This window comes from Pleurodeles waltl, chromosome 8 (assembly GCF_031143425.1).
Source record: "Pleurodeles waltl isolate 20211129_DDA chromosome 8, aPleWal1.hap1.20221129, whole genome shotgun sequence".
Classification (NCBI taxonomy): domain Eukaryota; kingdom Metazoa; phylum Chordata; class Amphibia; order Caudata; family Salamandridae; genus Pleurodeles; species Pleurodeles waltl.
In genome coordinates this window covers 872634386-872922743 of record NC_090447.1, presented here as the reverse complement: position 1 = coordinate 872922743, position 288358 = coordinate 872634386, and the positions used below count along the sequence as shown (strand labels likewise).

At 44.6% G+C, this 288358-nt stretch overlaps 1 protein-coding gene across 2 annotated transcripts; it reads right to left on the bottom strand.

Annotated features, from left to right (window-relative positions):
• Positions 1–56735: 56735 nt before the first annotated feature.
• On the bottom strand, positions 56736–279762 carry CLCN4 (chloride voltage-gated channel 4). 2 transcript variants are annotated; one of them, XM_069205155.1, is made up of 13 exons: positions 279678–279762; positions 252946–253029; positions 232752–232903; positions 212329–212428; positions 176902–177089; positions 143816–143938; positions 131222–131428; positions 131057–131137; positions 122649–123194; positions 111478–111664; positions 83931–84329; positions 72901–73117; positions 56736–57524 (listed from the first exon to the last, which is right to left on the bottom strand). In XM_069205155.1, exons 2-13 carry the CDS (start codon positions 253022–253024, stop codon positions 57434–57436), a joined length of 2370 nt encoding a protein of 789 aa, XP_069061256.1. In that variant the 5' UTR covers positions 253025–253029; positions 279678–279762; the 3' UTR covers positions 56736–57433. The 2 variants fall into 2 exon arrangements, with proteins under 2 accessions (XP_069061256.1, XP_069061257.1); XM_069205156.1 differs by lacking the exons at positions 252946–253029; positions 279678–279762 and adding an exon at positions 240944–241021.
• Positions 279763–288358: the final 8596 nt, after the last annotated feature.

The window sequence follows — 288358 nt, the reverse complement described above, 5'->3', positions numbered from 1 at the left end:
CTTGCAGTGTAGGTCCTCTCCTGTCGAAGATCAGGTATCGAGTGATTGAACAGATAGAAAATGGCATTCACGTCAGTGGCGGTGCGTACCGTCACCGCCGGAGTACATCGTCATTGGCTCCTGGGACCCATAGGGCCCAATGTTAACCAATGCAGCATTGCGCCACGGTCTTCGACCGCCTACCGCGACGGTGTACAATGCCAGGGCAGTTACCTCACATCTCATTGTCCCACTTTACAGGTCAGGCAGCCGCCATTTCAGGTGCCCACATGGCTTAATTTTTAACTGCGTCACACATACCTAGGCCTAGCCTCAACACACATACAGGCCAATATACGGATTATTATTCGTGTTCTGTGTAAGCTGTGGATATGTACCTCTGAGTTGTTTGACTCTGTGCTCGCTGTTGTCCTTCATAGGCACCGTCCACTGGGACATGTGAGGAGATGGCGGCATCCTCCGGTGTACAGACCGCTGGTGGACCTGTCAACAATGGAGGAAAGATATGTGATCATCGCCTACAGGCTTGACCGTGCCACAATCCAGGGACTGTGTGCCCAGCTGGAGCCAGACCTGATGTCAGCTATCCGCCATCCCACAGGAATCCCCCCTCAAGTGCAGGTGCTGTCAGTACTCCATTTCCTTGCAAGTGGGTCATTTCAAACAACAGTGGCCATAGCATCAGGGATGTCCCAGCCTATGTTTTCCAACGTGTTGTCCAGAGTGTTGTCTGCCCTGCTGAAACACAGGCAGAGCTACATTGTTTTCCCTCAGGTGGAGGATTTGCCTACAGTGAAAGGAGACTTCTATGCCCTGGGACATTTCCCCAACATCATAGGTGCCATTGATGGGACCCATGTGGCTTTGGTACCCCCGCAGGAGTGAACAGGTGTACAGAAACCGGAAGAGTTATCATTCCATGAATGAGCAGATGGTGTGTTTGGCAGACCAGTACATCTCCCATGTTAATGCCAAGTTCCCTGGCTCAGTGCATGACGCCTACATCCTGCGGAATAGCAGCATCCCTTATGTGATGGGTCAACTCCAGAGGCACTGTGTGTGGCTAATAGGTGAGCACCTGGAAGCAAGTCAGTGGGAATGGTTGTCTGGGTCTGGGGATATCCCTACAGGTTAGTGTGTGTCTGACAGTTGTCCCTCGCCATTTGCAGGTTACTCTGGTTACCCCAACCTGTCATGGCTACTGACCCCAGTGAGGAATCCCAGGACAAGGGCAGAGGAACGCTACAATGAGGCCCATGGGCGAACACGGCAGATAATAGAGCGGACCTTCGGCCTCCTGAAGGCCAGGTTCAGGTGCCTCCATATGACAGGTGGATCCCTATTCTACTCACCAAAGAAGGTGTGCCAGATCATCGTGGCCTGCTGTATGCTTCACAACTTAGCTTTGCGACAACAGGTGCCTTTTCTGCAGGAGGATGATCCAGATGGCGGTAATGTTGTAGCTGTGGAGCCTGTGGACAGTGAAGACGAGGAAGCAGAAGAAGAGGACATGGACAACAGGAACTCGGTGATCCTGCAATATTTCCAGTGAGACACAGGTAAGAATACAAACCTGCCTACTACATGTACTTTAACACTACTACCTCTCTACTGTCTGTCGTTTTCACCCAGTGTATGGTCACTGAGTTGTCACTTTCCCTTACGATTTCACAGATGTGTGTCCCACAGTGTGACATCTGCTTTGTTTCCTCATGGACTAGAGCTGTGTGACATAGGTATGTTGACATTACAATTGAAAGAGCATTTTGCCACTTTAATTGCTAATACAATATTTCGAAATCACAGACTGACTCCAGATTGTTTTGTGCTTTAAGGGTGTTTATTTAAGTGCTCAATATTGGAGGGGGTTGTAAAATGGTGAGGGGTGATGGTGGAGGAATGTCCATGGCAGAGTCCAGTCTATTAGTCTCACAGGTGCATTGCCCAAATGGGCATAGGAAGTGGAGCTGGGGCAGTTTGAGGATGGACAGGGTGACAAAGTGGGACAGAAGGATGACATTCAGGGTGGTCTCATTTCTTGGCGGGGTCTTGGCATTGTTCTCTGTCTTTGTCCTGGATATCAGGGACCGTTTGCGGGGTGGTTCTTCCTCTGCAGGGGGTGGGGTGCTGGTGTGGTGGTCCTGTGGCGGTGCCTCCTGTCCACTAGCGCCGGCGGAGGTGGTGGGCAGTTCATCGTCCATGCTAGTGTCAGGGGCCCCTTGTGGTGCCACAGTGTCCCTCCTGGTGTTGAGTACTTCCTTCAGCATCCCTACGATGGTGCCCAGGGTGGAAATGATGGCTCTGAATTCCTCCCAGAAGCCCAAATACTGTTCCTCCTGCAGGCGCTGGGTCTCCTGAAACTTGGCCAGTAACGTTGCCATCGTCTCCTGGGAGTGGTGGTAGGCTCCCATGATGGAGGAGAGGGCCTCGTGGAGAGTGGGTTCCCTTGGCCTGTCCTCACCCTGTCGCACAGCAGCCCTCCCAGTTCCCCTGTGTTCCTGGGCCTCCATCCCCTGAACCGTGTGCCCACTACCACTGCCCCCAGGTCCCTGTTGTTGTTGGGATGGTGGGTTATCCTGGGTTCCCTGTAGTGGTGGACACACTGCTGATAGACGTGTCCTGGGGACAGATGTATGGGCCCGCTGGGTGGGTGCTGTACTGGTGTTTCCAGAGGGGGGAAGCTCTGTAGTGGCCTGTGACTGTGTGAGGGGAACCCATCACCTCCAACGCACCTGCCAGAAACTTAAGAAGAAATGGCTTCTCGAACGCACACCCGACAGCCTGACAACCCACAAGGAAGCCACCCGCAAGCACCACCAACTAATCCGACTCGCCAAACGTTCCCACTTCACAGAACGCCTAAACAACAACGCACACGACAGCAAGGAGCTCTTCTGCATTGTGAAGGAGCTTTCCAACCCCAGCGCCAACATCAACGACGTCCCACCATCCCTGAATCTCTGCGACGCACTCTCCACCTTCTTCTATCAGAAGATCGCCGTCATCCACAACAGCCTTAACACCACACCTCCGCCTGACCCGACCCTCGACAACTCCTCCCACGCCAACCGCCTCACCACCTGGACCCACGTAAACTACGCCGAAACTCGCAAGGTCATGAACTCCATCCATTCAGGATCCCCTTCAGACCCTTGCCCACACCACGTCTACAACAAAGCCGACTCCACCATCGCCCCCCAACTTCGAAAGATCATCAACCTATCCTTCGAAACCGCGTCTTTCCCGGACAGCTGGAAGCACACCGATATCCAAGCCCTCCTCAAGAAACCCAAGGCCGACCCCAACGACCTCAAAAACTTCCGCCTGATCTCCCTCCTCCCCTTCCCAGCGAAGGTCATCGAGGAGATCGTCAACACCCAGCTCACCCACTACCTCGAGGACAATTCCATCCTAGACCCCTCCCAGTCCGGCTTCAGACGCAACCACAGCACCAAGACTGCACTCCTCGCCGCCACAGACGACATCAGAGGGCCGAGTGGACAACGGAGAAACTTCAGCCCTCATCCTTCTGGACCTTTCCGCTGCCTTTGACACGGTCTGCCACTGCACTCAACTAACACGCCTCCACAAAGCCGGAATATAAGACAAAGCCCTCAGCTGGATCTCCTAATTTCTCTCCGGCAGAACCCAGAGAGTCCGACTCTCACCCTTCTGCTCCGAAGCCACTAACCTCATCTGTGGCGTCCCCCAAGGCTCCTCGCTAAGGCCGACGCTGTTCAACGTCTACATGGCACCCCTCGCACAACTGGCCCGTCAGCACAATCTCAGCATTCTCTCCTACGCCGACGACACCCAGCTCATCCTCTCCCTCACCAAAGATCCACACACCGCCAAAGCCAACCTCCATGAGGGATTGAAATCCATCGCTGCATGGATGAGGAACAGCCGCCTGAAATTGAACTCCGACAAGACGGAGGTCCTCATCCTCGGACGCACCCCCTCGGCCTGGGACGACTCCTGGTGGCCCACCGCGCTGAGACCCCCCCCAACACCAGCCAACCACACGCGCAACCTCGGCTTCATCCTCGACTCCGCCCTCACCATGTCCAAACAGGTCAACGCAGTTTCCTCCTCCTGCTACAACACCCTCCGCATGCTCCGTAGAATCTACAAATGGATCCCGACGGAAACCAGAAAAACGTTGACCCAGGCCCTCGTCAGTAGCAGACTTGACTACGGCAACGCACTCTACACAGGCATCCCAGCAAAAGACATCCAACGACTCCAACGCATCCAAAACGCCTCCGCCCGCCTGGTCCTCGACGTACCCTGCCGATGCCACATCTCCCACCACCTGAAGGACCTCCACTGGCTCCCCGTGGACTAGAGGATCACCTTTAAGCTCCTCAACCACGCACACAAAGCACTCCACAACGCCGGACCTGCCTACCTGAACAACAGACTTAACTTCTACGTCCCCACCCGCCAACTCTGCTCTGCCAACCTCTCCCTCGCCATCGTTCCCCGCTTCCAACGAAAGACTTCCGGCGGCAGATCCTTCTCCTACCTCGCCGCCAAGACCTGGAACTCCATCCCGACCCCCCTGCGCCAGACCCAGGACCTTCTCACCTTCAGGAGACTCCTCAAGACCTGGCTCTTCGACCAATAGCAGCCCCCCCCTCCCCTCAGCACCTTGAAACCCTAACGGGTACGTAGCGCGCTTTATAAATATTGTGATTGATTGATTGATTGATTGATTGACTGTCCCGAGGTCCCCGATGGGCCGGGCTGGTCATCTAGATCCAGTTGGACAGAGCTGCTGTCATCACTGTGGGCCTCTTCTGTTGGTGGTGTGGACATGTTTGGACCCTCCTGTCCGGTGACGTTGGGTAGGGGTCCTGCAGGGGTATAAAAGGATGTTTATTACATCTGTGTGTGCCATGGTGTGCAATAGGTGGGTGTCCGTGTACCCCAGTGCTTGCATTCCTGTGTGGGACCTTGTGTGATGGTGGTTTAGGGGGTGTATGGGTATGTGCAGTGGGCATGCTTTGGTGATGGGTGTCCATGCTTTGTTGCTGCATGCAGGGCTTGGTGTTGGGATGGGGTGGTTGTGATAGTGGGACATTTGTGAGGAGTAGGAGTGATGGGGGTGAGGGTGGGGGTATGTGATGGCATGCAGGTAGGGTGGGGGATGTAATAGTAAAGCTTTGACTTACCAGAGTCCATTCCTCCATTTACTCCTGCGAGGCCCTCAGGATGCAGAATCGCGAAGACCTGCTCCTCCCATGTTGTTAGTTGTGGGGGAGGAGGTGGGGGTCCGCCGCCAGTCCGCTGAACCGCAAGGTGGTGTCTTGAGACCACGGAACGCACCTTCCCCCGTAGGTCGTTCCACCGCTTCCTGATGTCATCCCTATTTCTTGGGTGCTGTCCCACTGCGTTAACCCTGTCCACTATTCTTCGCCATAGCTCCATCTTCCTAGCTATGGAGGTGTGCTGCACCTGTGATCCGAATAGCTGTGGCTCTACACGGACGATTTCCTCCACCATGACCCTAAGCTCCTCCTCAGAGAACCTGGGGTGTCTTTGCTGTGCCATGGGGTGGTGTGGGTGATGTGTGGGGTGGTGTGGATAGTGATAAGTGGGGTGATATTTGTTGGTGTGTTGTGTGAGGTGCGTGGAAGTTCTGTGGGTGATGGTATTGTGTGCCTGTGGATGCTTGGTAGTTGTTTGTGGTGTCTCTCTCTGGCCTTCTCTCGGTAATTGTGGTCGTAGGGGTTTGTGGGTGATGTGGGTGTGTGTTTTATATTGTAATGGGTGTGTGTATCAGGTGTGTGTATTTTGAATTGTCCAATGTGGTTGTGTTTTGTATATGTGTGTGTATTTTGAGCGCAGCGGTGTGTACCGCCAATGGAATACCACAGTTGAAAGACCGCCGCGTGGATTCGTGTGTCGTGATAGTGTGGGCGTATTTCTGTTGGCGTGACGGTGGAGGTTTTGTTTTTGCCAGTTTATCACTGACCTTTGGTGTGGCGGACTTGTGTGGGTGTCTGAATTTTGGCGGATTCCGTGCTGTGGGTCATAATAGCTGTGGTGGAATTCCACGGCCGCGGCGGTGTGTTGGCGGTCTTCTGCATGGCGGTAAGCGGCTTTTACAGCCAATGTTGTAATGAGGGCCTATGCTGTTTGAGACTCTCTGCCACTCTACTGCACAATACTACACTTGACAACAGTGAACTGTAAAATACTCTACTCCACTAAACTCCACTCTATGCCACCACACTCTACAACACTCTGTGCCACTCTACGACACTCTACTCAATGACACTCTACTCCACCACATTCCATTTCATGACACTCCAGTTGAAAACACTCCACTGTGAAACACTCAGCTCTACTATTTGACACGCCACTACACTGTACAACACGCAACTCCTCTCTAGGATACTCCCCTCCATGATACAACACACCATGCCACTCCACTGTATAACACTTTACTCCACTGTATGCCATGTCACGCCACTCTACATGACTCTACTCTATTCCACTCTACAATACTCCACTCTACGACACTAGACTCTACGACACTCTTCTTCACTGTACTGTACTACACTCCACTCCACTCCACTTTATGACACTCCAATCAATGACACTCCACATTGCGATTTGAAAACTAGAATTCATTAAGATACAATGAAAAAAACAAAGATTAATTCAGTCCTGTCACCTCATTTGCACACTACATTAATTATAACGCATACCTTTTCCATGCACTGTTTATACCCTTGAATACTACATCACTTACAGCATGTGAAATCATAGCATTCATAACAACACATCACTTATCAAAGGACATTATTTGTCACAACACAGTGCATGGTAGATTGGCAAGTTATAGTTAGTGTTGCCTGGTTACCAAGCTGAAAAGAGTGGTAATGTGGTCCACTAATAATATTTTGAAGGTGGTTGATAAACTGTAAATGAACGTTATACCTATAACTATAAAATCTTAAAAGTTTGTGTTGTTTAAACTTGGTTGGATAAAGGAAAATACATTTCCCTATAAATATACATATATATACACACACACATATATATTCACTTAAAAAACTAAAGGTCACAGGGACGTTATAGTTAAGCTCACATTTTGAATGTACAAAACCATAGAAATTCAATTGTTATAGTTAGAGTTATCTCACGTAACTATAACTCGTGCCCTAAGGTAACTACAATTCGTGCCCCCACCATGCACAGTTTTTTCATTAAATATTTTACTGGAAATATTACATTGATATTATCATTGAGGTTATCAAAGGTGTCAAGAGTGTCATAATTTGTGGGGTAATTAGCAGTGCATGGCACTGCCAATTACCTTAGGGCACCTTATAGTTATCTTAGGGCACAAATTATAAATACTTGAGATAACTCTAACTATAACAGTTGAATTTCTATGGTTTCATGCGTTTAAAATGTGAGCCGAACTATAACGTCCCTGTAACCTTTGTTATTTTAAGTGAATTTCTATGGTTGTTTTAAACTCTATTTCCTAACTATAACGTCCCTGTAACATTTGATTTTTTCAGTGAATTTCTATGTTTTTTTTAACGTATAGTAATTTTTATTACTATACGTTAAACCAACCAATGCCGTGCACAGCCTTTGGCCCAGCATGGCTGTGGTTGTGGCCAGGCCCTGATGCCAATCCCCTATAAGCACCCAATCTTGCGCTATACATGACCTTCGTCCATGAGCAGCAACGGTTGCCCGCAAGACCTTGCATGCAGCCAGACCCTGCGGCAAACCACCCAACCCCATGCTGTGCACAGCCCTTTGGCTGTGTGAGGAAGGAGTTGGCCACATCCTGTCTCTCTGGGTAGGAGAAACGTTGTGAGAGGGTGTATCTGGGGGTGAGAGTGGCTGTGAGAGTATCTGGGTGGGAGAATGCGTGCATCAGTGTCTGCGCAGGTCTGTGAGTGGATGCATGAGGGTTTCAGTGGGTCTGTGAGTGGATGTGTGAGAGTCTGATTGGGTCTGTGAGTGGGTGCGTAAGAGTCTGAGTGGGGCTGTGAGTGGGTGCCCAAGCATCTGAGTGGGACTGTGAGTAGGTGGGTGAGTGGCTGAGTGGGGGAAAGGGAGAGAAAGAGAGTGAGGGGAAAAGGGAGACAGAACGTTTTTTAGGCTTTGATGGATGATATACTTACAATGAGATATTTCTGGACAATTTGATAAGAAAAATGTATTTGTCAATTAAAAAGAGTGAGATCACCTTTCAGTATGAGTCTTAAACATTTGAAGTTCAAAAGAAATGAATGAATGAAAACAACCACTTAGAACCCTCAACTTTCAGTGCGAGAGTCTGTGACTGTAACCTTTAGGCCATAGGTGCCTCATTAGTTGTAATGCTTCCAGACATACCTATGACAGTCAAACCCATGAATGTGATTCCAGCACAACGAATGTTTAACAGTCAAAACACCAGTAAATAAACAAACACACTCCCAAGTGACAGCACAAGATCCTGACCATTAGGCCAGAAGGGACTCTGTTCCACTCTGAATCCAAATGTAACTATAACACTCGTACCAAAGATCTTGCTAGTCTTAGGGGGTCATTCCGACCCCGGCGGTCCTTGACCGCCGGGGCCGGGGTCGGCGGGAGCACCGCCAACAGGCTGGCGGTGCTCCTGAGGGCATTCTGACCGCGGCGGTATGGCCGCGGTCAGAACCGGAAAACCGGCGGTGTCCCGCCGGTTTTCCGCTGCCCTGAGGAATCCCCCATGGGGGATTCCGACCCCCTCACTGCCATCCTGTTCCTGGCGGTTTCGACCGCCAGGAACAGGATGGCGGTGAGGGGTTTCGTGGGGCCCCTGGGGGCCCCTGCAGTGCCCATGCCAATGGCATGGGCACTGCAGGGGCCCCCGTAAGAGGGCCCCACTTTGAATTTCAGTGTCTGCTTAGCAGACACTGAAATTTGCGACGGGTGCTACTGCACCCGTCGCACACCTTCCACTCCGCCGGCTCCATTCGGAGCCGGCTTCCTCGTGGAAGGGTGTTTCCCACTGGGCAGGCGGGCGGCCTTTTGGCGGTCGCCCGCCAGCCCAGTGGGAAACCCAGAATGACCGCCGCGGTCTTTTGAGCGCGGGACGGTCTTCTGGCGGTCCCAGCCAGGCCGGCGGCTACTGCCGCCGGCCGGGGTCAGAATGACCCCCTTAGTCTTTAAAATCATTGTACGGAGAGACCATTGCAATGACAATCTCTCTCTCTATCTCTCCCATTCCACTATGAGGTGGAAGAGAGAGAGAGAGAGAGAGAGAGTGAAAGGACAGCTGGGATAACGTCAAGGCCCCAGGAGGGTGGTGGTCCCCAGGGCCATCATTGGCTCCAAGCGGGGGGCCGTGCGGCAATCTTCCAACAAGCATTGTCCCGGGGAGGTGGTTGTCCCTGGGGCTGCTGGGGGGAGCTACATGGCCCCACTGCAATCTATTTTCAAAGGTGCCCTGGGGAGGTGGCAGTCCCCAAGGCTGTGGGGGTAGGGCACTCGGCTCCCAGCATTCTATTTGCAAAAGTGTCCTGAGGAGGTAGTGGTCCCTGGGGCTGCGAGGGGCCGTGTGGCCACCGCATGATTTTACTGTTTAGCCCCAGAGAGGTGGCGGTTCCCGGGGCTGCAGGAGGTTGTGAGACCCCCACATGATGTTATCTTTTTAGCCCGGAGAGGTGGTAGTCGTCAGAGCATGGGGGGCGTGGCCCCCGCATGTAACATGAACAAAGCCTGGGGAGGTGGTGGACCCCGGGGCAAATGTTAGCCATGGAGGGGGGCCCTGGGCACCCCCTCCTTATATTTTCAATGCCCCTGGGACCTGGCCCATCCAGGGCTTATTAAAAGAACAAGCGCGGATGACAGCACTTGTTTTTTAAGTAATACTGTGAATTTGTGAGGATGTTGCAAATTTGCGGTGAAAATTCTTATAAAAAGTGTTTTTTTGCTCTGGCGGACTCCAGCACCAGAGCTAAGGGGTCAAAGTGTCTATACTCTGCCCCTTTTCCTTTTTTTGTGTTTTTTTGTTGAGACTCGGCTGAAGCCGAGGCCCAAGATGGCTACCAACACTTCCTGGTTGAAGTGCTGACAGCCAGTCAGAGCTCTGCATTTCCTTGCACAAGCTTTTCATTATTCGGGAAGACGTCCTGATGGATCCGCGGCCATACATATACAAATTTATTTTGCTTTTAATATCTCCAAAACTACTGAACGGATTTACGCGTACCGACAGCTAGCTTTCTGCCAAATTTGGTGTAATTCCATCCAGTGGTTCCGGCTGTAGTTGTGTCTAAAGATCTAATTGGAATTAACATGGGAAACTGAACTTTTTTGACCCCCCTTTTTCTCTGCCCCCACTTGACGGATCCCCCCAAAACTTTCTGTGCACAACAAGAATCACAAGAGCACTTGTTTTGGATATAGGCAGGTCACAAACTGCTTTTCCTATGGAAACATGGTCATAACTCATAACTATAACTACCTAGTGGCGACCACCACTAGGTAATATATATATATATATATATATATATATATATATATGTATATATACATATATATATATATATATAAAATTTACTGGCGGCCACCAGTAGGTAGCTATATCTTTGGTAACGTTTGACAAATCTTCATGAAACTTTACAAAATAAGTGTCCTATAGGGTCTTGTTATACATTTTAAGTTTCAGGGTGATCTGTCAAGCTGGGGCCGAAAAAAATGGGGGTAAAAAAAGTCTGTTTCCCATAGTAAATCCCATAGCGATTTTAGACATGACTGCAGCCCGAGCCGCTGTATGGAATTACATCAAATTTAACAGAAAGGTAGCTCTTGGTCCAGAAAGCGCCTTTTTTGTTATTTGGTATAAATCTGTTCAGTAGTTTTTGAGATATTTAAAGAAAACCAAATTAGTATATCTGGGCGGAGCCTAAGCACATATCTCTTGGTGAGATCTGATTGGCTGTCAGCACTTCAATCAGAAATTGACCGCCATCTTGATGGAATCTAAGTGAAAAAATGAAAGCATTCTCTCAGAGGATACTGCAGAAAATGAGGTTATTAGGGAGCTTCATGACAAATACATCTCCCAAGATGGCCCCCAGAGAGAAAACAGTCCAAATGCAGCACAAATATCACTCAAATGTAGCCCAAGTATAGCCCAATGACAGAAGTATGCAAAACACTTATGTGTTGTGTTTTTTTTGCAGTTTTATGTAGCGCAGACTTGACTCAAAGGTATTGGAGTGCTTTGCATGAGCATCAGTCACAATTTACAAGGACAAATTCATTTTGGTTTTAGGCATGGGGATAAAAAGTGATTTGCCCAGAATCACAGGATGCCGAGCTGACTCTGAAACTCAAACCTGGTTCCTCTGTTGCACAATCTGCAGCTCTGGCCGTAACGCTACATCCTCTGCCCTTAGTGTAATAAATAATCAAGTGATAAACTGGATAAAAAAACATGAAGATAGCTAATAATTTAAAAATGCTTTGCCACTACTTGCGAACTTAGAAAATATGTCCTCACTTTAGCTTTTTAGAGCACTACCCATAATTTCTATAGGAATAAGACCCTCTCATTTATAAACTTTCTAAAGGAAATGCTTTAGGTATTACAGATTTCATTATATCAAGATGATGTCAGGAGTGCCACACTGTAATGAATATAGAATGTTCACAATTTAGTTGTTCATTAGATTACTGTGGGGAGGTCAAGGTCAGGGGCATGGACTTGAATAATTGAGACTCCCGATGTTTTTAAGCCAAACGGGCCTCATTTTATCTGTCTCTTGCCTAAACTCTCCTCTTTTTCATTGTAGGTCAATGGGGAAAATTAATTCCCCAGGGTTTTTTCAATAGCTCCCTTTTACTAAGTTCACAGTGTTGGCAAGTATGGTCCATTGGATCACAGAGGGCAGGAGGAATGTGGTAAGGACATGGACTCTGATAATAGACAGTAGGAGAGAGATGGGCAGGGGCACCAAACTGACCTTTACAGGGCAGGTGTCAGAGGTTGCAGCACACACTATACAGGGCAAGCGGGACGGCAGTGCAGCACAACGGACCATAGAAAGCAATACGAAGAGAAATGGGCCATGCACATGGACAACAGAGAGCAGAGGGAAAGAGGCAAGGGCAGCAAGCTGACCATACCGGATGGACAGGAGGGACAGTTGCAGCATAACAGACCATGAAGGGCAGGAGGGAGGGTCCAGGGGCATGACGACTGACCAAACATGGCAGAAGGAAGGAGATAGTGGCCTGCACATGGAAAATGAAGTGCAAGGTGCAAGGGAGCAGGGCAGGAGCAGCAAGTTGACCATGGAGGGTAGGCGGGATGGGCACTGGAAGCACAACACACCAAGGAGGGAAACAGTGAGACTATAATGGCATACACACAGACAACAGAGGGAAGGTGGGAGAGTGTGAGAGGCAGCAAGCTGACCAACAGGGCATGTGGGAGGGGCTGTGGCAGCAAAAAAGACCATCCATGGCAGGCAAGAGGATTAGTGGCAGCACAGAAGCCATGGTAGGCAAGAGGGAAGGGGACCATAGAGGTCAGAAGGGAGGGGTAGGGTCTGTACACAAACAGGAAAGGGGAAGGGGCTTCACAACAGACCATGCAGGGCAGGCAGGAGGAGTAGTTGCAGCACAATAGAGCATGAAGGGCAGAAGGGAGTGGTAGCAAAATGGACCATGGAAGACAGGAGGGAGGGGATAGGGGCTTGGCGCTCACACAGGCATGGTGGAGATGGTAGTGTGAGGCTGCAGCCACCTGACCATGCTAGGCAGATAGGAGGGACAGTGGCAGCTCAGCAGAACACTCAGAGTTGATAGGAGGGGCAGTGGCAGGGCCATGGAACATGGTGGGCAAAAAGGAGGGAGCAAGGGCATGCAAACAGACATCAGAGGGCAGGGTGAAGAAAGGTAGGGGCAGCAAGCTAAGCACAGAGGCTAAGCAGGGCAATGAATGGACATACAATCAGGCAACGGAGGGCAGGAGGAGTGGGCAGGAACCTCAAAGTAGATGGAGGGCAGTGGCAGCAGGGCAGGTTGGAGAGGGCTGGTGCATGGACCTGGACAACAGAGGGTAGGGAGGAGGTGGAGGGGGCAGCAAGCTAACTGTTCAGGGCAGGCAGGACAGGCAGTGGCAGAACAATGGCCACACAGGGCTGCAATGAGGACGCCGGGGCATAGACTTGGAAAATGGATGGCAATGAGGTGGGTGGGGCAGGTGCAACCGGCTTAGGTAGGGGGCAATACAATGTCAGGCCAGGCCCTGCTTCCAATGACCCCCCCCCAATGTGCATTGCGATGGGCACCTTACTTAATCTTAACAAAATCCTAGAAATTCACCCAAAAACAAAGGTTAGAAGAACGTTATAGTTAGGAAATAGATTTAATACAACTTTAGAAATTCACCAAAAACTCAAAGGTTAAAGGGACCTTATAGTTTGGTTCTGAATTTACTCGCACAAAACCATAAGAATTCAACTGTTATAGTTAGAATTAATCTAAATAACTATTAACTCATGCCGTACAGTAACTATAACTCATGCCATCACCATGCAGTTTGGTTTTCTCATCAATAATTTTATTGCAAATGTTGAAGTGATAATATCAATGATACCATAGAAGATGTCATGAATGATGTAATATGTGGGGCAATTAGCTGTGCATGCTGACGTTACCTTAAGGCATGAATTATAGTTACTTGAAATAACTCTAACAGCTACATTTCTATGGTTTTGCACATGTAAATTCAGAACCGAACTATAACATCCCTGTAACCTTTGTTTTTTTCAGTGAATTTCTAAGTTTTTTTAACGTCACTTAATATTAAATTACTTTACGTTAATCCAACCCTCGCTGTGCACAGCCTCTGGCTGTGCACAGCAGGTGTTGGCTGTCTACCCCCCTAGGCATCCAGCTCTGTGCTGCATACGGCTGCATGCAGGGCCTTCGGCCAAACAGACAGGGCCTCTATGTCATGTTTCATATTCAAAGTATTTAAAAGGAAGACTGGCATGCTCTGTTCGCAACAGGAGAAGAAAAGAAAAAAAACACTTGTCTCAGTCACTACAGAACATATTGCACTCCTAAAGAGCAACAATGCATTCACCTTCATCAAGGATAACCGATAATTTTTCAGTGTGGAACTGCACGCAAAACACACTTGCTTTGCCTAGGCCAAGAGCAAAAAGTTAGGATGATTTTCACTCCACAGAAGTGGAGTTTCAACTGGGGCACCCGATTTGTTTGTATTTGCAAGTGCTTCCCATTCAGGTTTAATTTCTGTGAAATGGCCATCGGTGCCAGAATGCATCCTGCCCTCCTTATTTTTCCAAGAGAATGTCACAGTGCTTCAGAAAATGTCTACCTAACTGGAGTGCTTTCTGCTGGCTCATTAGGGAGTGCTACCTCATTGGTTGGATGTATAGTGCATCTACTCCACTACAGATGTGTAAAGGACCAAAAGGTAATGTCTCCAGTGACCTTGTGTGTTTATAATTTGGGCAATGTGATTGTTCCTAAAGCGTCTTCATGCAGAAATCTACAATAACATGAATTCTCATGCAGAGAAGTTGACAAGACTACAAAGAGCTGAATCTCCACCAAACAAGGGCACTTCCACTTAATTATATAATAAATAAATGAAGTAAGTGCTTCTTTGTTTGGTGGAGACGTGCTCATAGTCCTTTGCATCAAGAACGTAACTCCAAAATTCCCAGGAAAAGCTCTATGGGGACCTTTTGGTAGCTGCCCATCATCCTGGAAAAAGGCGGGTAGAAGTTTCATACCACTAACATATATCTGGCTGGGCTAAACGGGCAGAGCTTCTAGGTCATTTTGCATACTCCTAGTGGTTAAAAGGGAGAATGCCAAGCTCTCTTCTCAGCAGGAGATGACAAGAAAGAACCCACTCCTGAAGTCACTACATAACATATTGCGCTCAAAAGAGCAATGATGCAAACACATCCAACAAGGATTTCAGACACATTTTCAAGGTGGCACTGCAGACCAAACACACTAGCTTGGCCTTGTCCGAGCGCCAAAAGCCTCCTAGGAACTTCGGGGGGAGCCTGCAGGATCAAAAAATGCTGCTCCCTGTGTACAGGAGCAATCATTTCATCAGTCTTCCTGCCCACTGTCACAGATGAAAAGTCAGTTCCCAGTGAGCTGGAGCAGTTCTCCTGCTCCCATCTGCTGGGAGCAGACTTACAGTTTGCTCTCGCTTGGCAGGAACTGTCATAGCTGCCTCAAAGCAACAGCAAACTGCTATCTATTGAGGGTGGGCATCTCAGGCCTCAGCAGATAAGGATCCAGCCCAAGGTGGTGGCATTCCCCAGGGCTATTAGTGGCTCCAGAAGGGAGTCCTTGTTGTTTAGAGCCAGCCCTGGTAGGGTTCTGGCCCCTGGGGCCAAAAAAGGCCAAGGTGTGGGGTGCAAAGCCCCCCTCCCCCTTTCCTTTCTATTTCTGCCCCCAGGGAGGTGGTGTTTCCCAGGGCCCTCCAGGGCCATGGAGTGGTTCAGCTCGGCACGCCTCCAATTTGCTATTAAAGCCCCAGGGAGGTGGTGGCCCCCGGGGCTCTTTAGAGTCTGAGGCGGGAGGTCAGCACGGCCCCCCTCCTATTTAGTGTTGAAACCCCAGTGAGGTGGTGGTCCCCAGGTCTACTAACAGCCTGAGGAGGGGGGTCCCCACAGCACGCCTCCAACATATTAATGAAACCCCACCCCACAGAAGTAGTGGTCCCTCTTAGGAGCCAAGAGGAGTGGGGCCCCCTTCATTTCCTTACAGACCGCATGACCCTGGGACCTGGCCCACCTGGGGAATTTTGTCACAAAAATAAACGTTTTTTGGCCCAGGCGGGGTCCCTGGGAAACCCCATTACAAGTCTAGGGGGGCCATATTCTTCCTGCCCCTTTTTCTTTTTTTTGTAACTTTTTTTGGGACTTAGCTGAGTCATAGTTCCAAAATGGCTGCCAACACTTCCTGTTTGAAATGTTGCCAGGTAATCAGACTTCATCATCAGATCTCTCAGATCCACGGAGGCTCTGCATCCCTAGATATACAATTTTATTTTTTTTTAATTACTCTAGAACTACTGAATGGACCAAGAGCTACTGTTCTGCCAAATTCAGGTAAATTCATTCCAGTGGTTGTCCTGTAGTTGTGTCTGAATGGGGGAAAAGTGTTTAGGGACTAACACCTTTTTCTGGGCCTTCCCTTGACAAATCCCCCCAAAACTTTCGAGCCAGCAGTTGAAGTGAGTGGCAAACTAGTTTCAAAAATGTTATGAGGATTCGTCAAATGGAGTCAAAGTTATTGGCAAAGCAAAAAACACTTTTTCTATTGAAACTAGGTCCTAACCATACCTACCTACTGGCAACTGACATTGATACAGGCCCAGTAGAAGGCATGTAACTTTTATTGTTTCATTGTTTCCCCTGCACTATTTTTGATTTTGAAGCCCGTATGGGATGTGTGTGTGTATATATATATATATATATATATATCCTCACGCAAGTATGGTCTGAAAATTGTTGAGCGGCGCACTCCACTGTCGGTGCCAGTGACGGAGAGGACCAGTCTCGTAAAAATGTAAATTTCAAAAAGTATTCACTGCACTCCACGAGGTATCAATAGTGCAAATTTAATCCAAATAGCAACCAGGCTATTTGGATTAAATTTGCACTATTGATACCTCGTGGAGTGCAGTGAATACTTTTTGAAATGTATATATATATATATATATATATATATATATATATATATATATACATATATATATGTGTATGTATATATATATATATATATATATATATATATATATATATGTCTATAAATAATATATATATATATATATATATATATATATGTATATATATATATATATATATATATATATATATATATATTGCCAGTTAAGACCATGTTTACATACAGAAAGCATTTTTTGACTTGCCTACATGTTTGGCACCGTTTGATGAATCTTCACTGAATTTTTTTAAAAAAGAGTGCTGGTGATTCTTGTTGCACATGGGAAGTTTCAGGGTCATCCGTCTGGGGGGGGGGTGAGAAATGGGGGGGTCACAAAACGTGTTTGATTTCCCTTGTTAATTCCCCTTTAGTTTTGAACACGACTACAACCCAAACTGCTAGATGGAATTACACCTAATTTGGCAAAAAGCAAGATTTTGTTCACAGGTTATGCTTTTTTTTATTTGGTGTAAATCCTTTTCATAGTTTGCCAGATATTAAAGGAAAGCCAATTTTGTATATCTGTGGCCACGACAACTTTGTGAATAATGATGAGCTCGTGCATAGCTCTGATTGCCTGCCAACACTTCAGCAAGGAAGTGTTGGCAGCCATCTTGGGACCTGACTTCAACCGAGTCCCAGAAAAAAAAAGTAAAAAATAAGACGAGGGGCTAGGGTAGGATCACCCTGACCCCTTAGCTCTGGTGCTAGGGTCCCAGAGGGACCTGGCCAGTGCTAAAAAAACACTTTAAAAAAAATGTTGATGCAAATTTGCAGTGTTGCAAATTTACAGCAAAAAGTTTTTTAAAAAAACAAGAACAAGCGCGGCCTCCCACGCATGATTTTAAGAAGTTCCGGGGTGGGCCAGGTCTCAGGGGCATATCAAATTTAAGGTGGGGGAGCACGGGCCCCCCTCATAGGGCAGTTTTCTGCCCCTGGGACCACCAACACCCCGGGGCTTATTCAAGTGTTATTGTGGAGCTGGCCTGCTGGGCACGCCTGCAGTCCAAGAGACAACCACCTCCCCGGGGCAAAGATGCTAGTGAATGTGTGGGGGGCCTAGGTACCGCTACCTTCCCGGGACAAATGTTAAATGATATGTAGGGGGCTGCGTGTCCACCCGCAGCCCCGGGGACTGCCACTTCTCCAGGGCAAATGTTAAATGATATGCGGGGGAAGCCCGGCCACCCGCAGCCCCAGGGACCACCATCTCAAACTAATTATGTTTAAGAGGTGGGCCCACAGCCCACCTCAGCCCTAGGAACCACCATCTTCCCGGCGCTAAACTAATTATGTATGAGGGGGGGCATGTGCCCGTCTCCCCTCAGCTCTGGTGCCTGTCACCTCCACAGTGCAAACATTAAATTGCATGTGGGGGCTACATGGCCCTTCCGCAGCCCCGTGGACAGCCACCTCCCCAGGGTTAAAATAAAACAATAAGGGGGGTCCATTACAGACCACAGGCCCCAGTGACCACCGTCTTCCTGGGGCAAAATCACATTGTAGGGGGGGGCCACGCCATCCCCCTCAAGTAGCCAATGATAGCCCTTGGGATCCCCATCCCCCAGGGCCGGCGACTACTATATCCTGCGGTGCCCACCACTGGGACATATCTGTTTGCTTTTGGTTGGTGTGAGCTGACAGCTCCCATCAAGCAAAATCAAAGTCCTCTTTCTGCTAGCAAGAGCTGTCAAACAGCTCCTGCTCGGAGAAAGCAGAGTTTTCATCTGTTTCCCTGCACGCAAATGTGCGTGCAGGGAAACAGATGAAAACACTGCTTCAGCAAGCAGGGAGCTTCTATTTCAAGCAGCTCCATGCTTGCTGGAGCAATGCCGGCTCCCACAGGAGTTGGAGTTGACTAGGACAGCGGGGCCTTCAGGCTCCCCGTGGTCCTCTACTGTTAAAAAAATAAATTAATAAAAAATAAAATGACCTACTGGGACAACTATTAGACTGTCACCCAGTAGTTGAAGGTTCAAGTCTTGGTATCTCATTGTTAAAAAAAAAATAAAAAAAAAAAAAAATGACCTACTGGGACAACTATTAGACTGTCACCCAGTAGTTGAAGGTTCAAGTCTTGGTATCTCATGCTGTGTTGTTCATTGAATAAGTTACCTGTAGCATAGTGGTTAAGGTCTCACACTGAAGGTTGTGGGTTCTAGTCTAGGTGTGACTGTGGTAATTTCCATACAATTTCTTTTCCACTTCAAATATTTAAGGTACATACCAAAAGGTGATCTCACTCTACTTACTTGCGAAATGCATTTTACTTTTCAATTTGCCTGGAAATATCTCATTCTAAGTACATCATGCATCAAAGCCTGAAAAAGGTCTCTCTCCCTACCGCTCTCAATTTCTCTCTGGGTGGTTATAGGGTCTTGGCTGCAGGGCCTGGCTGCCGGTGCACATGGCCAAAGGCCGTGCGCAGTGCTCAGTTGGGGCATAGAGGGTCGGCCACAGGGCCTGGCCACAGGCCAATCCCTGTTTATAACACCTGCTCTGCATGGCCAAAGGCCATGCATGATGCAGGGTTGGGTGGCTAAAGGGGCCCTGCAGCTAATCCCCGCTGCGCGTGGCCAAAGGCCATGTGTGGTGCAGGGTTGGGTGGCTATAGGGGCCCTGCAGCTAATCCCCGCTGCGCGTGGCCAAAGTCCATGCACGGCGTGGGGTTGGGTGGTTATAGTGGTTGGCCGCAGGCCAGGCCCTACAGCCAACCCCAGCTTGCACGGTCAAAGGCCGTGCACAGGGTTAATTGGTTATCGGGGTTGGCTGCAAGGCCTGTCCGAAGGCCATGCAGGGCGATGGATGGATTAACGTATGTTAATAAAAATTACTTTATGTTAAAAACAGAGAAATTCACTGAAAAAAATGAAGATTACAGAAATGTTTTAGTTAGGAAATAGAATTTTAAAAACCATAGAAATCCACCTAAAAAAACCAAAGGTACATGGGCATTATAGTTACACTCACTTGTTAAAAGTGCAAAACAATAGAAATTCACCTGTTAGAGTTATCGCAAGTAACTATAACTCATGCCCTAACGTAACTATAACTCACGCCCTCAACATGCACTGCTAATTACCCCGACAATTACAGCACTCATGACATCTTTGATAACATAATTCATAATATTGATGTAATATTTGAGGTAAGATTTTTTACTAAAAAACTGTGAATGGCGGGGGTGCTAGTTATGGTTACCTTAGGGCAAGAGTTATATTTATTTGAGATAACTCTAACAGGTGAATTTTTATGGTCTTGTACATTTAAACTGTGACCCTAACTATAATGTCTCTGTAACCTTTATTTTTTAAGTGTGTATATATATAGAGAGAGAGAGAGAGAGAGAGTGAGAGAGAGAGAAGGAGATGTAATATGTATATCTGTATACATATATGTGTATGTATACACATACATATGTGAAAGTGGGATCAATGTGCCAAGTACAGAAAAACTTGGTGTGTGAGCAGCTGAGAATTAGAACATGCAAACCTAGAAAACTTTAAATGATAAGTAACTAAAAGACTTAACTCTGTGAAGGAAGTACAACCATCAAACTTAATCAGTTTATCTGGCTACAAATAATCACAACTAATACTGATTAGTTTTTTGAACCCATCTTTTAAGACATAAGGCCTGATTTAGAGTTTGGCAGAGGTGGGCCATAGTAACCACTCCGCCAAACTCTAAATCAGGCCCCTGGACTTGCCATGGGCTGCAATGTGCCAATGGCTAACTATAAACGTAACAGTCAGTTTTAGGTCTGACGTTAGCCAAGACCTTTTAATTTAACAAAAATCTAGCATAATGTACTTACTTAAAGGTACTTTCAGCCAGTTCTCTTCAACCATTTTCTGTTGTTATGTCGCTCACATTTTCCTTCCACCCGCAAGGGCACAGCAAAGGGTAGTGTGTCAGTCTACTTAAGTCACTGGCTCACTTCACTTTGAGCGACTGCATTTTGATCTTTCATAAGGAGCACACCTGCACACAAGGTAGTTACCTTCATTGCCAGTCATTCCTTTATTATTATCGTAATGTTGCATTTGTGTTTAAAGCCTGCTGTGACAGCAGGCACTTTCTACTAGCTCTTTATGCTGCTTTTGATGTGAACACAGGGCACAATCCATCTTCATTGTTTTCCTACCACCTGCTACTACTGTTGTAAATTCCTTCAGGAGTGTCCTTGTTTATCTAACTGCAGCTATTTCACAGCATACCAGATAGTTTCTCTTTGAAACTGTTCTTTATAATGTTCTCCTCTTTTTAGTATGTGCACAATGAACTGCATTTATAACTGCAATTCGGTTTTGTCATGCTAGTATGTATTTAATAGAGGGCTACAGTTGTACTGGTAAACCAATTAGGGCCTGATTCACAAAAGTAAACTTAGAATTCTGTGTTGTTACGATTTTTTGATATTCACAAACTACAAGTTTAATTTTACTAACAGTAATTTTATGACTGCGCAGAGTCTGCAGTCGGGGCATAGATCTCCGCACATAAAAAGATAGGACAGGCCTACCTTTTTATGTACAGAGAATCCGCCACGAGTGTGGAGTCACAACAGTTGTAAAATTACTTTTAATAAAGTTAGCCTTGTACCTTGTGAATATAAAAAATATTAGAACTTACGCCACAGTTTACATTTGTGAAGCAGGTCCTCAGTCTGTATGTTCTGATGTATGGCTTTCAAGTTTGCTTTCAGTGCGTATATGGATATTTAACTATTATATTATTATTTGAAGTTGTGCCGTCTATCTATCTATCTATCTATCTATCTATCTATCTATCTATCTATCTATCTATCTATCTATCCATCTATCTATCTACCTACATTTTTAACCCCCTCTCTGTTTGTGATAAATATTTACAGAAACATTACAAAAAAAACATTAGCAAAAGCAAGAGACCAGCAGCTAACACCAGACCAATTTGATTTTTTTTTTAGGTCTGGTGTTAGACAGACTTGACTAACACTACACGCATAACATTATTAGTTTTAGGGGTTTTCAGCCAGACTATAGGCATTTTCCTCTTGTAGAAAACTAAAACAGGATGAGAAATAAAGGAATTCTGCCTCACTTATGCCTCCCCTGTTGAGGCATAGGCTTTTGATGCATTCCCAGCTTTACAAAATTGCAAATCTAGTAATGTGTCAAATGCCATGGGTGTTACGTGGGAACACCCACCAGAACACCCATAGCACGCCTCCCTGTCACAAGGTAAGGCAACGCAGCAACGTGTGCTGCTATGCCTCAGTCCATACTTACTAGGCCATGAAAAGCCATGTAGGGTGGCTCTACGTGGCCTTGTAAATATAGCTCTGCAGTGTGCGCGATCGGACCATTACTAACAGTGACGTTCTGGAGGTGCAGAGGTTCTTGTAAATAAGCCCCTTTCTCTGTGAAGAGCACATTAGTTTGTCACATCTCTTGGGTAAGTCATGTTTGAAAATTGGTAATAACAAACCCATTTTAATAGATTCTCTGACTTACACTTTGAAATATGTACATCCTCTCAAGTAGATATTTTTCTTGCTTGTTTTTTTTCCAGTTACAGTGATATTTGGGGCTGCAACATTTATATTGTTACATTCTAAATAAAGTGCTTCTTACCTCCAGGTGACTACTTCTGAGCAGTGAACAAATGAAGGGAGTATATGAACCTGGCCTAGTGGGGGCCTTAGATAAAACATGTTAGGAAGGCATTTTAAGCTTTTGGGATTTTCAAATAGGGCAGTGGAAACTACTTAATATATATTTATTTGGCGCTGAAGGCACACCAAAGGCAAGAGGTGAGCGCCCATCCATGGCTGTCCGGAGCCAGGGGCCAGCCAGTATGCCTAAAAACTTACCTATTCCTCAAAAGACCTCAGACACCTTAATTCGGTAAGTTTTCATGTAAACCAACCCCCTCCTTATCTAAATTAGATAAACTAGGACTGTTAAAAACCAATACTGCTACCATAGTCCCGCCCAATCTAACAGAACTTTCCATCATTCCTAGACCTAAGAACCCTAGTGCCATTATTTATAAATCCAACCCCAGCCAACTAATGCCCAATCCTTGGCTAAACATCTAACAGAAATAATCCATTAATTAGATTCTGAATAATTTGATATAGTGCTTCTATCTGAAACGTGTCTTACGGATGAATCTTGCCCAGATATCTTAGCTGCCCTCCCAGAAGGTTACTATCTATTTTAAGCCAACAGATCTGCATGTAGAATAGGTGGCGGACTAGCAGCAGCAATTAAGAAACAGCTTAATTTCACTAAACTTACTTCATCTAACATTTTGACTATTGACAAACTTGTGATCAAACTTGACTCTCGTGTATCCCCCTGACATGCATTTTCATGTACAGACCCCTAGGCCACATGCAGCACTTCCTGCAACTCCTTGCTGAGTCAATTTCCCTTCTAGTCATCAACCATGCAATTATAATGCTAATTGGTGACTTCAATTACTTGGCAAATGAGAAGAATGGAGGACAACCATCAACAGATTTAACTGACTTCTTCAATAGCCTAAACTTAGAACAGCACCCATTCTTACCCATTCATATCAAAGGTCACATACTTAAACAAGTATGGACTGCCACCGTTTCTTTGAGTAATCTCACGGTCTCCCCATGTGTACGGTCAGACCATTACCTGATTACATTCTCACTAATAAATGTGTCCCCAGTAAACCTCCTCCATGTCCGGGAATTTTCTTGAGGATTTGGTTTCGGGTAGACCTGAATTCTTTCTGTGATTCACTTGAAACCTGATTTGAATGACAACATAGACCGTTATGGTAAATCAATTATTGACTGGCTAATAGAAGCCAGCAATATGCATGCCTTCCTCTGAAGAATCAAACAAAACAAACAACACGACGCCTCTAAATGGTTTTCAGCAGAGCTAAAATTAGCCAAAACTGGAATTACGTTTTTGTGAATGTAAATAGCGGAATAACTGCTTACTTGATATCAAGGTAATCTACGTAAAAACCCCTAAAGGATATAAATCGCTAATTGGCAAGCTATATCAGCCTTCTTCACAAACAAAATTCTGAACTCTGCCAATAAATCAAAGAAGATCTTCAGAATCGCCTCCAAACTCTCTAATCCTGGCACTAACTTTACCCAAACTACCGACCCAAAACGACTGTGACTCACTCAATTTATTCTTCATTGACAGGATTAATATTATTAGCAACAACATTCCCCTAGCTCTTACCTCAATAAAATCCAGCAAGGATTGCCTTGTGGACCTGATGACTAAAGTTAAATCACGTTCCCCTAAATTATACTTGCCCTCCGAGTGTCTTAAAAAACATATTTTCTCTCTTCCTCAATCCAGCTTTTTCCCTCCTCAACCTGTCTCCTTAGACAGTGTTCCTAGCTCTTTTACGTAGGCAATAGTAATACCGCTCCAAAAGAAAGATGGTGAGGACCCACTTAAATTGAAAAATGATTTCCCATTTGTTACTCCCCTATTTAGTAAAAATACTAGAGGCACATGTTGCTTGTAACCTCTGGCCGCAAGGCTTCAGAGCTCAGCACTCAAGTGGATCACCTCCTTTTTAAAGGATAGATCACCATCGGTCATGTGGACCCCTTTTAGCTCATCCAAACTACATTTGAACTGTTGCGTACCCCAGGGGTCCTCTCTTTCTCCACATCTTTTTAATCTGTACAATCGACCTTTACTCATTCTCTTTAAAAAAATGAATGTTAAAAGTTATAATTATGCAGACAATATGCAACTTCATTTTACCATTATTAACTCCCTTCTTCTAACTTCTTAAATCAAAGAAGCTTTTCCAAAATACAATGGTGTTCATTCGCAATTGGATGAAGAGGAATCACTTAAACTAAACTCAGATAAAACAGAGATTGTTATCACCAGAAATAAGCTCGACCCATGGAGCTCATTATTTTGGCCCTCAATTATGGGTGTAACCCCTCAACACCCAAGAAATCAGTAAAGAGCCTTTGGATTCTCATCGATGATGACCTCGCCTTGAAACCCCCAACTCGGAGCAGTAATTTCCTCCTGTTTTCTACGACTTCGTAGAATTAAGAAATCAGTGACAATTCTTACCGCGCAGCACTAGTTCAAGTCATAAATGTCCTAGTCATCTCAGGAATAGTTTATGCCAACTTCCTCCACCTTGGCCTCCCAAAATGCCTCAATCACAGACTCCAAATGGTCCAGAAACAGGAAGCATGGCTAATTTTCCAAACTCCTTTAATGAGAAAGCTCCACTGGTTCCCGGTGGAGCAAAGATCTATTTCTAAAACCAGAAGCATCATCTTTAAATCCCTCAATGGGAAAAGCCCTGCTTTTATAACAACTTGAATTAAAAAATACACCTGTAATCAAAATCTAAGAACCATCTACATGGACTATCTGTTGATCCCTCAAATTAAAAAGAAGAGGACAGGTGGCTCACTATGCCACTGGATTCAAGCTGGCCTGGCTGATGAAGGGTGATACCCTGAAACCGGTCCCAGGATGCTTGTTTCCAGTCCAGGGAGGACCTGGCTTGGCAGTTTGGGTTCGACTGTTCCCATGGGGTACAGGGTCAAGACTGATTTGAATATGGCTTGGTCCAAACTGGGGTGGCATGGTAGGCAAAATAATTGATGGATTAAACCCAGATCTGTTACTGGGGGTAAATGTTGAATTGGTTCTGCATTCCAGCCATCAGTTGTGTTTGTTTTCAATTAATCTTGAGCACTGTGAAAACAGAGCACATTGCAGTGGTGGCTGGTGAACCTTGAAAGTGGTGTGGTGCAAATTCTTTCCTTAACCTGGAACAAGTAAGCTAGTGGAGTGAGCAAGCCTGACGCCCTTGTAGAATGTTTGGAAGTGGGCATAGTTCTGCCCTGATAATAATTGAAAGGAAGCAGGGCAAATTGGGATACTCACAACACTATTTACACATACATTTCTTTTTTTTTAAACAACTCACTCGTTGTCTTCGGGCTCCTAGGTGTTTTGCCAAGTAAGCTTTGCCTCCACTTAGGGGTCTTGAAACCCCCCAACAAAAGTATCACAAAATGGAGGCAAAACTGGGAACTTTTTATGTAATTTCCTATAAAAGTAGGTTATAGTAATGTTCATTCCAGGCAGTAAATAAAAACACTGTATGGAAAGTCAGACTGGCCTACCGATTTTCAAAAGGATCTTTCTTCACTACATTTTTCCATCCAGTCACTCAGAAGTAGGTTATATTATGGCTAGGAGTCTACATGGAAGAATGTATGGTGACCAGGGCAAAAGTCATTCAAATCTTATAATGAAAGTCCATAGTTAAAACAGCTACACATTCTTACAGGTTCACAAAACAGTGCTACCACTCTGTTACAAAGAAATTCCATGATGAGGCAGCAAAACAATTACATCACTCTTACAGGCTCATGACTCGGACAGTGCTGATGATAACATAATAAAACCTTTATCAATAAAGATAGCAAAATGCCTCTACCCAAAATGTCACGTATAGGCCACAATGGTGAGTTCACTTGCCAGTGATCAAATACATATATACAAGTGCAAATACAGTAACACATCGGCATTTACAAACCAAGATTCACACTGACCTGAGTTTGAGCAGAATTCTGAAAATCATATGGCTAATCAACAAAATGACAGGTCCTAGACGAAACAGAGGTTTCTATTACTCTACTCAGTGACAGGTCGTCCTCTCAGAAATATTAAAAGGTTGAGTAATCTGCTGGCATTCTAAGCTATGGACTGCACATACTTCCATACAGCAAACACACTATCCCATAGAGCTACCTTATTGTTACCAGGTCCAGAGACTAATTTCACTTCTTTTGTTTAATAGGCTGCACCTACAGTGGAGTTGTTATAGGTTAAAATATCACTCTCAAATTGTTTATCAAGCAGCTAGCCCTAAAATAAACTCTAATTCAGGAAGAATCTGCAATCCACCAAAGCTCTCTCAGGCAGAGATGCAAACCTAAGGTCTGGAGTGAGTCTGTTAAGAACGTCATTGTAACTTCAAAAGAAAATATTGCACCAAGAGCTATATGCTTCCACACTTTGCACACTCACATTTACATTTTTCACATGAAGCACACACATTATGAAGAGTTAGGAATATATACATATTGGAATATTGACATGATTTCAAAAACACCAAATGTAATTCTAAAACCTTCTTTTTGCAAGACAGTGTGCTTTTTCTTCTCAAACAAAGTGGCAGACAATGTAGGCAATCGGGCACTTAAATGCAGACCACAATACAGTCAGCTCAACAACAGCTGTCTAAGGCCACTGTCAGCAAGAGCAACATTTCATCTGTGCCTTCAGTCACAAAAGACATTACGTTTATTGCTTGAAGAGGAGTATGTGTGTGTAAAAAGTTTGACCATGCAAGCCACAGAAAATCCCTTTAAAACATTCTCATTCAAGGCTTTCAGATCCGAGGAGAGATGGTGGTGTCTGAAAAAACGAGTGATATGGGGCTTTGCTACCCCTTCATTTACGTTTAATGAATTAGAAATCTAGTTCGGTTGCAGGCGGCGTCACGTGATTCGGCAGCGTCATCAGTCCGGAGTTGTCTAAAGTCGGTTTCCTTGGATCTTCTTGATTTTCCACCAGCTTCTCCTTTCAAGGTCCCAGGGACTGGATTAGGCACAACTTGGCAGGGCAGGAGTCTCAGCAGAGAGTTCAGGTGCTGGCAGATGAAGTGTTTGATGGCCCTGAGATTTCAGAACAGGGGGCAGGCTCATTCCATGCCCTTGGAGATTCTTCTCCAGCAGTAATATACCACAAAGTCCAGTCTTTGCCCCCTTCCTCAGGAAGAAGCAGCAACTGCAGGATAGCCCAACAAAGAAGAGTCACAGGCAGAGGTAGCACTTCTCCTCAGCTCTTCTCCTTGGCAGAGGTTCCTCTTGATTCCAGAAGAAAACCTTGAAGAAATCTAAATTCAGGGGTTTTGGGTCCAATACTTATACCCCTTTCTGCCATTGAAGTTGTCCAACTTCATAAAAAAGTCTCTGTTGTTTACAGGATCCTGCCTTGCCCAGGCCTGGCCCCAAACACACACCAGGGGTTTGGAGACTGCATTGTGTGAGGGCAGGCACAGCCCATTCAGATGTAAGTGCCCACTCCTCCCTCCACTCTAGCCCAGATGACTCATCAGGATTGGCAGGCTACACCCCAACTCCCTTTGTGTCACTGTCTAAAGGAGATGCACAAACAGCCCAGCTGTCAGTCTGACACAGACGTTGATCCACATACAGGCAGAGTAACAGAATGGTTAAAGCAAGAAAATGCCTACTTTCTAAAAGTGGCATTTTCAAACTAAGGGCCATATTTATACTTTTTGACGCAAAGCTGCGCCGGCGCAGTTTTGCGTCAAAAAAATTACCGCCGGCTAACGGCATTTTGATGCGCCGTGCGGGCGTCAAATTTATACTTTGACGCACGGCGGCGCAACCAACAGGTGGGAGTCATTATTTCGTGACGCACACAGCGGCGTCAAGTCGTAAAGGAAACCAACGTTAACGCGACGCAAATGACTGTGGGTCGATTTACGACAGCGCAACCCGGAAAGCGCCGTTTGTTTTGACGCAATAGTGTCAAATTTACCCGCGAACACTGCCCTTTCAGCAGAGGAGAGCCAAAATGGATCCCAGATGCCACAACAGACCCCAGGAAGATGACAGCAGACCAGGAACCAGCCAGGATGATCCATACAGGAACCAAGACATATATAGAAAAAAAAGAAAGTGTCGCTTCAGTGCAGAGGAGCAGGAAATCCTGGTTAAAGAGCACCAACTGTCCATCACCTCTAAGTTGCCAATCAGCAGGAGAGAGGCCATATGGCAACAAATTGTGGACAAGATCAACAGTGTGGCTGAAGAAGGCAGAACAGTCACCGAGTGTAAGAAACGCTGGCATGACTGCAAACGTAAGACAAAGGAAAAAATGGCCAGGAACAGGAAGGCAGCACTGCAGACTGGAGGTGGGAGTCCAGCACACCAGGAGGCCCTGGACCACATGGAGGAGATGGTCGCAGCCGTCATCCCTGAGGAGATCGTCACAGGGATTCAAGGACAGGACAGCGCAGACTACCACGAGACAACGCACATGCAGGGTAAGTCGCATGGGGAATTATAATGCAATAATGATAACTGCAACCGGGGTGGGGAATACCTACTACACAATGCATGTAAGTCAGCATATATATGAAGTGGCATGGGTAAAGGGGCACGGCAGGGGGGCATGCCCAGCATAGACAGAAGCTGGGGCACGACAAAACACAGCACCAACAACAGTCCCATGGGGCCATCCTGTCATGACAACAATGGAGCTAAGGGAAAGCCACGACAGGTGGGAAGGCCACTACGTCAAACTTACATCCAGGCACTCGTCAGTCAAAATAGATCTGATAGATCCTACATCAACTAGGTCCCTATCAGTAATCCAGTAGCCAAAACAACAACTGCAATGTAACTGCGACAACAGTTGACACTAACACCTCTGATCTCTGTGCAGCTATAGTAGCTAATGGCAGGAACCTCCCCATGGAACATACATACCTAAATTAGTGGGTGAGGATGACATCTGCAACTAATTCCAGAAATAAGACAAAGGCACCAGTACACTCAAATGCCAATGCCCATAGTTGACACATACATCAGCCAAAGTAAACAGCAATAGGAGCCACACAGCACTAAAGACACACACATGCTGCATACGTCAGGGTCCCTCACGTGCCTGGCTAACAAGGCAACATCACTAATGTCATACTGCTCAGACAACAACATTGAGGAGGGGACACATGCAACTGGTCACTGAAACACACCTGCACAGTCTGAGAACCAAATAGGACATTGATACGATAAACAGGGCAATCCAATTAAACACACATTACCCAACATCAGCTGGAAACATCAACAATGTCTACATCCATATCACATCGTAACATTGCCATGCATAGGATATGCCACAGAACAATTACAATTAGGTCAATGTGAATAAAAAGATTTTGGGGCAGGTCCTGAGAGGCAAGTGTGCTGCCAGGGCAATCACAACACCCACAGCCAGTGAAAGTGTAGTGTGGTTAGTTTTACGTATCCTTTGCGCATTAGCTTCAGGCTTTAGGCCTTTGTGCACTTTGCCCTGAATGTATTTAATTCATTTGCTGACAGCTTAGAGCCTCTGTGCATTTTGCTCTAAATGCTTTTATATTAGGCTTCGTACTGTTATTTTTCAAATAGCCAGTTCTACGGTGTTGTTTTTTATTCATATCACACTGTTTTGCCTACTTCAGCACTGGAGTTCTCCATAACATATTCACTCTGTGCTTCAGTCAAGGATACAGTCTGGTACATTGCCGATAGACGTGGTAGGAGTTTAGATTTGGCATTCCTGCGTAGGGACATTTTGTGATCACGATGACATGTTAGTTAAAAAATCACTTCCTTGTCCCAATACACGCAAGAGGGAGATTCCGACCAGAGAACCACAACTAGACGCTGACTGCCTCGTTGCAGATGCTGAACCAGATCACAGGCCTTTGCTCAGGTATGAGGGCTGATGTCTCCCCAGTGATTCGGAAAGGCAAGCTAGAAGCTTAACATGCTGTGCTCTAAATAGAACAAGCAGAGGGAGAGTAGAAACCGTTAGGCACTATGATAGCTTTGTTCTTATGTTTCACTCTCCTGGTGACTATTTCAATCCTACTATGTTGTATTGTTCTGGTTATTGCGGCTCACGCCTTATTATCTAAAATACAGTCGTTTTATGAAAACATTATATAAAACTTATACTGTCTTTGTCATTTGTATATGAGATCATAATGTAAATGAGAGAGTTGGTTTGGATCTGAGTGACCACGACTTCCCTGAGAAGTTCCAAAGATGTCATGTGCTCGGCTGCCTAATCATTTATTCCCCGTGGGAGAAATGAGGCACTGCTAGTTAGCCAGAGCAAAAAACGGATTTAGGGTGACAGAGTTCTTTACAAGTGGGTCAGACTCAGTCCACCACACCGTTATGGATCCTGCTGCCTAGAAATCCAGTAGTCTCATTTAGGATAATGAGAGCCCACGCGACAAAAGGTCTCAGCATAAGAATAGATATACACGGAGGGACGAGTAGGACAAAAAGATGGCTATTCCCTAATTGGTACAAAGCAAAACCTAGAGGCGATTAGGCAGACAAGTCTGATAACTCTATATCATACATGTGACACACAGGTGGGCCATAGGCCTATAACAATGCCCATATGAAGGACAGCAGATACCAATACCAAACCAGAGCACAAAGTAAAGTCATCAAAAGGCTTGCATGTTACGGCAAAATTGTCCCAACACAGACACACTAATTGTACCCTGTTTCATTGCAGAGGAACATGGATCTCCTGCCGATATGCCTGTCCCTGATTTCCCTGAAGACATGGATGACGAGCCCATAAACATGTCCCAGGAGACCATCCAAAAGGTCCTTGAAAGCCTCCAGACCCCACCTTCAGTCACAAGGAGGAGCAAAGAACAAGCAGCCATCACAGAAGACCCATCCACAACCCCAATTGTAAGACCTGCCAGCTCCAACACAGCTGAGGACTCTGACGACACTGGCACCAGCTTTGAAAGAACTGTAGTTGGTGTACAGCGGGAGCTGGCCAAGAAGGTGCGGGTGGGGATGCAAAATATGGCAGCCAGCCTTGAGGGGGTGCGTTCGTGCATGACGTCATTTGCAGATCAGGCAGCTGCTATGCAAGCCCTAACATCTCTCTTGCAGGAACTTGCGAAAACACAGAAGGAAATCAGCACAGCTGTAATACAGTTGACACAACACCTACAACTGCAATCCAGTCAACGCGTGCACGAATGCAACATTGAACCCCTCAGGGCCGACCTGGCTGCCTACCATCCTGATGTGGCTGCTATTCTCAAAAACCAGCAGGCCCTCCTTGCAGCAGTACTGCCCTTAAGAACTTCACAGGGAGCAGTCCCCGGGATGTCTGACTCCACGTCTTCTAACACTGAGGTGTGTGTTGCCCCTTCACAACCAACAACAACAAGGACAAACCAGGCAACACACACATCAGAAGAAGAAGACATGGAACAGATCACATTCTCACTGAAGAGTACCCGGAAGCACTAGTCCCTGCACCATGGCCTACTTTGACCAAGGTCCTACGTTTTGTCAAATGCCAGTCTCACTACAACTACACTCAATGACTGTTCTGCTAACCACTGTATGACTTGTCACCATTGCCAGTGAATGTCTCTCTCCTACTATTTGGCAAATCCTGTCCCTCTGCACTGTCTGTGACATCACCCCAGCATGTCAGGAGCATCATCCACACCCCTTCTGTAGGATCACCATGTAAGAATGCACCAGAACGGACTCAGCAAACATGGACAATGGACATTTTGCACTACAGCACCTATCAATAAATAGCACTTGCACACCTAATATGTCTCTGTGTTATGTGACACATCAACTGTGCAGTAGATAACTCTAAAGTGCCTGTGTGACAACCATGTAGCTTGTCAATACAACTGTCCTGACATCATGTAGTATGATACATCTGTGCAGTGGCCAGGAATGCATCATAGCCTTACCATCCTGAGGAGAATACCTGGTGAAGGGACAAACCACACACAATCATGCTGTGTTGGACAGAATAATGCTCCATCTATAGCAACTCAAGTCAACTAATGGTGGCTGATAAATGTAGGCACCATGCAATACTAAAACATGAAATTATGCAGCATAATCTAAGCAAACACAAATAAACACTGCATCAATCACCCTTTCTGAGTATACTTCCATGAAGGGAAGTCATGCTGAATTATTACACACATGATCTATGTCAGCAATGAAGGCAACAAGACAAGAGTGTTAACAACACCTCATCTACAAAGATCTCCCTGAACATCACACTGCAGTCCGACCTAATAAATTACCCACAATAACAAGTCTGGAAGCACACTTTGTGATGTAGAATACCTACTCATCAACACAAATCCTTGGTGATCGATGTAAACTACCAATGGTGGGTCTCCCAAATGGTGGATACTTACCAAGTTAGCACAGGGGTAGCTGCCATGTTAAACCTCCATTTTCTGTGGTGGGTAGCATAGGACACAAATGTCATAGAAAAACATTCACCTACACTGATGTCAAGGCCATGATAAAGTAGCAGTTAACGCATAATGCAAAGGGTTAACTATATGTTTATTCCTATGTATTCACACCAGAGGCAACTAAGGGAAAAGTCATACCTACACTAATCTAACCTGACTACTCCTAACCCACAACTGTCCCTAACTAACCTAAGCTAAACTTACTCTACACATATAACGAATCGATCTAAACATCAACCCCCCACCCACCATTATGAGACAGGACACATGCAGGACAACACATACTAACCTACACACATACTATACTATCCTAAACAATCATATATTTTTTTGGTGTTTTTTTTTTGGTTTTTTTTTTTAATAACAAACAGGAATCCCAACATTGACCCCCACCGACCCACCCAAAAAAGAAAAATAGAAAGAATAAGGACCCCCCACCCTCCTCCCTAACACTAACTAAGCTAACAACCTACACTAACCTAAAACTAATCCCCAAAACCCAACTATCAGTACAAAAAGGAAAGAGGAGAGAGGGGAGGGGTAAATGTAAAACATGCAAAAAGTCCTAGAGGTTGGCCCTCCGTAGGGTCCGCCTGATGGACCGAACCCTTTTCTTAATATATGCCACATCCTGGCTTAGCTTGTCCACCTTTGAAATAACTTTGTCCATTTTACCACTTAATGCCAGAAATGCCGCTGGGTCTACAGGAGGGGCTGCTGCAGTCTGTGTGCTGGCCGAGGTGGACGGTGTGGCAGTAGTTGTATGCCCACTGGACTGTCCTGTGTGTTGGAAATGGCTGGGTCCAGGTCGTGCTGACGAGGCAAGGTCAACTGTCCCCACCATTGCTGGGGCCACTTGGGGAGACCTGGTGGATGTGGTGGTGGTGGCTGTTGTGGGCAATGTAGGGCCACCCTCTGGTGAGGCCCACCATGCCCCGGAGGCCTGATCGGCTTGGTATTTGCGGGCCATCCTCCTGAACCCCGACTGCACCTGCAGGATGTGCCGGTATCGCATTGCACGCCGTTCAAACTGGTGTCTCTCTGCGGCACTCATGTTTGCAGCTGTGAAGAGATATGGCAACTATTTACCATAGGAAATGCATTGGGTGGAATAGCACAATGGGTCAATTGCACATTACTTGTACTATATTTGTTACAGCGATTGTCACAACATAGTTCATTGAAAGTCTCAGAGGAAGTACATGTGAAGCCTGCATACAAAAGGCCATCTCACACCTAGCATATCCATGTCTCTACATGATGGGTGACATCTGCCTAAACGTCTCATCCAAATAATGGCTAATGTAGCTGACATTATGGCTGAACCTCTTCCGCATACTGACTTCACTACATATGTCACTCTATGTGATAACTATCACAACCCTCACTCAATGCCATTTGTAAATTGTTGTTTGCAAATATTGAACTCATGTGCCATAACCGAATGTGTACACTAGGTTCTAAACAAAGTTGCAAAAGGTCACAAGTATGTGTAACATACTGGTTGCTACAGTCCTAGGTACCCTATTCCCAATCACATGGCAGTCTTTGAGGGTGGGGTGGGAAGAACAACCAACAATCCCAGATTCAATGCACACCCAGGAGTGTATAGAAAGGTCAACAAGTATTTGCCTCCACACACAACACCAATGAAGGGCTAGCAACAATTTGGAGTCAGCCAAACATTGTCCTATCCAAGGTCCACACATGTCAAAATGCACTGACTTAGACCAACATCACATACTACCAGTGAGGCATATTTAAACACACACACAGAGGAGCAAGAACACCCATGATCATGAGTAGAATGAACACCTAGGCCATTGCACTCTAGTCCCACACACTTCTAGTTCAACTTGTGGAAGTACATGCCCCCGGAAGATCCAACCTACAGTGTACTCAGTCCATCCTCAACTAGGAAGCTGCATATTTAAGACAAGCCTTTTGCAGAAGCTATCTGGGAGAATGTCAGTCTGAAATGCAGACTCAGTCCAAGCCAAGTCCCAGAGCAACTCTTACATTAACCAGTGTATTCCACATGACTCATCCCACTCCCCATAGCGGGGCCGACTGGAATGACCTACAGCCCCTAAATCTGAGAGATGGATAAGCATTGGTCTACAGAAACTGAAGTGATATTTGAAATCCCACTAATGCAACAATACCAATGAACGGGCAGCGCATCAAACCTTGAATTCTGTTGAACACACAGTAGTCCATCATGCATCACTAGCAAACAATAAAAATAGCACTCATGCCACACTCACTGTAGGTGTCGGGGTCCTCAAAATGAGCCACCTCTCCCACGGTGTACGGTGCAGGTCCACCTGTACAGCATGGAAGGAAGAATATACTCAGACTCCGTGCACTGACAAACAATTGCAGTTACAATGACAATGTGAGAATATGACATGCGTAATGAAACACTTTGACACATGCTCATACTACAAGGAAGATTTCTTAATCAACATTTACATTGGAGGAGTCTCCTGCTACAGTTACACACCATACTAAACACATGCAGTGGCCAGGACAGTCATGTGGTGTCAAAGATACACCTCCATTAGTATGCTCCAACAATATCGGGGTGCATTTATCTCATCATGTGCATCCCAGAGAGACATCCAAAAGCTGGTTACTTGAGGACTGCATGACCCCTCAAACTCAAACAGGCTATGTGGTCATTTTCAACACACACCAACCAGACACACATGTGACATATGTGTGGACAACATAGCTAACTTCAATTGACGTGAAGGCACCACTCATTTACAGCATCATAATGGTTTTACAAATTTCTGTCTAGCTATGGCATCTACATATGTAGGTATGATGTTTCAACATCCCTTTTTCACTGGCAATTATGACATGTAGAGTTCAAATAGAGGCATTAACGTGTCGCTTGTCTGACACAAAGGCAACACTACATTACATACAACTACAGGCATCCGGTATGTGTTGAAAACATGAGCTATCTGACTGCTAGCATTTGTCTTCCTACACATTGTGCAACAATTACCCAGTAGGTTTCCCTAGCATTACACACAGTCAGCTACTTATCTAGCAGATTGGGTAACAATCATCACATGTCCCCACACAGCTTTTAATTATTCACATGTAATTGATTTGTACTCACCAACATGGCCACCAATCCTGATTCCCAGGTGGTCCAGCAGATCCTGCTCCCTGGATATCAGATCAGCCCAGCAGTGCTTGAGTTGATGGTCATTCCTCATGTTACCGTAGACCCGGACCAAGTGATGGCGCACCTTCCCCCACCGGACTTTACGTGCCTCCGTGTGATACCCCTGTATCACACGGCCCCCAGCCTACAGCATGAGTGGGAGGAAATGGCAAACAAGCCAAATAAATCCCCCCAATTCCTCCTCACCCATCCTGGAAATCCGTGGTCTACCTGACATCTTTACAATTACAAAGGTGAAAAATGTTGAACAAAAAGAAAAAGGGGGAAATGGGGAAAGGTAGAGTAGTGAAGGAAAAAGAAAACTTAAGAAAAATAGCCCAACTAACCCCAAATTTAAACTACCCAGAACAGACTCCCACAGACAAAAAGAAGAAACACTGGATTTGACAAAAGTATACAAAACAGACTCAGACAATATTAGACAAGACAATGATCACAAAAGCACAATAGAGAAGGTACACTGGACACAAAAGCACTAAAACACAGGACAACACTTTTCACACAGCCACACAGTCTAGAATAATCTGAGACTGCAAAGTGAAAGTGAAGGTACACTCACAGTACAGATTCTGTAAACAGGATATCCTATTACATCACATCCTGCATAAAATGGCCGCCGTTTTTATTTTTCCGTTATGCGTCATATTTTCACGCATACAGATTGTGCGTCATATTTTTTGACGCATAACAGTGCACATAATGCAGAGTCAAAAATAATTTCTACATTGTTCCCTTACATTTGTGTGAGGCTGAGTTTACAGTTCTAGAGTTGAAATGTAATTCGCTGGCAAATATGAGAACCAAATATGAAAATTATTTTTGACTCTGCATTCTGTGCACTCCTGTACGTCAAAAAATTATGACGCCCATGCTGTATGCGTGGAAATATGACGCATCATAGAAAATATGGTGGCCATGTAATGCAGCTTATTAATCTATTATTTTTAATATGATATTTTTTGACTCTGCATTCTGTGCACTCCTGTACGTCAAAAAATTATGACGCCCATGTTGTATGCGTGGAAATATGACGCATAATAGAAAATATGGTGGCCATGTAATGCATCTTATTAATCTATTATTTTTAATATGATATTTTTTGACTCTGCATTCTGTGCACTCCTGTACGTCAAACAATTATGACGCCCATGCTGTATGCGTGGAAATATGACGCATCATAGAAAATATGGTGGCCATGTAATGCAGCTTATTAATCTATTATTTTTAATATGATATTTTTTGACTCTGCATTCTGTGCACTCCTGTACGTCAAAAAATTATGACACCCATGCTGTATGCGTGGAAATATGACGCATCATAGAAAATATGGTGGCCATGTAATGCAGCTTATTAATCTATTATTTTTAATATTATATTTTTTGACTCTGCATTCTGTGCACTCCTGTACGTCAAAAAATGATGACGCCCATGCTGTATGCGTGGAAATATGACGCATCATAGAAAATATGGTGGCCATGTAATGCAGCTTATTAATCTATTATTTTTAATATGATATTTTTTGACTCTGCATTCTGTGCACTCCTGTACGTCAAAAAATTATGACGCCCATGCTGTATGCGTGGAAATATGACGCATTTTGACAAAAATGTCTTAATTTTGTCGAATTGTGAAAGGAATTTTGTCATGACCAAACGGTGCTAAGTCATACACATTTGTGGTTAGCTATGACACATGTCCCTTATTGGATGTATAGAAGGCATTCACAGTGTAATATTAATGATTGCTCAAAATGGTTATTACCCATATTTGTACACATATTTTGGGTAATTGCTGATGGCTAATTTCAAATGATGAATGGGATACCAGGATGGATTCCTTAGCAACGATGTGTCCACATTTATCATGGTAATCCATTTATCTATAGTCCAAACAGGTAGTGCAATTGTCACTTACACTTTTTATGGGGCTAACCATGTCCTAATAATGATTTTGTGTATCTTATATGTGTTTTACATTTCACATGTAGGCCACACATTCGCCTTACGCATGTGTTTACTTCACATGTACATAATTCTTGTATATTTGGGGGGCGGTAGAGGTGGACTTAGGCCCCCAGCACCCTAGGGTTTGCCCTTCCAGATTTGCTAATTTATCCACGGCTTTCATTTATTCTGTTATGCTAAACCTGCAGCAGCAGGCTCATGGAAGGCCATAGGGTATGATTCAATGGTAGCCATTCAATAATCCCATTTGCCCATTTGACGTTTGCCCTATTGATTATTTGGAGCAATCTGACATACCATTTTGCACTGAAATTTTTTGCTAAATCTCGGCGTTCCTCATGTGCTGATGACAAATAGGTTGTTGATGTATGTGGCCCTTTATGCATTACCTGGTTTAGTGGCATGTTTCATTCTTCCTGCTAGGTTCGAACTGGGACACTACTGTGATCGGCTGCTTGCAAATATTTGGTTGATTGGATGGCATATGTTTATATGTGTGGTCCAATGTAGATCCACTATCAACTGTCTGGGTGTATGTTGTCACTGTAACTTCAAGGTCTCCTCATGAGTTAGTGGCAGCTAATCTTGTTCCAATTGGGCATTGTTTGTAGCAAAAATTGAGAGAAGCCATTGAGGACATGGTCACGTACACATGGATGGTCCCACCCTGTCACTGAACACGTGTAATGAGACTTTCAAATGAGCTACATTTTTGTGCTGAGTGAGAGAATGTCTCAGGTGTCTGGATCAGGCATGTGTCATTGCCACATTTGTACTCCTGTTGGCCTCTGTGGATGGTAATGTATCATGAAACATCATAGCCTCTGTGCAGACATTTGTGGTGTATATTTTTTGTGTGATGAGTGTTATGTCATTATTGCTCAATGAGACGACATTCTTCTTCAGCAATTTCAAACTAAAGGTGGGCAGAAATGAATAGGCCAAACCATGATGTGGTGTTTGTTATCTGTGTTTATTTACAATTGTGCAATAAGTGGTGATATAAGAAATTATGAAAATAAATTATTTACAATCTGTTGGCGCCTACGCACTCCAGCAGACGTGTTTGGTTGTTCCCCCTCCTGTTGCAGGCCATCATCCTCCTCTTCGTCGTCTTCAGGCATGTCTGGGTCTGGTTCGAGGAGGGGAATGTTCCTTTTTACACAAATATTGTGCAATATGGCACAAGTGAGTATGATCCTACAGACCATCTCTGGGGAATATAGTAGGCTACCGCCAGTGTTGTCAAGGCAGCGGAACCTTGACTTGAGGATCCCAAAGGTCCGCTCAACAATGCTGCGTGCCCTCTTCTGGGCGTCGTTGTATGCCCGCTCTGCAGCAGTAGTCAGGTTCCCAAATGGTGTCATTAGCCAAGGCTGGATGCCATACCCCTGATCAGCTGAAAGAAAAACACAGAATGGGATCATGTAGATGTAGGAGGCACTCTTGTACAGACCTTTGATGGCAGTAGTTGTCTTGTGTTGTCTGTGACTCTTTTGTGTACTAATGTGACAACCTATACTTGTAGGCTAAAACTTTTGCATTGAGTATTTTCCTTGGCTGAGCAAGTGTTTGTTAGCTAACCGTTTGTCAGCAGTATGTTTTGGGATTTTCAGTACAGTGTGCCCTCCCTAGCATTGTGACTGGTGATACAGGTGTCCGTGTGTCTTCACTGGGGGTGAGATGATAGTTCCATGCAGAGTTAAAAATGAAAGTGTAGTTAACACGTTCATATGAAAGTACCCTGGACATCCTATACCTTAAGACTTATGCAATGTATTAATGTACAGGTTATTGTGACACTTACAATTTGCAAGGTGACATTTAGGCAACCACACTCATTAATGTCTTCACATTAAGCTGTACAGTAAATTCCAATGTGTGACAGGTTCAATGGTGACTTCAGAAACATGGCTAGTGATGTGAGGACCTCAGTGTGTTCCTGGCTAGGTGTTGCTATTGTGGTGTATGTGTTGTGTGTCCTAGAGGGTTGCTGTGCAGTGTGTATATAAGTTGGATTTTTGTACTTACCAACAAGTAGTCCATTGCCATACCGTCCATCCTGGAAGTGTTGGTTGATGGTAGAGTGACGGAAGATGAATGCGTCATGTACACTCCCAGGATATTTAGCCACAATGTTGATGATCAGTCCTTGGTGATCGACTATGGCCTGCACGTTGATAGAATGTGTGTGCTTCCTGTTGCGGTAGAGGTGTTCTGTTGCAGCAGGTGGCACAAGGCGTACATGTGTGCAGTCGATTGCACCAAGGACGTGTGGGAAGCCACTGTTTTGTTTCCTGCTGCTTCTGCAGTGTGTTAGGGAAGCAGATGTGGAGGGGTGTCAGGCGAATTATGGCATCCAGTACTTTTGGCAGAAATGCGGAGAATGATGGTTGTGATATTCCACCAACCAGGGCACCAGTTGTTTGAAACGAGCCACTTGCCAGCAGGTGAAGTACGGCAAGCAGCTTTGTTTCTGTTGGGATGGCGTGGGGTGTCACCAAAGTGGGGGCCAACTGCTGTTCAATATTTCTCAGGAGCTGCTGAATGGCCTGCCAGTTCAACCGGTACCTCTGTATGATGTTGTGTTCCCTGAGGCCATGCAGGGTTGTTCTTGGGCGGAATATCTCTCCTGCCTTCTGCGCTGCCTTTGGGGTCTCTGCTGTTGTTGTTGTAGCTGCTGTTGTTGCTGCAGGGCTCTGCGTCTACGTGCACGCTGGATAAAAATCACCTCCATGTCTCCCTGTTGCTGCTCTGCTGCTCTGTTGTTTGTTCTGTGTGTTCTGATTAAATACAGGTGTGTTTGCCCCATTTTAACGCCTGCCCTGACCCAGGCGTTAAATTTTGACGCACATCAGGCTTTGCGTCATTTTTTTGCTCCGCCTCCCGGCCGAGAGTCATTTTTGCCCGGAAGCATAAATACGACGCACGGCTGTGTGCGTCGTTTTTTGGACGGGTACGCCTACCCTGCATATCATTAACGCAGGGCGGGTTGCCGCATCCAGAAAATGGCGCACATTGCGGATTTTTATCGTCCGCGGGCTCGGGCGTCAGGGTTTAAATATGGGGCAAAAATTTTGACGCACATTCGGCGCAAACGGACTATAAATATGCCCCTAACAATCTAAAAACCAACTTCACTAAAAGATGCATTTTTGAATTGTTAGTTCGGAGACCCTAAACACCGTATCTCTATCTGCTCTCAAAGGGAAACTGCACTTTAAGGATATTTAAAGGCAGCTCCCATGTTAACCTATGAGAGAGACAGGCCTTGCAACAGTGAAAATGGAATTTGGCAATATTTCACTGTTAGGACATGTAAAACACATCAGTAAATGTCCCACCCTTAACATACACTGCACCCTGCCCATGGGGCTACCTAGGGCCTACCTTAAGGGGTGCCTTACATGTATAAAAAGGGTAGGTTTAGGCTTGGCAGTGGGTACACTGGGCAAGTCAAATTGGCAGTTTAAAACTGCACACACAGACACTGCAGTGGCAGGTCTGAGCCATGTTTACTGATCTACTCGTGTGGGTGCACAATCAGTGCTGCAAGCCCACTAGTAGCATTTGATTTACAGGCCTCAGGCACCTCTAGTGCACTCTACTAGGGACTTAATAATAAATTAAATAAATATGCAAATCGTGTAAGAGAAAATTACACATACACTTTCGCATCGGGAGCACTTGCCCTTTATTCCAGCACATAGCAACAACCTGGGAAGTGGAGGCAAAAAGTCAGGGGAGACCATGCCAAGGATGCCAGGTCTAACAGACATGCAATTTTGGAACTAAGTAGCGCCATAAAAGCAAGCACCAAGAGCCAGAAAACGCACTATTCAATTACAGTATCTTTGGCTCCTTGGAAACCAGATCGACTTCACTCCTGGGCTGTCTCTTGCAGTACGCTACTTTCTGCTGCCAAAAGTCTTACCTGGGACAGCTCTGTTCGTGTACCCTCTGCCATCAAAGTAGCTTTGTCCGAAGTGGCACAATTAAGTACATATTCACATCCACCAGGCTCTGCTGATATGAGCTAGGCCTTCCTTTAAACAGTATCTATCCAGTGCAGAGCGGCAAAAAACAATCTCGGTGTCAGACAGTCTGTTTTATAAAATAAATAAAAATGAAGACAGATTGCCGTAAAGGACGACTGCGGTAAAGGTTGGGGTGCCAATGTGACATTCTACTCTAACCATTGGAGTGACTGCCCATGCATGACATGGATTATAGCGCGCAGGGCTTCAGATTGCAGTGCCCGACCAGGCTTAAATTTCATCTGCGCTGAAGAATAAGAAGGATCCAGGTCTCCTCATAGGAGACACGGGCTGTGAAGAGGTCAGCCTCCGTCATGACGCCACTCAGGAAATGAGATTTGAAGCATGTGCAAATGTACGACTGACCTGCCAATACCTGGCGGTCTCACCATGAACCTCGGGCCAGAAAGCCAGATAGTGTCGTACGTACTTCAAAAGAAAATGTTTAAGAAAGATGAATATTACATTTTGAGAAACAAACATGCCTGCACTTTAGAGGAACTGCGCTCCGGTGCCCTAAGGCACAAGCCGCTGCTGGCAAATTGGCTAAACTTTAAGCACAGAGTGATTCCATAACTGGTCTGCTGCATGGGGGAGCGAGTGATAGAGGCTGTATGCAGTGCAGACAATGAGATGCTGATTAGAGCGAGGCCCCCTTGATACATGGGGAATGAAAGACAGATATAACCTAAATGTTATCATTTACAACATACGTTCCAAGGTGTTGGGACACACATTAGAAATCCATGTACAAGAAGTGTTGAAAAGAGCAATGCGGTCCAAAGAGTCTATTTCAAAGTTTGCACAATAGTATGGCTTCAGACAGTATGTGCACTTCTAAACATTAATTTATATTTCAAAAAACACAAATTCTTATTTCAAACACTATATGCGTAGCTAAATATGATTGTATTTTAGATACAAGGGACCAGTTTGGGGGGGGTTCTCTCAAGCCTATTCCCCTGGCACAGCCTTTGTATAGAGTGATTCTTCTCGCAGCCGGTAGTCTTCAGCTGCCTGGAGCCCCCAGAACAGAGGCATCAAAAGGTGTGAGTAATGTGCACCTGCTGTCAACAGCCGATCTGACAGTGATCAGGAAAGAGACAAAAGGCTAACCCCCTTGCAAAGCACCCTTCACACCCTCACAATAGGAACTGCAGTCACACCCTTGGCCACCCCATCCATCCTAGTAAATGGCACTGATACAGAACGGCTCAACCAATAGCTCCTCTTAGCAAAAAGTCTGTTTGAAATTCTAACAGAGCTTTGTCTTCTCTGCTCTCACTTCAGTGTCTAGATCACTTCCCTGCAGCTCAGGAATGTCAGCAATTTACCTCCACTGTATGGTAAAGCAGCTTCACCTACATCTTGTCCATAGGAATAGGTTAGGGGCTCCCAAAACGGAACCCAGAGGCATCCATTACTCTGGTCACTCATACACACTATACATGCCATGTATACAAATATGTAAAACATACACTTGGGATGTTAGTGTTATGTACTTTTTTAATCTTCAATTCCTCTGTTGTACAAAATATCTGGATTGGGATTAGGTCACACATGGTATAAATCAGACTACGAATTAGTGAGTGAAATTAGCTTTTAGTGAAGTGATGTGAAAACAGTGAAAATAAGATCATTCAATTAGACTTTGCCCTGAAGAAGGAGCTTAAATAACACCCCTTCTGCGGTATACAGACTGTGTTTAAAAGGGCTGTCCTAGGATTCGCACACAACAGAGACAGGCTCTTAATGTTTAAATGATCTGCATACGAAGACCTGCAAATTTAAGTAATCCTACATTTACATACAGCACAACTTAATGCTATTTCTTTCATATCTTTACATTGCAAGCTATCTCAGAAAGTATCTTTCTCCTATAGTCCAAAAATTCTGCTTGAAAATTAGGCCTTGACTAACAACTCTCAATTTATTCCCCTTCTTACTTTCCTTTCATACTCTGCATGCTACCCCTTTCTGAGTGTAGCCTTCCCTCCATAGCATAACTGCCCATCCTAATATCTGTTACTGTATTTCTGCAAATGGCTGATGCCTTATTTCATAGATCACATGTCCCCCTTTAAAAGCCTATCCCACCAACCAGGCCAGGACTGGGAACCCAAAAGCAGCACTTATAAACATGCTCAAACCGCCCTGCTCCCTTAATCTCCTGACACAATCTCTAATTTTCCGTCAATCCACTGTCTCTCTCTTCTCCCTCTCTGATCGCTTTCTCTCTACTCCCACCCCACCCTTTCTCTCTCTCTTGTGTCCTTCCCCTGCCTACTGCAATTAACCTCCAGGAGCTATGGAAGGTGACAGAGGCACCAGGACTGGCTCAAGGCTTTCAAAACTAGCCTCCAAGGAATCATACCCACTGGGGAAACTCGTGGTGAAATAAATGGCCTGTCTGGCCCTGTTCAACCATTTCCATGAAGCCACATAGTCCTCACTAACGATGACACTTTAATCCCATTAATTTAGTCTACCACTAAGAAACATGAGTAGATGCATGAAATGGTGTCTTGAGACACATGCCTAATCCCAATAACTAATAACCAATAACCACTGGATTAACCACTAAACATGGGCTCAGAAGTAGCTGCTACTTGCTGTAAAGCACGTCAATGCCTCTTAAGGGGTTGTAGGCATTATATAAATGCAATTACAATACAATGTTGTAAATGTAAATTTCACCGAGGATTTCTGTTCAGGTTCTTCAGAAAAAATAAACAATTAACTTTAAAACAATGTAATGAAGGAAATATGATTGGGCCTTTACAAAGCACAACATCTTAATTTACTGTTTTATAGTTTATTGGATGTTACAGGATTTCTGTGAGATGGATTGCCCTTTAATACTGCACTCTTCCTATATCTGGGAGCAATAAAGTCACAACAATCAAAAGTTCACAAAGTAATGCAAAACCCTCAAGCTACAATTTAGTATTCCCACAAGTATTCTTCAAGATTCCCACACACTTATATTGAACAGAGCATTCAGTGGTCTTGACCTAAGTCTGCTGCAGCATGCTCTGTTGTCCTCACTGCATTCACCATCTTCAAGAATGATCCAACCCTAATAAAGCTCATTAATCCAGTTAACACAATTTAAAACTTTACGAAAAGCGTCTACTAATGTGATCTTTTTACCAGCTTAGCAGAATTTGATGTACATCTCGTTTAATGAACTGAGAAATATGTAATATGTCTAGTCCAGCAGTAGAAAGCTTCCCATTATTTTCCTAATTATTTGTTCAGCACAGCTGTCTATGAGTAAAGATGTAACATCATCTCCCGGGACACAAAGTTATTAAGTAACAAAGGGCGATCCTGTAGCAAGGATCAATCAATCTGGAGCCTTGATCTCCAGTGTATTGCCATTTAGTAGGACAGGCCTAAGGACTGTAAGCGCCCCGTAAAGGTTTATGTTTTTAAGATACATTATTGGGCATTTGGCATTGCACTCAAATGTGTCTGGGAAAAGCATACCAATCAATAGACGATTTAAATCAAAGACAGGCTCTAAAGTGGTTCAACATAAAGGGAAACATTGGTATATATAGAAGTGAAAAGCAAATACTGTTTGATAGCCCCAAAATCAATTTCCCAGAATAAAAACAAAAGAGACATTTAGATGAATCACACATGCCATGTTCCAGCTAGTAGTCATTTCACAATGGCCACTGCAACAAGGAGACTGCCCAGGAACCTGCATGGGAGATGGAAATCAAGAAATACATTTTTAAGGTTGAGTGCAAAGTGCTCTGTTCCTGGTGTAATCTCTCTGTGGGCTTTTAACCACGCCCATCAGTTTGGTTGATTTGTGGGCTTGCCTTTTAAAATTTGCTTGATTTAATTAGTGAAAGGCATGCATATGTCATGCTTTTTCTGGTGTTTAGCCTGCAGCGAGCGCACCGGCCAACTACTGAAAACATTTGAGGCTCCATGTTTTCAGTATGGTTTCTGGACTAGTTTTTCTCTTTATTTCATAGGCAGCACAATCTCATTGGGCAGTAGTCAAGCGCTTTGCATGACACTGACCTAGTTACATGGATAATTGCACTTTTGCCGAGTACATGGATAAGTGCATTTTTGCCAATACTTTTCACTGTGAGAGAACTTCTGTTTCCTTTTGTGTGTCTGCGCTCATGTCGGCCGTTGGCTCGCTTATGTGAAACATTTTTACTTTTCATTTTCACTTTATCTGGCAAGAAAAGTCTGGTTATGTGAAACTGTTTTACTTTTCATTTTCTGTTTATGTGGCAAGAAATGTCTGGGTAGGAGTTTACAATGCTAACAGCTTTAACATGAGCAAACGCGAGACCCATTACATTGCAAATGCTTGTTAGTTTATTAGAAATGATTTTATGCGTCTTGAATATTCAGAGAATGTGGTCCAAAATGATAACAAACAAGACCAAATGGCCGCCATGTGTAAGATTACTATCCGCATCAATACACAGTTGACATGAAGTCACAAGAGGAAGATCTATTTTGTTAATATGAGTTTTAGCATAACACATCCAAAATATGGTTTTATAGTGTTGGACCTCCAGTTCAGGGAACCTTTTTGAACCTTAAAGAAGAAACACAGATTTGCTCCATGCTTGGTTCACTTCATTTCACCCCCACAACTCTCGTTCTCTCTCCCATTGGGAAGGCAACATATTCATATCATTAGGAGACTTGGAGGAAAAAAGTGAGTAAAGACTGGAATAGGGAAATAAGGCTAAAAATTGGAGAACGTTCTGGGAGTAATCCCCAAGAATATTTAAATTTCACTAATTAAGTAACATTTTAAAGTATGATGGATTCGGAAAAAAATTAAAGCTTGTCTTGCTGAAGGTACCGTAGACATCGTACATTTCCTAGTTTGAACACAGAGTGCTAGACATAAAATAATGCTCTGTGAGAAACATAACTACTTTTTGAACTATTCCCAAATCCTTGCAAACAAGATTGTGAGAAAAGATGGATTATCCCAATGTGAGGTATATTGCTGACCAGATGTCTTTATTCTTCACCCTACTTTTCTTGAAGAAATTGGGGAAATGTAATTGAGGAAGGTCGAGGAACCAGTGACTCAATAATAACAGGTCCAAACTCTCATGCTCAGTCAACATTTGAATTATCAACTTCCACAGCAAAAAACAATAGCATTTCTATAATAGTAATGAAAATTGGGAAGACTCCAGGTTCCCAGTTTAACAGGCAGTTAAAGTACTTTAGAGGCATGCCATGTACCTGTATAATTCCTTAGGAATCATGAAATCAGAGTATAAAATCATTTGAAATACGGGTTTGAAACATGGGTGAAAATGCTCGAACAGGCACAGTAATTTAATGAGAGGCCTCCTTTTAACTAAGTTAATCTGGCCAACAAGGACCTGGAGCATTTAGGGGCATATTTATGAAAAGTGGCGCTGCATATAGTACAGCGTCACTTTTCTAGCACCCCTTAGCATCCCCCTAACGCCACCATGTGAGCGCTGTATTTAATATACGGCGCACCACGGATGTAGTTAGGGAACTAGCATCAGAATTGTTTACCCTAGTTCAACGCTTTACAGGATTAGCATCAAAATTTGACGCTAATCCTGCAAAGTACCCAGAGGCCCATTGAAACCAATGGTAGCCTCCTTTTAACGCCTGCTTTAAGCAGGCATTAAAAATCTCTGGAAAAATGACACCAAGAAATCTGTTAGATTACTTTGCACCATTTTTTTAGCCCCCCTAACGGGGGAACGCCCCTCTTGCATACATTATGACTGGTGCAGGCATATTGTAGTGCAAAGGGTTACAAAATGGTACAATGCATGCATTCCGACACTGTAAATATGGTGCATCGATTTTAGCCTCGTCGGGCAACATTAGCGTACAAAAAATGACGTTAATTTGGTGCAGGGATGCGCTTATATGCCCCTTAGTGTGGACACTGAATGCATAATGAAGCAGTGGTTGGAGATTTAAGCTACTGATTTGGTTATATTTGGTGGCAACATGAACATAAGTAACAAACGTTACATACAGCTATCTGAGTTTCAGAGATGTTTATCTTAGAGCCACAATGACTGCCATTAGGTTAGGGCTCAAGGGCAAAAGTAGGATCACCAGTAAATCCTGCCACCTGGTTGTCAAACACAATGTTTAATCATGTAATTGCTACAACGAAATGCCTGACTGGCTTAATTTAACTTTGAAAAGCGGCAATAAGAGTTTATTTCTGTAATCAGAGCACAGGCTATAAAATAGAAGTTCATAAACACCAGTGTATGATGATAGTAAAGGGGGGTGCAGAAGGGAAACAAAAGAAACAATAAACCATAGAAAGAGGGTGGAATGAGGGAAAGATGGATGGGTAGAAGAATGGATGGATTGTGAAATGGATGGATGTGACATAGAAGGCAAGGTGGCTGGATGGATGCACAGATGGATGGATTGGGAGGGCTGGGTGGACGGAGAGTATGATTGGATAGAAAGCGGATGGACTGATAGAAGAGTGAACAGATGCAGAGATACATGACGGTGAAGAGAAGGATAGATGTTGGAAATAAAATGAAGGAAAGATGAATGGATGCTGTTCTGATGGCTGAATGATGGATGGATGAGAGAAAGGAGGAACTAATGTATGTATGTATGGAAAAGGAAAAAGACAGGAAGAAGGCAAGAGAAAAGGAAAGATGGATAAAAGAAAGGTGGCGAGAATGAAGGATGAATGGAAGGTTGGAAAAGGACAGAAAGGTGAGTGGAAGATGAAAGGTAAGAAAAAAGAGGAAAAGACAAATGAAGGTTTAGGGAATAAAGATTTCATAATTGGGGGAAATCATCTGAAAGAATGGTGGACTTGCTCACTGTGCTTGCTTGCCTATTGCCATTTTTCGTATGGTTTAAAGTGAGGGATATTTTATTTCACTGGCTACTCCCTTGTCCATCAGACGTACATGCTCAGATTCCAATGACAGACACAATTCAATTCACATGAGCTTTATAAGAACTAAAAAGTGGCAAAGTAGTCAAACGTGAAACAGAAGTGAGATGTAAAGCCAATCACAATTCAGGTATGGACCCTGTGGTAGTAAAAAGTTGGTGAGACATGGGAAACTCACACAATCAGGTGTTGACCATATCAATTGCTGACAGGAGGTCCCCAACAATATCCTGAGAAGCAGTTTTAATGTACTGTGAATTTGTACCACTATGGCAGACAAGTCTGGTTTGAGCCCACCAACCTCTTTCATCACAAATAGCCTAAATGATTTGGATGAGGGGATTACAAATAAACAGGAAAATCTCCCTCCCTCCACCCCAGTTGTTAGTGTTTGTTTTCTAGAAGGCATAGTGATGGATGCCAAGAATTCCACCGAACATTTCTTATCCTGTCACACAAAACAGTTATGTGATGCACTAGCCACTTGATTTGTGTGAAGAGAAATAAAATCTGTGATAGCACCGGAACGTTGTCAATTAGCTCAGCTAATACACAGCCTTTATTGAATTGCGGGGTGCTTTATCGTAATTTAAGCAGTTTGGATTATACAGAGATTACCAATGCCATTTGACGAGGCTCTCCACCTAGGCTCTCATTTAGGCCCAAATCCTCCAGCTATCTAGAAGTCAAGTGCATCTTGTTTGGCACAGCCCCTTCTATGAATGTGTGATAAACCAATTTTAAAGCTCAAGTAACTGATTTATGGAAGAAAGTGATGGTTGTTCCTTTATTAAAGAAGCCTATCATGCACCCTACTAATATGACTAACTTAACTCTATATACGTGTTACCATATAGGGTCAGGATTTCGAGAAAAAACATTAATAGACAAATCTCGCTGTTCAGAGCTGCACAATGTTTTTGATAATGCACAGTCGGGATGTCGTAATGGTTAAGGGACTGAAATACATTTAGTGTCCATTTTGGATGACCTTCGAAGTCTGTCAGACCAAGGTCACTCAGTGGCTTTGGTACGGTTTTGTCTGTCTGACACGTTTGATGAAAATTCCCATGATAAAATGCTTATCAGGTTGGCGAAAACTGGTGTCCGGGTGATGGCTTTAGAATGGATTGAGTCTTAGTTTTGTTCCAAATGTCAGGCTTTTCATCTGCCTCATTTATGCTCTGAGTTTAAAGTCTTGTTTTGGGGAGTTCCTAAAGGCTCCTCACTCAATTGCATGCTTGTCAGCACACACTTGCGTTCACTGGCACAGGTGATTAATTCTTTTGGTGTCTATTTTGCAAATTAAGTTGACAACACTCAGACCTACATTCCAGTTGATAAATTGGTCTCAGAATCCTGCTTTGGTGTTTGAATAATCTAAGTTAGCAGTCATCTCTTTGTTGGTGGACAATGCCTTAAAACTCAGTGCGCATAAGACAGAGATTCTGTTTTTTTTTCAGGCCACAGTGCACCTCAAGAGCTGTCCTATTATTTTTGGCCTGTCCCATTGGGTGCTGTACCTTCACTATCACTGGCAGTGTGAAATTATGGCTTTCAGATTGAAAATAAGTTGTTTTTCTTTGTCAGCTACTTGGTTCTTTCTGCTAATTCTTACCTTTTTCCTTTACAGGTTTATCTGTAAGTGGTTCAAGCATCAATTCTTAGCCACTTGAACTACTGTAACTCTACATTTGGTTTCTCCTTTAGGACTGCTGGAGTGTCTCCAGCGTATTCCACATTTTGCAGGGATATTTACTTTACCACGACCCAGCTGTCTTCCAACTCTGCTGCATTAAATGCTCTTCATTAGCTCCTGATTTCAAAACGTGGTATTTTTAAATCTCTTTGCCTTGTCCTTCGAGCTACATTACCATGGCCTGTTGCTTGTACAGAAAGTTTTACTTACATATACCTACTTGTAGTGGTGATCTTTTGATGCTTTTTGGTTCTGTTTGATTTCCTGTACCTATGTGCCACCACACAACACGGAGTCGTAAGGCTATCTCAGTTAAAGCTGCCCGACTTTGGAATTCTCTGCCTCTCTTGCTGAGGGAACTGTAACACCCATTAACCCATTATATCTTCATAAGGCCTTAAAGAGCTGTCTTCATAAACAAATATTGATGTTTTTTCCAGTATGGTAGCTTTATACCTCAGTGCCAGGTTATCTTTTTAGGTTATCTTTTAAGCTTTGTACCTCAGTGCCAGGTTATCTTTTTAAGTTGCAATGCACATTACAAGATGTCTAAACATAACACAACAATACCCAAGTCTTAAACCACACAAGTATCTGGCCAGACATGAGAGATAAAACTTGCATTTGATATTGTCAAGCAAATCATTATCATTCCTGCTCAGTTTATGAATCATGTTAGAGGACTGACTGGCAAAGTAGTACCAATGATTGCTGCCCTTAAACACTGTTTAACTCAAGTACCTAGATTATGCTGTGCTATACTAGCTTTTATGAGGACACTTTCATATCACCATATGTTTTTCTGACCCAGCCATGAAGAGTTGCAGACAGCAATGCCAGAGCCCTTGGAACCATCTATCTATGACCCTAAATTAAACCATTACTTGAAATGTTGGTGGCAACCACTTGTCAAACAGTTGCCCCATGTGCTGTAGGTGCTCCACCAGAGTAAAAACTATGATCATATCAGCCTTTTGTAAGAAAGGTTTACTAATGTTCGGTACCTCTGAAGAGTCTACTTAGGGTGGCAAGTCCATTCCTAGCACCTGCATCTCCACTGTTGGGCATTGGAGACCTGCTGGAGCTGCAACTGGTCTCCCCTTGAAGTGTGTCTGCTGATACCAACTTCTCGTCAAGGACCAGAAGATCCACAGTGGCCAACAATAATGAAGAATGTGAACTTCATCTCCGGACCACTTCATTTTGACAATTGTAGGTTTCTTTTTGTAGGTTGTGAATCAGAGTTCAGTTTTTAGTGGTGGGTGTTTGTGTTTTAATCATTGTAGTAAGTTCTCAACAGGCTGGACTCAAAACCATTAAGCTGCACTGCTTTGTTTCCATGAACTTAAGGCAAAGTGCAGACTCATCATAGCACACTTGACAAAAGTGTAGTATCCTGTCTGGCACCTTAAGATACAATGCCTATAGTAATACACTGAGACCAAAAGACGTGTATAGTTTACAGATGACTTAAATCTCTTGCCCATAGGATAACAGTGCCCACAGGACACAAATGTTATATGATGACAGTGCCTTACTGAGTATGTGATATAACAACAATAGTGTTGTATTTGGATACCCAGAATGGACATTCTGTTTTGTGTTGAACATCATTTTAACTGCCCTGCATTTCCTTTACATACATAAAGATTAATACAGTTTGAAATAAATATCTCTATCTGTGCTCTATGTCACACTGTGCTGAAGTTCCAAATGCACTATCACATCCTTGTCTGCTCAACACAGCTACTCTTCGAGATAAAGGATGTAAAGCTTGTAACCTGTTTATAATGCATGGCTCTCACATAGTGCCACTATCTTCATACAAATTCTAAATCTGGTAATCCACAGCATTGACATAGCAACAGTCGGAACCAAAATTTGTTTCCCACTCATTCTACATTATAAAGGAATTCCAGGCAGCTCTGACAGGGCTCTCAGAGAGCCTGTGAATACAGCACTGGCTTTAGCAGAGCTAAGGGAGTGGAAAGGGTGGAAGTGCACTGAGGGTGGTGGGATGGAGGAGCACAGAGGGTGGTGGGGTGGGTGGCAGGTGGTTATGTATTTTTTCACACTTGATACAGAGAGGAGAGGCCACATCATGCATAGCTTACCCATTAATCCTCAGCCTCTGCCTAGAAGTTGAAAGCAGGGGCAAATGATTTTGGGGGCCATACACAACTTAAAAGTATAGATGGGTAAAAAGTGACTTATGGGCATGCTTTTTACTGTTATCCATCTACACTACATAAACCCGAAAATAGTTCACCCAGTGGTAATGTACAGAACCAATAATAGATACTGCCTGGTCAAAGACTGTCACAGGACCCAGAGAAAATGCATTGCTTCTACTTCCAAGCTGCTCCAGGATAACGTAATCTCTCACGTTCGAGAAAACTAAGCCTGTAAACAAATTAACAATTTTGTATTACTATTACAGAGATTTGTGTGTTAATTGCGGGTCACATGTTTGAATCTTTGCACGTTAACAAGATTCTATACCTTCTTTGTGAGTTGGCCAGACTTTGTTTTGGAGATACTTGGCGGCCAGAATGTACACTACTGGCCGGTATCTCTGACACACATTTGGCCATTGTAAGTTTTCCTTCTAAAAGGGGAACTACTAAGTCCCTAAATTAGCAGTTTTCTTGTATTTCGGTGAAAAGATACTGACAATAACTGTTGAAACTACAAGAGAAGAATTTAGGCCAATGTGTGTTTCAATAAGGGATAATATAACAAAGACCTGCCTTCATCAATGAACCCTATGAGCGCTAAAAACATCTGAATGTTCTTAATTTCCTGGCGGAACAAGAGTTCACAGAATCTGGAAATGTATAATATTTGGTAGTGGCCTATCAGTTCAAGCAGCAAAGGCCTAAAATGCCTTACAGTAAAGCTAATGAGACAGAGAGTACTGCGGTTTAGCAGAAATACACACGTTAGTTTCCTGCAAGAGGTGATCACATATTCATTTTTCTAAAATATTTTAAAATACTGCTGTTTCCAGGTTAGTGCCCCCATCGAGTAACACTGTAAAGTTGTGACCCGGGTCAGTCACTGCCTACAGGTCTTACATGGAGCAGACACATCCTTGAGCAGATTAAAAAAAAAAACATTCATATATATGGCTTTTCTGAAAGCTAAAACATACTTCATAATATTTAGACATTAGTCCCTGCTGTTTTCTAAGCCTGAAAAAGCTCCTGAACGTATTCATGCACTGGGCACTATACAGACCGAACTATGGGCCACATGTACGTAGTCTTTTGCACGTCGCAAACTGCGAATCGGGCCGTTTGCGAAGTGCAAAATGCACTTTCTCATGTACCAAACCATTTTTGCGATTTGGTAAACTATTTACCGAATCGCAAAAAGGGATTGCGACTCGCAATTAGGAAGGGGTGTTCCCTTCCTAATTGCCACTCGCAGTCCCATGTATGATTGTTTTGTGATAGCGAATGCGGTCGCAAAACAATCGCAGTTAGCACCAGTGTCACACTGGTGCTAACCCATGCGCAAACGGGAAGGGGTCCCCATGGGACCCATTCCCTTTTGTGAATGTCAGTAAAAACATTTTTTCAGAGCAGGCAGTGGTCTTGTGGACCACTGCCTGCTCTGAAAAAATGAAACGAAAAAGTTTCCTTCTTTGCTTTTGAAATGCATCTCGTTTTCCTTTAAGGAAAACAGCCTGTTTTTTAATAAAAAATGCTTTATTTAAAAGCAGTCACAGACATGGTGGTCTGCTGTCTCCAGCAGGCCACCATCCCTGTGAGGGCCGCCATTCCCAAGGGGGTCGCAAATTGCAACCTACCTCATGAATAGTCATGAGGTAGGCATTTGCGACCCCCTTGCCAGTCGCAAATAGTGTCATTGACACTATACAACATTCGGTTTTGAGACTCGCAAATTGCGAGTCATCTGACTCGCAGTTTGCGAGTCGCAAAACCATAGTTTGATACATGTAGCCCTTAATCTCGCATGCTTAATTTTCCTGAATAGTAAGAGTTAAGTAATGCACTCTTCCCCTACCTAGAACCAGCTTCAACCTGGCTCACCTCACTCAACTGGCAAGTTTGAAAGTGAGCAGCCAAGGAGCTGAGGAAGTTACTGTTCCTGATATAGCATACTACGTGTGCACGATGTATTATTACTTCTCTCTAAAACGCAAACCATCAAGAAAAATAGAAACTGCTATGCTCACAGAAAATGACTCAAGCTATGCTTCACAATTCTTTGTATTAAACCACCTACTTTCTTTCGGTAAATTTCGTATGTGGCAGGGAACTTAATGGATACAGCCAAGCAAAAACTGGCAATCTATAATGTACAATAAATAAATGTGAAAATGAGTCCAGTCACTAGGACCCCAAATCAGCTTCAGGTGCAATTACGATAATTTCCCCTTAGGAGCAGCACTTCTTTGAACTGTAGACGAGAAAGCGACAAAGCCTGGTAAAGGAAGTGACGAACAGGCGATTTAAACGCTAACACACAAACTTCCATTTACTTTGTTCACTTCTGCTTCATCATTCCTGTAACCAAGAATGTTAGGTGTCCCCATTGTAAACACTATAAAGAAAGACTCCTCATAAAACTCAAAGTATTAGTAGGAAGTAGGGTAAGGAATTTACTTCTGTGAATCAATTTCCATTCTCTTTTTTGGACTATTTTGTCAACTGTCACTGAAGATGTACATGACTTTGGGCGCAATCGGGGCAAGTCTGAAAATACTCATTGTTTGTTAGTCTGTCTTATCCCACAATGTGATTGGGGTTTGAAAATGATTCCTAGAGAGCGTGGATAGTCAACATATTGATTTATGCTACGCCCTTTAGTAGCAACATGTGTTGAGGAATACAGTCAGTATCGCTACTGCCTGTACTCAGAGAGTCTGAAATATGCTCCTGCCTGATGGGTAGAGTTGCTGTATTTCAGGCACTTCCGTGCAATCATTGGCACTGTCATGCACAGCATTTTGGTTCACTGTGCACCCAAAAAGGCTAAACACAAATGAATAACCTGGTAAACTTGTTGAGTGGGGACATTTACAAGGTGCCAGGTTTTCACATCCAGCTGAGACTGTGCTTTTGTAATTGTGCTGTTGAGATATTAAAATTCAGAAGCCTGTGCCAATGTCTGGGTAGTTTGTTGCCAAAAATACTACTATTTTTTTAAATTCTACACTCTTCGCAGTGTATTTCAAACAATGTTTTTTGGGGTGGGGTGTCACCAATTGTTCTTATTTCTTAATGTATGCAAATGTGCTGATTCAACCAATACAAATTCTGATCATGTGCTGAAATAAATTCACTAATATGTAGGTCTGTGAAAGTTCGCCCATTCTGCCCGTGCACAATCACCTGCCTTTTCCTGCAATTTTAAGGAAGTCTCTGCCTTTGCTTAGGACATTCTGTACAGCTAAAATCAATGCAGCAGACCAGACTGATTACAGTTATGCATTAACAGTTCATGATTACATAAATTGAACTTGCACTGGTGCAAGTTTAGCAGCAACATATCCACAACCTGATAAGATCCAAATTACATTTGTACTAGATGACCAGCGCAAAAGCATTTTGGACTGACAGGTCAGCCCATGTTTGCATTGGCACACGTATAATCTATACAAACAGGAAAGGGTGATGCAAAAATGCCCTGGCACTGGTCCAATGGGAATAATCCTGGCCAAGAAAGGCCACTCTCCATTAAACAATCATTATTTTTTCCCATGCTACTGATAGGCTATGCTATGCGTTTGATGGCAATCACTGGTATTTTTAGTGATGATTGATGTAGAAACCAATAATTCAGTAAGGACAATAGTGGATAAACTGTTAAAACTGAGGCCCACAACCAAAAATTCCATCTGACCTGTGATTACACGCATGATGTATGTCTGATATGACAAAACATATGTAACACATCCGTTGACCCCTCAATACGTCAGCAGAATCTATAACCCTAAATAATGAGTTTGTTTGAGAAAAAATCTCTCCCATTTAAAGTGCAACCCTTATTTTCAGTAACTTGTGTCCTTTAATGTATGTTCCATTAGTTTTCTAAGCACAGGCACAGCTGCCTTCAAAGACGAACTAATGGTCTCTGGCAGAGCAGTTTATATAATAACAGCAGAATAGATGCTGTTCAAGAGGAATCACGGTCGCTACAGAGCTTATGGTGGTTCTCTGATAAGTTGACTCATATTGACTTCCATGGAAATACTGCATATTGGCAGATTTCACCAAATTCCTGATACAGCTATGTACTTTCAGACAATATGTCCGCTGACAATAAGTAAATAAATAAATCTTTACAAACAGACGCATACACATTTCTCTCTTTCGACTGCAAGGCCTTACACTGATCTTGAAAAATCTGATATCTACCGATGCTTGATCATTGTCTTGTGATTTGTGTCTCTGTATCTATGTGTGACCCAGAAGCCTGACAAATTATATACAAGTCTTGGCCCAAACGACAGAAAAAAACAGCCATCTCTTTAAGACAATAGCATGATCTGGTCAGGGAATGAGAGCTTCAAGATGATAGCTCCTATAATGTATCCCTTCTTCCACTCATTTTTTGGCGTTGTGTGAGTCAGGAGCCTGCCCATCGCCACACATTGCGTTATTCTTTGAGGCCACCATACATCTTTTTTTCTAAAAGAAGGAAGCTCCGAAAGTCTTTCTTCCAGAAGGCATGGCTGCCAACTCAGTTGAACATGATGGACCCTGGATCCTGATTTGCCATTTGCGCCATGTGTCTTAGCACATCTTTCTTGGTTATGATGCCCAGGAGCCGTCTAGAGAGAAAAAAGAAAAAGAAAACAGTCACAGTGATTAGTCTGCTTTACATACTGTTGCCAGTCCTTCTGAGTAGTGCCCACATTTTGTAATGAACAACCTAAGGGCTCCTTGAAGGCTCATAAACAAAACATAAATGTACCCATCAAATGTGCATTTGCAAAGTAGGCAAGTCCAATTGCTGGAAATGTTAAAGACACACATCAGTGTGCACAAGAAAAATGTGGGGTCTTGGGGTGTAGACAGCACTTCCAGTAAAAACTCAATCCTCCCACAACAGCTTGATTATGGTCAATTTGAGGAACACAGTTTTTTCAATGAACGTTATTGATTTTCATTCTACAACAGAACCATACACAACACTTCTGTTGATGCAGACAGATAAAATCATACTTAGCATACATCTCAATCTCTCGGTCCGCTGCTATGGAGACTATCCTGAGCCTCTATAGCTTCATTATGGGGAGCTCCTCAACTAACATCCATCTGTGCGTAACAACCCATTGCGTTGTAAATGTCACTCACTGGCGTTGTGTAGCACTCCCTCTAGGGATGATTTCTGCACACCCTTTATAAAAAACCCTCGAAGAGCACAGGCTGCATTGTGTGCAGTAGCATGTCATCCTTCTTCACTGAGGACACTGCTGCCACTCGGTGTATGTATTTCCTAGCCACTGCCATCTTTGATAACGTCCATCTAAATAAATCTTTAGGAGTATAAGAATCCAGCAGGACCCTGGCTGTCGTGACAATCCGTCTTTTAGCTACAACGAAAACCTGACCTCTGACTCTAGTGATGGTTGTATAATTTTCGTTCTCTGGAGTAAGGTCTAACTTTAAACAACGCAGTAAATAAACCTCCATATAGAACAGAATGTGGAACAGGCAATCACTAATCAGATACAACACTTCCACAGATGTAGTGATACCATACATGCCCACCTGGACGAAAATAAACACACCCAACATTTGCTTCTGCTTCAACACAAATCACCACACACAGTAACGACCCCTACATGAGCAAGCACCAGAAATCAAGCAAAACGAAACTAGACAGGGAGATTAATACATTAAATAAAAGGTCAAAAATTAGTCCCAAGGATTAAAATATACTCTACCTGCTTAAATGACTTAATTTCGCTAAAGCGTGTAAACACTACGCTAGAGAAATATAAGCCACAATTGATTTGCCTCATGGTTACACCATCATATTCAAAATATATACTTCTTTCAGAGCACAGGCAATGAAAGAGTAATATACCACTGATCACTTTTTTACAGTGATATTTCTTTCATGTATTTGTTGGTTTCATTTATTTGTTGGTGCACACTTGTCTTCATGTGAATCCCACACCTTCAGGATATCCCAGACCTCTGAATCGCAACATGTGATGCTCACCTCTCTAGTACAACTCGCTGTTCACTATTCCTCTAAAGAATTACAACTACCTATTTTTGTTAGGTGCATACAGAGATAGATTTGATAGCTTTATACAGTTGGGTGATTTATTCAAGAAAAATAGCAGTTTGAAAGTCCAGTAAACAGGTTTTAAAGGAAAACAATTCAGGAAAAACTATTTTTATGGGAAAATGCTCATGCAAAAAAGGAGTTTCTATGAAGGCTAAGTTTTGCGAGGGTAACCGACTTTGCTTTTTTAAGAAGCTGCCAAATGTGTCGCCTTCACTGTCAGAATTATAATTTCACATACTTTTTTTGCCCTACCCACAATGCCTCAACGTCAAGCTTGTGATGGCAAGCTCAGAAACATGGGACCTCACCTACGAGGCCCGTAGCATGGCCTGGCACACACAGAAAGAGAAAAAATGGGGAGAAAAAAAAGATACATCTCCCTGTTGCGTCACTCCTATGCCACCCTTGAGCTGGCATAGGAATCTGACACATTGCCAGACTATTCTGGAAATGCATCAGATTCCTTCGGGTTCCATGGGTGTTGCGTGGGAACATCCCAAGCAACACCCATGGAACGCCCCTTTCATGAAGTGTTATGTGTGAAAGGGGTCCATATTTACAAGGACATGAAAATTCATGCAAGATGGCTTTGCGTGGCCTTGTAAATATGGAATGTCACACTGCGCCACCGGAGCGTCAAGAAAAATGACACTCCGTGTGCCCAGTGTGCTACTACGGCCTCGTAAATGAGGCCCAGGGTGCGAGATTCTGAGCTGTGTTATCGGCAGTGCATGTACTAACCTGCTCAGTTACTGAGTTAAAAACTGCACTTTAGACACAAACAGGTGCAAGCTGCATTCAGGTGTTCTGCACAGGCACCACACTGGATCATGATACAGTCCTCAGTCTCCTTAACTTGAGATCCATTGTGCCACTTATGCTCTCAGTACAACCTACCAGCTTTATCCCTTGACTATACCAGGAGTTACAAGTGGGACCCTGATGATCCCTTTACAAGTAAATAATCACTGTGAGAATCAGTAATTCCTCATTTTTTCCAGAACTTCGCAGATTCACGGAGTTATCATGGATCTTGTAATGCAAATTGCGTCGGTAAAGCCTCTTACTTGCCCAATAGGTATTACCAGGGACCCAATGAGGTGTTTAAAGTATAGCATATTTAAATCAGACCAAAGTTTTGTGGCTTAAGTACGTGTTTACTGGTAGGAGTACGTGGTGCTGCCTGTGTTTTTTCGACAATCACCACGAAGACATTGTAAGGCCGGGAAAATGAACTTTCTCTCTATTTGACCACTGACTATTCCATTTATCTATATACATGTCTCTCCCTCTCAGTCCTCCTCTAAGCCTGACTCCGTCTGTCTAGCCAGTGTCAACTTTAGGATTTTAGGGGCCTTCGGCACAATATATTGCAACTGTTTTTGTGTGACCCCGTTAAAGTTTAACATGTCATTTAGGATTGTGTGACATCATGTGGGCTTGAATTAGCATTCAATGGATAAAAATCAAATCAAATTAGTTCCATACTGGGCCCCCCAAAGTCCTTAAGATGACAATGGATACATATCACTGTTGCGTTACTTGCGCTGTGATTATTTTTTAGATATGGTCTAAAAACACACCTTCAGAACCCTCTACTGCAGGTCTGCTAGGGCAGTGTTTTTGGGCAGACAAACCAGTATTTTTTAGAATGACCCAGTCTCAGTCAGACGCCTTTGAGAGGAATGTTGTGATTTACTGCCAGCACAACATTGCATTCTCTTGACTAGGTTGCCTGCAGGATGAGACACAAATATTCAGGCTATGTTTGCAGTTTGGTGACTGATTATGAAAATGCATACTTAGATCTTTTACTAGTACATGTGGCTGCTGGGACCCATCGGACAGACCCGATTATTTAAGATAGAAAAGAACAGATTATGTGTTAGCTTCTGCTTTATTTTTTTTAAAAAGTTTGCTCCATTCTGGCTCCCATTGGAACAGTGCTGATGGCGAGCATCTGGTTGGTGTTTTTGCGAACTAAGGGCCAGATGTAGGTAGAGTTTTGCATAGCGATGTTCACTCACATTTTGCGAGTCGGTACCGACTCGCAAAATGTGAGTGCGACTCGCAAATAGGAAGGGATGTCCCCTCCTATTTGTGACTCGCACCGCAATGCTAACGTGGTCGCAAAGCAATTTGCAGTTACCACCAGTGTCACACTGGTGGTAACCCATTCTCAAAAGGGAAGGGGTCCCCGTAGGACCCCTTCCCCTTTGTGAATGTTGCCAAAACATTTTTTTCAGAGAAGACAGTGGTCCAATGGACCACTGCCTACTCTGAAAAAACGAAACCAAATGGTTTCGTTATTTTTTTGTATTGCAACTAGTTTTCCTTTAACGAAAACGGGCTGCAATACAAAAAAAAAAACTGCTTTATTTAAAAAGCAGTCACAGACATGGAGGTCTGCTGTCTCCAGCAGGCCACCATCCCTGTGAGTGCAGGGAATCGCTATGGGGTCGCAAAATGCAACCCACCTTATTAATATTAATGAGGTGGGTCTTTGCGAACCCCTAGCGATTCGCAGACGGTGTCAGAGACACCATTCTGCATCCGAATCGCAAATTCAGAAATTGCTACACCTGGCCCCAGGTCCCTCAGTGAAGTAAAAGGGAAGTTCATTTCTAAACAAGGACGTTGCAGGTTTGGCAGCTGAACACGGAGGAGAAGGGGCTGATGGTTGGAGAGCATCAACATAGGACTGCCATGTGGGTGTTCATGTCAAGGTAAAGGCACTCCAACACGAGGCCAGGCCCAGATAGCCCGTGTTTTTTTCACTGACCATTTCCCCGGTGGGCTAGAGACTTTGGAGGCCGGTTGGCAGGGCTGTTTTGAACATTTTGCCTGAGCTGCTTTTGGTTCCCAGTCCGGCCCTGCGTGAGACATGGGAAGCAGAGTAAGAACAATGGCGGGGCTCTATTGGAGAGTGTCACTGTGGAGGCCATCAGAGCGCTGCACGCCACTTGGAGGATCGCGGGGCATTAAGAGGGCACCATTTGTGTTCTGGACAGGATAGGCATGCCAAGGAGGGCAATATTAGTAGGCCTGCCACGCCCGTGCCTTCCTAGAAAGGGGAGGTGATTATGGGGTCGGGCGAGGGGCCCTAAAGACATTCCCTAGAAAAAGGATTAAAAGGAGATGTGAATGAACTGTGCAGCAACAGCAGAAAAAGTTCGGCTGGTGAATGAAGAGAATACATAAAGGTATAAGGGCGCAGAGAATGAACATTTCTTTAATTTCAGGGAGTGGCATTGAGTGACAGAGTGGAGTGCTGTAAAGTGAAGGGGCATAAAGTGGAGTAGAGGGGCACAGAGTGTTGGGGCACAGAATAGAGTACAGTGTCAATGAGAAGCACATAGAGTGGAGTGACGTTAGGTGACAGAGTGGAGGGGGATAGAGTGAAGCAGAGGGGCACAGAGTGCTGAGGCACAGAGTGGAGTAGAGTGTCATAGAGTGGAGTAGAGTGTTGTAGAGTGTAGTGGTGTGGAGTGGAGTGGCGTAGAGTGGAGTGCATGGCATAGAGAGGTGTGGTGTTGACTGCTGTGGCACAGAGTAGAGGGTCACAGAGTGGTGGGGCATGGAGTGGAGGGTCATAGAGTGTTGTGGCATAGAGTAGAGCAGAGTGGAGGGGTATGGAGTGTATTAGAGGAGAGTGGAGCAGAGTGGCGTAGATTGGCAAGGAGTGGTGTGGAGTAGTTTGCACAGAGTGGAGTGATGTAGAGTGGAGGGGCATAGAGCGGTGTAGCAAAAAGTGGAGTAAAGTGACAGAGTGGAGTAGAGTGGAGTGTCTTAGAGTGATGTAGAGTGGGGTGACACAGCACAGAGTGGAGTAAAGTGTCAGAGTGGAGTAGAGTGGCGTAGAGTGGAGTGAAGTGGTATACAATGTCATAGAGTGGAGTGGCGTAGAGGGTTGTAGAGTGGTGTGGAGGGTCACAGAGTGGAGCATTATAGAATAGTGTGGCATATAGTGGAGGTGGAGTAGAATGTCATAGAATGGAGTAGACTGGAATGGTGTAGTGTCATGGAGTGGAGTGTTGCAGAGTGAAGTGTCGTAGAGTGGAGTGTCATGGAGTGTTGTAGAGTGGAGCAGAGTGACCTAGAGTGGCGTACAGTTTTGTAGAGTGGAGTGAGGTAGTGTGGAGTGGAGTTGAGTGAAGTAGCATGTCATAGAGATGAGGGGTGTAGAGAGGAGGGGAATAGAGTAGTGGGTTGAAGAGTGGTGTGTGGAGTATTGTGGACTGTCATATAGTGGAGTAGCGTGGCTTAGAGTGAAGTGGCAGAGAGTGGTGTAGAGTGTCAGAGTGGCCTACAGTGGACTGGCACAGAGTGGAGTAGAATGTCATAAAGTGGAGTGGAATGGAGTACTGTAAAGTGGAGTGGCGTAGAGTGGAGTAGCATGTCGTAGCGTAGAGGGGTAGAGAAGTGGAGCATAGTGTGGCACATCATAGAGTGGCATGTTGTAGAGTACAAACAGAACAGAGTGGAGGGGCACAGGATGGAGAATCATAGAGTGGAGTGATAGAGTGGAGGTGTTCAGAGTGGCGACGAACATAGTGAAGTGGGGTGGAATGTTGTAGAGTAAAGTGTCAGAGTGGAGTGCTGTATAGTAGAGTGCAATAAAGTGTTGTAGAGTGGAGTGTCGTAGAGTGGCACAGAGTAATTTATAGTGGTGTAGAGTGTTGCTGAGTGTTGTAGAGTGGAGTGGCGCAGAGTGGAGTGGCATAGAGAGGAGTGGCGTAGAGTGTCAGTATCATAAAGAAGAGTGGCTTAACGTAGGGTAGAGTGGAAAGGAGTAGAGTTTCACAGAGTGGAGTGTCATAGAGTAAAGGGTCGTAGAGTAGTGTGTCATGGAATGGAGAAGAGTAGAGTGTCCAGAGTGAAGTGGAATAGACTGGAGTAGTTTGGCCTGGAGTTAAGTATCATATTGTGGCACAGGGTGTTAAAGAGTGGTTTGGAGTGCAGTGGTGTGGAGTTGAGTGGTGTAGAGGGGTTTGGCCTAGAGTGGAGTGGCATACAGTGGAGTGAAGTGGAGTGGCGTGGCGTACAGTGGAGCAGAATACAACTGAGTAGAGTGGAGCAGAGTGTTGTAAAGTGGAGTGTAGTGTTGTACAGTGGAGAAGAGTGTCGTAGAGGAAGTAACATACAGTGGCATGGCATAGAGTGTTGTGGTGTAGAGTGGCAAAGAGTGGAGTAGAGTGGAGTCAAGTGTCACAGAGAGGAGTGTCGTAGAGTGTAGTAGTGTCAGACAGGAGTGTCAAAGATTGGAGCGTTGTAGAGTGGAGAAGCAGGGGTAGAATGAATTGTAGTGGCATACGGTAGCATGGCACAGAGTGTCGTGGAGGTTCATGAAGTGAAGTGCCGCAGAGTGGAGTGTTGCAGAGTGGGGTGGCCTTGAGTGGCGTAGAGTGGAGTGGTGTAAAGTGGAATGGTGCAGAGTGGAATAGAGTAGAGTGGTGTGGAGGAGAACAGAGCAGCGTAGTGTGGAGTGAAGTAGCGCAGAGGGGAGTACAGTGTTGTGGTGTGTCATGGAGTACAGTGTTGTAAAGTGCACTGGTGTATAGTGTAGTAGAGTGTTGTAGAGTGGAGTTGCGTAGAATGGAGTATGCATGGTGTGGTAGCGCACCGCCATTACAGACAACACATTTTCAATTGAAATGACCATTACATTTGCACAGACATACAGTTTTACTGATAAAACTCTACTGCACACAAACAATAACGTGTGGAAATGGCAGCAATAAGTGCATTGATTATTTTGATAGTATTGAACTCTTTGTTCCCACCACACATCAAAATTGTGCTTCGTTTGTGCTTTCCTAATGCTGATATATTCTGAAATATTTGCAGTTAATTTACAGAAATTTAAATTTTGTCGCGTGGTAGAAAAAATAACATCCTACAGCCTTTTCTATCACATGGATATCAGGAAGAATTGTCACATAAATCCTCTTACTTTGAAGTCAGAGAAAGAAAAGTAAACACCAAGCTGCCTCAGACCACAGAGCCTGACATTTGAACTGTCTTTAAATGCACGGCAAATGTGACAAGATAAGAATAACATTTAAAGGCCTGTTTACAGAAAGCAAGCTGTAGGAAAATATAGTAAAAAGGCAATGCTCCAATGAAGGGATGAACTCAAGCTCAACAGGCGAAAACAAACAGAGCCAGCAAAAAGAAAGCAAGTAAATGTGAGTTACAAAACACAAAGCCAATGGTAAGCAATGGACAAATGCATTCCCAGGGAGGCTTTCAGTATGTCTCCAAGAGGTTGTAGCAAACTAGACAGCTGTTCTGACTAGAAGGCTTTGACCTAATGAAAATGCCAGAGAGGAAAAGCTGCTGGCAGAAAAGATGAGAGGGTCATAAGAAAAGAAAGTAGTACTAGTCTTGAGGAAGAAGAGGTGAAAATCAGATGAGGGATGACAGAAGGAAGGCCAATGGAGAGGGATTGGACGTATACATGGAAGGGAAGAAAGAGAAGGACAGTAGGAAGAAGGGGGCTAGGAATGAAGCAACCCTTGCAGCATGGGGAGAGGACGAGAGATCTAGAACACCCACCCAAAGGAAAGATGTACTGGATATGGCAATGACACGAGGGGAGGAGAGAGACAACACAAGTACAATCAAATATTCAGGAGGAAGGCAAGCAACACACAGAAGCAGTTTGGAGGAAGGATGACGGGACAAAGGTAGCTGTAGCAAAACCATTTCAGTTCCGTGGAAGAATGGAATGCTTGAGAAATCCGAGCATGCACAATGAGAGGGGGCAAATGGCGTGGACACCTTTGCCAGGCTATCAGCAAAGGTCACTAAGTGTAGGCTGAAAAAGGAAAGGGGCTGCAAAGAGGTTGATTTATGTACAATGACAACACCATAATAAAAGTGAGAGAGACTGAGAGGAGGGTTGAGAGTCTTAAAGTAGGGAAACTGTATATGTCACAAGAAATGGGGAAAAAAGACAGGGTGAACAGCAATAAGAGAGAGGCTAATGGCAAGCAATGACAAAAAGAGATGAGGGAAGTCATGGCTGAAAATAGCAGAGGGAACGTAGATAACATAAGCCAAGGAGAGTGGAATGAGTAAATGTCACTTCAAAAGCAGGGCCACTACGAGAGATGAGCTCACTAGCTGGTCAAGAAGATCCCCACAGAGAAGAAACACAGCAGTGCGTAAGTACTGAGGGTCATTGTGGGACACATGGGGGATAACTGAGAGGTGCTGAATCCATTCAAAGTTGCAAGACAGTTTAGTGGGACACATGGGATAAGTAGATTGGGAAGACTGTCATAGGGATGACAGAGGTAACAGACAGAGAGAAAAAAACGACAAGGTTAAAAAAAATAAGACAGCTATGTAGTAGTGAAGAAGCATATGGAGGTGCGAGTAATCAATAAAGTAAAGGATGAAGAGTGAGAGGAGTTAAAAACGGAAGAGAATAATGTAGAAAATGATGACACAAAGTTACCATATATGGACATCACAAAGCAGCATGGAATTTGTTTGAAGCAGAAAAACAAACAGAAAATATGAGTGAGTGAGTTTGAGAACATTCTTAACTTGTTGCTCACGGACACGGTTCAAAGCAGGGTCCAAGTATGAAGAGAGAGAGAGAGCTGGCAAGGAGAATTACGTTTCTCATAAACCTTAAGACTTGGACTACAATGTTCATAATTTGCAGTGTATGCTAGTCAACGAGCGGAGCATATCTTCATTTGCTTATTGCATTGGTTTCAGATTTTTTTTTTCCAAGGGTTTCTTTTATTTCATTTTGGGTTGCTTTGGAAAATTGTTCTGTGGATGCATGAGAGGAAAGGCATGCCTCGTGCTTTCTGAATCAGGGCCACAGTTATTCCTTCAAGCCCAGGGACACTGTGGACAGACAGCTGAGCCTATGTACAGTGCTGCACTCTGAGTGCCTGCAACAAGTAAAAATAATTAAAAGATAAAGAATTCCCACTTGTGAGGTGGGATAGGCAGGATGAAGAATGTCAGGTATCCATAAGCGAGTCCCATTTCAGATGTCATTAGTGTGATGTGAGCTGCCAGAGGGCTACCTTACCAGAAGCTAAGGGAAGGGAGATGGGCAGAAAATTAGTTTGATAAAAGATCAAGGGTAAGTGGTAAAACTGAAAATGGACTTGAGAGAGTAGGAAGAGATAATGGCTGGTCCATGTCTGGAGGCACTGTTTGCTGACTTGATTATCTCACTTTGGGGACTGTATCAAATAAGGCAACAGGTGAGGTTAAGCTTATATAAAGATTGCCATAGCCAGATACATCATCAGTGAAGGATCATATAGATGAAAAGGTGAGTTCTGTGACAGTCCAATTTGGCCAAAACAGTGACAATGGTGGGATATGAGGGGAAAGACCCAAAATGATGAAAAGGGACAAAGTCAGCACTTCAGCATCTGATACATCCAGATGATTTTTAGCTGATAGTATAAAATTTAAAAGGCAAGCCTGCATGGTAAAGGTAATGTCCATCGGTTGTGAAATGGCATAATCAATCAATCAATCAGTATTTGTAATGCGCTACTTATCACCTGTGAGGGTATCCAGGTGCTGTGCTGTGGAGTCAGTCGAAGAGCCAGGTCTCGAGTCTCTTCCAGAAGTGGGTCAGCAAGGGTGAGGTGCAAAGGTGGAGGGTGTTCCAGTAGTTTGTGGCAAGGAGGGAGAAGGAGTGACCTCCAGTGCAGTAGTGGCGGATGTGTGGTACCAGTGCGAGAGTGAGGTGAGTGAATTAGAGGTTCCTGGGAGGTAGGTGGAAATTCAGGCACTGGTTAATGTAGGTGGGTCCTTGGTCATGGAGGGCTTTGTAGGTGTGGGTCAGGAGCTTGAATTGGCATCTTTTCTGGATGAGGAGCCATTAGAGGTCTCTCAGATGCTGGGTGATGTGGGTCCTCTTTGGCAGGTTGAGGATCAGTCCGGTTGTTGCATTCTGGATTTTATCCTCATGAGTTTGGTGGTGGTGCCTGCATACAGTGCTGTAGTCCAGGCACCTGGTGATAAAGGCCTGCATCACAGTTTTCCTGGTACTGATGGGGGGCCACTTGAAAACTTTGTGGAGCAGACAGAGAGAGTGGAAGCAGGATGAGGAGACGGCGCTGACATGACTTTTCATTGAGAGTTTGCTGTCCAGGATGATGCCAAGGTTGCGGGCATTGTGTTTCTGAGTGGAGGTGGGTCCGAGTTCCGATGGCCACCAGGAGTCATTCCAGAGAGAAATGTGTCTGCCGAAGATCAATACTTCAGTTTTGTCTGTGCTGAGCTTCAGGGAGTTGTTATTCATCCATGCTGAGACCTTCTTCATACAGTTGTGGAAGTTGGTCTTCTTCATGGTGTGTTCAGCTGAGAGCGAGAAGACAAGCTGTGTATCATTGGCATAGGAGACGATGTTGATGTTGTGGACTGACGATGTCTGTGAGAGGTGTCATGTAGATGATGAAGAGGGTTGGATTGAGGGATGAGCCTTCAGGGATGCCGCAAACGCTACTCTTGGGTTGAGAGGTGAAGGGAGGGAAACGGGTTCTCTAGGTGCTCCTTGTAAGGAAGGAAGCCACCCATAGGAGTGCGTGGTTTGTGATTCTCATCTGGTGTAGTTGCTCTATGAGTGTGTGGTGGGAGATGATGGTGAAGGCTGCAGGGAGATCAAGTAGAAGGAGGGCGGCTCATTCTCCTCTATCGAGTAGAGTGCAGATATCGCCTGCTGCGGAGATCAGGGCTGTTTCAGTCCTGTGATTAGCTCTGAATCCTGATTGGGAAAGGTCCAGCAGGTTGTTTCTCTCCAGGTGTTCTGTGAGTTGGAGGTTGATGGCCTTCTCCAGGACTTTGGAGGGAAACGGGAGCAGAGAGGTGGGACAGTACCTCTGGAGCTCGCTGGGGGTCTGCAGTTGGTTTCTTGAGGAGCAATCTGACTTCTGCATGTTTAAAGGCATCAGGAAAGGTGGCTGTGGCAATGGAGGTTTTAGGATGTTGGTGAGCTGGTAGCTGATCTCAACCCTTCTGAGGTTGAAAAGTCATTGAGAGGATGGGCCGTGGGTGCTCCCGAGTGGATAGAGTTTATTAGAACGTTTGTGTTCGTGTACTGAGTTGTTCTCTTGTGGTGAGTGGGTGGTCGATGGGATGTTGAGGGGGGTCAGTGGCTTGGGGATTGAAATTTCTGTAGATGATTGGTATCTTGTTGTGGAAGTGTTCGACAAGGGCAGAAGGGTTCAAGTTTTCGATGGCTGACGGGCAGGTGAACTCTTTGACGATGGAAAACAGTTCCTTGGTTTCGATGGAGCTGGTCTTCATCCGGTGTGTCAGGACTCCATTTTTCACTGCTTTGAGCTGGCAGTGGTAATTGTTGAGTTCTGACTTGAAGGTGGCTTGATCAGTGGTGTTCCTGCCAGTTTGCCACTTTCTTTCCAATTGTCTGCATCTGTGTTTTGCCATTCTAACTTCAGAGTGTACTTGCTTATGATCCAGGTGTTGAAGTTCTGTACTGCCTGGTTCAGGTATGTGGTGAGGATGGGCTGGGTGATGCTGAGGGCGTCGGTCAATTGGTGCTGAGTGTCCTTGGTCCAGTTGCGGGTGGTGACGCTGTGGTGGTAATGCTGGGGGGTCCAGCAATGGTGAAGTGTATGATGGAGGGGTCCGACCAGGTGAGTTCAGTTCTGTGGCTATACCTGATTCTGTTGCTGAACATGAAAACAGGGTCCAGCATGTATCCAGCTTTGTGCATGAGGTCTGTCACCAGCTGCGTGAGGCCGATGTTGTCCAGTCGCTCTAGGTCGGTGGAGTCATTCAGATGGAAATTGAGGTCTCCTAGGAATACAAAGTGTTGGGATTTGATGGCGAGCGGGGTGATGAATTCCGCAATGACATGACTGAGGCCGGTTCCTGGTACCAGGGTCTGCAGGTGAGGGTACCTTTAATGGTGGTTTTGTCATTGGTGCGGGGCTGGAAGCTCATGTGTTCCATGATTGGCATGGTCTCGTCATCAGTGGTGGTGAAGTGAATTGATTCTTTGTGCATGATGGCAATGCCTCCCCCGCGTCGGCTGGCACAGTTGCAGTGTTTCATCTTGTAGCTGATGGGTGCTGCAGTGGTGGTGTCTGGGGCGGATACAGGGGTGAGCCAGGTCTCCGTGATGAAGGTCACGTCGGGGCGAGGGTGGAGATGGTGTCCTAGACTTCAACAGCATGTTTGCAGAGCAATTTGGCGTTGATCAGCAATGTTTGAGACATTTAGCATGTTTCTATAATAGATAAGAAAGTGGAAGGTACATCATGGGCATCACAGTCTCAGTAACTTTCTAATGGTGAGCAAGAACCCAGAAAAGGAGAATGTACAAACTATGTCAAGTACCTTGCTCCCAAAAATATTGAAGGCCCTTCAACAACTCTGACATTCATGAGGATCAAACTAAACTCTAAAGCGATGGTATCCAGATAATTGGGTGACAACATGCAGAGCCAAAAAAGGCCAAAAAATTGAGGCCATGGAGGAAATTACATGTTAGTTGTGGATAAAACAAAAGGTGCTAGGGTATTTTGACCTTAGTGTGTAGTGTGCAGGCAGATGGCACTATCGATGAAAGGGTTGACAAAACTCCATTACAGGTTCAGGGTTACGAATAGAGCGAGTAGAAAAACTGAGATTTGGCAAATGCTCTTGGAGGCAGGGGGATTCTTCAATGTGGTTTCAGAAGTCAAATAACTTGAGATATTCTTAGATAAGTCAGAAACTGAGGGTTTTCGTTTGCACCAGCAGAAATGCGTGTGTGCTACAGATTGACCAACTTTATGGAGAGCATATATAAAAGTATTCCAATAGCGGTAATTCTGATGTTGTTTCCAGTGGCACTGACAATGTGACTTTGGGAGGGTGGGAGTTGTTTAACTAAACAGTGCCAGTTTGGACACCGATTTCTAGAACGTTGGTCAAATGAGAAGGGGTGCTGAAAAGATAGGAGGAAAATTAAAACAATATTCTTACTGAGGAAAGTTCCATAAAAGGCTGAAACATCTCAAACGCTGAATAGGAATAAAAGCTGCTTAAGTGATCTGCCACAATTATATTCTTCTCAGCTTATAGAGTTCCAGAAGAGGGAGGTACAAAAGGCATAGTGGTGCCCCTCCTAAGTGATGTGGTAGTGGCAGAAAATGGAATGTGAATAAGCATAAAGAAGAGCAAAGCAGACCAATGGAGTCAAAAAGGTAATAGTTAAACTATGTGATCAAGATCAAGAGCACATATGATGAGATAGGAATAAAGGAATACCTGCAAATAGGAGGCATGGACAAATGTCCATTATATATTCATGGCTATGGATGGACATATACAAGATAATGGGGGTTATTCTAACTTTGGAGGAGTGTTAATCCGTCCCAAAAGTGATGGTAAAGTGACGGATATACCACCAGCCGTATTACGAGTTCCATAGGATATAATGGACTCGTAATACGGCTGGTGGTAAATCCGTCACTTTTCCGTCACTTTTGGGACGGATTAACACCTCCTCCAACGTTAGAATAACCCCCAATATGTTGTCGGATTCAAGGAAGCACAAAGAGGCTAAGAGAAAGGACCCGCAAGGTGTGGAATACATTCATTTAGAAAGATGTCTCTGACATAGGGTCATGGTCCCGGTATGGGGTGTGGGATAATATAAAAAATGCAAAGATGTTGGTCAGAAAATTATGCAGGTTACTTGCAGCCCGTACTTATTTACTTATCTACAGTTTTACATAGCGCAAACCAGGCCCACCGGGGCAGCAGAGCATTTCCCACAGCAATAAGGACTGTGGTAAGGAACATCGAAGGATCACAATATTGAACCTAATAAATCGAGGGACAAAATATAGAAGAGGTAAGTGCACAGAGAAAAGTAGAGATGTATTATTCTTACCCCCACATCTACGTACCTTGAAGATACATATAATCACAAATGATATTTTGTCTCTCAGTGTTCTGGCCATGATATTGTGATCCTTCGATATTTGTGACCCACGCCAGCAATAAGAGTAAAAATACAAAAACAAACCAAAAGGAGCAGAACAATAGGAAATACAAGAATGATAGAAATGTAATAACATATACAACTAGATAAACATGTGTACTATATACTAAAGGTGTATAAATTGACACCGATGCGATTACTACGCTATGCATGTGTATACATTAAATCAAGTGCGTGTACTGTAACTCATCAATAAATTGAACTGTGTGCGTTGCCTGAATTGTGTGTACCATAATAAGAACATGTTTACCCTTAAACGCACATAAGTATTGATACCATTCTGTTGAGATTAACATATTCTTTGCAAAGTAATCCAACGCACAGCAGCACAATTATGTATACAGTAAACACTCGATTTACAGAGTGTGTTCATAACAATAAGTTATGTTGCAAATGTGCTCACATGTGAACAAGGTAACACGTTTGTGAACAGTAACACAAAAGGCCCACTGGCTGTAACGAGCTAATATTTATTAAACACCGCAAACGGATGGCGAAAGAGTGAAGAACACATAAGAAAGTCCATTAAACACTGCAAACGGATGGTGGAAGAGTGAAGAACACATAAGAAAGTCCATCAGCAGCTCTTCCACAGCAAGCTTATTACTGGGACAAACATAAAAGTGTTAAAGCACAATTCTGTCTGCCTTTCCTCATGGTCGGGTTATTATGACATCAAGTCCAGAAGGAATATTGGGTAAAAACCACCAACACAAACAAGCTACATTATTTAAGAGCAAAACAGAGTGAAACTAAAGTGCAGTTCACACAAAAAAGTAATAACGAACTAAATAATTAGATAAAATAATGTATTCAAGGTGCATCAGCTAAAAAACTTATAAACTAAAATTTTTGCATTAGGTCATTCCATTCAAATTGCTCGATCTCTAACACTCACCCGCTTCGAGTGACAAGGCACTGCCGCAGTCCCAGTTTACGGAATATGTCAATGACAGTCTCCATTGGTGTGTGGTCAGTCACAGTGAAGGGACTCAGGTTGAGTATTCGCCGCAACTTCAAGGGATGAGGGCTATTGGCTGGGAGCTCTGGCGCGTCTTCTGTGAAGTACAAGATCGAGTTGCTCACCACTCCATCTTGCCTCTTCCTTGCATTCTCTAAACAGGAACAAAAAACTATTAGAAGCTTCAACATATGGCAAGCTGGATTACTTTGTGATTCTTAGTAACCAGGAACTAACAGTTGGCCACCTTTCGCACCTTTTCCCTTTCTTCCCCATTAACATTAAACCAACGAGATACTAGGAGCTCTGGGTGTGGATATTTGGCCAGTGGAGTGTGTATTCGTGGGCGTGTAGGGGTTTCAGTGTTGAAAGCCTAGCAAAAGATGCTGGATTATTAGATGTGTGCAAGCAGTCACTCCGTCTATTGTGTCTATACGTGGGTGTTGAGTTATGCTTATTGGTGGTATATAAATGCCCAGGGATATAGGACCCCAGGTGACTGAGTCGATTTTCACAGTTAAACATTTGAAGGGCTCAGATGAAGGTTAAGGCAGAGATGCAAGAGTTTCCACTTCACTGTGAATTTGTGTTCTGCCTGTGCCAGATTTTGAATTAGCTGCTCCATTGCTAAGAGACACCACATAATATGGAACCAAAGAGTGGTGGGCCACGGAGCTTGCCCCAACATGTGTACTGCTCATACACAATCTGGGATATCATGCCCTCCAGTCCATCAGGTCGGGTACCAAGCAGTACTAGTCTTGGGTCACCTGGGAGAATGAAACCCAGGATCTCCTTTATGTACCCCAAGACCTCTTTCTAAAATGTCTTCATGAACATGCATGACCAACACATGTGGTTAAATGCCCCCCTTTGCTTGCCACAGAGCCAGCACTCCTCAGCTGCAATCAAGAATATCCGGCATAAACATACAGGTGTCATGTACCACGGACAGCCTAGCTAGTACACGGATTCCCTGTGTGGAATGCTACAACAGATCTTAGGGATGACGGCCCATATGGCCTCCCACTGGACGTCTGAGATCTGGCTTCCCGTGGTTATTCCACATCTCTTGCAGTAAGGACTTTTTATTGCCTGTGTCCGCAGTTCCCTTTGGTTAGGGCTTGAAAACATCTGTGTTCACAGCTCCCACTATCCAATGTGACAAAAGAGACGTTTCCTTTCAGCCAGAAGCCTTGAACTCACTTGCCCTTACTGAAAATGAAGAGGTTGGTTTACCTTACCGCCTGTCATTCTGATTATTTTGCCTGAGACAACGAATCTCAGTCTGGTGAAGCCTCTCGTGAAATGAAATGTAGAAATATACAGGGTACTTTTAGACAGGTCCACATAATGCCCTCTGAACAATGCAAGGTAGACTTCAGCATTTCCTCAGAAAACCTGCTCCAATACAATTGACACAACTCTGAGAGGTCTGCCCTGATCTCTGAAGAGTCTCATGTCTCTTACATAAGCAAACTGGAGTTTTCGAAATGTGGGTGAGACTGCAAGTGAGGAGGAGCTTCTAACAGCATGTCGTTGGTTTATGATTTTTACCATTTTTAGCAGAACATGTACCCAATGAGAAAAACAGGAGTAAAATGTTTATACTGTCAACAATTTTGACTCATTTTTGATACATAATCTTCAGCAGACCGATCGTCATTACTGACAGATCAAATACAATTCATCAAGAACTTCCGATGCCACTGCTCAGATCAATCTCCATGGCAGTGATGACTTTCGATATGTCATTTTGTTTCACAATTTAGTAAACACTCAAAAAATGGCAGAAAAACAACACTTTAATTTATCAAACACGTGCATAATCCCTACCAAGTTCATAAAACCCTAATTTGGAAATGTAAAACGTATTTTTCTAGCAGTCCATCAAAAACAAAGGCTCGTCTTGTTAGGGCTCTGTTTTGATCCAAGAAAACACATCTTTCAACACAGACACAATGCTGGGCAAATAGTCTTGAATTCTGAATGGCAATTTGAAAACAAATCCACCTTAAAGAACATTTGGGACATAATAATGCAGTGCCTCCAGCTACGATAGCTTATTTTGCTCACTAATCATTACATTTTCATTCGTTTTTTTTCATTATGAATTTAAGGTTTTAGACAAAGCTACTGACCATTGAATGTAATGCGTTATGCATAACACACTGAAAATTGAGTGTATTATTCTTGTCAGTTTCTCACTGTATAAGAACGGATTATCAAATTTCAAAAGGAATGTATAAGATTTCTGTTTCAATCTACACTGTACATTATGAACAGACTGTGGTTTTATAAAAGCCCCAATCAAACGTCGAGGTTTCCTCTAGCAAACTGACATTACAGTTTAACAGTCTTACATATCGTACATAATCAACAAAGTGAACCAGGCCAGGGGTGTTTTTAAACATCACACTTCTCTTCCGTTTGTCAATATTTCTTAGAGTGAACAGAGAGCTTACAACCCTCCACATGACTGACATACTAAAATTCTCTTCTACAAATAGATTAATCCAAATTTCCTTTAAAAAAAAGAGATTTTACTGATGAGTTGTCAAATTGAACATAAAATGAAAACAAATACACGCACCCACATGTATACATAGACAGACAAATAGATAGATATTTTTTTATCCGGGTCATATTAATGACGTGGAGATGCTGGCTCTCACTGTCATGCATGCAACCTGGGTTCCGTGTTTGACAGCGGGCAAGACTTATCAGGGTTATGCCTTTTACACAATTGCCATGCTTTAGTCGCAGAGCACGGGGAAGTCTCCCTCTCTTCTGGCAAGGTCTGAATACTGAGATGATCTGGGTGTCTTTGCACAGGAAAATACCACCACTTCCACAAAGTGTCCAACAATTGTGACCACAGCTCTCCACCGAAATCACTTGAGGCCCAGTATTGCAAGAAGGGACAAAACCAACAAATGAGAGACCACTATACAGATCTGACCTGCTAGAATGACATAGGGCCAGATGTACCAAAGGTTTTTACCCATTCTGTGTTTGTGGGAAAAAGATTTCGTACATATGGCCCATAGTTTGGAACTCAAATACGAAGGGTGTTAAAAACTTAATTTACAAAGAAAACATGAAAATGGAAGGACTGGACAAGTGGACCACTTTTTGGTCTAAAATCATGTTGAGACTAAACAAATACCTTAGAGATACCAAAACAAAATAACAATTTTTAAGTCCAGATTATGGTGTATAATACTTTATAAATAACGGAGCATATAACAAAGCAACCGAATTTACAATACATATTAGAATATAAATACAAATTAACTGAGAATTCAAGGTTGCTTGTGGAAAACACTGAAAACAATATATTCATGTCTGCCACACAACATTGTTCAGAAATCCATCTGCGATCTAAGCAGTTTCGTAGCTATAAATGTGTAGAATTCAGCCACATCGCCCCAGGGCACTGTTACTACTGTGTAGCAGTCAATAGTTTCAATCGAGTGTCTGACAGGTGTGTCCGCTCTTAGAGTAATATTGTGCTACCTTATAAATAACCCCTCAAATCTTTTTTAGTAATCTGGTGTATATGGACTTCAACTGGTCCAAAATGTTGGCTTCCAGTTTCAGTTAGTGCTGTGGTCTGTAACACCAGAATGACCTCCTAATTCTCAGTCTCTAGGTCTCTAGAGGATGTGAGGTTGCATTCCACAGATGTCAGGAAGGCAGGTCTTTTGTAATTGGGTTAAACAGTTTACTTAAAATTGTCAGGAGGCATTTTTTTTTTTTAATAATGGCGCTGCATGGAAAGACACTTAGGTCCATTTTTATACTTTTTTAGCGCCGCATTTGCGCCGCTTTTTGACGCAAATCCTTGTGATGCTAGGCAACGCAGCAAGGTGACTTGCTGTGCTGCCCTGCGCCACAAAAGTCATACATATTCCGCTGAGCTTTCATAGAAACCCTTGAGGTGTTAGTGATTTCAGCTGCCTACACAGCATCACAAGTTTCATGGTATTTTACCTAGGGGCATGGGAGCTTATTAAGAAAATGTTCAAGATGGACCATTTGACTACTTTTTCAAGGTGGAAATAACAACTATCAAGTCTACATTTATCGACCATTACAATCTGAAGTCTGAGGATTCCCTTCAAAGTTTTCCCCCTTGGGTGCCCTGGACGTAACGGTTACACACCGCTCGGGTGCCCAGGATGTAACCGTTACGTCCTGCACCAGGCCCTCTGGGGAAGCGCTCCCCCCGAAGGCCTCACCCCAACCCCCCCCCCAGGGCAGGGATGGTAGGGGAATCTCTTCCCCTTCCACCCCAATCCCCTCCCAAGTGACGTCTGATGACATCAGTGCGCGATCACGCGCTGACCTTATCAGAGGTCACCTCCATTCGTGCTGCAAGCATGCTTCAAGCACGATCCGATAAGAAACAGATTTGTTTCTCCTCGGTATGGGGGCAGGGATGGTCAGACAGGCATGAAAAGGAAAGGAAAGGCTTTTCCTTTCCTTTTCATGTCTCCCTGAGCATTCCAGCAGTACGAACACATAGAGATCATGCTACAGGAATGCCTCTAGACACCAGGGAGATTTTTTTTTTAAATTAGCATAAGAGGAGCGACCCCTTTGGCAAGGGTTGCTCCCCATGGGGGGGGTTTCTAATGCTATTTCTGCCCCCCCCGGGGGCAGATCGGCCTATATTTATTAGGCCGATTTGCCCACAGGAGGGCAGAAGCCATTAGACACCAGGGATGTTTTTTTCTTTTCTTTTTGTTTATGTTTATAAGGGGAGTAACCGCTTGGCCAGGGGGCAATTTATTATTAGACCTACAGGGGCAGATTGGCCTATATTAATTTGGCGGATCTGCCCCCGGGGGGGCAGAAGCCACTAGAAATCAGGGATTTTTTTTTTGTTAATATTGATAAGGGGAGTGACCCCTTAGGGAAGAGTCACTTCCCAGGGGGCAATTTGTTTATGAGGTCTTTTCTGCCCCGCCTGGGGGCCGAAGCCACTAGATACCAGGGATTTTTTTTTTACATTGACAAGGGGAGCGACCCCTTAAGCAAAGGTCACTCCCCAGGGGGCAAATTTTTTATTAGGCCTTTTCTGTCTCCCCTGGGGGCAGATTGGCCTATATTAACTAGGCTGAAACCACCAGGCATCAGGATTTTTTTCTTTTTTTTTTACAGATGGGGAGCGAGCCCTTAGGTAGGGGTCACTCCCCTGGAGGACAATTTTATTTTAGGCCATTTCTGTCCCCCTTAGGGGCAGATTGGCCTATTTTTCTTAGGCCAATATGCCCCCAACGGGGGGCAGAAACCACTAGACACCAGAGATTTTTTTTGCACCAATTTCATGGAAGGAGAGCGACCCCTTAGGCAAGGGTCGTTACCCTGGGGTCAAATTTATTTTAGGTCATTTCTGCCCCCCTTGAGGGCAGATGGGCCTATTTTTGTAATGCCAATCTGCCCCCAAGGGGGGCAGAAAGCCCACCAGGAAATATATATATTTTTTTAAAGTGGGTGTGGGTATAGCTATACCCCCACCCCAAATAAATGGGGACAAAGTTGTTCTGCCCACCGCTGGGCAGATAAGGCAATTACTCCCGATCCACTCCACAGAGGGGGGTGGGGAGGCTAGAAATCCTACTAGATGCCAGGGAATTAAAAAAAGATAAAAACTAGTGGGGTGGTGGCTACCAACCACTATGGGCATGGTTATGCCCCCACCCCAACTGAAGGGGGTAACAGTCTTTCAGCTCTCCCCCCACACACTAAAACATCTTATCCCATGGCAAGCAAGAGGTCATTTGATTATTTTTGTATTTGGTTTTACATTTGGTCCATGAGGGCTTGTCTAACTCTCAAAATCGTCCCACTTGGAATTGTGAGGGCTGCACTTTTTTCCGACTTTGGGGCGCTGCCATCTAGAAAAATATACTAGGCCTAGACACAACTGAAAACTAAACATCTGGGTGAGTCTAGGGCGGTGTGTTTCAAATGCACCCCGCACCATTTTCTTACCCACAATGCCCTGCAAACCTCCAACTTTGCTTGAAATCACATGTTTCCACATTTTTGTGATGGAACCTTCCGGAATCTGTAGGAATCCACAAAATGTCTACCACTCAGCATTGTCGCATCTTTACCGATAAAAATTCTGCCCCACTTGTCAGCCTAAAAACATTTTTTTCAAATTGCCCCTTTGGACCCGTTTTGGTTCCCCCTCATTTTCAACATGTTTTTGGCTCCTCCCTGTCACCAGGACCAAAAACGCATGTGTCTCCCCCCCTCGCCCCCTGGCAAAACAGGTAGTTTTGTATTTGATCATTTTGATGTGTTCACGTAGTGTTTTGGGGCATTTCCTGTTGCTGGCACTAGGCCTACCCACACAAGTGAGGTATCATTTTTATTGGGAGATCTTGGACAGCGCTGGGTAGAAGGAAGTTTGTGGCTCCCTTCCGATTCCAGAACTGTGCAGCACCAAAATGTGAGGAAAAAGTGTTTTTTTGCCAAATTTTGAGGTCTGCAAAGGATTCTGTGTAACAGAACCTGGTGAGAGTGCCACACGTTACCCCATCCAGGGTTCCCCTAGATGTCTAGTTTTCAGAAATGTCCATGTTTGCTGGGTTTTTCTTGGTGCCGGAAGAGCTAGAGGCCAAAATCCACAGCTAGGCACTTTGCAAAAAACAGGTCAGCTTTCTTCGGGAAAATGTGATGTGTCCATGTTGTGTTTTGGGGCATGCCCTGTTGCGGGCACTAGGCCTACCCACACAAGTGAGTATCATTTTTATCGGGAGACTTGGGGGAATGCTGGGTGGAAGGACATTTGTGGCTCCTCTCAAATTACAAAACTTTGTATCACCGAAATGTGAGAAAAACGTGTTTTGTTTGCCAAATTTCGAGGTTTGCAAAGGATTCTGGGTAACAGAACCTAGTGAGAGCCCCGCAAGTCACCCCATCCTGGATTCCCCTAGGTATCTAGTTTTCAAAAATTCACAGGTTTGGTAGGTTTCCCTAGCTGCCGGCTGAGCTGGAGGCCAAAATCCACAGCTAGGCACTTTCCAAAAAACACGTCAGATTTCAATGTAAAAATGTGATATGTCCATGTTGCGTTTCCTGTCGCAGGCATTAGGCCTACCCAAATGAATTGCTGTATACCCGATATACAATGAAAACGCATTGCAAGGTGCAGCTCCTTTATTGGCTCAGGATACAAAAGGGTTTTGATTAACCTACAAGCCCTATATACCCTCGCAGCCAGAAGATTCCAGCAGACGTAACAGTATATTGCTTTTGAAAATCTGACATGGCAGGAAAAAGTTACAGAGTAAAAGGTCACCTCAATGTCAATATCTCTTTATTTCAGCTGTTATTTTCGGTAGGAAAAGCATGTAGGATCTAAACAAATGACCCCTTGCTGAATTCAGAATGTAGTCTACTTTTTAGAAATGTTTAGCTGTTCAGGATCCAGCATTGGTTTCACAACCATTTCTGTCACTAACTGGAAGGAGCCAAAAGAACAAAAAATAGTAAAAATGTGGTATGTCCCAGTAAAATGCCAAACATGTGGTTTTCTTATTCAAGTCTGCCTGTTCCTGAAAGCTGGTGATTTTAGCACCACAAACACTTTGTTGATGCCATTTTCAGGGAAAAACCACAAGCCTTCTTCTGCAGCCCTTTTTTCCCATTTTGTTTTTAAAAAACGAAATGTCAGCTGTATTTTGGCTAATTTATTTGTTTCCTCCAGGGGAACCCACAAACTCTGGGTACCTCTAGAATCCCTAGGATGTTGGAAACAAAAAGATGCAAATTTGGAATGTGGTCAAAAGGTTATGAGGGACCAAGCACAAACTGCCCAAAATAGCCAAGAAAAGGCCTGCCACCTGAGGGGGAAAAGGCCTGGCAGCGAAGGTGTTAAAATATCACGAGTGAATAGTTCAATATACAGTAGACTACTTGTCATTGGTTTTCTTGTTGTGCCATATGAACCTCAGTAGTTCCGTCCAGTGGGCTTGCTTCTGTATTCCTTATGTTATTAAACACAAGAACTAGGAAGCAGGACACAGGTGTAATAACTGTATTACATATTAACGATCTTCAATACTCGAAGTCATCATTCCTCATCAAAGTTTTTAAACCAAAGTGACTATCATCAAATGCTGTTGGGTTCTTCATGACTGTACGCAAAGACTTCTGGGCAGACACTCCTTAATTACTCGACTGAGGGACGTAGAGTAGCCAGCAATGGGCTCTATGTTTTACATGGTAACAGGCTGAAGGGCAAAAGGTGCATTTCTGAAGGAGGTAATATGTAATGTTAGTAATAACTGGAATAAGAAAGAGAACCCAGTAGGTAATGTTATAGAACACATCTTTGCCATATCTTATGCATCCATATCCTATAGGGTTCCCAGTCATACTCCTCTGCAGCATAAAGTGTTGTATGAGAGCTTCTTTGTGGGGTGGTTTCTATGACCTACATTATACTGGGTAAAAATGTTCTCTGCAAACTGGAGAAACCTAGGACCAAATGGTTGGCAGACCATCTTGCCTAGCAGTGGTCTCTAGCGCCAGGATGCTCTTCTGGGTGGTTGTTTACACAATACAATTTTTTATAATAGAATGGAAAATATGTCAAATATTCAAAATGGGAGCATACAGTTCAAATCCTGCAAGAGGTGGTAGTGCAGGCAGGAGTCAGGCTGGTACAGCTGAATGTGCTACACTGAGTATATTACTTCTAAAAAAGATTTAAAAAAGATCCACCTCAAGTTAAGGGCGTTCTAGGAGGTAATCATCACATGTTTGAACGTGGTACTACAGCCTGTTAGAAATGAGGTCTCTAGCTGGTAGTCAGTTTACACCACTGTCAAAGTAAGGACCCTCACTTTAGTCAGAGCAAGGGAGTCACACACCTAATATAACCCCTGCTCACCCCCTTGGTAGACTGACTCAAGCAGTCAGGCTTATCTCAGAGGCAATATTTGCACACACACACCCACACACGCACACACACACACACACATAGACAGTAACACAGTAAAAACGCCACAAAAGTACTCAACACCAGTTTAGAAAAATAGCCAATATTTATCTAAGTTAAACAAGACCAGAACAACAAAAAATCCAACATACAAAAGAAAGGCTATCAATTCTTAAAGTGATGCGTCAGAAAAGCAAGTGTTGCGTCGATTCCTTATTCGCAAGTGAAGTGGTGCATTGATTGTTTCCCCATCGGAGAATGATGCGTCGATTGTCAGCCACGGTTTCTTGCGCTGATGTTAGTGATTTGACGCCCACGAACGATGGTGAAAAATCCAGACTCACTGCAATGATGAATCATGCTGAAGCAGGCGAGGTGTCTATTTTGAAGGCACTGCTTGGATTTTTCAGCAGCAGTGCAGGCACTGCATTGATTTTTCTGCCGAAACAGCTCGGTGTATAGATTTTTCTTCAGGTTTACCAGCTTCCACTTCCAGGGGCCCAGGCACTAGATTTGGCACCACTTGGCAAGTCAGGACTTTCAGCAGAAGATCCTAGGAACTGGCAGATGAAGTCTTTGATGTCCCTTAGACTTCAAAACAGGAGGTAAGCTCAGTTTAAACCCTTGGACAACCTTAGAAAGCAGGGTGTAGAAAGCAAAGCCTAGTCCTTTCATCCAAGGTCAGATGTAGCAGTAGCAGGCCAGCATACCAAAGCAACAGGCAGAGTGGCAGGTCTTCCTCAAGCATCCAACAGAATGTCCTCAGTCCAGAAATGTTCTGAAGTTGTGGGGTCAGCAGTACAATACTTATACTCATTTCTGCCTTTGAAGTAGGCATACTCGCCAGCAGTGGTAAAGTGCCCAGAGTCTTAAAGCCAGTAAAAACGAAGTTCAGCACAGGATCATAACAGGAGGTCTGAAGCCAAAAAGATAGGGGAAACCATGCCAAGAGCTGACAGGTCTAACACAGCCTATGCCAGCATCAAACCCAAACCTGTGCTATTGGGAAGATGGAACAATGACAATCTTCCAAGATACAGGGAAGTGATGTGTAATTTGTGACTACAGATTGCCTGCTGGGATGAAGCAGGCTCTGGGACAGCCGGAGACCCGAATTCTAGTGCAAAGGCAGTCTAACATGGACTGGTGTATGCTTGATGAGAAACCTGTGTATGACAGTAGGGGATGCCCTTGGAAATACATGAAGCTCTTGAACCCCTGGATGAAATATGGAAACGTCAATGGAGGAGGGACATGGTGTGAAACTGCAGACCAGTGATAGCGTGATATGGGATTCTGTTCTCCACTACGGATGGGTGAATCTCCTCCCCCAATACTACTACTTGCAATAAGAATGCTACTCTGTACTGTCTTCCAAAATTCTATGATTGGTGTATTTACATGCTTGGGCTGTGTGTATTGCAATCAATTGGGACCTTTGTTTGTTCAGTATTCTATAGGTGTTCACTGTTTTACCCCAAAAATGGAATAATACAATAGTTGATGGAGTGCGTCTTCATCAAAATGACTGGTAAAAAGATTGTTTACTTGTCCTACTCGAGGAGGCAGAATATTGGATAGGTAATTCATGTGATACAAATGTTATACCAACTAGAACCTGTCAAGCTAGTGTAGTATGCTACCTGTTAATCTTGTCTAATACATTTTTGAGTATTTTTTTAAAGATGTATGAGTCAGTACACTCACTGTTGCATTTAATGTAGTTATGAATGCAACTCTAGTTTATGTTTATCTTTATGGCCAGAAAATAAACATCTTAACTAAGGGATAGTTCAAATCTCAACCAGTATGCACAATATAAATAAACAAGCTGCAACTATATTTGATGAGCCTTACAAAAACCATGTCAGCATCATCAATAAGCTTGGTGTGCACCATTCAGGTACATGTCCTGTAGGCAGCATTACATGGGAATTTAAATACTATACCAAACTCAATAGTATTAGGTATGGACAACACAAAGGAATAACCATATACTTACTTATTGCAAGGATGAGTTCTCTTCTCTGAGCAAAGCCAATGAGTCGTTCTGAATCTCTGGAGACCACCACTGGGAAGCCATTGTAATCCGTGTCTTTGATCAGTGTCTCCACGTCTTCTACTGTCATGCTGTCCTGGGTCAAGACAGAGAGAGGCGGCTCTCCACGCCTGGGTCTCATCACATCAGTCGCTAGAGTTTTGTGAGTAAATTCATCCTTAACATCCAGGAAGGGGTAGCCATTCAGGTGGATATGAGCCTCATAAATTCCTTCTTTGCCAAATGCATCTGCCACCCATTTGCTTGTCACTGCTGCGGCCATTAGTGGCACAATATACTCTAATCCTCCAGTCAATTCAAACATGATGACCACCAAGGAGACTGTCATTCTGGTGACGCCACCTGGAAAAAAAAAACCACATTAAAATATTTTGACAAATGTGAAACATTTTCTCAGAGATGACACTTGTAAATGACCCATTCATACATTAGAAGGTGTTATTGATATTGAAGGTGTTTCGGTAACGTAATACATAAACCACCAACCATCAAACATTCTACATTTTTTTTGTCACTTTCCGAGACCTTTGGTTCCAGAGTCAAACAGGATATAGTGCGGCTGATGTATTGTATTGTATTGTAATAGTATTTATATAGCGCTTACTACCCCTGACGAGGCGTTAAATCGCTTTTCGGCGAGTAGCACGCTACTCCGGAACCCAACAAGAATTAGTGTGGATTAGTATTGGGAAATAGGAGTACAGTTTTAGTATAATTATGAGTTAATTTGAGTAGTGGATATGAGAGTTTGTTAGTTAGATTGACTGGAGTAATGGAGGGATGGAGGAGGAAAGAATCCAGAAGTGTTAATTGGGAGTATATGGTAATAGGATTTAGGCTTGGGATGAGTAAAGGGGGATGGAGGAGGGAAGAGTCTGTGGAAGGGGTTAGGGAGATCATAGTAGCAGGGTGAGATAAATGAGGGCGAATTTAGTAGGATTGTTTGAGAGGTCATGTTAGTAAAGCGAGGTTTGGTGAGTTAGATGTAGAAGCGGAGGGAAGAGCTTAGGCAGAGTTATTTAGGAGATGGAAGAAGTAGAATGGATTTGTGATAAGTCAGAGTGGGAATGGAGGATAGATTGATAGAGACATGACATATGATGATGGGTAGATAAGTGTGATATAAGATGAAAGCAGGATTCATAGATATCTAGTATATAACAACCCACCCAGGAGCCATGCAATGACCCACGAACCTGCCAAGCACAGAACATACACACATACATATATATATATATACACACACACACACACACATGAATCCACCCACATATGCACACATATATGTACATACAATACATATTTAGAACCATGGGTAAATATACTTAGTTAAAAAGGTTTAAAGAATGTGTGTGTATTGTATTGTTATGACATCGTAGCAATATATATTTTCTAAAGAACTATACATAACTAGAAATATACACATAATCAGAAAAAATATTTATCAACATAGGCATATGCAGTCCATAATTGTTTGAATATGGTGGTTATGAAGGAAAGAGCCAACTCTTGAGTAGTTTTCTGAAGACAAGAAAGTTATCTGTGACTTTTATAGTTGGGGGTAATGAATTCCATAGTTTGGCTGCTTGAACGGAGAAGGATGTACCACCTATAGTCTTTTTCTTGTATGGTGGTTTTCTAAGGCGGGGTGCCAATCTTGAGCGGAGGTTTCTTTGTTGGATGTATTTGGTTATTTTGTTTCTGATAAAAAGCGGTCCTGTTCCATGTATAGCTTTGTGGGTGGTACAAAGCAGCTTGAAAGTGCATCTTCTGGCAACGGGTAACCAGTGTAGTGCTCTCAAGGCAGGGGAGATGTGGGCTTGTGGCTTTACATGTAATAGTAGCCTGGCTGCGGAGTTCTGAATACGTTGTAGTTTTTTCATAATAGATAGAGATGATCCATGGTAGAGGCCATTATGATAATCTAGTTTGGATAGTACAAGCGAGATAGTAGCTTGCACCTTGTGAGGAAATCCAAGGTGGGGGAAGATGCATTGTAGAGTCTTCAAGGTGATGAAGCTTGTTCATGCTAATTTGTCCACTTGGGCATTCATAGTTAACTTGGAGTCCATGGTGATTCCAAGGTTTTTAACTTCCATGGATAATTGAGGAGGTGGTCCAAGATAGTCAGGCCAAACGCACAGAGGGTCATAACTTTTCCAGTCACCACATATGAGTATTTCTGTTTTGGAGGTTTTAGTTTGAGATGGCTCCAGGTCATCCACTGATCAACGGCTCTGAGGCAACTGAAGATTTGAGTTTTTAATGTTTTTGGGGCATTCTAATTTAAGTAGTATTTGTGTGTCACCTGCATAATTGTAGCATGTGAGATGAAAATCATTGATCAGTTCTGGTAATGATATCATGTAGATGTTGAAAAACAAAGGTGAGATGATTGATCCTTGGGGGACCCCTGCTTTTGTGAGGGTAGGGTTTGGACGAGAAGGGGGGCGAGTAGATGATATTAGATCTTTTTTGAAGATATAAACTAATCTAGTCGAGAGCAGTCCCTTGTATGCCGGCTTCTTGGAGTCTTTGAATTAGGGTGTCATGGTCAACCGTATCAAAGGCAGCCGAGAGGTCCAAGAGAAGTAGTGCAGCAACTCCAATGCGGTCGACTGTGTTTTTAAGATCATCCCAGATTGCTATGAGTGCCTTTTCCTGGACAGAATCCAGTTTGGAAGTCTGAAAGTATAGAATTGTCTTCAATGAATTGTGACATCTGGGCGAATGCTGCTCTTTCTATCAGTTTGCCCAGGAAAGGTCCATTTGTGATTGGTCTGTAGTTGTTGGGGTCCTGTGGGTCTAGGTTTGTTTTCTTTAATAACGGTCGTATGTATGCCTTTTTCAGGTCTACAGGAAAAGTTCCTGTAGTTAAAGAGTTGTTGATGATTCTTCTTACAGTTGTTGCAGCAGAAGTAGATAAAATAATGTTTTTGAAGATTTGTGGTGGACAAGGGTCAGAAGGGCAACTGGAAGGCCTGCTTGCTTTGACCAAATCCATAAATTCACCTTGGAATATTTGTTTGAAGGACTGTAGAGGCAGGGTTGGTTTATTCTTAGAGGGTATTTTAGGAAAGGGGTTGGTGCTGATGGTTTTCTTCTGTTTTAAATAGGAGTCCAATGTGTCTGCCTTGGTTGTGTAATGGCTTGCCAATTTGTTTGTGTTTAGTAGTGGGATGACTTCCTTCCATGCATGTAGGTTTTCGAAATTCATTGAGAATTTTATAAAATTCCTTGGTTGTAGATTTAGCATTTTGAATTCTGTCTGAGTAGTACCTTTTTTAGCTTTTTTGATTGATGATTTGTATATTCTGTTAAGTTTGAGTAGCTGCAGTGTGCCTTGACTGTTTGTTTTGAGCCAGGTCCGCTGCAACTTTCTGATTTGTTGCTTTGTCTTATGTGTTACTATGAAGAGCAGGACAGGATTACAGATATCATGGCGAGCTTGCACTGGAGCAAGATAGTGCAGCACTTGCATGTCAAGTAAGACCCCTAAAGGATGAAGACCTGCCACAAATTGAGTTACCTTTGTCCCAGGGCTCACAGAGGACACGCAATCCATCCTCGCTCCTATCTACAGCGGGTAGTTCTGGACCATCAGAAGCCAAGAAACACATGGCTACTGTCACTCAAGAGCAAGGTAATGAAGGGCTACAGCGCCTTTAAAAGTCATACAAGAACTGCCCCGAAGGAACAGATTTATGTTGGCAAAGAAAGTGACAGCTTTGATGCTCAAAGAGAAGTATTTCGACCGTGGACATCATTCTGGAGGCGAGACACCCATTTCAGAAGGTGCCACTGAAATGCACAATCTACCAGAGGCAAAAAAGATCAGGTTACTATAGAGCCTTTGTAAGAAATTTGGAGGAATTGAATACTGATTACAGCCGTTGAAGTCATACTGAAGATCTTGTCAACAATGGTTGAAGAAGTAGATGAGACAATTTCATAAAGAGTGAGATAAGGGTCTCGAACAGTGACTCCCTAATCCATCATTTCCTACGAGTACAAGCAAAGTGGAGGAAGTGAGCAAGGCACTGCCATGTTAACTGTGTGAGTGCCAAAGGGACATGATCTTGAGGAGCCTCGAGACAGCCTAAGCGCCTTTGATGCGTATGGATCGAACTCTGTTGGTCTTCCTCAATATCAGACCTGTTTTATTTTGTTTACATTATTTGTTTACAATTGTTACGACAGGTGGAAGAAGTGATCTGCAAAACCGCACAAATAACTTTTTTGCCCAAGCTTAAATAATTCATTTGATGATTTAAACTCTTTTTATGACCAAAAGACGCATATACGTCCATCATAGTTTGTCAATTGAAGCGACTATACATTCTGGGAAGCCTGCTGTGCGTAATGTGTTCATTTCTTAACTAAACAGGTATTTCCCATACTAAATGAGCACAGAGGTGGGATCGGCTCACCCTGTAAGTGGTGTTAATAGTTTACACCGTGTAATATTATTCATGTGGTTGTTTTGATTTTGGGGGCCTATGGGTAAAGAAATGCAGCAATTCACTGTAAAAGTTTTAGTAAAGTAACGTAAAGCAAGAAAATCAGTCATTTGCTGCCCTCTTGAGGTAGCATGTAAAGCATACTACAAGAGATGTGCGTCGATTTTCTACCACAACCATATGGAAGTTTTAATATTGACCTGCACTTAACTTTTACTCCACAATATGCATGACCAACATGTCAACAAGTTAAATAGACATAGAGTTAAGAAAGGTAAACTTACAAGGACGACCCTGCTTTTCGCTTGGAGCTTGAATTACTCCAGCCCCTTAAGGTCCAGGGCCTTGTCTTCTGGGATTCCTGCAAGGCTCACATGTTGTAGACTCGCTCACACTGGTATATTTGTCACTCTGCATTGCTGGTGAAGTGTCTTGAGGACTGCGTAGGAAACATAGCTGCCAAGTTTCCATAGGTCGATGCGTGACGTGCTGCTCCAGTGCAGGTTTTTGCTTTGAATTCTGAGACTTGTAGTCTTTTTTATTCCAATTCTGGGCCTTGTAGTCCTGGTTAAATAATGGAATACATAAGACTGTAAGTCCTCGAATTATGTTCCGGCTCCTCCTTTAAACTCTGGATTGTCCCTAAATACCGAAAATGTGGGGGGAGCCTCTGATGAAGAAATGATAAGACTTCATGCCCCCTCATCGCTGCCAGGGAATCCTCATCGGTGCTGTTGACAAATCTTCAAGGTGAAAATGTCCCGCTCACAGCTGCTTTTGGCCCTGCAGCAGTGGCCTACCCTCATATTTTGAATCCCCTACCTGATTTGTTCACTTCTAAAGTAGGAGATAATGTTGTTTATGATGGCAATGAGAGGGTGTGTGTTGGGGACATTTCCTTCATCAACAGTTGTCTGTTCCTTGGACCCTAGAATATTATAACATCTTTGATCAGGAGACTTATTTGAATAGGTCTTTCCTATTGGGTTGCTTCTCAGATATCCCTGACCTTAATATGATACAGAACAGTGATCTCCCTCTAGTACATATTTTTAACGATGGCAGGAATGGTGGGGCCAGAGTTACTTTTGGCTCTAAAGTAATATCTAACTTAGTGAGGCTGAATGGCAATAAGTTGCATTGCCGTGGAACTGAGGTTCTCCCATCGCAAGATTAGATGGTCCCTGAATCTTCCTCATATAGAGACCACAGTCAGGGCATTTATCTTGCTCATTCTCCCCTCAAAGTCACTCTCCCATTTGAAAGGGAAAACAAACTGCAGGTTTCTTTGTGGAGAACGAGTAGGAGGGTTTCTCTGCTCCCTGTGAATATGAATGAGATAAAACGGATCCCGTCCTGAGAGGAGGAAGTTTGAAGACAGAGTTGGGTGGCGGGCGTTCTTATAGACCGACAGGGATAAAGGTTAAAAATCATTTCTAGTAATGGTCTTAAATCAATTTCTTGGAATGCTGCCGGTTTATGGTCCGATAATAATAAATTGCTCTTTTTGAAAGGTCTTAATGCTGATATAATACGTAATCAAGAAACCTGGAGAGTAAATAGTTGGCCAACTTAAGGCTATTTTGTGCTAAGCTCCCCAGCATATCAAGTTAAGACGGGTCACGCAAAAGGTGGTATAGCCATGCTGCTCAGCACTGTTATTAGCTGGAAACGCAAAGACTTCTCACATGCTTCCAATTTAATCCAAGCAGTGAAAGTGAGTTTTAATAGGAAAGTTTTTTTTTGTTATTGGTTGTAAACGCTTACATCCCCTCAGGTTCCTACTATACCTCCCTGTTGATGAACATGTTTGACTTTATTTCCTTATTCATGATAGGGAAGGCCTACACACATATAGTTCTGGTAGGCGATCTGAGTGTCCAAAGTCTCTGACCACACCTCCCTGGTATGGGCCACGTCCACTGGCTGACACCAGGGAGGGCTTTAAAAGGATTTTTTTTTTAAATGCCATCGGGAGATATGGAATAGGTTCTGTCTCTCCCCCGATCCCCATCCAGCACATTTGTGATGTCAGTGCACCGTGAGGCGTGCTGTCACAGATTTCCCCCACTGGAGGATCGAGGGGCAGGTAAGCATCCTCTCCCCACTCCGGTGGGGAAAAAAGAGGCCAAAATGGCCTCCCCGGATGCCACGAAGGCACTGATGGAAATGGGAGAGTCTCCCCTTTCCATGGATGCCTTTGTGGCACCGTTTTCTGGCTGTAGATTGTAGCGCGGCTCCGATCCACGGCCAGGAAACAACCCTAGACCCCAGGGATCTTGTTTTGGGGGAGGGGTCAGTCCAGTGTAAGTGGGCCAGCCCCAACCCCACAATGGCTTTATTTTTTTTTTAAAAACAACTGGCGATCTCACACCCCCATGGGATAAAAATACATTTAAAAAAATAACTGAAAACAGGATGGCAGGGTCAGCACTTCTGACACGGGCTGACCACCTAATTAAAAAAAGAAAAATAATGGGTTTCCCCTGGGTGGGTGAACGCGCCACCACAGGGGATATAAAAAGTCGGCCCTCCTGACACGGGCTGACCCCCTATTGGGGCATAATATTTTTTATACATGTGTAGTTTGCCTTGAGGTCGCGATCGGCCCCTGGGAAAGTACACGTTTAAAAAAAAAATTATATATATTTATATATAAATCAATCTTCAACAGATGGACTAATGGCCATATGACGGCTGCACCGATCCCGTTGTTCAGATCCCAATTATTGAAACAGAATCATATCCAGCAAGCTCAAATTTAGTTCATTGAATTTATTTCTTATACGGGTAACACAGAGTCCTGAAATAAGATGTATATATATATATAGAGAGAGAGAGAGAGAGAGAGAGAGAGAGAGAGAGACTGACCCTCTCTCTACTTATATATATATATATATATATATATATATATATATATATATATATATATATATACACAGAGGGAAATCTCTCTATCCATATATAAATAAATATATATATATCACTTTGTTTTATATATATGTTGTTTTCCGGGAGCCGTGATCATCCGCCAGTGGCAGTTTTGACGCCATAACGTAGAGCAGAAGATTAGAAGGTTAATATGCCTGTGAATAGCTGAGTTGATTAGTCAGCCATTACCTGGGTTATAAAACAAGTGAAATGTATGTGCAAGAGGGGCTATGGAGAGATGAAGGGCTCTTTTGCTACGTGGTAGTGAGGGAATCTGAGGAGGAGGTCATGAGATAGTTGTACTGGGTGCCACCAGAGCTAAAGGATGTGATGATGGGTATGTGGCAGGGTGAGGTAATAGTTGGTCTTTTTTTCAGTGTCTTCAGAGATCCTGCTGATTGAGGGAAGAAACAAAGGTAAGGTGACTGGCATTTAATGTTGCACACATCACACACACACACACCAGCAATTTTGTGACCATATCTGCCTTTTACTTAGGCTAGTGTGTTAGAGGGACAGTTTAGCCAGTAGCAGAGATGGAGTCTCCTGGATGACTGCTGCTCAAGCCCCAACTCAGGTTATGGAGGACAGCTCTGAGGCAGGATCAGAGACTGAGGCACTAGATACTGAGACAGCATCTGAGGGAGAGGGCAATGAAACATAATCTGGGAGTAATTTTTTAGTCGGTGGAGTCCCATCTGATGGCTCCCCTTCCAGTGCTTCTGAGGGAGACAATAAGAACCATTGTGCTTTTCCTTTGCAAGTACAGTTTATGCAGTGGGACAACAGCCGGTTAGCCCAACCCAGAGAGCAGGTATGTGCGGGGGCAAGAACAGACAGAGTGTTCTCTTGGCAGCCCTCCAAATTAGTTCAGCCCCAAATTCCACCTGTTACTCGTGAGGCTGGATGTAAAGTCGACACAGACAACTTTTTGCCAATTGACTACGTCCATCTCTTTTTGGATGTTGACTTCCTTCAGCAAATTGCACAGCAAACAAATTTGCATGCCCAACAATATCTGAGGGAGACACTTTAGGGCCCCATTCTAGGGCACAAAGGTGGACTACACTTCTCTGGCGGAGTTTTAGATATTTTTGGGCTTTATGCTCAAAATGGGGTTGATGCAGAAACCCACCTCACAGTCCTACTGGACGACTCGCACGTTTTGGGTTAACCCCATCTTTGCAACATCTATGAGCAAAGATTGTTTTTTGCTATTGCAGCGCATGTTGCATTTCAATGACAATTCTGCTGCATTGCCCCGGGACCATCCAGACCGTGAAAGGTTGTTCAAAATTCAGCCTGTAGTGGAACATTTGTCTGTCAGGTTTCCAGAGATCAATACTTCTGGAAAGAATATAGCAGATGATGCGTACTTGATCCTGTACAAAGGGCGGCTGCTGTTCAGGAAGTACATTGCGAGCAAAAGAGCTGGCTATAGCATCAAGCTGTACATGCTGTGTGAGAGCTCTACTGGCTATGTGTACAGCTTGAGAGTGTATACAGGAAAGGACTCCACATTAAACCCTATAGGTTGCCCTCCGACGCTAGGGGTCACAGGAAAGATTGGAGGGGAGCTTGTCCAGCCACTCCTTCACAAAGGTTATAACCTTTATGTGGATAATTTCTGTACAGCAGTACAGGTGTTCAGTGAGCTCTACAAGTTGGCACTGTGCCCTGTGTTACAGTTCGTTGTCACCGCAAAAGATTCCTGCAGGAGCTTGTATGGCAGAGATCCCAGAGTACTGAGCTGCGTTCCAACAAATTGCTCGCAGTCAAGTTATCGGATAGGCATGATGGGTACATGCTCACTACAATTCATGATGAGAGCACTTACCCCATCACGGTTTGGGGTCAAAAAGCCGAAGTCCACAAGCCCACCTGTATACTTGATTACAATAGGTACATGGGCGGAGTGGAAAAGAACAACCAGGTTCTTCAACCATACAATGCGAGTCATAAAACTCACACTTGGTACAAGAAACTGTTTACTCACTTGATCTAGATGGCAATATACAATGCGTATGTTGTTTATCATCAGACAACCAGAGGAAGACTCATGTCTTTCCTTGACTTTCTGTTGTTTGAGATTTAAAGTCTGACTGTTGCTACAGAAGCAGCAGCCTCCACTTCATATGTGCTGGAGGATGTGGCAAGGCTGCAGGAGCAACAGATTGATGATAGCATTCCTAAAACACCCAAAAAGAATCGACCACATCGTCAATGTAAAGTGTGCTCAAAGCAGGGAAACAGGTAGGAGAGTCACGTTTATAGGCCACAGTGTCCACCTCAGTCAGTGCTATGTTTTTCTACTTACTTTATGTTGAATCATACTAAAGCAAACTTCTGGGAAATTGAGTGAGGTGGAGCTGCCGTTGAGTAAACTTTTCAATGGCTGTGCATGAATATCTAAAGTCCATGTGCCACTACTTTATTAGGCAAGCAGACACAAAATTTTAGTTTATCTACATCAGGAAATCATGGACTTCTTTATGGCCTGCTGGTCACCTTTATTTGTTGTCAGAACTTGGTAGATGTTCTGTTAGATGAATAACGTGCGTTGTAGTCCCCACACTGCACATACTATTGGATAGAACATATGCCATATTGTCACGGAGTACCCTGTGTGGCAAAATGTTAAAGGCATGACTAAATTTTGAAGGGCTTGTTCGGGAACTTATGTATGCTACACAAGGACCTCCCTGATTGCCAAAGAGAACCAGATTAAGTGTAATAAGTCAAACAAATGTCCTGTGGGACATATTCACCAACATTTCTACTTGTCTGAAAGTGTGCAAACTCAATTTGTAGCTTCACTTTCAAAGCAAATGTAGAAGTGTTGGTGAATAAGTCCCACAAGATATTTGTATGGCTTTTTACCTTAGAGACCTTAGGTAGTATTCACCATCATGTCTGCCTTAGTTTCAACTGTAGATATGCTCACTGTGTTTGAGGAATAGGCCTCGCAGGGCATACTCGGACAACCCCAACTCACATCCACAAACTGTAAGGTGTTGTATTTAGCACAGTAAGCGTGTTGATGGCGCATGAAAGACATATCGTCTTGACATTCAAGTAGATAAGGATGGAAGGCATTAGTATAGGTCCACTTGGCAATTATACATGATTGGTCAGGGCTCTGATGAGAACAGAGACATGAATGGGTAAGAAAACCTTAAGATAGGTGTGTTTTCCTAGGGATTTTGCATAGGTAGAAGGCAGAGAGTAAAGCAGTACAAATGCACATTGCTAGACTTGGCATCCTCGGCGTGGTCTTCCCTAACTTTTTGCCTCTGTTTCCCAGGTTGTTGATGTGTGCTGGACTCTGTTTTTGCTGTTTTGGATACTCTGGGCACTTTACCACTGCAAACCAGTGCTAAAGTGCAGGTGCTCCTATGTAAAATGTATGTGTAATTGGCTTTCCATAATTGGCATATTTGATTTACTAGTAAGTCCCTAGTACAATGCACTAAAGGTGCCTAGGGCCTGTAAATCAAATGCTACTAGTGGGCCTGCAGCACTGGTTGTGCCACCCACGTGAGTAGCCCTGTAAACATGGCTCAGACCTGCCACTGCAGTGCCTGTGTGTGCAGTTTTAAACTGCGAAACTCGACTTGGCAAATGTACCTACTTGCCAGGCCCAAACTCTCCCTTATTCTAAAGGTAAGACACCCCTAAGGTAGGCCCTAGGTAGCCCCAGGGGCAGGGTGCACTGTATGTTTACGGTGGGACATATACTAGTGGGTTTTATATGTCCTAACGGTGAAATACAGCCAAATTTGTTTTTCACTGTTGCAAGGCCTATCTCTCTCATAGGTTAACATGGGGGCTGCCTTTAAATATTATTAAAGTGCAGATTCTTTTGGGAGCAGATAGAAATATGGAGTTTAAGGTCTCTGAACTCACAATTTAAAAATACATCTTTTAGTAATGGATGTTTTTAGATTGTGTGTTTGAAAATGTCACTTTTAGAAAGTAGGCATTTTCTTGATTAAACCATTATGTGACTCTGCCTGTTTGTGGATTCCCTGTCTGAGTCAGTTTGACACCTCTCCTCTAGACAGTGACACAAAGAGAGCTGGGGTAGCGCTGTGTGATCTCTGGAGGCGGGGCAGGAGCCCTTTAAAACTTGTTCGCGCTCCCGCCGTCGCGGGAAGCGCTGTGTGATCTCTGGAGGCGGGGCAGGAGCCCTTTAAAACTTGTTCGCGCTCCCGCCGTCGCGGGAAGCGCTGTGTGATCTCTGGAGGCGGGGCAGGAGCCCTTTAAAACTTGTTCGCGCTCCCGCCGTCGCGGGAAGCGCTGTGTGATCTCTGGAGGCGGGGCAGGAGCCCTTTAAAACTTGTTCGCGCTCCCGCCGCGCGGGACGCGCGCGGGCGGCGCCCGGGCGAAGCCCGGGCCAAGGGCGGGCCCATCCTGCGCCCGTCAGCGGCTGACAGAGGCTGGGCTGGGCCACCCCCCTAACATCTATCTCCCAAGAAGGCCATATTGTACTCAGTCCCTTTTGCTAGTTCCTACTCTGTCTCCCCAGTCAGCTGCTCCATTTAATCTGACACCTTATCATTTAACCCTGCACCTACACTAACACCAGATGGGCAAAAGGAAAGCAATAGAGGCAGGGGCCGGGGCAGTACTAAAAGCCAAGCGAAAAAGGCATAAGCATGCTGCTAGCAATTGCGTTATGGATAGAATCGACTCTCTCCTGGGCGAATGCAACGGAATACTAACTAGCCCCCAGGGAAACATTTCTATTGCAACTGGGGAGGGGCCCACTTCAACTAGCAGGAAGGAAGGTTCCATGAAAATCGCTGAGATTTTCATGAAACGTGGGCAACAAGTTACTGACACTACAGGGGCGGGTGAAAGTAGGAACGTTATCACCCATGCGGCCCCCTCCCTAGCAGAAGACCTACCACTTGCCATCAACGATTCCATCCAGCTCAGTAACCGCTTCAATCCCCTAACCAACCTCCCTGAATCACGCGACGACATCAACCCAGACACCCTGGCAGATGGGCCAGCAGCAACCAACACGCACTCTCCTCATGTAACCCCACAGCATATCGAATACATACAAGCTCTAAGGAAGGAAGTCACAGAACTCAAGCATATGGTTAACTCATTACTTGCAATAGTAAAACAGCTAACCCACGCAAATAACACGACCACCAGTAACCTTGCCCAAAATCCAATCCTATCAGGCATCACAACAAACTCGCCCAACTCCTCTGCTTCTAGTCACGCTGGCCCTCACCCTACCAAAGAAAAGACCATGAACTCCCACCAGTCTCCCCTCTTCCACAATTTAGGCATAGGAAATTCACTAGACATCTATCATAATCCCCTCAAACCCATGAGCAACACCGCCTCAAAATACTCTACGCAACCTGCCACTGACCAGTCCAATTTAGGTAATATAGTTCTAATGGTTAACGTTCCCAAGTTAACCACATTGGCGCGCAAGGAAGGGGTAGACTCTATCAAAAACAAGGCAATCCACTGGATTCGCCATGTTAGAGGCTGCCGATCCATAATACGTGAGGACCTAATTACCGTAGTACGACGGCCAGACCCGGGAACTCACTTTGATATCCTAAAACTGACACTCAAGAACAGGACCATGGCAAACAATCTGGTGGCCCTAGACGCAAGGACAAGCCCACCTGCACACTCACGCATCCAGTTTAAACAGCCCAGGTCACCCACGCTCCACGAGGAACGCCCGAGTTACCACCCGGCAGAAAACCTATCCCCTCTTGGTAAACATGATTGACTCACAGCCCCACCTAAAATCTATGCAGGCAAACCTTGCAACCTTCCAACATCCATCACCCCCAGATCCTCCTTTTACCCCACCACTGTCTGTCCATGTATTCACCCCCCTACCCATGATACCGCGACCATTTCCGGCTCACCGAGCAATCATGACAACGATGCTCCACCCATCTTGCAGGCACATTGCCCACCAAACCTAGAGCTGCTGTCTAGGCCCGCAAGCATCTCCTTGATCAGGACCAGGCCTGTTCCAACAGAGGAACATCACCAACCACCACAAACCTCACGGGCAAACATTGGCATCAACCCATCCCTGCTCCCCCAGCCACATCTGCCAAACCAACCCCTGACAGCCAACCTCAAAAACCCCGGGCATTTAGGTAGGACAACTCAGTCACAATCTGGGGTACGACTTGTCTCATGGAACGTGGCAGGTCTGAAATCTATTCTTCCCCTTCCATCCTTCTCCTCATTTATTGACGAACATGACATATGTCTCCTACAGGAAACATGGTCACTCGACCCACTCTTCCGAACAGGCTACTCAAATTTCCACATCCCTGCTGTGGCCAGCACGAGAGGCAGGCCCTCAGGGGGTCTGACCATCTGGATCAAAACATCACTTAGCTGCCATATATCACAGCTACCTACCGCCTCTCCCGACCTGTTAGGCCTTCGTCTATCCTTTGGGCCTGACTCTGTGGTGAACATCTTTAATATCTACGCTCGAGGGGTCAGGGGGGGTCAAGTCTCCAAAACCCTCTGCGCCCTCGTAGCCCTCTTACAAAATTATCCCCGCCATCATAAAACCATTGTGGCTGGGGACTTCAACGTCACATTCGAACCCCTTGACTGGGACGATCTCAGGTCCACCCGCGAGGAAGATCAAGTCTGGTCTATCCCCGCCCTGTCCATTGCACCCATCAAAAGGTGGACGTCGGTTGCGATTCAGGTAAAATCATTGACCATGGAGTTTGGACTCCGGGCGCTAAATGGCAGAACTAATTCAGACACCAACGGTAGTCACACATACAACAAAACGAACCACACCAGCAGAATCGATTATTGCCTATTCGATATAAGATTATGGCCTCTAGTCATCGATATGACAATCAACGAAAGGACCGAAAGTGATCACAACCCTCTTTCTGTCCACACATTAGCCCTAGGTAACCTCCCAGCCACGTCTAACCCCGCAGCAGTAGCACCCGAGGGTATTAACCTGGCCAACAACAAAAGACACCTAAAATGGGTCAATATTGTGGCCCGGCCCGCACTCATCAATGCTGCCAACAACACCCTAAAATCCACACTAAGGGACCTAGAGGCAGGTTCTGCAACACCCCACCAGGAAATTAGCTCAATCCACACCTCCTGCTTCAGGGATATCGCAACCCACTTCTCAGCACCCCCAGCCCACGACGACAAACGACCCAAAGCCAGGCACCGCTGGTTCAACAAAACGTGCCGGTCCCTAAACAAGCGCCTAGTTCAAGCCATTAAATCCAAGGACCCCATCGCCATCCGCGTAGCTAGGAAGTCCTATAAATCTGCAATATGCATAGCCAAGCGTGATCAAGATAGCAAATGGTGGACATCACTCAGCGACGCTGTGCGCGAGAGAAATTATAGTCTGTTCTGGTCCCTGGCAGCGCGAGGCCCAGAAACCAGTGGTTTGGACATCACAACCAATATTGCCCCAAGAGACTGGATAGCCCACTTTAGTAGTCTGTACTCCCCTGATCATGATAGCCCCACCTCTGTTTGTACGGGCCCCCTCCTATTTCACTCGTTATCACCAACCACCGCAGCACCCCTGTTGTTCTCCCAAAGTGATATAACTTACTCTCTAAGCACTCTAAAACGCGGCAGGGCCCCTGGTTCAGACTGCGTCCCAGCAGACCTATTCTCAACAGACCTAGCATCCTGGTCAAGATATCTCACCATTCTAGCTAACGCAATAGCATCTGGGGCGCCAATTCCCGACTCTTGGAAAGCGGCCATTGTTATTCCAATCTTTAAAAAGGGCGACAGATCTCTTCCCTGTAACTATAGACCCATTAGTCTAATTGACTGTGTCCAAAAAGTCTTCTGCCACTGCCTCCTAGGGAAGATAGAAGAATGGATAATTGACCACGATATCCTTAGCCCCCTCCAAGCCGGTTTCCGAAAGAAGATTTCCACCACTGATCAAGCCCTCAGATTCCTATTATTATATTGGAAAACAGTGTTCATCGGTAAAGGCAGCCTTTATGTAGCTTTCGTGGATCTCAAATCTGCTTTTGACCTAGTACCTCGCAACAAACTGTGGGTCACTCTCTCTCGGATGGGAATCCCGGAACACATCCTTGCCATTTTGATACGACTCCACGAGGACAACTACGCACAAATCAGGTGGGGCAACAAGGGCCAACTTACCGATAGAATCCACGTCTCTAGGGGTGTGCGGCAAGGTTGCGTACTTGCCCCGACCCTCTTTTCCCTGTACATCAACGAAATTGTCCCCTCCCTCCTCAGACTGCAGGCTGACGCACCTTCACTTGGCACACAAAAAATCCCAGTCTTACTCTTTGCCGATGACACTCTCTTGATATCTAAGACCCCTAGTGGTCTAAGGAAACTCCTTGCGTGCTTCGAGCATTTCTGTTCATCCCAGGGACTCGAAATCAACGCAACGAAAACCAAACTAATGACCCTTAATCCCCACAGATCTTTCAAAGGGAAATTTACTCTAGAGGGCTCCTCACTCGAGAAGGTGGGCATTTTCAGCTACCTGGGCATAACACTCACTGACAACATGTCCTGGAAGCCACACATAGGAAAACAAGCCCTTAAATTAAGACAAACAACTGGGGCTCTACTAAAAAACTTCCACCTCTCACACACAAAACCAATTCGCCCAGCATTACAATTATACGAAGCCCAGGCAGTTTCCTCAGCGCTCTACGGGGCTGAACTTTGGGGTTATACCAAAACCCAAGACCTAACCACCGCTGAAAACAACTTCTTAAGAAACCTTGTGTCCCTTCCGCTAAGCACCCCACTGTTCCCTCTTTTCAAGGACCTCGGCATCAAACGCATTGGTCACAAAGCCCGCCTGCGACCTCTGCTGTACTGGCGGCGTCTCTGGACCACTCCGGAACTTGTCATCTTCACCGAAGCTCTACAGGTCATCCTAAAAGCCGACCACCTGCACAGAATCCCCTGGCTACGATCCATCAAGGATTTACTCCACTCTATCGGGCTCGATGATCTCTGGAACTCACCAGCCACGTCAGTCTTTCCCTCGAAAAGCGAACTAAAGAAACTTTACTGGCAAAGGGCCAACAACGAAGACACTCGGGCTGCACTCCACACTACATTATCTTGTGACTTTGCCAACCTAAAAGAGTCATGCAAGTACGAAACTTTTTGGGACCTAATCACGGCCCCAAGGGAAAGGAAACTGTACTTCCAGCTCCGCATTGGAACACTCCCATTAAGACTTTTCACCAGCAGCTGGTCACACAACGAATCCACCGCATGCCCTGCTTGCAAAGCCCCCGTGGAGAATCTCCCTCACCTCCTTTTTGCATGCCCCGCGTATACTGCCCCCCGTAGGAAATGGCTGGCCCCGGCATGCAGACTACTGGGAGCACGCTGCTCTGCGCTAGCTCTGCGAATCCTTAGATCAGACACCAGGCCAATGCTAGTGATCGCTATCGCCAAATTCCTCGGAGCTAGTTGGCTTATTAGAGGGAAAACTCTCCTGGACAAAGACTCAATATAAGACTGTCCCAACATCCTGCAGAGTGCATTTCACTTCATTTCATTTTTTCTAATTTCATTCCATTTTATTCTATCTCATTTTTATTCCATTTTAATTTTTATTTATATTTCATTCCCTTTTATCACCATATTTACCTGCAATTTTATTTTATCATGTGCATTTATTTGTATTTATTACTGCTCGCGCTTTTTTGGCTCTTGTAGCCGCAATAAAGCTTCTTTGAATTGAATTGAGAGCTGGGGTATAGCCTGCATAGCCTGATGAGCCATCTGGGCTGGAGGATAAGGGAGGAGTGGTCACTTACACCTGAATGGGTTGTGCCTGCCCTCACACAATTCAGTCTCCAACCCCCTGGTGTGTGTCTGGGGCCTTGCCTTGGTAAGGCAGGATCTTACAAACAAGAGAGACTTTTCTTTGAAGTTTGCCAAAGGCAGAAAGGGGTATAAGAAGTGGACCCCAAACCCCTGAAAATTAGATCACTTCTAGATTCAAGAGGAACCTCTGCCAAGGAGAAGAGCTGATGGGCTGAGAAGGTCTGCCCCCTACTCTGACTGTGCTTTTTTGGGCTATCCTGCACTTGCTGCTTCCGCCTGTGAAAGGAGACAAAGATTGGACTTTGTGGTATATTCCTGCTTTAGAAGAATCTCCAAGGGCTTGGACTGATCTTGGCCCCTGTTCTGAAGTCTCAGGGCCATCAAAGACTATCTCTGCCAGCACTTGAACTCTGTGTTGAGACTCCTGCCCTGCCAAGTGGTGCCCTATCCAGTCTCTGGGCCCTTGAAAGGAGACGCTGGTGGAAAAACCAAGGAAACTGACTTCGGACGGCTCCGGAACAATGCCACAGCTGAATTGCATGAATCCGCCTGCAATTGAAGCCGCGGTCCTCTCTGGTGTGCTACGACCCCGCAGGCCCGATGCTGCTGCAGCCCCGCCAAAGTCCACAACTCCGTAGAAGTCACCGCACCACATCGTGACCACCGGATATTGACTCTGCCCGAAGTGCGCAGATTCAATGCTTCGCACCAACGCCGCCTCACCTCCACCGCTCCGCAGCAAGGACGCAACACCTCTTTGTGACGCCTCCGCTCCTTCACCCTGCAGCACCGCAACCAATGCCGCCTCGGATCCAGCAACGCCTCGATCCCTGACTCCATGCACCGGCTTGTTTTCACATTTCACTAAGGTACTGTACCTGGGGGTCTGCGTGACTCTGTGACCGGCACCATTGGCATCGGATTGTTGGGAACAACTCCGTCACAACGCTGTGATATCACCTCATCCAAGAATTTATTTTTCTAAGTGCTATTTTTGAGTTTAATCTTTAAAAATCCATAACTTGACTTGTATATGTTGGATTTATGTTGTTTTGGTCTTGTTTTGTTTAGATAAATATTGGCTATTTTCCTAAACCTTTGTTGCGTCATTTTGAAGTGTTTTTACTGTATTACTGTGTGTGTTGGTATAATTACTTTACACATTGCTTCTGAAGTTAAGCCTCCCAGCTCGTGCCAAGCTACCAAGGGAGGTAAGTGGGGGTTAACTGAGCATGATTCTCCTTTACCCTGACTAGAGTGAGGGTCCTTGCTTGGACAGGGGGTAACCTGATTGCCAACCAAAGACCCTATTTCTAACACACATCATCTACACCTATGGATTCAAACCTATTGGTGCCGTACTCGCACTGAATGACAATGACATGTATGGGTCAGTGTTTGACCTGCTTGCCATGTTCATCCTCCGTCAGAACTTAGTAGATGTTCGATTTGCTGTATGATAAGTGCATTAAAGTCACAGCACTGCACATAACGGTGCCTGGAGCATATGCTATGTTCTCATGGACTACCCTGCGAGCCAAACACTTCTCTTCTTCATAGTTTATGACGTTCTCGTTAGGAAACTTCGCAAAAAATCCATAGAATGTCTGCCTTAGTTTCAAGGGCAGATATGCTCACTCAGTTCAATGAATGGGCCTCCAAAGCATTTTTGGACACCCCCAGCTTGCATCCACAAACTGAATGGAATTGGATTTAGCACAGTGAGTGCGCTAAAGGCACATGAACAACATGTCTTCCTGCGCCTCGTGTGGCTGTCAAGGAAGCAATTAGTAAAGATTTCTTACGCATGCGTTCAGCAATGTTCAGGAGGAAGGAGGAGGTTACTTGACAGGTAGTAAAATGTAGTCAAACTTATTCCGTCCAGTGGCGTATGAATGTGATGGGCCCTTGTCTGGCATCGGTAAGTTGATGTGAGTGGAATGATCGGTTGGATTGGGCCCACGGCCAGCAGTATGAAAGTGTTGTGTGTGAATGGCATGTGAATTAACCATAAAGCGGTTGGTGCCTTAAAGAGGCTTTATAGCTTACCTTCAGAAGGCTTGATTTCAATACTGAGATACTTTTGTAAGTATTTATGCTTTGAAACCAGAATTTCTGGCAGTGCTAAAACCAACCAGTGTGAGTGGTGGATTAACTTTAACATATTGTACCAGGGGAGTCCAAGGGTGCAGGATTTGCGTGGCTCTCACCAGTTTTTCTTCACCCACAATCACCTGCAAATCACAAACTTTGCATAAAAAGCATATATTCCTTGCTCTTTTGTGGGGTAAAGTCCTGGAATCTGCTTGTAGCCACAACTTTCCTACCAATCAGCATTCCCCTAAGTCAGTCGAGAAAAACGTTGCCTCACTTGTGTGGGTGGACAAGTGGCCGCAACAGGGACGGGCCAAAATGTATTGTGGAGACATCAAAATGATCTATCACAAAACAACATGATTTTGTAAGGCGGGCACCTGTGTGTTTGGTCCCAGGCTCAGCAGCCACATAGGGAAACCTACCAAACCCAGATATTTCTTTAAACCAGACACCCGGGGAGTCCACTGAGGTGTAGCTTGTGTGGATTCCTTTAAGTTTTTTTTACTCAGAATACCCTGCAAAGGTGAAACATTGAATAAAAACACTATTTTTCCTTGCATTTCTGGCACGTAAACTACAGGAATGTGCAAGGGTCCACAAAATTCCTACCACCCAGGGTTTCCCCATGTGTCCTGATAAAACGCTATCCCACTTCTGTGCCTGTGCATAGTGCCCGTATCAGGAATGGATCACTCCAGGGTCAAAAGTAGCCCTCCTGCTAGGACTATTATTGACCCATATGTTATCCATTTCTGTCATGGGCACTAGGCCCAGGCACACCAGTGGAGTAGCATTTTTATCGAAACAAGTTTGGGTGGTAAGAAGTTTGTGGACTCCTGCAACATGCTGTAGTCTATGTCACAGAAGTGCAAGGAAAAATAGTGTTTTTATTCATTGTTTCACCTTTTCAGAGTATTCTGGGTAAAAAAAACTTTTTGGAATCCACAAAAGCAATAGCTCCCTGGACTCCCCTTGATGTCTACTTTTCACAAATGTCTGGGTTAGATAGGTTTCCCTAAATGGATCCCGATCCCAGGACTAATAAGTACTATTTTTATCTGGGTACCTGGGGTAATGTTGGGCGGAAGGAAGTTTGTGGCTACCCTTAGACTGCAGAACATTGCAGCTCTGAAATGTGAGGAAATGTGTTTTTGTAGACAGAATTTGAGGTTTGCAAAGTATTGTGGGTGACAGAACCTGGTGCGAGCCCTACAAGTCACCCCATTCTGGATTCCGTAAGGTTTCTAGTTTAAAAAAATGTACAGGTTTGCTAAGTTTCCCTAAGTGCTGGCTGAGCTAGAACTCAAAATCCACAGCTAGGCACTTTGCAAAAAATGTGTCAGTTTTCAGTATAAAATGTGATGTGCCCATGTTGCGTTTGGGGTGTTTCTTGTAGCGGGCACTAGGCCTGCCCACACAAGTTAGGCACCACTTTAATCAGGAGACTTGGGGAATGGGTGGAAGGAAGTTTGTGTCTCCCCTCATATTCCAGAATTCTGCATCACTGAAATGTGAGGAAAATGTGTTTTTTTAAATACTTTTTGAGGTTTGCAAAGGATTTTGGGTGACGGAACCTGGTGAGCCCCACAAGTCACTTCATTCTGGATTCCCCGAGTTGTCTAGTTTTTTAAAATGTACCGGTTTGCTAGGTTTCCTTAAGTCCTGGCTGAGATAGAGCCCAAAATCCACAGCTAGGCACCTAGCAAAAAACACGTCAGTTTTCAGTGGTAAAATGTGGTCTGTCCCTTTTGGGTTTTGGGTTGTTTCCTGTCACAGACACTAGGTCTACCTACACAAGTGAGGTACCATATTTACTGGGAGACTTGGGGGGAACACAGAATAGCAGAACAAGTGTTATTACCATTTGCCTTTCTCTGCATTTGCGCCTTCCAAATGTAAGACTGTGTGTAAGAAAGAAGTAATTTTCTGAATTGCCCTGTAATTTACATGCTAGTATGGGGACCACCAAATTCAGAGGTGCAATACCATTGCTTCTAAACTCCATATTTTGTGCCCATCTCAGAAAAACATAGGTTTCTTGATACCTATTTTTCACTATTTATATTTTACCAAATGAATTGCTGTATACTTAGTACACAATGAAAACCCATTGCAAGGTGCAGCTCATTTATTGGCTCTGGGTACGTTGGGTTCTTGGTTAACCTACAAGCCCTATATATACCCACAACCAGAAGGGTCCAGTGGACGTAACAGTATATTGTTTTTGAAAATCTGCCATAGCTGGAGAAAGTTACAGATTATAATGTAGGCAGAAATGGCCGTTTTCTTCAACTCAATTACTGGTTTCACACCCATTTCTGTCACTAACTGGAAGGAGGTTGAAAGCACCAAAAATAGGGAAAATGGGGTATGTCCCAGTAGAATGCCAAAACTATGTTCCCGGATTGAGGTACTTTGGTTCAGCAGGTGCAAGTGGGACCCTGTTTCTGGCCTGCACTCTATCGCTGTCGGCCTGAACCTTTGACTTTTGTTCTTGTCCTGCGAGACCAGCTATCCCACTTAAGTGCTTATTGCCTCTAAGTGCTATTTTGCATTTATTCTTTAAAAATTCATATCTCAACTTTTACTTATCGGATTTTTGTTGTTTTGGTCTTGTTATATTTATTAAATTAAGCTCTATGTTTCTCACATGGTTTGGATTATTTTTGTGGGGTGTTTATACTGTTTTACTGTTTGAAGTGTTGCACAAATACTTTACACATTGTCTCTTAAGTTAAGACTGACTGCTCTGTGCCAAGCTACCAGAGGCAGAGCACAGGTTAATCTTGGGTGTGTTTGTGACTTGCCCTGACTAGGATTGTGATTCAGGCTTGGACAGGAAGCATACCTCTGCCAACCAGAAACCCAATTTCTAACACACTGTACTTGAGGTCCTCCTTTAGTTCAGCAACATGGAGGCTAAACTTGTGTTCTTTCTCCCTCGGTAAACAGAACCCACTACACCCCACCAGAAACTGTGGTGTCAGACAATCACAGTACCCCGGCCTGACAGAGATGTGAGTCTGGAAGGGGACGTTTCATCCACATGGTCTGGTTCTGTCCATCAATTTAAACCTAGTGGCTTAGAGTAAAAGACACACTCTCCAAGCGCCTGAACTTTTCGATGGATGCTAGCCTTGAAAAAGAGCTCATTGGGGTTATAGATGGGTGGAAAGGATCCCATTAGAGACAGATTCTGGCGCTAGACCTAGTATTTCTGCTGGCCAATCAGGATATTGTGGGTTCATAGCCCTCTGACAGGCACTATCCTTCACGGACTGTGTGAGGGGAACTGATCACTGTACCTCAATCAAAGAGACAAGGCAAAGGAATGTTCAGCCAAACACTAAAAGATATGAGCCAGTGATGGAATTACTTTAAATAGTTTCAAGAGGAAATGCATACGGGTCCAATACCCTTAGTATATTGTGTATCCACAAACCTTTACTGTGTGCATTAACGTTCACTGTGGACTTACTAGACCAAATATGGCATATGACCCTTAAACGATCCTTTATAATGAATGCTGTTCATAAACATGGTAAATGGTAAGAAAAAAGAAGAATACTAAATCTATAGTTCCCTAAATATGCTTAGCTTGATAACATTTTGTTGGTGGACACTACAGAGTCAATATATGCAGCCTCTATATCAAAGACCTTGATCTGTGATATAAAACCAATGTGTCAGGATGCACCAAGGTGGGAATTTAAAGTGGTTTACATAGTTGTCTTCCAGGTGTTAAAAATATGACTTCATTGCTTGCTTTCCTCAAACCAAAGGAAATATATTTGGGGAATGCAAATTTCTACTTTCGTGAAATTGCATTTGATTTGTGTAGGAAGTTGGCCCTGTATATACTATTTCAAAGTAAGAAATAGCATGCACAGAGTCCAAGGGTTCCCATTAGAGGTAAGATAGTGGCAAAAAGAGATAATTCTAATGCTCTATTTTGTGGTAGTGTGGTCGAGCAGCAGGCTTATCAGAGGGTAGTGTTAAGCATTTGTTGTACACACACAGGCAATAAATGAGGAACACACACTCAAAGACAATTCCAGGTCAATAGGTTTTTTATATAGAAACATGTATTTTCTTAGTTTATTTTAAGAACCCCAGGTTCAAGATTAACAAACAATACTTTAAATGAAAGGTATTTCACTCAGGTATCTTAGGAACTTTGAATCAACACAATAGCATGTACAGTTTTGGCAAAAATGGCAATAAGCAATTTTAAAACTGGACACTGCAAAATTCAACAGTTCCTGGGGGAGGTAAGTATTGGTTAGTTTTGCAGGTAAGTAAAGCACTTACAGGGTTCAAAGTTGGGTCCAAGGTAGCCCACCGTTGGGAGTTCAGGGCAACCCCAAAGTTACCACACCAGCAGCTCAGAGTCGGTCAGGTGCAGAGGTCAAAGTGGTGCCCAAAACGAATAGACTTCAATGGAGAAGAGGGTGCCCCGGTTCAAGTCTGCCAGCAGGTAAGTACCCGCGACTTTGGAGGGCAGACCAGGGGGGTTTTGTTGGGCACCAGGGGGGACACAAGCAGGCACAGAAAGTACACCCTCAGCGGCTATGGGGCGGCCGGCTGCAGAGTGCAAACAGGCGTCAAGTTTGCAATAGGATTCAATGGGAGACCCAGGGGTCTCTTCAGCGATGCAGGCAGGCAAGGGGGGGGGGGGCTCCTCGGGGTAGCCACCACCTGGGCTAGGAAGAGGGCCGCTTGGGGGTCGCTCCTACACTGGAGTTCGGATCCTTCAGGTCCTGGGGGCTGCGGGTGCAGTGTGTTTCCCAGGCGTCGGGTTCTTTGAAGCAGGCAGTCGAGGTCAGGGGGAGCCTCTGGATTCCCTCTGCAGGCGTCGCTGTAGGGGCTCAGGGGGGTCAACTCTGGCTACTCACGGGCTCGCAGTCGCCGAGGAGTCCTCCCTGTAGAGTTAGTTTTCCGCAGGTCAAGCCGGGGGCGTCGGGTGCAGAGTGGAAAGTCTCACGCTTCCGGCGGGAAACGTGTGGTCTTTAAAAGTTGCTTCTTTGTTGCAAAGTTGCAGTCTTTGTGGAACAGGGCCGCTGTCCTCTGGAGTTTCTTGGTCCTTTTAGATGCAGGGTAGTCCTCTGAGGATTCAGAGGTTGCTGGACCCTGGGGACGCGTCGCTGTTGCAGTTTTTCTTGAAGTGGGGAGACAGGCCGGTAGGGCTGGGCCCAAAGCAGTTGGTGTCTCCATCTTCTCTGCAGGGCTTCAGGTCAGCAGTCCTTCTTCGTCTTAAGGTTGCAGGAATCTAGTTTCCTAGGTTCTGGGGAGCCCCTAAATACTGAATTTAGGGGTGTGTTTAGGTCTGGGAGGGCAGTAGCCAATGGCTACTGTCCTTGAGGGTGGCTACACCCTCCTTGTGCCTCCTCCCTGAGGGGAGGGGGCACATCCCTATTCCTATTGGGGGAATCCTCCAAAATCAAGATGGAGGATTTCTAAAGGCAGGGGTCACCTCAGCTCAGGACACCTTAGGGGCTGTCCTGACTGGTGGGTGACTCCTCCTTGTTTTTCTCATTATCTCCCCTGGACTTGCCGCCAAAAGTGGGGGCTCTGTCCAGGGGGCAGGCATCTCCACTAGCTGGAGTGCCCTGGGGCATTGTAACACGAAGCCTGAGCCGTTGAGGCTCACTGCTAGGTGTTACAGTTCCTGCAGTGGAGAGGTGTGAAGCACCTCCACCCAGAGCAGGCTTTTGTTTCTGTCTTCAGAGAGCACAAAGGCCCTCACCACATGGGGTCAGAAACTCGTCTCCCAGCAGCAGGCTGGCACAGACCAGTCAGTCCTGCACTGAACAATTGGGTAAAATACAGGGGGCATCTCTAAGTTGCCCTCTGTGTGCATTTTTTAATAAATCCAACACTGGCATCAGTTTGGGTTTATTATTCTGAGAAGTTTGATACCAAACTTCCCAGTATTCAGTGTGGCCATTATGGAGCTGTGGAGTTCGTTTTTGACGAACTCCCAGACCATATAGTTAATATGGCCACAACTGTACTTACAATGTCTAAGAATAGACTTAGACACTGTAGGGGCATATTGCTCATGCAGCTATGCCCTCACCTGTGAAATAGTGCACCCTGCCTTAGGGCTGTAAGGCCTGCTAGAGGGGTGACTTACCTATGCCACAGGCAGCATTTTGTGTGCATGGCATCCTGAGGGGGATGCCATGTCGACTTTGCCTTTTTCTCCCAACCAACACACACAATCTGCAATGGCAGTGTGCATGTGTTAGTTGAGGGGTCCCTTAGGGTGGCACAACATATGCTGCAGCCCTTAGGGACCTTCCCTGGTCACAGGGCCCTTGGTACCACTGGTACCTTTTACAAGGGACTTATCTGTGTGCAAGGGGTGTGCCATTTGAGGAAACAATGGTACATTTTAGGTGAAAGAACACTGGTGATGGGGCCTGGTTAGCAGGGTCCCAGAACACTTCTCAGTCAAGTCAGCATCAGTATCAGGCAAAAAGTGGGGGGGGGTAACTGCAACAGGGAGCCACTTCCTTACAATCTGTATTTGTCTAAGTAGTAAGCAAAATATTCCCACTTAAATGTCTTGTTTAAAAACCTTAATACAACATCTCCGCACTTCAAAATTATTTGTCTGTCCCTCCTTTCAAATACCCTAGGTTGCCAATTAATACTGAAAGGTATTTTAAGCTGACAATCTCAATGCACTGAATCTGCACAAATCTTAGGCCCATATTTATACTTTTTGACGCAAAACTGCGCTAACGCAGTTTTGCGTCAAAAAAATTAGCTAACGCCATTCTGAAGCGCCATGCGGGCGCCGTATTTATTGAATGACGTTAGCCGGTGTTAGCCGCCGGCGCCGTCTGGTGTGCGTTAAAAAAAACGACGTACACCAGGCAGTGCCGGCGTAGGGGAAAATGGAGCTTGGGCGTCAAGAAATGGGGCAAGTCAGGTTGAGGCAATTTTTGCGCCTCAACCCGATTTGCGCCATTTTTTTTTCCAACCCCCATAGAAATGACTCCTGTCTTAGCAAAGACAGGAGTCATGCCCCCTTGCCCAATGGCCATGCCCAGGGGACTTCTGTCCCCTGGGCATGGTCATTGGGCATAGTGGCATGTAGGGGGGCACAAATCAGGCCCCCCTATGCCACAAAAAAAAATAAAAAAAATACTTACCTGAACTTACCTTAATGTCCCTGGGATGGGTCCCTCCAGCCTTGGGTGTCCTCCTGGGGTGGGCAAGGGTGACAGGAGGGGTCCCTGGGGGCATGGGAGGGCACCTCTGGGCTCCTTCAGAGCCCACAGGTCCCTTAACGCCTGCCTTTTGCAGGCGCTAAAAAACGGCGCAAAAGCGGCCGTACGTCATTTTTTTTTACCCGCCCACTCCCGGGCGTGATTTTTGCCCGGGAGTATAAATCCCACGCACATGCCTCGGAGTCGATTTTTTAGACGGGAACGCCTACCTTGTATTTAATTAACGCAAAGTAGGTGTCCACGCTAAAAAATTACGCTAACTCCATGGACTTTGGCGCTAGACGCGTCTAACGCCAAAGTATAAATATGGAGTTAGTTTTGCGTCGAAATTGCGTCAAAAAAGACGACGCAATTTCGGTGCAAACGGAGTATAAATATGCCCCTTAGTATTTAATTGATTAAGTAAGACCAGTGCTTAACTTGGCCTAGGGTTAGAGGCGATGGCCATTTGGACTCGTTTTTGGGGGCTGGAATTTATTTTTCAACAGACTCAGAGCAAGCGAGAGAACGCCAGAAAAGAAAGGAAGGAGGAGGGAAAGAAGAACAGTAGCAAAGAGTAAAATGGTTTCAAAAGAATCTGTTGGAGGAGGATGAAGAGGCAGGAAGTGCAGGGTGGTAGAATAAAGAGGCATCAAGTGGAATCAAGAATGGCCCACCATGGTATTCTTTGGCAACCTTGGCATTCTTTCATGCCCAAAGCAGATTCCTAAGAAAAACCTCCCTTGACTTTTTTGTGTATATTACTTATTTTACAAATTAACCACTGATGTGATTTTAGACACATATTGGACTAATCGGATTCAGCCAAATTGTGACAGTTGTATCTCAAGGTACCTCTTGTTTGGCACCATCAGTTTATAAGTATGCGAACACATGAAATGAAATAGAGGAATGTATATATTTTACCTAAACATGCTGCAGCTCCCACCATTGCATACAGTCCCGGAGTGACGCAGTCGGCCCCAGGACGACACCAGCTCTTAAATATGATCCAGTCATGATGGTGGTAAGCTAGCTGTTCTACTCCAATTCCCACCATACGACCAGCAATGGCACCGACAGCAAAGCTTGGAATAAAAAGTCCAGATGGAATCTGCAGACAATATAGGAATCAACAAATAACTCCACAAAAATCAGAGCTGCGCAACCAAACATGCATAACGTATTTTCAGCCTAATAAAAATTTGAGGGTTATCATATCACCTTTATTTTTTACCACCCTTTTTTTTTTTACAGCCTGGTTAGGTGATAGCACCGAAATGTGGCTATTAGTAGGAACATTCTTAAGCCAAATTTGACAAGAACCACGAAAAAGCTGTCATATAAAATGTGAAATTATTTTCACTCCAGTGTGGAGCTTGCTAGCTTACAAACTCACAGTACTGTTTTAAAAACCTATGCACAGGTCATTATGAAAAAAAAAGGTTTATTAAGACATTTACTTTTTAAAACCTTGAGCTGCTATTAATGTATTATTTTGCAATTATTAATTAATGTTAAAAAGACATGGAACTCAAGAGTGACACTAACCTGTGCACTTACAACACAATGTAAAAGGAAACATCCTTTACCACACAGTCTTCACCAGGCAGTGCAATTACCACACAGTCTTCACCAGGCAGTGCAATTACCATCCAGTCTTTACCACACATATGACTTAACAATGCATGCCATGTTCTATGTAAAGCACTGAGGAAACATTTGTGCATTTGAAGTAAAATATACATAAATATTAGTTGCTCTGCACCTCAGTGTATACGTGTATACTGATATAGAGCTTTTGCAATTGAAACAAAATCATTATAATTTGCTTATAGGCCTCAATTAGGCCTAAGTACCATCTTGTTTAAAATGGAGACTGAGGGCTTGATTACAACTTTGGAGGAAGGTGTTAATCCGTCCCAAATGTGACGGATATACCACCAGCCGTATTACGAGTCCATTATATCCTATGGAACTCGTAATACGGCTGGTGGTATATCCGTCACATTTGGGACGGATTAACACCTCCTCCAAAGTTGTAATCAGGCCCTGAATCACGATGTTCATTCTGTGTTTAAATTTCTCAACTGAAACTACATGCAGCAGGATGTGAATTGTTTGTTTTTGTATTACCTATTTTTCTCAAGGAACTGGCTAGAGTAAGACTCTTGCTACAATCCTAAGGTTCTTCCTGCAACAGTCTGTATTGCATTCACTCACAATGGTTCTATGTTGATTATGTAAGCAGTTTGTTCTAGCATTTCTGGATGACATTAGGTCAGAAGGGGTACTGAATATTAATGTAGTTAATTCGTGCTAAGATGGTAGAGTTGTGTGACGTTTTTAAAATAAGAATTGGGCCTATGGTTCGGCTGAAGATTTAACGTATCGCATGGACCACCTTAACCTCCAACCAGAGGGGCACCAAAGAGCTCTTTATTGTCCCCCAAAACGATTGAAACTCCAAGGCCAGCAGCCACAATGGTCCAGATCTGGCAGAAGAGAAATACATTTCTAGGATGGTCCTGGAAAAAAACAATTGCTACACCTTTATGGAACACAGAAAAACTGAGCTATCTGGGAGACCTTCCTGGGTTCATCGGGTGGGACCTCATAGGTATTTCTAAGATGGGAGATGTATGGAACCAGGAGGGGATTCTCTCATTTGCGGACCTGAAACAAGAATACCAGTTGACCCCAACAGAGATATACAGGTACCTGCAAGTACACCATGCACTTACTACTGTCATACCTAAGGGCACACAACTTATGAATCAGGGGATTCATCACTCTTAGAAGATCATCTGCTTGACAGCTATATAACATGCAAAGACATCTCCCTAATATATTGGAAAATAATTTTCAATTCACCTGATACCCTAGCACAGGGATTAGGGACAAGTGGGCTAAATACCTGGGAGACTTGGACGGCGCAGACTGGGCAGAGCCCACGGCCTCCCCACGGGAGACTGCTATCACATCAATACTCGAACTAATACAATTAAACATACTACACCGCTCATACTACTCCCTGACAATTCTATGCAAAATGGGGAGAACCTCAACGGCTAATTGTAAGAGAGGTTGTCACAAGGTAGGCATCTTCTACCATGTACTTTGGGGATGCCCGAAAATTCAGACCTATTGGCAGGCAGTTTTGGACTGTGTTAAAGGTGTACTGGCTGCTGACTTGGACCCATTGCCGAAATGGTGTGTTCTGAATATATGGAGGGACTTGACTCTCACACTCAGGGCCCGGATATGGGTAACACTAGGGTTAACTATTGCTAAGAGGAACACTGCCAAATGCTAGGGAGTTGAGGATGTGCCGAGATTAGTCAAACGGAAAAAAGATATGGACAGGTGCATGATGGCCGAAAGAATAATGAGGGACGAGGTTGCCCGCGGAAACGGGACAGAATTCGGACTGCCTGGAATACTTATAGAGGTAACATTTGCAAAATACCAGTTGAGTTGACTTCCTGGAGTCATAGTTCTAGGGGTCCACACGTGCAGCTCAACCGTCGGGACGCAAGCCGAAGAAGCGATTATAGAGAGGATTCAGATGAATGTACCGTGTGAAAGGTGGTGTGATTTTCTTATGTAACTTTGAGGTTGATTTCTGTGAAATTATCAATAAAAGATCACACACAATTTTTTTTAACATTTAGCCCACCTTCTACAAAGGAAATGGTACACAATCTAGTAATGTACACTAAAGACAAATATCAGATTCATCTCACAGTAGGGAAGAAAACAGTATCAACTGTGTAGATAGTACTCTCACAATGCCAGACTCCGGCTCTAACCTGTAACCTTTCTCTTGCCCGATTTTGCATAGTTATATTCCAACACAGATAGAAACAGCAGGGGACAGCTCTAGATTCAGTGACAGACTCACAGTATTAGTTGATACATAAACTATACAGGTGACCCATATATGACCCATATATGAGCCAGTTGTTAAGCCACGATATGGGTTCCTCACGCACCTGAGCAATGGCATTTGTTTACCTTGCATAAGTACCTCAGGTATGGTGCATCTGTTTATGGGCCTTTCTAAAACGTTATAGGGAAGTGAGCTGTTTCTGAAATAAATGTTTCTGATTGCTTTCTGCCTCTTGATAAAGTGTCCCTTAAAGTTTGACTTATAAGACAGTGAAAAGTCACACATAAGCACAGTTGAAACATGGAATGTCACACAGGCACACTGCCAGTGAAAACATAATGCCGCAGCCTCTTTTGTCACTGTTTGTCTCTAGCCCTCCCACAGACTGCACAATACACCTATCAAAGTGGTTTCACATAATACATTCAGTACAACGGTAGCTTTCTGAGAGTGGCCTTACAACCCTACTCTCTCCTCAATCAGACTGACCCCAGAAACCTCCAAATTCTGGCCTCAAGTCTGCAATTTTGTGACCTAAAACAGCTGCTGGGGCACAAGGGACAACAGAAAGAACAAATGAATAGATGCTCTCCAAGAAATGTCCTGTTACGAACCTTAGCTTACATTTGCTTAATTTGCCAAATATTGAGTTTATCCAACTTTTTTCGAGAATCTGGATAAGCAAACTATTATAAAGTCTGTAACATTATTGAGCTCAATAAAATGGCATGTTAAGTCAACACACAAAGCTCACAGGGCAAAGGGTAAAAAATGATTTGCGGTCGTAAACGGGACAAATCGCAGATTCAGCCAGTTTGCGACTGCAAAAAAGCAGTTTCTAATTTACAATTCCCAAATTGTGATTTGGTAACATGTTACTGAGTTGCAATTTGGTTAGCAATGCAGTATTTGAAAGGGGCGTGCTTAAGGTATCCTTTTCAAATAACAAATCGCAGTAGGATGTATGAATGCTTTGCGTAATCATACACAAGTTTGAAAGGAGCGTCAAGGGGCCCCTTCCCCTTTGAGAATGTTAAACAAATTATGTTTTATGAGAAGACTGTGGTCCCACGGACCAATGCCTACTCTTAAAAAATTAAACTAAAAAGTTTCATTTTCTTTTTTAAACACCTTTAAGAAGACTAGCTGATTTTATTTTTTAAGACACTGCTTTATTTAAAAGCAATCACAACCTGATTACGACTTTGGTGGCGGTCCGAGAAAGCCCACTGACCCTGGCTATGCTGTAGCGGAGTACCGAGGGAGTAGTGGCCTGCAGAAAAGAAAGGTAAGTACAACGTGTGCACATCAGGAAACACATGTATATGCTGCGCAAGTGTAGTAGAGTATATGTAGACATGTTTAATGTACATGTCGCTGTATGTTTAAGTTTAAGACTTTTCGCATGCATAACATAGAAGTGACGTTATCTCCTGCCTTTGCTTCCGGAGACAAAGGGGGTGCCGAGCGTCATGGCTAGGTGGCAGCAGCACAGGAGGGACATGGACACAAACAAGTTGCAGTGGAACTCCGAAAACAATAAAAGGTGCGTTTTCACCCCCTTTTCCTCCCTTTCTGTTGACCTTCTCATGGTGGTCTCCCCACCAGGGAAAGCTCTGCTGAAAGGCAGGTTGTGAGCCGGACGACGGTGGCCGCAGTGGTATAGCCTCCTGTAGCGCCAGATACTTGACCACCATGGCAGTGGTAGCAGGAGTCTTAGCAGTGGCAGAGATCCAGCGGCAGTCTTGGGGCCAGCTTTCTAACAGCATCGTAATCTGTTGGTCGGACCACCGCGAACAGCATGGCAGTCCCAAGACCATCAAACTCGTAATCAGGCCCACAGTTGTCTGCTGATCCCAGCAGGCCACTATGCAGGAGATGGCTGTGATTCTTATAGGGTTGCAAACAGTGACCTACCTCATTAATATTAATTAGGTAGGTCGATTTGCAACCCACTAGGAATCTCAATTTAAGATTTATAAATCTACACTAGGATTTACGATTTACTAACTGTGATTCGGTATGAATCACAATTAGGAAATCACAATTACCACTTTTTGTACATATTGCCTATAGTGGAGTGAACATAAAAAATCCAGAAACAGCATTCTCAAAAAAAGAATGGTCTTCATTCAGTTGTTTATTTTTGTATTTGGTTGTTAAACTGGTGCTAATGAGGTGAATTATTTGCACACAGCATTACCATGTGTAAAAATGACAAAATAATGAAGTAATACTAGCAGAAAATGTGCCACATTATGCTGCATAATTTGTTTTTTCTTGCAACATAATTTAGTCAACCCTGAAACATAATTTGGTGCTTCCCTGCTGAATAATACCAGTGGCCCTGACTATATATTACTCCACTGCACTTTCACCCTAAAGCAGTTCTCAACAATAGGAAATCTATCTAGTAAAGAGGGGTGTGGCTTCAGAGGGGTGTTTGGGGTCTGACACCTGCGAAATAAAATCATTTTTATCATGATCCTAATTTCTCTAAGAGGTTTAACGTGTTCATTTTTTAAATTAGAAACTTAAATATATGTACTGACAGTTACTAAAAATTGTAATTCTGCACCCACAGAGGTACTCCTTGAATGTGCAAATTTACTACTTTTTGGAATTCACAAAGATTTATAGGAGTAGGCTTGGAAAACTGCACTAATCTCAGATTTGCAGGCATATTACTGGCAATCAGACACCCAAAAGGTAATGGGGCTACAGCAACACTCTCAAACGGGAACGCTTTGTACGCAGGGATCGCAGCTCACCTCCTTCAAATAAAGACCATACTGAACCCTGCAGTGAGACTCATCTGTATCTATCTAGATGAACCCACATTACCCGCTACCTTAGGGAACTCCACTAGCTCTCTGTACAGAAAAGATGCTAGTTTAAGCTCCTGACTCTTGCATACAAGGCCCTACACAACGGCGGACCCGCCTACTTGAACCTCTGTCTTAACTTGCATCTGCCCACCAGACACCTCCACTCCACCTCCCTTTCTCTAACGCTCACCCCCTGGATCTGACGTAGCAGATACGGATTTCACTCCTTCTCCTTCCTAGCAGTGAAGACATGGAATGAGCTACCTTTTTATCTACGGATCTCTTCCAGAGTTCGGAAAGTCCCGAAAGACTTGGCTTTTCGGCTAGTAAAGTGGACTCTGCCAGCACATGGATACCCTCACTGTGACAAGTAGTGCTCTACAAACCTATTGATTCCTTGGTTGATGAGACGAATGCTTGCAAGTAGTCTGAAAACTCGCAATGGCTTGTGTAGCATTCTAACCCATCATTTTTCACCCACTGTGCCACTCGAGACAGAGGGCCTGATTTGGTTTTAGCCATAAGGACTAACGGCAAACAGAGTTGGAGGACTTTATGTCAGTCACCCAGCTTTTGCTTCATCTGTCAAATTTAGAGATGTGTACCCCCACCCTCCCCACAAACATCTCTATACATTGACAGTAACCGCCGTCAAACATGACAGCTGGCCAGCAAACTTTTTCAAAGTTTTTTATTTTTCAAAAACAAGCATCCTAAAGGCGGAGTTTGTCTTTTAAAAATACAAAACTAATGACCACCACATCATAGGAGATTTTGCAAATTATGTGGTTGTTATTTTACTTTTTTTTCTGTCCTCACCGCCAGGATATACCTGGCGGTGACAAAGTAAAAAAAAAAGCCATCCACTCTAAGTAGGGTGGATGGTCAGATGGCTTCCCCCTGGGACCCCTCTACTCAGCTAGGCAGTCAGAGGTAGTTTTACGCTGACTAAGTAACTTTTTATTCCTTTGGAGTAAAACCTGTGGTCTGCCCCATTCAAAATCAGGTGGGCAGATCTTGAGTTTGGCAGACAGAGTAATCTATCACTGCTGCATCGGAGTGCTCTGGCCACCAAACTCTAAATCAGCTTCAGAGGCCCACAAAATGGAAATATGAATCAACCATGCTCCTCATGGAAACAGTTAATCTTGAACCCTGATCATCTCACCCACTCACCCTCCGGCCCACTGCTTGTTTAGTTGGGAACTTTGAGATTCATATCCCCTGAATCTCACTGACTAAGTGTAGTGATATTGGTGTTTTGACCACTGACTTCGTGCTGCACCACTTTGCACTTGGCTTAGCTGTCCACCGTCACATTAGTGGTCACCAGTTACAGACTCCATTTTGTATTCAGCTTAGCCTTAGCTTCACTGCCACATTAAAGGTGCAAGTAGTTTTCCGTACAAAACATGTTATGCAACGTGTTTTCTATTCTGCATGTTCTTTTTCTCACTGAAGAGCTAGGTCATAACATGGGGGAGTCAGTCAGTCAGCACGATAAGGATGTACTAGAATTATGTTCATGGAACAGCAGGGAACAGCTTAGGCTTGGGAGAGACACCTTGCGAAACTGGTTAGTTCCAACCTGTTTCTTTCAACCCTGACCTCAAATAGCCAGAATTTTTTAATACTTCTTGCACAACAGGAGGTTTTTTCCCAGAAAGCCCTTTCCTCGATTGTTTAAGTCTTAAGATATATAAGAGACCCAAGTCGACAGTGGGAGATTCAGAGACCTCATTAAGGATTTTAGACGTCGAATGCCTGATATATTTCCCATGAGGGTAGAGTTCTCTCTTTCTTGTTTCAGTCGAACAGGCTCATTGGCTTGCCGGCAGGAGAAAGATGAAGCACCAGACAGGCCCTACAGTGATGCATTTGTATTAATTATTTGCTTTGCATTGTGTGTTAATATATATATATATATATATATATATATATATATATATATATATATATATATATAAAAATATATATATATCAATATAGGTGTTTGTATCCTTGCATGTATATATTTGCTGTTTATAGATTGAAGATTGTTTGTGCACGGTCTTTCTTCATTGTTGCACATTTTAAAAGTACACTTTTGGCAAAAAGATATAATAAATGTCTTCTTCAGATTAAGAAGTGCATTCCAGAGAATCTTTTTGACTCCTTTCCGTGTGTGTATTTTGGCTCAGTCAGCAGTAAAGCAAAACACTAAGTTAAGCCCCTGCTAGTATAGAAAGAGTGAAGCAGGCTATAACAATCATATTAATCCAACTGTGCTCCCTTCGTTCATCATTTGAGGAAGACAGTATATTAGGTAGGCGTTACGTGCAGACCATAGTGAAACCTGCTGTATTTGCATGTCAACCTGTGGCACTTTCAGCAACTTCAGAGGCATTCATTTCTGCCATACTGTGGTGTCCAATTACCTTTCCAATAGAAGAAGAAAATCTCTATTTCTTTATCAAGTATATGCCCAGCACAATGGAACCTACTTTTTTTTTTTTAAGGTATTTTTTTCCATCCGTTCCAGGGAGGTTGACTTTGGGGTTATAATTTAAGCATTGGGGATGTATAAAAGACCATACTGCCACCACCAGTATGATTTAGACGGGGAAGGCCTAAAAACCTACACATTTATAAGGCAGCCCACATTTCTGGTTACCAAACTCCCCTTCAATCCTGCAATAGAAGTTAGGCTGTGCTGTAACTGTACTGCAAAATGTCACAAAGTTAAGCTGAAAGTCCAACAAAGATCCCCAGCCACAATGTGCCATTAAACAAGGTGTGACAAGGACAAACTTCAGACAAGAGGTAGAAGCAAGAGCACTGTGATAGTAAAATAATATGGCATTGGCAGACAGAGCAGTGCGGGAGAGCAATGGAGAGGAAGGGTGGAATATTCATCAAAGGAAACAGTGCTTTCTCTTGGAGACTAGCACGAAAACAAGGAGTTTGAGAGTGGAGAAAAGATCAAATAAAAGGCACATAGGAGGAAGACAATGTTAAAAAGCAGGAGGAGGGACTCCCCTTGTATGCGGCGCATCATTACTTTTGACGTGATAGCCATCTTAGGAGAGGCAGAAACACTTTGAGGGCGAAGCAGAGTGCAACAAACACTCTTTGTGGCAGTACACAACGTAGGCCCAATCAAAACTGTACTTCTGTCCGCCAATATGTGGACGGAACCAAATTCCTTTACAGTGCTCCTGAAAGCAGTGATGCCAGGGCATCATCAAACTCTGGAGTAAACTTGTGCATGCCCAGGGAAGAAACTTTTTCCAAGGCTATGACAGAGTAGGGGCACTCTATTCCTTTTCTTGGTCCATGTTTCTGCTTGCAGAACTCAACTATTGATCCATGAACTATCTATTTCAGGAGATGCCTCGGAGTTTAAAAACAAAATACAAGGGATAATCCATGGGGTTTGCATCCTTTATAGTTTCATAAGCAGGTGAGAACCCAACGTGAGCTTTTGTGTTTGCAGAAGGTCCGGTTATTTTAAAGCATTCCATGTTGCTTCTGTTTTCATTGCTATCACCTGAGCCAAGTTTGGTACATGTTTATAACATGATTGTCAGACAGCCTTGCTGCAATTACTTATTGCCCTAAGAAACAGAAATATAGACTATTTTCTTTTTGGAAGAGGTATACTATAGAAAAGGTGATCAGTGAGACATGGACACTTTCCGCTAGTATCCCCTCCTGTATTGGTCCTGGTGAAACTGCCAAAGAGTGAGTGCAAGGACATGTTTTCTGTGACATAAAATCAGAATACGAATGCGAAACAGGAATCCAGTTTTAAATATGTGTGAATATACACCGAAAAAAGACAAATGGTGTTAAATACATTTTTAACAAGTCCCACCCTGTGGGAGTTCAAAATTGAGAATACCACCATATTAAAACCTATATGCGCTATACTCACTGAGGGGCAGACATAGTGGAAATTCCTAGGGTGCTCACCACAGAGATATTAGGTAGGAGGGAGATAGGTATAAAAATGCGAAATACTTCAAGCCCAGAACTTATATGCCTCTAGGCCCCTACTACTGATTGCTACAAGGAAGAGAAGACCCTGACATAAATATTTACTGTGGTGTCAACCAACAGTCCTGTGAGGTGTCATCCCCTAATTTTATATGAAATCATTGTCTTCAGCAGGGTTTTGGTACAGTCTAATCCATTATAGCAAATGGTGAAATATCCCTCGCAGTGGGCCCTTATAATGCGCTCAAGGCTCACAGTGAGGGGAGATTTACTGCCAATTCAACAACTCAGCCTGAGGTTATACAAACTATTCATCCTAATGTCAACAATGGTATTGACACCTAAACCAAAAAATATCAAAACACGACTGTTAAAGTGTATGGTGGAGGGATAATTAATTTTCCTATGTAGGCGTTAATTTTGATGTCAATTTGAATAAGGTACCCTGCTGTCTACAAAATCAACCAGGTGGCAAAAATTTATGGTGCATTTTTTTAGTTTTGATTGAAGATGTCAATTTGAATCAGGTATCCTGCTGTCTTCAAAATCAACCAGCTGGCAAAAATTAATGGTGCTATTTTTTAGTTTTGCTCGATCTGTGGGCATTCACACCTTCGGTCTATAAAGCTGACAGTGTTTCAGACAATACCCCTGGCGCTGGTGTGAGGACATACTAAACCTAACTCAATTACAGGTCAAGAAAAATAGATCCCTGCTCTATTCTCCTTAGTTGGCAACAATCCGTTACACATTTTTCGGTATAAGTAACTAGAAAACTGACTGAAATGTGGCCCTCTTGCCCTGTGCTTATAGGTATGATCTAACTGCTTGGTGGAGTTAACCATTCCGATTCTACAAGATGTCCTTGGTACGAACATCGTGCCTGTGTTCCTTGGCTGCATTACGTGCAGTCTACACTACAAGAAATTGGCTTGGTAAAATATGCACCAAATCTGAGAGAAAATGCCACTCTTTTAAAAGGAATGGGGCTGTTTTCTTCCATTCCACTCTTTTTAGGGACAGGAAGCATCTTAACTGAGTCAGTTGTGAAAGCACATGCCTTAGTTAGCAAATCCTTGGGGAAGGAATAGTGTTGTCCCATATTTTCTGTCCTCCCCCAGATCCTCATTTACCTTCATCTAATATACCCACCTCCTTAAGAAAAACAACTGGCACTTTAAAGCTGAAATGATTAATGCCAAAATCCACACCTGTGACTATCACATTTTTTGCCAAAGAGTGGGAGTTGCATCTTCACTTTATGTATTCTTATCAATACACATTGAGAATGTGATTATATAGTGTGTCTGGTTCCAACTTATTTACACTCATAATTTCCACACGTTTGGTCCTGCTAATCTTACACGAAAGCAATGAATTCTAGAATGCTGAATCCTTACCTTCATGCCGAAAGTGAAGATTGTGATAATAATTTTGAAAATGAGGGCCAGGGCCAGCTGCCACATCGCAGTGTAAACCCCAGATCCGGCTGGCCTGTCAGGGATGTCATCTACAGGTCTAGTCATGTTGGGGTCATTGATGTAGTCACATAGTTGAGATGACTCCAAGGCACTGCAGTCATTGAAGAGCTCAGATATGAGCTCGCTGGTGCTCCTGCGAGTGTATGGATTTGGGTAGGCAATAATGGCTGTGATTGCAGTGACAGCAATGACTTCCAAGACAGGATACTTGCCAAGTCTGGTGTTCTTTCGCCTCCAACACCAAGCAATGTTGCATCGAATGAAAAGTGTCCCCCAAAGTCCTCCAAAGACACCAAGAAGAATGAAGGGGACCAATTCTGCCATGTACCAGGGTGTGTGGTACTCAACATAGAATAGAACTAGGCGGCTGTTTCCAAAAGGATTGATAGACCGCAGAGTGAAAGCCGCTACCAAGGCAGCAAAAAACGATCTCCACAGAGTCTTCAAAGGAAAGTAGTAACTGACCTAAACAAAAAAACACAGAAAGGTAAAATGAGTCATGACCATAGGTTTGGTTGAGAAATTCATCACCAGATGCATGGATAGTGCACTAGGGTGACAAGGATTACCATGTGCAGACAATCTGTCATGACTGCCTAAAGGCACACTAGTCAACATTATCAGTGGACTAATCTGAATACACAATTCAAACTAACATAACAAAAACATAACTTCCCAATGCAACTACACAATACAGTCTCATACACATGCAGATCATCCTTGGAGATATTATAAAGGCTTTGCAGAGTCTAGTTGCAGGTTCCGTAACTATATAACAGTAAAACATACCTTAGCCACTTGAATAGATGACTAATGACGGGTGAAAGTAGATAAAGAGAAAGTTGTTTCCAGTTCATTTAACTGCCTCGAGATTTGGAAATGATGTAATTTGCCAACTTTGATAGCAGTTGAAAAAAAAATACTTTTGATTGATTGATTAAAAAACCTTTATTTTGATTACAAAAAATAATCATAAAAGCACACGATTATAACAAACATTTACAATTCATATAAAAATAAAACCACAAGCTTAAAAACCACAACTCTCATCAATACCAAAGGTACATAGGCACACACATACATTAAACTGTAAAACTTCAGTTGATTAAAACCCAAAAATCGTAATCTTATTCCAGCGGAGTGCACTCTTCACAAACCTGGAAACTGCCATGGCAGCAATAGGTTCATTTATCATTTGTGGGCCGGTGTTGATAGAAACCTCTGCCTGTAAGAACAGGCAGCACAAACCTTCTTCTAGGTGGATGGTGATAACTACAGAACAATACCAGATATTCTAAGGTCTGGGGCAAAGCAGTGTCACAAGGGCAGACCTCAATTGAAGATGGCTCGTACTGTCTGGGGGGGAAACATAGGCAGTATCGGACAGAACCTAATCTGAACCTGGTGAGGAGTAGTCTCTCCCATGGGTTTCTAACGAGGGAGAGATAAGGTTCCGGGCCAGGGCTGGTATTTAGAATCATCAAAGCCCTGGCTGAGTGACTACCCAGAACCAAGTTTTCTCTGCTCTATCTAATTTGCTGAAGTAATAAGTCCTTCACAAGCTTTCTGTCTGCCTGTTTTAGCAGTTCTGGTTCATAAAATAATTCAGGGCGCCCCAGTGACAGGGCTTTAGATCTAATGTAATTGAGCCATGGAATTTTATGGCCTAGCTCGCACCCAAGAAATCCTCAATAACCTTCCTGTTAAATGCAGTGCACTCCCCAGTCCATACTGCTATCCACAGCATCATGGGGGCAATTTTAGCATAATCTTCTGCAAAATCCGAGCCCAGCTCCTCATGCATGAACAGACTCGGACTAGCGGGGTCCACCCCCAATAGTTTTCTGCAGAAGCGATTTTCTTCGTGTTGGATAGCCATGCAGTTAGAGTACCCCCAAATGTCTGCACTAAGCAGTAGTACAGATAACCACTTTATTTTATATAGCTGCAGCAATGGTAAGACAGGTTTGCTCCCAACCATTCGGGCAAATCTAAAGAGAACCCCACAAGACTGACTGAAACGCAAGCAGCGATTTGCAAGACATGGGGTCCAACTGCAATGCTGGCCAAACATAACCCCTAAGTAAGAACAAGAGGTCACACTTGACACAACCTCCCCCTTGATTGTAATGGGTCTAAGTTTTGGATTCCGCTTCCCACAAACCATAAAGTCTGCTTTTGAGGTATTTACATCCAGTTCTAAATCACCCATTAAGGCAACAAATAAATCCAACAAAACTTTAAGGCCATTCATCGTACAGGAAAGTATAACCGCATCATCAGCGTATAGTAAGGAAGGCACTGGGGTGTTCTTAACCTTCAAAAAATCTTTACCATGGGTAGTCAGGTGAGAATTCAGGCCATTAATATATAATAAAAATAAAATTGACGCCACAACACACCCCTGCCTAACACTGCTTGACAATTTATAGGCCATAAGAACACTCCCCTGCCCTCCAAATCTTACTGAAGCATTTACACCAGTATGTAGAGCCCAAAGAAAGTTTATCAAGGATTGGGGTATCCCAAGACCCTCCAGGACTGACCACAGCTTTGAACGGTTAACCCTATCAAATGCACAGCTTAGGTCAATGAACGCCAAATTCACAGCTTCCATCATGGCCACCACATATTTGCCCACCAGTAAATTGAAATTCAGACACTGTTCCATCGTCCCCTTACCGTCTCTAAATTTGTACTGAGCCGGACAGAGGACATTATTCGATTGAATCCATTTTTCAATACGAAGAAGGACAATGCGCCCCACAATCTTAACCATGGAATCTAGTAGAGAAATAGGGAGATATCAGCCTGGTTCTTGCCCTCAACCCTTTCTGAATACCTCGACTACGACTGCCGACTCCCAGAATTTAGCGATACTAGTTTGCTCTGAAGCATTGAGTACATTTGTCAACAGCGGGGACCGCAAGCTAGCTTCCTCTTTGTATAAATCCATTGGGATGCCGTCTGGGCCAGGGGCTTTGTTAGAGGTACTACCCAAAATGGCCTGTTGAACCTCCTCCAAATTCAAATTCAGACCCAATGGGAAAGACACTGCATTTTCCTCCTCCGCTAGTTGTTCCACATTGTCCAAGGAGTAGAACCTCTCAAAAAGGGCAACCCATTTTTTGGCAGGTATATTTGTCCCTACACTCTCAGGGGAAACTAGATGTGCAGGCTTACCATTCAGTATCTTCTAGATTCCCCCACTTTCCTCCATCTTACAAGCACCCAGTAGCTGCTCCCACCTCTCTTCCTTGAGACATTGCTTTCTCTTACTAATTGCCTCTTTATAGGCAACCCTAGCTAAGCTGATAGACTGCTGATCCCTAGGTTTGATATTGAAGGCTTTATGTAAACACTTGCTTGCATCTCTACAGTTGTAATCAAACTGCCCCTCTTTGGGGTCCCCTGTGGGTCCAGATAGATCCAACATAATGGATCTAAGGGTACTATTCAGCAACTGAAAATATGCCAAAATGCCAGCCGGCGAAGCCTTGTAAAAAGAAGAGAGCTAAAAAACACATTCCTGCAACTCCTAACGACCCCTAACAGTAAAGTAGGAATCTGGATTTTATACCAGCTAAGCCTCCTACCCTGATCCTTTGAGATCAGTCCAGTCACGCCTAATGCCACAGTCTGAGAGCCAGGAACAGGGATTACCATTCTGGCTTCAATGACCTGGTCAGTGAACTGCTCTGCCTCCCGTAGAGCCCTTGTTCCTCGCTCTTCTGAACTCCTGACCTCTGTCAGGAGTTCGAAGCCCTCCTCCACCCGCAGGCCTCTGCCTGCGCCTCATCCCTGGTGTCTAGTGGGAGAGCTCTGCTTTCCTACTAGGCTGCCTCTCTCCTCCTTTTTCTCTGCTTCTCTCATCATGTGCCATCTCTTCCGTGCCTGCACCCCTGTGCCCCTTTTTCTGTTCGCTCTCCTCTGTGCCCTTTTGACTTTGCTTTACTTTTGCTTTACTTCTACACTTTTCCCTCCAATCTCTCTCTCGCTCTCCCGCCTCTCTCTCTCTCCCCTGCTGCCCTGCCCCCTCCGCTCTCTTGTGCTGCACTCCCGCCGCTGCTGCCCTCGTGGACCCGAAGACACCCTTGGCTCTGCCAAGCACTTGCTCTTCCAGATCCACACCGACCCAAACACCACCATCCGAGGGAACCTCCTTTACAGACCCCCCCAGCCCTCGACAGCAGTTTACCGACTCCATCACCGACATCATCAGCAAGCACGCTCTCGCATCCACAGACTACATACTCCTCGGGTACTTAAACTTCCACTTCGAGAACACCAACGATAACAACTCTGCCACCCTGCTCGACAACCTTTTCAACCTCGACCTCATACAGCTCGTCACCAACTCCACACACACTCGACACCATTTTCTCCACCAATAAACATGTCTCCTTCAGCCACACCACAAACTCCACTGGACAGACCACCGCTGCATCCACTTCTCCTTCAAGAAACCCACAACACACCATCTTCCACAACGGATTCCACACCGCGGATGGAACAAGGTCAACTAATCACTACCCTCTCCCGGAACCCACCCATCGACACCACGACACTGACACAGCTGCCCTCAAACTCAGACAATGGATTGTCGACTGTGCCAACACTCTCGCCCCAATCAAAAATCCTTCCAACAGACGCACTGACAGAAAGGCCTTCTGGTTCACCACTGACCTCCAAGAATCTAAGCAAACATGCCGAAGACTTGAAAAGAAGTGGCACCAAGATCAGGAACTGGACAACCACAAAGCTTTCAAAAACACCATCCGCAGACACCACCAACTCGTCCGATCCGCCAAGAGAATTGCCTTTGAAGAACGCATCTACATCAGCTCACACAGCCACAAGGAGCTCTTCAACATCGTGAAGGAACTCTCCAACCCCAGCTCCAACGCCAACGACATCCTGCCATCACAAGATCTCTGCGAATCCCTAGCTACCTTCTTCCACCGCAAGATCGCAGACATCCATGACAGCTTTAGCACTCAGACCCCCCAGTCAACCACAGACTCACCACCCACCAGCCTCCTGCTCTCCTGGACCCACGTCAACGACAACAACACCATCGAAATCATGAACCCCACCCACTCCGGCTCACAATCTGACCCCTGCCCTTACCACATACTCAACAAAGCAAGCTCCGTCATCGCACCCCAACTCCGTAAGATCATCAACAGTTCCTTCAAGTCAACCCGGAAAGCTGGAAACACACTGAGATCAACACCCTCCTCAAGAAACCTAAGGCGGACCCAAAGGACTTCAAGAACTTCCGGCCCATCTCCCTGCTCCCCTTCTCGGTTAAAGTCATAGAGAAAATTTTTAACAAACAACTGACCCGTTTCATTGAGGATGACAGCACTCTGGACCCTTCCAAATCCAGATTCCGCAGCAACCACAGCACCAAAACTGCCCTCATCGCCGCCACCGACGACATCAGATCCATACTGGACAACGCAAAACCAGAGCCCTCATCCTCCTGGACCTCTCAGCCACGTTCAACACCGTCTGCTTCCACACCCTACGCACACGCCTCAGCAATGCAGAAATCCTCAGGAATGCAGAGCCCTGGACTGGATCACCTCCTTTCTCACCAGCAGAACTAAGAGAGTCCGTCTACCTCCTTTACGCTCTGAAGCCACCAAAATCATCTGTGGCGTACCCCAGGGTTCACCCCTCAGCCCGACCCTCTTCAACATCTACATGGCTCCCCTCGCTAACATCGCCCGATCCCACAATCTCAACATCATCTCATACACCGATGACAGCCAGCCGATCCTCTCCCTCACCAAGGACATCGCCAAGACCAACCTCCACGAAGGATTGAAGGCCATTGCCGAATGGATGAAGAACAGCCGCCTTAAACTGAATTACGACAAGACTGAGGTCCTCATCTTCGGCTCCACCCCCTCTGCATAAGATGACTCCTGGTGGCCCGCCACACTGGAAACCACACAGACACCCACCGACCACGCACGCAACCTGGGATTCATCCTGAACTCCTCAATATCTATGACCCAGAAAGTCAACGCCATCTCCTCCTCCTGCTTCAACACCCTCCACATGCTTTGAAAGATTTACAAATGGATCCCCACTGAAACCAGAAGAACAGTCACTCAAGCCCTTGTAAGCAGCAAACTGGACTACGACAATGCCTTCTAAACAGGTACCATGGCCAAACTCCAGAAAAGGCTGCAATGCATCCAGAACGCCTCCCCATGCCCCAACCTGGACATCTCCCGCCACTGCCACATCACAGCCCACCTGAGAGACCTGCATTGGCTCCCTGTTAATAAGAGAATCACCTTCAAACTCCTCACCCACGCTTATAAGGCACTGCACAACACCGGACCAGAATACCTCAACAGACGGCACTCCTTCTACACTCTGCCCCGACAGCTTCGCTCGGCCGACCTTGCCCTCCCCACCGCCCCACGCATCAGTAGAACAACCACCGGCGGCAGATCATTCTTGCACTTCGCTGCCAAGACATGGAACTCTCTTCCCACCCACATACGTCAGACCAAGGACCTCCTTACCTTCAGGAGACTTCTCAAGACTTGGCTGTTCGAGTAGTAGCAGTCCCCCCACCCCAGCGTATTGAGACCCTCACAGGTGAGTAGTGCGCTCTACAAAATTCCCTGATTGATTGAATTGCATTGTGGTCACTCTGCCCTGAACCGTGGACCTGTCTCTTGGTGAAAAAATCTCCAAAACTATTGGAGGTAAAAATATAATCGATTATAGTCCCCTTACCCCACCCTACAAATGCAGGTTTATATAGGACAGGGCTAGCCACCCTCTCCAACATATTAAATAAGCCAACCCACCCCAGTTCGTTGATCGGCTGCCTACCTCTACGGTCAGGAGGCACCACATTCAGTGCCCCTTCTCCCAAGGAAAAAGGATCTGTGACAGTAGGAGTCATACCTAGTTTAGCATTAAACTTCCCTGCTAAGAGAACTTTAAAACAACCCAGCCTATGAGCAGCCCTTTCCTCCATGATTATAAAAATTCACAACAAAAAAGTTAAAATCTGCAGAAAGAACAACCCAAAGAATCTGTATCCCACTGTGTCGAAGAGGGATTGGTACAAATACTTCTTCAGCTATTTATATCTACTCCTACTTTATTATTTCAGGTTGAGATGGACATACTTGGCATCTTTGAGCTTGCTGGACCCACCCCTCACTGTAACAGATCAGGATCTAGTCAAATGAGCATTTACGAAGAGTTGCTGTCCATTGTGGTTGCCTTGAACTTACCTTGGGTTGCTTATATCATAAAAGTGCTTTAAACAGACTTGCCCAGCTCTGGACACATCCCAAGGCAACAGGGAAAAAGACTTGCTGCAGTCAAGCATAGTGATTGGCAACGGCTCAGCGAGAGAAATCCTGTTAGCATGTACACAAGCCGCTGACAGGCCTGGACATCATGGAATCTCAACTGTTAACATGTTCTCCCATGGGTAACTCCTACAGGCAATTACACCCAAAAAATAAAACAGAACCATTTGTCTTTGGGCTAATGTCAATGTGACGATGCTTCTGTACACTGCTTCCTTTTTTCTTCTTCTTCCTATCTTACAAGCATATTCGAGATTTATGGCTAGCTAATAACAACAAATGTACTCAGCCCTAAAACTGGTGGTGCCCTAACCCTATGAATTAAAAACTGCACATTGTCTATGGAGGTGGAAGATGACTGGAGGGAGAATGACCTTGTTAGTCCAAAACACTTACTGTAGTTTTATATTTATGTATATTCAATTCTATATTGATTATACGAGGGACAATTGTTTGTTTCACTAAATAACATGTAATAACATGTTGAGAACATAACATATGTTTAGACAATCCAGAGACTGCAAGCCACCTATACTAATATGCCTGTAATTAAATATAGTGAAACTATTGTAAATAATCTTGGGACAAACACAGCAGATGGGTGTTATTGTAAACCTATAAAGAACTAGTGATTTTATAGAGTTTTGAGTGCATGGAATTTTAACATGTACTCAATACTGCATGACCAAAGTATTTTTTCTATGCTAATAATTATTTTGTCAAATTTGAAATATTTGTATGGTTTGGTCGATTTTCTGTCAGTATTTAAGTATTTCTTCTCAATAAGCAAACCTGTTTTTTAATCTATTTACTTACATTTTCCGCTTAGCCACACCTTCTAATCAAATTGGATTTCATTCTGTTCACTCATTGTTACCAATTACAATGTTTGCCTACTCTTACAAGCAGCACAAGTCATAGCAAAGAGGAGTTGAACAACTATTATTCATTTGGTTATTCGCATTTTCTTACCTCTTCCAAACTAAACAGTACACCACCGATTGGAGCGCCAAAGGCAACCGAGACTCCAACAGCTGCTGCAGCTGAAAGTACCTAAAAAACAAAATTGATGTAGGAGAAATAAACTTCTGGAAATGATGAATTGCGTAAAAAGCACAAAGTTGGGCGATTACTCACCTCTCTCCTCTTTGCCTCATTTTTGCTGTACTTGGAAAATAGGCTGCTGAAGAAGTTTCCACAGCAGCATGCAACATGGACCAGGGGACCTTCCTTCCCAAGGCTCAGTCCCGAAGACACCACCAGTACCAGGGTGACAGTCTTGATGAGAAGCGTCCACTTCCCCAGGTAACCTCTGATAATAAAGCCACTTAAGATGGTTTTTATCTAAAGAGCAAAGGGAGGACATGGTAATCATGATGAAATGGGAAAGGAATCAAAATAACAGAAAACCTACTAACATAATCCAATAAGTCCTTGGTTACAAGAGCCCCGGAGGGGCACAAGTTATTTATTGCTCCTTATAAAATTATGGGGCATATTTATAATGCCCTAGTGCCACCTTGCGCCACATTAACATAATTATTTTTTAAATTAATGTGGCCCAACGAGGCCGAAATTCCCACGCTCTACTTACAGGGTGGCGCAATGCATGACTTTGCGCTACATTATGCCTGCGCCAGGCATAATGTATGCAAAGGGGGCGTTCCCCTGTTAGGGAAGCCGGAAAAATGGCGTAAGGAAATCTATGAGATTTTCTTGCGCCATTTTTTATGGCACTTTTAACACCTGCTGAAGAGCAGGCGTTGAAAGGGGGCTTCCATTTTTTAGAATGGGGCCCTATGTACTCTGTAGGAATAGCACCAGTATTTTGGCGCTACTCCTGCAGAGTACATCAACAGTGTCATGAGAAATGACTCTATTGCCCTCTACCCTGCACCATGGTGCACCGTATTTTAAATACGGCGCACACATGGTGGTGGTAAGGGGTGCTAAGGGGCGCCGGGAAAGTGGCGCTGCACTCGGTGCAGTGCCACTTTCCATGAATCTGCCCCTCAGTACCTTTAGGTTCGGAATTTAGTTGGTGTGATAAACTGCCCATATTACAAATAATGTCCTCACCGTTTGGACATTACAAGAGGATTTTCATGTGGTCCGGGCCAAACCGTATATGTTTTGGTGTTTACAAGTATCTTTCCCTGCTCCGTTTAGGTAGGTTTGTCATAATGAAATTTATTGTCGAGAGAGGTGGATTGTGCACTTTTTAACTGCCTGCAATTACAAGAGGCAATAATTATCATACACTTTGTACTTGAGAAGTCTCTTCATAAACAGGATTTTGTGAAGCGACTGCAGTTTTAAAAAGCTTCGTATTCCAGGACTGAGACTAAAGAAAATTCAGAAATGTTAAGAAGACATGTACACAAAGAGAAGGGCCAAAAAGTCATGCGTCTTAGAACATTTTTTTTTTCCGGGTAATTGCTATAGCGACAGAACGCTTAATAGATAACCACATCTTTACCAAACCATATAATATTATTTGCAAACATCATTTGTAGCAAGACTCCTTCTTCAGAGTTGCAGTGCCAGGGAGCACTGGTGGGTGGGAATCACACTGTTCATTGCATTTTATGGTGGGTCTGCACCATACGATGTAGTAATAAAAACCTGGATGGTGCCATTGGCAGTGTAGTCTTATCTCTGAAGCACGACACCAGGCTACAATTGTGCCCCGGGTTTAAAGGTTAAGGTTGCTGAAGTTGGTTCCAGTGATTTTGGTGCTCTGCTTGCCCTAATTATGTAATTAAACAAATGAATTAGGAGCTGGTCCGTATATCTTTTACATTCTTAATAGACTTTCATTTGGCTTCCTTCATTTCTATTTGAAGTTTCTTTGCAAACGTCAGCCACAGTTTTTGAAATCGGAGGAAGTCATTCTTTGTGAAATTCCATTATATCCTGTGAGTGATTCTTAACTTCCTCTCTGTTCTCTAGCAGACATATAATTCTTTGTTCCCCCCAAAAATGTTTTTTTTTCCTCTTGTGCTACTTCCCCTCTAATCCCACTACCTATTATTCAAAACTGAACATATTCCTCAAAATTCCAGGAACTCTTTACTGTGTAACAGTTTTTTATCCAGCTTAGCATTTTGTCTTGATACTCGCTTTGGTAAAACAATATTAGCACTGCACTCTGATAAATCAATGGGTCATGTCAGCACAAACGCCATGGGCCTCATTCAAAGAGGAAATCTTACACTTTTGTGTAAGTTTACGATTATTTGCTATTCACAAATGTATTTTACGAGTAGTATCTGTGCGACTGCGGAGTCTCCACACCTAAAGTTGCGACAGTACTATCTTTTTATCTGCGGAGACTCCGCATTAGTAAAGATACTACTCATAAAATACCTTGTGAATAGCAAACAATCATAAACTTACACATCAGTGTAAGTTTATCTTTGTAAATCAGGCCACAAGAAAATTAATTTATTGTTTTTCATTTATTATTTCAGAGTTTGTATGAATGGCAAGTGTATTTTTTTCCCTGGTGGGCATGCCCTTCAGAAGAATAGCTTGAATTCTAACATCAAGCCACTTAAACATTTCCTTACTTTAAACATTCTGCTGTAACCTCTGCTAGATGTACTGTTTATTGTCCAAGACAAAGTAACCTTAAGATCTCCTACTAAAATATGGTTGGAAGTCTTCCAGGGCTAATGTCAGATTGACTGGACAATGGGTAGCATCCACAATCGGGCCACATGCGTACACTATTGAAAACCCCTGGGGCCAGATGTATCCTGCATTTCTGCGGTCGCAAACTGTTTGCTACAGCACAAATACATTTTGGTATGTATGAATTCCAATTTGTGATTCGTTGACATGTTATCGAATTGCAATTTGGAATTGCGACTACATACCGATTCAGTATTAGGAAGGGGCATGTCAAGGGCATCCCTTCCTAATATCGAATCGCAGCGGTATGTGGGAGTGTTTTGTGACCGAAATGCAGTTGCAAAACATTCACATTTTACCACCTATTTGAAGTAGGTGGTAACCCACTCGCCAATGGGAAGGGGTCCGTGGGGACTCCTTCCCCTTTGTGAATGCATGCAAAAACGTTTTTTAACAACAGGCAGTGGTCCCACAAACCACTACCTACACTTAAAAAATGAAAAGAAAGCTTTCAATTTTTATTTTTTAACTCCATCCCGTTTTTCTTTAAGGAAAACGGGCTGCATTAAAAAAAAAAAAAAAGATTGCTTTTTTTAAAAGCAATCACAGACATGGTGGTCTGCTGAGCCCAGCAGACCACCATCCCTGTGATTTTAGTGCTTCCTGGTGGGACACAAATTGCCACCTACCTCATGAATATTAATAAGGTAGGTCGATTTGCAAGCCATTGGGAAAAAGCTAAATGAAACTCCTGGAGTTCCATACATTCAAAAAGTGATTAACTAATTGCAAGTCGCAGAAAATTGCAATTAGGTAATTGCTATTCAAAACAAGCATTTGCAATGCAATGGGTATTGCGTTTGCCCAAGTTAGTGCTATTAGCGTCATAAATTCCTAACTGGACTTTTCTTGCCACAGATGAATTGAAAATGAAAAGTAAAACAGTTGACAGAAGCAAGCCGATTCAAAGTGCCATGGTCGCCATGAGCATGAGCGCAAGAGTTTTTGGCTCCCTGACTGAATGTCTAGAAAGGATCACGGTCAGGATGAAAGGCAAACCGAAACCGGAGGAGGGGCCATCACACGCTGTAACGGGAGGAAGCATGACATAGTGTGATGGCCAACAAAAATGTTCACTTGGTTAAATTGCCTGGGAGGGAATTCAGCACACAAAGGAGGGACATTTCACAAAATGCACTAATAAAAATAAAGCATTTCAGCCAAGCACACAAACCAGGACTCTGTAGACTCTACATGAGGCCACAAATTTGGCCCAATGCCCGGCCTAAATAGACTTTGTGGAAGGGTGCCTGGCAGCAAGGATAACAACCACAACTTTGGTTCGCAAGTCAAACGCCGTCAACTGCTGGCACTCAATCACCAGGCATGAAGGCGTAGACTGCACATGTTCAGGTGGAGAACCCTGCCCTACTGTTGCAACAAAAGATCTTCCAGAAATTGTAGGCTGATCGGAAGGCTGACTCACATGCTCAGAAGTTCCAAGTACCACACTCTCCTGCCACCATCCATGCGACTAGGATGGCTTGGGCCTGGTCGTTCCTGATCTTCTTCATTCCTCTGTGCAGAAGAGGGAGAGGTATAGTCGAGTCCAGTGTTCCAACACAGCCGAAATGCATCTCCTAGGGTAGACCTTCCCAGGAAGTTCACCATTGCACAAGTTTGGACACTGCCCAGTCTCAGCAGGGGCAAAAAGATTTAGCCAACATTCTCCTCATTGTCAGAAGATGCCCTGTGCCATCATGGGGTATTAACCACCATTTGTGATGTGGCAGGTAATACTAGCTGAGTTTGTTCTCCCTGACATTCAATGATCCCACTAGGTGACTTACAATCAGAGAGCTGCCCTGGCATTCCAGCCACCTCCACAAGCAAAATGTCTCCTGGCACAGGGCCCGGGACACACTTTGCTCTATTTATGGCAGTACCACATGGCAGTGATGTTGTCAGTAAGAACCTGTACCAGCCTACTCCTTATGGACTGCAAGAAGACCTTCAACTCAAGGTGAATGGCCCGCAACTCCAACATATTAATATGGAGGCGGTGCTCCACCACAGAGCAGAATCCTTTGATCCCATCTTCTACAGATGATCTCCCCATCATTTGATGCATTTGTCACCACCAGAAGCTCTGGTTGGGGAAGGGAGGTATGTTTATTGTTGGTCAGGCTGCTGTCGAGCAGCACCCACTGCAGATCTTGTGCAGTCTCGTCTTAAACCTGGCTGACATTCAACAGATTTCCTTGTCACTGGGCCCAATGAGACTTCAAATCCCACTGCAGAGCCTCCATATACCATCTGGCGAATTTGTCCTAGTGTTGTTGTGACAGAGAAAAGACCCTGAACTGCACAGTATTCAAGACAGATACTATGAAAGGAAGATTCTGTGAAGGAGTCAGGTATGATCAAGAATCCCAATGATGTCAAATCCCCATCGTATGGATATGGTCTATAAATGGCCTGTGTTCAACAATCAGTCACTGAGGTAGGGGAGAACTGGAATACCCAACGTCCAAAGATGGGCAGTGACCACTGCCAACACTTTTGAAAACACCTAAGGGGGGCTGTTAAGGCCAAAGAGGAACACAGCAAACAAAGTGCTCTTGGCCAACTTTGAACTGACTGCAATGTCTGTGGGAGTACAATATGGGCACATGAATGTTAGCATCCTGCAGGTCCAAGTCTACCATCCAGCCGCCCGGACACATGGCAGACAGAACCTCGCCCCCAGCTGCAAAAGGACTTGGCATTCCTTAAATGTTAAACCTCTGAAGTACCTTTGGAAGTGCCAAAACTGATGGGGAAACTGTCTAGCCTGGGTTGAAAGTTCCAAAGAATACTCAGTCGCCTAGCTTTCCTTGAACTGTTCCAAGGCAGAATCAGCTTTTTAGGAAGAAAGTGGGATACATCAAAAGGCATATCCATAAGGGATTCCCCTACATCTCTAGGTAAAGTCTTTGGACTGCATGTACAGATGGCGATGGAGCACCACACTAGTGCAAACTGCTTGCCCAAAACAATCAATAGAATCCATACCAGCTTAAATCATGTAGTTGTCTGATCTTAGGGCTAGCCTGGCCGAGGAGGATATTCATTTTTCAAACGCCTCAATCCTTTTTGACTCCCTGTCTGTTGGAGGTCCTGGGAAAAGAATTAGGATAAAGCTTACTGGGGAAAGCTCAGACCAACAAACAGAATGCTGTGTAAGAAAATCAGGGACAGCTGGCACCAGCCTGTGGTGCCTGGTCACCTGCCTGTTCATAGGTAGGCAAGAGCAAATCTTAGATCAAGTGCCCATAACAGTGATTGTTAGGGCTTCTTTGAAAGGTGCAGAAAAATAAGTTACCAAATAAGTATTAGTAATAAGCACTTCACATGCTCCTTTAAAGTTATAAACATCACGGTGACCTGATTATTCCCATTTCCACTAGGACTTGCAAGGAATCTTCTTAGCATGCTGCAGCACTGTCTGCTCTTTTTTAATGTCTCCCGACTCCTTTTTACTACAGCCAAAAATGGTTTTAACTGACATAATATACCGATCACTTTGCCTTTTCACTTGCTTTTATAATTTGCTTATTACTTATACTTATTTAGGAAGGTATTCTTCTACTTCTGTGACTTATAAGTGAATTCTATCTATAAGATTTCTGAGACAATGTTTTCTACTATGTTTTAGCTACAAAGAAAATGGGCTTACCTATTGACATCTCCTTTAATTTAGGTTGGTCTTGTAGGCAGACTACACATACTTGTTGGATTTAATAAAACATAGTTTTTAATTTCCAGTTCATTTCAAAGCCTTAATAGTAACATAAAACTGATAAATAGTCTCCATTTTCTCAGGATCAGTGGATTGTTAGGCTTTAAAAAGGCTTGAACTTATATTTTTAACAATAAATTCCCAAAACACACCAAAATATATGTTCTGGGCTTGTGTACTGCATGTGACTCTTTAGAAAGACTCTAGGTGCTCTTTGAATTTCCGTTTTTATTACCTAACTTCCTCTACATGTTTTCAATTTGTCTAGATTTTGCAATATATTCGCTGCAGCCAGCTCTTACACTCTATCACAAATTTCAATTAACTTTAGGGTAGATTTTATTGACCTAGTAACTGCATCTTTATATTCTGACATTTCTTTGGCTCAGTCCACATCAGCAACTAACTTGCCGGATAGTTAGTTTTTCACAGTTTCTGTCCTCTGTTTGCCCTATTTCGATTTCCAGGCTTGCCACTGATTTTCTTTGCCTCTTTGGGGCAACATTCTTTCTGCGATCCTGCCAACAAATTAAATACATGCATCAATGTGGATATTTTCTGGACACTCCACCTAGAAACTCTGCCTGAGATGGGCATGTGAATGGCAACCACTTGTCACAAATGCAACAATTTGGCTCTAGTGGGTGGCTATCCATATTCTTTGGACAGTCTCATTACTCAGTAACTTCTGGAGGCACAATATTGCGTTTTTACTCTTTATCAGAATTTTGCATTACTACTGGAAGTGGGATTTATTTGCTTTCTTTTGTCTGGGGTAAATAAAGACCACAACTGTTGACAAGCGAATAGTGTTCTAAAATCACCCCAGGTACACTATTTACATTGTCATCTGTATTAATATTGTGAAGTAATTCTCTCACTCTTTCCTCCCATTCCTTATCATTCTTCCATTCTATCACTATTTCAGTTATTCTAGTTTTGTAACTCTATATCATAGTTGCAGAATACTTTGTCCAGCTCCCTACCCGATTATCTTACAGTGTAACTTAATTTCCTCACTGTGCTGTCTACTTTCCTGCTGAGTGGTTACTCCTTTCCTAAAAGGCCTCACTGTTAAATGTTAAATGTTCTCTCCTCCCCCTTCTCTTCTTAAAGCTATTAGGGCTCCTCATGCTGGTTATTAGATCCTTCAAAGCCCCTTAAGGGTTAAGGAATTGGGCATGAAAACCAGCCAATAACTCAATTGTTCTTTCTCAATGTACTCAGCACTAAAAGCTTGAAGGGACTGGAATTTCAGGTGCACTCACTTCCACTACCTCTAAATCTGTGGTCCAATATATACCTTCTGTGGCTTCTTCCACCCATTGCAGATTAATGCTCCACCCTTCGTAATTCTATGGAGTTAAAGAGCAGTGCAATAGGTGCTGGGTATGCTGCCCTAGAGTGTGAGAGAATAACAGGCAGAAGGAGGAGTGAGTGGAGCGCTTAGAAGCATGGGGTGAAAGGAAAAGACAAGCACATAAAGGTGTAATAAGGAAACAGAGAGACGTATATGACATCAAAAATAGAGGGATATGTAGGCAAGTCAAAGACTAATAGGTGAGCAAGTGAAGAGGAAGAAATCATAGAGAAAGTCAGAAAGGCAGTGGTGAATGAACATTATCATTTTCTCAATCTGTTGTTATTCTAAGGTTTCTGAAAGGGTTTCTTTGGGTAGTAGTAAAGTCTTATTAGTGCAGACAACCACAATCACTGTGTTACATTTTAAATTCTGACCTTGAATTTCTTCTGGACATTTACTCTTCAATCAATCAATCAATCAATCATAGCATTTGTAAAGCGCACTACTCACCCGGAAGGGTCTCAAGGCGCTAGGGGGAAGGGGTCCGCTATTGCTCGAATAGCCAGGTCTTGAGTTGTCTCCTGAAGGCGAGGTGGTCCTGGGTCAGCCGAAGGTGGATGGGGAGGGCGTTCCATGTTTTGGCTGCCTGGTAGGAGAAGGATCTGCCTCCGGCGGTGGCTCTTCGGATGCGTGGTACGGCGGCGAGGGCGAGACTGGTAGACCGTAGCTGGCGGGTGGGTGTGTAGAAGGTCAGGCGGTCGTTGAGGTACTTGGGGCCCACTTGGGGCCCACTCTTAACATGTAGTGCCTACCAGTAAGGATAATACACAGCTACTACACCTTGCAACCCTCACTCTTTTATGTAAAACATCCTGTACATCGATTTAACATATATGATTTATTGTCTCTTTATAATGTGTGCAAGTGACGTAAAATGCTCTGGCACCCTACATTGAGGTAACTAGAGCTATAAAAGAATTAAATAAAAAAAATTGTCTGTTTTATTTAAATAGTTGTTTGTATAATTACTCATACAGATGATACTTCTGACATTCTCACAGTCCGTACATATCTCCTACATGTAGGGACTGAACAAAGTCAAAAAACCTGTCTCCAAATCCTAGTTTCTCCTAAATTCTTGTGAAGATTTAACAAGCAGTGCACCTTTGTTTCCCTCCATTACATTGGTGTTAGGCTCCAGATAGCTCCAAGCCAGGATGATTCTCGAACATAAGGAGCGCTAATGGCTCTTTAAATCAGGCCTTTGTTTTGGGCCCAGCTGGAAACTGGCCTACAGGTTGCTGCTTCAATACAGCTAAAGCTAAAAATAAATTTGAGAGAATATACAAACCCAAAGCAGAAAACGTGCAGGTGCTGCTGAATGTGTCCCAATTTTGGCAAACTGCATTGGGACAAATTCACCACATTCCACTGGGGTCAGTCAAGATCCCAGATTTGGCTCATTAATAGCTCCTGGATCTGGGATCCGGCTAGATACCCCTCATTTCCTGCACTGTGTCCTCTAATATTGAGGCTGGCTCTATCTTTGAGTGTGAAACTATTTTTTAATTTAAAAAAAGTTCAGAATCGGTGTCCAATCTGTGCTCCATCATGGTCAGCCTGAAATAGTGTCTAGGCCCCTCTTAACCATGAACAGTGACTTCTTTTTGGAGCTTTACTTTTTATTGTTGCTTTTTGCTTTAAAATTTCAAAAAATCAGATTCCAGTTTCTCCTATTGGATTTTAGTCATTATGGTGTAATTTTATTTACGTGTTCTTAATTTTTAGGAATTGGTTGTGGTATTTTTTATTGAGTTTTACTTTTTGACTGTTTTAATGTGGCAAAATGCAAGGCACAATTTCCTAAGTCAAGCCTGTCGGCTATGTGCCATAGTGACTGCACCCAGTTTTATTTTATTAAAACTGTGTGTTGGACCTTACAGGATTTTGGGAATTACTACGTAGGTATAGCTCACATCCTCCCCAACTATTAACCGATTTTCTTACAACTATGAACAAAGAATTGGAACAATATAGAGTAGTTAAATAAACTGCAGTGTGGTTACGGTCAAAAAGAAAAATATCCTGTCAGTGCTCTAAATTTCACAGCTACAAAAAAAATCCTGTCCAACTGAAAAATTCAGGCGCTAACCAGGTACAAACCTACCCAAGTATCATTTAACTGTTCAATATATAATTCATGTGTTATCAATGTTCTTACTTTCCGATAATTGGTGTGCTTATTCTAAGAGGTAAAAACTAGTCCTAAACGAGATTTAGACAACTAGCAACAAGAAATTTGCAATAAGCAATACATCTGCTAGAAAGTCTACTTATAAGAAGAAAAGGAGCAGAGTCATCTCCAAATATGATACACACTATTATATAGAGTACAAGAGAAAGACCAGCACTGCCCTGCGTTGCTTTTCTAAGCCCTGGAGCAGAAGATAGCTACATTACTACATCTGAATAGCTTTTAATTTAGTATTCAAAAGTGCCTTATGCCTTGCAGGATGAGTGTGTCTAGTGTTCTTTCCACAGATATGTGGCATAAGTGCTAACACACTGCTGTTTTGGGTAACGATTAGGGGCCAGATGTAGCAAACGATTGCGACTCGCAAACGGGCCGAATCGCAATTTGCGACAGTGCAAAATCGGAAATGGGATGCAAAAAGCCCATTTCCGACTCGCAAAAAGCGATGGGACCCTTTTGCGAGTCGCATCCGGTGCGACCCCATTTTGCGACCCGCAAATTGCAAGTTGCAATTTGCGAGTCGCAACCCATATGCAATTGCAACTCGCAAATTGCGACTAGTCGCAAAAAGCCCAGTTTGCATGTCCCATTTACCACTAACTCAGAGCAGGTGGTAACCATTACCAAAGTATAAAAGGGGACCCAGAAGGCATCTGGGTTACTCAAGATGGCGGAGATATACCTGATAGCAGTGAGGAGGAGAGTCTACGCAGCCCAGCAGAGGAGGAGGAGGGGCCACAGACAGGAGAAGATATATAGAACCAGGCAGACTCTTGTTCAGCAAACTGAAGAGGAGATCTATGACAAATACCGCCTTAGCAGCGCAGCCATTCTAGAATTAATAGATTTACTGAAACCACAGCTAGAACACAAGACTCTGCGTGGCTGCGCCATCCCTACGCATGTGCAAGTACTATGCGCACTGCACCTCTTGGCCTCAGGGAGCTATCAGGGGGTCATTGCCGTGGCAGGTGGGGTATCCCAAAGTGCAGTGTCAAGGTTCCTCAGGGCATTCCTAGATGCCTTAGTCACGCACATGTCTCACTTCATATACTTACCAAGGAATGAGGCAGAAATTAACAGCACCAAGCTGGACTTTTACCGCATTGCCCACTTTCCTCATGTCATAGGGTGTGTAGATGGGACACACATTCAAATATGCCCCCCTGCTAATCTGGAACACATTTTCCGCAACAGGAAGTGTACCCACTCACTCAACATACAGGTTGTTTGTGATGCCCATTATGTCATCACGGACATCGTAGCTAAGTTTCCTGGCAGTACCCATGACTCATACATTTTTAGGCATAGTGGGATACATCAACGCCTGGAACGTGGGGAATTTGGAGACGGTTACCTCCTAGGTAGAGCCACAGACACTTGCAGACATACACACAGGTCACTGTGCACGACAATCTGGACTTCCTAACCGTGTACTTGTGTGCCCAACAGGTGACAGTGCATATGCTCTCAGGCCTTGGATCATGACTCCGTTTTTAACACCCAGAACTGAATCAGAGAGGCAATACAACAGTGCGCATAAGAGGACCAGGAACCTGATCGAGCGCACCTTCGGACTGCTGAAGGCAAGATTCAGATGCCTCCACAGCAGTGGAGGCGCCCTCCAATACACCCCCATTACCGCTTTCAAAATTGTGGTCGCATGCGCCATCCTCCACAACATAGCCACCCGACGTGGGCTACCTCTCACCCCTGCAGACCCAGATCCTGATGATGAAGAGCAAGAACAACCACATCGCCATCATGGGGATAGGAGTCTAGCTAATCAAGGCAGACTGAGACGGGACCACATTGCAACGCAATATTTTAGACGGTACATGTCAACTCCCACCATACTCACCTATTAACCATTTGTTAAGTGGAACAAAAATAACCGTTTTATTAATGTCATGAAGAAACTATATACAAGTTGAAATTGTCCATGGGCAGGAAAATGCCAACCAGTCATGTGGCACATTAACGCCATGTGCCACATTTATCTGTCCTGGCTGTTATCTATGATCTCCTGCCCCTCCTGCCAGCCTGGCTGGTCCCTGCTGCGTCCATGGTGCTGTGCCTACCACTCCTCAGCACCCTACTGTCAGTGGCAGAGACACTGCTCACTGTTGAGCCCTCCTCCCAGGTGTATTTGTTAACTTCCTGGCTGTGATGTCATCATCATGTGCCAGGAAGTGTTTCCAGAGTGTTCTGGTATGCTTTCTGGAGTGTTCTGCTGCACCTGCAAGCAATTTTGAAGGTAATCGCAATTTGCGACACCCACTCGCTAATTGCAAGTTCGTTTTTTGCACACTCGCAAACAGCGACCTCGCAAACCGCGGACTCGCACACAGCGTTGCGAGTCCGGCTGCGAGTCGCAAAATCGGATCGCTTTTTTTTCTGACATTCCAATTTGCGACTCGCATTTTGCGAGTCGCATCAACTCGCAAAATGCGAGTCGCAATTTTTATTTTTGCTACATCTGGCCCTTAGTCCCTGCCATGTGTTTCGATGAACAGTGGTCAGAAAATAAGCATTGTGGGTGGCACCAAATTACGTTTTCCCATTTTTCCGAGAAATGTATGTAAAAATGGATGCAGTTTTTGAGAAACAGCCTTCAGATATTGTGACGGGTCCTGACGAGAATTCCACTGTGATAAATTAAGGTGGTAAACCTGCTCCTTTTAATTCACGGAAACATACATGGGATATAAGAGAGGCGCCAATATATATGTGGAATGTAAAACAAACACTCCTCACCTCAGGTATTCCAGATCCACAGGCGTAAGGAGCAAACACTCTGACCAGAGAGACCGCCAAGAATGCGAATGAGAGTGCCCAGAGAATGTAGAGGAAATAGTTCAGAATATAGGCACTGGCACCCTGAATAAACAAACAAATAAATATAATTAGATGCATCGTACCATATTGTTTTAGTGCACGTGGACAAACGACGTATCCCTCTCCCAAAGCAAAACTCAGTCATATTTCTTGACATTTACAATGCAATCTCACTGAGCCGCTAACAGTAAAACACGATCAACTTTACTCTTCCATGTCTTGCATCTTTCTTGGTTGCCCATTTTAATACATCATCATGGTAACTTAGATCTGATATATTTGCTTTAAGTTTATTTTTCCCATGAGCACTTTTAAAGCACCTCCAACTATTCTGCAGGGACCAGCAGCAAGCACATGACACTGTATTTATTTGTATTTCGTTGAATTAATAGCAAGCGTTTGTCCAACCATTACAGAGCAAGACACATTGGTTCAGCTTAAAAAAGAAAACTAAACTTGGAAAAGAAAAAGTAAGGGCCACACGAAGGGCAGAGGTCATTTTACAAAGCTGCACAAGGAAGAAAGAGTTTGAGCTGAGTGTGCATGAAGAACATTGTTATCAGTCTGGGATGCAGGTGGAAAAGAATGGAAACGGGATAGCACACAAGGAGGATGGGGAGAAGTCATCAGAAACAAGAGCACATTTTTCGTAGAGGGGCGTGAATTCTTAGCAGAGTTAGACAAGTACCAGCCAGTGGTGGTGGCCAAGATGATGTTTATAAAGAGAAGGTTCTAACGAGAAAGTTAATATGGCATATGCACACGCTGCCAGCTGTAGCAATGTCTTTTTTGTCTTAGATTTGAAAAAAAGACACTTACAATTATCGTAAAGGAATTAAAAAATAAGACTAGGGAAAGGAGAGCGATTGTGGAAATGTTAGAGGACAAATATGACGAGCAGGAGGAAGCTTATAACAAGCATTTACAAAGCACATCGAAACACAGACAAGCAAGGCAGAAAAAAGCTTAAAAAGAGGCAAATTATAGAGGCCAACTGTAGAGGTGAATAAAGATGGGAGATGATAGATACTATAAACAGAAGGAGAAAATGAAGAGAAGAACAGTGGGCAAAAAATGGTGAAACATAATACAAATTTAAAAAAAAGACGGGGTGAGAGTAATAAAAGAGCACATTTCCCCTAGGGTACAGTTGGCAAAGACAGGTCCATGTAACAGAAGAGACACGTGCGGAAAAAGAGAGGAATCAAGCATGTCATCAAGAGTAGGGCCAGAAGAGAAGAACGGAGCAGGATATGAGCAAGAGAAGGGCACACGTGGGTAGGAGCAGGGAAGAGAATATCTCTAATTTAATGAAACTAGGTGAAGGGAGTGTCAAGACGGGGACATGAAGGGATAAAAAGAAAGTACGCAGTATAAACCGTCCGCAGAATAGGGACTTGGGATGCTAAAGGAAGAAATAATAGAAAATTGACAGAAGGAATTTGAGAACAGTGCGGAACCGAGGGCATAATCCTTAGGGAAAGGGTACCAAATGAAGAGGGAAGTGTGGTGAGGTAATACTAAAGTGTGAGACAGGATAAGTACAGAAGAGTGGGTCTCCTGTAGACATATGATGTGTGGTCTAAGCGAAAAAAGTTCTTCTCTTATTAGCTTACATTTATGAGGCACCTTCATATCATTAACATTTCAAGAGAGGATATGCAAGTGCCGGTCATGACTTCCATCACAGTTAGCCATTAGCATGAACAATCCGAGAGATGCCACACCCTGCACTGATACTGAAAAACTTCCTATCATACCCCAAAACTGCCAGTCAAGACTCCTTGCGTCCACATTTTACTCTTATTTCAAAACAAACACCTCCACCCCATCACGCCTAGTGTTGAACAATTCAACCATGCTAAAAACATGACCCAACCCATCCCCCAATAACCAGCCACCAACCCTTCCCCAGCGAAATCCCCACCCCTAAACATAGGCCCTAAAAGCGGGCCATTCCCTCATTCACCAACACAGTAGAGCTATTACTTAGGTGACCACATAGACCGGGGTCCTCTCAAGATGCCCTGATAACAAAGAAAAAAAGGGAAAAAATAGAGGTGCGAAGAGACCAAACGACCAATAAAGAAAGTAAGACCAAAAAAGGTGAGAGCCGAGAAAGAGATCCCTCCCTGAATTATAATGAAAAGAAGGAGACATTGATAAATCACTTAACGTCCTAGAAACTACCGGGAGCCTTGAAGAAAGAGACAAGAGGCCTAAGGGTGAGCCATGGGGCCCTTACCCATTTAAGAAAAGGACAGTGGGGACAGCACATCATTTAGTTGGCTGCCACTTGTGTAGCAGCGGAGACCTTATCAGCATCAAAACAAAAGTACAAGTGACCCTCAACTTAATCCACAATGTAGCATGTTCCATGAGAGAAACCGAAGCCCAATATTTTGTAAGGCTGGGATGTGTTGAATGCTACCAAATCCAAGAGGAGCTCGCCTCCGATACATAAGACTTGTCGAACCACCTCAATTTTAGCTTGATTGCCTTTCAGTCACGAATCACATTTAAATGGTTCAAAATCAGTAGTGGCAAGACTGAATTTATCCACTTGAACATGGAAAAAAGCAATTATAGCCGTTTGTATGGTGATCATCTCTTAGTCCACGTTCCTCTCACTCCCAAATGCCAAAAAACTATGTTACCTGCTTTACTCAGATTTACCCATAGCTCCATAGGTCAATGGAGTTATCGTCTAAATACTTTTACCACCAATGCATCTTAAAAGTAAGCCCTACTTTATTTGGTCTGGCAGAGAGTGTTCCTTAAGAGAAGTCGACAGAAGCAGAATGTGTCTTGGTCTCATAATAACCCCAGACCTGTCATCTCTGCACTTGCCAGCTTGGAGTTGCTAAAAAACTGACAGGCTATTTAAAGTGCTGCACTACCATAATGCCAAATATTGCTTTTTCCCCTGCTCTTCATCCACTGACAACCTATATAACAATCCTCCCTCCACAACACTGGTTTGCAACCTGCTTTTAGGACGATTACCAAGATTTGTCACTCCAGCCCATTTCTTCACAGCTATAACAAAAAGACCTTTGTCCAGCTCTACCTCACAACACCATGAAACCACCACAATGCTCAATGTGATGTTTTATACATTTCTTAAAGAAATAAACATAACATGACAAAGGAGACTCTGATGATATATTTTGGGGAAGACAGCAACTTTCATTCATATAAATGGGATTTTAGAACCAGTACACCTAGTGAAGATCTAGGATGTCACTACGCCAGAGCCCTAGCGATCAATCAAACCTCACAGTCGATAGCACCCATGCCTAAGAAGCAAGTGTGAGTCTCCTCCTTTCGATAGCACCTATGCCTAAGAAGCAAGTGTGAGTCTCCTCCTTTCATTAGCAGATTCAACTGTCCCTTTTGTCTCCCGTTTTTATCTCTCTCTTCCAAATGTTCTCTACTGTTCTGTTATGACTAACCTAGGAATGTCTAGGGAAGTACCCTCTCTGGCATTCCCAATGGCTGCGGTTTAAACAAGCCAGTAACTGTTCAGGAACACAGCACACCATGGACATAATTTAGGGGTCGCCAGGGGTCGCAAATGCAAACCCTTGGCTTGCCCCCTGCAACCCCTAGCACTGCACTTGCGACCCCTGGACTCAGGCAGCCCAGGTACAGAATACGTTTTTTGCAGGAACATAAAAGCAGCTTTGGAATTCCAGCAGCAGTTGCTGCACATTTCTCTTGCTGGGGACAGCTGAAACTCACTACTGTTTCAATTTGTTTCATCAGCTTAAGTCCCAAAGCTCCACCAGGCAGCAAGATACTTTACCTGCAAGCGCCGGACTGAACCGGGCAGCACTGAAAGAAGTTATCAAGGCTACTCAGTGCTAGTCATCCTGTGCTGCTGGGCACTAGCTATTCATTAGGACCTTGAGACAGTGCCGTCAATAAATAGCCTTGAAAACAGTCTCAGTATGTGCTTTCATTTTTTCATTTATAATAGCAGCTAGGTTTTGATATTCCTAAAATGTGACAAGTTCATGCTTTTAATGTGTTTAGGTGTGTCATGTAATTGCCTTGTGTATGACACTGAGAATGCCATTTTACTGCAGGTAAAACTAAGCAGTGATACATTGGTAATGTGTTAAAGTGCACAAATCAGTCCCTGCCCCTTCCCACCCTTTTATGCAATTTGAAACACCATGTTGCTTTCTGGGCCTTGTAGTTTTTCTTTTCACATGAGTTGTAGGTTTAGAAACCCTGGACTTGCTGAAAATGTGTCACATTCAGCATACATAACATATTGTTACTAATCTGTAAGGCCAAGCAGTAATGGCAATGAATCCCAGGGGAGTCTGTGCAGTGTTGCATCATCTTCTTACAAGCAATTGTAATAATGTGCGTGATGGCATTACTTACAAACAATAACAAACAATTCCAAGTTTGGTGGAGTTTCTGTGAATTTAATCCTAAACAGAACAACAGGTAAGGTGTACAAAGCATTTTGCAATTGCAAAGCCTGCGATTTACATATTCACATGGTCTCCGACTGCAAAATGGCCTTTTGTTTTGTAGTAAACCCATTCTGTGATTCAAGTGGCTACCAAATTGCAAAATGGGTTTAGAATTACATAACAAATCGGGTTTTTAGAAGGGGTGTGTTCAGGGCGTCCCTTCGAAATTGCAATTTGTAAAGCAATGTGGCTATGTTTTGTGACCTAAATCTTGTTGCAAAACATTGAAAAGCTACCGATGTCTGAGTTGGGGCAGTGGCACATTTGCAAAAGGGAACAGATCCCTTTTGGGATGCTAAAATTTTTTTAGTGGGGCTATGACAGTGTTTGCATGGGACCGCTTCCTAGTCTCAAACTCTTCGAAAAAAGATTTTTTTTTAAACATAGCCATGTTTCCTTTACGTAAAACAGACTGCACTTAAAAAAATATTTAAAATCATGGTGGTTTGCTGACCCCAGCAGGCCATTATCCCTGTGACAGATGCAAATTGCAGTGAGTCACTGTTTGCTATTTTCAACCTTCTTTATGAATAGTAATGAGTTAGGTCAGATTGCGACTCACTCCGAATGGGAATTTTGCAAACTGACCTGTTAGCACATAAGTGGGTTCTCAAATTCCATTCCATTCACAAAAAGTTGGTGCGTAATTTGCAACCACTTTTTGTGAAGTGAATTTACATACATCTGCCCATTGACTTTTATGTTTCCATAGGGAAAGTGCATTAAACTTTAAAGTGCTTTAGAGGGCTGTTAATATTGTCTAATTCTTAACGCAGTGTAGATGTTGACATAACCAGTTAGCAGACCAGGCTGCAGGCATTGATATGATTAGTAATTTATAAGTGGTGTAAAAGGAGCTATTTCTCTGGGATGGAGGATATGTGGTAAGCAACAGTCTAGTGGTGTTGCTTCACTGGTGCACTCAGATAGTGTGGCAATCACTATCAAAGGTTTGGTGGCACGCCTTGCTATCTTTGCTGGTTCATATTGCTGGATCACTGTAGGTGAGTGGACCAACAGACACCTCAGGGTGAAAGGAGCCTACTTGTCAGGGTGAAGAGTCAGGCACTGAGAATACTCTGTCAGTATTGTGAATCATAGTCACGTGGAGTTATTTCCGTGGCTTTCCAGTTATTGTCAGGCTAGACTGCCTTATGAAGTCTGTGAGTGCCCGAACAGCAAATAGCATGTGCTGGAGGGCAACAGACCTCTACTTATGGGGCAAGGCCAATAGTGACAGTTATGTTGATTTTTCTAGCTCACTATTCACCTGAGAGGGTATCCAGGCGCTTGGACAGGTGTGTGGTCCCCAAGATGCTTATACAAAGAGCAAGGTCCTCAGCTTCATGCAGATCTCAAGAAGTGAGAAGGAGGCTCTTGTGTGATGAGGGATGCTGTTCCATGTCTTTGGTGGGATGTTGGAGAATATATGAATGCGGGGAGTGTGTGTGAGTGACAGTGAGGCAGAGCATAGGTGTCTAGTGGGTTACTAAAAGTGTATGCGGTTGTTTGTGTATTCTGGTCCCATGTTGTGTAGGGCTTTGTATGTGTGCGTGAGAAGTTTGAATTGGCTGTGCTTGTGAATGGGGAGCCAGTAAAGCTTTGTGAGGTGTGGTGTGATGAGGGTGTGGCATGGCATGGGAGATTGAGTATGAGTCTTGCTGTGGTGTTCTGGATAGTCTGGAGTCTGTGTACAAGTGGTTTGGAGATTATGGCGTGAAGAGTGTTCTTGACGTCCAGGCTGCTGGTGATGAGTGCTTGCGAGATGGTCCGTCTGGTGTTCCGAGACAACCATTTGAAGATCTTTTACAGCATGCGTAGGATGTAGAAGCAGGAAGTGCACACTGCATTGACTTGAGCCATCATGTTGAGCTTGTTGTATAACATGATCCTTAGATTTCTTGCAGGGTTTGTGGGTGTTGGTCCTAGCTCCAACCGACATCAGGTGGAGTCCCATGGGGAGGTCTTATTGCCAAAGACCAGTACTTATGTCTTGTCAGAACTGTGCTTCAGACAGTTGGTTCACATCAAGTCTGCTACCCTCGTCTTGATTTGCCTGAAGTTGGTTCAGGAGGTTGTTATCTTGTCTGTCAGGGAGAGTTTGGTGTCAAAGGCAAGGTGCTGACGGTGATTTCTTGTGATCAGATGATTTTGGCAGGCGGTGTCATGTATTTATTGAAAAGGGTGGGGCTGAGGAATGATCCATGTGGGACTCCACATATCAGTGTCCTGGTCTCTGATTTGAAGGGTGGCAATCACACCCTTTGGGTTCTTCCTGTGTGGAAGGAGTAGATCGATTTGAGAGCAGATCCTTGTATGCAAATCATGTGGTGTCTTCTGATGTGGATGTTGTGGGAGACAGTGCTGGAGGTCACGGAGGGGCCAAGCAAGATGAAGGCCACAGTTTCTTCATGGTCCAGGATGATTTGAATGTCATCGGTCACTGTGATGAGTGCTGCTTTGGTGCTGTGTTTTTTTCTGAATCCTGATTGAGTGTCGTCGAGAAGATAGTGAAGTTCAAGGTGGGTTGTGGCTATCAGTTGCTAGTCAATCGGAGGTCCCGCCTGCCCACACAGTACCTTTTGTTACTTTGTAGGGCCTTTATGTATGGTTGTCTGGCAGTGCATTTCCCAACTCACTCCACTGGCCATACGTCTCAGAAAGCGGACAATCTCCTTGGTAATAAGACAGACACTCAACTCTTCCACAGTTTTTCCTATCATGATTGTCCCGTTCCTTGGTGGTTGCTAAAAAGCACCACACTTGTTGGAATGGTTCATATTGAAATAAATATCACTTTTCCATTGCCAGAAGGAGGATATAAGACTGCACAGCTGCTGTCCAATTAGAAGAGTCAACCATCACACTAAACAAACTGAATCCTGTCATAAATACAACATGATGTAAGGTTTGAGTCAGAGTACTCATGATGTATCGCTACTCATTGTATAATGAAGCGTGGCACCGCCGCTAAGCGGGGATACAGAAATACATGTAAAACACTCTGCTTTGTTTACTCAGCTGTAACTGCATGATACTCTTCAGTCCTTGTGATGATGTAGGCATATTAGGCCAAACCAAGATGTATTGCACTTGGCAGGGTGGCTTTACACCAGCTTGTGTTTATGTCGCTCCTTCAGCGCCACAATAGCTGCCAAGTTTTCACTGTGATTGTGTGACATTTTCATGTTTCCCCTCTACCTGAGTGTGATGTCACAACATCTTACATTTACATTTAGCAACACTTTATCAACACAGGTGCTAAAAAGTATGAAGAGGAACATTACATTCATGTGTGGCAGTAATTGGACAGTGGGGGCTTCAATTGGACAGCATAGCATGGGTCTTTGGCAAATGATGGATGACCATGGGTGTCTGCTGGCTACATCCCTGACATGGTCACAGCCGTTTTGGTAAATATTTAATAAGTAGCATAGAATTGTATCTCCTCTAACATCTTTTTTATTTTATTAATCCTGAACATAATGTTCAATGTTGCACTTGGATTTTTTTATTCTGATGATGTACCTTCTTGTGATGTCATGAGAGGCAAAGGACATTTGACATAATCATGCCACCAGCAGTAAGGTTATGTGATGTCACTTCCTGTGATGTAATCAGAGGTCAAAGGGCATGTGATGTCACTTCCTCTACCCCAGGCATTTTGGTGAATCAACATCCATGCAGCACACATGTGTGGACTACTATCAACACATGCACATGTGCAGCAAGGATAGCGCTTGTGACCCAATTTCAATTGGTACTTGCAACAGTGGTATGACTAAGGTGAGCTTAGAGAAACAACCAAGTAATGATTATCTGCTCGATTATACCCCCTGCTGTGAAAGACACAATAAAGTCCTGATCCTCTCCCCCAAGAAGGTCTCAGAACTGACAAACATTGAATTGGAAGTCAAATGCTCAATAGGTGTTCATTCCCCCCCGAACCTTTACATGAGGTTGACCACTGTGGAGACGGCCAATCTCTTTCTAAACCACTAAAATTGAGTGGTTTTTATAAGACATTCTCTCTCTAGGCTCACTAGGAGTTTGTCTTTTTCTTTTCTTTCCTGGTCAGATACAGGTGACACAGCTGGGCCCACACAGTGATGTCTTTTCGGTGACAACAGAAAAATGGTACATGTAGGAAACAGTAGACCTGCCACAGAGTGAAACTGAAAAACAAACTCTGCATATCAGATGGATTGGATGGGAAAAGAGACCACAAACCAGACCAAGGGCAGATGAGAAAGAAAGACTTTGCCTAAAGGTAAAATATGAACAAAGACAAAAAATATGACTGGGTTGAAGTTCAATGGTGTGCTCCCAAGTGGACAGGTTGCTACAATAGCACCACAAAATCACACACCCTCCTTCCGCAGTGAAACTCTAAGTCTCCCTCCTCCCAAACTGATGTGCTTTCAGAAAAGGTACATTTTTCCACTGTGGTTTCTAGACATAGAAAGTTTCTTCTGGAGTAGGCCTGCTGATAACAAACAAGAAAATAAATTGACATTAAAGTTTGGTGCCAAGAGATAAAGAAAGGAAGAAACGTCTGTAATGAGTATGGCTGATGGACTTTCACAAAAGTCTAACAGTGCCTGGCTATTTCAAGCGTTGCTGCACATTACTTCACTTAACCATCAGCAGTTAGTATTTAGGAAATGCCCCTAACTTTATAAATAGCGAAACAAATATTCTGATGTCTGGTTTAGTTTGTGCAAGCCAAACGCATTATCACAGTAGAGAAGACATGAGTACCAAAAACATGTTTGCTTCTCTCTTCCATCATGCTTGAGACTAAGACGTTTGAACACTGACACATAATTTTCACATCCCTGTCTTTAATACTAATTATGTTGTTAAAATGGCCTTAAATAGCATGCACTGAATGCCATGGCTTTGTCCTTACGGCACAATGATATCACTTTTGACACCCTTTAAGAATAAAAATGTTTGTCACCAGGTCCGGCTCACTTCCCTAATGAGGAGAGGGATGGGGGTGGGAAGGTGGCGTGTGGGAGCAGGTCTTAAAATTAATGAAACAAAAAATAAATTTTAAAAAACTTACCTGCTCCACATGCGCCGCTCCTCTGTCTCCTCCCTTAGGCACAGGCTCCCAGCCTGCCCTGCGGCCCGTGTCAGGATTGGCTGGGAGCGCCCTGGCTGGGCGCTCCCAGGCAGACTGGGAGCCTGTGCAGGCTCTCTACAGCCCAGCAACTGTGTTGCTGGGCTGGAAAGAGCCTACAGCGCATGTGTGTTTGGCCGGCCCGAGACGGCCGGCCAAACACACATGCACTCTGAAGGGGGTGCACAGTGCACTCCCCTTGGGGCTCGTCACCTCGTGGCTCCGCACCTTCCACCACGAAAGGTGAGTTAGAGCTATTGGCATTATAAATTGGGCTTTTCCTGTCACATAAATTGGTCAACCATGCCTCATAATTTGGTCTTTTCCTGCCACATAGGCCAACTGGCCCTGCATAACTAAAGCACTTTAATTTACCTTCTTCCTCTATCTGCAGCCAAAAATGAAAATGTTGCTATTTAGCATCCTAGTTTAAATCTGCCATGCTAATTCTAATAGAATACGTCTTTCACCACCCCACCATCAGAGTTGCTGGCTGGCTAATACAAAGACACAAAACAGCCATGAAGGAGTAACCAGAGAAATAAACTAGAGGGGTCACCCAACCATATGAACAGTCATAGTGTAATAAGGATGATAAGTTGGCCTGAATCATAGTCATACTTGCAATAAGGAGAGATTAATAAACCATACATGACTATCATACAAATTCAATAAAATACTTTATCAGAAAGACACTTTTGGCATTAGACTGCAAAGCTAAGAACAGCCCCTAGAGAACACCACAATGAAAATAGCATTTGTAAGAAACATAGGTGGTCATTACAACCCTGGCGGACGGTGTTAAAACGGCGGTAAGACCGCAAACAGGCCGGCGGTAAACAAATTGGAATTACGACTGTGGCGGAAACCGCCAACAAAGACAGCCACTTTAACACTCCGACCGCCACGGCGGTACAAACAAACAGCATGGCGGTCACCACCAACCGACAGGCGGAGGACAAAGTACCGCCCACAGTATCACAACCTACCAATCTGCCACCTTTTCCGGGGCGGATTCACTGCGGACAAAAACATGGCGGAAACAGGACCTCGAAGGGAAATGCTCACCTCTACACACCCCACGAGGAATCTGGACACCATGGAACCAGAGCTGAAGATCCTTCCAGCCCTTATCTTTTTGCTCCTCTACCAGGAGCACGAACCCTGGCGGCGAAGACCACGGTGAGTACTGCACCTACGACACAGGGGAGGGGGGAGTGAAAAAACAGGGGCACCTCAGCCGGTTGAATGCACAACGCCAAATCCACGAGGGGGCCACATGCCCACTGTTCAATCCTGGGGAGTGCAAAGTCACAGTCTCTCAAGTCTCTACAGTGGGTGGTTTGCCCACTGTTCAGTCCTGGGGAGTGCAAAGCCACAGTCTCACAAGTCTCTACAGTGGGTGGTTTGCCCACTCTTCAATCCTGGGGAGTGCAAAGCCACAGTCTCACAAGTCTCTACAGTTGGTGGTTTGCCCACTGTTCAATCCTGGGGAGTGCAAAGCCACAGTCTCTCAAGTCTCTACAGTGGGTGGGTTGCCCACTGTTCAATCCTGGGGAGTGCAAAGCCACAGTCTCTCAAGTCTCTACAGTGGGTGGTTTGCCCACTGTTCAATCCTGCGGAGTGCAAAGCCACAGTCTCACAAGTCTCCACAGTGGGTGGTTTGCCCACTCTTCAATCCTGGGGAGTGCAAAGCCACAGTCTCTCAAGTCTCTACAGTGGGTGGTTTGCCCACTGTTCAGTCCTGGGGAGTGCAAAGCCACAGTCCCACAAGTCTCTACAGTGGGTGGTTTGCCCACTCTTCAATCCTGGGGAGTGCAAAGCCACAGTCTCACAAGTCTCTACAGTGGGTGGTTTGCCCACTGTTCAATCCTGGGGAGTGCAAAGCCACAGTCTCTCAAGTCTCTACAGTGGGTGGGTTGCCCACTGCTGCATCCTTGGGAGTGCAAAGCCACAGTCTCTCAAGTGGATGACAGTCTCCACTGGTTCTGGAGGGGGCCTTGTACCCAGAGTGCTTCATCCTGCCAAGGACAGAGGTAGTGGATGGATCGCTCCACTGGTTATGGAGGGGGCATGGTGCCCAGAGTGTTTCATCCTGCCAAGGACTGAGGTAGTGGATGGATCTCTACACTGGTTCTGGAGGGGGCTTGGTGCCCAGAGTGCTTCATCCTGCCAAGGACTGAGGTAGTGGATGGATCTCTCCACTGGTTCTGGAGGGGGCATGGTGCCCAGAGTGCTTCATCCTGCCAAGGACTGAGGTAGTGGATGGATCTCTCCACTGGTTCTGGAGAGGGCTTTGTGCCCAGAGTGCATCATCCTGCCAAGGACTGCCCTGTTCAGCGGTGCTTGTGGCGGCGGTGACCTGTTCAGCGGTGCATGTGGCGGCAGTGCCCTGTTCAGCGGTGCTTGTGGCGGCGGTGCCCTGTTCAGCGGTCCTTGTGGCGGCGGTGCCCTGTTCAGCGGTGCATGTGGCGGCGGTGCCCTGTTCAGCGGTGCTTGTGGTGGCGGTGTCCTTTGCAGTGACTCAGCTGCTGGCGGTCCTTCATGGCCCAGCAGGGCTGGTGCTGGCGGTCCTGTCTGGCCCAGTGGGGCTGGTGCTGGCGGTCCTCTCTGGCCCAGCGGGGCTGGTGCTGGCAGTCCTCTCTGGCCCAGAGGGGCTGGTGCTGGCGGTCCTGTCTGGCCCAGCGGGGCTGGTGCTGGCGGTCCTCTCTGGCCCAGCGGGGCTGGTGCTGGTGGTCCTGTCTGGCCCAGTGGCTCAGCGGGGCTGGTGCTGGTGGTCCAGTCTGGCCCAGCGGGGCTGGTGCTGGCGGTCCTCTCTGGCCCAGCAGGGCTGATGCTGGCGGTCCTGTGTGGCCCAGCGGGGCTGGTGCTGGCGGTGGCCTCTGGGGCAGCAGGGCAGGTGCTGGCGGTGGCCTCTTGGGCAGCAGGGCAGGTGCTGGCGGTGGCCTTTTGGACAGCAGGGCAGGTGCTGGCGGTGGCCTCCTGGGCAGCGGGGATGATGGTGGTAGGCTCCTGGGCAGCGGGGTTGATGGCGGTGGGCTCCTGGGCAGCGGGGTTGATGGCGGTGGGCTCCTGGGCAGCGGGGATGATGGCGGTGGCCTCCTGGGCAGCGGGGATGATGGCGGGGGGCTCCTGGGCAGCAGGGATGATGGCGGTCTTCTCCGCTGTGCTGCTCTTCCCAGACCTGCAGACTTTCTTGTGGCCCTTCCCCACCTTGGAAGGGGTCGCAGCTGACTCCACGCTCCCACCTGTACCCCTGGGAGCGGCTTTGGTGGCTGGAGTCTTCCCCCTCTCCCGCCGGGCACTGGCCAACTTTTGATGCTTCACAGGTGGGGGACTGCCCGTGCTGTGGCTCCGTGCCACACTGGCTGCCCTGGTGGCCGCTGCACTCCAGATTCCGGTGACTACAGGCACCACTGGTCCCGGAGATGTTCTGGCTGAGGTGCTAGGTTGGGACCTGGAGAGTCGGGCCCTAGGAGATGGACGGGGTGGGGGAGGTGTGGAAAAGAGGCCAAGGTTGGACAGGAAAAGTTTTTGGGAAACACTGGGACGGGTAGCTGGAGGGGGTTTGGGAGTGGAGGAAGAGGTTGTGGTTGTAGGAGGTGTTCGTTTGGTGACTTTGGGTGAAGGTGCATGCGCTGGAGGCTGACGTGAGGTGGATGGCTGTTGGGTGGGTGTGTGTGTGCCTGAGTTTGTGTATCTTGGGAGGTGGCGTCACAGACACACTGGGAGAGGACACAGGGGACGTGTAAATGGCAGTGGGGGTGGTGACTGCATGTGAGCCGGGTGTGGTGGTGTGTGTGCTGGTGATGGCAGTAGTGGCTGTAGATGTAGTGCATGCAGGTGTGAGTGGAGACGAGACTGGGAGGGAGGAGGGAGATGAGGAGGAGGGGGACACAGTGGAGGCAGTGGAGGGAAACATCCTGAACAACTAGGTCTAAACCACTACTTGCCTGAACCACTACTGCTAAACAACTAAAAAGTCTCTACAACTAAGTACTGAACAACTACTGTCTAAACAACAATTGTGCCTGAATAACAATTGCCTGAACAACTCATTTTAAGGTAAGGTTTTCTTTTTGGTTTTTATGGTTTATTAGGTGTTTAGAATGTATATTAAAAATAGTTGTTCAGGCAATTGTTATTCAGGCACAGTTGTTGTTTAGACAGTAGTTGTTCAGTACTTAGTTGTAGAGACTTGTTAGTTGTTTAGCAGTAGTGGTTTAGGCTATAGTTGTTTAGGACCTAGTTGTTCTGTCACATATTCGCAGTGGATGTTGGTGTGTCTGCATGTGTGTGATGCTTGCGTGAGTGCCTGTGGGATGTGTGGTGCTTCTGTTTGCCTGAGCTTCCCTTGTGTGTTGACGTGTGTGCATGCTGGTCTGAATGTGTGCTTGGGATAGGCTGAGTTAGAGGGGATTGGGTCTGGGTGGAGGAAGTTGGAGGGGGGAGGCTAGACACAGGGACAATGGCTGCCATCAGTGCTGATGCCAGAGTCTGAAAAGCTCGCTGAAGGGCCGCCTGACCAGAATGAATGCCCTCCAGGAATGCATTTGTTTGTTGCAACTGCCTTTCTACACCCTGGATGGCATTCAAAATGGTAGACTGCCCTACAGTGAGGGACCTGAGGAGGTCAATGGCCTCCTCACTGAGGGAAGCAGGGGTGACTGGGGCAGGGGCTGAGGTGCCTGGGGTGAAGCTGATGCCCACCCTCCTGGGTGAGCGGGCACGGGGCAAAGGCTGAGGGGCTGCTGGGAGGGCGGTGCTGGTAGGGGGGTTGGCGGCTGTACTTGTAGATGCGGGGGGCACAGATGTTGCCGCCACCACAAGGGAGCTCCCATCAGAGGACGAGTCCGTGTCACTGGTGTCAGCTCCTGTCCCCGCCGTGGGGCTCCCCTTGCCCTCTGTCCCACTGGTGAACTCCGAGTCCGTTGTCTCGCCCTCCAGGGCCATGTGGGATGCAGCTCTCTCCTGCTCCGTTGGCACTGCTCCTCCGCCTGATGATGCTAATGCACACAAGAACAGGGAGACCACAAAAAGGGGGGGACGACAGAAGAAAGACATGTTGAGTGCATGCATTACCGCTACCATTGGCGGACACGACAGACACAGAAGCCCCCTGCACTACGCCGCGAACTTGGCCTCCACTGTTCAATCCCTGGGACATGGCCTACAAGGCTATGGACGACATCTGCGTCATGGGTGACACAGGAGCCTGACTAGGTGTACTTGGCACTGTACACAGGTGGGGTGGGGTGCCACAGGCTCTTCCAGAACAAGGGGACCTTGCCTCCTAAACTCGCCCTGGCCTAGGGAAACCAACAGCCCACCTCCCCCACCCAGACACCTCCACTGCGCGCAAAATCAGCAGAATGAGAGTGTACTCACTCCCTTGTGGATGCTGTGATGCCCTCAAGCGCCCATCCAACTCCGGGTACACCACCGCCGGGATCCTGAACATCAGGGGGGTCATGGTGCGACGGGCACCCCTCCCACGTTGGGAGGCCATCCCCAGCTGGGCCTCCGCCGTCTTCTTGCTCCAGCGGCGAATGTCCTCCCATCTTTTCCGGCAGTGGGTGCTCCGTCTGTGGTAGACCCCCAGGGTCCGGACGTCCTTGGCGATGGCACGCCAAATATCTTTTTTCTGGTGGGCGCTGACCTACATGAATTGTACAGGGGGAAAAGAAAAGTTATTACCAAATGCACCGTCACAGTCATTGGCCCCATCCCTACCCTTGCCATGATGCACATGCACTCACCGTCATTTCATGCATGCCTCCATCCCCCCCCCATCTTTCATCCACCCCACTCCACACAGGCATAGCCCATACAGCATGCTCCCAGTGTATTTACCTGTTTGTCTGGAGGACCGTAGAGTAGCGTGTACTGGGGGACGACCCCATCCACAAGTTTCTCCAACTCCTCCGATGTGAAGCCAGGGGCCCTTTCCCCAGTCGCACGAGCCATTGTCTCTTCCAGACTGAGGTCACAGCAGCACTTGCAGTATAGGTCCTCTCCTGTCGAAGATCAGGTATCGAGCCAATGAACAGAACGAAAATGGCGGTCACGTCCGCGGCGGTGCGTACCATCATCGCCGGCGTACATCGTCATTGGCTCCTGGGGCCCATAGGGTCCAATGTGAACCAATGCAGCATTGCGCTGCGGTCTTCGACCGCCTACCGCGACCGTGTACAACGCCAGCGCAGTTACCTCACATCTCATTGTCCCACTTTACAGGTCAAGCAGCCGCCATTTCAGGGGCCCACATGGCTTAATTTTTAACTGCGTCAGACATACCTAGGCCTAGCCTCAACACACATACAGGCCAATTTTCGGATTATGATTCGTGTTCTGTGTAAGCTGTGGGTACGTGCCTCTGAGTTGTTTGACTCTGTGCTCGCTGTTGTCCTTCATAGGCACTGTCCGCTGGGACATGTGAGGAGATGGCGGCATCCCCCGGTGTACAGACCGCTGGTGGACCTGTCGACAATGGAGGAAAGACATGTGATCATCAACTACAGGCTTGACCGTGCCACAATACAGGAACTGTGTGCCCAACTGGAACCAGACCTGATGTCAGCTATCCACCATCCCACAGGAATCCCCCCTCAAGTGCAGGTGCTGTCAGTACTCCATTTCCTTGCAAGTGGGTCATTTCAAACAACAGTGGCCATAGCATCAGGGATGTCCCAGCCTATGTTTTCCAACGTGTTGTCCAGAGTGTTGTCTGCCCAGCTGAAACACATGCGGAGCTACATCGTTTTCCCTCAGGTGGAGGATTTGCCTACAGTGAAAGGAGACTTCTATGACCTGGGACATATCCCCAACATCATAGGTGCCATTGATGGGACCCATGTGGCTTTGGTACCCCCCCCGCAGGAGTGAACAGGTGTACAGAAACCGGAAGAGTTATCAATCCATGAATGTGCAGATGGTGTGTTTGGCAGACCAGTACATCTCCCATGTGAATGCAAGTTCCCTGGCTCAGTGCATGACGCCTACATCCTGCGGAATAGCAGCATCCCTTATGTGATGAGTCAACTCCAGAGGCATTGTGTGTGGCTAATAGGTGAGCACCTGGAAGCAAGTCAGTGGGAATGGTGAGGCCCATGGGCAAACTCGGCGGATAATAGAGCGGACCTTCGGCCTCCTGAAGACCAGGTTCTGGTGCCTCCATATGACAGGTGGATCCCTATTCTACTCACCAAAAAAGGTGTGCCAGATCATCGTGGCCTGCTGTATGCTTCACAACTTAGCCTTGCGACGACAGGTGCCTTTTCTGCAGAAGGATGGTCCAGATGGCGGTGTTGTTGCAGCTGTGGAGCCTGTGGACAGTGAAGACGAGGAAGCAGAAGAAGAGGACATGGACAACAGGAACTCAGTGATCCTGCAATATTTCCAGTGAGACACAGGTAAGAACACAAACCTGCCTACTACATGTACTTTAACACTACTACCTCTCTACTGTCTGTCGTTTTCACCCAGTGTATGGTCACTGAGTTGTCACATTCCCTTACAATTTCAAAGATGTGTGTCCCACAGTGTGACATCTGCTTTGTTTCCTCATGGACTAGAGCTGTGTGACATGGGTATGTTGACATTACAATTGAAAGAGCATTTTGCCACAGTAATTGCTAATACACTATTCTGAAATCACAGACTGACTCCAGATTGTTTTGTGCTTCAAGGGTGTTTATTTAAGTGCTCAATATTGGAGGGGGTTGTAAAATGGTGAGGGGTGATGGTGGAGGAATGTCCATGGCAGACTCCGGTCTATTAGTCTCACAGGTGCATTGCCCAAATGGGCATAGGAAGTGGAGCTGGGGCAGTTTGAGGATGGACAGGGTGACAAAGTGGGACAGAAGGATGACATTCAGAGTGGTATAATTTTTTGGCAGGGGTCTTGGCATCGTTCTCTGTCTTTGTCCTGGATCTCAGGGACCGTTTGCGGGGTGGTTCTCCCTCTGCAGGGGGTGGGGTGCTGGTGTGGTGTTCCTGTGGCGGTGCCTCCTGTCCACTAGCGCTGGCAGAGGTGGTGGACAGTTCATCGTCCATGCTGGTGTCAGGGGCCCCTTGTTGTGCCACAGCGTCCCTCCTGGTGTTGAGTACTTCCTTCAGCACCCCTACGATGGTACCCAGAGTGGAATTGATGGCTCTGAGTTCCTCCCTGAAGCCCAAATACTGTTCCTCCTGCAGGCGCTGGGTCTCCTGAAACTTGCCCAGTACCGGTGCCATCGTCTCCTGGGAGTGGTGGTAGGCTCCCATGATGGAGGAGAGGGCCTCGTGGAGAGTGGGTTCCTTTGGCCTGTCCTCCCCCTGTCGCACAGCAGCCCTCCCAGTTCCCCTGTGTTCCTGGGCCTCCGTCCCCTGGACTGTGTGCCCACTACCACTGCCCCCACGTCCCTGTTGTTGTTGGGTTGGTGGGTTAGCCTGGGTTCCCTGTAGTAGTGGACACACTGCTGATTGACGTGTCCTGGGGACAGAGGTATGGGCCCGCTGGGTGGGTGCTGTGCTGGTGTTTCCAGAGGGGAGAAGGTCTGTAGTGGCCTGTCACTGTGTGATGGGAACCGACTGTCCCGAGGTCCCCGATGGGCCGGGCTGGTCATCTAGATCCAGTTGGACAGAGCTGCTGTCATCACTGTGGGCCTCTTCTGTTGGTGGTGTGGACATGTGTGGACCCTCCTGTCCGGTGACGTTGGGTAGGGGTCCTGCAGGGGTATAAAAGGATGTTTATTACATCTGTGTGTGCCATGGTGTGCAATGGGTGGGTGTTCGTGTACCTCAGTGCTTGCATTCCTGTGTAGGACCTTGTGTGATGATGGTTTAGGGGGGTGTATGGGTATGTGCAGTGGGCATGCTTTGGTGATGGGTGTCCATGCTTTGTTGTTGCATGCAGGGCTTGGTGTTGGGATGGGTGGGTTGTGATAGTGGGACATTTGTGAAGAGTAGGAGTGATGGGGTGAGGGTGGGGGTATGTGATGGCATGCAGGTAGGGTGGGTGATGTAATAGTTAAGATTTGACTTACCAGAGTCCATTCCTTCATCTATTCTTGCGAGGCCCTCAGGATGCAGAATCACCAAGACCTGCTCCTCCCATGTTGTTAGTTGTGAGGGAGGAGGTGGAGGTCCGCTGCCATTCCGCTGAACCGCAAGGTGGTGTCTTGAGACCACGGAACGCACCTTCCCCCGTAGGTCGTTCCACCTCTTCCTGATGTCATCTCAATTTCTTGGGTGCTGTCCCACTGCATTGACCCTGTCCACTATTCTGCGCCATAGCTCCATCTTCCTAGCTATGGAGGTGTGCTGCACCTGTGATCCAAATAGCTGTGGCTCTACCCGGACGATTTCCTCCACCATGACCCTGAGCTCTTCCTCAGAGAACATGGGGTGTCTTTGCCGTGCCATGGGGTGGTGTGGGTGATGTGTGGGGTGGTGTGTGTAGTGATAAGTGGGGTGATATTTAGTGGTGTGTTGTGTGAGGTACTTGGAAGTTCTGTGGGTGATGGTATTGTGTGCCTGTGGATGCTTGGTAGTTGTTTGTGGTGTCTCTCTCTGTCCTTCGTTCAGGGATTTTTGTCGTAGGGGTTTGTGGGTGATGTGGGTGGGTGTGTGTTTTATATTGTATTGGGTGTGTGGGTGTGGTGTGTGTGTATCAGGTGTGTGTGTTTCGAATTGTCCAATGTGGCTGTGTTTTGTAAATGTGTGTGTATTTTGAGCGTGGCGGTGTGTACCGCCATTGGAATACCGCGGTTGAAAGACCGCTGCGTGGATTCGTGTGTCGTGATAGTGTGGGCGTATTTCTGTTGGCGTGACGGTGTCGGGTTTGTTTTCGCCAGTTTATCACTGACCTTTGGTGTGGAGGACTTATGTGAGTGTCTGAATATTGGTGGATTCCGTGCTGTGGGTCATAATAGTTGTGGCGGAATTCCGCGGCCGCGACGGTGTGTTGGCGGTCTTCTGCACGGCGGTAAGCAGATTTTACCGCCAATGTTGTCATGAGGGCCTTAGTCATGTAACCAAATAGTTAACCCCTAGAGAGCATAACAACATAAAAAGAAAATGGCAGAAAGTAATGTAGTGTAACCATATATTTAGTCCTTGCAAGTTATTGCGCATTAAATATTTTTAGGACTAGCAGGCCTATTGCAATGATATTACAAACAAGGCCCTTAAAACACAAACTACTCTCAGCTATAAAACAAAAGTTCCAGTCATAAGAGAGCTTAAAAAGGCACTGAATGGTGGGAAAGGTTATTATTTTGGGGTCACCACTAACCTAGTGTGGGGACCCAGAGATGACCTAAACAGAAAGAGTGTGTCGTGCTGAATGTTTTGGTGGTGGTCCCATTGTCCCATGACCCCCACATTGTCCCATGACCACCACAAAAGAAAAGAATTGTTAGAACTCACAGAAGTACATCAGCAATTATGCAATAATCCATGTAACAGGGTCAGTTTGCAAGGCGGTTACAAAACCTCCCCAAGGCAAGACAAACGTAAAGCATTTGCCAATGACATCAAGGGATTTTTGAAAGACAAGCCCATGAACGAGTGAAAGTGATGAGTGTGAGATGGGCACGCTCAACCTTAACATGAAGCGGATTTCTTTAGCAAAACTATAAAGAATTCTCTCGCCATAACAGACTCAGAGTGCTAAATATTTTAGACAATTCAAAACTTGATGGTTATTACGCCATTGTTTCACAAAAGCAAAAAAACTCCTGTTTTGATACTTGAATAACTCTTGGCAGCGGAGAAAGAAGCCCCTGAACGTGGTGAAAGGGGCTTGATATCTGGGGTAGGAAAAGGAGGGGATGAGGGACACACAAGTTGGGGAGGGAAGGGTTATTGTTTTAACCTCTTATTTGTAGTTGTTGTATTGCTAAACTTAAATGCCATTGAAAGTGCATTCAAACTAAAAACAGGATCGCAACTTACTTCAGAGTCAATCCAAAATATCACTGAAATATAGCTGACACTGAACTGAATCTTGTTTTACTAACTGAACTCAGAAGTATACCCAATGATGTACACAACTTGAAGAGTATAAATATTAAGTACTGAAAGAAATGGTGTGGTTTATTTGAAATTGATCTGGGCTACCAATGAAATCGATTTCAGTAAAATCACTCAATAAAAAGAAAGTACATGGATAACCGCTTCATCGGCAGCAAAATATTATAATGACAAAAACTATCCAAAGGTCCCTCTCCCATTAAGCAAAGTGTCACCAAAATACACTTTGGCAGGGGTACTACGGAAGGGATGTGTGTTGACTTCACTAAAGACAGTAATAATATGTACATGATATGTACTTCTGTAGTACAAACCTGGTTGAAGAGCAAAATAGCACTGTTCACTGAAGAGGGTGGAGGGCAAGGGGGCAACATTTAGCATTATTTAGAAAGGCGAGTAAAGAGAGGATTATCATGTAGGCTCTTTGTGTATACCGCAAAGCATAAAGATCGCTGATATTCAGGGCCATAGCATAATGTGATTCATTATAAGCTGCTTTCTAAAATGAAGAAGAGAAAGTGAGCCTTTTGACATCACTCCAGACCCCTGGTACATTGCCAGTGAAAGCATGTTTTCCGCCTTTCTTTTTGCAACTCTTGATTTTAAGTCTAGCTAAGCTATGGCTTACTATTAAACCTGATAGCCTAATGGTGGTCTTCCCCTCAACCTTTTGCCTACCTCCTCCACTTTTCTGGCCTTGTTTTTGCTGGTTGTAGGACTCTGTGCACTTTACCACTGTTAAACAGTGCTAAAGTGCTTGTGCTCTCTCCTATAAACTTTGGCTTATCCCCAATTGGCATATTTAATTTACTTATGGATCCCTAGTAAAGTTCACTACAGGTGCACAGGGCCTGTAAAATAACTACTACTAATGGGCCTGCAGCACTGGTTGTGCCACCCATTTAAGTAGCCCTTTAACTATGCCTCAGTCCTGCCATTACAGAGCCTGTGTGTGCAGTTGTACACTGCTATGTCGACCTGGCAAAGTAACCCTTTTGCCCTAGGCCTAGACAGGGTGCAATGTATTTAAAAGGTAGGACATGCATTTGTTCATTTTTGATGTCCTGGTAGTGAAAACGCCCCAAAGTCGTGTTTTTTTCCTACAGCAAGACCTATTTCTGCCTAGGATAACATGGGGATTACCTTAGTCCATTGTAGTGAATCCTAGTTTGTTTTAATGGGATAGCAGGAATTAGCTTAGTCTTTGGCTTGCAGACTCGTGCCCCCGTCACCTAGTGACTTTTAACCTACTTAGCTTGCTCTGTCTTAGCCCATTTATGTAATTAATTATTTTAAGATGGCTGCCTTGTTTATAGTTAGGCCATTTGTTTAAGTTTATGTTATCAGTGCCACCGCACTAAGGTGTCAAATCAAGCGACAAAGACAAACTGTAGGAGTTCACATTAGGTACTTTCCCTCTTCACGCTTTTTTTTAGGGAATTGTTTATATTATTTACCCTGCCAAGCATGCTGTGTTACCTATTGTTTGGGAACAATCTACGTCAGGGGTCCAAGTAGATCTGTATAAATACACATCACTTTAAACAGATAATCAGAGGGATTTCTACCAGATACCATCGCTGCTATCGATGCTGCACATCACCTTGAGGCTGACCCTGACTTCGTGTTCCTATGGAGTCTGAGCTAGAGACCTCATTCCAGGGTAACAAGGATTGGGGACTCTCCTCAGGGACATGGTATTGGCAGATTAGGTTTAACATACCCCGCTCTCCTTTAGGTAGAAGGTTAGGCCTATCAGAATAGGGTAGTAGGACATATTATACACTTTATGTGTTTCTATGTTACTGCAAGATGGTGGGGGGCTTCATAATCATGACTCTTGTTTTTACAATTCTGTCTCTTGCACTGTTCATTATCCTAATCATTGCGGGCCATGCAATTTATCATAGATTGCGAATTGTGTTGAATAAAAACTATTGAAACCTTACTGCATCTTCGTTATTGCCTGTGTATGGTTGAGACATGATGTATCTGTGAGAAAGGGGCAATCTCCGTTTAACCACGACACTGCCTGAGATGTCATACTCTTGAGTCCATGTGTAAAGGCTGTCACAGATCATCTTTAGCTGTTTGGGTTTTTGGTTAGGTACTGCTAGTGAGGCGGAAGGGTTGGGACTACAGTTGCGACTTGTTGTTGGATAGGCATAGTCACCTACAAACATAAGTACTGTCATCCTTAAACCAGCAGTCTTGCCTAAGAGCAAGAGTCCAACTATGACACCACCTTATAAATGTAATTCCCAATCTGGAAGATAAACTTTTTAAGTTTGGAGTCTCTGGAATCACAATTTAAAACCAAGTCAGATTTTAAATTGTAATTTGAAAAATGACAATTTTAGCTGGACGTTGGGTACTCCCTCTAGACCATGAGTACTCGCAAACATTTTCCCAGGGGCCAAAAGGTTTGGTCTGTGACGCGCCTGGGGACCGCATTGATGCCATGGCTGTGGCAGTCAAGTGGGGTGGCTGGGGGAATAGGGGGCAAGGTAGGTGTAGGAGAAGCAAATGATATACATCTAGTGGCTGAAATAAACAATGGAAAACCAGAAAACCTGGAATGAATCCCGGCTTACCCACTTTTCCAAACTGTGTGATGCTAGGCAATTGTTTAGTCTCACTTCACTCCTTTCTCTGCATTATCACATTTAAGATGACCTCGAAATACATGATTCATGGTGTGCGCTGCACAAAACCTGCTTCTATGTTTGATTTAATAAACTATAATGTTGTTAATGTATGATAGGAACCCAGGCGACCCATAAAGTGCACATACCAAGCGACTGGCCTCTTCAATTTACTATTGGTTGTGTTTTCAGGATAAGGGAAATAATTAATGTTTAAAAATGTATGTTTCCAAATGTATGTTTGAAAACTATCACTTTTAAAGGAATACATCTCAGTGCACTGATAAAATAAATTGTACTAAGGCAAAAAGGTTCTGCATGTTAGCTAAATACACTTTTTTAATTTTAAAGAGACTGTCTTAGTTTTACACTTGTGCTGCAAGATGTCTTTAAAAATGAAGACGATTCTAAAGTTAAGTGCAGGAGTCCCTAGTTACTTCCTTTCTTTAACACCAATTAAGTTTGAAATAAATGATTGTGTGTGTATTTAATATTTTTGTTGTTAGTGCAGAATCGAGCAAACAGCTGCCAGTGTTCCTGTTGCCCAAGGGGCCGCATGTCAAGGTCAGAGAGGCCGCATGAGGCCCGCGGGCCGTACTTTGAGTATCCATGCTCTAGACAGTCAGACACAATAGAAGCTTAGGTATGACCTGATGGGCCATACTGGGAGGGAGGAGCTGGACACAGATTCACAAACCTGATTCCCACACAAAGGGCTGCATAATCCCCTGTAGCAAGTCTGGAGTCAGGCCTGGGACAGGATATCTGTGCACTTTGGGAGGCCTGCCTTTGAAGTCTCCCCCACTTCAAAGCCCCAATTGAGTACAGAGAACAGAATAAGTACTGGGTGCCTGACACTACCAACTCAGTACACTTCTGGACCTGTAATTACTCTTCTACGAAAAATGACTTTCAACCATCATGCTTCTGCGCCTGGACTCTGCCATCTGTGAGTCTGCCATGCCAAGTGGTGCCACCCAATGTCCTGGACCCTTGGAAGTGGGCCTAAGATATAGCAGAACTGATGCATCACCGCTGTTGCATGGAACAGAACTGGTGCATCACCTTCGGAACTGCAACTGCAACGCTTTTCCTGGAGCATGGTCCTTGCATCCCTGTTGACAGCAGACTCGACAATGATGACAAATCTCCACATTGCAGCCTTTGCACTCATCGGAGCCGATGCATCACCTGGACTGCACAACGCATCTTTGACACAGGTCTTCGCATCAAAAGCCCCAAGGTTTGGATCCTCAGAAAGTAGCAAGAACTCACACCCTAAACTCCGCCACATCTCGGAACCAACGCATCACTGCTGCTGTATGGAGAAAATCAACGCATCACCTCTACTAAGTGATTCAAAACCGACACAACGCTTTGCAATCAGGATTTAAAGTATTTTGGCTCAACAGATCTAACTGGGTCCCTATCCCCAACCCATGCTCCATTGCGGTTGGCCTGAACTTTTGACTTTGTCCCAGTCTGGCACAACCACATATACTCAGTTGGTGCTAATTGCTTCTAAGCAGTATATTACAGTTTATTCTTTAAAAATTCATAACTCAAGATATACTTAGTGGATTTTTGTCGCTTTGGTCTTGTTTTGTTTATTAAATTCAGATCTATTTTTCTAACCTGATGTGGAATCTTTTTGTGTGGTATTTTCACTGATTTACTAGTTGAAGTATTGAAAAATACTTTACAAACTGCCCTTAAGTAAAGCCTGACTGCTCTGTGTCGAGCTGCCTGAGGGTGAGCACAGGTTTATTTAGAGGTTGTCTGACACTTAACCTGACTAGGATTGTGGTTGCAGTTTCACTAAGGTTTTCACTCCAGTCAACCAACAATCCGATTTCTAACACTGCATTTGTAGCATGCTCTATAAAGCAAGCAGCAACTAACGTAGTGTAAATCAACTAGAAGAAACACAAGTTAACAGCAGGTCATGAGGCCCCACACCTTCCTGGTGGCATATTCCTGGGCAGTAAATTCCAGCATTCGTCACTGAACTTACAAAGTGATAAAACTGATTTCCTTGCCCAAACAGAGAGGAGCACAGTGAGAAAAATCTGTACATTTTACAGGAATGTTTTCAGAGAATCTGGGTAAAAGTAATGGATTTCCGGAGTTATAAGTTTGTGAAAAATGGAAAAAGTGAAAAGTACAATAACTAAACATCTTTGGTGAAAAGGGTCAATGGATACAGATGCACTGTGACTGTGGATTGTTCCTCTAATTTAAATATTTGAATTGATGCTGGAGAGATACAATTGCCACCAATACCTTAACATCCAAGAACACATAACAGGAATCACAAAAGCAATATAACACTTTTTTATGTCAATCACCATCAAAATCTAGAGGTCTGTAATTCTTTGAGCTAAACTTAGCATGTCATAAAAAAAAGCTGATTGAGAATAAACGAAAGCCCTTGAAAAACCCTGGTTGTTCATGTCTGATGAACTGACAGGCATAAGTTTTACACTTCAAGGCCAACAGATTCAAGAAATGATTTATGCTTAGGGAAATAAACTAGCAATACTTTACAAACATGGTTCCATATATGAAGTAGGAAAGAAAAATAGGTTTGGCCCCTAGATTATGTATAAAGGATGGCTCGTATTATACCAGAAGTTACGGAGCAATAAGATGGGAAAAGCTAGCTAGAAAATTGGCAGATATATTTCTGGACCTTGTGAGTTTGCCTTTCGAGTATTAAGATTTTCTGAATGTCTGAAATGGAGGTAATTGCATCAAAATAGGACATGATCAGAAACAACTGCTGTGAACTGTGGACATTAGCAAAAAGTGACTGATGGCTCTATCTCATGGAGCCTTACTCACTCATCCATACTTCTAAAAACTGAGAAAAAGTGTCAGCAATGTTCAACATTACAGGTTTAGCTTATGTGAAGTATCAAGTTTTAGCTCTTAACAGCATAGTCTTGACAGTTTATTTTGCCATATTATTAAATGTGACATTAAGTTCAACACAACATTGCACTGATTTATCTCTCAGTACAATGTAACAAAAATGCAAAGAATGTATCTGAAGATTGATGCATCCTGACGTAATCATTAAGTACAAGATTAAGAAAATTGGCAATGAAAAAGGTGGGATATTTTGTTAAGAAGAGGATCAATATTGACTTGAAAGAGGGGGTTGACAGTTCTCCAGAAGTTAATCCGCTACATGTGCATAAACGCATACTACACTAATACTACCATGGAATCTAGTTAAGTGTTGATCAAACTACATGAGTCACATCTTCAGAAGTGAATATGTACAGGGCTCGAAAAGTCCACTCACATTGGCCAGTCTTATTTGATCGGGTCGAGATATTTTTAATACTTACTTATCCCTTCTGTCAATTGACATTGAACTGGTGTTCTGTTCAGTTGAAAAGTTGAGGGGTAATAAAAGATGCCTTTAAATCTTGTTATATGTCACATTTGTTCTGTGTTCACAGACAGAGGACAAAAGTCAGTTTTTCTTACAATTAATTTTCCTTCTGACTGCAGAGTTCTAGGACTTTGTAAGCTGAACTGTGTGACCTGCTGCTTAGAATGTAAAATACAAGGATATAGGGTGTCAGGGTTTTCCGAACACACAACATTTAAATGACTAAGTCAACGTGCAAACATTTCAAAATATATTTCAGTAGTTGTGAAAGCCCTTTTTTTATATTTCTGTGTGATGAAAAAATATTTTAATAGGATGAAAACAAATCAGAATACTTTACATGTTGATGTCAAAGGATATATTTTCTGAAACCCAATTTTCACAGATTGTTAATACACTATATAGTTTTATCAGTAAAGCCACAAGTCAGTGGAGAGGTTTTTGGAAATTTCTTGGAAAGTTACTGTGTGTAGATGACAATATGTTACCACATCATGGTTTAGTAATATATTGTAGGAAAGTACCATCTTGCCTGGCATGTTAAACCTATTTTCACTGTATGTATGTTTGTTTTTGCCCATGTGTCACTGGGATCCTGCTTGCCAGGACCCCAGTGCTCATAATGTATGCCCTGCATGTGTTCCCTGTGTGGTGCCTAACTGTATCACTGAGGCTCTGCTAACCAGAACCTCAGTGTTTTTGCTCTCTCTGCTTTCTAAAATTGTCACTGCAGGCTAGTGACTAATTTTACCAATTCTCATTGGCACACTGGAACACCCATATAATTCCCTTGTATATGGTACCTAGGTACCCATTGTGGTTCCAGGAGCTCCCTATGGGCTGCAGCATTTCTTTTGCCACCCATAGGGAGCTCAGACAATTCTTACACAGGACTGCCACTGAAACCTGAGTGAAATAACGTCCACGTTATTTCACAGCCTTTTTTCACTGCACATAAGTAACTTATAAGTCACCTATATGTCTAACCCTCACTTGGTGAAGGTTAGGTGCGAAGTCGCTTAGTGTGCGGGCACCCTGGCACTAGCCAAGGTGCCCCCACATTGTTCAGGGCTAATTCCCCGGACTTTGTGAGTGCAGGGACACCATTACACGCGTGGACTACACATAGGTCACTACCTATGTGTAGCGTCACAATGGTAATTCCGAACATGGCCATGTAACATGTCTAGGATCATGGAATTGTCACCCCAATACCATTCTGAGAGAATTTCCTCTGAGAGAGGGTGTTACACCCTCTCCCTTTGGAAATAGGTGTGAAGGGCTGGGGAGGAGTAGCCTCCCCAGCCTCTGGAAATGCTTTGATGGACACAGATGGTGCCCATCTCTGCATAATCCAGTCTACACCGGTTCAGGGATCCCCCAGCCCTGCTCTTGTGCGAAACTGGACAAAGGGAAGGGGAGTGACCACTCCGCTGACCAGTACCTCCCAGGGGAGGTGCCCAGGGCTCTTCCAGTGTGTCCCGGACCTCTGCCATCTTGGATTCAGAGGTGTTGGGGCACAATGGACTGCTCTGAGTGGCCAGTGCCAGCAGGTGACGGTTTCTTTTCTCTTTCAGTAGCCAAGCCTCCTTTCTTAGTAGCAAAACCTCCTTTTCTGGCTATTTAGGGTCTCTCCTCTGGGCTATTCCTCAGATAACGAATGCAAGAGCTCACCAGAGTTCCTTTGCACTTCCCTCTTCGACTTCTGCCAAGGATCAACTGATAACTGCTCCAGGACGCCTGCAAAACCGCAACAAAGTAGCAAGAAGACTACCAGCAACATTGTAGCGCCTCACCCTGCCGGCTTTCTCGACTGTTTCCTGGTGGTGCATGCTCTGAGGGCTGTCTGCCTTCATCCTGAACTGGAAGCCAAGAAGAAATCTCCTGTGGGTCGACGGAATCTTCCCCCTGCTAACGCAGGCACCAAACTTCTGCATCACCGGTCCTCTGGGTCCCCTCTCATCCTGACGAGCGTGGTCCCTGGAACAAATGAGCTGGGTCCAAGTGTCTCCCACAGTCCAGTGGCCCTCCTGTCCAAAGTTGGTGGAGGTAAGTCCTTGCCTCCCCACACCAGACAGCAAACCTATGTACTGCATGATTTGCAGCTGCTCTGGCTTCTGTGAACTTTTCCAAGGATTCCTTTGTGCACAGCCTAGTGCTCAACCCACTGAGGTGGACTCTGACGTCGTGGGACCCTCCTTTGTGACTCTGAGTCGACCGCTGTCCCCAGATCTTCCAAGTGCTTGCTCCGGTACTTCTGCGGGTGCTGCCTGCTTCTGTGGGGGCTCTCTGAGTTGATGAGCGCCCCCTCTGTCTCCTCCTCCAAGGGGCGACATCCTGGTCCTTCCTGGTCCCCAGCAGCACCCAAAATCCTCAACCGCGACTCTTGCAGCTAGCAAGGCCTGTTTGTGGTTTTTCTGCCTGGTAACACTTCTGCAACCTCCAGCGCGCCGTGGGACATCTTTCATCCAAAGGAGAAGTTCCTAGCTTTCTTTGCTGTTGCAGAATCTTCGGCTTCTTCCACCCAGAGGCATCCCTTTCTCACCTTCATCCGGGGTTTTCTGGGCTCCTGCCTCCCCTGGACACGTTCGTGACTCTTGGACTTGGTCCAGTTCCTTTTCAGGTCCTCAGGTCCAGGAATCCGTCTCCAGTGTTTTGCTGGTGCTTGTGGTTCTTGCAGAACCCCCTATCACGACTATTGTGTCTTTCTGGGGTAGTAGGGTAACTTTACTCCTACTTTTCAGGGTCTTGGGGTAGGGTATCTTGGACACCCTTACTGTTTTCCTACAGTCCCAGCGACCCTCTACAACCTCCCATAGGTCTGGGGTCCATTCGTGATTCGCATTCCACTTTTCGAGTATATGGTTTGTGCTGCGCCTAGACCTATGTCTACCTATTGCATCCTATTGTGATTCTACATTGTTTGCACTACTTTTCTGACTGTTACTTAGCTGTTTTTGGTTTGTTTGCATATAATTTGTGTATATTACTTACCTCCTAAGTGAGGGTATCCTCCGAGATACTTTTGGCATATTGTCACTAAAATAAAGTACCTTTATTTTTAGTAACTCTGAGTATTGTGTTTTCTTATGATATTGTGCTATATGATATAAGTGGTATAGTAGGAGCTTCACATGTCTCCTAGTTCAGCCTAAGCTGCTTTGCCATAGCTGCCTTCTATCAGCCTAAGCTGCTAGAAACACCTCTACACTGTATTCTACTAATAAAGGATAAATGGACCTGGTACAGGGTGTAAGTACCACAAGGTACCCACTCTAAGCCAGGCCTGCCTCCTAGATATATTTATTGAAATTGAGTGTTTAAACAAACTGAATAACACACCTGCCCTGAAGGCAATGTTGCTAGTAAACTAAAAGAAGCCCTAGGTTATGTGGAATATACCTCATGGGATGTGGGCTAGATTCTTGTGATGCATGTAGCAAACTTTAGTCTACTTAATCAAACAAAAGAGTTGTTTTGTACTGCAGAAATGCTGAGCTCACATATTTGAAGGTGCAATCATATGTGAGAATTAAGAAACATGCGACTCTGTAAACTAGTTGCCTAGGATCACACAATTTTAGACCCGTTTACGGGTCAAGTACATTACAGTTAGGTCGAGTAGATTAGTCAAGCTACTCAACCTGCAGGTCTGGTAACATTCTAATGATTTTTCGAGCCCTGATGTAGACTAAACATCGATTACTCCCACTAAACATTAAGCAGCCCAACATCTTTAACTTCATTGGTCAAAACCATATCAATTGTATTAGAAATGATTCAGGCCACTGAGATTTCAGTGTCCACTTATCACAGTTTGTTCTACAGTAAAGTAAATTATACTGCTCACCTCCTTACAAATTTTAGGATCATGTTGAAGAGATGCATAGTTGGATGGATATTAAGATAACGGTACTGAACACTGCTGTTAACTAGTTTGAGAATCATATACTTTCACAGAGATTCATTCTCCACCAAACTACTGAGGCTTTTATATATGTATCGAGCAGTAACATAATTTCTCTGAAATGCTGTCGCCTACACAAAATCCCTATCACAGCATGAAATTATTCAAAGTAACCTATTAATTTACACAAGTTCCTTAATAAGTCCAAATATCTCACCTGCCCTGTCTCAGAATGTTGTCAGCTCACGTCAATCAAGCAGGTTTTCATAATGAGTAATTTAAAGTCTTCCTACATTTAGGCAGAGTCATCATTTTACCTTCCTGCTTGGCTAATTCCCCCATTTCACATTCCCTGATTTATGCTAGCTCTGATGGCAACTCTGGATAACCTGCTCAAACAATGTAATAAAGGTGTCTAGAGCTGAAATGCATGACTTATACATACATACATACACATATACATACAGTGAGTGGAGGCAGTATCTTTTATTGAGCAAGCACAAATTATTTACAAATGGGACTGAGAGAGCTTAGTTAAAACGTATCAATTATTAGAAGTAATGCTTATATAAATGCCTAACAAATGCCGCATAGAAAATGACAATGAATAGTAATTTGCTTAATGTGCATTCGAATTACGTCAATGAAACATAGAAATACCATTGTGTGTGTACAAAATATTGTTAGTTATGAAAAATGATGGTTTGCATCATGATTAATCAAGCTCATATTGGCGTTTACAATATTGCATTAAACCCATAGGCCTTAAGTTAGCGTGAGCTGCGGATTTAGCTTCCTAGCTCTCATATTAAAGCATTTTCTCTGTTTTTCAGTGTGCTGACTCACAAAGGGCCATGACCCTGCATTTGTTCTTTTCTTCGTTCCATGTAACTATAAAGGTTTGTTCCCATCCGTATGCTAGCTGCTTCTGTATGGATTATTATACTATTTGCAACAAAATAGACTAAAAGAAATATTCAAGGACATTTAACCACGGACTGAAGAACTTGTGACCCGAGGAACGTGCCAAGATGATGAACACATTCCGGATGTGCCACCTCCGAAGACGTCAATTATGAAGACCAATCAAAGTGTTGTGAATTATCGTGGGGTGACAATTGGGATTACCTAATATATAATTTGATAGGTCAAAGATAATGGGGTATAGCAAATATCCAATAGAATTTTGAGCGAAGGGGTTACGAAAAGGGATAAAAACTCATGTCACAGAAGGGACGTTAGAACTAGGTAGGGAATGCTATCGATTTTATCCAGAAACTCTGTCACTCTGTTTGGTGACTTTGAGACTTAATAAACCATCCTCACCCATATACTGCCCTTTATGCTTCTCCTCCTTATGAGGGAAGTGTCCCCTGTCCGTTAGACGAGGTTAGACTGATGGTGTTTCGACTGATGTCCTGAAGACGAAGACTGATCCTGTGTGCTGACCTATCACTGGAGGGTAATTATGACAATGTAAATTACATTAGTCTGTTTGCTTTTCCTTTCTATGTACCAACTGCTGTATTTTTGAGTAGAGGCCATAGTTAGATGTTTTTCTAAATTGGTGTTCTAAATTATTTTGCATGAAGTCCAACATGCTGATGCTAATTATATCCTATCCTCAACCTTTGTTTAGGCGGAGACCATTCCTAATATTGAGCACTCTACAACACCACCAACTCTCACAATCTGCTCACCTCAGATGTTTGTTTCTAGACTGGAGTTTCTAAGCATAGGATTAGAACAGTGCCGTCCATGTGTGTTAGAGAGGACAAAGTATTTTCCCTTTTTACAGCAAACTCTTTAAGCATAGGGTTAACACTTGCCTTCCAAACTAGGAACTCACCTGAACTCACCGGACTAGGAAATCACCTGACTGACACTTAAGACGAAACGGACGTTGCGCTATGCTGAACTGAGATTGCATTATATTCTCTGTGTTCTAATCTATGTTTACGGTATGTTATGCTCTAATGTTCGTGATTCTTGCATTAATAAAAATCTTATTATACTTGCCATATTGTGGTTATGTTCTTATGTTTTTTGATTTTGAGATTGACGCTTCTACAAGTAGATTGTAACCAATAGGGAATAAAATTCATAAAATTCTATCAAAGGGTGTGGGTATTCATGGCTGAAAGGTCATGGCTGCGCCGACGATTTGATCAATGTCTTTATCCAAAGTAAAGTATATTGTGGTGATAAATATTGGTGATATTATTGACATTCTACTCGACATATTGATTAGTTATCTTGTCCTACGGTGTCTCACCACTGGGTCAAAAGATTCATTGGCCTAAAACGAGTCTTGATGTGTATAAAATTGGCATAAAGGGACGCGTTAGCAGGACAAATGTATATGATCTTTCTTAACCTTTGACCAGATGCATGAACAAATACACATTCATACCTCAGCTCGGCCAACCAGAAGCTCTGACCATTTCTGCCACTGCGGACATTTGTCTCGATCCTCAAACGTGGTTTCATTTGATGTCCAACAGCACTGTTCATGACTATACCAAAACGCTGATAGGCAGACTCCTTCCTTCAGGTCTGTCATCCAGTCGACAGCAAGGTCTATCACTCCTGCCAAGGTTCCTGTCAAATTGTGATAGAAATATATGAATGGCCATTTGGCAACATTTTAAAGAACACAAAGTGAGAATGAGAAAAGAAAGCAAAGCAGGGAATTTACCTCGAGCTTCTCAAAACATGAACTCATTCATATATTTAACTTATTTACAGAAGCCACAATTCAAATTCTGAATTAGCCGCTGTACAAAGACCTTCCCAAAAAAAAAAAAAAAAGACATACTACATAATATGAAGATAGAGCTAATCCATTTCACTTGCCGTCCTTTGATTCCTGTGGCATGTAAGTTTGAAAAGAGGCACAGATGGAAAACAGTGTCAAAGCAGCAGAGAGGTCATTGAGGTGGTAAGCAGAAACCCTATTTTTTAGATCATAACAAAATCACCCTGAATAGTAATGACAGATGCTGAACCTCTGGCTTAGTGGAAACCGAGCTGGTGAACATCTATTGGGCAGCAAATCTGAAAAAAAAACAAGGGCCTGAGATATTTTTATAATTATTTTTTTCAGTCCTTAGGGACTCCCTCTGAAGACTAGCCGGATTGTGGCGACCCCCCACCTCAATTTTGTCTTTGACATTTTGGTTCCATGGTTCCTTCTGGGACCCACAAGGGCTGGGGGTTAGGAGTATCCCTACTCTGCCTCATGTGTCTTTTTCCAAAAACTGTTTAAGACAGGGGACCAATTTCCTAAGTCCTGTAATGGCCGCCGTTACATTTCTTTTTTTGTTACAACAAGCCAGTCAGATTGTTCGCTCTGAAAAAGCTCCTTCAGCCAATCAGAAGGCTTACTTTTTATAATTTCAGCCCAAGGATTTAGATATTTATACATTTTAACCTTAATTATTCAAAAACTGATGAATGGATTAATCACAAAAGCACATTTTCTGGGTAATGGTCTAGCTTTCTGGAAAATGTAGGCCCTCATTATGACCCTGGTGGTCTATGACTGCCAGGGTTAATGTGGCAGTAGTACTGCCAACAGGCTGGCGGTACATACCGCTACATTATGAGATTGCCGGGTTGGCTAGAGCCAACCTGCCACTTCTCCACTCATACCACCAGGGCAGTATGAGCCGCTGGGCCAAAGAGGTGAATTTCTGACCCGGCGGGCCACAGAGTACTGCCCCTGGCATTATGAGCCGGCCTTCATCCATGGTTTTCGTGGCATTAGCAATGCCATGAAAATCATGGCGGTAGGCCCTACCGGTGACAGGGAATTCCTTCCCTGTCACGGGTAGGCAGCTCCCCCAAATCCCCAACACTCACCTGACGCCCCCTCCATCCAAATTCACCCCCTACCCCACCCCTGATCCAAACACACACACACCCACCCCTGACATTTAAACTCAACTCCCATCCCCTCATACACACACTAACCCCCCACCAGATACACAAACTAACACCCCCATACACGCACGCACCCGCAGACACCACACAACTGCCCCCACCCCCCACAGCCACACACGTACACATCACCCCTCCAACCCCCATTACAGTCACAGCGCCCCTCACCCCACCACCTCTCCACATACACGCACACAGACACCCACACGCACCACGCATACACCCATTCACTAACACTGGCATACACGCATTCATATACACTGTGGCATACACACATTCATACACACCCTGGCATACACGCATTCATGCACACACTCACACATTGATGCACACACTCAGAGTCACACACAACACCCCCCACCCTTTCATTACCCTCCCCTGTCGGAAGCCCGACTTACCTTGGTCGTGGATGGTCTTCCGGCAGGAAACAGTAAGGGGCGCTGCTACCGTCAGCAGAGCCTCGCCAGCAGAACACCACCAGGGCGTATTACTGGTCATAATACTACTGGAGGCGTTCTACTGCCGTGGCAGTGCTGGTGGTAGCAGTGCCAGCTTACCACGTCCACCACCATGAGCACTGCCGAATTTCCACCCTTATTGTGGCGGACGTCAGGCAGTGGTCATAATATGGGGGACAGATTGTAGCTGAGGTGGTGGTATCTTGGCGGCTGTCACCACGGCGGTAGGCGGTATTTACTGCCAAGGTTGCAATGAGGGCCTTAGTGTAGTTCCATTCAGCCGTTTTGGCTGTGGTGCTGTCTATTGTTTCCTACAGAAATGGCATGGGAAAATTGTGATTTGGGACTCTCACATGTTTTCTATGCCCCCTCATCATGGATCACCGAGATGCTTTCAGGGAAGGAGCTGTGGTGGATGAACTTCTTTTTTTAAACTTTTCATGAAAGTTCATCACACTGCGCCAAAGTTATTAGCAAAACAAAAAATCATCCCTGAACAGCTCCTGCTAGTGCGAAACATGTGTCAGGGGTTACATTTATTCATTACAAGTTGTCTTGGATAGTATTTTGCCAATCCAACAACGTAATACGGTGCCTGCAGTGGTAAAAGGCTTTTGTCATTCTTCGCACCAGTTTGGAAGGCAAGTGTTAACCCTATGCTTAAAGAGTTTGCTGTAAAAAGGGGAAAAATACTTTGTCCTCTCTAACACACATGGACGGCACTGTTCTAATCCTATGCTTAGAAACTCCAGTCTAGAAACAAACATCTGAGGTGAGCAGATTGTGAGAGTTGGTGGTGTTGTAGAGTGCTCAATATTAGGAATGGTCTCCGCCTAAGCCAAGGTCGAGGATAGGATATAGTTAGGAAACCTTAATTAATTATTTGTATCCAAAACAAACTTATACTACACACACATTAGAGATAACTTAAAGTTATAATTTGCCCACCACCCAAAACTTACTATGACTTGTGCAGCTCCATACACCATGTTTTGAACTTGCTAGCCAGAATATATGAAGCATAACTGACACTTTCCCCTTGCACTATTCATACCCTTTCACAATACATCCCTTATAACATGTGGAATCATACCATTCGTAACTAGACTAGTAACATCTCAAGTCACATCATTTATGTCAACACAGTGCATGGTAGCTGGGCAAGTTATAGTTCTGTAGTCTGCCTAGCGAGTTCACAACACTGGGTTCGAAGGCGCGTTAGTCAAAGTACGTTTTGGGAGGTGTGTAAATAATAACTTTAAATTACAACTATAGCTTTAGAATTTCTAATGTTTATGTAGTTTAAGTTGGTTCTGCATACAAATAATTAATAAAGTTTTCCTAGCTATAACCTATCCTCAGCCTTTGGCCTTTTTCATTGAATTTCTAAAGGTTTTTTGTTATAAACATGTTTATAATCATATAATGCTGCTTAATATGATAATGTTTTAAATAGTTTTTTGGTACCGTGGCACTTTCGCAAAACTTTAAAGTTCATTCTGAGAATGTTGTGGCGTAGAGTGGAATGGTGTAGAGTGTTGTGAAGTGAAATGGCATAGCGTGGAGAAAAGTGTCATGGAGTGGAGTGTCATACAGCAGAGTGGAGGAGATTGTCGTAGAGTGAAGTGTCGGACTGTGGAGCAAAGTGGAGTGGCATAGATTGGAGTACAATGTTGTGGAATGAGTTGAGTGGCGCAGAGTGGAATAAAGTGTGTTAAAGTGGAGTGGCATAGAGAGTGGTAGGGTGGAGAAGCATAGAGTGGAGGGGAGTGGAGTGGTGTGTCATACTGTAGAGTGTAGTAAAGTAGTGTGGAGTGGTGTAAAGGCAGTTGCGTATAGTGGCATAGAATGCAGTACAGTATAATATAGTGGCATAGAGTGGAGTGGAGTAGAGTGTTTTAGAATGAAGAGGTGTACTAAGGAGTAGAGGGACACAGAGTAGAGGGGCACAGAGTGATGTAGAGTTGAGTAGAGTGTCAGAGAGTGGAGCAGAGTGGTGTGTCACAGAGTGGCATGTCATAGAGTGTCTTGGAGTGGAGGGGTGTAGTGTGGTGGCATATCGTAGAGTAAAATGGCGTGTTGTGGAGTGGAATGGGGTGGAGTGTTGTATAGTGGAGTGCAGTGTCTTGGAGTGGTGTCTCCTAGAGTGGAGTGACATTTCATAGGGTGGAGTGGGGTGGCGAATTGTATAGTGTATTGAGTGGTGTAGAGTGGAGGGGTACAGAGTGGAGTAGAATGTTAAAAAGTGGAGAATGTTTTTAACCACATCCTTGGACACCACTAATAAAGATAAATAACACCGGGAGTCCAAGAGATATTCTTAATTATGATTTGGATCCCTAACATCATTCAGTAGTCCTTTATATAAGAACTCCCTCTGGTACAGGTTCTACCGAGACGTTGAGTCCGCCCTGGTGGGACTGTCCTACCAGGGTGGGGAGAGGTGGACAAGGATGAAGCATGACACATAGGGGGTCATTCTGACCCCCGCCGGCGGCAGAAGCCGCCGGCCTGGCGGGAACCGCCAGAAGACCATACCGCGGTCAAAAGACCGTGGCGGTCATTCTGACTTTCCCGCTGGGCTGGCGGGCGACCGCCAAAAGGCCGCCCGCCCGCCCAGCGGGAAAGCACCAGCAACGAGGAAGCCGGCTCCGAATGGAGCCGGCGGAGTTGCTGGTGTGCGACGGGTGCAGTTGCACCCGTCGCGATTTTCAGTGTCTGCCACGCAGACACTGAAAATCAATGTGGGGTCCTGTTATGGGGCCCCTGCAGTGCCCATGCCAGTGGCATGGGCACTGCAGGGGCCCCCAGGGGCCCCACGACACCCGTTCCCGCCAGCCAGGTTCTGGCGATGAGAACCGCCAGAACCAGGCTGGCGGGAAGGGGGTCGGAATCCCCATGGCGGCGCTGCTTGCAGCGCCGCCGTGGAGGATTCCCTGGGGCAGCGGGAAGCCGGTGGGAAACCGCCGGCTTCCCTTTTCTGACTGCGGCTTTACCGCCGCGGTCAGAATGCCCCCGGAAGCACCGCCAGCCTGTTGGCGGTGCTTCCGCGGTCGTTGGCCCTGGCGGTCCATGACCGCCAGGGTCAGAATGACCCCCATAGTGTGTGAGACTACCTCTTCCATTAAGAAAATATTCTTACAGATAGATGTGAGTGACATTCTCAAGACTAAGGGAAACAAATTGTTTAGCCTACCAAAAGTTGACAAAAACGTCATACTTGAAATTCAATACCACCACACCGCTTGTGATTTGTATTTTGTTGGGAGGATGTGTGATGTGCTTCCCTCTCCTTCTCTCATTGTGCTTGGTCATTAGAGTGGAGTGGCACAGAATGGAGTGGCATGTTGTAGAATGGACGTGCGTGCTTTAGAGTGGAATGGCCTGGCATAGAGTTTCTTGACGTAGAATGGCATGACAGAGTGGAATTGGCATAGAATGCAATGGCATAGAGTGGAGTGGCATGCAGTTGAGTGGTACAGAGGGGTGTTGTGTCATAGAGTACAGTGGAGTTGAGTGGACTGGAGTGTCGTAGAATATACTGAAGTGATGTGTCATTGAGTGGCATGTCGTAGAGTGTCTTAGAGTGGAGTGGCACAGAATGGAGAGGCATGTCGTAAAATGGACTTGCGTGTTTTAGAATGGAATGGCATTGTGTACAGTGAAATGGCGTGTGGTAGGGTGCAGTGCCGTGGAGTGTCATGGATTGGAGTGTTGTGGAGAGGAGTGGAGTGGAGTGGCATGTCATATAATGGAGTGGCGTTCATAGAGTGGAGTGGACGTAAAGTGTCATAGAGTGAAGTAGAATCAAGTGGCACAGAGTAGAGAGGCATAGAGTTGAGTGTCTTAGACTGTTGTTGCATAGAAAGTTGTGACATAGAGTTTTGTGGTGTCGAGTGGAGTGACAGTGGTTTGGCATAGAATGGAGTGGTGTAGAGTAGAGTGGCATACAGATGAGTTGGCTTGGAGTGGGGTGTCGAAGAGTACAGTGGAGTGGTTCAGAGTAGATTGGCTTGTCATAGAGTATAGTGGAGTGGCGTGTCATAGAGTGTCTTAGAGTGGAGTGGTATGTCGTAGAATGGGCTTACGCGTTTTAGAGTGGAGTGGCGTGTTAAGTGTTTTGTTATGTTTTTTTAAAAAATTTGTATAGCATACTAAGCATCCAAGAGGGTATCCAGGTGCTTGAGTGTGTTTATGTAGTCCGTAAGGTGCTTTCACAAAGAGCCAAGTCCTCAGCTTCTTGAGGAACTAAAGAAGTGAGGAGGCAACTTTTATGTGTAGAGGGATGTCATTCCATCTCTTAGGTGTGAATGGAGAGTTGTGTAGAGTGAAGTGGCATGTGGTAGACTGCAGTGCCATACAGTATTATTAAGTGGAGTGCTATGGAGTGGAGGGGCAAGTCAAAAGATTGGAATGACGTGTCGTAGAGTGGAGTGGCATGTCGTATTGTGGAGTATAGTGGCATAGAGCGGAGGGGCATACAGTAGAGTGTTGTGGAGTGGAGTATTATAGAGTGGTGTGTCATGCAGTGTCTTACAGTGGAGGAGCATAACATGGAGTGACGTTGGTAGAGTGGAGTGCTGTGTCATAGAATAAAGTGACATTGAGTGTCCTAGAATGGACTGGCATGTCACAGAGTAGCGTGGAGTAGAGTGGCATTTTGTAGAGTGGAGTGGAATGAAGTGCCACTGAGTGGCATGCCATAGAGAGTCTTAGAATGGAGGGATGTAGAGGAGAGTGGCACTGAGTGGAGTGGCATGCCGTAGAGAGAAGTGGCATATCGTAGAGTGGAATAACATGTTGTGCAGTAGAGTGGTCTGTCATAGAGTAGAGTTGTGTGGAGTGTCAGAGTGGAATGGGATGTCAGAGATTGGAGTGGTGTGTTGCAGAGTGGAGTGGTGTGTTGTAGAGTGTTGTAGCATAGAGTTTTGTGGAGTAGTTTGGAGTGACTTTGAGTGGAGTGGCATAGTGTGGACTGGCCCAAAATGGATTGGCATAGACTGAAGTAGTATGGAATGGAGTGGCATACAGTGGAGTGCCATGTCATAGAGTGGCATGTCGCAGAGTGTCTCAGAGTTGAGGGATGCAGAGAGGAGTGGCTATAGTGTAGTGGCATATCGTACAATAGAGTGGCATGTCGTACAGTGGAGAGGCATGTGTCGTACAGTGGAGTGCCATGTCTAAGTGGAGTGAAGTGGCATGTCATAGAGTACAGTGGAGTGGCATGTCACAGAGTTTCAGAGAGTGGAGTGGCACAGAGTGGAGTAGAGTTTTGTAAAGTGGAGTGGTGTAAAGCAGAGTAGTGTACTGTAGAGTAGAGTAGTCTGGTGTTCAGTGGAAAGTCATATCATAGACTGGCATGCCTTAATGTGTTTTAGAGTAGTGTTGTGGAGTGGGGTATAGTGGAGGGGTGTGTTGTAGAAAGAGTGGAGTGGAATTTCATGGAGTTTTGTGTCACAGAGTGCAGGGGCACAGCGGTAGTGGCGATGAGTGTAGTAGCATGTCACAGAGTTGAGCGGCATGACATACAATGGAGTGGCATGTCATAGATTTGAGTGGCATGTCAGAAGAGAAAAGACACATGATTTAATTGCCTAAAAAGGAAACCCCTCCTCCCCTCTTCTGCTGACGTAAAAACATACAGCCTGATGGGGTGAGAAGCACATTTACATGACACCCTGCATAATGGTTGAGAGCAGAATCCCACCACTCAAACAAACAGCTGCAAAAATGATCGCACATGGAAAAAGGGTAAAAGAGGTTAACAGTGTTGTGCACTAAGGTGATCTGATTACATTCTGGTTGTCCTTTCTGGCTCAATAATCTCTCTGGTCCTGCGATTACTCGTTATTAACCTGCAAGGCGGCAGCTCCTGGTGCTCGCATTGACTTCCCTGAGGTGATTGCGGCTACTCCAAATTCATTAACTTATCGCTGACTAGGCTCTGTGCTGATCGCTAGTAGCGGATTCCTGTCGCAACACGGATTGTAACACATGCGCTGGATAAACAATTCCACATAAAGTGGTGCAGAGCTGGGCGGAAACTATGGCGGGGAAATCTAAGGCATCCAGGACCCAAGACCGCCCTGTCCCCGTGTCTCTTCCTGCGGGACCTCCGGCGGCGCCATACTTGCAGTCCCTAGAAACTACGCTCCAATCCAATTCGGGCCAATTCGAAAAAATTCTACAGGCGATCATGGACACTAAATCATCACTTGAGCAAAGAATAGACACGGTGTCTCAGGATCTCAATCTGCTCAGAGTGGATCATCGTAATCTGGTTGACAGAGTCGGAACAGTGGAGACTGCGCTAGGTGCCATGGACCCCCTGGTCTCGGACAGCCAGAAGCAAATGCAGCATTTGGACTCCAAAGTAAAAGCCCTTTAGAGACGCATGGGGGATGCAGAGGGCAGGTCGCACCGTAATAATGTCCGCTTCCTGGGATTTCCCAAGAGGACGGAGGGGCAAAACGCAGAGCTGTTCTTGGAGCAGTGGTGGATCAAAGAGGTACTGCATGGTGCCCCATCAAAGTTCTTTTCAGTGGAAAGAGCACATAGAGTTCCGAGGAGGCCACCGGCCCCGGGACTGCCGACTAGACCGTTGATTGCCCGATTCCTCAATTACAGAGACCGCAACATGATACTCCAATACTTTTGCAGCAAAGGCCAGGTTTGCTACGAGGGGTCTTCTATAACTGCCTACCCGTATTTTACTCCAAAAGTGCAGCGCCAACGCTACTCCTACAGGAAAATTAAATAACGTCTCCGTGATCACAACATTAAATATGCCTTGATGTTCCCTGCTAAACTTAGAGTGATTGCGGATGGCCGCACTCACGTTTTCACCACACCGGCTGATGCCTGGACATGGATGCACGCCAAGGGCATATCACAGACACAAGAAGAAGTAGGAGACGGTGGTGAGTGGCTAACTTCACCGGTCCGCAGGAGACTCAGGAAACGGTCAAAGGCGCAACCTACAGAAACACAGGCAGCTGCCGAGAGAGCAAAGGTGTTGAAGGAAGCATCTTTGCACACACACAACTCTTTCAGAGTATTGCAAGTCCCTGAGCGAGCACACAGACTCGGAATCCGGCAGCTCCGACTCAACCGTTATGGAAGCACTGAAAGGTCTGCTGATCACACCTAGATCTGCGGATGAGTTGTGATATCCGCAAGACTTTTTCCTTGGTCCTGGTCTGGTGCTTTGAGGACATGGGACTGTATAATTTTGGAACTGAACTGCCTTTGAACGCAGACAACATTGATATCCTTTTTTGCTTGCAACATATTGATATAAGATCTGTGTGTTAATGTGGCTATAACCCTTGGGAGCGCCGATACGTTTATTCTTATTTTTCCTTTTGTTCAAAGGATCGGGCCCCTTATAAGTGCTTCCATTAACAGTCACCATGTCCCCCCAGTTGGTATCCATATGGATACAGTTCTCTGATATAAGAAGTGTGCTGTGTCTTTTATTAATATGGATAGTAGTTAGAGAATTGCAACCAAGCCACTGTTTTGGGGGGTTTAATAGGGGTGTTGGCCGGGTGGGTGGGACTATGTTTACTATGTTTAACTGGATCGAGATGTATATCCTCACAGCTGCTGGTTAGTTGCTATCTTCAGAAATGTAGACGCATAACTTTAAAAGGAGTGGTGGCCCAAAGTATAGCAAACGTAAAAATATTGTACACTATGATATGGTTCACTGTGGATTTCACATTATGCATGAGTATAACATAATTACATGGAATGTGCAAGGTATGGCCACGCAGGGTAAGAGACACCAGATACATGCCTATCTTAAGCGTCAGAGAACACACTTTGCTATGTTACGGAAACACATTTATTGGAAGCTGATCTACAGGCACTAAGGAAGCATTGGCAGGGACAGATCTTAGGCATGCCATTCTCGGCTTATGCGAGAAGAGTCCTAGTGTGGATATCACCAGGGGTGCCATATGTTCAATACGCACACAAGAAAGACGAGGGGGCAGATATGTAGTGTCAGAGGGGCAGCTTGACGGCAAACGATTCACGATAATAGGATTTATGCCCCTAATAGCGCGCTGTCTGAATTCCTTTGTAAAATGTCACCGGCGCTGCTGTTGGACCGTGCTGCGCATGCCATTTGGGGTGGGGACTTTAATGGCATTCCACACGTATCGCTGGATCGTTCGACACCGCCTCCACCTGGGGCAGCGTGTAGGTGCAGCTCTGGCTCACTGGCGACTTGGGCGGGGGTCACAGGATTACATGATGTATGGTGTGTCGGTCACTCAGCACACAGAGAGTACTTGTTTTACTCTGTACCTCATAAGATGCACACTAGAATAGACATCCTGGCGCGGTTGTCCACACCACATAGGGTAGCTCTAGAGGCACCCCTCACAGATGAGGAATTGGAAGTAGCCATGGTTCAAATATCCCGTAATAAGGTACGCGAATGGATGGCTTACCTATAGAGTACTATATTACTTATGCACAACATTTGAAAAGCCATTTGCTAGAAGTTTTTGAAGAAGCATGGACTTGTAGATTGCTCCCACCGTCGCAGAGAGAGGCGTTGATAGTGGTCCTTCCTAAGCAATGCCGGGATCCCACGGATGTAAGGTCATATAGGCCACTCTCTTTACTTAATCTAGACTGCAAAATTTTGGGTAAAGTGTTGGCAAATAGACTCGCCCCCAAAGTACACACTCTAATCCACAAGGACTAGAATGGATTTATTCCAAAACGTAACACGTTTCTGAATGTACGCAGATTGCTCAGTATTATCTGTGATACTCCGTCTGAGGCACATGATAATGTGGCGATGTCATTAGACATCGAGAAGGCATTTGATAAGCTAGGCTGGGACTTTCTGCTTGTTACTATGCAGGGTATGGGGTTTGGCCCAGGCTTCATACGCTGGGTACAGACCCTGTATGCTGAACCCATGGCCAGAGTGAAAACGGGAGGCTTCATATCGGATAGCTTCCCTATTGGGAAGGGGAACCCAACAGGGTTGCCCCCTGTCGCCCTTGCTGTTTGTCATAGCGATGGAGTCGCTGGCGACAAGGTTACGTGCGTTGAAAAGGCAATGGGGGGTATGTAGAATGGGAACATATCACATTATTTTGCTTTATGCAGACGACGCGCTGATCTACTTGGAAAAGGGGGGCGTCGCGATGTCTCCGGTGATGTCCCTGCTAGATACTTATGGTGAGATATCGGGGCTGAGGGTCAACTCGGATAAATCTTGCTTGTTTCCTCTGACTGTTCTGCCTATGAGTGTGATGGAGAATATTCCTATGGGATGTCTGAAGTGGTGCTTCGATACATTCAAATACCTGGGAGTCCACATATATCATAAATCCGAGGATCTGAGGGATGGCAATTTGGGTCGAACATAGAGCTCCATGAAGGGGTCTCTGCGTTTTTGGTGCTCACTCACCTTGTCGCCGCTGGGCAGGGTAGCAGTGGCGAATATGCTAGTGCTCCCACGATTTCTTTACTACTTCGCAGCATTACCTATTGTAGTGCCCAAGAGCTTCTTTCGCGAATTGAATAAAGTACTTTTGGGACTTAGATGGGGGAAGGGCAGGGCGCAAGTTGCGCTGGCCACCCTCCAACGTCCTTTAATTGAGGGAGGGCTGGGTGCACCTAATTTTGAACATTATTTTGCTGCTGCACAATTGCAATGGGTATTGAACTGGATCCATAGGCCTGAATCCGCGGAGGCTTCGTGGGTTAACACGCAGCTACATGGAGTACCGATGTACACATGGCTGGCGAATGGTGTGGTGAAGGGCGTCACTGGTAATCCCTTAATGACAGTTGCTCATGCCTGTTGGAGACAATATATCCAAAAAGAGTGCATAGGGTCCCCTTATTTGCCCCTCTTCCCTTTGGGGCAGATACCGGGGAGCGATAATCTGAAAAGAGCATATTCCGTGGCCGTATGGGTGGAGGCAGGAGTGCTAACTGTGGGCGATTGCTTTGAAGACGGCGCTCTGATGTCATTTGAGGACATCAAAGATCTCACGTCTGTGGGTCCAAGTCAATTTATATCATCCTATTCTATATGCCACTTAATAAAGAAGGAGTGGGCGATGGGTGACCGAGAACGGGATGTCTCCCCCATACTACACCACATGTTATCGTATGATGGTCATACCAAAGTAATCACAAACCTTTACAAGGCCTTGAACAGAGCTCCCGAAATTGGGTTGGAGAACGCAAGAGGGCAGTGGAACGCCGTTCTCCCAAGTCCATTATCTCCTGAGGAGTGGTCCCTTGCTCTTGGCCAGGTCTGGCGGATGTCGGGGAACCCACTCTGGTTTTGCTACACCCAATTCAATTTCATACATCAGACGTACCTTTCGCCGTCCTGTTTACGGCGCATGTTCCCTGCGTCTAATCCGTTATGTCCCCGCTGTGGTTCTTTGACGGCCCACTTTTACCATAAGGTGTGGGAATGTGGACCTCTTGGGGAGGCCTGGCAGGAGGTGGTAGCAGATATATCTGATATTAAAGAACATATGTTCTTGCCAGAACCAAGATCTTGCTTATTGGGTATTAGAACTAGAAACAAACAGCATATATACATTCACAGATTTGCAGATTTAGCCCTCGTAATGTACAAAAGATTGATTGCCATGAACTGGAAGGCCCCTAGGGTGCCAGGGATCAAGACGTGGCGGGCCGTGACGCTATGTTGGGCACGGACGGAGACTCAAGTGTTACAGATATTACGAGATAAAGGTCAGACTCGCACGGGGCATGATGCCTGGGAAGCATTTGTCACTAGATTAGATGTTAAGAATGACGAGCGCCCGCCGTAAATCTGATAAAGTGGAGCACACATGTGGTAGCGGGGACGCGTCTGCTGCGCCACTTGCCTCCACCTTATGTAATTTTCTTTTCCCTCTTTGAACAGCGTACTAGATTCGGGGCTGCGTGGTGGAGGGGGGGTTGCTTACAGCTGCTAGAGTGTAATGAGACAGCAACACATATTTTTTTCCAGAACATATATAAAGGAAGGCTGATGTTTAGGCAGATAAACTCACGGATTGAACAGCAGTGATGCGATAGAAGTCTACGTCACCATGTATCACCATAGGGATATGTAATCACAATAAAGGGTGAGATAGCCAGCAAGGTTACGCTCGCACATGACACGAAAACAAATGCTTGTGATACATTATATATGTTAGTGTACTACAGTTTATTAATACACAAATGTAGGAGCAAGGGGCATACGGATTCACCTCAAGGAAAAGATTGTAAATGCAGCACCAGTTAATTGTGTAGTTGATTATTGTAGGATGGAAATCCTAACATTCGTATCCAGATTTATTTATTTAGTTTGTTCTTTTGATATTAAGATATTATGCAATGGTTGTCATCCTGTTGTTCTGTTGCTTGTGTTCACTGTTGAATGCTGGTGTTGAAAACAATAAAATAGATATTTAAAAAAAGAAAAACTACTGAACCACTTCAAATCAAATAGCAAAAATTGTCCTGTCCACATCGTGATCTATATTCAAGTCAAATTTCATGAAAATCCATTCAACCATTTTGCCGCTAAGTGCATTTAAACAATTATGAAAAATTTATTGGTGGGAAATGTGTCTAGGGACTCCCCCTTCCCCTTTTATCTTTGCTCCCCTGAACTAATCACTGCAGATCTTTACATTATCTGCCAATGCAAAAAAAGATCAGGTCTACTAAGTTACATGGAGGTTCTTCAAACCGTGGCACAGCTATTATCGATCAAAAATCGGAGGAATTTCTATCTCTCCGAATCCTAACTATAATTACAGAGTGGATATCTATCTATCTATTGTAGGAAAGTACCATCTTGCCTGGCATGTTGTGAGAAGGTAGCCTCTTTCTAGCCTTGTTACCCCCACTTTTGGCCTGTTTGTGAGTGTATGTCAGGGTGTTTGTCACTGTTTTCACTGTCTCACTGGGATCCTGATAGCCAGGCCTCAGTGCTCATAGTGAAAACACTATGTTTTCAGTATGGTTGTTATGTGTCACTGGGATCCTGCTGGTCAGGACCCCAGTGCTCATAGGTTTGTGGCCTATATGTATGTGTCACTGGGACCCTGTCACACAGGGCCCCAGTGCTCATAGGTGTGCATGTATATGTTCCCTGTGTGGTGCCTAACTGTCTCACTGAGGCTCTGCTAACCAGAACCTCAGTGGTTATGCTCTCTCATTACTTTCAAATTGTCACTAACAGGCTAGTGACCAATTTTACCAATTTACATTGGCTTACTGGAACACCCTTATAATTCCCTAGTATATGGTACTGAGGTACCCAGGGTATTGGGGTTCCAGGAGATCCCTATGGGCTGCAGCATTTCTTTTGCCACCCATAGGGAGCTCTGACAATTCTTACACAGGCCTGCCACTGCAGCCTGAGTGAAATAACGTCCACGTTATTTCACAGCCATTTTACACTGCACTTAAGTAACTTATAAGTCACCTATATGTCTAACCTTTACCTGGTAAAGGTTAGGTGCAAAGTTACTTAGTGTGAGGGCACCCTGGCACTAGCCAAGGTGCCCCCACATTGTTCAGAGCCAATTCACTGAACTTTGTGAGTGCGGGGACACCATTACACGCGTGCACTACATATAGGTCACTACCTATATGTAGCTTCACCATGGTAACTCCGAATATGGCCATGTAACATGTCTATGATCATGGAATTGCCCCCTCTATGCCATCCTGGCATTGTTGGTACAATTCCATGATCCCAGTGGTCTGTAGCACAGACCCTGGTACTGCCAGACTGCCCTTCCTGGGGTTTCTCTGCAGCTGCTGCTGCTGCCAACCCCTCAGACAGGCAGCTGCCCTCCTGGGGTCCAGCCAGGCCTGGCCCAGGATGGCAGAACAAAGAACTTCCTCTGAGAGAGGGTGTGACACCCTCTCCCTTTGGAAAATGGTGTGAAGGCAGGGGAGGAGTAGCCTCCCCCAGCCTCTGGAAATGCTTTCTTGGGCACAGATGTGCCCAATTCTGCATAAGCCAGTCTACACCGGTTCAGGGACCCCTTAGCCCCTGCTCTGGCGCGAAACTGGACAAAGGAAAGGGGAGTGACCACTCCCCTGACCTGCACCTCCCCTGGGAGGTGTCCAGAGCTCCTCCAGTGTGCTCCAGACCTCTGCCATCTTGGAAACAGAGGTGCTGCTGGCACACTGGACTGCTCTGAGTGGCCAGTGCCACCAGGTGACGTCAGAGACTCCTTGTGATAGGCTCCTTCAGGTGTTAGTAGCCTTTCCTCTCTCCTAGGTAGCCAAACCCTCTTTTCTGGCTATTTAGGGTCTCTGTCTCTGGGGAAACTTTAGATAACGAATGCATGAGCTCAGCCGAGTTCCTCTGCATCTCCCTCTTCACCTTCTGATAAGGAATCGACCGCTGACCGCGCTGGAAGCCTGCAAACCTGCAACATAGTAGCAAAGACGACTACTGCAACTCTGTAACGCTGATCCTGCCGCCTTCTCGACTGTTTTCCTGCTTGTGCATGCTGTGGGGGTAGTCTGCCTCCTCTCTGCACCAGAAGCTCCGAAGAAATCTCCCGTGGGTCGACGGAATCTTCCCCCTGCAACCGCAGGCACCAAAAAGCTGCATCTCCGGTCCCTTGGGTCTCCTCTCAGCGCGACGAGCGAGGTCCCTCGAATCCAGCGACACCGTCCAAGTGACTCCCACAGTCCAGTGACTCTTCAGCCCAAGTTTGGTGGAGGTAAGTCCTTGCCTCACCTCGCTGGGCTGCATTGCTGGGAACCGCGACTTTGCAAGCTTCTCCGGCCCCTGTGCACTTCCGGCGGAAATCCTTCGTGCACAGCCAAGCCTGGGTCCACGGCACTCTAACCTGCATTGCACGACTTTCTAAGTTGGTCTCCGGCGACGTGGGACTCCTTTGTGCAACTTCGGCGAGCACCGTTTCACGCATCCTCGTAGTGCCTGTTTCTGGCACTTCTCCGGGTGCTACCTGCTTCAGTGAGGGCTCTTTGTCTTGCTCGACGTCCCCTCTCTCTGCAGGTCCAATTTGCGACCTCCTGGTCCCTCCTGGGCCCCAGCAGCGTCCAAAAACGCCAAACGCACGATTTGCGTGTAGCAAGGCTTGTTGGCGTCCATCCGGCGGGAAAACACTTCTGCACGACTCTCCAAGGCGTGGGGGATCCATCCTCCAAAGGGGAAGTCTCTAGCCCTTGTCGTTCCTGCAGTATTCACAGTTCTTCAGCCTAGTAAGAGCTTCTTTGCACCAACCGCTGGCATTTCTTGGGCATCTGCCCATCTCCGAGCTGCTTGTGACTTTTGGACTTGGTCCCCTTGTTCCACAGGTACCCTCAGTCAGGAATCCATCGTTGTTGCATTGCTGATTTGTGTTTTCCTTGCATTTTCCCTCTAACACGACTATTTTGTCCTTAGGGGAACTTTGGTGCACTTTGCACTCACTTTTCAGGGTCTTGGGGAGGGTTATTTTTCTAACTCTCACTATTTTCTAATAGTCCCAGCGACCCTCTACAAGGTCACATAGGTTTGGGGTCCATTCGTGGTTCGCATTCCACTTCTAGAGTATATGGTTTGTGTTGCCCCTATCCCTATGTTTCCCCATTGCATCCTATTGTAACTATACATTGTTTGCACTGTTTTCTAAGACTATACTGCATATTTTTGCTATTGTGTATATATATCTTGTGTATATTTCCTATCCTCTTACTGAGGGTACACTCTAAGATACTTTGGCATATTGTCATAAAAATAAAGTACCTTTATTTTTAGTATAACTGTGTATTGTGTTTTCTTATGATATTGTGCATATGACACTAAGTGGTACTGTAGTAGCTTCACACGTCTCCTAGTTCAGCCTGAGCTGCTTTGCTAAGCTACCATTATCTATCAGCCTAAGCTGCTAGACACCCTATACACTAATAAGGGATAACTGGGCCTGGTGCAAGGTGCAAGTACCCCTTGGTACTCACTACAAGCCAGTCCAGCCTCCTACATTGGTTGTGCAGCGGTGGGATAAGTGCTTTGAGACTACTTACCACTCTTGTCATTGTACTTTTCATAAGAGAAAAATATACAAAACAAGGTCAGTGTATATACACATAGCCAAAAAGTTTTGCATTTCCTCTTTTCACTCTTTTCTAAGTGCTGAAAAGTACTTCTAAACTTTCAAAAAGTTCTTAAAAGTTTAAAAAGTTTTTTCTGTCTTTCTAAAAAGTTCTGAAAACTTTTTTCTCTTTGTCTATCACTTTAACTCTCTCTAAAAATGTCTGGCACAGGCCAAAAAGTTGAACTGTCCAAACTTGCATATGATCACCTTAGCTGGAAAGGAGCAAGGAGTCTCTGCATAGAGAGAGGTTTGAGTGTAGGGAAGAATCCTTCCTTAGAACTGTTAATTAATATGCTTAGAGTACAGGATAAGGCCATAAGTGCCCAATCTGTAGAAAAAGTAGCTAATGGTTCTCAATCTGATCCAGGGACTCCCCCAGGAAAAGGTTCAGGAAAGAAACTTCTCAGCCTGCCCATTACTAGACAGTCTAGCATAGTTGGTACAGAGGTTGAATCACATCATACTGATGATGTGCTCTCACATTATGCTGGTAGCCAAGCTGTTAGGGTGCCCTCTGTAAGGGACAGGTCTCCTTCTGTTCATTCCCATCATACCTCTGTATCTAGAAATGTCCCTCCCACCCACCCTGATGACAGATTGTTAGAAAGGGAGCTCAATAGATTGAGAGTGGAACAAACCAGACTGAAGCTCAAGAAGCAACAGCTGGATTTGGATAGACAGTCTTTAGAAGTAGAGAGGGAAAGACAGAAGTTGGGTTTAGATACCCATGGTGGCAGCAGCAGTATTCCCCATAGTCATCCTGCAAAAGAGCATGATTCCAGAAATCTGCATAAGATAGTTCCCCCTTACAAGGAGGGGGATGACATTAACAAGTGGTTTGCTGCACTTGAGAGGGCCTGTGCTGTACAGGATGTCCCTCAAAAGCAGTGGGCTGCTATCCTATGGCTATCATTCACTGGAAAAGGTAGGGATAGGCTCCTTACTGTAAAAGAAAATGATGCTAATAATTTCCAAGTTCTTAAGAATGCACTCCTGGATGGTTATGGCTTAACCACTGAACAGTACAGGATAAAGTTCAGAGAGACCAAAAAGGAGTCTTCACAAGACTGGGTTGATTTCATTGACCAGGCAGTGAAGGCCTTGGAGGGGTGGTTACATGGCAGTAAAGTTACTGATTATGAAAGCCTGTATAACACAATCCTGAGAGAGCATATACTTAATAATTGTGTGTCTGATTTGTTGCACCAGTACCTGGTAGACTCTGATCTGACCTCTCCCCAAGAATTGGGAAAGAAGGCAGACAAATGGGTCAGAACAAGGGTGAACAGAAAAGTTCATACAGGGGGTGACAAAGATGGCAATAAGAAGAAAGATGGTGAAAAATCTCAAGATAAGCATGGGGATAAGGGTAAAACCAAAGATCCCACTTCAAATCTTAAACACTCTTCAGAGGGTGGGGATAAAACAAATTCTTCCTCTTCTTCCCAACCTGCACACATTAAAAAGCCTTGGTGCTTTGTGTGTAAAAATAGAGGCCATAGGCCAGGGGATAAGTCCTGTCCAGGTAAACCCCCTGAGCCTACCACCACTAATACATCAAGCTCTAGTGCCCCTAGCAGTAGTGGTACTAGTGGTGGGACTGCTGGCAACAGTCAAGCAAAGGGTGTAGTTGGGTTCACTTATGGGTCCATAGTGGAAACTGATGTAATCAGTCCCAAGACAGTTTCTGTCACACCTAGTGGCATTGGCCTTGCCACACTGGCTGCTTGTCCCCTTACAATGGATAAGTACAGGCAGACAGTTTCAATAAATGGTGTTGAGGCCTTGGCCTACAGGGACACAGGTGCCAGTTTCACTTTGGTGACTGAAAACCTAGTGCCTCCTGAACAACACATCATTGGACAACAGTATAAGATTATTGATGTCCATAACTCCACTAAGTTTCTTCCCTTAGCTATAATTCAGTTTAGTTGGGGTGGAGTTACTGGCCCTAAGCAGGTGGTGGTATCACCTAGCTTACCTGTAGACTGTCTCTTAGGTAATGACCTAGAGGCCTCAGGTTGGGCTGATGTAGAGTTTTATGCCCATGCAGCCATGCTGGGCATCCCTGAGGAATTGTTCCCTCTCATTTCAAGTGAAATGAAAAAGCAAAGGAGAGAAGGCCTGAAAACTCAGGATCCCTCTCCATCAACAGGTAAAAAGGGTATCACAGTATCCCCTAACCACCCTACCATTCAGGATACTATTCCTGTGGTGGGAGAAACCTCTCCTAGGGTGGCACCTGTTCCAAGGGAATCATCAGCTGGCAAAGCTGGACTCCCTGAGGTAGAAGTACCTCTCTGTGGGATAACTAACATTGGTGAGAAAAAGAGCACCATTTTAGTTAACATGGAGCATCCCTCCAACCCTCCCAGAGAAACTTTAGTGCAGAAACTCTGCACTGCCTCACAACACTTAGGACAGCATCCCTGCCCTAGTGTGGAGCTGATAGGACAGCATCCCTGCCCTGCTCCAACTCAAGAGAAACAGCATCCCTGTTCTCTCTTCCAGCCAGATGGACAAAGTTTTTGCCCAGCTATGGCTTTTCTGAGACAGCATCCCTGTCTGGCATTTCCATCACTACAAATAGGTTCAGTGGACAATTCCCACTGCTCTAAACTAAAACTTACTGATAGAAACTCTGAAAATACATCTTCACATTATTGCTTAGCTAAAAAACTTCAAACAGGGTGGTTTACATCCCCACAGGGAAGTAACCATATAGTGGATGATAAAGGGAGTAACCAGTCTATTGCAGAGCTACTCTCTACTTATCACCACTTAGACAATAAAGTCTCAACTGGCCAAGGTTAGCCTTATTGTCCTTCGTTTGGGGGGGGGTTGTGTGAGAAGGTAGCCTCTTTCTAGCCTTGTTACCCCCACTTTTGGCCTGTTTGTGAGTGTATGTCAGGGTGTTTGTCACTGTTTTCACTGTCTCACTGGGATCCTGATAGCCAGGCCTCAGTGCTCATAGTGAAAACACTATGTTTTCAGTATGGTTGTTATGTGTCACTGGGATCCTGCTGGTCAGGACCCCAGTGCTCATAGGTTTGTGGCCTATATGTATGTGTCACTGGGACCCTGTCACACAGGGCCCCAGTGCTCATAGGTGTGCATGTATATGTTCCCTGTGTGGTGCCTAACTGTCTCACTGAGGCTCTGCTAACCAGAACCTCAGTGGTTATGCTCTCTCATTACTTTCAAATTGTCACTAACAGGCTAGTGACCAATTTTACCAATTTACATTGGCTTACTGGAACACCCTTATAATTCCCTAGTATATGGTACTGAGGTACCCAGGGTATTGGGGTTCCAGGAGATCCCTATGGGCTGCAGCATTTCTTTTGCCACCCATAGGGAGCTCTGACAATTCTTACACAGGCCTGCCACTGCAGCCTGAGTGAAATAACGTCCACGTTATTTCACAGCCATTTTACACTGCACTTAAGTAACTTATAAGTCACCTATATGTCTAACCTTTACCTGGTAAAGGTTAGGTGCAAAGTTACTTAGTGTGAGGGCACCCTGGCACTAGCCAAGGTGCCCCCACATTGTTCAGAGCCAATTCACTGAACTTTGTGAGTGCGGGGACACCATTACACGCGTGCACTACATATAGGTCACTACCTATATGTAGCTTCACCATGGTAACTCCGAATATGGCCATGTAACATGTCTATGATCATGGAATTGCCCCCTCTATGCCATCCTGGCATTGTTGGTACAATTCCATGATCCCAGTGGTCTGTAGCACAGACCCTGGTACTGCCAGACTGCCCTTCCTGGGGTTTCTCTGCAGCTGCTGCTGCTGCCAACCCCTCAGACAGGCAGCTGCCCTCCTGGGGTCCAGCCAGGCCTGGCCCAGGATGGCAGAACAAAGAACTTCCTCTGAGAGAGGGTGTGACACCCTCTCCCTTTGGAAAATGGTGTGAAGGCAGGGGAGGAGTAGCCTCCCCCAGCCTCTGGAAATGCTTTCTTGGGCACAGATGTGCCCAATTCTGCATAAGCCAGTCTACACCGGTTCAGGGACCCCTTAGCCCCTGCTCTGGCGCGAAACTGGACAAAGGAAAGGGGAGTGACCACTCCCCTGACCTGCACCTCCCCTGGGAGGTGTCCAGAGCTCCTCCAGTGTGCTCCAGACCTCTGCCATCTTGGAAACAGAGGTGCTGCTGGCACACTGGACTGCTCTGAGTGGCCAGTGCCACCAGGTGACGTCAGAGACTCCTTGTGATAGGCTCCTTCAGGTGTTAGTAGCCTTTCCTCTCTCCTAGGTAGCCAAACCCTCTTTTCTGGCTATTTAGGGTCTCTGTCTCTGGGGAAACTTTAGATAACGAATGCATGAGCTCAGCCGAGTTCCTCTGCATCTCCCTCTTCACCTTCTGATAAGGAATCGACCGCTGACCGCGCTGGAAGCCTGCAAACCTGCAACATAGTAGCAAAGACGACTACTGCAACTCTGTAACGCTGATCCTGCCGCCTTCTCGACTGTTTTCCTGCTTGTGCATGCTGTGGGGGTAGTCTGCCTCCTCTCTGCACCAGAAGCTCCGAAGAAATCTCCCGTGGGTCGACGGAATCTTCCCCCTGCAACCGCAGGCACCAAAAAGCTGCATCTCCGGTCCCTTGGGTCTCCTCTCAGCGCGACGAGCGAGGTCCCTCGAATCCAGCGACACCGTCCAAGTGACTCCCACAGTCCAGTGACTCTTCAGCCCAAGTTTGGTGGAGGTAAGTCCTTGCCTCACCTCGCTGGGCTGCATTGCTGGGAACCGCGACTTTGCAAGCTTCTCCGGCCCCTGTGCACTTCCGGCGGAAATCCTTCGTGCACAGCCAAGCCTGGGTCCACGGCACTCTAACCTGCATTGCACGACTTTCTAAGTTGGTCTCCGGCGACGTGGGACTCCTTTGTGCAACTTCGGCGAGCACCGTTTCACGCATCCTCGTAGTGCCTGTTTCTGGCACTTCTCCGGGTGCTACCTGCTTCAGTGAGAGCTCTTTGTCTTGCTCGACGTCCCCTCTCTCTGCAGGTCCAATTTGCGACCTCCTGGTCCCTCCTGGGCCCCAGCAGCGTCCAAAAACGCCAAACGCACGATTTGCGTGTAGCAAGGCTTGTTGGCGTCCATCCGGCGGGAAAACACTTCTGCACGACTCTCCAAGGCGTGGGGGATCCATCCTCCAAAGGGGAAGTCTCTAGCCCTTGTCGTTCCTGCAGTATTCACAGTTCTTCAGCCTAGTAAGAGCTTCTTTGCACCAACCGCTGGCATTTCTTGGGCATCTGCCCATCTCCGAGCTGCTTGTGACTTTTGGACTTGGTCCCCTTGTTCCACAGGTACCCTCAGTCAGGAATCCATCGTTGTTGCATTGCTGATTTGTGTTTTCCTTGCATTTTCCCTCTAACACGACTATTTTGTCCTTAGGGGAACTTTGGTGCACTTTGCACTCACTTTTCAGGGTCTTGGGGAGGGTTATTTTTCTAACTCTCACTATTTTCTAATAGTCCCAGCGACCCTCTACAAGGTCACATAGGTTTGGGGTCCATTCGTGGTTCGCATTCCACTTCTAGAGTATATGGTTTGTGTTGCCCCTATCCCTATGTTTCCCCATTGCATCCTATTGTAACTATACATTGTTTGCACTGTTTTCTAAGACTATACTGCATATTTTTGCTATTGTGTATATATATCTTGTGTATATTTCCTATCCTCTTACTGAGGGTACACTCTAAGATACTTTGGCATATTGTCATAAAAATAAAGTACCTTTATTTTTAGTATAACTGTGTATTGTGTTTTCTTATGATATTGTGCATATGACACTAAGTGGTACTGTAGTAGCTTCACACGTCTCCTAGTTCAGCCTGAGCTGCTTTGCTAAGCTACCATTATCTATCAGCCTAAGCTGCTAGACACCCTATACACTAATAAGGGATAACTGGGCCTGGTGCAAGGTGCAAGTACCCCTTGGTACTCACTACAAGCCAGTCCAGCCTCCTACACATGTTACCCCCATATTTCACTGTATATATGTTGTTTTAGTGTATGTGTCACTGGGACCCTGCCAGCCAGGGCCCCAGTGCTCATAAGTGTGCCCTGTATGTGTTCCCTGTGTGATGACTAACTGTCTCACTGTGGCTCTGCTAACCAGAACCTCAGTGGTTATGCTCTCTCTGCTTTCTAAATTGTCACTAACAGGCTAGTGACCAGTTTCACCAATTCACATTGGCATACTGGAACACCCTTATAATTCCCTAGTATATGGTACTGAGGTACCCAGGGTATTGGGGTTCCAGGAGATCCCTATGGGCTGCAGCATTTCTTTTGCCACCCATAGGGAGCTCTGACAATTCTTACACAGGCCTGCCACTGCAGCCTGAGTGAAATAACGTGGACGTTATTTTACAGCCATTTACCACTGCACTTAAGTAACTTATAAGTCACCTATATGTATAACCTTCACCTGGTGAAGGTTGGGTGCTAAGTTACTTAGTGTGTGGGCACCCTGGCACTAGCCAAGGTGCCCCCACATCGTTCAGGGCAAATTCCCCTGACTTTGTGAGTGCGGGGACACCATTACATGCGTGCACTGTACATAGGTCACTACTTATGTACAGCGTCACAATGGTAACTCCGAACATGGCCATGTAACATGTCTAAGATAATGGAATTGTCATCCCAATGCCATTCTGGCATTGGGGAGACAATTCCATGATCCCCCGAGTCTCTAGCACAGACCCGGGTACTGCCAAACTATCTTTCCCGGGGTTTCATTGCAGCTGCTGCTATTGCCAACCCCTCAGACAGGTTTCTGCCCTCCTGGGGTCCAGCCAGGCTTGGCCCAGGAAGGCAGAACAAAGGACTTCCTCAGAGAGAGGGTGTTACACCCTCTCCCTTTGGAAAAAGGTGTCAGGGCTGGGGAGGAGTAGCCTCCCCCAGCCTCTGGAAATGCTTTGATGGGCACAGATGGTGCCTATCTCTGCATAGGCCAGTCTACACCGGTTCAGGGATCCCCCAGCCCTGCTCTGGCACGAAACTGGACAAAGGAAAGGGGAGTGACCACTCCCCTGACCTGCACCTCCCAGGGGAGGTGCCCAGAGCTCCTCCAGTGTGCTCCAGACCTCTGCCATCTTGGAAACAGAGGTGCTGCTGGCACACTGGACTGCTCTGAGTGGCCAGTGCCAGCAGGTGATGTCAGAGACTCCTTCTGATAGGCTCTTACCTGTGTTGCTAGCCTATCCTCCTTCCTAGGTAGCCAAACCTCCTTTTCTGGCTATTTAGGGTCTCTGCTTTGGGGAATTCTTTAGATAACGAATGCAAGAGCTCATCAGAGTTCCTCTGCATCTCTCTCTTCACCTTCTGCCAAAGGATCGACCGCTGACTGCTCAGGACGCCTGCAAAACCGCAACAAAGTAGCAAAGACGACTACTGCAACCTTGTATCGCCGATCCTGCCGCTTTCTCGCCTGTTTCCTGGTGGTGCATGCTCTGGGGGTAGCCTGCCTCCTTCTTGCACCAGGAGCTCTGAAGAAATCTCCCGTGGGACGACGGAATCCTCCCCCTGCAACCGCAGGCAACAAAAGACTGCATCACCGGTCCTCTGGGTCCCCTCTCAGCACGACGAGCGTGGTCCCTGGAACTCAGCAACTCTGTCCAAGTGACTCCCACAGTCCAGTGACTCTTCAGTCCAAGTTTGGCGGAGGTAAGTCCTTGCCTCCCCACGCTAGACTGCATTGCTGGGTACCGCATTATTTGCAGCTGCTCTGGCTCCTGTGCACTCTTCCAGGATTTCCTTTGTGCACAGCCAAGCCTGGGTCCCCGACACTCTAACCTGCAGTGCACAACCTCCTGAGTTGTCCTCCTGTGTCGTGGGACTCCCTTTTGTGTCTTCAGGTGATCTCCGGTTCACTCCTCTTCCAAGTGCCTGTTCCGGCACTTCTGCGGGTGCTGCCTGCTTCTGTGAGGGCTCTCTGACTTGCTGGCCGCGCCCCCTCTGTCTCCTCATCCAAGTGGCGACATCCTGGTCCCTCCTGGGCCACAACAGCATCCAAAAACCCTAACCGCTACCCTTGCAGCTAGCAAGGCTTCTTTGCGGTCTTTCTGCGTGGGAACCTCTGCAAGCTTCTTCATGACGTGGGACATCCATCCTCCAAAGGGGAAGTTTCTAGCCCTCTTCGTTCTTGCAGAATCCACAGCTTCTACCATCCGGTGGCAGCTTCTTTGCACCCTCAGCTGGCATTTCCTGGGCATCTGCCCACTCTCGACTTTGTCGCGACTCTTGGACTTGGTCCCCTTGTTCCACAGGTACTCTCGTCCGGAAATCCACTTTGGTTGCATTGCTGGTGTTGGTCTTCCTTGCAGAATTCCCCTATCTCGACTTCTGTGCTCTCTGGGGAATATAGGTGCCCTTTACACCTACTTTTCAGGGTCTTGAGGTGGGCTATTTTTCTAACCCTCACTGTTTTCTTACAGCCCCAGCGACCCACTACAAGCTCACATAGGTTTGGGGTCCATTCGTGGTACGCATTCCACTTTTGGAGTATATGGTTTGTGTTGCCCCTATACCTATGTGCTCCTATTGCAATCTACTGTAACTTTACATTGCTTGCATTACTTCCTTTTGCTATTACTGCATATTTTTGGTATTGTGTACATATATCTTGTGTATATTTGGCATCCTCATACTGAGGGTACTCACTGAGATACTTTTGGCATAGTGTCATAAAAATAAAGTACCTTTATTTTTAGTATATCTGTGTATTGTGTTTTCTTATGATATTGTGCATATGACACCAGTGGTATAGTAGGAGCTTTGCATGTCTCCTAGTTCAGCCTAAGCTGCTCTGCTATAGCTACCTTCTATCAGCCTAAGCTGCTAGAAACACCTCTTCTACACTAATAAGGGATAACTGGACCTGGTACAGAGTGTAAGTACCCCTTGGTACCCACTACAAGCCAGGCCAGCCTCCTACATCTATCTATCTATCTATCTATCTATCTATCTATCTATCTATCTATCTATCTATCTATCTATCTATCTATCTCTTCAACTATATACATATAAAACCTCAAAGAACAAGTGAAACAGGAACTCAGGTGTGATGTGCAAAAATATGTATTTGCCCAAATTTCTTGACATGCCTGACCACACATGGTTTTGTTCATGATCCTTTAGTGTATAGTGGACTGGCATACAGTGAAGTGGCATAGTATGGAATAGCATATAGTGGAGTGACGTACAGCGTTTTATTGATTTTATTTAAAACAAAATGTGTTTACAATTGTAGAGTGTACTGTTGTGGAATGGAATGTCATTAAGGGGAGTGTGGTACAATAGCGTGGAGGAGGTTGTAGAGTGTACTTTCATAGACTGTAGTGGTGTAGAGTAAAGTGGATTGTGTTACAGTGAAGTGGCATATAGTGGAACAGTGTACAGTGGAATGGTGTAGAGTAGAGTGGTGTAGAGTAGAGTGGTGTTGAGCGTGTAGAGTTGAGTGGTGTAGAGTGGAGTGGTGTAGAGTGGAGTAGAGAGGAGTCACAGAGTGTAGAGTGGATTAAAGTGGATAGTGTAATAAAGTGCAGTGGTATGTTGTGTAGTACAGTGGCATGGAGTGCATAAGACTGTCATAAATTGGGGTGGCTTCTTAAACAGTATGGTGGAGTGGTATGTCGTAGAGTGTTAGAAAGTCTCATACAATGGTGTGTACAGGTATAGAGTGGAGTAGATGGTTGTACAGTGTATTGGGGCACTGAGTTGAGCACAGTGTGGTATAGTGCAACTGAGTGTAGTAGTCTTGTGCAGTGGAGTTGCACAGAGTGCAGTAGAATGTGGTAAAATGGAGCTGTGTAGATTGGAGTGTTGTATAGTGCCATACAGTGGGGTAATGTGTTGTGCCTTTGAGTATAGTAGAGTGGAAGCCAGTGGAGTGGTGCAGCGTACAGTGGAGTAGCATGTTGTAGACTAGAGTGGTGTGGTGTGGAGTGGAGAATAGTTGACTAGTGTAACATTCAGTGGAGTAAACTGGTGTGCTGTATAATGTAGTAAAGTGTTCGAATGCAGTAGAGTGTTACAGAGTGGATTACAGTGTTGTACAGTGGAGTAGTGTGGAGAAGTGTAGAGTGCAGTACATGTGGAGTGGAATGGCACAGACTGGAGTGGCATACAGAGGAATAGCGTGTGTATAGTGGTGTAGAGTGAAGTGGCCTAGAGTGGAGTGGGGTAGAGTGGGGAAGCACACGGTGGAATAGTGCACAGTGGAGTGGCGTACAGGGGAGTGGCATACAGTGGAGTGGCACAGAGTGGAATGTTTTACAATAGAGTAGCTATCACTGAAATAGTGTGGAGTGGAGCAGCGTAAAGTAGAGTGGCGTAGAGTGGAGTGCAGCAGAATGGAGTGGCGTAGACTCGAATACCATACAGTGGAATAGCGTAGAGTGGAGGTTCATCAGTGGAACAGAGGGAAGTGGCATACAATGGAGTAGCATAGAGTAGAATAGCGCACAGTGAAGTGTTGTACAGTGGAGTGGGGTAGAGTGGAGAGACATACAATGGAGTGGCATTGAGTGGAATACCATACAGTGGAGTTGCCAAAAGTGAGAGACATACACGGGAGTGGGGTAGAGTTTAGTGGCATACAGTGGAATAGCATATTGTGGAGTGGGATAAAGTGGAGCAGAGAGGAGTGGAACAGCATAGAGTGGAGTGGTGCACAGTGGAGCTACTTACACTGGAATAGCATAGGGTCGAGTGGTGCAGAGAGTAGTGGCATACAGTGAAGTATGGTAGAGTGAAGTGGCATACAGTGGAATAGCACAGAGTGGAGTGGCACAGAGGAGAGTTGCTTAGAGTGGAGTGGCATATAGTAAAGTGACGTAAAGTGGAGTGGTGTACCATAGAATAGCATAGAGTGGAGTGGCACAGAGTGGAGTATGGTGCAGCGGCATGGCACAGAGTGACGTGGCTTAGCATGGAGTAGCGTACAGTAGAGTAGCGTACAGTGCAGTGTTGTAGTGTATAGTTACATAGAGTTTAGTGGTATACAGTCGAGCAGTGTGCAATGGAGTAGGGAAGAGTGCAGTGGCCTACTGTGGAATAGGGTAGATTGTAGTTGCATAGAGTGGCGTGGCATAGAGTGGAGTAAGCCAGAGTGTATAGGCATACAGTGGAATAGCTTAGAGTGGAGTGGTGGAGAGTGGAAAAGTATACATCAGAGTGACATACAGTTGAGTGGTGTAGAGTGGAATGGCATAGACTGTAATAGTGTAGGTGGCATAGAGTGGAAGAGCGTATAAAGAAGTGGCATACAGAAGAGTGGCACAAAGTACAATAGCGTAGAGTGGAGTTGCATAGAGTGGAGTTCCATACAGTGGAGTAGCACAGAGTTGAGTAGCGTAAGGTGGAGTAGCATACAGCAGACTGACAGAGTGGAGTGGCGAAGAGTGGGGTAGAGCACAGTGGCATAGAGTGGAGTGGCACAGAGTGGAAAAGCATATACTTGAGTGGCCCTGAGTGGAGTGGCATTGAGTAAAACAGTGGAATAGCTTTGGGTAGAGTGGTGTAGAGTAGAGTGGTTTAGAGTGGAACAGCATATAGCAGTGTGATATACAGTGGAGTGATGTAGAGTGGAGTGGCATAGAGTGCAATAGCATAGGTAGCATAAAGGGGAATAGTGTAGAGTGGAGTGGCATAGAGTGGAATGGTGTACAGTGGAATAGCATACAATGGTGTAGTGTGTGGTGGTGCAGAGTGAAGTGTGGTAGAGTGGAGTGGCGTACTGTACAATAGTGTATAGTGGAGTGATGGAGAGTGGAAAAGTGTACACTAGAGTGACATAGAGTGGTGTGGTGTAGAGTGAAGTGGTGTCCAGCAGAGTGAGACAGACTGCAGTGGTGTACAATAGAAGAGCAAAAAGTGGAGTGGCGCAGCGTTGTATAGCATACAGTATAGTGTTGTAGAGTGGAGTGGCATGGAGTGGAGCAGTGTACAGTAGAACACCATACAATTGAGTGCCAAATAGTGCAATGGCACAGATTAGAGTGGGGTAGAGTGTAAAAGCATACAGTGGAGTACAGTGGGATTCGATAGGTGTTAAGTGGATTGGCACACAGCGGAGTAAGTTAGAGTATAGTGACATACAGTGGAATAGCTTAGAGTGGAATGGTGTAAAGTGGAGTTGTGCAGAGTGGAATAGCATTGAGCAGAGTGACATACAGTGGAGTGGCACAGAGTGCAATATCATAGATGACATACAGTGGAGTGGCACAGAGTACAAAAGCGTAGAGTGGAGTACCATCGAGTGGAACAACACAGAATGGAGATGCATAATGTGGAGCAGCATACAGTAGACGGGTGTAGAGTGGAACGGTGTAGAGTGGGTAGGGAATAGTGGCATAGAGTAAAGTGGCACAGAGCAGAGTGGCATAGAGTGGAATAGCATATACTTGAGTGGTGTAAAGTGGAGTGGCATAGGGTGAAATAGTGTATAGCAGAGTGACATACAGTGGAGTGGTGTAGAGGGGAGTGGCATGGGTTGCAATAGCGTAGAAGGCATGGAGTATAGTGGACTGACATACAGTGGAGCAGCACAGAGTACAAGAGCGTAGAGCGGAGCGGCATAGAGTGGAGTTCCATACAGCTTAATAGCATAGAGCGGAGTAGCATAAGGTGGAGTACCATTTAGTAGACTGACTTAGAGTGGAGTGGTATAGAGTGGGGTAGAGTACAGCGGCATACAGTGGAGTGGCACAGAGTAGAGTGGCATACAGAGGAGCAGCATATACTTGAGAGGCGTAGAATGGAGTGACATAGAGTGAAAGCACACAGTGGAGTGGTGTGCAGTGAAATAGGGTAGAGCGGTGTGGAATGTAGTAGTTTATAGTGGAGTTGTGTAGAGTGTAGTGCGTACAATGGAATGGTATACAGTGGAATAGCATACAGTACAGAGGTGTAGAGTATAGTCGTGTAGAGTGGAGTGTGGTAGATTGGAGTGGCGTACAGTAGAACAGCAAAGAGTGGAGTGACATAGAGCAGAGTGGCAAAGAGAGGAATAGCATACACTAAAGTGGCGTAATGTAGAGTGGAGCGGTGTAGAGTAGAGTGAGGTAGACTGCAGTGGTGTACAGTGGAAGAGCGTAGAGTGAAGTGGCATAGGGTGGCATGGCATAGAGAGGAACAGCATACCCTGGAGTGGGGTAGAGTGGAGTGGCATAGAGTGGCATGGCATACAGTGGAACAACATAGGATGGAGTGGCATATAATGGAGTGGCTTAGTCTGGAGTGAGGTACTGTGTAGTGGTGTGTAGTGGAACAATGTACACTGGAGAGGTGTAGAGTGAAGCTGCAAACAGTGAAGTGGCGCAGAGTAGAGGGGCATACAGTAGAACAGCGGACAGTGTAAGGATGTAGGCTGGAATAACATACAGCGCAATATCGTAGAGTGAACTTGTGTACAGTGGAATAGCATAGTGTGGAGTAGCATAGAGTAGGGGGCATCCATTGGAGTGGCATAGACTGTAATTGGCATTGGCATTGGCATTGGAGTGTGGTAGAATGGAGTAGCACAGATTGTAATACCGTACAGTGGAGTGGTGTAGAGTGGAGTAGCATGGAGTGGAGTGAGGTACAGTGGAGAGGTAATGTGGAAGGCAGACAGGTTATGAGGTATACATGGTAGTTTTTGGTAGCATTTGTAAATAGTATAAGTAGTGTTATAGTTTTAAGTGTTGAAATAGTTATATATTGTGCCACAGAATACCTCATTAACTTTGCAGTATATTGCAGTATATGCAGATGAGAAGGCAGTATGTGATTGTCTAATAACAATCTTCACAAAACGTAAAAGGCAGCCATGTAGTTTTCAGAAAACATTTATTGCGCTCTATGTTACGGTCTTATATATAGGTAAGTTTCAGGTTTTGTTATTGTTCCCTACATATTACAAATTTATTAAAGTGGTAATAGGAAGAACAAATGTTTGTTTTAATTAGCAAAGTAATTGGCAGGTATTACCGCATGTTAGAAATTGGGTTGTTGGCTGACTGGGGTGTGAGCGTTAGTCAAACCGCAACCACAACTCTAGTCAGGGAAAGGGTCAGGCAAACCCTAAAATAACATTTGCTCACCCTCTAGTAGCTTGGCATAGAGCAGTCAGCCTTAACATAAAGGCAGTGCGTAAAGTATTTGTGCAACACTTCATACAGTTAACTTGTAAAAGAAAAAAACACACAAAAAGATACCATACCAAGTTAGAGAAATAGATCTGACTTTAATAAATAAAACTGACAATAATCTAATAAGTATAACTCGAGAAATCAATTCTTGAAGTTTTAGGTAAAAATAGCATTAAGAAGTGTAAGGCGCAGTAAGTGGTTATCTGGTCGCACTGGACGAGGACAAAGTCCAGAGTTCAGGCCAACCATGATGGAGCGTGATGCACATAGTCCTAAAGCCAGCAAAAACAAGGTCAGAAAAGTGGAGGAGGTAGGGAAAATGTCCAGGGAAAGACCACTCTAAGGCTGTCAGATCTAACACATGCCCCCCCTCAGCTGAAAGTGCGGAGAGCAACCCAACTTCTTGGGAGTTCTCTTCACTAAGGCTGAAGAACCCAGAGAGACCATTAGAATTGGTGTGGTCTGAACCCAGACAATGCTCTACTCTAAAATCCATTCCCTATAGGGAGATGTACCACCTCAACAGTTTGAGATTTTCACCCCTCATCTACAGGAGCCATCTGAGGGGCATGTGGTCTTTTTAAAGCCAGAAGTGGGTCCCAAACAGGTATGGTCTCAACTTTATCTGTGCCCAGACCACAGCAAAAGCTTCTCTTTCAATCATACTCCACCTCTTTCCCAGCAGAAGTAGCCCCCTGCTAATGAAGGCTACTAGTTGGTCTTGGCCCTTTTCATTCAATTGTACTAAAACAGCCCCTATGCCATGCTCTCAAGCCTCCACCCACACAATGAATTCTTAGAGCAGTCAGGGGCCTTGACTACAGGTCCTGTACACACGGCTTCTTTGAGGGCATCAAAGGTGGTCTGGCAAGCTTCTATCTAGATCACCAATCTGGGCTGCTTCTTCAAAGTCAGTTTAGTTAAGGTGGCAACAATTGTGCCATAGCCCTTAACAAATCTTCGGTAGTATCCTGTGAGGCCCAAGAAGGCTCCAATTCTGTCTGGGTTTTAGGTGGCTGCCAGGCCATGACTTGTTTAGAGGGGCTGTATCTTGCCCCCACCTACCACGTGACCTAGGTACACCATGGAACCCTGCCCAACCTGGCACTTACTGGCCTTGATTATCAGGCCTGCCTGTTGCAGGGCCTGAACCACTTCCTGGAGGTGATGCAGGTGTGCCTCTGAGTTGCAACTGTAGCCTGCAATGCCATCTAAGTTGGTGGCACAAAAGGCCTGCTTACCAGCCAGGACCCTGTTAATGAAGCTCTAAAGGGTGGCAGGGGCATCCTTCAAGCCAAGGGGCATTACCCGAAATTGGTAGTGACCCTCTGGGGTTGAAAATGCTGCCCTCCCTATGGTCCCCACAGAAAGAGCTATCTGCCAATACCCTGATGTCAAATCAAATATACTGAGGAATCTGGCAGTGCCCAGCCGGTCAATGAGCTCATCAGCTTGGGGGATGGGGTAGGCATCAGCCATGCTGACAGAATTGAGTCCCCAGTAGTCCACACAAAACCGGAGTCCTGAAGGGGCAGCAGGTGGGCCAGCCTTTGATACCACTACCACTGGGCTGAACCAAAGACTATTGGAGGGCTCATTCACCCCTAAAACCAGCATCTTGGAGACCTCTTCCTAGATGTCGGCCCTTACCTTGTCAGACAACCAGTAAAATTTGTTTTTTACAAGTAAGTTGTCTCCAGTTGTCAGTATCCTGGCCGCACAAGTGTGTGAGTATAGGGCTGAAGGAGAACATTGAGGTAATCTGACCCATTAACTGGTAACAGTCGCTCTGCTGTTCTGTAGCTAGGGTAGAAGAGAGGTTGACACCTTCCACTGCCCTCTTGTGTTCTTGTGCAGAAAAGAGGTCTGGGAGATGCTCACGCTCCTCTTCCACTTCCTCATCTGTCACGAGGACCATGCTTACTTCAGACCTCTCTAGGTGAGGCAATAATCTGCTGACATGGAGCACCCTTACGGCGTTCCTAGGGGTCTGGAGGTCTACCAAGTAGGTGGACGCCTCCTTTCACTCCTTCACTTCATATGGGAGGGTCCAGCGGTCCTGAAGAGACTTTCTGTCCATTCTGAAACTCCAGCAGAGTGGCCTGCTGGTCATACCAGAGCTTCATGACTTATTGACTGGCCTCAAAATTGCTTTTTGTCTTTTTCCAGAAGTGATGCATCTGGTTGCAGAGGGCCACGATGTACCTGACCACATCATGGGGGGAGAGCGGGGAGGGTGCTACGATCCCTCCTTGACAAGGCTTAGAGGCCCCCCAATAGGCTGGCCTGTCCACAGTGCAAAGGCTGTAGGTAGTAGGGTTTGATATACCACTGACCTGTCCGCCAAGACCCCTGATCAGGGTGAAGGGTATAAGTATTAATACCACCTATAGCATGTGCAAAATCACAGCATACAATGGTCACATTTTAAATAAAACAAACCTGCTGTCTTTGTGAAGGATGACCAGATCAATATAAAAAGACAAGTCCACTGACTTTGTCAAAAGGTTACCACAACAGTACACAAGGCAAGCCTAATGTTTTGGTTGATGGGGGCCCACAATATTGAAATGAACGCAAACCTACTGGCTTTGTAAAATGATCATTGACAGTGAAGACAAGAATTTCAGCTTTGGCAACAGTAGCAAACACTGCCAGAGGCTTTCTTTTACTCTCTTTGGACTGCACAAGTTAGCTATAAAACAAACCACAAGGAATCGCTGAATAGCCAAAGATTTAACTATGAAAATGTTTTGAAAACCTTCAAAAAACCAACTTTCCCAAGGGTTATGTTGTATACAACCCAGTAAACATAGGATTACTTTACAAAGTGATTTATAGGGGGCTGCTGTACTCCGTGCATCCCTCCCACTATACTTTCCTAACGTTTGTAGTGCCCCTGGCCTGACTGCAGCACCACCAAGGTTAAAAAATCAGTACATTTGGCATTGAAGGGCATCATAGGGTGCCTCACCGGGAGCAGTGAATAATAAATGAGCGGCTCCCGACGCTCATGTATTATTCTTTAAGTTTTGGGGTATTTTATAGAACTTAATTTTTTGTTGAAGGCCATGGGAGGCTCCTGCGGCCCTGCCGATTCCGCATCCTGTACCCATCCTCAGGTGCAGGTGGGAGCCGGCTTTCCTTTTTTAGGCCTCTATTCTCCTCAATGTCCTCTTGGCCGAACGCCATTGACATCTGGATGTCTTCCCACTAGGAATTAGCCAATACAATACTCTGCTTAGTTGGTTTAAGCTAGGGAGCGGCATTTACTGTGCATCCTAAGAAGAGATAGTGACAAGTGTGAGCATGTCCTATTTACTTCCTGTTGTGACCCATTTGTGAGGTAAGATTCAATAATGCATATATTCACCTTTTTTTAAAGTATCCTGGGTCCATAGGGAATTTCTGTTCTTATATATTCTACTGTCTGAGCTGGTTACTGGTGCTTTTCCAAGTATAGCTTCTGCCCCAAGGAGAGGAAAGCTTAGCTAGAAGAAATGTGGGTGCCTACACAAGAAGGGGGGTTGGTACAAAAGTTGATCACAATATGCAGGCTCTGCCTCACAAAAAGTACCTGCAGGGTGCTAATAACAGATATGGATGGAGATCAGATGATCACAGATTCTAGTTTATTAACACTACCCTTGCATACCTCTAGGAATGTAAATAATTGCTTAGAAGGCTGGGTGTAAACCTAAATAAGACAAGGAAAGAGAAGGAAAAGCAGTAGGAAAAAAAGTAAAATCCTGCCAACAATAGCCAGGCCAATCAAATTCACAAACCATTTCAAAATCAAAATAAATCTCATTGAATGCTCATAATTTGCAACAGGACCAATGGCTATATTTTTCTACTTCATCCATACCATAAATAAAAAACTGTGCACAAAACTTGCAGTTTTATGGAGACAATTTAAACAAGAACTGAAAATTGTGCTTTTACCTTAGTGAATGGCAACACGCACATAGAGCTTTGCCAACTCAAGCTATGATGTCACAGAGAATACAGACTAAAAACTTAACTTTAGAAAGTATTCTGTGTCAAGGTATTTTCATATTTACACCACCACAGAAGCCAATAGTGTTTGGAGCACTTTATGCAACCTGGGATAATTTATGACACACTATTATAACCCCTTTCCTCCTATGGTGTTCATACTATACCTGCCAGAAGTCCAATGAGAAGCATTACTACCCATCCTGACCAGGCATCCAACAAGCCCTTGATAAACTCCCATATGGATTCCTTGCTTTTGTTGGTGATCTGAAAAAGAAAAAGAGAAAAAGTGCTGCTTGGCTTTGTAGAGAGAAACTACAAATTGAAGACCTTAAATGTATTAGTGTTATAATGTTCGCATGCAGCAACAGTGAAATGTGGCAGATCATCCATGTTCACAATTAACTTATGCTTTTCTCTGAATGGTCATAATTGTTCCTAGCTAATCTCATTCTCACACATGCAGTAGAACTGCAATATGTTTGGAATATGCTTATTTTAATACACCTTCCCTTCCTATAAATGTGTTTACCGCCTGTTTTAATCCAATTTACACCCTTTTTCATGGGACAATGGAACAAATGTTTCTAAAGCTTTGCAAATCATGTCACTTCCACATGCTTATTTAATCAATTATATGTCTCTTTAAATAACTCAAATAAACTAACAGGTCGCTGAACAATTTAGAAGCCTTCTAGATTCCAACCCTGACACGTCTCATGTTTTATCTCCCAAAAGATTGCTGCTGAGTGTGGGGTAGACATAGCTGGTTGACAGCATAAACTGATCAACAATAGTTTTACTATATGTATTGTGCTGTAGACAAATTCATGTAGCCCTTAATATCCCTACTGCAGTACTGAAGTGATTTTCAGACAAGTAGCATACTACACTAGGCAGTGCTTGGTTGGAACAGAATTGATGTGTAGTGTGGCATAGATGAGATGTGATACAGTGCTTTGTGTGATGACCAGTTGTGCTTTTATTTGGTTAAATGTTGTTAACCAAAGAGAAGTCACAAATAAGATGCTTAAGCCAAAAAGCACTTGTGTTGATTCAAAGGAGGCAAGAACACGGTGTAACCTATGTGGGATGTGTTTTCAGTGATTGACAGAGGTTGCTCACATCATATTGGTGTTGCCATGTAGTTGGGGGTTAATGCATGGAGTGCAGTGACGTGGAGTGGAGTGATGATGAGTAAGGAATGACAGAAGGCTACATTTGTGTTAAAAACCACATATGGTGTGGATCCATTTCTATAGGTGTATAATCCTGCCTTCTAAGCTGCCCATCTTTTGAAGATATGAGTTTGAGGTGATTCACCAGAATCCATTGTTCTATAGCTCAGAGACAGTACTCTAGCCCTGAAGATAGAGGTATTCAGTTTTTACAGATATAGGATGACCTGAGTGCCATCACTGTGGTTGTGAAGGTTAGGTTGAAGGACTTAATGAGGTATGGTTGTGTACTGAGATAGACATGGAAGACGAGAGCATCAAAAAATCTCCTTTTGAGGTACGCCACAATCAAAGCTGAGCTGAAAGGAGGTAATGAATGTAAACACAGGTAGCAAAATGATGTTCAATCTGTAGGATTAGTAGGAGATGCATTATAAGACTTTTCCTTTGGTGACAGTTCCTAAGAGGGTGTAGTGGCTGACTGATCTAGTAGTACAAGTGTGGAAACTCCATTTCTGTGCACTGTAGAGATGGAAATGCAGGAATATATAAAGCCTCTCTTGGGGTGGAACCCTATATGATGGTCTGAATGCAGATTGCTTTCAGTTAGAAAGTTGCAGATCAGACAGAAGGCAGTTCTTTCAGTCAGTTTTGGGAAATAGTAGATTGATTGATAGTTGGTTAGGGTTGATGGGTCAAGGTTCTTCTTCTTAGGTTCAAAGGGGTAGGCATTGCGATTAGAGAGTTGTTGATGAGCTCTTGTTTAGGTGGTGGTAATTTGTGAAAGCAGGGTGGCCTGGAAGGTTTGAGCAGCACTAGGGGCCAGATGTAGCAAAGGGTTTTTCCCATTCTGTGTCAATGGGAAAATGTGTTCGTACATATGGCCCTTGATTCTGATGGTGAGCAGGCTGGGTCAATTTCCTTTACAAGTTCCACAAAGTGAAAAGAAAGATCAAGAAAAAGGAAGTGAATATGAACAGCCCACTAGAGTGATTCAGATTTGATTACCATGAAGTACTGAAATCTTTGCTCACACTGGAGTCCTTGAAGATGCTAGTTCTCAGCTCGGATGATTTTGACTCAGACTCCTAAATCTGCCTGCACCGATTGGTGGAGTTGGGATCTCTATTCACCTAAACAACAGATCCACATTTGATTCTGAGATCACATCACAGATGTTTAAATGTGTACTGTTCATTGACCATGTATTTAACATGAAGTTGATGAAATGATATGAGGCGGGAGGTAGAACAGAGGTTAGTGTGAAGAAGAGGTATTTGGAGAGGAAAGGCGGAAGTGGATGTAGACATGTTAGACAAGTTAAGGTTGGAAGTCCTCATTCCTACTCCATGAAGTTTATAGGAACTTAACAGGATAAAAGATTCAAGAGAGGTAGTGAGAATGAGTCAGTTAGACAGGGAAGGGCACCAAAAGTGATTAGAATATATGGAAGGCATGTATTTCCCACAATAGTTAAAGTAGAATAAGTAGAGGCATGAACATGAGACTTGTGCTTTGATGGGAGGACATGGGTGGGAGGAGGTAGAGAAGGAGCAGCACAGACGCCTGTTTGTTAGGTCAGGTACAGAATGGTACAGTGTGTTATTAAAGGTGGTGGTTAATTTGTTCGTAAGTACCAGGAAAGAGGCAATAGAAATTTTGCAAAGAGTACTCTGGAGGGACTGACAGGGGATGAAGAGAGAGGGGAGAAAGGAGATGGAATTAGGGAACCATAAAGGAAGGGTGAAGTGTTAGGTACACAGAGAAGTTTAAGGAGGAAACTGAGGTTAGGTGTGGGGGTGATGGATGAGTGGGAGACTGCACAGTTACAAGGGAGAAGGGATAGGAGGAAAGACAGGTATTTAAGAAGTAAAGATGTGTATGGTAGAGACGAAGTAAAAGCGACAACTACAATTGGTTAACAAACTTCAATTTTTATTTTTCATTTCCTCACTTGTTTTCATTTTCTGAGCCCTATATTCCCTTTTTCAAATTCCTCAGCCATTTTAAGTCAGCTGAGAAAACAATGTTGGCTATCAGTACAGAAGTACTACTTTCTTCCCAAGCATATAACAAAAGAGATATTTTTCATCAGGCAATGTGGCATACACATCTTTATTTCAAATACCTTTTCTTACAATAGGAGTATGTTCAGTTTTATACTAACTGTTTGTATCAAATATACTCTTCTCATTCACACAGCTGGTGTCCATTGGATGGCTTTTATTAAATTCAAATTTAACAGTATATGTATATAGGTACTGAAATATTGAAGGCCATGATTTGAGTTCTAAAAGTGGTTTTACATTATTTGTCTACAAAAGAAACCACTGGCCAAGCTATGAAGCTTTACTGATCCCCCAGTTGATGACCATGTCTGTGGATATGATCAAGAGGAGTAGGCTACTAGTCACAACAAGAAAGGCTTTAATAATCTTATTGCATATGTCACATAAGACAACAAGCTTCTGTAGCCCACATAGGTCTTTCTCTTTGGTGAACTCAGGCTGCACAATTTTGTGCCCAATACACTGTTTCCTCTGCTTCACCTGATGACACTTTTGATTTTGAAAGACCAAGCTGGCTTGTGCAGGTGGCCTTTAACATCCAATATCATGAGAAGAGTGTCTGTCATTCACCTTGAGGGGAATTAGAATGTTAGCGTGAGCCTCCTAATATTGAAAGCTGAAAGAATGGGAGTGGGTCAGTACTATTGATTTACCTGCTGTATGCTCAGCCTTTCAAAAGAGTACTAACCAGCACAGTATCATTGTGAATATTTGAGATCTGCTGGGGGACTAAATACGGCTACCCCCATCCCAGCTACTGTTGTGATGGCAGCAGTACCTTTGGTATGCCTGTTAAAGGACATAGGGACATCAGATTTTACAGCCATTGCACTTTGATAAACTTGTATGCTTACAATACACTACTTTATATTAAACCTTCAGAGATTAAACTGCGTCCATTGGTCAAGGTAATAGCAACATTTGTTTGGTGCTCATGTCTGAAGGTAATTTGGAGAAAGACAGAGCTGATACCACTGACTAGCTGTGCAATTTAGGTGGGCAGAGATCTAGGCTTCCAGTATCGAGTAGACAAGTTTAAAAATGTGAGGGCATTTCTTATCCAAGAGGAGAAGATATTGCAGCAAAGGAATTAGGGTGACTTCAGCAATGAGCTGGCCTAAACATTATCTCTAATAGGCTATATTTATTTGCTGAATATGATGGTCCTCCCCAGAATCCTTCATCTCATCCTGAATTTTCTTCAGTAGCTGCCAGTTTCTCACTCAGCTTAGAGCTGGGTGTGTAAAGCTTGTTTGGTCAAATGCCTATTAAAATACTAAACACTAATTTAGCCATAAGGCAAGAGGGGGTGGTGGATTCCTGATTTGGACATTTACTACCTGGTTGTCCAGACCAGTCATATATCAGGTTGGTGCTCTGAGTTATAGATCCCTACTCATGACCGCGTCGAGAGAGTCCTGGCCACCTAGCATCAATAAATGGGATCACAGAGGGACCTAATAAAGAGAACTGAAAGGCGATATATGCATGGTAGATGGTCAGATGGGGATGGAGAAGGCTGGGGATGAAGCAGGGGCTGAAATTAACATATTAACCTTTACTGATATGTTTTACTAACCTGGGTGTTCCAATCATGACTGACCGAGGTTATAAACGCACCTGTACACTTAGAAACTGTTACAGGGAGAATACATATGTAAGGCCTGAGCAGGGCAAGAAATGGGAGAGCTAAATGTTCCTGAGGTATTCACTTCCTACAAGTTCAGGTATGCAATGTCTGTTCTGCTTGAGGGTTTTCTGGCTTAATCATATACCTTCATGCTGCCAGTTACATTTATATGTGTTCAACGTAATGTTGAATTTTTTCCGCACTCTATGAAGCTGCAATAAATAAATGATAAGACTTCAAGAGAAAGAACAAGTAAGCCAACTGGGAACTAGAGATGGTTTCTGAAATTCCAGTTGTAGACTGGCACTCTATTTGTAGTGGAAGAAATAGGTGTACAGACACAAATTACCTAACTTCCACTTTTCACACCATGTCCCTCATTACAAGTTAAGGGGTAAATTCTGATCCCTGGGCAATCACAGTTTTTGAAACTCGCAGTTTTCCTTAGACAAATTCAGTGACATTTATCATGGGGAAAAAAGGCATTACATGTTATGCCTCATTTTCCTTTTAAAACTCAGAATATTACGTACTTTACTCATTGGTAAACAACTCACTCTGGCATAACGGTATTTAATAGGTATAACAAATACCTCACCCTACTCCAACAAACTCCTAATAAGGGCCCAATAATACTATATTCCAAAAAACTGAACCATCTACATGAATGCTACAGAGTGCTATAACAGATGTCAACAAATGGAAGCAGCGGTGTGTGCATCCACCAATAAACACATTCCAACAAGATGTCCCTGAGCAGGGACAAAAAAGGCGTGGACTGATGTGACCAGGAGCCCACTTGTAGTGTTAGCGAAATGTACCAGACTAAGGGCCTGATTTAGAGTTTGGCGCACAGTTTACTCCGTCATATATGTGACAGATATCCCATCCACTGTAATACAATCTCCATTGGATAATATGGGATTGTAATATGGCGGATGGGATATCTGTCATGTTTGTGACGGAGTAACCCCCTCCGCCACACTCTAAATCAGGCCCTAATAGATAAATCCCATAGGCAATTCATTGGGATTAGCTTGCTGCTGACTATCCATTGGATCACATTGAAATTATTTATGTCCTCTTTGCTGATGATGAAAAACAGGTTACTTACTTGACTTGGCCAAATGTAGTAAACCGGACCAGCACATGGGACATATTGGCCCCTCTTTCATGAGTATTAAGTCTGCAGATGACAATGCAGTTCACTGAATTCAAAGATGCGTCCAGCTCTATGGGAGGGTTAAGTTAACACTGGGGGAAGATTTTACCAGGGGAACAGATAGTCTCTTCTGCATTAAGTTTACCAAAGCATGCCATTTGTATTTACATGCAAGGTGTTATTTGCAATGAAGAAAACTAAAGGTTAAAGCTTAGTTGTAGTTAGGGAAACTTATTGTCTCTATACAAACCATCCACCACCTTCAAATTAGTATAAATACAGGACCTCATTACACACTCTTTTTATGCTTGCTAACTAGATAACACTAACTATAACTCGCCACTCTACCATGCACTGTGTTATGACAGATAGTATCATGTGAGAAGTTGGTTATGAATGCTATGATTTCATATGCTATAAGTGATGTAGTATACAAGGGTATAAACAGTGCATGGAAAAGAGATGAGTTACAGTTAATGTAGTGTGGCAAGGTGACAAGACTGTGTTTGGAGGTGCGCAACTTACAGTGATTAAAAGTAATTTTTAATGTTTGTGTATTTTAAATTAGGTTTGTACAGAAGGAATACATAAAGGTGTTGTACAGTGGAGTGTCATTGACTTGAGTGTTACGAAATGGAGTGTGGAGGAGTGCAGTGTCATCAAGCATAGAGCACAGCAGAGTGTTGTAGGGTGTAGTGGCATAGAGAGGAGTTCAGTGGAATAGAGTGCTCTGTAGTTCAGTGTTGTCAAGTATTGGATTGTGCAGTAGAGTGGTGGAGAGTCTCGTACATTGGAGTATCATTATTTCTGAGATCACAGTGCATGGTAGAGTGGTGGGTTATAGTTAGTGTTCTCTGGCTAGTAAGCTGAAACGAGTGTGTAATAAGGTCCTATACTTATAGTAATTTGAAGGTGGTGAATAAATTGTAAATGAAAGTTATAACTTTAACTTTCGCATTTTTAAAGCTTATGTAGTTTAATTGTGGTTTGTATGTTTCCCTAACTTCAGAGTCTAGTGTCGCAAGTGAAGAGTTGTTCTTTGGAGTCTCACACAGTACAGTGGAGGAGAGTGTTGTAAAGTCTATTGTTGTAGACTGGAGTACTGTAGATTGGAGTTGAGCGGTTTAGAGAAAAGTAGCGTATCATACTGTGTAGTAAAGTGTTATTCAGTGTAGTGGCATAGAGTCTCATATAGTGGAGTCAAGTATCATAGACTGGAACAGCGAGCTGTACACTGGAATGGTGTGCTGAACAGTAGAGTAGGATGTTGCAGACTTTCAGAGAGAGGAGTAGGGGGTTGTAGAGTGGAGTAGGGTGAAGCAGAGTGTCATAGAGTGGAGCATCCTCAAGTGGAATGTCGCACAGTAGAGTGGAGGAGAATGCCACAGAGTGGTGGACCGTGTCATATAGTGGAGTGGCGTATCGTAGAGAGAAGTCAAGTGGCGGGTCATTGAGTGTCATACAGTGTAGTACAATGGCATATAGTGCATGGGCATAGAGTGGTGGCTTAGAGCGGAGTACAATGTTGTAAAGTGGAGTTGCAGTGTTGGACAGTGGCGTGGCACACAGTGAAGTATAAGACAGTAGGGCAGAGTTGGATAACGTGTAGTAGAGTGAAGGATAGTGGAGTGGAGAATGTTCAAGTGGGGTAAAGTAGAGTGCCTGTTGTAGACTATGGTGGCTTGGAGTGCAGTAGAGTGGAGTGTGTAGCATAAAGTCAAGCAAAGTGTCATAAATTGGAGTATTATGTTGTACAGGAGAGTGTAGTGGGGTGTTGTACAGTACTGGAAAGTAATGTAGACTACAGTACATAGAGTGGCATACAGTTTAGTTGATTTTTGTAGAGTGGAGTGGTGTACAGTACAGTACAGTATTGTACAGTGTGGTACAGTGGATTGGCATACAGTGTTATAGTGTACAATGGCATTGAGTGGCGTACAGTGGAGTAATAGAGTGCTGTACTGTGTTAGAGTAGAGTGGAGTAAAGTGGGGTGCACTGGCATACAAAGAGTTGCTTATAGTGCTTTACAGCAGACTAGAGTATCAGAGGAGAGTGGAATAGAGTTTTGTACAGTTGCAAAGAGTTAAGTAAAGTTTTGTACAGTGGGGTGACGGGGTATAGGCAGGAGTAAAGTGTCAGAGAGTGGAATACAGGGTAGTAGAGTCGAGCTGCATAGAGTACAGCAGGGTGTGAGAGTGCAGCTGTGTAGAGTGGATTATTGTATAGTAGCGCAGAGTAAGATAAAATCTTGTAGAGTAGAGTAGAGTGGAGTGGTGTAACTTAGTGTGGAGTACAGTACAAAAGAGTTTATTAGTGGGTCGTAGAGTGGCATGGAATGGAGTGTACTGGCGTAGCAGAGATCGTAAACTGTTATAAAATGGAGTGGGGTCATGTATAGAAGAGTGGAGTGCTGTGTCACATAGAAAAGTGTTGTATAGTGGAACATAATGTTTTACAGTGGCGTGTACTAGCATGGAGTGGAGTATAGACTTGGAGATTGGAATATATGGGGATAGAGTGGAGTAAAACGTTGTAGAATGCCATGAGGATTGGTAGACTTTTATAGAGTGGAGTTACAGAGAGGGTTGTATGATGGAACAACGCATGCACTTACAACGCATTCCTTTACAACACGGTAACTACAATGCATGGTCATTACCACGCATGCACTTACCACAAAATGTTTTTACAATGCATATGCTTTTACCACGAACATTTCGTAGTAAATATATATATATATATATATATATATATATATATATATATATATATGTAGGTGTGTTTGTGTGTGTGTGTGTGTATGTATATATAAACACACATACACAAACACACCTTTCCACCCAAAAACCCTACCTACTCTAAAAATTACCTTACCACCCCAAGACCCATACCCATCCTAAAAAATAAACACCCCTAACCACCCCAAAACCTAAAAATGCCCTGATTACCCCAAAACCCATACTCACCCTAAAACCTGAACACCCCTTACTACACCAAACCCCATACTCACCCTAAAACCTAAAGAAAAACCTTACCACACCAAAACCCATACCCACCCTAAAACCTAAAAATGCCCTTACCACCCCAAAACCCAAACCCACCCTAAAACCGTAAAATACTCTTACCAACCCAAAACCCATACCGACCCTAAAACCTAAAAAATGCCAATCACCACCCCAAAACCCATACCCATCCTAAAACCTAAAAATAACCTTACCACCCCAAAACCCATGCACACCCTAAAACCTAAAATGCCCTTACCACCCCAAAACCCATACCCACCCTAAAAACTAAACACCCCTTACCACCCCAAAACCCATAACCAACCTAAAAATGCCCCTACCACCTCAAAAAACATACCCACCCTAAAACCTAAACACCCCTTACCACCCCAAATCCCATACCCACACTAAAACCTAAAAATACCCTTGCCACCCCAAAACCCATACCCACCCTGAAACCTAAAAATTGCCTTACCACCCCAAAACCCAAACCCACCCTAAAAACAATAAAATGCCCTTACCACCCCAAAACCCAAAAGTGCCCTTACCACCTCAAAATCCATACCTACCCTAAAACCTAAAAATACCTTTACCACCCCAAAACCCATACCCACCCTAAAACCTAAAAATGCCTTTACCACCCCAAAACCCCATGCCCACCCTAAAATCTAAAAATGCCCATATATAAATATATATCCTTCAACCCCCTTAATACTTACCTGTACTTATCTTTAAAACCTTTACCACGCATATGACTTTACCATTCATGCCTTTACAATGAAATTCGTTGTAAAGGCATGCGTGGTATAGGTATATTCGTGGTAAAGGCATGCGTGGTAAAGCCATACGTGGTAAACGCATATGCGTTGTAAATGCATCGTTGTAAATGCATTTTGTTGCATTCACCGCAAAGTAAGTGATGTTTTCCTACAGAGAGTAAAGAAAAGTGTCATACAATGGAATGGTGTACAGTGCAGTGGCATATACACTATAGTGTTGTAGAGTGGATTACTGTAAAGTGGAGTAGCGTACACTGGAATACTGTACAGTGGTGTATATAAGAGGGGAGAGGCATAGAATGGAACACCATAGAGTGGAGGGGTGTACAGTGGAGTGGTATAGATAGGAGTAGGCTACAGTGGATTAGCATAGAGTGGGGTGGCATACACTGAGTGGTATAGCACTGAGTTGAATAAACTGTGATAAACTGGAGTGGCAACTCAAACAGTAGAGTAGAGCAAAGGTTGAAGTTGTGTACAACGTACAGCATAGAGTGGTCTTGTGTTCAAAGTAATAGCATAGAGTGGAGTGGCATAAAACAGAATTTGTACCGTGGAGTGGCGCAGAGTGTAATAGTGTATAGTGGAGTAGCATGCATTGTAGCGGCATATAATAGAGGGGTGTAGACTTGAGTAGCATACACTGGTGTGGGATAGAGTGCAATAGAATATAGTGAAGTGCCGTGCATTGGAGAGGGGTCCAAACTGATAGCATAGAAGGAAGTGCTGTAGAGTGAAGTGCCATACACTGGTTGCATATAGTTGAATAGTGTATAGCAGGGTGTCATACAGTGGAATAAAGTGCAGTGGAGTGTTGCAGAATGGAGTGGCATAGAGTGGAGTGGCGTACAGCAGAATGGCATAGAGTGGAACAGCATATGGCAGAGTAGCACCCAGAGAGTGGCACAGAGTGGAGTACAGTGGCACTGCGTACAGTGTAATAGCGTAGAGTGGAGTGGCACAGAGTGGAGTCTCGTACAGTGGAGAGGCATAGAGTGGTGTGACATAGAGAGGAATAGCATATAGCAGAGTGGCTACAGTGGGGTATGGATGTATGTTAAATTTAGCAGCAATGTAGATTATGGTGTGCAAACTAACGAAAAACAAATGAATTGCTCTGCCATGCGTTTCTCCAGATTTACCAATCAATGCAGGGCCAGGCATGGTGGCCTTGTGATCCTTTGTGAATCTGACTTAAGCATTGCATTGCCAATGGAACACCATGAGTGATGTAAGGGTACCACAGTCCAATAATACATTTAGGTCTTAGTTATATTTTGGGTCATGGTATACTGTGATAACTTCGCAATATACTGTGGTACATGGTGATCACAAGCGAGTATATAATTGGGAAATGGCTGTTTATAGAGAATGAAAAGGAAGCCATAATGGTTTTACTACACATTGTGTTCAGTGTTAGGGCCTTGGATATATGTAAGTAGTAGGTCCCTACTTTTTACCACTTTACGTAAGTGGTGATCGGGAGAGAAATGTGTATATATTTATTGTATATTTTTAAATCGGTTTACGACCATATACAGTGGTAGGTTAACAAAATGTTGTGAAATTCCACTAAAGTACCACAGTGACAGATATCACTATGATTAAATACCATGTAACTTAAAAAATACTGACCCTACTCATCTATATAACCCAAAATGCATAATCTCTGCATCATAATGTATAATCCCGCCAAATTTCATGCAAATCCAGTCAGCCATTTTCACACTACGTCAAATAATATAGCCTATGGAAAATGCGTTGGTGGAAAAACGCATTTTGACACCCCCTTTTATCTCTGCACTCCCTTAAGGATTCAGCACAAGAAAATACATCATCTGAAAATGTAGAGAATGCTGTACATCTGCAAGTTTTGTGGTGATTCGTCAAATGGTCAGAAAGTTATCAGGGCACTAATAGCCAAGAAATTCCTACCCTTGGGAATACTAACTATAACTACAGGGTGGCAATCAGAGGTAATGTTATTTCTTTCTTTTTATCTATTGTATTTGTTATGTGGTTGCTTATTGTTTACATAATTATGTGACAATAAATGTGTCTTTTAGTTGGTCATGTGGTAATTCTGAAACTTTACATTGCAGTCTAGTTTATGTTTTATGCTTAATTGCTACTTTTAGTAGGATTGTGCTACATATGTAGACCAAAGAAAATGAAAGCCAATCATTGTTGTAATAAAAATTATGATTATTTGTGTTCCTAATAGCAAATTATCATGTCCTCCATATAGTAATTTATGTAGCTCACTGCTTACTCACTTTTCCATTTTGGTGCCCCAAAGTATATAAGGGAGATGTTTTTTGTGTGAATTGTTGGGCACAGTTTTATTTTGTGAGCTAGAGAGCACGCAAAGAAAATTCATGTAGAGTAAGACGTATTGTATTTGTTATGCATTTGCATATAGATTTCCATGTGACCCTAAATGGGTCTTTCAGTTGTTCATGTAGTAAATCTGAAACTTTAAATATGCAGTCTAGTTTATTTTTTGTGCTTCCTAGCTTCATTTTTTGTATGAGTTTGCTACATATGAAGACCAAAGAAAATGAAAAGCAATCATTGTTACTGTTATGAAAACTGAGCTTATTTTTTTTTTCCTAATGACCAATTATCATGTCCTCCAAATAGTAGTTTGTGCGGCTCACTTCCTGGCCAATTTTTCATTTTGTTGCACAGGGGTGCATAAGAAAGATGTTTTTTATTGGTTTGTTGGGCACAGAATTATTTAGTGAGCCAGAGAGCTTGCAAAGAATACTTAAAAGAGATTAAGATGAATTCTAGTTGTTATATATTTGTTTATAGATTTCCATTAGCATGTGACTATAGATAGGTCTTTCAGTTGTTCACGTAGTAAATCCAAAACATTACATATGCAGTCTAGTTTATTTGTTGGGCTTCCTTGCTACTTTTAGTAGTATTGTGCTACAAGATATCACTCAGGGGTGTGGAACGTAATACAATAGCTACTTGTCCATGGGACAGGTTGCTTCATAAATCTACATGTCCTGTTACAAAATCCACTTGTCCCTTTGGTGCCATGTAGTGTGGCAACAAACCATGGCAACAATCTCATTATATAAGGGCTCTGATAATAGCCTCTATGATATGCCAGGGCTCATACTATAGTAAGGTTTGAATGGAAGCAAATCTCTTATTTTGCCACCTGTTCAATACTGAGGCTGTGGTAGTAGTAAGCAATAGTTCCAGGTTTGGAATGCCCTTTTGGGTCTGTGCAAACCTTCAAACTTGCATGTTTTAGGTGTATTACCAGCTCTTCTTTAATTGTTTTCCATTGTAAGAAAGCTTGGACATTTATTCCTGACAGATGGGGAAAAAAGTAATTGGAGAGAAGTGAACTTGTAAACATTCAACAGATTTTTGCATGAGCAGTTCTAGGCATACATATTTGCTTGAGCTAAAGTGTAGTTCAAACATATTTTCCAGAAATATCATTTCCTGGCCTACGTCTGTAATTTCTTGGTATTTCACAAGTTGTAAATCTGCACTAATACAAGGACATATACCATGGGTGCGCTTTTGTGACTTGGGCCTCTAATTACGTCTGGAATTAACCGAGACCATTTGTTTTTATTACAATTCTGTCTCTCTCTCTCTCTCACTTTCTCTTCTGTCCATTGGCTGGCTTCACTTTAAATGACAGCATTGTGCTCTTTCCCAAGGAGCTTATCAGCACACAAAGAAGATTTGTTCAATACAGTAACTACTGTGGCGATATGTGCTTTTTTGAGACCAAAAAATACTTTTGATTTTGCCAATGTTTATTATAATAGTGAAGGTCCGGCAGCTCCCATAGCAATACAGTTTTACAAAAACCATGCCAAAACAAGACACGCATTAACAAAATCAAAAAGATGACAACCAATGTTAAACCTACTGACTTTGACAATGCTTGTTTATTTTCAAATTTCCCATAATCTTGTTGAAACTGGTTACACTGATTTTTCCTTTATGGAAATATAATTTTTTGAAAAATTACTAGCATGCATAAACACATTTTACTAAATGACGCTTCAAAGAAATTGTACCTAAAATTTCACAGCAGCTTAGCAAAACTTTTTTTTTCCTCCTTGCATTTTTTAATGAACTTTTGATTTTTAAATCAAAGAATCCTCAATATTGGTTTCTAATCACAGCATTCTAGGAGCAATATATGTAGCCTCATATTGTTCAACTTTGCAAACGTGTACACACTTTTATACTGGAACTACTATCAGTAGTGCTGTCTGCGTTTAGTACATGTCCTTAGCGCACACTCACTCTAATAAGAAACGCTTTGCATTAATGAACCATAAATACAAGAGGGAACAGCATTAACATATGGACACAAATGTTACCTTTACCGTAGACAATGCCCTTCCCTGATCCATAATGTGGTACAGTAAACTGGCAGCCAAAAGGTTTGTGCTGCTGGGGGTTGGGACAAAATAAATATGAAAATGTGTTGCCCTTAACCCCAAACAATATGTCCTGGGCATCGGGTTATAAGAATTCCACACCACTGTATCACTAAGTTGAAAAATTGTATAACTTGAGAAATACTTACTCTATTTACCAACCAAACCCAAAAGAATCATCTATGCATCCTCATACCAAATATCTAATGCTGTCAAATTTCAGCAAAATCCGACTAGCCATTTTTGCACTATGTGAAATCCAAAAGCCTACATAAAATGCATTGGATTTCAAGCCTGTTTTGGGACATCCTCTTTTCTTTGCACATCGCTGACCAAACACCACAAAACTTTCAGTACTCTGACAATGAAACAGGGGCAGCAGGTCAGCAAACTTTGCAAACATTTGTCAAACAGGTGCAAAGCTATTAAGGGACAAAAATCCAAAAAATAACTCCATCTCTGGTCAGCCAAACTAGTCACTCAGTAATATTACCCAGCCAGTAGGTAATTATAGTTAGGACCAACTTTTCCCACAGACAGAGAATTTTTTGTTTTGCTAATTACTGGCACCTTTTGATGAATCTTCAAGATGTTTTCTAAACTAATACGGCAGTTAGTTCAGCTGCTGTCTTTAAAGTTGTGGGGTGATTCGTCAAGCGAGGGCCAAGAAAAGGAGGAGTCCCAAAACGCTTTTCCCCTATGTAATGGCTATAGGGGTTTTGCAGTTTTTAGACACAACTACAGCCCAAACTGCTGAATGGAATTAAACCACATTTGGCAGAAAGCTCGGTCTTGGTCAAGAAAGAGTGTTTTTAGTTATCTGGTGTGAATCTGTTCAGTAGTTTTGGAGTTCTTAAAGGGAAAAGAACATTTTATATCTAGGGACATGAATCCTCTGTAGACCTACTTGTGGAGGAACCACGGATCTGAACCCAAAAGCAAGACCCTGATTGGTTGGCCGTGACCTGAAAGGAAAGTTGCGGCCACCATTTTGTTTTTGGGCTGGGTCCCAGGGAGAAAACATGAATAAAAACTCACTTAAGGGCTTGGGATAGAGGTATTCTGACCCCACAGGACACATGGAGAGGTCCCTGAGGGACCCCTCCCATGGGCAAGAAATTGCCCAATTCATTTTTTTGAACCTAATCGAGGATCCACGGATCAACCGCGGGGCTCAACGCAGCCCCCAGTATAACTTCACGATGACTCAGCAGATCCTAAAAAAAAAAAATTACACCCACTCAGACAGCAAACCCCTGCAGCTCACAGCCAAAGGCCATGTGTAGCTTGGGGTTGGGTGTATGAGTGTGGGAGGGGGCTGATTTTGGCCCCCGGGTCCCCATCCCAGGGGCTGGGCGCTAAATACAAAGGAGGAGGGGGGCATGCCGCCCCATCCACAGGCGATTTCAGCTTCTAGGATACCATGGGGTTGGGTGCATGTGTCTGAGAGGGAGACTGATATTGGCCCCAGGGTCCCCATCCCCGGAGGCTAGATGCTAAATACAAAGCGGGAGGGTAGCATACAGCCCCCATCCACAGGCGATTTCGGCCTCTAGGACACCATCTCCAGGGGCCTGGCAGCTAAAGTGGGAGGGGGCATGCGGCCACGGTCCCCATCCACTTTCAGCCACAGGGACCTCATCCCCCGGGGCCCAGCTGTAATAACAAAGTGGGAGGGAGCATGCAGCCCCCCTCCCTGGGCCAATTATGAGCCTGGGAACCCCATCCCACAGGGAGCGAATGTGCATAAAATAGAGAGGGGGCACCCCTCTCTGAGCCATTAATGGCCGTGGGACCTTATCCCCCAGTGCAGTCTCATGCTAAGTCTCAAGGTGCCCACCCCGGTGACATAGCGGTTTCCCTGCCCGGACTGGCATGGGCAGGGAAATTTGTGTTTGCTCAGTGACGGATATCACATCCACCAAAATCTCAAACCCATAGAATATAATGGTATTTAGATTTCGGCAGACAGGATATCAGTCATAGCAGTGATGGAGTAACCTGTCCACCGAGTTCTAAATCAGGCCCTAAGTCCGCTCCCAGCAGGCAGAAGCCTGAAAAATGCTTCCACCTACAGGGAATGGACTTTTCATATCCTTCCCTGCCTACAGTGAAGCAGGCTGGGAAACAGATGAAAAGACTGCTCCCGTCCGGAGGAAGCAGCATTTTAGCTCCCTGCAGCAGGAGTAATGCTGGCTCTTTCTGGAGGCAGGGAGCTGGCTGGGGAAGCAGGGGCCTTGCGGCTCCCACCGGTGTCCCCCAACCATATTGTGGTGAGTGCCCTGAGTGGGCAACAGAGCTCCCATCTTTTAATGGCTGGGCCCCGAAATATGGCCCAGGGAGGGGAGCTGCGTGCCCCTCCCTGATATACGGTGGGCACCGGGGAATAAGGTCCCCTGGGCAAAAAACAGCCCGTGGAGAGGGATCCACACACCCCTCCCCTAAACAAATTGCACCAGGCCTGTGGATGGGGTCCTTTAGTAAAAAAATAAGCAAAGCAGGATATGTGCCCCTTCCCACAAAATGTGCTGGGCCCCAGGTGATAGAGTCCCCGAAGGCCAAAATGGTCCTAGGAATGGGGGCCATGTGCCCCCCTGACAAATGTTGCCGGGCCCCAGTACGTAGAAATTCCCTGGAAAAGAAATGTTACAGGGACGTTATAGTTAGAAAAAATAATTTTAAAAACCTGAGCAATTGCCTAAAATAACAAACGCTACAGAGACACTATAGTTAGGTCCAGATTTTGCACACAAAAAAACACAGAACTTCAGCTGCTATAGTTATAGTTATCTCAAGTAACTATACCTCATGCACTAAGATAAATATAAATTACCCCACATATCACATCACTCGTGACATCTTTGATGACATCATTGATAATATCACTACAATATTTCCTGTAAAATTAGTGATGAGAAACTGTGAGAAACTGAGCATGACGGTGCACGAGTTATAGTAACCTTTGGTTTTTTCAGTGAATATATATATATTTATTTATATGAGAGGATACATAACTGGTAAACTGCAATAAGTCATCAAAGAGATCTGGTGACACTATAAACCATGAGGCCAAGGCCAAGTGGTATATAAATAAACTTTTTATAATAGGGCTTAGCCTATGGATTTGAATCTATATTTATTTTGGGTATTGTGATAACAACTGCAATTATTTTTCCAGAGTTTAAGAAGCACAAGAATCAATACGTAGTGTATCACTCATATGTAATATACTAACAAGAAAGAAACACGTAATAAATTAAATTGTATTACAAAGACATGTCAAGTGCAGCTCTTAAAAAGCTTCATTGCGAAACATCATCTCTTTTCTAACTTCCCTGCCAATCAATATTCAAGCCTATTGGCCTGGCAGTCGTGAATGACTGCACTGAGATTCATTAAAACAATTTGTATGTATTGTATTTAACTGCATGATAAGGAGCGCACAAAAGGAGAAGATGGAAGTGTACATTTTATAAAAAAGTGCACGTCCATTAGAAAGAGCAATCAAATTCCCCTCTTGTCTTTCATCATCACCCAAAAATGTTTTTGCTATATGTTACCTGTTCATATAGTGACTTTGGGCCAGATGTAGGTAGAAGCCAAATTGCGACTTGCAATTTGCGAGTCCGTGCGACTCGCAAATTGCAACTTGCAATTTGGTATGCAGAAAGGTGTTTCAGACACCTTCTGCAACTCGCAATGGGGTCGCAAAGACCCACCTCATTAATATTAATGAGGTGGGTCGCAGTTTGCAACCCTATTGCGAGTATGGGCACTCACGGGGATGGTGGCCTGCTGGAGACAGCAGACCACCATGTCCGTGACTGCTCTTTAATAAAGCAGTTTTTTTTTCTAAGTGCAGCCCGTTTTCCTTAAAGGAAAACGAGCTGCAGTTTGAAAAAAAACCGAAACCTTTAGTTTCGGATTTTTCAGGGCAGGTAGTGGTCCATTGGACCACCGCCTGCTCTGAAAAAATATTTTCTATTCCAGTCACGAAGGGGAAGGGGTCCCATGGGGACCTCTTCCCATTAGCGGCTGGGTTACCATCCACTTCAAGTGGATGGTAACTGCGATTCCATTTGCATAGCATTGCGAGTCGCAAATAGGAAGGGAACACCCCTTCCTATTTTCGAGTCGGAAATGCATTTTGCGAGTCGGATCCGACTCGCAAAATGCATTTCTACATAGCAAAGAGGCATTTGCGCCTCGCAGACGGCGATTTTCGCTATTTGCGAGGCACAATCTCTTTGCTACATCTGGCCCTAAGTATTTAATCACACCAGTTCACTGGCAGTTGAGAAATGGCAGCAGTGCTGCAGGGCTTGCCATTTCGTCGGGGGATTGAGAGAGGGCCCTACTGGAATGATATACTTTTTATGTGTTCAGTGAAATATTCGTTTGTTGCTAGAATTATCTTTTATCTTCATTGCATTCTTCAATTCTATACTATGAATCTCACTAGGATATTTCTGTTGCACGCGTTCCTGTCTCCTTCCCATACTATACAAAAATCTGATCTCCTCTATTAAATCATGCCTGGGATTTACTTTGCTGACTTCTTTTTAGTGTTATTAGTGGAGCCAAATCCTCCACAAATGCTAAAAGAATGTTGTTATACCAGTCCTTGCTATACACTGTCAAACAGCTTTCTTCTCAGCAATGTCTACTGGGGATGTTAAACCGCTCCTTGCAACTCCCTGTGTCACCCCTCTCTCTCCATCAAAAGCTGTGCTTCATTATGCAGCCCATCTGATTTTCATCAGTCACAAATAGGAAATCATTGCTGCTCTTCTGACTTCACTGGCTGACACTACACTACCTGACTTTCCTCAAAATTCCTTGTATGATTTATAAATTTGTACTTAGACAACCATCCTATTTGGTGAGCAAATTGCACGTCTCTGCTGGGCCAGACTGACCAAGACCAGTTCTCTACTGTGCCTATGCAGTTTAAGCTTGTGCAGGGCCAACCCCTCTAGTTAGGCTTTCCCTTGTTCCTTACTTTGCATATGTAACACTCTTCCTCCTACCAGTAAATGCAGGGTATGTCTGGTGCACAGGTATTATTCGTGCAGCAGCTGCAGTGTCTCTGGGGCCCGGGTATGGGAGGAGCCTTCTATCATCCAGTCATGGCTGTCTTTTAATAAGCAACTGAAGTGCAGGGAACTCATTTTTCTTTCCTCCATTCGGGCCTTAAACATCTCCACTATGCCTCTGGTTTCTGACATCCACATTCCCAAGAATTTCAGGATTATGTAAAATATTTCGAAAGAAGAAGTACTGCAAACTCAATCATGTCTAGGTTAGAGAGGTATCCAATGGTTAAAAAGAAGAAAGAAGAGCAGAAGAACTTAATAGTCCTTCCATTTATCTAAAAACAGGGAAAGAATGGAGAAGCAACATATTTCAAGAAACCAGAGTCTAACACTTAGATGAAGGATTCTTAAGCAAACAAAGATCAGCGGATTGAAGGCTTATCATTGGCACACAAAAACTATACTCTTTGAGAGAGCCCTGGGCCACCACATGGACATTTGAGTTTACAGATTCTGTCTTTCGCGACCAACCATTAAAAAATTGCATAGTGCAAACGTAATCAGAACTAGTTCATTTTTAATTCTAAACCAAGCGTAGGCTGGAACTTGTGGGGCCTCTGCACTTTCTTTAAGGTACAGATTATGAGGAGGGATATTCTCTCACTGTGAATAGGTACAGGGTTCCTCTATTTTTAAATATTGAAGAAAAGGTCAAATGAATGTTTATGTGCTAAACGTGACTGTATAGGTCATAGAGCATACCAACATGTTGCCCATCCTTCTTGTGAAGTTGCCCTTGTAGCACTCAAGCGATACGTTTGTTTCTGTGAGGTATGAGATATTTAGCAGCTAAGGCTTCTTTACGCCCATGTCATTTCATTATGTTTCTGTTTCACTATACCCGAAGGTGCAATCAGTAATGACAAGTTAAGCAACCTATATTATTAGAGTAAGAGTTAATACATTTTCTCTCCATTATCCTTGCAAGGGGAAACTGCTAATGAGACAAGATGTGAAGGTTCTTTAAAGTGCCCTTATGCATTGCGCCTGTGGGGAGAAATGATCATATAAAAAAGCACATCATGAGCTCATGGATCTAATAACACAAATGATATAGGAAAATATTCAGTTACATCAGACGTGGTACTTTTTCATGGTCAAATATTGAATGATAAAAGATTTAAAAATAAATAATTGCGAATTAGCAAAGTAAATATTTCGGAGTGCTCGTCATTTTAGTTTTATGCAAGTATGAGGGTGTACTCTAAACTACATCGTAGTACATTGCATTATAGAAACATACCTTTCTATGTCTGTCTGTGTCACGCGATTTTTCTCTTAACCAATCAATAGTGTGAAAATCTTCATATGTTCCAACATCGGGTAAAGGCTCATCCAGGAAATCCATCAGATTGCTCGAGCCATTCATCTCCCCTGCATTACCCGTGTTGGTATCTTTAAGACAAAAAGTTCAAAAATATGAATTAATATCAAATTCAATTTTACTTCAGAAAATTAATAAGAATCTAAAATAATTTTATACAACTTCTTTCTCAGACAAAATTAATATTGAAAAAATAATGTAGCAAGGCAACAAACTGAACCTGCTAACTTAAAAAAAATGACGCTGTAGAGAGCTAAAACTAATATGCTAACATCGATTTGCTGGCCCCTACACTGTAGAACTCACCACCTGGTCTCGAAAACTGCTAAAATATATTTTTGCTCATAATCCCTCAACGCACCGAACACTAATCCAGCATCAATCCTGTTCAAACTCCGAAGACTCACCAAACACCTCCACATTTTATGTCCTTCGCACCAGCACCTCTTTTACATATCTAAGATACACTGTTTCTGAAAGTAAGACAATATCTGAGATTTTTTCACCTGATGCTTCACGTAATAAATCTACAGGGCAAGTTGATGGTTCCTTTATTTATTTTTTATTCTTAGCTTATTTTTCCAGGGGCATCACAGCACCTTTTCTTACTGATCACTTTTAACAATGGGTGCACCCTGTCCAATGTTATATTAGCCATTACTGACAACACCCCTCTCTATTGTGTTTCTTGTTTTACTTGGTGGCCTTTTTCTAACTCATCCTTACATGTTAGCTGATTTTTATTTTTTGGAAATCGAAATTATCTGTTAACTTGATTTCATGTATTTGCCACTAAGGGATTCCATTGCTGCCCTAACACTATACTGAAAAGTGTAAAGCTTAGAACGTATACATCAGTGGAACATACACTTCGTATAACAAAGGGCAGGTTAGCACTTGAATGGCCTAAGACTGAAATAGGTGCGTTTTCTCCATCCCTTCTGTCCAAAACAAATATTTTTTATCATTTCAAACTCATAACTTTTTCAGCTGTTTATGGTTATGGCTATTTATTTAGCTTAAGTTTATATCCAGTGCTATATTCTTTTGTAGCACGGAATGGTGGAATATTTGTTTAAAAGACTCCGTCGATTCAGGTCAGAATTACGTAGCAAACATATGCAGTAATATTACGGTAAATATGATATGCAATTTGAAAGCTCAGTTGATGGCGTGGGAAAGTAGAAGCTTCTTAGTGTTGGTGGCACAGCAGCAGTACATAAACTTTCAAGGTGGTGTAACCAAAAGATGCACATTCCATGTGACACCCCGAACACACACACACATACAAACACAGTCTTTTTCTTTCTCTCTCTCTCTCTCACTCTCTCTCTCTTTCTTTCTTTCTTTTCTTGGAGGACCTGGGTAATGGAGAAAGATGTGTACCGTGGAGGAATTCAGGCAGTGCATCAGGTGATTTAGGCGGCGTACTGGGGCACAATGGCGTGAAGAGTGACAAAGTGCAGAGCACAGTACTAACAGATGCTGTAGAGTGTGAAAACTTTGAACATCACTCAGAATAAGCAAAGCCCACTTGTTAGCTAGGAAAATGATGGGCACGCTGAGTCGATCCATATGTTCAAGTACAGCAAGAACAAATAAACATGTACAAATAAGGTTCAGATGGGGGATACGTATGAGAAATTAAGATATGCGTGTTTAAACAAACAATATGCAAAGCACCTCCCGGTTTAATGTTCAATTAATGCCTTGACTCACTGAAGGGAGTGGGAAAATTGAGGGGGCATGGATAGGGAGTAAGAGGTCTGGCAGGGCTAGACAGTCGGTGCCTGGGACATGTTGGAGACCCAGACCTTATTCAATTAATTCTAGAGCAACCCAATTGTTAGACCTGGCAACTTTTGGCATGGTTTCCATGGGTGACAGTGAAATGATACAGAGAACCCTCAGGCCTGACAATAATAAGTGTAGGCAGTGGGCTACTATCAATGGGCATAGGGTGGGAGCTCTGAGAGACACAAGAGCCAGTATGACAACCGTCCGGTGCTATCTGGTGTCTTCAGAGCAGGTAGTCCCTAATATGGTCCACCAAGTTGTTGCTGTGGACAACCGTGAAGCCAATGTTTGGTGGTTCAGGTTCCCTTTGAATGAGGGGGTGGTCTCAGGTTCACTGAGGGTAGTTGTGAGTCCATCCATGCCTGTGGATTGTCTGCTGGGCAATAACCTGGAGTATACTGCCTGGAAGGAGGAGGAGCTCAGGTCACACTTGGAAATGTTGGGGTTGCCTGAATGGGTGTGCATGACCACACGGTCCACAGCAGGATGCGAGGGTGGTCAGAAGGACCTGAACCCTGAAAGAGTGGTCCAGGTATCTGTCAAGAAGAGGAAGGGCAATAGGACTAGGAAACCCCCTACTGAAATTCCCATGGTCTGGGAGGAGGCTGGCCTTGAGGAGGACGACCGAGAACCTACAGGGGAAGATGTGGCCGAACTGGGGAACCTGCCTGAGCTCACCAATTGGCAGCAGGAATGAGATCCCTCCAGGGAGGAGTTCTGCACAGTGCAGGAGGAGTGCCCTACTCTTGTGGGTTTTCGGCAGCAGGCTGAGGCCCAAGCAGCTGGTGACGCCTCTGGTAATCACCTGATGTATTGGAAGAATGGTCTCCTGTATAATGAGCCTAAGGCTCTTGAACCTGGAGCAGCCTGTGTGCTGGTGGTACCCCAGTGCTTTTGGTGGCACCCCAGGGCTTCTGGCTTATGATGTGCCACTAGAAGGTCGTTTGGGTCAGCTTGTCAACCACTTTTATTGGCCTCAATTGAGGAAGACATAAGATACGTTCTACAGGTCCTGTTCCATCTGCCAGGCGAGTGGCAAGTCAGGGGGGGAATGCAATGCCCCCTTTCCATTCCTTTCCTACCATGAACACCCCTTTTGAGCAGGTGGGCATTGACATTGTGGGGCCTCTGAATCCCAAGACAGCAATGGGCAACATGTTTGTCCTGGTCTTGGTGGACCATGCCAACCGGTACCCAGAGACTATCCCTCTGAGGGCAGTAACTGCACTCCCAGTGGTCAGGGCACTGATGGGGATCTTTACCCAAGTGGGTTTCCCCAAGGAAGTGGTTTCCAACTCCAGTACCAACTTCATGTCCTTGTACATGAAGGCTATGTGGAAGGCCTGTGGGGAAACTTACACGTTATCTACACCTTACCAACCCCAAACCTAAGGGGTTGGTTGAGAGATTCAACTATACCCTGAAAGCCATGATAATGTGACTACCCAAACCCATAAGGCATAAGTGGAACGTCCTCCTACCATGTCTGCTATTTGCCTACAGCAAGGTACCACAGAAGGGGGTTGGCTTCAGCCCTTTTGAACGTCTTTATGTGCACCCTGTGAGAGGACCTTTATGTTTGGTGAAGAAGGGCTGGGAGCAGGCTCCAAGGAAGCCACCCCAGGATGTATTTAGCTACATGTTGGCCTTCCGCAACCAGACAGCCCGCTTCAGGAAACTAGCACAGGAGAATCTGGAGGCAAGCAGGGAGGACATGAAATGTTTTTACAACCAGAATAACACTCTGGTTGAGTTTCAGCCTGGTCAAAAGGTGTGGGAGGTGGTGCCAGTGGAGCCCCATGCTCTGCAAGACTGCTGGTTGGACCCATTTGAGGTGAAGGAGAGCAAGAGTGATGTCACCTACCTGGTGTACATGCAGACTCCTAGGAACCCTTTGATGGTTCTGCATGTGAACCGCCTCAAGTCACACTTTGAGAAGTCTGAGTTGGCCATGCTCTTGGTCACTGGTGATGGGGTGGAAGAGGAGAGTGACCCTCTCTCCGACCTCCTATATTCTAAAAAGCAGGATGAGTTAGTAGAGGGTGTGAGACTCTCCCCTACTGTGATCCTAGATCAGCCGAGAGACTGTTGCCAGTTGCTGGCATAATCTGCAACTCTGTTCTCACTCACTCCAGGGATCAACCATCGGTGCAACCATGTTATAGACACTGGGGATATCCTGCCTGTGAAGCACAAAAATATAGGTTGTCGATAAAGTGAGAGCTAGCATCAAGGAGGAGGAGGTTGCCAAAATGCTAGAGCTTGGGATTAATGAGCACTCAGCAGTCCTTGGTCCAGTCCAGTGGTTCTCCACACAAAGGCTGCCCCATCCAGTGCCACACCAGAACTCAACTTCTGTGAGGACTACCAGGGCTCAATGCGGTCACTAAGACTGACGCAGACCTCATCCCCGAGCTGATGATTTAATTTATTGGCTTGGAGCTGCCAAGTTCCTCAGTATGTTTCTTTTAATGTCTGGATACTGGCAGATTGCCTTGACTGAGGGGACAAAAAAGCGGTCAGCGTTTTCAACACCAGAAGGGCACTACCAGTTCCATGCCATGCCTTTTGGGTTGAAGAACATCCCTGCCATCTTCCAGAGGATGGTCCACCAGGCCCTTGCTGGGTTGAAGAACGTCAGTGCCACCTACCTTGACGACACTGCAGTCTTCAGCTCCAGTTGGGAGGACCATTTGTACTACCTCCAGAAAGTGCTGAGGGCCGTGCAGACTAAGGGTCTCACTATCAAGGCCAGTAAGTGCCAGATAGGGCAGGGCGCTGTGGTGTACTTGGGACACCAAGTAGGTGGCGGCAAGGTGAACCACTTGCAACCCAAAATTGACACCAATCTGGATTAGGACCCCCCCAAGACCTATACAGGAGACTTGTCAAGGGTTATGGCACCATTGCTGCCTCACTTTACAGAGCTGATGTCCAAGAAGCAGTTGTGTCTGGTGATCTGGATTGAAGCGTGCAACCCACTTTTGACACCCTGAAGAATGCCATGTGTAGAGCACCCATGCTCTAGGTCGCTGACTTCTCTCAAGAATTTGTGGTGCAGACTGATGCCCCAGAGCATGGCGTGGGAGACGTTCTTTCACAGCTAAACGAAGAAGGCCTGGCTTAACCTTTAGCCTTCATTAGTAGGAGGTTAGTTCCCAAGGAACAGAGGTGGGCGCAATAGAACGGGAATCTTTTGCTGTGGTCTAGGCGCTGAAGAAGCTAAGACCCTACATGTTTGGGACTCTCTTCTGGGTTCGGACAGACCACAGGCCCCTCAGATGGCTCATGCAGATGAGGGGTGAGAGTCCTACATTGTTGAGGTCAACCATCTCCCTACAGGGAATGGACTATATGGTGGAACACCATCCTGGAACAAAACACACCAATGATGATGGTCTTTCCAGGTTTTTCCACTTTAGTGAAGAGAACTCCCAAGGGGTTGGGTAGCTCTCCCCAATTTCTTCTTCAAGTGTTAGACCTAGCATCTTTTGGGGTGATTTCCCCTTACATTTTGCTTTCTGACCTCCTCTTTTGACTGTTGCTGAACTTTGTTTTTGCTGGCTTTAGGACTTTTCTACCACTAACCAGTGCTAAAGTGCATGTGCTCTGTGTCTAAAACATGGTAACATTAGCCTCTCCATGATTGGAATATTTGATTTACTGGTAAGTCCCTAGTAAAGTGCACGTGTGCCCAGGGCCTGTAAATCAAATGGTACTAGTGGGCCTGCAGCACTGGTTGTGCCACCACCTACAGTAGCCTTTCAATCATGTCTCAGGCCTGCCACTGCAGAGCCTATGTGTGCCATTTCAAACCTCTCTTTTTATTACATGTAAGTCATCCTTAAGGTAGGCCCAAGGGGGTGTGGTGTATTTAAAAGGCTGGACGTGTACTTTTAAATTTAACATGTCCAGATAGTGAAAAACTCTTAAATGTGTTTTCCACTATTGCAAGGACTATCTCTCCCATAAGCTAACAATGGGTTTACCTTAAAACATTTTTCAAGTGTAATTTCCAATTGGGAAAAGACAGAAATATGGACTTTGGTGTCTCTGGACTCAGAATTCAAAAATACATCTTTTGGTAAAGTTGATTTTGAAATCACCGGTCTGAAAATGCCACTTTTAGAAAGTTGTCATTTTCTTACTTTAACAATTCGGTGCCTTAGCCTACCTCTGGATACACGTCTGGGTTAGGTAAAAGTTACACTAGTGCATTCTCTACAGACAGCCACACACAGGAAGGGCTGGGTGTGAAAGGGGATACATCTGCATTTATCTGCATACTGACAGTCTTCCTGGGCAAGGAGAGGGAGTGTTAGTTAACACTTACATCTGACTAGGTTGTGGCCTGCCCTCACACAAAAGGCTGATTACCCCCTCCTGGTAGTCTGGAGCCAGGGCTGGGTTGAAAGGGATCCTTGTGCATGCTAGGGAATTCCTTTGAAGCTACTCCTTCAACTATTTTAGGTATAAGTACTGGACCTCTGACTCCATATATTCAGAACACTTGTGGACTGACGGCATTCTACCAGGAAGAAGGACTGCAGTGCTTCCAGGAGAGACAGACACTTTGCTGTTTGCTTTGCTGTGTTGGCCTGCTGCCTGCTGCTTCTTGCCTGGGAATCAGAGGAGTGGACTTAACTCTCTATATCCTATAATATAAAGTTTCTTCAAGGCCATGATTGAGCTTGCCTCCTGTTTCCAAAGTCTCAGGGACATCAAAGACTTCACCTGCATCTTGCTGCCAGCACCTGGACTCCCCTGCTGAGAGTCCTGTTCTGCCAAGTGGTGCCAAGTCCAGTCCTGAGCCCTCGGTGCTGCAACACAAGAAACTGATGCATCAACACCGGCACGTCAACTGGAACTGATGCATCCCACTGCAGAACCGACACTTCGCTGCTGCCTGCACCGAAGCCGCAGACACTGCTCGCCGACTGAGTGACGCAATGACCTCAACTTTCAACACAGCCCCGGCTTGGCAGATGCAGCTGCGAGACATCGCAGCCAGCCCACATCGCTCCCAGACATCGACACATTCATGATGTTGCTCGATCAGGAAATGATGCATGGCCTGCAATAGTGAAATATTCCCTCCTTTGGACCAACACATTGCCCCAGAGCATCAACGCAACCAAGGTACTGTCAGTGGGCCTGCTTGACTCCTGTACCAGATCCACGCTCCATCACGGTCAGACTAAGCTCTTGGAGTTGCCCCGGTCCAGTGTGGCCAGATAACCCCGGTTGAAGCTACTGACTTCTAAGCACTTGATTTTGATATAATCTGTAAAAATTCATAACTTGACTTGTGTATTTTGGATTTTTGCCATTTTGGTCTTGTTTGACTTGGATAAATATTGACTATATGTCTAAACTGATGTGGAGTGCTGCTGTGGTGTTTTCACTGTGTTACTGTGTATGTGTGCACAAATACATTAAACATTGCCTCTTTGGTTTAGCCGGACTGCTATGTGCCAAGCTACCAGAGGGTGAGCACAGTAAACTTTTGGCATGCATCTTACTTGCCCTGACTATGATTGTGGTCCCTATTTGGACAGAGTGCAAACCTCTGCCAAATAGAGACCGAATTTCTAACACCTGCACAGAACTTGCATTTCTCTCATAGACCTGATTTAACTATTAACCAAACAGTTTCCCTGCAAGGATCTTTAACAAACATGTTATCCTCCATTTTTTCAAACATTTTAACAATTCATAGTAATCCTAAATTAGGCAGGTAGGTAATTTTCATGATCAAGTATCATTCAAATGTCCACAAAGGCCATGGCAGAGATAGCTGCAAGTTAATATTTACTAACATCATATTATAAAATACATACGCACATGCACAAAAAATGACCCCACTGCTCTGAGGTTCTGAAATTAATTTAACATGGGGAGGCCTGTAGGCAGCACCCATGACTGCATCAGGGCACCCCAAAACTTTGCAAATCAATTCTACATGCCAAGTCTCAGCTTAGAGTTGTAAAGTTGAATATTTCTTCAGGGCAAAGCACAGGGAGATGAATGTGGGTCTCCCCTCTCACAACTAACTAAAGGACAACCCCCAAGAGTCCCTGGGTATTAGAGGCCCCTTGAAATGAGGACACATTATAAAAGCACAAGGAAACTTCACTGGACAAAGGAAAACATTGAATGGCAATGTACCAGAATATCATCATAGATAAATATTGTGTCTGTTGGAAATTGGGTTGTTGTTTGACCGGAGTATGAGCCCTGGTCAAGCAGCAACAACTGGATTGGCAATTAATTGGTTGGCAAACAAGATGGGAGACATTGAAACCCTTCAATACCTTTGTTCTTTTCAAAGTACCCTTCTACAGGAGACCTGGTGACAGATGGCTCATCATTTGGAGGGCTGCACAAATCACCTTATCCCTGCAATCAAACAACATAAGCGTGGGTACAGCGTGGGTGGTCTTGCCACTTATGCATCTATCACCAAAGCAATTGAGTCCTGGGAGCAAGACAGTGATGTTGCGGGGCTTCAAGCTGGAGGACCTTCACTTAAAACTTCCAACGGCCTAACCAAGAAAATCACCTTGTAAACGTTTACATGTACCCAAATGCTAGAGTAAAACCATAGGTGTCTGACAAGCTGATTGACCTCACAATAGGCTTAAGATCGGACAGGACCAGTAATGATCTCTTTATATCAGGCGACTTCAATATGTGGCCAATGAGCGCAATACCTGAAAACGAGATCACAGAGGCGCAAGACAGCCACTGAATGATACCGCCTTAAGATACTCCTGGGTGGCACAAAGAAGATAAGAGAGGTGGGGTCTTACAAGGCAATCTTGAATACCTTGGACTTAGAGCTTTAAATGGTTGTATACTTCCGGACTAGGCACCTTGCCTCTCATACTTAACATAATCTAGGGCATCTTGAATTGACTACACTTTTGTCAGTCTCCCCCTGCTGAACACTGTCTCTTACTTTAGCTTTGGAGAAAAAATGAACAGTGACCGTCGACCACAACAGATTGCCCCTAATAATGATATGAATGAATATGATTGTGCAGCAGACCAAGGGACCAAAGGGCACACAATTAATCTAAAACACACTAAGTGCACCACAGACACCCTCTCAACCTTGGTCACAGAAGTCAAACAACTATTGGCATCCACTCATACACCTAAGGGGTCTTCCTCAGGTGTATGAGTGGATGCCAAGAGATGTTTGGCTTCTGTCTTGTTGGGGAAGGTTTACAGAAAAATTTGCAACTCAGCACACTAAGCCTGTGCTACCCAAAAAGAAATCTAAAACACAAGCTATGACGCTCCCCCAAGGATTGGGAATCAACCACTCTACAAGGAGGGCGAAAAGGAGGGCAAACTGGCCTTAAAAGGCAGCCAAGGGACCCAATGACATTATATAAGTTGAGGGAGACAAGAAGAACGCTAAAAGAGGAGAACAAGAATAATAAAAGGAAGCGATGGAACTCCTTCTGGTCACAATTACTGCATTACATCAGCTGAAACAACTCAGCAAACTTTTGGCAGACTGTAAATGGAGTGGGCAGAAATCTCCCAAATGTAGACTCCTCTAATACATTAGAGCCAACTTGGTACCAATTTTTTCTTGACCACTTCAATCCATTGGCCCCGTTGAATCAGTCTCATGTACAGGGAGATGGCTTGGAGGTTATTAAATTCTTGCCACTGCAGTCCTGGAGTAGTGATCACAAAACATCCTGGCGCTCTATCACTGCTAGTCAGGTCCAGAAACAAATTGCAAAGGGCTGCAGAGATGGGGCACCAGGCCCGGGCAGAATGTAAGGAACAGCCAACATTTTGCACTGCACAATTAACACCACTTTTTTCTACCATCCTGCAGGTGAACTTCATTCTTCCTTCATTCCATGGCTTGATTCTCATAGCAACAGGCCAGGGCAGAGACAAGGGAGCCACTGGGAATTATCACGTGATAGCTCTAATTGATAATGACGCCAAGTATTTTGCAGGGGTCTTACTAAAAGAGCTACAGCTTTGGGCTGAGGGTAGTAACAGCATTCCACCAAATCAAAACAGGTTCACTAAGCATACAGGGCCTCAGTTAACTTCATGGCTCTCTCCCTATTTTCAAACCAGGCAAAATCCAACAGCCACCCAGTCTACTTGGGTTTCATAGACTACAAGTCTTCGTTGGATAGGGCCGACCGGGGGAGGCTTTGGCAGAAGTTGGCCCTCCTTCATATTCCTTGTGGCCTACTAAGGGCCATGGAATCACTGCACAAAGATACATGGGTTAGAACAAAAATTGGAGATGGCTCTCATTTATCCAGGCCAATTAACACCAAACAAGGTCTTAACCAGGGCTGCGTCCTTGCACCAACCTCATTCAACCTGTTCTTATCAGATCACAATCAATTCCCAACAGCCAAAATTGGGGGGGGCTTTCAGCTCTTGAATTTGTTGTATGCAGATGATCTAGTCCTGGTTAGCAGAATCAAGGTCAGACTGCAGCACCTTCTTGACACAACCTCAGCCTTTTCAACTAGGAATGGCTTGACAATCAACAAGAAGAAAACTAAGATCCTAGTCATTCAAGGAATGACAGCACAAAAACCAACATGGTTTCTGGATTAAGGAAAGTTAGAGTCAACCAAAAGCTTTAAGTACCTCGGATTCTATTGCAATGAGAACGGGAGATATAGTGATCAAATAAATTAAATGGCAATGTATTGACCGTTAGCCTCAGGTCCCTTTACACAAAATTAAAAGGTCCTACAATTACGCCGATCCTCCAGGTGGACCAAGCAAAGACTCTTCCGACCTTAGCCTATGGAAGTGAGGCCTTAAAGGGCAGAATAGCGCAATACAGGACATCAGCCTTTCTGATGTGTTGCCATAAACTCAGATCTGCAAAAGGAGATTCGTTGGGCCACTATTTCTGGTCTGAACTGAAAACAAAGCAAAGCTCCCCGGCAAGGTCCTACCTGTTGTAGGCCTTAAGCACCCTTGGCCTAACAAGTGCTTGGGGCCTACCCGTAGCTATCAGGAGTTCAATAGGCTGGCAAAAGCAAGCACACAAATGCTCTCATTGTTAGAGGATAAGGCTTGTCTTTCTCAACGTGGACAGGGTTGGATGATGCTCCATTCCTATATGTGGCTGAAACCACAGAGCTACCTAAGCGAACTCTATAATGACTGGTCCAAGCTACAGTTTTTGAAATGCAGGATGGGGATAATACTGACCCCAATTTATTATACCATATGGAAAAGACGGGAGGCGCAGGGGAATTGGCGGCTATGTGACCAGGGTCAGGAAGACATTATCCATATAATATGCATGTGCCCCACCCTTATGGTGGACTGGCAGGAACTGCAACAAAGAAGGTAGACTGATCGGTGCAGGGAGGCAGTGTTGGCCTGCTTCGATCTTTCATTAGGCTAACTGTGCACTGGTGAAATTCCTTCAGTGGTTCATGAAAAAGGTGGAGGCCATGGGTCCAACAGATGAAGGGAAGGGGTGTGTTTAGTAAATTAAAAGCTTTGGATTCAGCCCTAACCCCTGCCATTGTTTTTATGTTTGCATTTAGGCTCTGTAAGCTGGGTAAAGTATTTAAATACCAAGCTTGTTGTAACCACCCTCCAGCATCCAATTGACCAGATTCTGCAGCCAGGGCTTTTTAACCCTTGTTTTCCACTACCGTTTATTACTTGAAACATCCACAGTACCTCCCCACAAATGTTTCATTAGGTGCACATAGGTCCATCTGTCAGCTAAGGTTTTTGGATGCTTGACTTTCGAACATGCATTTTTTTCAATAACAGTCTAAGAATTTTAACCATTTTGAATTCTGAAAGTTATAATTTTTTTCTACTCACACTGCACTTTTATCTGTTGCACCTGCACTCTGCACTCTCACGGTTTTATTGACGACATAAGCAAATACATATCACATTAGGGAGGGAGAGCACACCTATAAAATATGTCACATTCAAGTGGCATGTTTTAATTATACACACTCCCGCTGGTCGAGATAACTGGCATTAACAGGTCTGGGGCGACTCACCTCAACCTACAGGGTAGGAAGTGAGTCTCGCTTAAATCTGTCTAGACGGGTTTTGTTTTTAAAGGACAATGGTGATGGCACTGTGTCTGTTTTATGGATATTCTTTTAATATATTTTTATTGCATTTATTGTGAACTGTACTGCAATGGTTTTAATAATCAAGCAATACAGATGATGATTATTATTTTTTTTTTTATTTTTATTATTATTATTAATATTATTAGTCTGGGTAAGTGTCAGGCCAAACCCTTAATTCACCCTTGCTCACCCTCTGGTAGCTTAGCACAGAGTAGACAGGCTTAACTTAGAGGCAATGTGTAAAGTATTTGTGCAACACTTCAAACACTAAAAGAGTGAAAACACCGCACAAAATGTTTCCACACCGGGTTAGAAAAATAACTCTGATTTTAATACCTAAAACAGGAGCAAAACAGCAAAAATCCATTTAGTAGAATTTGAGTTATGAATTTTTAAAGCATAAACTGTAAACAAATGCTTGAAGGCAAGAAGTGCCAACCGGGGATATCTGGTTGCGCCGGACTGGGACAAAGTCAAAAGTTCAGGCCAACCATGGTACCAAGATACGAGGTGCAGCAGAGAAGCGAGTCTGGCTGTGTCAACTCCGTCCCATGCAGTACAGGTGATGCCTCTTACAACTGCAGAGATGCATCGATTCAGTTCCTGCAGCAGAGGATGCATAAATTCTGCTGGAGCAAACACCGTAGGCCCACTTTCAAAGGTCCAGGACTGGGGTGGCACCACTTGGCAGGGCAGACTCAAAGATGGCAGAATCTAAGTGCAGGAGCAGGGTGGTTGGAAGTCTTTTATGTCCCTAAGACTTCGGATCAGGAAGCCAACCAACTAGAAGAGTTTGAAAGGGCTGATTCCTACTTCTTTCTGTGGCCCCTCCTTGTAGGCAAAGATAAGGCATGGCAAGAGGATGACCCACCTATGCCTCATGGGCTCAGCTAGGTCCATATTTATGCCCTTCAAGGTCTTGTTGAATCTCTCCACAAGGCCATTAGTTTGGGGTGATAGGGTGTGAACTTGTATGTTACATCATATACATCCCACATGTACTTCATCTACGCAGACCTGAAATTAGTACCTTTCTCAGACACTACTTCCTTGGTGAACCAAACTAAACACAAGTAAAGCTCCCCATCAGAGCTCTAGCCAGCACAGGTGCAGTCACTAACCTCAGAGGGATGGCCTGTGGGTAGAGGGAGGCATGGTCCAACAAAGACCAGGACAAACCTGTTGCCTAAGGCTGTCTTGGGATCCAAAGGTCCAATGATGTCGATGTCCACCCTTTCAAATGGGATGTCAATGATTGTTAAAGGGAGCAGGAGAGAATTTTGCTTTTTCCCTGATTTCCCACTGGCCTTCATAACTTTTTGTCCACATAAGCTATCCACGCCAAATTTGTGTCCTTTTTTTCCAACATCCTAGGGATTCTAATGGTACACAGAGTTTCTGGGTTCCCCTGGAGGAGACCAAGAAATTAGCCAAAATACACCTAAAAATGTTTTTTTCAAACAAATGGGAAAAAAGGGCTGCCGAAGAATGCTTGTGGTTTTTTCCCTGAAAATGGCACCAACAAAGGGTTTGCGGTGCTAAAATCATCATCCTCCCAGCTTTCAGGAACAGGCAGAGTTGAATCAGAAAACCACATTTTTCAACACAATTTTGGCATTTTACTGGGACTTAATTTTTACTATTTTTGTTGCTTTCATCCTCCTTCAAGTTAGTGACAGGAATGGGTGTGAAACCAACACTGGATCCCAGAAAGCTAAGTATTTCTAAAAAGTAGACAAAATTCTGAATTCAGCAAGGGGTCATTTGTGTAGATACTATGAGGTTTTTCTACATAAAATAACAGCTGAAATAAAAAAATACTGAAATTGAGCTAAAAAAACAGCCATTTTTCTCCACGTTTTACTCTGTAACTATTTCCTACAATGTCAGATTTTTTAAAGCAATATACTGTTACGTGTGCTGGACTCTTCTGGGTGCAGGGATACATAGGGCTTGTAGGTTCATTAAGAACCCTAGGTACCCAGAGCCAATAAATGAGCTGCACCCTGCAGTTGGTTTTCATTCTATACTGGGTATACAGCAATTCATTTGCTGAAATATAAAGAGCGAAAAATAGGTATCAAGAAAACCTTTGTATTTACAAAATGGGCATAAGAAAAGGTATTGAGCAGCAGTGGTTATTTGCCCATCTCTGAATTCCGGGGTGCCCATACTAGCATGTGAATTACATGCCATTTCTCAAATAGACGTCTTGTTTACACACTGTCTTACATTTGGAAGGAACAATTGTAGAGAAAGACAAGTGCCAATAACACTTGTTGTGCTATTCTGTGTTCCCCCAAGTCTCCCGATAAAAATGGTACCTCAGTTGCGTGGGTAGGCCTAATGCTCGCGACAGGAAAGGCAACATGGGCACATCACATTTTTATATTGAAATCTGATGTGTTTTTTGCAAAGTGCCTAGCTGTAGATTTTGGCCTCTAGCTCAGCCAGCACCTAGGGAAACCTACCAAACCTGCACATTTTTGAAAACTAGACACCTAGGGGAATCCAGGATGGGCTGACTTGTGGGGGCTCAGATCAGGTTCTGTTACCCAGAATCCTTTGCAAACCTCAAAATGAAGCCATAAAAACACTTTTTCCTCACATTTCGGTGACAGAAAGTTCTGGAATCTGAGAGGAGCCACAAATTTCCTTCCACCCAGCGTTCCCCCAAGTCTCCTGATAAGAATGATACCTCACTTGTGGAGGTAGGCCTAGTGCCCACAACAGGAAATGCCCCAAAACACAACGTGGATACATCACATTTTCACAAAGAAAACAGTGCTGCTTTTTGCAAAGTGCCTAGCTGTGGATATTGGCCTCTAGCTCAGCCGACACCTAGGGAAACCTAGCAAACCTGCACAGTTTTGAAAACTAGACACCTAGGGGAATCCTGGATGGGGTGACTTGTGAGGCTCTGATCAGGTTCTGTTACCCAGAATCCTTTGCTTACCTCAATATTTGGAGAAAAAAAAACACATTTTCCTCACATTTCGGTGATATAAAAGTTCTGGAATCTGAGAGGAGCCACAAATTTCCTTCCACCCAGCATTCCCCGAAGTCTCCCGATAAAAATGGTACCTCACTTGTGTGGGTAGGCCTAGTGTCCGCGACAGGAATAGATCACACAATGGTCAATGTTGGTACTTACATGATGCAACTGTTGACCCTGGGGTGATCCATTCCTTACGCATGCACTAGGTATAGGCACTCAAGTGGGGTAGTGTTTTTATCAGGACAGGTGAGGAATCACTGGGTGGTAGGAATTTTGTGGATCACAGCATATTCCTGTAGTTTGTGTGACAGAAATGCAAGAAAAATAGAGTTTTTGTTCAACATTTCAGCTTTGCAGGGTATTCTGGATAAGAAAACTTTGGGGACTCCACCCAAGTCACACGTCTGTGGACTCCCCCGGATGTCTAGTTTCCAGAAATGTTTGGGTTTAGTATGTTTCCCTATATGGCCGCCGAACCCAGGACCAAAAACACAGGTGCCTGCCTTACAAAACCAGTTTGTTTTGTGATAGATAATTCTGATGTCTCCACAATACAATTTGGGCAGTGGAATTTGGGGCTGAACTGAATTGGGGAGCTCCCAAGAGAGCACCCTCTCTGTGCTTGCCCCCGCATTCACCTGCTCTCTGGGTTGGGCTAACCCAGTATTGCCCTGTTGCACAGACTGTGCTTGCAAAGGGACAACAGGACTGCCCTCATCACCTCCCTCACAATTTACTGGAAGGAGTTATCTCATGGGACTCCTCCAACTGAAAAATCACTCCCAGAGCCTGCGCCATTATCCTATCCCTCAGAACTGTCTCAGTATCTGCTATCTCAGTCTCTGATCCTATGTCAGAGCTGTCCTCTATAACCCGAGTGACGACGTCAGCAGCAGCCATCCATCAAGATGTCATCTCTGCTATTGGCTAAACTGTTGCTCTAAAACACTAGCCTACATAGACAGACACAAAATTACTGGTGTGTGTGTGTGATACATGCAACAGTAGAGGTCACCTTAGCTGCGCTTCTTCCCTCAATCAGCACGTTCTTTCAAGACACTCAAACACCTCGTCACATACCATTCGTCACAGTCTTTAGCACCTCCCGTGCCCAGTCCAACAATCATTATTGGTGCTCCCATACCCATGAACCCTCTTAGGATTCCCTCATTACCACCCAGCAAACGTGCTCTTCATCTCTCCATAGCCACCCCGCACATACATTTCATTTGTATTATAGCGCAGGTAGTGGCTGACTTTACTAATGTATTCAGCTATTTACATAAACTACAGATTTGCTCTTTGCAGTACTCATATAACCCTTCTGCGCTTCTTTATGGCACTAAACTGCCACTAGACAAAAGTCTGATTCCTTTTGTAGCAGAAACATAATCACAAGACTTACTTGACTTTTTTATTGCTGCCTAAAAGCTACAGTTGAAATGCGTCAGTTGAAGTATGTGCATTGCTTTGCAGACGCAAGCTGCAACTGCATGACAACTGGTGGCACATATATATATATATATATATATATACACATATATATAATATATATTATATAAATATATATATATATACATATATAAGATATATATATATAGATCACTTTTATATGTGGGTCTGGTTTTCCTGGGGGCCGATTGCAGCCCCCAGGGAAACCATGCATGCATTGACAAAAGTGATCTATATATATATATATATATATATATATATATATATATATATATATATGTATACCACCAGGGGGCACCAACCTTGACATAAAAAAATATGGCCCGGGGGGGCCGGCCCGTTTTCCGAGGGGGGCCGACCCCCCCCAAGTGAAATCTCTGGTGTCTAGTGGCGTTTACTGTCCCTCGATCACAGCTGTGCTGCGTTAGAGGGCCTGGAAACGCGTTCAGGAAGGCCTCGTATGAAAGGGGAGAGTCTCCCTTTTCATACGAGGCCTTCCCGAACGTGGGGAAGGCTGTTTGGGGCCGTTTTCCAAATCGGAGCAGAAAGCGGCCCTACGGCCGCTTCCTGTTCCAATGGGGAAAACAACAATGTGACGTCAGCACGCCTCACGGCGCGCTGACGTCACAAGGGGTGGGTGGGGGTCAGGGGGAGACACGGAAGAGCTTCTGTGTCTCCCACGGGTTAAAACAAATATATATTTATCGCCCGAGGATTTTCTAACCCCCTCCCTGGTGTCGGCCACTGGTCGTGACCCACACCAGGGAGGTAGTGCGGCCGACGCCCGCACTTAACGGGTTTAATTTGGGCCTTTGTTTTGAATAAACATCTGTTTCTATATCTGTTGGCTGGCCTTACTGCTTTTCAAACAAGTGTGTACGCTTTTTATTTTACTGTAGTCACTGTCAGTAGTGTAGTGCGACCTTAAAACGCTGATTTACAGTGCTCACCTTAATAATGAAGGATTTTAATTAATGAACCATAAATACAAATTCGAACAGCATTAACCTTTGGACACACATATTACCTCAATTGCAGACAATTCTCTTCTCTGTAAACTGGCAGCCAAAGGGTTTGTGCTGCAGGGGGTTGGGCCTACTTGTCCCAAGGATAAAATAAACATGAAAACTTGTTGCCCTTGACCCCAAATAATATGTGTTGGGCGATTGGAATTCCACATCCTTGGAGGGTAAGAGGGCATTCTAGCATTGGCCGTTTGAAGGTGTACACTATTTTGTTGACAGCTTGGCTGATACTGGCCTTGTCTTTCCAGCCAACCAGGAGGGTTGCCAGCAGACAACAGGCAGACTCTTGCCGGTCTTTCAGGTGTGGGGGTCCGGGCTCTTCCCATAGACCGGGAGAGGCATTAGAGCTAGCACCACTATTCTCTTTGGTTAAGACATTAGGGTGTAGGTAGTAAACGCTGGATCTTATGATTAGATCAGGTTGGTGGGACTGTTTACATTTTTTACTCCAATGGTCACAATTATCATCACTGCATTATGTTTCATCTGCCTAAGAATTACAGCTCATGCTTTTTATCATCGGATGGATTGCTTCAATAAATATTGAAAACTTACTCATCAGCTTTGTCTGCATCATCATGTGTGATACTTTGTGTAACCGAGAGAAAGGGGTATGATCTGTCCACGACAACTTCCCTGAGGAGTCAGAGTGTCATGTTTCTAGGCTGCCACAAATTACCTTTACTTTCTAGGTTTGGGTGAGGTGCTGCTAGCTAGCTGACAAAGTAAGGCTGAAAACTTACAGTCAGTGTTCAACTGACTCAGTCACCCACACTCAGTGGTGCTGCCACCCTAAACTAAGCAGTCTCACCCCAAAGGTAAGAATCCTGCGACAAGGCAAATGAGTGAGCAACAATTAATGGAGGAGTGCAATACACAAGTGTTTGTCTCTTTAGGTTTGTGGCCGTGCCAAGTACTATGCACTTTTATACCTGTAGGTTGGGTATGTATCAGTACTCCCTTACCTCAGAAAATGCATTTAAAGGAATTCTGCCATGTGCTAGATGAACAAAGAAAGAACATAAATGTCACATTCAGAAAATGTACCTACTGATTACCACAAAGTTTACAAAAGGAAAAACATGATAACATTACAAAATGCCTCTGTAACGAGCATTATAGTTATGATTTTACTTGAAATCATGAAGGAAATTTTAAAATTAAACAAGATTAGATTTTCTCAACGTTTACTACTGAAAGCGTCCACATACAAACAACAGTACATTTCCAAAAACATGAGGGTAATGTTCCTATTGCCTTAAAGCTGTATCTCTGCTGAAAAGACTGGGCTTAAGGAATAGTTTTAGGTTTTCAAGAGATGTAAGAAAACATGCAAAAGTATAAGCATTATAGTCAAGGGTCTTGTGTTGTCACTTCCTGTGGCTTCTCCTATTATATTTGTGAAATAACGTCAGTGCTCAACTATGTTTTGAAGTTAAGACTTCAGACTACTTTTGGATCCAAGAATCATTTTCTATTAGTTTCTAAACCAAATAAATGTTGATTTGTGTGCTTGCTTATATCTACAAGATTATAAGGGTTCATACACTGTACAAATTACTAACTGAACTGTTACAAACTTAGAAGCTTATTTGAAAAGAATATTGTATTTCTGCAAACATTTAATATGCAACTATGTTTAACTGACAATATTCTCCTCAGATGAGGGAGGCACCGGTCATCGAACAATTCTTTCTATCTTTACACTGTATTGTTCTACTGCTTCTGAAGCTCTTCGAAGAGAAAGAGATTGAAATAGTTTACTTATTTCTTTTTCATTGGCAGTAAGTTGTTAATGTGGTTTGCATACAGTAATTCATAACCTAGATAACCATACTTAGTTTTCTATAGTTAAATCAGTGTCTTTTTATATTGCACCTATTCTGTTTTGGTTCTTCATACGTGGCAGCATGCTATTCCACTGTCTGATGTTTTCAGTACTGCATTGTCAGAATTAATAGCAAAGAATTATGGGTAGCAAACTGATTCTAGGCAGAAATCAGTACTGTGACAGGCAGTCATGTTTGCATTTAACAACTGTGATGCCTGACAGAAATGGGTGTACTGTTCTTTAAAACAGCTAGCTCAACTACTCTCTACTAATGCTGCAATATCCACCTACCATTGTGAGGTAAACTGATGGGTCTTCATCTCATTAGAGGATTAAGGGCACTGGTCAAGGCAATATTCTGCTAAAGTCTGAATAGGTATATCTTTTTTCTTGCGCATAAGCTGAAATCCTAGTTGAGTTCTACAATACACATCCTGCACACATCCTGCACTCTGCCTCTGAGTTGGAAGTTGGTGTGCCCAACTACAAAACTCTTTTTGAGCTCACTGTACTGGCGCCGCTGTAAAGCCAGACCATTGTTCAAATATGGTTACCTAGTCAATAAGGCCAATCTTCTGTAACCAACATAATATGCTCAGACCTGGCCTCTTCACTTTTGGAAACAGAAGACTATGGGTTAGAGTCAAATAGGAAGGTAGTCAAAGGTCTGTGTATGAGTCTTCTACTCATTCAGAAGCACTATACAATTACTGGATACACTCAGTGTTCCTCTACCCTGTTCCTGACTGACACATAAATCATGAAACGCGTCTCATCATATAAAGAAATCACAGAAAAAAGCCAGAAGTTGCCTGCAGGTTGGTATGTTGCTGTATATATTGACATCTGACGAGTTGAAGATTTGCACCTGGGCCATTCCCATTTTTACCTGCTCTCAATGAATCGAAAACAGCTTCTGAATCACTTGCCGAAACCTCCCCAGTCACTCGCTCCGACTTCACCTCCATGATTTCTGAAAGAAAGAGTGCATCCTGAAGGTACTGGCAGAAAAAATGGGGCTATGAAACAATGTTTGAATGGTAACATATAATGAATGATATACATAAAACTCAGTTGCAACCCTCTCGTGTAGACATCTTACAAAGCAACACACTTAAGGTATGAAAGTTCACAAGGAATGCTAAAGAATAAACAATACAGAAATAACTGGTGTATCAGAGGGTAAGGAATGTAAATCTCACCCACACACATTTTTCAAATGGCAGAACCATTCTATATTAAGCCCTAATGCAGGGCTGGAACACAGACAGTTCACTCTGTCTGTGCTTAAACACTTCTCAAGTTTCTTAATGAAGCTCAAAAGAAGTGTACGTGACCCATTATTAAAACAATAACCTGATAAAGCCTTTAGAGAATCTAATTAGCAAGTATTTCAAAAAGTTATAAAAAAAACAAAAAATAGTATATGAGTGGGCCTAAATTACAAAGTGCAGCCCAATATTTACTAACTCTATAGCCAGAACCAAAAATAATGAAAACTACGACATAAGTAGCAAGCATTGGCATTGCCAATAAGTCTCGCCTTTGGAATCTTGTAAGTATTCAGCCATGCTGCACATTATGCTGGGTGCAACAACATTTACGTTCACCCCAAACCCCTGGCCGTGCTCCACTGCATGGGTTTAACTTCCTCAATAGCAAAAAAAAATAAACATGAAGCGTGGCATCCGTGAAGCGCGGGCGCCATGTGGAGAAAAAAACAAGTTATGAGAGTCCCACGTTGCACAGAGACCCACCAGAACAGATTGCAGCAGCTTGTATCATTATGGAAATGCAAGAAGCAGTGTGTGCATAATTCTTGAAGCCCTTGTGTGTTTTGTTATTCAAAGATAGTTGGGGTGGTACACTTACAAGCAACATGCTTTCTTTTTTTAACGCAATCCTTTAAATGGTTCTCGACTTTTGGTTACTTGTTTTGCTGCATAACAATGTGTGTGAACATGGAACCTTAATACAACCATACTGAGGTGTTCTTAATCTGCATACAAAAAAACGCAGCAGAAGCGCCAAGATGAGGGAGTCAGGCTAAAAACAGACAGGGAAAGTTTCTCATGCTGAGCAGGAGCTTGTGGCGAGTGGGCCGGATGTGACAAGCCATTTATGCTTTCATTTAACCAAGACTGTACTCATAGTTTTGGTTTCGGTCTGAAATAAAGATAATTCATCCATATGCCGATAGAGGCTGAATAGAAATATTGTATTGTCTTGTTAATAATGATTCTCGGTGTCGCCTCAACATCCTGTGATCGTGGGCAATTCACTTAATCATCCAGTGCCTTCAAAAGATGAATGTCTCCTTGTGTACTGTAACTGGTGCTCAGGTAAAGCGGTTCATTACTTTCAGGTCCAGTTTGCACTATATAAAAAAAAATGCATAACAAACTCCTCTGAAGGAGGAGACTGGGGCAGAGGGGAAAACAGAAACATTCACATGGAATGTTGGAACATAAAACAAGGACGGGTGCAGACACGAGCAGGAAATGCAGCAATGGGTAGGAGGTGGTTGGGGGACTGCACCGCGAACCGAAGCAAAAGCAACACAGAAGTGGTAGGTGACAGAGGAAATAAGAAACACGGGAAGCATTTGACTGAAAAGACAAGTTCCATGAGCAAAACAATTAAAATCTATTAAAAAAAATACTAAGTCACAGCACGATTAAATTAAACAAACAGAATGACAGGCGAAAGAATGTGGTGGGCACGGGCACCATACTTAAAGATAAAGCACGGCATGCCTCACTGCAACAATTACAGAAGCAAGAGTTCACCCCAACACCAGATGAAGAATGCAAGCAGAAGGAAACTGTAGTTGTGCAGTGCTCCTCTGCAGAAAACAGAAGTGACGTGTCGCTGCATGAACCACTTAGGAGGCAGCAAAGAAGAGCGACACTGGACTAAACCAATGGTAAGCAGCAGGCGGGAACAAAGTCCTTTATTCAATACAACAGGTCTTCCAGACAGCGCATGCAAACTGCCTAGGATCGACCTTAAAAGGAGTAAGTCTAAAGTATGAAAAAACGATATGCAGCTACACTCCAGGCTAACATAAACAGTCTAAAGTTATGTAATTTTTAGGCACAGACATGTACATATTAAACCATGTGACAGCTGTCACCACCATTAAGATTGTTGACAAATAGCTGACACACTGCTTTCCCAGAGATGAGCCTCTTCTTATTGTCTTCCAATTGCATCATTTTCTCACCAACTCTGTTTCATGGTAATCACATTGTTTTGGAAACTGTGAACATGGCTGCTATTGATATTGCTCTGCCTGGTGATATGCGACATTGTTGGTTTCCTTAACCGCAGACTCAATTCCTGACACATGTGATGAATATTTATTTTCAGTACTGTTCATAACACTTTATGGTCTGCCTGAGAAAAATCTAATATATGCCCTGAAAGCTGTTCCCCAGGATGAATGTCTTTTAGTGGAGATGGGCGCAAGAAAGAGCCATTAGTTAGTAGATCAAACGTTTTGAGTTATATATGTTAAATCCTACCTACTGTCTTTGCCAGTTTCTTTGAAATAAGGAGGAAAAACTGTCTAAATCGGGAAAATGCCTATCAATACCTCACCTAAGGAATGGACAAAGCTACCTGTGATGGACAGATTTTGGTCATGCTGGCGGGGTGAGGCATGGGCAGTGGAGCATGGGATACTGTAACCCAATTTTTCAATCTTTGCCTCAATTGTGGTTAGCGGTATATGGAGGCAAGTTACTTTGCTTTGAGAGGGAGAGTGATAATGCGTGTCCTGCCTTAATGGACAGGTACAGTGAGAAGGAAAGCCAGACCAGTTTGAAGTGAACATGCTTGAAAAAACGTGTGTTAAGTGTTCAATTCTGTGCATGGCGTTGTGCTAGTGAAAACCAATGTCAGCATAAGAACAGCAACAGACTGTGAGTCAAAAGGACTTTCATGTAAAATTGAGGGTAAGTTACAATTACAGCTGAGCACCATAAAAGATTTTAAAACGTCATAACATATATGAAAGCTTCTAAACGCCATCCTGAATTAGATTGTTTTAATCATGTGGGGCTTCCATGCTAAAAGATATGGTCAATGTCAAATAAGCTCAATGTGAAACACAAAGGCGTTAGATATGAGGTAAACAAGAAGTCCAAATAAAATGCCAGAGAGCTATGTTGCCCAAATTCTTTGGAGCAGCGAGGACTTCATCTTGCCATGAAAATATTGTTTGGGGTCAAAAACAACAAGTCTGCATGTTTATCTTTGCCCACAGGATAAGTAGGCTCACCTACTTTAAAGTATAGTTGCCAGAAAGAGGACCGTCTAGGGCTAAGGCAAATTATGCCTACATTTGTGTAATTTGTTCCAAATTTTACATATTGTTTATTAACATAACTCATTTATAGTAAGGGTGAGCAATCTAAGAAAAACAGTGGTTTGTACGCTCAGCTTGCCTTAATGACAGTGGTTGCAGTATGTGAACACGTTTGCAAAATTTACAATTTGTGGCTATTTTGTGCTCCTAGAAAGAATACACCTTCGTTACATGCAAACACGGGCAAAATAGGTGACTTTATTTTGAAAGCAAAGATAGTACCCACAAGTATTTGTAATTAGAAAAAACAGACAAAGGTGTTTAGGCTGTTTTGCTAAACTATCGAGCAATTTGCTTGCTTTCAAAATAAAATGTACCCAAAAATATGTGGAATTTGAAAACAAGGCAGAATGTCACAAGCAGCATTGATAAACTGTAGTGCGTTTTTGTGTGCCCATACTTAAAACATGAAAATGGAGAATCAGTGGAAAATCCAATGTGGCAGCGTAAAACATTAAAGACCCATAAAGTAAAACACATAATTGAAATTGCAGGTCTGTAACCTTGCATTAGTGCAGATGTAAGACTTTTTAGGAATTAGTAAATATATGTACATAAATTTGCTAATGCTAGAATCTATCCAGCAAGTGCAAATCCACGTGTTCAAACTTTATTTTATTTCCCTGGGGAAACTATTGTTGCGTGTCTAAATACTCCCCTTCCTCTCTGGAAAAAGTTTTACTCCTGCCCTTGTCAAAAGTACTTTTTAGACCTTTTCCACGGTAAGGAGGTGTTGGAGAGACAGTGGTGAATACTCGTCTAAAAGATATTAGTTAGCGGTGTGTATTATCTCATATAAACTTCCCACTTATTCCGACCCCTATGAGGGGATTTGCTCCCATAAAAATGTACATGCAAGTAAATCCCTTTATAAGTGAAAAACAGCTTGTGTGGCATGTCAGGAAAGTGTATGATCAGAAGCTTGATAGAACTACTTCATATGTGCCTTCACATAATCAGAGCAGCTAGTGTCATAGGCCTGATACAACGAGAATGTCGTCATAGCTTTTCACCTCATTACATGGCACTACATGGGGACGCATGGATTGTTTTCAGTACAAGTAGCTTTCAGAAGCATCTATCCACTTGGGCAAGCAGAAATTGCCCCGAATTGGATATAGTTCCACACCCCAGCTTTGCCTATTCACTTACTTTCATGTTATACCAAAACTTTCCCCCTTTGAATTACCATGTAGATTTAAATTTCTAATCTTTTAAACTATAGAGGAGGAAGTGCATTGAAGCAGTTTGAAACAAAAAGACTGAAAAAATAGATTTAAACAACAGTCTTGTGCAGCCAAATACTTTCACGCTAGCTCCACCCTACATTCATCAATCAAGCACCTATTTGTACCACAAGCCTTAGGTCTACGTGAAGATGTTCTGCTGTTAGGCAACATGTATGTATCCTTATCACCTTGAACCAGGAAACATAACCTTCTCAAGGAGGTTACAGCACACAGATTATATTTTGCTCATACTAACTCAATGCCCAGAGTAATGCGAAATCTAAGGTACACTTCATAAATTCTGGTGTGCATTTACTTCTATCGTCAGATCTAACTTCTGCATAAAATGCAGTTTATAAAATGTCAACATATGCCTATGTCCTGTGATACTGGAGGTCGGTCGAACCTCCTGCCTTTCATGCAAACCTCCTTTAACAATGAAGGCACCAGACAGTATCAAAGAACTGCTTTCCCCTGTAACATCTTCTGGTAAAGCATGATCATGTATTAACTTACTTAATTAGCACTAATTTATTTGGACCTGTAATGCTAAAGATGTGTTCGTCTTCTTGTCTTAGTTGTCAGTGATATATATCTATTTTCGGTGGTACCACCTTCATGTATTTTGTCTGTAGATTTTAAAAATGTTTGCCTTTTTGAACAAAATGCACCACTCTAATTTAGGTTTTGAAACCCACTGCCAATATTACTCCTATATGCTTGTTAAAATGGACTCTGCGAGTTCCCTTTGGGTTTAATCGAACTGCTTTACTTGCAATGAGAATAGTCTGTGATCCATCTTCTCTGATTATCTTTCAACATATACAAAATAAATATCACCATACCCACATTTCAAATGCTAATTGCAAAGTGTTACTCCATGCTGATCTACAAAGCCATAAACCTATGTGTTCTCAATGAGCCACTTCTCCTAGGGTAATCATTGGGAATTCTGCTGAAGCAGCTATGTAAAAGGAAGAATCATTATGCACAAATTCAAAAGCTGACGCGAACTTATCAATTTGGGAAAAATATGTGTGCTTCTAAAAACAAAAAATATACAGTTACTTAAATGGGCATAATGTTTGCAGTATATCCTCTCACCAATGAGTGGTCTCAATCATGACCTAAGCTTTGGTAGTACCCAATTACTCTTAGCAGTCAATTTATGTATTTTCACCTAAAATGGCTGGTTTAAATCACCGGCCAGGGTAAACGGTTCCAGACCTCTAGCAATTCCAGTTTCAGCATATGCAACATTTATCCAAGAGATGGCCGGCATCATTGCAGAATATGTACACTGGTTCATTACAACTTACGTTACAGGATATGAAGGATATCTATATTTTGAAGTGTACAGCAATTTAGCCAATACGTACTGCATGAAATTCCCTTCCATAGAGAAGCTATCAACTCCACAACTACAAAGTACCAAAATAAAAAAAAAAGCAATCAATATTTCTTCCTACTGTTTTCCTGGTTTCACCTGCATACCCGGAGATCTGGAAGAAAAATTATAATCTAATGATCATGTACTCCAGCAACATCGCAAAGAGAAAATTGGTATCTGAAATAAAATTACGTAAATCTGAGAAGTTGCTTAAAATATGTGCTGAGCATTGCTTAGGTATTGTTTTACAGCAACTTATTGTTTAAGATATGATCAATGAGAAACTATTCTAGTCTTAAAAATAGGCTTTTCCGGAGTGGCATTGGAGTCGAGCATGGCGCTTGCTCCTCAGTAGAGCTCCACCGCAGCACATCAGCTGTGCTGGGTAGGGATTGACCAATGAAGACGCCCGAAAGGCTGGACATGCCCTAGCCCCAGGGCCTGTTCTAAGGGGCACAGAGGTGCTGTTGCTTGCCCAGGGGCTTTTGTATACTCCTGGGTGGCCCCTCGACTAGTAACTTGTCCAGGTGACCAGTCCCGGAGCCGGGTTGCTCTGCGACCTGTGATCAGGCCGCATCTGCGGCCAAGAGGAGTTGTGCAGCTGGAGCCGCAAACACCAGTAAGAGCTGGCTTGGGAGCTCTCTCCCATCGACTGTGCATTTCTACATCTGCAATTGGCCCCAGGCTCATCTTGTGACCCCTTGTTGCTCTGCCCTAGACCTGAGATGAGACTTTGTTGTTGAAGGGGGGATGCCGTGACAGGCCAACGTGGCGGCCCTGTTGACTTGGAGGCACCTTGAACCCTCACACCTTTCTTCATTTGTGCTATTTGGGGGCATTTCTGTCTGGCGGCTTGCAGGGTAGCCAACACACCTTTGCCTCATTGCTGGCCATTTGTGACTGGGACTAGGCCTATTCTCTCCTGCCGTCTAAGGCTCTTGCTCGCCTGCTGGGGCAGACTGCGAGGGGTGCGTCCAGAGCCCGAGGGTCCCTTTGCGGGGGTCGCAACATCCACGGGCTACGCGAGGACAGCCTACATTTGGTGGTGTGATCGGGTCACATGGTGCCTGGCCATAGCGGAAGGGGCCCACTGGAGGAGTGTATAGATGGGCTGCTCCCTTAAGACTTGCCAACAAAAGAATATTGTTGATATTTCTGCATGGAAGGATATGTGAATGCTTTCCTTGGGCCTGATGTGGAGCAGCTCTCGTGGACAGAGACACTTTTTGTAACCCTGTGGTCATTGCTTCATCAGGTACAACAAGGGCAGGCATTTGACCGTACATGACCTACAACTGGCCAGAGTGGTTCCCTTGAGTGTCCGGCTGTATGCGGCCACTCCTGCCTGAGCTCCCCCAACCCCCGGTTGTCTGTCTGAGTCTGCCCTCTTTGGTGGACCCTTCTGGGCTCGACATGGCACCAGACAAACTTCTAGTTCTGCATCACAACAAAAAATTGCCAAATTCACTAAATAGGTGACCACAGCAGATGATGTCAGTGCAGTGGGAGGCACCATCCCCCAGTGAAGGGCCTCAACGCCTCATTCATCCTGCAGGTGATCCAAGATCTTAAGGACAGAATGGAGGGCAAAATGGGAGAGATAAAAGTGGATCTGTCCCTAATCCGACAGGATCTATGGAATACTGAACACAGGGTCACGGAGGTGGAGAGTGGGGTCTCCGAGACCAAAGATGCGGTCAGATCACACAAAACCCACCTCAATACCTTGCAGTGCCTGGTGGGACAATTGGAAACATGAGTGGAAGATTCTGAAGGCAGATCGAGGTGCAACATTCTGCGCATCATGGGTATCCCTGAGGGACAAAGGGGGTTGTGTACACCTCCTTCATCTGTGCTTGGTTAAAGAGCTTGGTACCCGTGACGGAGGTTTCATCTTGCTTCATAGTTGAGCGGGTACACTGGGCACTGATTGTGAAGCCACCAGTGGGGGCTCCGCCTCGCCCTTTCAATCCCCGGGTACTCAATTATGCAGACATAGATGCCATCCTCCGTACAGCCCATAAAGCAGGTCCATTGACATTTCAGACCTCCCCTGTGATGACCTTCCCGGACTACATCCTTAAAGTCCAACAACAACGTAATTCCTTCCAAGATTCCAAGAGGCAAAGCAACAACTTGGAACCATGGACATCAAATACATGCTCCTCTTTCTGGCTCACCTGAAGGTCATATTTCAGAATAAAACCTATTTCTTCGATTCGCCTGAGGCAGCACGTGATTGGATTGAGGAGTGCCCAACTCTGCACGCGGGAGGGCCTCTTTGCAAGGGGGTGGAGGGGTTAATTAGAGGGGTGGGCTGGGGGCCTCCAGTTGGGAATCATATTGCTTTGCAGAGGAAGCCACGTCGTCAGGATCATAGAGCTCGCTCCCGAAGGGCACAGAGCTCCCCTACGCAAGGGGAGGTTTTGACTGCAGAGGTAAAGGTGCCCCCAGAGATGACTTCTACTGAACTTCCGCCGAGCATACCAGACCCTCTGTACTGTCTCAGATTTCCAAAAGGACAGGTGCCTGTGCTGCTGTGGAGAGGGAGCGATGTGCTTTTGCACCGTTCTCCACACTAAGCCTCCCATCACCCTTTTTCTTTAGTGGGTTTGGGATCATTTTGTAGGGAGGTTTTCCTTTGGGGTAGTTGGGGAGAGGGTTTGTATTGCAGGGGAGATTCACTTCTTAGGCTAGCCCAGATGGCAACTGTCCCTAGTCCCATCACAAGTGGTACTTCAAGTTCGCAAATTATGGGGAGGGAGCTGAGGATCGGAGTTGCTGGCAGAGGTTTTTTTTGGCTTATCCCTCTGACGGCTCATCAAATACTTGCTCAGCGACAGTTACATGAAGCATCGTACTAAATGCCTAATTGAGATTCAGCGACCTCTTTCCCCAGACTGACTATCCTCTCCTGGAATGTCAACAGCATGCTCGCAAAATCAAATGCGGGGCAGTACTCGGGGAGGCTCATAGGTCCAATGTGGACATCCTTATGTAACAAGAAACACATCTCATGGGCAACAATTGCTCTTTCCTGGCCCATAGACCACTCAAGTTCTCACTGTGGCTCAAGGGGTACAGCCATTTTGATCCAACAGCATGTCCCCTTGGTGGTGTCCAGGGTGTGGCATGACACCCTAAGCCAATATGTGGCAGTCATGGGCATCCTATGGGGCTCTTGCTCTCCTAGATCTGCATTTATGTCCCTCCACCCCTTACCTGAGAGGTCTTGAGGAAGCTAGGTGACCTCCTTTGGGAGATGCCCAATGCACCGTGAGTTCTGGGAGGTGACCTCAATGGGGTGACTGATCTTAGTCTAGTTCCTTCACTTCTGTAACTGTCGGCCGCAGTCCAATGCTTTTATACACAATATGTCTCTGGTTGATCTGTGGCATGCACACTACACAACTGCTCGAGGATATGCCTTCTACTCCGGGGCCCATGGATCTTTTTCCCGCCTGGACCATTTTCTTATGCCCCAACGTGACTGCCACTTGTATTAAATGTCTGTATCCTGCTGAGAGGACAGCAGCTGAACCGTTGGTACCTCCAGTGCAAGGAGTTTCAGGAGACCTACCAAAGGCATATGCCTACAATTCCTGCATTGGAACCAGGAGTCAGTGTCATCCTCAGGAGTTCTCTGGGAGGCCCTCAAGGTCACCCTTTGAGGTGACATTATAAGCTTTTGCAAGGGACAGAGGGCACGCACTCAGCAGAAGGTGGAATACCTCGAGGCGTGAGTGCTGGACCTCGAGCAAAGATATGTTGCTACAATGGAAGAGGCCCTCCTACGTGACTCATTTCATACAAAAACTCTGCTTAGACCAGACCTCACATGGGAGGGTCGTGAGGCATGGCTAGCCACCTGCAGCGGTATTTACCAATGGGGCAATAAAAGCAGAAAGACACTGCATTGGCTCTGCACTCCACGAGTTACTAGTGCTCCCATTGTGTTCCTGGAGACTCCGGGCCCCGAATAATGGGTGGGCAGGCCACAATAAAACAAGTTCACAGCCTACTATGAGGACCCTTACAGCTCTATCCCTGCGGGCCTCGGGCAGACCTCCACCAATTCTTGGCGGATGTACCAGTCCACACCTCTCAGACGGATCCCAACTCCTTAGAGGCAGAGATCACCTGCGAAGAGCTGTGAGCAGCCAATGCGCAACTCCATGCTAGTAAAACGCTGGTACCAAAGGGGTATCCTGCAGAGTTCTGGAGCCTGCTCTGGCCCTAGGTGGGCCTCTTATTGTTAAAAACTTTTAATGAGGCCTTAACGAAAGGTGTGTTGATTGAATGTGAATTTACCTTGAAAAAACAAAAGACAAGAGGCATTTGACAAAACAGGAACAATTGGTTTAATTAAACACTATGTCCAGGAGAACAGTTACAGAAATTAGGTCTGAGGACTATCTTAAAGTACAATTGTCATGAGCAGTGTTTTATACATTTCTATGGGTACCATAAAACAATATTGGCTTTGCTTTTTACGCAAAGAATGTAGGCCATTATCTTGGAGATGTAAATAAGGTCTATGATAACAAATGTAGATGGTCCTCGACCTTGCGTGGACACAATGAGGGCCAGTGGGTAATGTGTACAGATGTCTGGCATGAGGGGCGCATGTTTGCGGCGTGTTACTGTGCGTCCTGTGTTCTGATTGAGCGTTCCTAACTGCATGTGGCATCTGACTTTATGGTGTTTTGGGAATGTGCTCACCCCTCTGGCCATATGTGCTTTATTGGGACCAATCTCCTGGGACCACTGTGGTTTCTCTGTGCTTATCTGTTTGTTTGATTTGAATTTCCTGTTTGCGCGCCTGTCTGCCGGCTACGTACTGCCACACCGTGACCTGTCATTCAGTACCCTCAGACCTAAATACCAGAGCCTGCCTGATCATGTATTTCTGAGTCAGGGTTTATGGAGAGTTCATGACGAGTGAATTTGCTAATATTGATGCAATTTCGTTATTATATGTGAACATATCATGGTGCACATCAACTTCGACTTTTTCATTATTAACAGGTGAACTACCTCAGGATCTCAGGTCAGCAGAAATAGTGGTGATCCCTAAGCCGAGCCACGATGGAACATGTTGCGAGGACTTTCGACCAGTTTTCTTATTAAATTCAGAAGCCAAAATATGCGCTAAGATGCTAGCTACTAGACTTAAGGGAGTGATCGCTCAATTTGTTTACATTAACCAGTCCAGATTTATGCCTTGGGGGAGCCCACACTGCACAATATACACTGAGTTCAAAACACCATAGAGCTCAGTGGGCATTTGTCTGGACATCCCTGCTCCTGGTAAATTTTAGAAAGGTGTTTGGCTCAGTAGATTGGGACTATCTGTTCATTCACCTGGTTCGCATTGGCTTTGGTCCTCAGTTCATTAGCTCTGTGCGCCTTCTTTATACTAATCTTTGTCGTGCGGACCCAAGTCAGAGGAGTCGTATCAGATTGGTTCTCAATTGAAAGGGGCACTTGCCAGGAATGTCCCCTTTCACCCTTTCTATTCGTCTTAGCCATTCAGTCTCTGGCAGTATGGCTGAGCATGGATGGCCGTGTTAAGTGGATTTCAATGGTCTTCGTAGGTGAGCGATAGGATCTCCCTTTACACAGACGACATCCTGATGTTCTTAGATAACTCTCAGGAGACCTCAGGCTCTTCTAATCCTCCAGATCTTCAGGTCCTACTTCAGACTCCTTATGAATAGGACCAAGTCTTCCATATACCCCACCGCCATGTGACCTCCTCCCACCTCTTGGTGTCTTCATCACTGATGACAAGCTTCAGTCACACAAATCCAGCCTCCAAACCCAACTCGATCATCTCACTACAGTTTGTGTCCACAATCCCACTGTCAACTTCTCTATCAGCTCCAAATGTACCCGTTCCCAGTGTGTCAGACCTTCTTTGCTAAAATTAATGCCCTGATTCGTAACTTGCTTTGGGGTGGGGAAATCCCCTGGATCTCCCTTTGATGGTGGGATAGCCACTCTCCAACATGCTCCTCTACTACAGGGTTGCACACCTTTTTATACTGAACGATTGGTGGTTCAAGGGGTTTGAACACCCAGCTTATACAACTGAGGGGTGGAACATGGACCACAGCTACCTCCCACTCGTGCTCTGGGGGGAGGAACATCCAGACCTCCCTACCGACCGGAACAAGAGTGGTGCTGAAAATATGAGGGAAGCTACAAAATCCATGGGGTGGATGGGTGCGCTTACCTTGGATACTCCGTTGTGAATGGGGAACAGGCTCCTGCAGGTCGTGGCCCTACGAAGTTTTCCCGGCTGGGACAACATAGGCATTTCATTGTTGGCCAATGTGCTTCATCACAGATCCATAAAGTCCTTTCAGGACTTAGAAGCGGAATATCAAATGCACGCACTCAGTTTTTCCATTATCTCCAGCTCCGACATGCACTAGTACCTTACTTACAGTCCGTCTAAATCATTCCCGAATTCTCCCCCTTGGAAGCTAAGATACTACTCACTAATATCAAACCACACAAACTATCTGCCATTTATCAGATGCTACTTCGTAATCAGCCTGACTGGCAGGAGTGAGGAACTTGTGGGAGCGAGATCTGGGATAACTAGAGGGCAAGGATTGTATTGAGGCCGTGGCCGCCCCTATGGAAGCGATAATAGCCTCCCAGTTCCTATTAATTCAACTAAAAATGCTACATCACACAAATTTCACTAGGGCAGGACTGTGCAAAATGGGATTGATTATGACGGGAAGTTGCCTAAGGTGTGATGACCCCAGTGGCAATTTAATGCAAACATTCTGGCACTGCCCTGTCCTTTCACCCTTTTGGAGCAGGGAGACAATAATGGGTTGGAAAATACCTAGAGACACGAAATTATTTCTCTTACATCTTACAGAAGCATGGAGGAGAAAAGGTACCAGAAGGCGTTGATCTGGCTCGGCCTGATGATCGGCAAGCGAGACATATCACAGGCTTGGAAGGATCCGAAGGCCCCTCTGTTAGTAAATGGGCCAAGGGCATGGATTATTGCATGAGTTTGGAGTGCCCAATCTATTTGGTGAGAGTTTGCTCCCAGAAACATCACAAGAAAAGGAGGGAGTGAGCCACCACTGGGAAATTTGTGGTTAAAATCAATAAAAACATTTTTGAAAATAAAAAGAGTTTTTCCCTACTCAACACTGTAATTATTAAGTTTCAAGTAACACTACTACCCTTCAACCTACCTTTCCTAGCAATAAATTGGAAGGTAACAACAACCATTAAGTCAAATACATATTAGACCCCAAAAAGGCACAAGTTACATTAATTAACAGATAATTTAAAGGTTCCTCTTCAGAAGGTGGCAGCTATGCTGTACAATACTCCCATCTCTACACAGCTCCTGATGCCCAATTTGTTTCTAAAGGGTTCACCGCTAGTGCAGGGCAGAATGTATGCCCCGAATTCACAGCAACCTGTGTTTCTCGTATAGTGATAAATCTTCCTAGTGACTTGGCTCCATCTCCCCTAGGTGCTAGGAGGGGACTTTAATGCGGTTCTAGACACGAGTTTGGATATATCGCACCCCTCTTTCCCACAAGCTCTTACGAGTAATAATGCTCATGTCCTTACAGATTGAACCTGACATTGGACTTTGGTTGATGTCTGCAGACAACTTAATCCAGGGCTCCATTTATAGTTGTGCTACTTTCCTCTACTAGGTCTGAATGTCAGTCTCCACTGCATTGTATGCTCAGCACAAATTTGCTCATCATTTTCACAGCTGGCTATCTTGGTAGGCATATATCAGACCATAATCTGATAATGACTTCCCTTCAATGGGGGGCAGGCAATCCCCCTATTCCTACATGGTGTCTTCAGGGCGTAGTCTTAGAGGACAAGCCCTTGAGAGACACTCTGGCTTCCCATATAAGTGACTGCTTTGAAATACATGGAGGCTACACCCCCTCCCACGCCACTGAGTGGGACGCTTCAAAAGTGGTCATACATGGCCATGGTATCCGTGAGGCCTCAATCACCTGCAGGTAGAGCGAGAAGGACCTCACAAGAGCCGAAGATGCAATTAAAATCCTTGAGCGTCAGGTCAACCATGCCTTCAGAGAGGCCATTGGCTCAGCCCGGGTCCACAAGGCATCCGTAAGGGTGAAGCTTCTATGGTTCGATTGTTTAAATTACATTGCCCGGTCACATGTTGTGGGAGACAAAGCGGGGAGACTCCTTGCCTGGCTCCCCAGGCAGGACACCTCCCAAACCATTATCACTGAGCTATTCTAAATTCAGTTTAGAAATTATTGAGCAAAATCCTGGTCTCTCATGTCCTCCCACACCTCCCTCAACTAATTCAACTGGACCAAAATGTGTAGGTACCACCACAAGGAAGCACCTCACTAAATCTCTATTGCCTATATAGAATCCTGAAAGCTGTCCCTCCACCTTGCTGAGATCTCTGGATATTAGCCTGGATCTCAAAAAGGCATTTAACACTGTCTGCTAGAAATACCTGATTGGGGGCCTCTGGCCTTTCAGTTCCGGCCCTCACTTCATCCGGTACGTTCCGACACTTTAGTCGCACCCCACTGCGTGAGTAGGGGAATCTATTTCCCTTTCCTTTGGGGTTAATCACCGAACTCGACAAGGCCTCCGCCTGTCCACTCTCTTCTTTGCACTCTCCATTGAGCCATGGGCACTCCACTCCTTGCAGGAGGAGTGTCATGGGTAATCATACTTCCCAATGGTCTTCACACAGTTTCCCTATATACAGACAATCTGCTCGTGCATATCAAATATTTCAGGGCTCTACAGTCAGAATAGCAAAGCTTCTAATAGACTTTGCAGCTGCCTCCAGTCTCTTTGTCAACTGGCCAAAATCTTATGACTTTCCGTTGGTTCCTTATATATTACACAGGACTCAGATAGATCTTGGAGACAACTCTTGTACTGGGAAGATACAACATTTTGATGCCTAGGTATTGAGGTATATCATTCAGATAAAGACCATCATGATGGGAAGTTCACTAGATCTCTTACAGTCATCTCCACTGAAATATTGTTTTGGAAATCCCTCCTTTATCCCTAATTGGGTGTATAGCCCTCTCAAAAATGGTGGGCATTCCCCTTCTGCTTTACTATTTTCCAACTTTGTCCCTACCTCCGCCTGGAAACATTCTTTCCGGACTTACATACGCTATTAGGCAAACTCATATGGCACTCAGGCAGGAGAAGGGTGGCACTTACCTAATTCCACCTCCCCTCTGATGCGGGTGGGTTCGGGGCCTCTTAATTTGAATTGTATTATCTCGCAGACTAACTGTAGTGATTAAGTAGATGTATTTCAGGTGTCTCCCTCAAGGACAAAGCCACACAATCCCTGCCTTTGAAAGTGGAGGACCTGAATCCCTTCCTACACATAAACACTCAATGCTATCTCCCACATCCTCGGGTCCACCGAGAAGCGCTACATGCTACTCACATGCACTCAAACTCACCAGGCTCATATGTCCCTTAGCCCCTGCAATTCCACCTTGGGCCTACCTACCCATTCTGGACACATTAATTCAAGGAATCTACACCATTGGCTAGAGTTAAACCTTGCACTGTTGGTGATCTCTTTAAAGAGGAGCTCTCTCTCTCTCCTTTGAGGAACTGATGGACAAGTGTAGTCTCCACAGGGGCAATTTCTGTAATATATCACCATCCAACACGCCCAGAACAGGCTATAGCACGTTTCAGACTCGCCCCAAGGTACATCCATTTCCACAGGCAGAGACATAGTTTAAGGTTTTACAGGCCCCTTCTTCCCCTTGCCTCCCTTATGCATCCCAGCTGAGAGACAAATAGGAAGCCAAAGCAGGCAGAGCCATTCATAACCAAAGGTGGGTGCAAGCACTCATCATGCTCAGCACAATTTCCTGTAATGCAAATTTAAATGAATTCAATACTACACAGAGCTTATCTTTCTGGATTTCTTATGTTCAGCTCCGGCTGCTGACTTCACACACATGCTTTGGTCCTGTCCCCTCCTCGGTCCACATTGGACCTAAATAAGTAACCAAACCTATCCCACATGACTTGCCTTCAGTAGTGCTGCGGATCAACAACAGGTCCATGAAAGACCGTGCAGCCAATAAGTTACCAAATCTGGCCCTCATTCTAGCAAAGAAAGCAGTGGAAAACGAAAAACTCACCATCCCTGGAAGCCTGGTCCTGGGCCCTTCTCAAGTGAGCTGATGCAGAAAGGTCTGCACCATAGAGAGAAGAGACCAGAGTTCTCCTCCAGCCCTTTGCAGTGACTTGTAACACACACTTGGACCACCTGATGACAACGGCAGAGACCCCACCTAAGGCAGAAATGCTTGTCTTAACCTTTTTTGAACTGTATATTTCCTTCCATAGGTAAACTCACAGGTTATAAACAGTGACCACCAGCCTGCGCACTACCTGAACCAACAACCCATCTTCCTTTACAGATTTGTTCCCACCTCAACCACAATACTGGGAATCTTTATTGTCTCTACATGGGCTATAAGCCTATCTTTCCCGCTTTTCCCCTTTCTTTCTCCCCACGTTCAGCATTAAAACTGTTAACTTTCAGCACCAAAGAACTATTCCACTCCAGTTCCGGTTCTTGCAGGTGTTTGTGACTGAGCAATTGACCGCTTGTTACATTTTACTACCAAACTGACTGCAATTTGTTTCAACGTGTTTACTCTTCATATTGCATCTCTGCTCTGCATAACTAAGTGACGCCCTTGATTGTAACTTTCAAAATGCGCAAAGTGAAATGTAATGGTTCAAAATGACAAAATGCACATAAGGTTGTCTTTAAGAAAAAAAGAGCTTATTTTGAATAGCATCAATTTTTATTTAAAAAACAGTGTGCGTTACCCGGAATTCAAGAAGTATTTTCGACCCTCTGTTTGCATTTTTTAAAGAAATATGCCAATTTGCTTTTGGCATCCTTCTTACAAGCAGAAATACAGTTATTTCGTAAACAGAGCCAAAATCGCTGCATGTCCACACACTTGCTAAATCCCCTTTTAAAGTACCAAAGTAGCACCCTATCTCTGCCTTCTAAACGTATAATAAAGCATAAACCTCTTACCTCAGGAGGGAAGTAAACAAGCATTTGCAATGCAATAGGCCTCGGATTTGCTTGAGTTAGAGCTTTACTTGCCACATAAATTGGTCAACACTGCCGCATAATTTGGTCATCTCTGCCACATAATTCCAGTGGCTCTGCTTATAACTAAAGCACTACCATTTACTGCAGAGAGTCTTGCTCTTGACTTTGAACATTTCTTAGATTGTTTTTAGTACTGTTTTCTTGTAATTTTTCAGCATGCACACTCGAGATTAGCTGGGGGGAAGAGTTTGCCACATGGACACACACTAGAATGGTAGGAGGACTAAGCCACTGTCACCAGTAAACTGTAGAGAACCAGGAAGAAAGAGCCTCTATATCAAACAAAAGAATGGTTGAAGGCAAAAAGCACTAGAAGACCTCTGGTACCCCCTGGGGTGCGCTATACAGGGGTAGGAATGCAGGCTCAATGCTGCCTGGCCTGCTGATCACATAGGGCTGCTACAGGAGTAATTACTTGCTCGGCCAGAAGCTGCAGGCTCAGGCTCGCATTGACCGCAGCAGCAGGAAGGCCTTGGTGAGGCAGAGGGGTTGCCATGTCTAACGATGGACACGGCCACCCACTGGTGCTTATTGCATTACAATGGAAAGGCTGAGGGGCGGCATCGCAGACCTGCCTGTTGCAGGGACTGGCGAATTCCACGATGCACCTCTCAAAAAATCACTCCTGCAGGGATACAGAACCAGAGGTTCAGAGAGGTGCTAGGTATAGGGACACAGAAGAAGGACTAGACGTGACACCGCCGGCACTGGACAGATAACTGGGCGGCCATATTATAACAATGACTTGTGCAACTTGTCAGCTGGGTGCCTTCAAACCTATCATTTAACAACATAAGGGCAAAAAACACGTACTCCTAAAGTAAGTCCAATCCCATTCCTGACAGTGACCCCAGGACAGCGGCCACTACGGCAAGGTAATGCAAATGTATTCCTCCAGTTTGCTGCGTCGTCCTGACAGTTACAACCAATAAGCAATGTACAATTCAGGCTGCGCCTGTCACCTGAGAAAAATATTTAATAGATCAGCGGCGCTACTGAGGTTTGGTAAGTATTGTTAGAAGCCCTAATTAAAAGCTATTTTAATAAAATATCTACTTGTCCATGGGACAGGCTGCTTCATAAATCTACTTGTCCTGTAACAACATCCACTGGTCCCTTTGGTGCCATGTAGTGCGGTAAAAAAACATGAAAGCAATCTCAATATATAATGGCTCTGATAATAGCCTCTATGATATGCCAGGGCTCCTATTCAGGGTTCGAATGCAAGCAAATCCCTTATTTTGCCACCTGTCCACAGATGTACATACTGAGGCTGTAGGTAGCAGTAAGCAATAGTTCCAGGTTTGGAATTCCCTTTTGAGTCTGTGCAAACCTACGAACGTGCATGTTTTAGGGGATTTTACCAGCTCTTCTCTAATGGTTTTCCATACAAAGAAACTTTGGACATGTATTCCTGACAGTTGGGGAAAAAAGTAAATATTTTCTAGGAATACCAATTCCTGGCCTACTTCTGTATATTCTTGGTAATTCATGAGTTGTACATCTGCACTAATGTAAGGACATATACCATGGGTGCACTTTTGGGACTTCCTTTAAGAATTGGGCCTCTAAGTTGGTTTGGAATTAACAAGGCCTTTTGTTTTTTTTAGAATTCTCTCTCTCTCTCTCTCTCTCTCTCTCTCTCTCTGTTTCTCTCTCGCTCTGTCTATTGGGTGACTTCACTTTGAGTGACAGCACTGTGCTCTTTTACAATGTGCATATCGGCACACAAAGAAGATTTGTTCAATAGCAGTAACTGCTGTAGCAATGTGTGCTTTTTGAGATCAAAAAATATTTTCTGCGTTTGCCAATGTTTGTTATAATAGTGAGGGCCCTGCAGCTCCCACAGAAATAAAGTTTTACAAAAACCATGTCACAACAAGACACGCATTGACAAAATCAAAAGGCTGACGACCAATGTTAAACCTACTGACTTTGACAATGCTTGTTTACTTTCATGTTTCCCATAACCTTGTTGAAACTGGTTACACTGATTTTTCCATTATGGACATATTTGTTTTAGAAATACTAGCATGCATAAACACATTTTACTAAATGATGCTTCAAAGAAATGGTACCTAAAATTTCACAGCAGCTTAGCAAAACGTTTTTTTATCTCATTGCATTTTTTTATGAACATTTTGATTTTGAAATCAAAGAATCCTCAATTTTGCTTTCAAGTTTCTACAAATATTTGCATCTAATCAGAGGGCAATCTGGGAGCATTACATGTAGCCTCATATTGTCCAACTTTGCAAACATGTGTACACATTGTTATACTGGAACTACTATCAGCAGAGCTGTCTGAGCTTACTACATGTCCTTAGGGCACACTCACCTTAATAATAAAGGCATTGCATTAATAAACCATAAATACAAGTTAGAACAGTATTTACATATGGACACAAATGTTCCCTTTTCTGTAGATAATGCCCTCCCTTGATCCCTAATGTGGTAGAGTAAACTGGCAGCCAAAACGTTTGTGCTGCAGGGGGTTGGGCCTACTTGTCTTAAGGACAAAATAAATATGAAAACTTGTTGCTCTTGACCCCAAACAATATATCCAGGGTGTCGGGCAGTAGGATTTCCACACAGCTGTATGTGTAAGGCCAGTGAACACATAGACCACTGCTGTTTTGTGGGGCGTAGGGCTCTCATGACAGTGGGGTTCTAGGCTGTTTTATTACAGTAGTGTTCTGGGCTGCTAATAAAGTCTAAGTATGCTTTGCTGGGTCTTAAGCCCATGGGCAGGGCAGCTCGTCCACTAATGGACGCCATGTATCTGGGAGAGCCCCACCCCATTACTGTTCCATATTAAAACATGGATATTGTTACAATGTGGTCGTGGGTAGTAAGTGCTATATATAAATACAATTACTGTAGGGAGAACAAGAGGTAAGTGTGCAGGGATAGTTTATCTGTAATCGGTTAATGCGCCTGCAGCAGAATTTAATGTGCAATACCAAAAGATAAAGCACGACGGTCATGATGCTGACGCTGTACTGATAATCAGCAATAAGTAAGATTCATGTGGAAAAATAGAAAGGGGCGTGGCCTCCCAAAGAGACCCCACACCGAAAGATGAAGCGCAGCAGCCATGAAGCTAGAGCTGCGCTGATAATCAGAAAAAAAGTAAGATGGTGCAGAAAAATAGAAAGGGGTGTGGCCTCCCAAAAAGGCCCTATACCGAAAGATGAAGCGTGACGTCCCTGAAGCAGGCGCCGCACTGATCGAGAAAAAGACGCAAACAGCCAGAATCCAACCAAAAAAATAGTGCGCTGACACTAGCAAGAAGCTACAGGCCTGACCCCCACAGTGTAACATGAGCTGGGAAAAAATAATAAAATAGCACCCCTACAAACTGATAAACATAGCAAAGCAGAAGGGTACTGTACTTAGTTCCTGCTCCATGGGTGGAATGAAAAAAGGAAAGGAGGGACAAAGAGGCAGGACTGAACACTAGCAAACATGGATTTTTAAAGGACACTGAAACAAGCAGATGAGAAACAGGGAGATGGATTAAAGCCTACAGAGACGTATACTAAAGTATACATGAGGTCGTACACTTAAGCTTGACTTAAAAACTAAATACAGATGTTCCTAATAAAACAAACACAAAGGCAAACATATCTTAATCCCACCAAGGAACTTAATAACATTCAGAGTTGGAACTCCCAGAAAGCAGTCCAGAAGATATATAACAATTGAACGTTCACAGCCAATGACACGTCTTTTTATGATTATCCTAAGCAAGGTACTTGAAGTGTAAAAAGGCAAAGAGTTGTACAACTGGGGATTCTATGAGACAGCCTACATTGCTTCCCATCACCCCCTAAATGACAGCATGCCAACCTGCTGCACCAACTACGGTTGAGTAAACGGTCAAGATGAGGATGAGGACTCAGTTTTACCCTCTCATCTAGGCCTCTGATCAACATGAAACTATCTTTCCAGTCCAAGGGATTAAATTACAAGCCAACTAGAATGGCAAATACTTTAGCATTAGGCAGTGAATTTAAGGAGCTTTTCTGAAAGTTCACACTAAACGTATTTTTGTCTTTCTGACTCGCACTATCTGATCTGACATCTTTTCTATTGAGGGCATTTTAAAAAGAAGCCAAAAACTTGGTTAAACAACTTGTAAATACATGTTCAAACAAACTAGTAGGTGGAAGCAACATTCTGGCCACACTAATATCTGGTGTCTTTTACAAATCATGTTACAATGGACATTTATTAGGCAATATTCGGAGGAGGCATCCCACAAAATAACAACACTAATCAGCAAGCATATTCATAATACCTGCCAAGCATGCATACTGTAAACTGGAATTTATGGTCACACTAAAGAAAGTCAAGTTAAGTTATAGTTTCAGATCTGTTGCTCTTACTTGTCAAGAACCAGGTATCTGTGAATGGCGATCCTCTTTCATACCTAAAATTGCAGTCTGACATCAGAACTGACTAGATGGGCAACAGCAGAGAATTAAGAACTGATAAGTCAAGAAAATGAGGTGGAAAGATGGAGATCACACAATGAGCTACCATACTCTTCAAACTAGAAGTAAAAGCATATCTAGCAAACCACCCAAATATGTCAGTAGAAAAAAGACATTTATGTTTAACTTCAAAATGAAGGAAGGGAGAGCAATACCCATTGTCATGGTAACAGTAAAAAGCCACATCTGAATTTAATGCAATATGCCTGGTGATTGAAGAAATATAGAAACACAAAAGGATGATGGACGGAGTGCTGAAACCTTTCAAACACTCACCCCCAGTCACAGATCTGGGTTAAATCCACCATTCTTTTTCTCACCATGCCGCCGCAGTTTGGACCCAGCCACATGCAAATTAGTCTTGACCCTGCTCCCCATGGGAACAGTCCAGCCTGAACTACCAGGCCTGGTCCCCTCTGGATCGGAAACAAGACTCCTGGGACCGGTTTCAGGGTATCACCCTCCATCAGTCAGGCTAACCTGAATCCACTGGCACAGTGATTATAAGACCCACATCTGGGCATATCCTGGCCACTTAGGATGACTTAAGCAACACAAAAGGATGATGGATGGAGTGCTGAAACTTTTCAAACACTCACCCCCAGTCACAGATCTGGGTTAAATACATCGCTAAATACAAGCATCCTGGGATCAGTTTTAGGGTATGCTTGTTTCCGGGCAGGAGCAGGGTCAAGACTGATTTTCAAATGGATGGGTCCAAACTGCGGAGGCATGGTGAGCAAAAGAACGATGGATTTAACCCAGACCTGTGACTGGGGGGGAGTGTTTGCAAAGTTTCAGAACTCCATCCATCATCTCTTTGTGTGTTGCAATTAACAAATATACCCCATAACAGCAAGGACAGACTAATTGAAAATATTGCGGCGCACACTCTTCCTTTAAAGGAATTGAGACTCTGCCCTGAATGTTTGTCACACAAAACTCCACTCATACACAACTTCAATGAAAAATACCCTTTTATTAGTGACCAGTGGCTTCTGTTTCAATAAGCATACAGATAAAAGATGTGCAAATAAGCAATTTGCACAACTGAGCCAGAAAATAACTGTGATAGATTTATATATATTGGGAATGTTATGGTTGCAAACTAATAGAAAGGTATTTAAAAAATAGGTACACACCAGGTGGGGGCTCAATGACACAAGATTTCCTCGCACGGGTTACTAGAACAGAAACGGCAGCAGTACAATTTTTCCAAATACTCAAAGAACAGGTACAACATAGGTAACCTGAGTGTAAAACTCCCTCAAACACGGCTGTACTAATTCCTGTTCATAAACTTCTATGTGCAAAGTGCACACCCACTGGTTTGCAAACAGATATGCTGTTTATGATGCAACCTATCTACAAAAGAGTTGCATCACAAATTGCCCATTCCCAGGAGGTAGCGAAATCATCCGCCTAATGAATATTAATCAGGCAGGTTGCTACTTGCTATTTCACAGCAAATGGCTATTAACTCACAGATGGCAGCCTGCAAGAAACCACGGATCTATATCCGTGTGTTCCCATCCCCGACTAAAGGTTTTTTGTTCTTTTTTTACAAAAAAAAGAGCAGCGTGTATCCCTTAAAGGGACAGGTGTGGGTTTAAAAAAATGTTTTCCATTTGGAAAGACATCAAGGGATGCATGCAGTGGCACCCTGGACAACTGCCTGCTGCTCCGGAGGACGCTCAACATGACTGACAAAGGAGAAGCTCTCACTTAGGCGACAGCGTCCCCGCTGTGATTTAGATATCAACCAGGTTCTTGTTATCTGATCAATGGTTTGCAACCAGAAATCAATGAAACATCAACTTCCAATTAGGAAGGGATAGTAATGCAAAGAATACATACAAGATAAATAAGTACAGGATAAACAGACACAGTGCAAACCTCTTTCGCAAAAGAGAGGCCGCATGGGAAGCAGACCTGTAGACTTCCCTCACAGAACATATATAAATGTAGTACGGGCAACAACAAAACACTTCCATTGCACAAGGAGCTCAGGAAGTCACAGGCAGCATCTGTGCGTGCTTTCCTTGGAGGCATAAAAAGTATGTGATAGTCAAAAGTGTGCACGCTTTCTTCACAAACTCAAAATAGGTATGGCCTTGGCAGCAGCAGTGTAAGCTTCCCTCTCAAACAAAACAATGACAACGTGTTCGGCAAAATAAGTTTAACTCACAAAAGGATAGTACACAGCACAAATAGCATTAGTGCAATCTTCTCTCACGCAGAGCACTGTGGTAGAAGGAGCTGCAATGCAAAGATCCCTCTCGTAATAAGTGGCCAAATGGATGCTATAGCTCTTGTCTGTCTCTCCCGTAATTATGTAATAACTTTTGACTTCATCTCGTTTTCAACGAAAATACAACCTTTGGCTTTGTCAATGGTTATTACATGCTTATCATCTGCAAAGAGAAATATCACTCATTGACAAGTGATGATACCCAGAACCCTTTTAATACAGTTGATCGCTTGAATGAGAACTTTGTGATTTTAAAAAGGATGGATGCTAAAATGACCAGCCTGAGCCAATTCATGAAGCTCCATTATGAAGAGGACTAACATTGTGGGGCTAGTTTATTCAGGGTGGATTGGGAAGGCGGGCAGTCGAGAAGTGGCCGATGGACCTGTGCTTCATAGTCACAGGTGGGCCGGTTTTATTAGTGACTCAGTTAACCAGCCCACAGAGCCTTACAGTCCAGCAGGTCCTTGCCAGGCCACTGTAATGTGTATTCATTTGGCCGTGCTTCCATCCACCCAAGCCAAGCTTGAGGCCCACTGAAAATGGCCATTGGGTCATTCTCACCTCAGGCCCCCCATGTGCCTGACCCAGCAGGTGTTTTCCCCTGATGCCTCCCTACTGGGCGACCACATTCTGTCCATGGTGGGTAGAGGAGGAAAGACTATGCAGAGGCCTATGGTGGGGGGGGGAGGGGGGGGGCAGATGTTGCCACCTCGCCCCTAGTGTCTTTTAGGCTAGTGGGGGATGTGCAACTGCATAGGTCTCACTCTGAGGCACCAAAAAATAGATAGGCCGTAAAGTACATTCGAGTCCCAGCATTCCTCAGAATCCTGTGTGCTTGTGGGCAAATCAATTAGGCCTAAATAAAACTGAATTTGATATTGTGCAGTGTAACTAGTGCTCATGTAAATGGTTCCAATACTTTTGGACCGAGTTCACGCTATATAAAACTACACAAAGAAAAAGTAAACAGCCAGAATCTGCTGTGATAAATAACGAGGACTCCTTACATAAAACCACTGATATTCTTTTTTTGAATTGGCTTTTTTGCCTTTGTCTGGGACTAGGTGTAACTCACCTGTAAGAAAATATTTAAATGTGCTTTTGCATTAGGTTTGCTTTTAAAGTATGCAATGACCAGAATTAAAAATACCAGTTTAGGGTGATTTTCTTCTTTTCCGTACCACAATAGGCCATTAAAATACCGGGCATGCAGTTAAAAAGAAAAAACGGCCAGCCGAAATCCCTAGTCAGATATGTGGTTGTGGCCGTTTAATTTCACTCAAAGCTTTCAAATGCCTAATTTAACAACTTTTCTCTAAAAATTAGTCCAATAAGTTTAAGAGAACGACGATCAATGAGAGAGGAAATCCCGGTACGTGGGCCACTTTTTTGGGACTGCCCAGGCGTAATTGTGATCCCAATCCGACACTGAGTTTATTTAATAATGTATTAGCACACCCACCAGAATTAGAAACAGGATCCGACCTTCACTGGTGCTGAGTCATTCGCCACTTTCTTATATCTCCCAGCCCTCAAACACTCTTGGACCTAGAATGGACATTCCAACACTAGACTGCATCTACTCTGCCAAAACTAGAGTCCCTTGGCCTATTTTAACAAGCACACAGACACATTTTTGCACGCAGATTTTATTTCACTGTACGGCGTTACCCCTTTCTGTTCCGATGTTAGAAATCATTGACCATTCAGTAGCACTTTGGGACGACAGCCTTATGTTTTGCTTAAATTACACCTTGGTTAAAATTCCCGGACATACTGCAAACGCTCAGTGAGAAATCTTTAACAGTGATACATTAATGCACGCAGCGCAGGGACTGACAATGCACGTCCTTCCTTTCATGTGCTTTGTTTAAAATGTTTGTTTCACCCCGCAAAATATTGAAATTATTTTGCACTGATCCACAATGCAACTTAAAAATAATTATATATTACACTGGTGGATGTCAATGTGGACTGTAGCACGCGAGCTGAAACACCATAAATAGCATTTCGTTTGGTCGTTGCATTCGAGTTTGTGATATTTTAGTGTTATCCAGGGCCATGTATCTTTTCCCCATATTTTCGAAATACACCTTATATCTACACCGCGAAACGGTGTGGTGTTGTGTTATTGCTGGGCCTGCCACCTCCCAAAAAAACGTGAACTGCATTCCAGACCTAAATTCATTTTGAATCAATATACATACAGTAGCACAGCAGAGGCTGTTATGGACACAGCGGAATTCTCGTCCCTGTGCATGCTGCATGACGGTCTGTTTTTAAATAGTGGCCTAGTTTCTGTTTCAGTCATGCGTACGAGAAGCGAGAAGAGCATTACACACACACAGCATTGCAATATCCCACGCAACAAACTGTCATTATGTTACCCTGCACAAAGAGGGCGTTTATCACCGCACGGGAAGAACCGGAATTACCAAGGGCCGCCTTCGGCCTCATAGTTCCTTCTGGCAGCATCCCTGTCAGAGATATAACAGCTCAGCCGGCACACGCGCATCTCTAAAGTGCGAGCAGGTCCTGCACCTGCTCTACCGCATTCTCACTTGCGCTTCCCTTCTGCCTGTTTACAGCGCCTGAGTCGCCGGGTACAGCTGAGCTGCAGCATGCCAGGGCCGGGAGGGCAGCGGCAAGGCCAGAGGACGAAAGACGAATTATATAAACGCAGCCTTACCTGCAGTGCAAGGCAGTTTATCTCAGTGAACCAGATTTGGACGGCATTCTCGCCTTGCTGCTGTCATGGCTGCATCAGTGGTGATGTCATGTGGGGGAGGAAGCAGCGACAGTCACGTGACCTACTCCTCCCCCGCCATAGGATTAGTAAACGCTTGCTTTGCATGTCTGTAAGAATTTGTTAGAGCCCGCTACTGGGTGTGTGCCTGCTTATTTTACAGGTAAAGCAGAGAATAGTTTGTTTCACTGAAGGGAGTGGTTGGCAGATTGCTACAATAAAGTGTACAGAGAGCAGAGGTATTGCAAGTTATCGTTTGAAAGTGTTGCAAGTGATTCTCAGTACGAAATACGTATTTATTTTACCAGCAATTGCTATTTATAGAAAAAAGGTTATTTGATTAACTCAACGTGGAAAACATACAATACAAAGCTTTTATTTACATTTTTACTTGCTACGATTTTCCACATCACGTTCACACGCTTGTTACTGTAGCCAAAAATGTTTTTGTTTCCTCACAACAGGTGGCACTTGGATAATTACACCTCCAACGAGTGTATGAATCAAGTAAAAGGGGTTCATTTTACCAGAGCTATCTCTAAATAACCAGTTTTTTAAAACATAATTTTATTAGCATTTTAGTCAGAACACATTCCAGAGAAGGTTGCAGACATGTATTATACAGTATTCATTAGCATCATAAAATAATATAGTGCACTTGAGGTATTGTTGGCAACCCTCCTGGTGAAACCAACAGTTTAACATTTTCATCTTACCCACCATGTTACATCTTCTACTCCTCTAATAAGTGATACCGCCCTAGTTACATGTCCCCTTCTGTGCTATGGTTTACACTGATGTATTATGTGGTCCCTCTTCAGCATCTTCATGTGGTGCAGGGGACATGGAGCTGTCAGTGGTGGAAAAATCCGGTGTCCTCAAACAGTCAACCAGCCGATCCCAACCCCTGGCTATGTCAGGACCATAATGCCTTGTTGCCGCATTTATATGACTTGCCCTTCTATTTCTGCCCATGTCAATAATGTTTTTCCCCAGCGGTCTACGCATGGGCCCCTGGTAGTCTTCCAATGCATTGTTATGTCTCTTTTAGCTAAAATGAGAGCAAAGTCTATAGATTTTGTAGTTCGTTTAAGGGAGCGAGGGGGTGGGAAACCCCCCAGTAGGCCATTCATAGGAGTGGTCGCAATCTGCCTCTCCATCACCTCATTTATACATTGGAATACTCCCTCCAGAAGCCCTTCAACTGCGGGCAGGCGCACATCATGTGAAAAAAAAAGGCTTTTGGTTCAGAGCAGCGAGGGCAACAAGTATTTTCAGTATTGAACATTCATGCTATTCTACCAGGAGTGAGATAAGCTCTGTTCAGTATATAGAAATGTATCAATTTGAAACAGGCGTTCCTAGATATTGTATATGTGTGTGATAAGATGAAGGCTGAGGTCACCTTCCCATTTAAGCATAGGGCAGTGGTTCCCAACCTGTGGTCCGAGGACCCCTAGGGGTCCGCGAAGCCTCCTCAGGGGGTCTGCGACTGCTTAGAAAATGTACTAATATTAACAGATTAGGTCCCCAGCTTCTTTTGAGGGGGGCCCTGGATTCCAATAATAATGCAGTGGGGGTCCCCAGGTTCCAGTACTGATAAAGTAGGGGTCCACAGAAGACAAAAGGTTGGAAACCACTGGCGTAGGGTATCCAGTGGGGTTAGCGCAGTGGTTCCCAATCTGTGCGCCACGGCTCCCCAGTGCGCCGTCAAAACTAGCCAGGGCGCCACACACAATTTGCGAACCACTGGACTTTATTTTGCATGCCTCTTTTGTCACTGTCTCAGCATATGCTCACACTAACAGGGAATTACATTGAAATGCTGCCTGCAGTCTCCATTGAGGAGACTAGGTGTCGCTGTAGTTGGTCTGCTATTTCTGTGTGTTTTGGTTGGGGACGCTCTGGCCACTACTGCACTTGCTGACAATTGTATTAGAAGTGATCACTGGATAATGCATGCAGCGAAAATGAGTGTTAAACAGCTGCAACACATGTATTTTCAAAGGTATGAAATGTTCTGTATCATAAGTTTAACAAAGTAAGCCTCATCCTCCGTGATTCATTAGAACTGGCATTTTGAAAAAACATTATTTATGTCACTTTGTTCATCCTACTACAGTTTTTTCACGAGACGGCAAAGTAATTAATAATGAGTTTGTCATGCTTTTTCTGTAGTGTGGTTTGGAATTGAAGCGTGCTTTAAGTTATCTCATCAATGCCTTAAACTATTTGGCAATTTTAATGTGAAAGGAAACACCAGATTTGTCCCCTTTTGTCAATAACAGCCATTTGTTCAGAAGATTAATAACATCATCTGCATTTATTTTAAACATGGCGTTTGCGTAGTCCACAATGGCCAGTAATTTTAGTTCCAGAACACTTTTTAAAGTGTTTTAGTCTTATATTTTACTGTTTTAGGTATATACTAATAAGGGAAAAAATAACGCTGATATTTGTAACAGCTGGGACATTAAAATACTTGTGCCAGTAAAACAAACGTTTAGGTGACACACTAGCCGTGTACTGTGAGCAAGCTAAATAAAAAAAAATAACTTCTAACAAAATAGATTCCAGTCCAAAAATTTGTTGTGATTTACTGACATTTCAAAAGTTCCTTTAATATGTTTCTATGTTTAAAAATGCATAATATTTCTATAACTGTGCATTAACCAGAATTTATAATGCTCTGGTGCAGGGAGCAAATGGGGTCAGAGTAAGACAATGGTTGATGGCGTTTTATTTTATAGTCCTGCTCATGTCACCTCACTGGTGCAAGCACACCCATAATTGAGCTTCAGGCAGGAGAATCACAATTTTTAAAGCCAAAAATTATGTTATAACTAAAAAAAAATTAAACCTGCCCTGTTTTACTAGGGTTATCGACAGCCAAACTTGCTCCCTTACAAAACTGCCCTATGCATGCTGAATTAAACAACTGTTATATTTTTATTTTGTTACAGTTATATCTATAATAATAATTACAATAACCTCACCGGCTTCATCCCAATTATTTACAGGGAGAAAAATGGAAGCACTCCCTAAGCCAGGCTTACATCCCCCCACCAGCCAAAAAAAAGTAACATAATGGGGAGCCAGAGCCAACGGCCCATAGGTCAAGGGAGCCGTGGGTTGAAATTTTTTGGGAACCACTGGGTTAGCGTATCTGCCCGTAATGCATTGTGTAGTTGTGTGACTGCTCTAATCCTGCCGCTTATGGTACTTAGTGTCTGGCAGCCCAAGTGAAGTTGGGGCTCTAAGGGTCCTGTTCCCCAGTGCCGATTAATTTTAGTGGCTATCATTCTGTGCAGAAGGAACTGTCCTTGCGGTAATCCATAATTTTATTTTCTGTCAAGTCTTCAAGGGGCATAAACTGTCCATCTCTGTTTGGGTCCCCCAGAGTGGTGATACCATGTTCTTCCCATCCCAACACCCCTCTCAGATTCTGTCTATCGGGCAAAGTTACCAAGCATCGCAACGGGAGGTCAGGTGTGTAAGGAGACGTTGTCCGATTGCGCTGCAGACCACGTAGCCAACAGCGTCATATGACTTGTAATTCTGCTGTGTCGTATGGGTGAGCCAGTTTGGGTGTCATCAGGATGCAAAGTAGTTTGAGGTAGGGAGGGACCCGGGGGCTATCACCCAAGTCTGCCCGCCGCCACACCTCGAGCCATTGTGCAAACCATTGGAGTTGACCGGCCAGGTAATATAGTTCCATGTCCAAGGCAGCTAGTCCCCCTCTCCCGTAGGGCGCTGCAACCTGCTCAGAGCTACCCTGAGTCTACCCTTCCCCCAAATGTGGTCAATTAGTATTGTGTTCAATTCCCTGAAGAGGGATTTTTGAAGGAAAATTGGTAGTGTAGTAAATAAATAAAGCAGCCTCAGTAAAGCCACCATTTTAGCTACTGCAATGCGGCCTGCCACGGACAGCGTAGTGTCCCCCAGAACGCCACATTTACTCTGAGTTTCCTGATCGTTGCACACACATTTCCTTCCTGTAGGTCACCTGGGTCATGATATATTTGTACACCAAGATAACAGAATGTGTGCTCCTCCCACTTTAAACCCTGCAAATCCCGTGGTGGGGGTGTGACACTTTTGCCAGTTTGTGCAGAGGCACCGTGCTGTCCCAAAACATTTGAGTAGGGAGATAGCACCCCTTAGGTCAGAGTCGCATTACAGAGAAAAACGATCATACTATCCGCATATAGTGCTATTTTATGCGATTGCCCATGTACCCTTACCCCGTCATAGTGATTTTCCACTCTGGTTGCATGTGCTAAAGGTTCCACTACTATTGCAAATAGGAGGGTGAGAGGGGCAACCCTGTCTCGTACTTCTGCCCACAATATATGATTCTGAAGTTGCTTTACTCGTCTTAACGTGGGCTGTGCGCTCAGTATACAGTAATATGGTCCATCTGATGAAGCCCTGGCCCATCTTTTCCAAAGCGCTATGTAAATAACCCCTTCTCAGGCTATCAAACGCCTTTCCTATGTCAATTGCTATTAACACTGCTCTGTCTGTTTCTGGATAATGAGGGCTCAGGAGGGAGGCAAGGCATCGCCAAGTTGGAACATGCGGGCACTCTCTCTGCCATGCCATTGATAGCAGTAGAGGGTTGTAATCAGACAATGCACTGCACAAATACTCAGGCGACTGAGCAGTACTGTGGACAGCAGGTGTAGTCAGGAATGTATCTAATCTTACATGAAGGTAATTTACCCCCGAATAGAAGGAGTAATCTCTCTCTCCGGGGTGCATTTGTCTCCAAGAGTCCACTAGTCCCCAATTATTTTGCCAGTCTCGGAATGCTTTGGCTGCTCGTTTTACTGGGGAGTTATTCAGAGGAGGGTGTGATCTGTCAAGGACAGTGATCAGTTGGAGTCTCCTCTCAGTATTTTGGCTTGTGTTAGGAAAGGGGCCATAATCCCTGAAAGCTTAGTGATGAAAGTTCCTTGGTCATAGTTGGGTGCATTTATTCCCACTATTGTAAGGTACTGGCCTTCCAATTGTCCAGACACTAGGACATAACATCCGTCTTGGTCAATCAGTTCTGTCGTACCCCGAAAAGGTATCTCTGGACGAACACATATCAGAAAACGCCTAGCAAATGCAGAATAAACTGTAGGCCCATTGTCTCTTAAGGTCATCACGCTCTTTGGCCGTAATATGAGTCTTCTGAATTAATGCTGTGTGTAGCCCTCTCCTCTTTAGATATGCGTGTATATTGTACCATTTTGCCATGCTATTAAGTCCCCTTACATTCCAGCTTATACAATTATAAGTTAGGGAGGATGCCATGGGGACAGTGGAATATAGGGCCAGTGGCACCAAGGGAGGTGTGAAGACCTCCATCTCGGTCTCGATGTGGTTAGATCATTAGAAGCAGCAGTGAGTGTGTTGACATAAGTGTAAACCATCTCTCAACTTTAGCAGTCCTAGCACAACTTATCTAACTCCCCCTCCCCAGGACAAGGAAATGCAACCATCCAAACTAGTTTACCTAACAGTAACATTTATGCTCTTGTAAGGGCACTATCGAGAACTAGTGGGGGGTTGGGGGGGGCAAAGCCCTCCCAGCATTCCATCACAACAGTTACATTGTGCGATATTATTACATCATCATTCCTGCCCGCCCTTTTTAAGCGAACCCTAGATTTAGTACCATTTGAGTTATTCGCCTATAGGCCGGGGCAACGCCTACTACAATGCCTTTTAGGCAGTTTATACATTAGCGGCAAGTAGGAAGTTAGTATTAAAAGGTATCTTGTTCACATATTATACTTGCACTTGTCTGAACATCACATTAATGACGGTGATCGCAGAGCACCATCTCCTCAGAGAATTTCATCTGAAGTTCCAGGGGTCACCACCGGCAGCTGGTCCTCAGAGTCATTAGAGAAGAGTGAGGTGAGCTCCGAGTCGGAAGCATTGTCTGATGCGTTTCTCAGTCTCTGGGATGGGGTCTGGCTAAGCACACCCATCGCTGCCGCCACTTCCACTGCTCTTTTACGCTCTTACAAGGCTTGGGTGTGTGTGGGAGCCGTATTACTCTTCTCCTTTGCTGCTCTCTGTTCTGCCTTTTTGCGCTTTGGGTCTGGTTTATCCGGATCTATAGAGGCTCTCATGGGGGTTGAGTCCAGCCATTGCCAGAGTTAATGTGGGGTTGTAAAAATAGTGTCTTGCCATCATGCGTTACTCAGAGTTTTTCTGGAAATAACAGGGCATTTTGTATTCCCAGTGATCTCACCCTGTTTGTTGCCTCCGTGTAGGAGGCTCTCTGTCGCTGGACTTCTTTGGTAAAGTCTGGAAATATCATTACATGGTTATTTTCTACCAGGATCTCAGTTTTTTGTCATGCATGGGGTAAAATATAGTCTCGGTCCTTAAAGTACAAGAGTTTGGCTATGACCGGCCGGGGAGGTGCACCCGTTGGAGGCGCTCAGGATAGCACCCAGGGGGCACGCTCGTGGGTAGTAGTAGGTTGAAAGACCCTGATGGGCAACATTGTTGTCAATCCATTGTTCTAAAAAGTCTGTCATGTCTGCTCCCGTCCCCTCAATTCTTTCAGGCAGGCTGGTGATTCTGATAGTGCTCCTCCTAGATCTGTTTTCTTAATCTTCTGTCTGAGCCTCCAGCAATTTCACTTTGCCCTCCAATGCGCTCATGCGCTCTTTAGTTTGGTTGACCTCTAATGGTACGCTCTCCAGGAGGCGTTCCGCGGTGGAGACGCGGTGCGTCAGCTTTCTGTGATCATCTCATAATATCCCCCGATCAATCGTATCAATTTTAAGTTCTATTGCCTCCCTGGAGGCCGCTATGGTCCGCAATATGGTGTCCAATGTCATTTCTGGAGGCTGACCAGTCCAACCGTGCGAAGCGGGTCCTGCATTCTCAGAGCCTAGCAAACACAGCCCCTTTGGACCCCCCTGCTCCATGGCTTCTTTCTTCTTCAATGCTTTGCCCATGATGTAGGGGAGGTACAGTGCCTCAGCGCTTCGCTAAATTAGTTGAGGTGGCTAGCGATCTTCAGTGTGTGCTATACCCTTCACCATGTGATTCAACCGGAGCTCATTCACTGTTGACGGTGCCCCCTCGCTCCAGCCCAGAGCACCCTGTCCACCCCGCGACAATCAGTATGGCAGAAGCAGCAAACCCAGAGAATCATTCCGGAGCATTTCTAAGCGGGGCCGCTAGGCAGCAGTAATGTTCTTCTGTTCTAGGCAGGGGTTTTCCCGGGCTGCGCTGTGCCCTCTCCAGGCAGTCTGATATTCCTGTAGGCCCACAGCTCCCCTAAAACCGCACCCGGCGACAACCCAAAGAGGCAAAATCCAGGTGGCAGGTCCTGCTTCCAGCCGCCAGCTCAGAGGCGTCCCTCCTCTGCTGCGCTCCCCCCCCCCCCCCCCGAGCCAGGTGGTTCCGTGTCCCAGTTCTCAGGGGTTTTCTCTGGGGGCGGTGGGCGCTCACTTTCGGGCCCCCGCTACCTGGCTCCTCTGATCGGCTGTCCGCCGGGGACTCCCCCTCCTGGTGCTGCCATTTTGTAGCTGGGCTTTACCCGGGGTCAGAGCCGTGCGGCCACTGAGGCACTGCCCCAGATGGCATGTCCTTAGCCCCTTGGGATCCTCAGCACCAGGCAGGAAGGCACCACCGGTCCCCACCGACCGGCCATCTGCTGGGGATTCTATTGCTGGGCGCTGCAATTTTGTGGCCGAGTTGTGGTCAGGCCCACCCGGTGCGCTGCACCCCTCAGCCCGCAATATGTTCTATTCTGGGTCGGAGCCACGCCACCACTTCGGCAATTCCACAGGTGACACGTCCCCAGCCCTACAGGACCTTCTGTGTCAGGCAGGAAAGCAGGAGTTGTAGGAAACTGCGGAGGTCTGCCGGGAAAACCTCGATTCTTGTGCTACTCCATTCACGTCATCTCTATGTAACCAGTTAATTTTTTTAATGTTTTAGTTATATAACTATTTTTATACATCTGAAGTCACTAGCGCCATGCAGCATAAGCAGGTAAAATGTTAGCTACAGTTTAAACGTTTCTACAGTTTGGCATGATGTCTACAAAGTAGGTAGTATATCTCGACATACGTTTATTGTGTCGTCTGGTAGACAGAGAGTCCTGCACACCTTGTCTGGAGGATGACAGCCTGCTTGAAGTGGGAGGGTTGCTGAATATATATAAATTCCGAAAAGGGGTTAGTGCCTCCAATAGGTGGTGGAACTGGAACATATATGAGATGTTCACTGACTCTTAAAAACATGCTTCCATTTCAGCGCCTCCTGTCTCCAGGGGCCATGAAGCTTGCTTTCCCCGGTAGGCAGATTTATGATAAGGCCAGAGGCTTCATATTATACCTCAGGGCGAGCTCATACTACTTCCTATTTCAAATCCATTCCCATCATTCTGTCCCTACTCAAAACTGTACTAAACACGCAAGAAATCAAGAGCACAACCTAACACAACGGATGCACAAAGAAAAAAAAACACCTCCTCGTCCGTCTTCCTGCCCTAGTTCTGAACTGTGACAGGAAGACCTGAACTCAGAGTAATGAAGATTACCGGTAAGTAACCAGGGCATTACTAATCTACTATTAACCTCTTATCTTGGGTTTTGGAG

Bases quoted from the DNA above. Each gene is read 5' to 3' on its own strand.
- CLCN4 (XM_069205155.1), bottom strand. From the start codon at position 253,024: ATGGAGGTGAAGTCGGAGCGAGTGACTGGGGAGGTTTCGGCAAGTGAT. The intron at 212,429-232,751 runs GTATGTTTCTAT...TTTCTTTTTCAG, and splicing joins ACACAGACAGACATAGAAAG to ATCACCAACAAAAGCAAGGA. The intron at 123,195-131,056 runs GTAAGAAAATGC...TTTTTTGTTTAG, and splicing joins TACTGTTTAGTTTGGAAGAG to GTCAGTTACTACTTTCCTTT.